The sequence below is a fragment of the Lampetra planeri genome, chromosome 76, assembly GCF_965212315.1.
Source record: "Lampetra planeri chromosome 76, kcLamPlan1.2.h2, whole genome shotgun sequence".
Lineage (NCBI taxonomy): Eukaryota > Metazoa > Chordata > Hyperoartia > Petromyzontiformes > Petromyzontidae > Lampetra > Lampetra planeri.
In genome coordinates this window covers 1,229,416-1,517,773 of record NC_136181.1, presented here as the reverse complement: position 1 = coordinate 1,517,773, position 288,358 = coordinate 1,229,416, and the positions used below count along the sequence as shown (strand labels likewise).

General features: G+C 46.1%; 3 protein-coding genes across 5 annotated transcripts in view; 2 read left to right on the top strand and 1 right to left on the bottom strand.

Annotated features, from left to right (window-relative positions):
- Positions 1-90,869, top strand: part of LOC144737967 (deoxynucleoside triphosphate triphosphohydrolase SAMHD1-like) — a 94,098-nt gene extending 3,229 nt beyond the window's left edge. The window contains exons 2-14 of the mRNA XM_078620882.1: positions 16,571-16,748; positions 29,209-29,324; positions 37,075-37,136; positions 40,069-40,263; positions 48,617-48,711; positions 58,436-58,544; positions 62,594-62,685; positions 65,783-65,865; positions 66,981-67,120; positions 67,366-67,398; positions 80,691-80,792; positions 84,465-84,569; positions 87,053-90,869. Of these exons, the coding sequence (XP_078477008.1) occupies positions 16,571-16,748; positions 29,209-29,324; positions 37,075-37,136; positions 40,069-40,263; positions 48,617-48,711; positions 58,436-58,544; positions 62,594-62,685; positions 65,783-65,865; positions 66,981-67,120; positions 67,366-67,398; positions 80,691-80,792; positions 84,465-84,569; positions 87,053-87,097 (1,355 nt within the window). The 3' untranslated portion in view covers positions 87,098-90,869. The remainder of the gene's footprint in view (positions 1-16,570; positions 16,749-29,208; positions 29,325-37,074; positions 37,137-40,068; positions 40,264-48,616; positions 48,712-58,435; positions 58,545-62,593; positions 62,686-65,782; positions 65,866-66,980; positions 67,121-67,365; positions 67,399-80,690; positions 80,793-84,464; positions 84,570-87,052) is intronic.
- Positions 90,870-104,748: 13,879 nt separating this feature from the next.
- LOC144737965 (P2X purinoceptor 4-like) lies at positions 104,749-240,263 on the top strand. Of its 3 annotated transcripts, none has more exons than XM_078620880.1 (14): positions 104,749-104,943; positions 131,767-131,878; positions 142,180-142,295; positions 157,763-157,910; positions 166,993-167,064; positions 198,371-198,440; positions 200,947-201,043; positions 206,348-206,428; positions 216,636-216,777; positions 218,330-218,451; positions 220,732-220,822; positions 222,847-222,912; positions 225,071-225,142; positions 238,584-240,263. In XM_078620880.1, the coding sequence occupies exons 2-14, from the start codon at positions 131,849-131,851 to the stop codon at positions 238,644-238,646; spliced, it is 1,170 nt and encodes a 389-aa protein (XP_078477006.1). In that variant the 5' UTR covers positions 104,749-104,943; positions 131,767-131,848; the 3' UTR covers positions 238,647-240,263. The 3 variants fall into 3 exon arrangements, with proteins under 3 accessions (XP_078477006.1, XP_078477007.1, XP_078477005.1); XM_078620879.1 differs by lacking the exon at positions 104,749-104,943 and adding an exon at positions 114,221-123,608; XM_078620881.1 differs by lacking the exons at positions 104,749-104,943; positions 166,993-167,064 and adding an exon at positions 114,220-123,608.
- A 5,774-nt stretch (positions 240,264-246,037) lies between these two features.
- On the bottom strand, positions 246,038-265,137 carry LOC144737953 (uncharacterized). Its single transcript, XM_078620863.1, has 3 exons — positions 265,093-265,137; positions 253,672-254,005; positions 246,038-252,602 (listed from the first exon to the last, which is right to left on the bottom strand). The coding sequence occupies exons 2-3, from the start codon at positions 253,978-253,980 to the stop codon at positions 251,253-251,255; spliced, it is 1,659 nt and encodes a 552-aa protein (XP_078476989.1). The 5' UTR covers positions 253,981-254,005; positions 265,093-265,137; the 3' UTR covers positions 246,038-251,252.
- Between the last annotated feature and the right edge of the window lie 23,221 nt (positions 265,138-288,358).

Sequence of the window (288,358 nt, the reverse complement as noted above, 5' to 3'; positions counted from 1 at the left end):
ATGCTATATTTAACCTGCCAACATTCTATAATCTGTATTCCTCTCTCTGTCCCTCAGTGTAATATAAAACATGCATTTCTGCACGCTTCTTTGTGTATTCCCCATTGGTTTGTCCCCACACCTCCGATTAGCATGGTTGGCTACGCACGGTGCGACATAAGTTAAACATACGAACATAGTGTCCACAACATAGTGTCCACCAAAAGGGTCTTTGGACCTTCCACTGCAACCAGGACCATCTCCAGTCGTCTTGACTATGTCTTGCCACTGAATACAGATGGGGCTGGTCGAGAGAGTGAGGCTGACGCTGCGCAAATCACCCTCACTTAAATCCAAGTTCTCTGCGCAAGTCATGGCACTTTTTTTACCATCGTCATTATCCAAGTCCTGTGGTGATGGGTGAGCGACAAAGCAGCAGGCACGGATATGCTGGAAGCTGTAGCCGCAAACATACATGCAGGCGGCTCAGGATATTGGTCGTTCCCTCACTGGACCGAAGCAGCAGTGAAGTCCGGCAGCACCCTGAGTGGCTGAGCAGCCCTATTCAGGATCACACTGCTCACCTCCATAGTGAGGAAAGAGTTAGAAAAAGTACCCTAAACATTGCCTGCTTCCAAATATCCTGGCCAGCCTACCACAGCAGGCAGGATCCCATACTTGCGGTCGAAATAAAAAATAAAATAAAAAAGACCAAAGTGATACCAGTCACTGTTGGCGCCTGGAATGTGCGCACTTTGATGGATACATCTGGATCAAAAAGACCTGAGAGACGCACCGCCCTCGTGGGCAGAGAGCTAGCCAGATTTAATGTGGATGTTGCTGCCCATAGTGATACCCAACTGGCCAATACTGGACAGGTGACTGAAGTGGGTGCAGGTTACACATTCTTCTGGAGCGGATGGAGCCAGGAGGAGAGACGTAATGCTGGTGTTGGGTTTGCAGTAAAAAAAAACACCTGGTCAACCAACTTGCAAGCCAACCCAAGGGTATAAACGACTGTTTACTGACCTTAAAGCTCCACCTATTGGGTAAAAAGGAGGGCACCATCATCAGTGCCTATGCCCCTACCATGACCAACTCTGACGAGATCAAAACCAAATTTTATAATGACCTGGAAGTCATTATTGCTGCCAGAGTTGGAAGTGACCATCAATCATGGCATGGAGTCATAGGTGCACATGGCATTGGAAAATGTAACAGCAACGGCCTTCTGCTGATGAAAACATGCTCTGAATTTGACCTGCTCATCACCAATACGATATTCCAACTACCAAAGCGCAAAAACAAATCAATGGATGCATGCTCGTTCACACCACTGGCACTTGATTGACTATGTCATCATGAGGTGGAGTGACCGGCACGATGTCAGGGTGACCAAGGCAATATGTGGTGCTGAATGTTGGACTGACCATCGTCTCATCATCTCCAAACTTAACATCCGGATTAAGCCTCCCAGACGCCCACAAGGAAAAAGACGTGTCAAGCGTCTTAACATCACTCGCCTACAACAGAAACACACCAGACTTGCCTTTGTTGAGGCTCATACAAACGCTGAGGCAGACTGGACTGCGCTCAAGACCGTGTTGCATTCTATATCCCTTGAATCACTTGGTATCCCCATACGTACACATCAAGATTGGTTTAATGAGAACGATGTGGAAATCCAAGCACTCCTTGACGAAAAACATCGCTTGCATTAAGCATATCTGAATGAAAGCAGCTCAAGCATAAAGAAAACTGCCTTACTCAACATTCGCAGGGTTGTCCAGCGTAGACTCAGAGTCATGCAAGACACCTGGCTGTGCACAAAAGCTAAGGAGATTCAGTCCTACGCTGACAGTAACAACACCAAGTGCCTCTATGATGCACTCAAGCAGGTCTATGGTCCGCAACACTCAGGAACTTAACCTCTCCTGAATGCAGATGGAACAACACTCCTCACAGAGAAGGACAAAATATTTGCAAAGTGGGATGAACACTTCAGCGCAGTCCTCAACCAGCCATCATGCATAAATGAGGACGCAATTGCGAGACTGCCTCAAGATGAACTAAACCAGTCCCCTGCTGTTCTACCATCCATTGAGGAAACCAGCCAAGCCATAAGCCTCCTCTCATCAGGCAAAGCTCCAGGGTCCAATGTCATTCCAGCGGAAATCTACAAGGCTGGAGGGCCTTGCTTAGTCGAGAAACTGATCGACCTCCTCCAGTCGCTGTGGAAATTAGAAGCCGTTCCCCAGGAGTTCAAGGATGCCTCTATAATCCATCTCTATAAGAGGAAAGGCAATCGGCAGGCCTGCGACAACCACAGAGGCATCTCTATACTATCAATCTCTGGCAAAATCTTGGCAAGAATCCTTCTGAAACGCCTAATTGTCCACCTAGACCAGGGTCTGCTACCTGAGAGTTCGTGTGGTTTAACTAACATGTTATTTACTGCCCAGCAGTTACATGAGAAATGCCAAGAACAAAATGCTGATCTATAAATGGCTTTCGTTGATCTAACAAAAGCATTCGACACAGTCAGCCGGGAGGGCCTATGGAAGATCATGGCCAAGTATGGGTGTCAGGGCAAGTTCATTGGCATTGTGCACAAACTACATGATGGCATGATGGCGGCGTCGGAGACCAGCAAAAACTCTCTGATCCTTTCCCAATGACAAACGGGGTGAAGCAAGGCTGCGTTTTAGCGGCAATGCTCTTCAACATGGTGTTTTCTGCCATGCTGCAAGACTCCTTCCAGAACCACAACACTGTGATTAGTTTCATTTACCTTTTTGACGGTGGGCTATTCAATCTGTGGAGGATGCAAGCCAAAACTAGAGTGGAGGAAGTCACTGTTCGTGAACTTTTGTTTGCTGATGACTGTGCTCTGGCGGCTGGCTCAAATAAAGATCTACAGGACAGTATGGACCACTTCTCCTCAGCTTGTAACGTCGGCCTAACAATCAGCACAAAGAAGACTGAAGTCATATACCAACCTGCTCCTGGGCAACCCTACATTGTGCCCACCATCTTTGTGAATGGGCAAACGCTTTCAGCCGTTGACAAGTTTACTTACCTTAGTAGTATTCTGTCTCGTGCTGTGCACATAGATGATGAAGTTAACATCAGGATTGTCAAGGCCAATGCAGCCTTTGGACTTCTACGTGACTCGGTATGGGAAAGGACTGGCATCAAGCAGGAGACAAAACTGAAGGTCTACCAGGCTGTTGTCTTACCAAACTCTTCTATATGGGTACGAAGTCTGGACAGTCTACCAGCGCGATGCAAAGAAATTGAACCATCTCCACTGAGCTGTCTGAGGAAACTGCTGAGGATCAAGTGGCAAGACAGAATCCCTGACACGGAAGTCCTCAGCAAGGCCAATATCCCCAGCGTCCACACCTTGCTTGCGAAGAAACAGCTTAGATGGACTGGCCACGTGACTAGAATGCCCTGCGCGAGACTGCCAAAACAAGTCTTCTTTGGCGAGCTGAAGAATGGCAAGTGAGCGCAAGGTGGCCCCAAAAGGCGCTACAAGGACACCCTTAAAGCTTCCTTGAAGAGCTTTGAAATCGACCTGAAAAGCTGGGAACCCCTAGCTCAGGACCGACCTGCCTGGAGAAGAAAAGTACAGGACGGCACAGTCCTCTGTGCGAGCAGAAGCTCCTGTGCTATATTGAAGAGGCAGCAGCGCAAATCTGCCAAGGAAGGACTTTTGGCTGCACCTCAGATATTTACATCCTTCCTGACCTGTCCAGTGTGCCACAGAGAATTCCAGGCTCGGATTGGCCTGTTCAGCCATCTGCACACTCATAAAAATCCAACAAAATGACAAACGTGCCATGTTTCGATTTAAAGCTTTCGTGACTGCAGGGATTCATCTTCTTGGTTCTTTCGGTAAAGTCACGTAGGAGGGAAATAATAAAATAATGAAAAGAAAACATAATAAAATTTAATTCTCACGACGTTTCGGCCACAACACAAGCAAGCGTCCTCAGGTGAAGACAGAGCTGTCTGAAAGACAGCACTCCAATGAACACTGCTAAGCTTGGCAGCATATGTTAAGCTGGGTGGGAGGAGAAGAGCGCCTTGGCAAAGGAGTTTACATATCAAAGAAGAATTTAGCATTGAATAAGCTGTGTTAATGTGAGAGAATTAGCAGGATGTTAAAGTCAGAAATTAGCATGTAACTGGGAGATTAGCATGATGTTAATGTGAGGAATTAGCATGTAACTGGTCACGGAAATGGCTATGTTAAAGTCAGAGTTTACATATCAACAGAGGCATTTAGTATATTGACATGTTTGGAATCGACAGGAGTAAAGTTGGACTTCCAAACAAATAGATTTACGAACAGACCTCTGGAACCCAACTCGTTCTTAGTAGAGGAGTCCCTGTAAACATATTTTAATTCACCATCATTGGTTCACTAACGTCCGACTGCCAATGAGACACACGGGAAGGCTAGCGGGGAGGTCGCCTTCATAAACAAGGCTTTACATTATCAACCTAAAAAAATAATATCACTTGAAAAAAAGGGTGAGATAAGTCGATGGGGTTTGGAGAGGTCTCTTCGAATGCTGCTCACTCTGGAGTTTTTGTGGCAAGTGTTTAATGTTTAATTCTATGAAGGAGCTTTTACTCATTGGATGGTTTGCTTCGATGTATAACTCATGTTTGATTAGCACGTCTGTGAACTCACTGTACCCACACTCCATTGAGGAAGGGGACGACTTCATCACTTTACCATTGAAGTCTAGCTTTCCATTGGAGTTCAGTTCACAATGGAAGTCCAGTTTACTAGGGGAGTCTGGTTTAACATGGGCAGGGGTCGGCAACATATTGTCGTGTTTTTGTATTGTTTGTTGTTGTAACGTTGTATCCCCATGCGTGGACTGGACATCTGTGAAAAAAAGTTTTATAGCTCATCGGATTCCTCCTGCAATATAAATTCCAAGGAATGTGTTCCATCTGCCAAGCCAGGTAATTATCCCCTTGCCCAGGGCTATATTGTCACCAGGCTGGGATAAGGGAGTCTGCACCACCTTCAATACCCCCCGATGGGTGAAGTTGAAATGACTCAGCACCACCTCCTTGAGTGGGCTGAAGACGACGAACTTGGTGAGCACGTCAGCCTCAGTCTCCATGTTGGATCGCTGGGCAACAGATCCTCCGTGACCTCCATTGGAGCTCACTGCTGCTACTGCTGTGGCGAGATGCTGAGTCCTAGCCTCTCCAGCAGATTTGTCCGAACAGCAGGAGGCCCCAATTCCGCTCCCCCGGTGGTATGGAGGCGACGATTTGGGGGATTGCAAGCACGCCCTGACGGGTGGTCGCACTAACCAGCGAAGGCACGGTGCACGTGTCGAGTAGCACCTTAGTGGGACATCCCTCCAGCCAGGCACTCTCTCTCACTACCTTCTGCTCTTCTCTTAAAACCCACTCATTCTCTCTTTGCCACCCTTTCTTCTCCCCTTGTTGTCCTCCCGACTCGCACTATCGCTGCCTTCCCTGTCCCCCACTCCCCATGGTCACCCACCATAAATCCACAAGCCTCATTTCCATCATTGTTTATTCCATTTCACACATATATCCCATCCACTCATCTCGTTTCAACTCGTCAACCATCTTGTACCATAGCTATTTTACTGTACAGCGCCTTGGTTAAGGCGCTCTATAAATGTGTAATGCGGGCGTAAAGGGCTTGGCGGATGTGACGTCATGTGTCAGGGTCACGTGAGAGGGAGATGGTATAGCGGTGAGACAGGAAGAGATCGGGGCAGTCGGGCGAGGGAAGAGTGGAGACCGCGTTGGGTGGTCGCTGTGCCCTCAGCCTGGTGGCTGAGGGGCTCGGTGACAGCGCCAGCCAGCGGGATGGAAGAGAGTTGGTTGGAGACTGGACGAGGGTGAGGCCACGGAGGGCGAAAGCTGGGAGCAGCGACAGCAGCCGGAGAGGCTGCGTGTGGGAGACAGCAGCGAGGCTGCTAGGGGCTACAGCAGCCGGGGGCTGCAGAGCAAGAGGGCTACGGGAGCGACAGCAGCCGGAGGGGCTGCGTGTGGGGGAACAGCAGCAAGGCTGCTAAGGAGCTACGGGAGCGACGGAGACCAACAGCGGGGCTGTTGGCGGTGACGGGAGCGACAGCGAGGTCGGCACCGTGTGGAAGAAGCCAAATAAAGGACAGCCGTGTGGGAAACAGAAACGAACCCGAATAAAGGACACCAGACCAGATACTGTGGTCGAGTCCATTTATTACATTGGTGTCAGAAGTGCAACGGCATGGCTAAACAACTGAGAAGAAAAAGAATATTCCGTCTCCGGCATCGGCTTCATCTTCCTCCGACGATGGATGCAGCTGGAGTCGTGGAAAAGAGCCCTGCTGAAGTGAGCACGGGAACTGGAGTTGAAGATGTCGCCGGGGTGGCGGGCCCGTCAGCATCAACGGACGGGGATTCCCCATGTCAACAGATGGCGGACCAACTTGGAACTCGTAAGAACATGCTTGCACAGTGGTGTGAGCTTGGCACGCCAAGGGTGGCGTCGGAAGGAGAGGGTGGTGGTCCGCAGGAGTCCGTGTTGTCTTCGCTGTCGCCGCCATCGGCCACGTGGCACGAAGACGCCATCTTGGGCACGGCTGGCGAAGAAAGGCGGGAAGCCGCCATCTTGTCTTCACCGCGGCGGGGAGACGCCGCCATTTTTCAACATCGCGGCGGTGATGCAGCTTTGCGCTGCCATCGGGAGGTGCCTCGGGGAGAGCAGCCTGCTGTGAGCTGCTGCGCGAGGACGAGCTGCGAGGAGAGGACGACGATGCTGCAGCTGCTGGGGCGGGAGCTTCCCGTCCTGGCTCGGGTGCGTGACAACGGAGCAGTCAAGTCGCCGAACGAGTTCTGCGAGACGACTCAAGTTGCAGCCCTGCCGTCCTCTTCTTGCTGCAGCCCCGGGCGAGTCGTAACGATACGCACCCGGCCTTTACACACACCTCACCCATCTTTCGAGGGCCGGGGGGGGGCGATTTTGTTTTTTTTCTCTCATGACTTGATTGTGCGGAGCGCGGTTCGGACTGTGTGTATGTGTGTGTAATAACGATGAACGCGCTATCTGCTTGTTGCTCGGTGTCAATTAAAGTGTGTGCGTGTGTTGAGAATGGACGGAGAGTCTGCTGTACTTGCTGAGTGTCAAATTGTGTGTGTGCGCTGCGGCGTGGAGTTGTTATCTTGATGGTGAAGTTAATTATTAACTCGGGAGCGTCGGGTATCTTGCGCTGTATTATCTCGTGGGTTACCTTGTGCGATGGCCTTAATTGAAAAATATTTTTTGTTTTGGTGTATTGTGCTGCGAGGTGCTATGTGCGATGTGGTTGTTGCAAGAGAGAGAATATTTGTGTTGTTGCTGCAATGTTACGACTGCATTAATGGTGTGTTGGTTGCCTGCAGATCGGCTTGCTATTGTGCTTAAATGTGCGCGTGTGATCGCGATGTGCTGACTGCATGTGCTGTTACACCGTTCTGTACGGTTATGGGGTGCGATGCATTGGTTGACTATTGGGGTTGGGATGTTATTAATTGTGCGTACCTGTTGGGAATTGGTAACAAATTCGAGGGGGACCCTATTATTTGGTCGTATGGATGTTATGTATACGCGATTTTGTGTATATTATGGGTAATTGCGCTTTGTGGGAGAGAGATCGCGCTTTGAGGGTGCGTGATGACGCCGTTGTGGGTGTCTCAAAGGTTAATGCTAATGGGACCGTAAATTGGCGCCAAGTGGCGTCGCGTATTCGGTTGATCGCATGCAGCCACGAGTTGCTTTGCGAGTTGGGTTGTGTAACCAATGTGGTTGGTAAAATATTGGTTAAAAATTCCCCGATATGACTGCTGCGCGCAGCGAGCTGGGGCTGTGCGTCTATCGTTGTTGGGATTGTTACAATAAGACGGGGGATGCATTTTGTGACCCCCAGCAAAGGGAAGCTGGGGTGCACGAATGGAGAAAACTGGCCACGTGTTCGCACGTGGGGCCGCCATTTTGCGCGCACGCGGGGTATGGCGACGATGCGCTTTGCGGAAAGGGCCGCCATTTTGAGTGCGCGCGAGATATTGCGCGAACGCGCTGGGCGAAGGGGGCCGCCATTTTGAACGCGCGGGAAAAACCTCGGTGGGCCAAATATTCCATCCGTTATGCCTGCCATTGTTGATTGGGTGATGCACGTGTTGTGGTCACATCAGCCTATAGCTAATGGCTGACCTAACAGCCCGGAGGCGAAACCTCCGTGGTATGTTTTAAAACTAATGGGCCATGTGCTCATATGGCTCGGGGAGTCATGGTTCAGTTGTGCGGTGGCAGACTGAACCTGGTGTGCCGGGGGCTCACGGGATTTGGGTTAGGGCGTTATTGTCTCTATAAGAGAACATTACCCCATGGGGGGGGGTCGTTGATATCTGGCCTTGCCGAGGGATTGATCTTCCCTTGGCTATAAAGCGTCAGACTATAAGAGGCTGGTGTGTGTCCATCGCTGATGGGATAGTAAGGGAGGAGCATGGCCGAGTGCTGCTCATCCCCGAAATGGCACTAGCCGAGAGTATGGTAAATGGATGTTGCTGTGGGTTGACGACCACGGTGAGGGTTACGGCGAGTTAAACGTTACCGCTGGGGAGCGTGGCTCTCTCCACGCGAGGGTGTGCGATTAGGGGTTTTGTTGGGTTGTTGAGAGTGACTGTGGGTACATGCTGTGTACGTCTGAGGTCTGTGCTGGTCCTCAAGGGAGGACTGCTGGTGGGTAAGAGCAGAATTTTTTTTTTGTTGTTGTTGTCACGTGTAAATAATATTGTTGTTAAAATGTAAATACTGGGGCATCGATCGCGGTTAATTTGGGTAATTATTGGGGTTTTTTTTTAAGCGGGCCGGATTTACATCATCTCCACTACCCTGAGGCCGGGTGGCTGTCGTGTACGACATGCGGATGTGCGTTGTTGTGCTGTGCCTCAGGGGATTGGATTCTCCTTCTCGTCACAGATTCTTCAGCTCCCGTCGCACTGGGTGTTACCTGGTGTGCTAGCTGGATGAGGACTTGAAGGAGCAATTGAGCGCCGTTCGTCATTCTGCTCTACCACTTGCTCTTTGATGTTGGACTTGAGCCGAGCGGATGGAACAACAACATGGACACGCTTTGGGACACCACATTTCTGGGTTGTGCGCGTGTGCCATTTTTGCGTGTTGGTGGCCATTGTGTTGTGCTTTGTGCTATTATTATTCTTGTTGTTCTATTCCGGTTCCTGATCCTTCCCCTTTTGTTACTTGTTGTTGTTGTTATAAGGTCTATTGTGTCTGGGGGACTCCTGGTTGTGATGCCTTCGCCCGCATTATTTGGTTCTGTTTCAGCCGAGGACGGCTGGAATTTTCTCTACGGGGGAGGGTGGTGTAATGCGGGCGTAAAGGGCTTGGCGGATGTGACGTCATGTGGGGGAGGAGTCAGGGTCACGTGAGAGGGAGATGGTATAGCGGTGAGACAGGAAGAGATCGGGGCAGTCGGGCGTGGGAAGAGTGGAGACCGCGTTGGGTGGTCGCTGTGCCCTCAGCCTGGTGGCTGAGGGGCTCGGTGACAGCGCCAGCCAGCGGGATGGAAGAGAGTTGGTTGGAGACTGGACGAGGGTGAGGCCACGGAGGGCGAAAGCTGGGAGCAGCGACAGCAGCCGGAGAGGCTGCATGTGGGAGACAGCAGCGAGGCTGCTAGGGGCTACAGCAGCCGGGGGCTGCAGAGCAAGAGGGCTACGGGAGCGACAGCAGCAGGAGGGGCTGCGTGTGGGGGAACAGCAGCAAGGCTGCTAAGGAGCTACGGGAGCGACGGAGACCAACAGCGGGGCTGTTGGCGGTGACGGGAGCGACAGCGAGGTCGGCACCGTGTGGAAGGAGCCAGATAAAGGACAGCCGTGTGGGAAACAGAAACGAACCCGAATAAAGGACACCAGACCAGATACTGTGGTCGAGTCCATTTATTACAAATGTATAAGATGATAGATAGAACCCCGTGACCCCTACTACCAGTCCGAGGTGGATGCCCCGTCGAGACGCGGTGCCACCACCACCACCTTCACCTGGGGATACACTCGCACACCCCTTGTCCTTGTAAAGTCCGCGCAGGAAGCTTGTTCACTGTACCCTAGGATGGCTCCTGCAACTCTTACGTTGGCTTTTAAGGCTGGCTGTTGCATTTGCGTGGCCGAGGGACAATCCGGCATAACGTGGTCCATCTGCTAGTACTCCCATAGGCCTGTTCAGTGGGCGGTGCTAGAGGCTTCGGTTTCCCCAGTGCCACACACTCCAATCACGCACAGACAATGGCTTACACCACCCGGATTTCCCCCAGGCCATCTTGTACCTTAGCCAAGTCCATCCTTGATCTCGGTTCCCAGGCCCCCCACTAAGGACGTCAAAGTCATTATGAGGATGACCACTTGGGCCTTCGCAGTCGCCCCATGCCCGTACCCCACACTCTCTGATTGGACGCTGGGCCTGCACGTGCTCATTAACAATATAAACGCTGATCTCATCTTTCCGTCTTTGCAGCGGAGTTTTGATGCAGTTTCACCACCAATATGTGGTGCTCAGCGACCGGCCATCATTCGAACAATGTTTTCTGCACTCTGCACAAGTCGATTGATTTTTTTAATGATCAAGTTAAAAACAAATCCCTTGTGTGCGTTCTTCATGTTTAATATGCCTGTGTACATAACGTATTATTGGTATGTCGGTGTCAGTGTATTTATATGTGGGGAGCGGTGGCATACTGGTTAGCGCCACTGCGATGCGAACCCATAAACCCAAGTTTGATTCCCACTCACGGCCAACACCAGTGCTAGCAATTATCTGAACCGGTCCTGGGCCTCCCCTTGGTCGACTCTGCCTCAAATGAGTAGCTTGTGCGGTCTGTGAACACCGCCACTGGAGAGATAAAGGCGGCCGGGCATGGTGCTGGCCAACCACCCCCTCATGTTGCTGTGCTGGCCTTCATAGGTGCTGCTTGCTAACAGCATTTGCCCCAACAGTCTGTTGAGGCTATACGGGAGATATTTGTATTTGTACAGCACATTTAAAACCTCGGCAAACCACACTAAAAGGTGCACTTTTCCAGCCAACCGAAGCATCCGACTTGTCGCTACAACTATCACGGCTTGTACTTACAGTGCCTTTGCACACCCGGTGATAGTATTGGCAATCACCGGGGCTGTGTGCAATGATGCTAGGGCTCCGACTTTGTCCACTGACAGCTGTATTTTGTGTAGAGGTTGTGTCTCAGTGACGGTTTCGCTCCTGGTTTTGTTAAGCGAAAGCCAACTTACAAATTCGGAAAACTCACTCACTCTCGTCACATTTGCACCCTGCGGCTTATACGCGCCTCTGACTTTGAAGATACCGAAACGAACACGAGAGAAAGGAAATAAAAGGACCCCAAGAAGATGATGCAGAATCCAAAAAATGGAGAGAAAAATTTAAGCCAGAAGAGAAACCCAGGAATCTGAGACTGCGTAATGGGGCCCACCAAGTGGCGCTAATACTCTGCGCAATGAAGCCTACAAAACGATTAAACGCTTTGAATTTTTTTTTAGCTAGTTCGTGTAAATATAAACGTGTCTAACACTGGTAGTGATACAAGGCCATGAAGAAGGCTGTCTCTGGTTTAGGCCAATCAAGTTTCAAGGAAAATCCGTATATTATCAGAGCATGTTTATTTGCATGTTTTGCCACAAGTACGTGTGGTAAATTCAGACTTGATTCTTTGCAAAAGGTATCTAGTTGGTGTTTGAACATTTAACACAAGTCCTGCTTTATTGCCAGAAAGGGTAAAACCTAATATTATTTTTCATAATTTTGATACTGGCAAAAAGGTCCCACAGATATAAATGTGTCGTCAAACCCACCACCATCCGACACAGACAATTTGTAAGGTTAGTCAATTGTCATGTAAACAAAATGCGCCAATTCTTTACTATTACAGCACACCAGTGTGTTGGAGAATAAACCCACAACAACATTTATAATTCGAGTACCATGAAGTTTCGCTGGTGATTAAATCAACAACGACAAGCAGCCTCATTAGGCGAACGCCAGAGAGATGGGCATAACCTTTTATTGGTCGGGTTATTCATAGTTAATCAACCCACGTTATAAGCTGGCGCTAATGCTTCACTATGTGGAATATCCACAAACCAAGTCCAAAACAGGCCGGATTGAACAAGATGGCGCTGCAGTACCACATTGTAAGATCACACTCATTACGCACAAGGTTGCTTGCCACAAATGAACCACAGTTATCTCGCTGCTGATCTCGTCGATGAGTATATACAACCATCACGCGAACTCCGCTCATCCTCGCAGCAGCAGCGGCTTTTGGCTCAGCTATTAAGATCATTGCATTTACCTGTCAACCCATACGGTTTACCCATATTCTTCTACAATAAAATTTAGTTTTCAGGTCGATACAGCGGACAGCCATTTCAATACGGGCAACAATGTTTTTGTCTATTTGTGTTTCTTCCTTATGATGCGACGTTCAAGCATGAACGTTGAGATTTATGGGGGCACTCGGTTACCAATAAGGTCTGAATTGGTCTGTATTAAGATAGGCACTGATAAAGGGTTGACAAGTATGTAGTTGGCACCCTTGTCCATTGATTGTTATGCTACAACGTCTGGACTCCCGACTCCCCATTGGCATCGCTTGTCCGACGTTGTCTCTCTCTCTACTGCATTACAACCCCTCACACGTAGAGGACACTGTCTCTCTACTGCATTACAACCCCTCGCAAATAGAGGACGCTGTCACTCCACTGCATTTTAACCGCTCACGCGTAAGAGGCTCGGTTACTATACCCAGCAGACTCTGCCTCCAGGCGACATTTCCGATTATCCCCTCTTTAGGGAAACCATGGGCCCGATTTTCACTCTCTTGGCCAGTGGCTTTCAGCCGGGCGTGGTACACGGACCTCTGAGGGTACACGTGGCAATGTCCCAGGGGTACGTGATGTGATTTATAATTGTGTGAAATCATATCATACGTGAGAGTAATTACACACATACTCCACTGATATACACTATACCGCTATATACTACTGTAGGGGTGTCAGGGGAAGGATTCCCACCAATAGGAGGGTTAGTGGGAGGGGTAATCGAGGAGATATAAGGGGAGAACGAGGCGGGAAGAAGGGGCCTTTGGCGGGAACGAGATTGGGACGGCTGGGGACAGGTGTGGATGGGAGAAAAGGATTAAAAGACAAACCCCCTGCAATCTTGTGTCGGCTCTCCTTTACACTACCATACACTACACTACTAAGCACTACACCAGTGGTTCTCAACCGGGGGTACGCAGACCCCTGAGGGTACACGTGGCAATGTCCCAGGGGGTACGTGAGGTGATTTATCATTATTTGAAATTATGTCATACGTGAGAGTCATTGGTGAAAAATCATGTATGAATCTGCCAAAAAAATAACTACGATAACATTTAAATCCATATGGTAACCTAGAACGATGTAAAATATATTTATAAACTCATTGATAGTAAACAATGTGGGTTTCCAAGAGTAACCAGCGAACGTGAACAGATCACGTCACGCATGTAGAGTGTCCGTTGAATTGATTTTTTAGTCACTTGCAGTTACGAGCTAGTTAGAATACCTCACAAAATGGACCATTAGTTACGAATATAGATGTTCATTATTCATACATTTGTTGTGAGGTAAGAAGGACGCTGAAGCCAGTCGTGTAGGGGCTGACGCCAACTCTTTATTTAAGGGCTTGCGCCTAACTCGGGGGCAGGAGTTAACACAGAGTTATTAACTAATCTCCCCAGGGGAAGGGTACTGGGAGTTCCCTACACCCTACCAGGCTATAAGGCTCTTCCCACAGCACTGACCGAGGGTTCATCCAACTCGGCCAGCCGGGTAAAGCAGCCCTATAGCCTGGCTCTCAACCCTCTATCCCGGAGCCCCCTACTCCCCTAACACTCACTCTTCTGGCTCACCGCGACGATCCCGTCTACATCACGGGTCTCCCCTCAAATACTCCGGGTGGCATGACGTCACTTTTCCCTGACGGCATTCCCCCTGAGGCGAGTGTGACCTGACGTCAGCACTCCACTCCTCACATTTATTTATCAGAACCATGCTTGGTCAGGCAAGGGGGGTTCCTCGGTTGAAACAAATTTCAAGGGGGGTAGTACAGTAGTAGCCAAACATGGTTGAAAATAACCACTGCTCTCGGCTGCCTATAGAGAACACCCGCACCCCCGAGTGATGTGATGGCATACAGTGAGGGAAAAAAGTATTTGATCCCCTGCTGATTTTGTACGTTTGCCCACTGACAAAGAAATGATCAGTCTATAATTTTAATGGTAGCTTTATTTGAACAGTGAGAGACAGAATAACAACAAAATCCAAAAAAACGCATGTCAAAAATGTTATAAATTGATTTGCATTTTAATGAGGGAAATAAGTGTTTGACCCCTCTGCTAAATATGACTTAGTACTTGGTGGCAAAACCCTTGTTGGTAATCACAGAGGTCAGACGTTTCTTGTAGTTGGCCACCAGGTTTTCACACATCTCAGGAGGGATTTTGTCCCACTCCTCTTTGCAGATCTTCTCCAAGTAATTAAGGTTTCGATGCTGATGTTTGGCAACTCGAACCTTCAGCTCCCTCCACAGATTTTCACTGGGATTAAGGTCTGGAGACTGGCTAGGCCACTCCAGGATTTTAATGTGCTTCTTCTTGAGCCACTCCTTTGTTGCCTTGACCGTGTGTTTTGGGTCATTGTCATGCTGGAATACCCATCCACGACCCATTTTCAATGCCCTGGCTGAGGGAAGGAGGTTCTCACCCAAGATTTGACGGTACATGGCCCCGTCCATCATCCCTTTGATGCGGTGAAGTTGTCCTGTTCCATTAGCAGAAAAACACCCCCAAAGCATAATGTTTCTACCTCCATGTTTGACGGTGGGGATGGTGTTCTTGGGGTAATAGGCAGCATTCATCCTCCTCCAAACACGGCGAGTTGAGTTGATGCCAAAAAGCTCCATTTTGGTCTAATCTGACCACAACACTTTAACCCAGTTGTCCTCTGAATCATTCAGATGTTCATTGCCAAACTTCAGACGGGCATGTATATGTGCTTTCTTGAGCAGGGGGACCTTGCGGGCGCCGCAGTATTTCAGTCCTTCACGGCATAGTGTGTTACCAACTGTTTTCTTGGTGACTATGGTCCCAGCTGCCTTGAGATAATTGACAAGATCCTCCCGTGTAGTTCTGGGCTGATTCCTCACCGTTCTCATGATCATTGCAACTCCACGAGATGAGATCTTGCATGGAGCCCAAGGCCGAGGGAGATTCACAATTCTTTTGTGTTTCTTCCATTTGCGAATAATCGCACCAATTGTTGTCACCTTCTCACCAAGCTACATGGCGATGGTTTTGTAGCCCATTCCAGCCTTGTGTAGGTCTACAATCTTGTCCCTGACATCCTTGGAAAGCTCTTTGGTCTTGGCCATGGTGGAGAGTTTGGAATCTGATTTATTGATTTCTTCTGTGAACAGGTGTCTTTTATACAGGTAATAAGCTGAGATTAGGAGCACTCCCTTTAAGAGTGTGCTCCTAATCTCAGCTCGTTACCTGTATAAAAGACACCTGGGAGCCAGATATCTTTATGATTGAGAGAGGGTCAAATACCTCTTTCCCTCATTAAAATGCAAATCAATTTATAACATTTTTGACATGCGTTTTTCTGGATTTTGTTGTTGTTATTCTGTCTCTCACTGTTCAAATAAACCTACCATTAAAATTATAGACTGATCATTTCTTTGTCAGTGGGCAAACGTACAAAATCAGCAGGGGATCAAATATTTTTTTCCCTCACTGTAGCTACTTTGTAAAATTCCTCCTGATGCATGGTTGTTGCATCAATACAACAATGAAAACCTGTCATTTCTAACATATCAATAATAACAATACCTAATATGTATTAAAGATGTTACACAATACTCCTCTACTTACAAACATTTGACTTCAGAGATACGAACAAACCCGTCCAGTTCCCTGTTTGGACCGAGAGTACTGTAGTTAAATAGCCGCGCAATAGATGGCGGTTGTGGCATTTACATCTGCAGACCACGAAAAACCAATGGCATCTACATCAACAGGAGATTATATCACTTATACAGGAATTCCCCGTGTTAAGTGTACATGCCCGTACAACATCTTTGGAATCGCTAGGAGTAAAGACTTACGAACATACCTCTGGAACCTAACTCGTTCGTAAGTAGAGGAGTCATTGTATATATATATATGTTTCTTCTACTGTAAAAACTGTAATGTGTAGTAACATGAAGGTCACACAAATTATACTTCTACATGTATAGTGTTGTGTGTACGCTCCGGGCTTGCTTTTTAGACTACAGCAGTTTTTGAAAAGTAAATGTGATCATCCAAGTCACGGCTATGGAAAAACAATGCCAGGCGATGCCGTATAACTTTTTAGAATGCGTAATGGTAATTTCATTGAATTTATTGCCATTGAAACGTTGTATCTTGTCTTTGTGTCCGTTTAGAAGGTCCACAGGGGAAGATGATCAACGACCCAATACACGGGCTCATCGAACTGAAAAAGCCGTTGCTGCTTATTGTGGACACACCGGAGTTTCAAAGACTCCGATTCATCAAGCAGTTGGGTCTTTGCCACAAGGTCTATCCCAGTGCCGTGCACACACGCTTCGAGCATTCCATTGGGTAAGCTGCGCACTTCACCTCTTCACTCCCTGTCACCCCCATTTAATGTTTTTGTTATATATCAGCCATGTAACAGGCACATTTTGTCAGTAAATTTCTGAAAAAAAGACCTCCGTGGCAGTGAGTAATGGGGTTATTGGTGAAGGCAGAGTACAAATACATGGGAGTGTATAAGCAGAGTAAAACTATGCGCGTTTCAATTTCTTGCACTGTCCACCAGGTATCTCCACATCTGTTTGTATCTCTAGTGCCACGTCCTTTCTCAACGTCCTTCTCCATTTAAGTCTGTCCATGATATTGACTCAAGGACTTCCCACGATATACTCCCAGTTGCAACCAATTGTTTACATTTCTTACGCAACTTAATTTCCTCTGGCTTCTTTGTACCTATAATTGTACCAATCAATACATACTCAGTTTCTTGTTTTCACTCATTGCATATCCAAGACACGTCACTTTCCTTTTTTTTTCATTGTTATTACATTTCTTCTCCTGCTATCCGTAATAGATTAATGTTACTCATCTTATCTCTGCATGGGAAAAAATGCCTTCATCTTGCTTCTAATTTGCTTCAAAATCTTCTTAGGTTCTTTCGGTAAAGTCACGTAGAAAGTAAAATAAAATAAAAACAAAAATCACGACGTTTCGGAGGCAACACAAGTCTCCGTCATCAGGTGGGACCGTCACAGCCAGATTAGCTGTATCAAGTGAGGCAATGATTCAAGATGTAATCCCTTAAAAGCGAGTTGAGGGGGGAGGGAGAGGGAGGGGGGGAGCTCATCAGACTATGGTAGCCAATGAAAGGAACGTATCGGGAGGGAGGGGGGGGCGAGGCCAAAAGGGTGGGCGATGGACGTGGAAGCGCTTGTGCGCAAGCGGCCAATTACTGCACACGCCAACACAATGGAGCGATTGTGCGCAAGCGGCCAGCCACTGCACCCGCCAACACAATGGGCAGAGAGGAGGAGGGGAGGTCTAATACACATGATAGACAAAAGAACGAAAATGATGATGGGTACAAACTTAGGGGGAGCTCATCAGACTATGGTAGCCAATGAATGGAACGTATCGGGAGGGAGGGGGGGGCGGGGGGGGGGCGAGGCCAAAAGGGTGGGCGACGGACGTGGAAGCGCTTGTGCGCAAGAGGCCAATTACTGCACACGCCAACACAATGGAGAGAGAGGGGGAGGGGGGGTCTGATACACATGATAGACAAAAGAACGAAAATGCCCATGTTTATACCAATGCTGGCTGAACAATGAAGAGAGTACTGTTAAAATAACTGAGGATGTTAACACTCGGTAAAGTACAGTAAAATAGTGCCTGTCAGATAAGATGGTCCAAAAAAAAAATTTGTGATTAAGTCTTTTTTGCGTGGTTGATAACATCTTTCCAATGATTACTAAGTTTGTACCCATCATCACGGTTGAAATTATGTCTGTGTTTGTATATTTGTATGGCTTCGTGTACAAACCTTTGATGGTAGCCGGGAGGTTTGCAGAGAACCTTGGTCTCGGAAAAGACAATTTCATGAGAGCCCACCGAGTTGTAGCAATGATCGGCCACGGCAGAAGAATCAGTTCTGCCGTGTTTCAGATCTGACTTGTGCTCGCGGACACGATCAGAAACATGACGTTTCGTTTCTCCAATGTAGCAATCACCACAAATGCAACTCAATTTGTAGACTCCAGGATACTGTAAGTCAGGAACGACATCCTTCACAGATGGAATCAGATCACGGATTTTATGCACTGTACTGAATCGGACTTGGATCTTATGTTTGTTTAGAATTTTGGAGATCTTTTTGGTCACGCCAGCTATGTATGGTAACGTGATGGTTTTGGTCGGAGTTTCATGTGGCTGTTTCTGTGTGGTGGGAGAGACAGCTTGGCGGATAGTACGGTCAGAGTATCCGTTCATCCTGAGGGCCCGATGTACATGTCTTAATTCACCGGTCAGGTGGTGTTTGTCAGAAATGCCATGTGCTCTGTGGTATAGCGTTTTGATGAGAGAGTTCTTTTGAGATGGGTGGTGGTGGGAATCCGGTTTCAAGTAGGAGTCTGTGTGGGTGGCTTTTCTGTAGACAGAATGTCCCTAGGAACCGTCAGGACTCCTCTCAAACAGAATATCCAAGAATGGTAGTTTACCGTCTTTCTCCACTTCCATGGTGAATCTGATGGATGGGTGTCTAGAATTGATGTGGTCCAAGAAGTGGTTCAATGCTGGGAGGCCATGTGGCCAAATGACGAAAGTGTCATCCACATATCTCTTCCACAGGGAAGGACGCAGGGTGGATGTCTGGATGGCGTCTGATTCAAACTTTTCCATGAATATGTTGGCTATAACTGGTGACAAAGGGGAGCCCATAGGGGTACCCTCATTCTGTTTGTAGAAGGTGCCATTCCAGGTAAAATAGGTGTTGGTGAGGCAATGCCTAACCAGCGCAGGTGCATCAGAATTCAATCCATGTTGGACTAAGTCCTCAATTATTGTTAGGGTGTCCGGTACTGGGACTTTGGTAAACAAAAATACTACATCAAAGCTGACGAGGATGTCATCAGGAGATAGTACCATGTCCTTAACCATAGAGACTAATTGGGTTGAGTTGAGTACTGCTGAAGAGGTCTTGCCTGTGAAAGGGAGCAGAGTATCTGATAGAAAACGGGCTAGTTTGTACGTAGGAGAGTTTATCGTCGACACAATGGGTCGTAACGGGGTGCCTTCCTTATGGATTTTGGGAAGACCATAGAGTCTGGGAGGTCTTGCCGCCGATGGTTTTAGAGAGGGACGTTTGCTTGGTTCGATTAGGGAAGTCGAACTCGTGATGATACTGTTGGTTTTCCTCGTTAGGCTTTTAGTGGGATCGTTTTTAATTTTAGAGTAACTCCCATCATTAAGAAGGTCCAGGATTTTGTTGTTGTATGAATCTTTATCCATGATGACCGTGGCATTGCCCTTGTCTGCCGAGAGGATGACTATATCATCTCTCTTTTTTAGGTCCGCGAGTTCAGAGCGTTCGTTTTTGCTGATGTTACTAGTGGGTTTCTTAGCATTCTTAAGAATAGTAGCTATTTCAGCTCTTGCTACATCCGCATGGATGTGTCCTATGCCTCTGAGGGCTACATCAATCTGGGAAATCATATCCTCTACTGGTATATATTTAGGGGTGACGGCGAAATTTAGTCCTTTGGCCAGTACCGTTTTTAGAGTGTCAGAAATTGGGATGTTACTCTGATTAATCACGGTCTTGTTAACATCCAGCTTTGCGATGTGTGGCTCTGGTTTCTTCTTAGATAGGAGGTTGAATTTAGAAATCAGGTTAGCTTTGCATTTGGCTGACAGTGAGTCAGCAGAAGCAGAAGTCATGTTATCAACGTGGTTCCAATCAGAAGGTGACATTTTTTGTGTTAACATTAAATGTGTTTGTAAGAGAGTTTTGTCTAAATTATCGAGTTCAGATCGGAGTAACCTTATTCTCTCCGAGATTAGTGATAGGCTGGCTTTAAATAAGATCTGTTTGGAGTTCGGTGAGGACACAGCAGCGGATGTGAGTGTGAAAGCGATGGGTATTACCTTGTTATCTCGGCATCTCTTGAGGAAGGCCAGCGTCTCGAGAAGCTGTGACTTCTTGTCTCTTTGTCTGTTAAAAACTCTAACAGATAGGTGGAATTCCTCCCCGTAGAGGGCATTAATTCTAGATTTGAAGCTTTCGTGACTGCAAGGAATCATCTTCTTAGGTTCTTTCGGTAAAGTCACGTAGAAAGTAAAATAAAATAAAAACAAAAATTACGACGTTTCGGAGGCAACACAAGTCTCCGTCATCAGGTGGGACCGTCACAGCCAGATTAGCTGTATCAAGTGAGGCAATGATTCAAGATGTAATCCCTTAAAAGCGAGTTGAGGGGGGAGGGAGAGGGAGGGGGGGAGCTCATCAGACTATGGTAGCCAATGAAAGGAACGTATCGGGAGGGAGGGGGGGGCGAGGCCAAAAGGGTGGACGATGGACGTGGAAGCGCTTGTGCTCAAGCGGCCAATTACTGCACACGCCAACACAATGGAGCGATTGTGCGCAAGCGGCCAGCCACTGCACCCGCCAACACAATGGGCAGAGAGGAGGAGGGGAGGTCTAATACACATGATAGACAAAAGAACGAAAATGATGATGGGTACAAACTTAGGGGGAGCTCATCAGACTATGGTAGCCAATGAATGGAACGTATCGGGAGGGAGGGGGGGGCGGGGGGGGGGGCGAGGCCAAAAGGGTGGGCGACGGACGTGGAAGCGCTTGTGCGCAAGAGGCCAATTACTGCACACGCCAACACAATGGAGAGAGAGGGGGAGGGGGGGTCTGATACACATGATAGACAAAAGAACGAAAATGCCCATGTTTATACCAATGCTGGCTGAACAATGAAGAGAGTACTGTTAAAATAACTGAGGATGTTAACACTCGGTAAAGTATAGTAAAATAGTGCCTGTCAGATAAGATGGTCCAAAAAAAATTTGTGATTAAGTCTTTTTTGCGTGGTTGATAACATCTTTCCAATGATTACTAAGTTTGTACCCATCATCACGGTTGAAATTATGTCTGTGTTTGTATATTTGTATGGCTTCGTGTACAAACCTTTGATGGTAGCCGGGAGGTTTGCAGAGAACCTTGGTCTCGGAAAAGACAATTTCATGAGAGCCCACCGAGTTGTAGCAATGATCGGCCACGGCAGAAGAATCAGTTCTGCCGTGTTTCAGATCTGACTTGTGCTCGCGGACACGATCAGAAACATGACGTTTCGTTTTTCCAATGTAGCAATCACCACAAATGCAACTCAATTTGTAGACTCCAGGATACTGTAAGTCAGGAACGACATCCTTCACAGATGGAATCAGATCACGGATTTTATGCACTGTACTGAATCGGACTTGGATCTTATGTTTGTTTAGAATTTTGGAGATCTTTTTGGTCACGCCAGCTATGTATGGTAACGTGATGGTTTTGGTCGGAGTTTCATGTGGCTGTTTCTGTGTGGTGGGAGAGACAGCTTGGCGGATAGTACGGTCAGAGTATCCGTTCATCCTGAGTGCCCGATGTACATGTCTTAATTCACCGGTCAGGTGGTGTTTGTCAGAAATGCCATGTGCTCTGTGGTATAGCGTTTTGATGAGAGAGTTCTTTTGAGATGGGTGGTGGTGGGAATCCGGTTTCAAGTAGGAGTCTGTGTGGGTGGCTTTTCTGTAGACAGAATGTCCCAAGGAACCGTCAGGACTCCTCTCAAACAGAATATCCAAGAATGGTAGTTTACCGTCTTTCTCCACTTCCATGGTGAATCTGATGGATGGGTGTCTAGAATTGATGTGGTCCAAGAAGTGGTTCAATGCTGGGAGGCCATGTGGCCAAATGACGAAAGTGTCATCCACATATCTCTTCCACAGGGAAGGACGCAGGGTGGATGTCTGGATGGCGTCTGATTCAAACTTTTCCATGAATATGTTGGCTATAACTGGTGACAAAGGGGAGCCCATAGGGGTACCCTCATTCTGTTTGTAGAAGGTGCCATTCCAGGTAAAATAGGTGTTGGTGAGGCAATGCCTAACCAGCGCAGGTGCATCAGAATTCAATCCATGTTGGACTAAGTCCTCAATTATTGTTAGGGTGTCCGGTACTGGGACTTTGGTAAACAAAGATACTACATCAAAGCTGACGAGGATGTCATCAGGAGATAGTACCATGTCCTTAACCATAGAGACTAATTGGGTTGAGTTGAGTACTGCTGAAGAGGTCTTGCCTGTGAAAGGGAGCAGAGTATCTGATAGAAAACGGGCTAGTTTGTACGTAGGAGAGTTTATCGTCGACACAATGGGTCGTAGCGGGGTGCCTTCCTTATGGATTTTGGGAAGACCATAGAGTCTGGGAGGTCTTGCCGCCGATGGTTTTAGAGAGGGACGTTTGCTTGGTTCGATTAGGGAAGTCGAACTCGTGATGATACTGTTGGTTTTCCTCGTTAGGCTTTTAGTGGGATCGTTTTTAATTTTAGAGTAACTCCCATCATTAAGAAGGTCCAGGATTTTGTTGTTGTATGAATCTTTATCCATGATGACCGTGGCATTGCCCTTGTCTGCCGAGAGGATGACTATATCATCTCTCTTTTTTAGGTCCGCGAGTTCAGAGCGTTCGTTTTTGCTGATGTTACTAGTGGGTTTCTTAGCATTCTTAAGAATAGTAGCTATTTCAGCTCTTGCTACATCCGCATGGATGTGTCCTATGCCTCTGAGGGCTGCATCAATCTGGGAAATCATATCCTCTACTGGTATATATTTAGGGGTGACGGCGAAATTTAGTCCTTTGGCCAGTACCGTTTTTAGAGTGTCAGAAATTGGGATGTTACTCTGATTAATCACGGTCTTGTTAACATCCAGCTTTGCGATGTGTGGCTCTGGTTTCTTCTTAGATAGGAGGTTGAATTTAGAAATCAGGTTAGCTTTGCATTTGGCTGACAGTGAGTCAGCAGAAGCAGAAGTCATGTTATCAACGTGGTTCCAATCAGAAGGTGACATTTTTGTGTTAACATTAAATGTGTTTGTAAGAGAGTCTTGTCTAAATTATCGAGTTCAGATCGGAGTAACCTTATTCTCTCCGAGATTAGTGATAGGCTGGCTTTAAATAAGATCTGTTTGGAGTTCGGTGAGGACACAGCAGCGGATGTGAGTGTGAAAGCGATGGGTATTACCTTGTTATCTCGGCATCTCTTGAGGAAGGCCAGCATCTCGAGAAGCTGTGACTTCTTGTCTCTTTGTCTGTTAAAAACTCTAACAGATAGGTGGAATTCCTCCCCGTAGAGGGCATTAATTCTAGATTTGAAGCTTTCGTGACTGCAAGGAATCATCTTCTTAGGTTCTTTCGGTAAAGTCACGTAGAAAGTAAAATAAAATAAAAACAAAAATCACGACGTTTCGGAGGAAACACAAGTCTCCGTCATCAGGTGGGACCGTCACAGCCAGATTAGCTGTATCAAGTGAGGCAATGATTCAAGATGTAATCGCTTAAAAGCGAGTTGAGGGGGGAGGGAGAGGGAGGGGGGGAGCTCATCAGACTATGGTAGCCAATGAAAGGAACGTATCGGGAGGGAGGGGGGGGCGAGGCCAAAAGGGTGGGCGATGGACGTGGAAGCGCTTGTGCGCAAGCGGCCAATTACTGCACACGCCAACACAATGGAGCGATTGTGCGCAAGCGGCCAGCCACTGCACCCGCCAACACAATGGGCAGAGAGGAGGAGGGGAGGTCTAATACACATGATAGACAAAAGAACGAAAATGATGATGGGTACAAACTTAGGGGGAGCTCATCAGACTATGGTAGCCAATGAATGGAACGTATCGGGAGGGAGGGGGGGCGGGGGGGGGGGCGAGGCCAAAAGGGTGGGCGACGGACGTGGAAGCGCTTGTGCGCAAGAGGCCAATTACTGCACACGCCAACACAATGGAGAGAGAGGGGGAGGGGGGGTCTGATACACATGATAGACAAAAGAACGAAAATGCCCATGTTTATACCAATGCTGGCTGAACAATGAAGAGAGTACTGTTAAAATAACTGAGGATGTTAACACTCGGTAAAGTACAGTAAAATAGTGCCTGTCAGATAAGATGGTCCAAAAAAAAATTTGTGATTATTTTACTTTACTTTCTACGTGACTTTACCGAAAGAACCTAAGAAGATGATTCCTTGCAGTCACGAAAGCTTCAAATCTAGAATTAATGCCCTCTACGGGGAGGAATTCCACCTATCTGTTAGAGTTTTTAACAGACAAAGAGACAAGAAGTCACAGCTTCTCGAGACGCTGGCCTTCCTCAAGAGATGCCGAGATAACAAGGTAATACCCATCGCTTTCACACTCACATCCGCTGCTGTGTCCTCACCGAACTCCAAACAGATCTTATTTAAAGCCAGCCTATCACTAATCTCGGAGAGAATAAGGTTACTCCGATCTGAACTCGATAATTTAGACAAGACTCTCTTACAAACACATTTAATGTTAACACAAAAAATGTCACCTTCTGATTGGAACCACGTTGATAACATGACTTCTGCTTCTGCTGACTCACTGTCAGCCAAATGCAAAGCTAACCTGATTTCTAAATTCAACCTCCTATCTAAGAAGAAACCAGAGCCACACATCGCAAAGCTGGATGTTAACAAGACCGTGATTAATCAGAGTAACATCCCAATTTCTGACACTCTAAAAACGGTACTGGCCAAAGGACTAAATTTCGCCGTCACCCCTAAATATATACCAGTAGAGGATATGATTTCCCAGATTGATGTAGCCCTCAGAGGCATAGGACACATCCATGCGGATGTAGCAAGAGCTGAAATAGCTACTATTCTTAAGAATGCTAAGAAACCCACTAGTAACATCAGCAAAAACGAACGCTCTGAACTCGCGGACCTAAAAAAGAGAGATGATATAGTCATCCTCTCGGCAGACAAGGGCAATGCCACGGTCATCATGGATAAAGATTCATACAACAACAAAATCCTGGACCTTCTTAATGATGGGAGTTACTCTAAAATTAAAAACGATCCCACTAAAAGCCTAACGAGGAAAACCAACAGTATCATCACGAGTTCGACTTCCCTAATCGAACCAAGCAAACGTCCCTCTCTAAAACCATCGGCGGCAAGACCTCCCAGACTCTATGGTCTTCCCAAAATCCATAAGGAAGGCACCCCGCTACGACCCATTGTGTCGACGATAAACTCTCCTACGTACAAACTAGCCCGTTTTCTATCAGATACTCTGCTCCCTTTCACAGGCAAGACCTCTTCAGCAGTACTCAACTCAACCCAATTAGTCTCTATGGTTAAGGACATGGTACTATCTCCTGATGACATCCTCGTCAGCTTTGATGTAGTATCTTTGTTTACCAAAGTCCCAGTACCGGACACCCTAACAATAATTGAGGACTTAGTCCAACATGGATTGAATTCTGATGCACCTGCGCTGGTTAGGCATTGCCTCACCAACACCTATTTTACCTGGAATGGCACCTTCTACAAACAGAATGAGGGTACCCCTATGGGCTCCCCTTTGTCACCAGTTATAGCCAACATATTCATGGAAAAGTTTGAATCAGACGCCGTCCAGACATCCACCCTGCGTCCTTCCCTGTGGAAGAGATATGTGGATGACACTTTCGTCATTTGGCCACATGGCCTCCCAGCATTGAACCACTTCTTGGACCACATCAATTCTAGACACCCATCCATCAGATTCACCATGGAAGTGGAGAAAGACGGTAAACTACCATTCTTGGATATTCTGTTTGAGAGGAGTCCTGACGGTTCCTTGGGACATTCTGTCTACAGAAAAGCCACCCACACAGACTCCTACTTGAAACCGGATTCCCACCACCACCCATCTCAAAAGAACTCTCTCATCAAAACGCTATACCACAGAGCACATGGCATTTCTGACAAACACCACCTGACCGGTGAATTAAGACATGTACATCGGGCCCTCAGGATGAACGGATACTCTGACCGTACTATCCGCCAAGCTGTCTCTCCCACCACACAGAAACAGCCACATGAAACTCCGACCAAAACCATCACGTTACCATACATAGCTGGCGTGACCAAAAAGATCTCCAAAATTCTAAACAAACATAAGATCCAAGTCCGATTCAGTACAGTGCATAAAATCCGTGATCTGATTCCATCTGTGAAGGATGTCGTTCCTGACTTACAGTATCCTGGAGTCTACAAATTGAGTTGCATTTGTGGTGATTGCTACATTGGAGAAACGAAACGTCATGTTTCTGATCGTGTCCGCGAGCACAAGTCAGATCTGAAACACGGCAGAACTGATTCTTCTGCCGTGGCCGATCATTGCTACAACTCGGTGGGCTCTCATGAAATTGTCTTTTCCGAGACCAAGGTTCTCTGCAAACCTCCCGGTTACCGTCAAAGGTTTGTACACGAAGCCATACAAATATACAAACACAGACATAATTTCAACCGTGATGATGGGTACAAACTTAGTAATCATTGGAAAGATGTTATCAACCACGCAAAAAAGACTTAATCACAAATTTGTTTTGGACCATCTTATCTAACAGGCACTATTTTACTGTACGTTACCGAGTGTTAACATCCTCAGTTATTTTAACAGTACTCTCTTCATTGTTCAGCCAGCATTGGTATAAACATGGGCATTTTTGTTCTTTTGTCTATCATGTGTATCAGACCCCCCCTCCCCCTCTCTCTCCATTGTGTTGGCGTGTGCAGTAATTGGCCTCTTGCGCACAAGCGCTTCCACGTCCGTCGCCCACCCTTTTGGCCTCGCCCCCCCCCCCCCGCCCCCCCCTCCCTCCCGATACGTTCCATTCATTGGCTACCATAGTCTGATGAGCTCCCCCTAAGTTTGTACCCATCATCATTTTCGTTCTTTTGTCTATCATGTGTATTAGACCTCCCCTCCTCCTCTCTGCCCATTGTGTTGGCGGGTGCAGTGGCTGGCCGCTTGCGCACAATCGCTCCATTGTGTTGGCGTGTGCAGTAATTGGCCGCTTGCGCACAAGCGCTTCCACGTCCATCGCCCACCCTTTTGGCCTCGCCCCCCCCTCCCACCCGATACGTTCCTTTCATTGGCTACCATAGTCTGATGAGCTCCCCCCCTCCCTCTCCCTCCCCCTCAACTCGCTTTTAAGGGATTACATCTTGAATCATTGCCTCACTTGATACAGCTAATCTGGCTGTGACGGTCCCACCTGATGACGGAGACTTGTGTTGCCTCCGAAACGTCGTGATTTTTGTTTTTATTTTATTTTACTTTCTACGTGACTTTACCGAAAGAACCTAAGAAGATGATTCCTTGCAGTCACGAAAGCTTCAAATCTAGAATTGCTTCAAAATGTCTTCTCAATTGCCCGGCTTTCACTTCCATTTAAGATTACAGACCAGATGTAACAATGCAGTGGTGTAATTGTTGTCAAATATATATTATATTTCAATGTCATCCTATTGTCTGAAATACGGTATGTATTTTTTCAGTGAGATCCGTCTTTTTATCTCTGTCATGCACCTTCCACCTACTGTTATGCTGCTTAAATATTTAAAATGCTCCGCCTGCTTAATTTTAGTCGCAATTATTTGTACTTGACATTCAGGTGTGATGTTCTTCTTTGATATTACCACATATAAAATTTATATTTTTTACAGCTGATTGCGAATCGTTAATTTTGACTTTCCAACATTTTTATCCCGCATGTTTTGCTAATCGTTCTCAGATTGTTCTATCGATACAATATCACCAATAAAATGTCTGGAATTGTTCATATGTTGGCCACCAACCACTATTCCACGCAACTCTATCTCTCTTTCAATTATTTCATGAACAGGTGATAGCACTCTAACTCCTCATATGTATGAGCACTCGCTCGCCTGTGTGGGTGGATATCTTGTCCACGTTTGGTCCTTCCCTCTTTTTGTAATCTCAGACTTTATGTGCATAATTTTTTCTACGTAAATGACCATGTTTATATACATGTTGAACTTCTTTCTCATCGTACGTAGCCAACCGTACTAATCGGAGAGCACCTGAGGCTCAATGTCGCTGGAAAGCCAAGCGAAAGAGGTGGGGCCTTTAATTTTTGCTGCTGGATATTGAACGCTGCTGCGAATGTGCCACAGGATGGCGTTACAGACAGACGGTATGTGCCTGTCATGGAGAAACGACGCTTTGCAGTGATGATCCTAACTAGACTGTGATACTTCATTGAGACATCGTCGATGTTTGTGCAGAAAAAATATATCGTTAGACTGCACATCTATGCTCCCACAACTATGTTCCTCACATTCACCATACCACTTTAACCGGTGTGATTCAATTATGGTGTGGGAAGGTCATTTTCCACCATTGTAATGATAAAGGCTGTACATGGAAATGCACATTTTATGGAATATTTTTTTCTAGAATTAAGTGTATGAAGTCATTGATGCTCAATGGCAATGGCACTTTAGATTACAATTTATAACTTTTTTCAGATGTACATGTCACATTCACCATACCACCTTAACCGGTGTGATTCAATTATGGTGTGGGAAGGCCATTATCCACCATTGCAATGATAAAAGGCTGTACATGGAAATGCACATTTTATGGAATATTTTTTTCTAGAATTAAGTGTATGAATTCATTGATGCTCAATGGCAATGGCACTTTAGATTACAATTCATAACTTTTTTCAGATGTACATGTCAGGGAGATAAACATACAATTGAAACCAATACGGTAATGCAACACATTTTCACATCACCATTCTCGGTCATGCAGCCCTTAACTTTATCATATATCGCATAGGACATAATATCAATCGGTACATCTCGATAATCTGATATTGTTTTATTATGACTTTTTATTTCACTTCCATTACAGTATCTCACACTTTTGCTCTTCCTCCTGTGCAGGACAGCGCATTTGGCTGGACAGCTCGTAAGACATTTGAAAGAATACAGCAAAGAACGCAACATTACAGACATGGATGTTCTTTGCATGGAGATTGCTGGCCTCTGTCATGACCTCGGTATGCCAGATTCACAAACATGGCGCTGGCGGTAATTTTGGTGATGGTCACATCATCATCAACATCATCACGATCCATGAGCAGATAGCCATAATAGGTGCCCACTGCACATTTTGTCATTTGTTTTAACTTTCCTCTCTGTCTTGTAGCACCAATATGCTCAAGTTGTGCCACATCTTTCTGGCACTGATGTCTCATGATGTCATCGCCAAGCCATTCTATGTTAGAGACTTCCTCTCTTTCCGTTTCCTTCCATTTTTCCAAACAACACACTTTTAATTTTCCTGTTGTTGGTCATCCCAAATGTGTCCAAATGGTGCCAGTTTTCGTCCCATCACTGCCTGTATCATCATCAGGTTGTCTTATTCTATATGCATTATTTTCTTACTTCTATGTTGGTCACTTTTTTAGTCCAGCTTAGATACATCACTATACCTCTGTAGCAATACATTCCGAGTGCCAATATATTATCTCTGTCAGTTGTTTTAATGTTCAGGTCTCGCAGGCATACTAAGCTGTACTCAACACGAATGTTCTGAATATGTTCAGGTTGATCTTGCTACTGATTTGTTTGCTTCTCCGGATGTTAATGAAATCCTGCCATTGTGGGGGCTGACGCCCACCTTCCCCCTCCCCGCGGGAGCTTCTCACTGGCCCACCGCCGATCGGGTGACCGGCCTCCCCGCGCCAGCACCCTCTTGGAGAGAGATGTCTCACGGCTGGTTCACCACCGCCCTGGGATTATTACTACACGTGCGCCCCTATGGGCACTCTTCACTCCACAACACGCACGTCCGCATTCGCGGCGTTCCACCTGCCCGCGCTGATTGCGCAATATACGTGTGTCCGAGCTCTCCTTGTGGGCTGGAGGCTAAGCCGTTGTGTCAACACGGCGAACGGTCACCGTTGGTTACTGATTAACACGCTGGCAGCCACAGAGGCTCCGCAGCTGTTCGGATATTAGTTAATTAATATGCGCTCGCGCGATATCCACCCACTGATTTGTCTGCGCCATACACGCGCGTGTCTAGCCGTTAATACGGCGGTTCTCGCACGTACACGCGCTGGCAACGTTTATATTTTAATACTAGCGGTAAGTACCCGGCGTTGCCCGGGCGAAGAAGGCAGACACACATGTAGTGATACACACAAATTGACTCACACACACACATAAAGTCACACACACACACAAATGCACTCACACATACATGCATTGACGAAACAACAACAACCACTTGTGCCAGGCTATGTGCACCTTGAGGCCACGTGAAGTGTCGAACGCCCACTGGCAGGTCACGGGGCAGACCCAGATGGCACAGGTCGACTGACTGAGACGACTGGCTGATGCACCACCTGTGCCCCCTACTGTGGAAACTTGCTGTGCTTTAGGCACCCGGCGCTCCGCTCGTTGTTGTGAGCGTCGCTTCTCCGCCCTCCGTTGTTGTTGGAGGGCGACTGCCTTCAACTGCCCTGTAGCGTCCTTCAGAAGCCTCCTCCACAGAGGCCGATCTTGACACGGCTGGTACCAGTCATCGGCAAGTCGACTCAGCTCCACGTCCTCCTGTACCACATCACTCATTCTCTAGCCCGTGCCGCGCCCGTTTAGCCCCCTCGATCCGGCAGAACAAAAGCTGTTTCGGCATACGGTGGCTGGCCATGCGGGCTACACGACTCAGGCAATGCAGCCTTGCCGCCGGAGGAGCTCACCGATGGGACTTTGTCCACATCTTTCAAGAATTTGTGAGCTCCTCACACAATGCAGCCTGATTAAACCCAGGATGGAATGTAGGCAGGCCATCCTAAATGTTTCTAACCGGCAAAGATGTTCCATTAGGGGCGTCCAAGTTTCGCAAGCGTAGAGAAAGGAGGGAATCACTGTGGCCGAGAAGACCTGAAGCTTTGTGCGGAGTGATAGACCAGGTAGCTTCCACACAGCGTAACGCAGCCTATGAAAAAATAATGGCGCTCGACTGATTCGGAGTGAGACCTCTGCTGTTAAACCGGAGCCGGTCATGAGCACACTGGCCAGGTATGGGAATCTCGGCAATCTCTCCACAACTGCCACATCACCAATTGTGAGTTGTGGGGGTAGATTGTTCGACGGTACAAAATACCCAGGCAGGTGCTTAGTTTTGGTGGGGCTGATGGTAAGGCCCCACCTCTGAATGGCAAGCTCCAGGTTCAGCAGCAGTGAGCAGCAATGACCAGAGCATCGGCATACATAACATGGTTGAGCAATAGGGAGGCATCCCTTGACCACATCCGGGCATCGATCAGCCTCCCATTGTATCTGTACCATATGATAATTCCTTTGGTACAGCAAATTTAAGGCTTCACGAATTACGTGGTCAAAAGATATGTTAAATATTGTGGAGCCAGAGGACATCCCTGTCACACCCCAAGGTGTAGAGGGAATGGCTCTGACTGACGGCCACATAGTTTGACACGGGGCCGCTCACCATCATGAAGGTCCTTAAGGATCGTGAGCAAAGTTTGAGGGACTCTGAAAGCATGAAGAACAAGCCAGAGGCTAGGCCTTCTGATAGTATCATAGGCCTTGCGCAGGTCAATATAGCACATACATTCACACAAATGCACACATGGACCTACAGACACGCAAAGAAATGGACTTACACTGACGGACATGGAGCCATGCACACAAAGCCACTAACACAGACGCGCATAGACTGACACATACAGACATATCGGCTCACACACACAAACACATGGACTTACACACACACACATATGGACTCACACACGCATAGACATGCAGTTTAGATACACACACATGGAGTTACACACACATATATCTATGTACACACATACAGCGACTCACACACACATCGACTCACACGCAGACATACGTGGACTCACACACACATTGACGTAAACACACATGTACTTACACACGCACATATCGACAAAGACACACACACATGGACTTACACACACATACATAGACTGACACACACATTGCCCTACACACACATAGACATATGGACTGTGACACACAGATATCTACTTTAGATACACACACATGGATTAACACACACATCGACTGACACACATAGACACAAACGCACATTGACTTACACACTCAGATGGAGCCATGCACACACATCGACTCACACACAGGCATTCACTGAGACACACACACAGAGTGAAACACACACGTATGGACTTACACACACATGTGGACTAACACACACAGCGACTGCTACGCGCACAAATGGACTGACACACACACACAAACACTTGTACGTACACACACACACACATGGGGCGTTATCCGTTTGAAAAAGACAGACACACACATGGACTTACACACAGACATCGACCCACACATAGAAACCCATCGAATTACACGCACACAAACACATATGGACTCACACACACAGATATCGAATTTAGGGACAAACATGTAGTTTCTGCACACCAACATTATAATAGTAATACAGTATTAGGCAACTTTTTAGTTTCATAATAGTAAACAATGAAGCAGAGTTGTTATGTGCACACAAACATTGTCATTGTAATATTTGTAGACTTATTTGTTTAATAATAGTAAACAATAAACCTCAGTTCTTAGCGAAAGATGCAATAAAATCGTACTTTACATTGGCGTGGTGATGCCTCGTTCCGTGCAGAGCCCGCGGCCTCGGCTATATTGGCAAGGCGGAGGAGGTGAGACATTGCCAGGCTGCGGACAGGGCCGCTACCCCCCCCCCCACCCACCATCCTCCCGCACCAGACAGAATAATAATATGTAAGCGCTTTAATAATATCTAAGGACTTTTATAGCAGTAACTGCACGCATTGGGGTGAGGGGGGAAGAAGACATTACACTGTGAAGAGAAATTGGCAGCGTGATGTGTATATTTATTCCATGTTAAAGGCGTAAAATAAAATGTCCCCCGTGAGCCGGAGCGAACGCGGATCACTTGGCAGGGTCCGCCACCCCCCCCCCCACGCAATTGGCGTCAGTTGGTACAGTTGAGCTCGCGCATTAAGTAAATAATTAAAATAAGAATGGCACTAAATCGCTAATTAAAGTAATTTAAAGTTGACGGACGGGAAAACGGAATAGCCTATTCCCACCGCGGGGCTTGGGGCGTGGCACCCGGCAATTTTTTTCGTACGAAAACCCGACCATCTGAGAGCCAAATCCCCCGCAAGCGCGCGGAGACTTTTATATATAAAGAAAGAAGAAAGATACACACATGTGGACTAACACAAACACATATGGACTGACACACACATACACATGGACGTACACACACACACTGACTGACACACATAGACACACAAATGCACATTGACTTACACACTGACGTGGAGCCATGCACACACATCGACTAACACGCACACACATATGGACTGAAACACACACATCGACTCACACACACACATCGACGTGCACAGCAATCCCCGATGATGGCACAGCTATCAGCATCGCAGTACTACGTATCAGTAAATTGCGGGATGTGAGCAATCGAAACAATAGAAATGCATAGTAGAAATAATTTGAAATAAGTGTACATTAAATAGCAGCAGTACGCACAGGTAAGTTGAGAAGCAGGCTATAGTATAAATTATAGACTGGCAGTACGCCGACTCAATGGCATAAGCATTGCTGCAGTGGCGATTAAAAGCTGGCAATACAGGCAGCAGCTGAAAAAGCAGGATACAGTCGACATGAAAGGCTGGCAGTACGCTTAGTGAGGTAAAGAAGCAGGCAACAGATTATAGACTAGCATTCACTCATAATGGGTAAAAGCAAAATTAACAGTGTAGATAATAGAGTGGCAGTGCACTGACGTTAATGAATCAGCAGGCAGCAGTCGACAGCACAGAATGGCAGTACACCGTCGCAGCGTCATAAAAAGGCACAAAAAAAGGAAATATTTAGCAACCTAAGAATGAAAATGTAGTTTTCTGCTCACAAACATTATGATTGTAATATGAGGCAACGTATTAGTTTGATTATAGTAAACAATGAAGCAGAATTGTCCTCTGCACACAAACATTATGTTTGTAATAGTTGTAAACTTATTTGTTTAATAATAGTAAACAATAAACCTGAGTTATTAGCGAAAGATTCAATAAAATTGTACCTTACATTGGCGTGGTGACGCCTCGTCCAGTGCAGAGCTCGCGGCCTCGCCTAGATTGGCAAGACGGAGGAGGTGAGACATTGCCAGGCTGCGGGCTGGGCCGCTACCCCCCCCCCACCATCCCCCTGCCCGAGCCATAATAATACTATGTAAGCGCTTTAATAATATTAATATCTAAGGACTTTATAGCAGCAACTGCACGCATCGTGTTGGGGGGGGGGGGGGGGCGAAGAGGACATGACACTGTGAAGAAAAATCCGCAGCGTGATGTGTATATTTATTTCATGTTAAACGCGTAAAATAAAATGTCTGCCGTAAGCTCGACTGAACGCGCATCACTTGGCAGGGTCCGCCCCCCCCAGGCAATTGTCATGAGTTGGTACGGTCGATGTTGCGCAATAAGTAAATCATTAAAATAAGAATGCCACAAAATCGTTAATTAAACGACTTTAAAGTTTACGGGCGTGAAAACGGAATAGCCTATTTCCACCGCAGGGCTTAGGGCATGCCGGCTGGAAATTTTTTTGGGATTTAAAACCCACCGTCCGAGAGCCAAATCCCCCGCAAGCCCGAGCGCGTGGAGACTTTTATATATATGAGAGAAAGAAAGAAAAGATTTATATCACCCACACAACGAAGTGCGCCAAACGCTGTTCCACCACTCTTCACACACACACACACACGCACAAGGCGTTAACCATCAATCTGTACTAAAGTTGTTTTCCCGGCGCGAATAGTCAACCCCTGTTTATGGCCCCCAGCGAACACCCTACAGGTAGCGCCTAGCCTCTTATTTTCCACCCTTCGCGATGTGCGACAATCTCAGGCTAGGTCTAACGGGCAAACTGGGCTGAATTGACCAACTGAACGATCACTCACCTCGCAGACACACTCACGGCATCACACGGACACGGTGAGAGTTTGGGAGGACACTGGGCAGTGAAGACTCTGCCTGGCCGACGGTTCGCAGCTACACCCGACAGGCGTCACGCGGACACTGAGGGCGTTTGGGATTCTCAACGGTCGCAGGAGAACTTTGCTTCAAATTCGCTCTCTCTCTTCCATTTTTTCCTCTCAGATCCCGTTATTCCCCGAGTGACATGATGTCATCCTGAGCGGCCAATCAAGCGCTTTACCTGCCGAGTTTTTAACGCTCTGGCCGTTACGGGGGGAGGGGGCATCACATCATCCCCCCCTCTTTCCCCCCTTTCCATTGTCCCCGTATCTGCGTTCCTCATCTCTGATTTACCGGTAATTTCCTGTGTCTCTCTCTTAAATCGCTCCTCTTAGGGCGCCCAGGGATTTTCCCCCCACCCCACTGTTTGCACTGCCTGTAGAGTGTTTGCCTTCGTGGCCCTATCTCCCATGTTGTGTATGCTTTATCACGGCCAGCCTGTAAAGCTGTATGCGCCCCTACGACTTTTTAAGTTAATCTTAGGGAGGCCACCATGTAATCCGGCTTGGGGGGGTGGGTCGGACAATCTCCTGGCAACGGGAAACCAGAAGACATCCCTGCTAGAGGCCCTTCAGATGAAAACCCGTAGTGCCAGGCACCCCCCGCCCCCATCGAGACCCTACGTGGGTGCGCGTGTGTGTTTAGTGGGGGTGTGCGTGCGTTCGTGTAGAGGAGTGCGAGGGGATGGCGGCGCCAAGGGAGTTGCTCCGTTGCTGTGGCACCACACCGTCACTCCTTTTGCTTTTGCTATCCTCGCTCCTCTTCATGTCTTTTGCACAGTCATTGTCCCATATCAGTAGACTTCCCCAAATACAGTAAGTCCCCGGGTTGCAGAAGACCTGTCTTACGGAAATTATACTTTACGGAAATGCTCCCATAAATAAGATAAACATTCAATATGCTTAGATGTTTGCATGAGTTACGTAAGCACAAATAGTGCAGCACGGTAAGGTTGTGGATAAATACCACCAAAACGCCGCCTTCACTGAGCCTGAGTTTCACCAGGATTAAGTTAAATGGAATTTTTGTAGCGTTATGTAATTATTTTCCTTTTGTAGCATTACGTTATTGTTTGTTTTCTATGCTTAGAACTATCTTTTATCGCCTATGTATTTATTGCTAGTTTTCTTCATATTAAGTTTATTTCATGAGTCATTTACTCTATCGATTGCTTATGGTCTCAGTCAACAATGATCAGAGAAGCCTAGGCCTAGTCTAATGCATGGTAAATGAACATTCGGAAGCAACTGCTTTCTGTCAACAATTAATATAAACAAAGTCGTGGTATTAATAAACAATTGAATACAGTATTTGTTCCATTAGTTTTATTATGGGCAGTGTTAAGTATATATTCGATTAAATGAAAGAATCATAGGAAGTGCAGCACATATGTACAGTGATTCAATACAGGTAGCAATATAAAACTGACGACAGCGCTATACGGTACTGAGAGAAAATGAACCATGTAATCGGGTAGGGGAGGCACAACTATTTCTGCCTATGGAATTGTATCTTGATTTTTGGTGAAAATTGTTCAGTTTACGACGTATGGAAATTTCGGGCTACAGATCGTTCTCCAGAACCTAACCATTCCACAATCTTGGTGCTTTCTATTATTACTTATTTTGGTGATAGCACCTGTACTGATTAGCACCTTGTTTTATGGTTCACATTAAAGGTCATGGGCCCTTCTCACATGCATTCGAAGCTGTCATGAAAAAAAAAGGAATAGAATGGAAGGTAAGTGATTAAGCATGCAATGCTATTGTTAATGTTGATAAGCAGTGCTTTTATATATGGTTTGGAACAAATTAACGTTCACGAAATGGAAAACTAAATTTAGAAGTGCCCAAAGATGCGTGAATTATTATATGCCATACATAAATAGAATTACATAATGATAGAACAAAAGCAGGTTAAGACAATATTCATACTCTATGGTTATTTTGGTAAAGTGGCGTAGAAAAAGAAAATAATAAAAATAAAGTGAATACAAATATCACGACGTTTCGATCGCAACACAAGCGGCCTTCATCAGTCAAAGGAGTCAGCCTCTAAAGGCATGCTTTTCATAAAGGTTTAGGGATGGACGTAGCCCAAGTGTATCAACAGCACCGGAAGTATGGGCAGTGCACTAGTGTGCTGCAACAATGCCAATGCAGCAAAATGCCAATGCAGCAGCGAAAATCCCTGCACCCCGCTCTACGCACCACACTGCTGACGGTGGAGGTTGCTTGACAAGAAAACACAAGTCAAGTCATGATCCAAAATGGTTGATTACATTTTTCCAATGATTTTTGAGTCTATAACCTGCTTCGCGGTTTAAATTGTCTGTGTCTGTATATATGGATTGCTTCATGAACGAATCTTTGTTGACAGCCAGTAGGCTTGACAAAGTACCATCATCTTAGGGAAATACATTTCGTGTGAGCCAGCCACATTAAAATAATGATCAGCCACGCCAGAAATATTGGACCTACCGTGTTTCAAATCAGCCTTATGGTCACGGACACGGTCCGAGACATGTCGTTTCGTTTCCCCAAGGTAACTGCTGCCGCAGATACAGCTTAGTTTGTAGACGCCGGGATATTGCATGTCAGGAATCTTGTCCTTTACAGATGGGATTAGATCACGAACTTCATGCACTGTGTTAAATCGTTTGTTCATGATTTTGGAAATCTGTTTGTTTACCCCTGCTATGTATAGCTTGGCTGATTTTTTTTTCGGCTGGCTCACACGAAGTTGATGTATCTAAGACGAAGGTACTTTTGCAAGCCTACTGGCTATCAACAAAGATTCGTTCATGAAGCCATCCATATAGACACACAGAGACAATTTCAACCGAGAGGAAGGTTAGACTCAGCAATCATTGGAAAGATGTCATCAACCACTTTGGGTCATGACTTAACTCGTGTTTTCTTGTCAATCAACCTCCACCATCAGCAGTGTGGTGTGCAGAGCGGGGTGCAGGGATTTTCGCTGCTGCATTGGTATTCTGCTGCATTTGGCATTGTTGCTGCATTGGTACTCGTGGACCGTCCATGCTCCTGGTTCTGTTGAAAGCTGCAATGGCATTGTTGCGGCGCACTAGTGCACCGCCCATACTTCCGGTGCTGTTGATACACTTGGGCTATGCCCATCCCAAAACCTTTATAAACAGCATACCTTTAGAGGCTGACTCCTTTGCCTGATGACGACTGCTTGTGTTGCGATCGAAACGTCGTGATATTTTTATTCACTTTATTTTTATTATTTTATTTTTATTTTTTCTATCTACCTGACTTTACTGAAAGAATCATAGAATATGAATTCCTGCAGTCACCAAAGTTAAGTAAAAATGTAAAATTCATACTGTTAATAAAAGTAAGTGGTATTTGGGATGACATTTCCATGAATGGAATTATGTCAGTGTGTAGAATAATGACAGCCAAGGCAGAGAAAACACCTGGCGGAGAAGTCCGCCTATAACATGGAGTGGTAAAATTAGCTCTTGTACAGGCGCTCCAGTAGTTGGACCTTTGCAATGCAGCACAGTTTAGAGATGCCAGTTATTGGGGAGCTTGAATCCAGCAGCAGTGTGACAGATCATCGCTGATGATAATGAGCGGGATTAAGACCAAAAAACGTTTCTGAAAATGTGAGGTAACACGAATACTCCGGAACCCACAAAACCCCTCTCTACCCACAATTAGGAGTCAGTCCTCACCTGTAGACTTGTTTTTATTACCCACACCATACACACACACCACCACCACCGCACTCCATATTTCTCCACAGCAAGATAGATGACCAGGGACAATAATAGGGCTTCACTTTCCACTTATCGTCCATGGACCAAAAGGATCTGTCAGTACGAGCTGGAATGCCAAATGGTGTTCGCATGTGCCATGGTCAGTATCCTACAAACCAAATTTTCGCCAAAAATGGAAGGAAACACTTTTGGTAAAACATGCACTATGTTGGCCGACACCAATCAGTTTCAAAGAAAATGCATAATTATCAGAGCATATTTGTTTGCATGTTCATTACAAGCACTGTGTGTGATTCATGCAGAATTGATTATGCCTTTCAAAAGGCATGTATTTGGTGTTTGAGGATCTGAACACACCTCCTGTTTTTTTTCATTGCCAGAAAGGGTAACGCCCATTTATATTTTTCATTATTTTTGATACTGGCTAAAAAGTCTCCATAACATATGATTAATACTGCAGGGGCATTAGCCATATGATACGCACCTTCTGTATCACAGTGGAAAGAAATATCCCCTTTGCCTTATTCGAAAAGCGTCAGGTCACGTATGCTGGCATTATGGTCCATAGTTGGAAAAGTGACTTATGCATAACTTAAATGGAAATGGAACAGCCAAAGAGCAAAATCACCCTCTACTGGCATACGAATACCCACTTTCAGGCCGGTGCTGCATATACTTATGCCACACAGGGACTGGTTGTGTGGCATAACAAAAAAATTGCTGTGAAATGTTTTGATAAAAACGGCCAAAATTGTCACTAAAGTATTATTGTTATCATCAATGACATCCCGTAACAATATAATTGTAGACGAATGAGTGATGATTCCGCCGCGTGTAAAAGCATGTCGTTTCATGGCTTGTGCAAATTCCACTGTCGAATAACCAAAAATTTTCACTCATTGCTTTTCATTGTCAACGCAGCACGAATTAAAATCGGTGGAGATGCTGTGTCACTTGATTGAGAAAAACAATCTGCAAAAAGATCTCGAAAATTGTGGTCTCCAATTCCCTAAACACTTAATCTTGATTGCAAGTTTGATTGTTGGTAAATTTCGTGAAGACTTGACAGAGATTATTGAAAAAAAGTACGAAGATGCAAAAGAGTCTTCTATGGAGGTATGCATGTATGGTGAATCTTTCATTTCATTATTCTGCTGAATGAGGAACCTCCCATGCAGTGCTTTGTTGTATTTATGCCCCGTTTTCCAAAAAATAATATTAAGAATAATTAGGCCAACATTTTTTTATATATATATTTTTAAATTAAATAATGAAAACAACCCACTACTCGCCACATTCCACGACAGGCATCTGGGAAACGTGGAATGCCATCAAATAGAGAGGGGTCTGGCCTCGGGACGACCCACTCAGGGGGAGAAGGGGTCAAAGGGTTGCGAGGGGGGGTCTGTGCCTTGGATAGCTGGGACGTCTGTTTTTCAGTTGTTGTTTCTCTCGCAAGAGATGCGCAGAGGGGAGGGGTTCACGTTTTTGGGTTTTTAAACAAGCGCACATCAAGCAGTGCAGTCTGGTTCGAGTCGCGCTCAGTCTTGCAACTCGGCTTGCAACGCGGCGTTGCGACGGTGCTCGCAAGGGAGCTGGGGCGCATCATGCCTCGAGGAGAGATGGGACGACGAGGGGTCGTTAGGGCAGAAGTCTGAGTTCAGCCTAGGTCGAGGCTGGGTTTCAGCCGTGCTCCGGCTGGCGGAGCGTCGTGAGGGAGCAAACACCGATACCGATGGCCGGTGTCGTTTCTCGCAGAACGAAGTGGCGAGGTGTGGTTAATTGCGAGTGAAGCTTGCGAAATTCCAGCTATCATTCTCGTGAGAGAACCTGAACCAACGAAACCCCTGAAGTGAGGGCGGGAGAGGCATCAGCGAGTACCCGCGTGAAGCTGGTAGCTGCACGCCAAGGGAGAAAGAATGTCAGCTCTGACGACCTGCGAATGAGCTGCGAGCGCTATTGGGCACCGCCGAAGGCGAGCATCGTGCCGACTCAACAATCATCCAGCAGTGGAGAAGCCTGGAGCTGCCACCAAGAGAGAGAGCGCCATCGAATGCGCCGTGAGTTTGATACACATGTAGGGGTGTTAGAGAGAGAGCCCGTTATGCATGGCAGCCTATGGTAAACAAACACAGTAGGCGGGGCTACATGTGTGCACAAGCAGGTGCCCTCTGCGACGTCCGCGCCAGACACCCTGGGGGGTCGATTCGGTCATTATGATCCCCCGGGGCCCCACCCCTCAGGGAGGGGTTGGGTATAAAAGGGGAATGTATTGAAGGGCTCGGGAGTGTTGTGTTAGCTAAGAAGAGAAGAGGAAGACGTCCTAGATAGAGCCCTGGTCTCCCCCTGGCACGCCGTCCTTATCAGGACCGCGCAGGCTCGAGCCAGTGGCGTGGTACCAGAGCCAGAGCCAGTGCTGGTCTGGACTCTGGGTACCGGGCCCGACTGACCAGTGTCGGGCCAAGATAGCCTCCCCTAGCCCATTAGAGGAGGACTCAGAGGCAGGCTAGGGTTAGCCTAGAGGTGTGTCCTCAGATAGACGGGTGAGGGGGCCGATACCCCCTCAGTGTGTATGTCACAACGTATGGTGTTAAATAAACAAGTGTGCCTCCAACTCCGGTGTGAACGAGTCATAAGCGTTACTACACACACACACCGACTAGCACCCGCTGAGGACAGACAAGACGTCCAGCAGTGGACGACGGAATCATCGCACCACGACGGCGAACATCGTGCCAACGCCGCTCAATCTAGCAGGGGAGAGAGAGTGCACGAGCAGCACCAAGCCCGGGCGCCATCAAGCGCCAAGCAACCAAGTTTCCTCAAGGGGCGTCGTGCCGACGCCACTCATCTAGCAGTAGAGAAAGAGAGCGCACGAGCAGCACACCCGGGCGTCACCGAGCGTCGTGCCAACTCGTCATCCAGCGGTGGAGGAGCTGCGCACTATCCGACAATGGAATCATCGCGCACCACGATGGCGAACATCGTGCCAACGTTAATAAAAGGTATCCAAGCAAAAAGTTCTCCACGCATTATCCTGCAGTTAATGAGAAAAGTGTAATTTATTGGCGCACTTTATTGACTGCGTATTGAGACATAAAAAACTGTTGAGCTAGATTTTCAACTAATCAGCATCGAAAATGTAAGTAGGTCAGAGCCAAAATCAAGCCAATATCACTACGCACATGTAAACATGGAGGAGGACTTAAGCAGCGCAGCTTCATCTAATAGCGGCGATCAAGCTCGATTAACACAGGTATGTTTACTCACTTGAATTGAATGTTATGCAAGTTAATATATTGCCAACTGGGTTTATAATTTATTCTTCATATCTTTAATATAGGACTTCTTCGTGAGGCAGCTCAAATAAAATCAGATGAGAGCATTCTGACACACATTCGTGGGAAAGACTGCATTGCAATCAAGGTCCGATACCACAAATCCTGCTATCGAGATTACACAAGATTTCTCAGAAAAACTGAAAAACATATAGGTAGGTACAAAAAAATGTTTGTTCACAAATCTGTGGGGTCACTCCAATTACATTTACATATTGCGTGTGAATGCAATGTAATTCCATAATCAAATTATTTCTCTATAGATGGTAGGGCTTCAAATATACATGTCCTATCTAATGATCTGACTGGAGCCTTCACTTAGCAACAGTGAGACGTATGCTGGCATGGTATTTTGCATATGACCGCCAAAATTATGCAAGGTACCTATCAGCATATTGGGTCGAGATGATCAATCTTCCAAAGACTCATCCACACTGCTATGAAGAAGTTACTGCAAAAGGAAACTGGACAGTACAGCGTAAGGATGCTAACAGGTTCTCATCCATAGCTTGTGACCAAGCAATAGAACAAACCTGCAACCGTGATTCAAAGACCAAAGGTGGCATAACTGGGATAACATTGAACAGAGGTGCCGTCCAGCAATGGATACTGTCTCATCCTGAACGTTCTGCAATCACAAGGCAGTGTGAAATGATGGCTGGAATGCAACATGAAGAGAGGGGTCATAAAGAGTTGGATGCAACAAGAATTGCAAAAGACAATGCTGCTGTTATATCTTTGGTTTCAACGGTTGAGTCTATGATCAATCCCTTGCTGCCTCGTGAAGATCTTCTATGTATTAGCTCTGGTGTTGTTGCTACAAAGACTGTCAGAGATGACATACAAAGTGCTTGTGATAAAGGTGAAACAGCTCTGAAAATTTTCATCCAAGATCGAGTCCAGTCATCAAAAACACACTTCTTCTCTATGGGAACCTCATTTGCCAGTAAAAATATGATAATTGTTTTTTTACCCTTCTATCTGGCAACAAAACTGACACCTTTTTACAAGGAGTCATGTTTGCATAGACCGCAATACCTGCAGTCATAATACAAACAAAAGAACATAACTCTGATGATGTGCACTGTCCTTGAAGTTGATTGGTCCACACCCGAGACAGCTTTCCTTAGAGCCTAGTCTCACATGGGTTGGATCTGGTCCAACCCATGTGAGACCAATCAACTTCAAGGACAGTGCACATTATCAGAGTTATGTTCTTTTGTTTGTATTATGACTGCAGGTATTGCGGTCTATACAAACATGACTCCTTGTAAAAAGGTGTCAGTTTTGTTGCCAGATAGAAGGGTAAAAAAACAATTATCAGACTTCTTCTCTCCAATAAAGTCCTTGAAGCTCACTACGTTTGGGGATCAAATGAAGAAATCATCCAAGACAAAAGATGGAAATCAAGTCATTCTAAAAAATGACAGGAGACTCTTTGCACGACTGTTAGTGATAAGTCAATCCCTGTCTGTAAACTTGAAAGAGATTCTGACATATTCACTTGGCAATATCTCATCCCTGCTAGCAAGCACTGATGGTTCATTAGCCAAAACAAATAAGGCTGCTTTTCTAGCTTGTTTAGAATCAAAGAACAAGGACTGTCATGTGAACAAGACTGTTGGTGATAATGGTGCCCTACTGATAGATGGCATGGCATTGTTCAGGAGTCTCAACACATTCGGTGAGCTTGCTGATGATCTTCTTCAACTTATGATTAAGATGGGTAGAAAGTTCAGTTGTCCAAGGGTCGATTTTGTCATTGATCGCTACCTGGCAGTGAGCATCAAAAATGCTGAACGATCAAGACGTGCTGTTGCTGGACAACAATTACTGCAAATATACAGCATCAAGCAGAAGACTCCAAGTCAGTGGACCAAGTTTCTAGCCAGTGGTGAAAATAAAAAAGCATTGACAGACTTTCTCTTTGAGACATGGAGAACTGTGCCTTTACAAGCAGCTGGAAAAGACATAGCTATCTTTGTGGCACACAGAAATGTATGTCATCAACTCACTCTTAAAGATGGCATTATGTCTGTCAAAGAGGTAGAATCTTTGACTTGTGACCATGAAGAAGCTAACACGAGGCTCCTACTTCATGCAAAACATGCCTGGAGTGAACTTTATAATAAGATAATCATCCAGAATCCTGACACTAATGTTGCTATCATTTCACTTTCAATAATGGCTAAGCTTCCCTCAGCAAAGATGTACTTTATGACAGGAACAAAAGACAGGCAAAGAATGTTAGATCTCCAGGCTATTGGTTCTGCTTTGGGTCCTTCACTAACAGAGGAACTGATAGGACTACACACATTCACTGGCTGTGACTCAACTAGTTCCTTTTATGGGAAAGGAAAAGAGAAACCACTAAATATAGTGTCTGGAAATGCAGAGTACATCCGTGCATTTGTTGCTCTTGGGAGGCAATTTGAAATGGACAGCACCACATGTGTGACCATAGAACGTTTTGTGTGTGAGCTGTATGGAGAAAAGGTATCAGATGTTAATTTGGCCAGATACAATAGGTTCTGTGTCCAGGCCTCTTCCGAACAGGCATTACCTCCAACAAAAGATGCACTTACAGAGCACTTCAAGCATGCTAATTACCTAGCTGCAATCCACAGGAGAGCATTGGATCCTTTTATAAATGCTCCCAGTCCAGACGGCTTTGGATGGATTGTCAAGGATGGTGATCTCATCATATCATGAATGACTAAAGATCCAGCTTCTCAACAGATTTTGGGGTCACTCCACTGTGGGTGTAAGTCTCGTACTTGTACAGGTGGAAGGTGCTCATGCCACAAGGCTGACCTGGCCTGCACTGACCTATGTAAATGTGTTCATTGTGACAATGTGAGATTAACTGAGGATATTGTTTCATGTGAATCTGATAGTGAGGACAGTGATCTTGATATTGAGTGATGTGTATATGATAATAAAATTAATATAGGACATATATATTAATATAAATCAATCAAAATTCAATCTTGTTTACAATAATCATTGCTGTGAATATGTACATGTAGTGCAGTTGCTGCTCATGTATGCGAATTGACAATTCACCATTAAACGTGTTATTTTGAAAAGTGATATTATATTTTGGCTTAATTCTATTTGTTATTCAGATTTTACCTCAAATATTACCTTTCAATTGAACAACATAATGAGAAGTAATTGGGATGTTAATGCTTCAGCAGAATATTTCTTGATAATCTTATCATGTTTACTGTGCATAGATAGCAACTTCAGGTATATCACACATTTCAAACTGGTTTATTTTGCACTTCAAGTGGTAATTCTGCATTTTTGGGTTTATATGATAAACAGGTTTAAAAGTGCAAAATTCCCTATGGTTTCCCTTTTTTCAAAATGGGCACCTTTAGCATCATTTTTCTCTAAAACTGCAAGGTTGTGTGCGGATAACTTTTTCCTAAGGAATCTCTATATATTTCTGATGTTAAATATTAAAAAAGTAGGTAGTGCCCCACTTGGTGGAACGAAACCCTATTTCTAGGCCTCTTTTAGGCTACCGACAGCGGCCCTATATTGCCATCTGAAAAACTGCTGGGATGGACAATGTTCTCATTATACCTCCAGTACATATGTGTCAGACAGCATGCAGTATTGCAAATACACATGTAAGTATACTCTTAAAATATGAAGAACCTTGACTAACTAGACATTTTCTAAGTAATATAAAGACAAAGATCCCCCGTATAGCCTTAACAGACTTGAATAAAGTGCTGTTAGCAAGCACCTATGGAGGCCGGCATGGTACATGAGGGGGTGGGTGGCCAGCACCACTCCCGGCCGCCTTTGTCTCCCGAGTAGCGATGTTTTTACGCACCACACCAGGTACGCATTTGAGGCTGAGTCGATCTAGGGGAGGCCCAGGACTGGTTCAGTTAATCGTCAACTTGGTGTTGGCCATGAGCGGGAATCGAAATCCGGTCACCAGGTTCATAGCACAGCACGCTAACCACTAAATAATACCTTGACATACGCGACAATAGATGCATTCCTGTAGAAGGTTCGCGTATCTCAAAATCGCGTTATGTCAAAAGCAATTTTCCCATGAGAAAAAAATGGTAAAGGTTTGGGGATTTCACTCACACTCGCAGACATAAACGCCGATATTTTCCTAGCATATATGAGTAGGCCTATTGCCAGCGACGCTCCCCTTTTATATCTCCCTCTCGGTCCTTACATATTAACCACCTGTGTTCTATTGCTACAGTAACCTCTCATTAATTTTCCCATCATCACCCACCTGTGCCCCTTCCTCTTCAGTTGTTAGGCATCCGGCCACCTTTGTTCTTAATTATCCCTTCACAACCTGTTCTCTTTCTAATCTCTCTCAGCACCTAATTTATAAATGTTCCGTAGCTCCATGTAACGTTTTTTCTCGATTTAGTCCCCTACACTTAGTAACTACGCTGGAGTTGTGTTGTGGAGACAAAGGCAAGAGGGCCGGTGTACGCGCGGCGAGATGCCGTATGGTGTAGCACACTACTTATCGTACCGCACTAGCTGCTGGCAATGTCGTTAGGTGGTGGTGCCAGGCTATGGTTTGCATTCGTCGCATTGCGGATGACGTTATGCCGAGAATTACCTCGCGTATGTCAACAAATGGTCTAGATACAAAGCACGCGTGATTAAAAAATGGCGTAACACAAAAGTGCGTAAAACCGAAGATTGCCTGTACAGATGATTATTTTTTTGGTTAACACGTAGGCTTTCGCGACCAAAATCATCCATAATACAGGGATTTTTATTTATTAGATCGCGTTAATATAAATGTGTCGTTAAACCCGCCCCCATCAGACACAAATGTGGTATCCGCCTGATGAAGATAGTTGTAAATACAGGCTAAACATCGTACTCAGATTTAAATGTTGTAAATTTGCTCTCCAACACACCAGTGTGCTGTACTAGTAACAAATTGGCATGTTCTTTTTACGTGGCAAACCTTACTAATTGGCTGTGTCGGGTGGTGGCGGGTTTAACGACACATTTATAATAACGTGATTTAACCCCCAAAAAACTGCATTATGATTTATTTTATCTCGCTGTTCATCAAAATTTCCTTGGCTTTATATTAGCAATCGCTTGCCAGCTCAGGCTGAGCTGGCATTGCTGAAATGCTGAGTTTGAATCCAAGCATCCATCTGTGATGTGACCAGATTTTCAGGTGGAGTAATTTGATTTCCATGCAAGTGTAATACGGGCGTAAATGGGTGGGTCGGATGTGACGATCCGAGAGGGAGGAGTCAGGGTCACGTGGGGGGAGATGTTATAGCGGGGAGACAGGAAGACATCTGGGTCAGTTGGGGGAGTGAAGAGTGGAGACCACGTTGGGTGGTCGCCGTGCCTCAGCCTGGTGGCTGAGGGGCTCATGACGGCGCCAGCCAGCGGGGTGGAAGAGAGAGTTGGGGATAGAGAGACAGAGAGTGGCGAGATCGCCACAGAGGCCACGCAGAGCTGAGGTTGGAGAGTGGCGAGATCGCCACAGAGGCCACGCAGGGCGGACGTTGGAGAGTGGCGAGATCGCCACAGAGGCCACGCAGGGCTGAGGTTGGAGAGTGGCGAGATAGCCACACACAGTAAGACTTGGCACCGTCGGCCAGCGGTGACCGAGCGCGGAGGAACGACGGGCAGCGGTGGAGCTGCAGTGAGGGCAGCCGGAGGACTGCACAGGGGATCTGCAGCGGAGCTGCAGAGGTGTGGAGGCTACGGGAGTGAGGGCAGCTACGGAGCTGCCAAGCGGAGAGCTCTGAGCGAGGGCCGTGTGGGACAAGTGTAAGAACCCGAATAAAGGACAACGGAGACAGACCCAGGATCGAGGCCTTTATTACACAAGGGTTAATTTCTCTCGAGTGTGAAAGTGCGTGACAAAGTTCTGGCCTAAACTGTGTAGGTCAGAGGTCACTTGAAGGAATCCTGGAGGTGGCTCTGTGATATCTGCTTCCATGGTCCGTTTTCTTCGCACGAAAGGGGTTGCACTTATTTGCTACATTCCTGAACTAATTAATTGTCCTGTTAAAATTATACCAGGAGACATTATTAAGGCCTCATGTTTTGTTAACTTTTCATGTTTGTGTTTTGTGTTTGTGCAAATTCTATATCAGATTGAAAAGGAATATAAATGCAAAATGTTTCTCTTTGAGATTGTGGCAAACGACTTGAATGGCATTGACGTAGACAAGTTTGACTACTTTGCCAGGTAAGTTGTCCCCAATGGATGCATCGATATTGCTTGCTATTAAAATCGTAATACGACATTCCACATGCATACCTTTCAACCCCCTATCAGTGCTTACCTTATTACAGACCAATTCAGACCTTATTGGTCACCCCGTGCTCTAATAAATCTCAACGTTCCCCCCACAAAGTCGCATCAAAGGGAGAAACACAAATAAAGAGAAAAACAATTGTTACTAAATTTACCTGTACAAGAATATGGGTAAACCATATTGGATGGCAGGTATGTATATTTGTCATACTGTTTTCAAATCTGGCAAATTTGGGCAGTTTTTATATTGGTGAAAGAAGGTTTTATCAAAACCAACTCGCTAATCCCTGTCGGTTTACACATATTAATAAAGTTATCTTTCCCATTGGAAGTGGTAAAGGCAAAATTGAAGGGCCAACTGGTAGTAAGCCTTGAGTCTCTTTTCATAGCTAAATGTTAGAAATTCTAATATATCCGAAAAAAAAGAAACATGGTTAAGCCCACCAAGCCTGCAGCAGTGTGTCCAATGGAATAGCCATAAGGGCAGCGATATTGAATATTTACAAAATAGCTACCTAATATGCTACATTTCTATTGTGAGGCAGACATTGCTAATACACGTGTAGTGGTGATACGCGCTGGGTGTATACGTCGTGTGCCAGCGCGTATGTACGGGTGTGTGTGTGGTGACGCGCGCTGACGGGGAGGAGCAGGCGTCAGTGCGCGGGTGGGGGTAGTGCGGCTGATTGGCTGTGTGCCGGTGACGCGCTGAGAGGGAGTGATCGGGTGGCAGCGCGGTGTGATTGGTCGGGGAGTGGAAACACGCGCTGGGCGGAAACGGATCGTAGAGATAGCGCGTGGTGATTGGGTAACTGAGGAGCGGTGCCGACGTTGAGGTCCGCATCCGCTCCGTCTCCTGGGAAGAAGAGATATATAAGGTGATGCACAGAGGAGTAGGGGGGCAGAAGTGGAACCATCTAAGAATGAAGACGAAGGTGCAGAGATAGAGCCCGGAGAGGAGAGTAATGGAGAGGAGAGGAGAGTAATGGAGAGTAGAGGAGAGTAAGGTATAAGTGTGTAGCCAGAGAGAGAGAACGGTCTACACGAGCTGAGTAATGTATAGTGTGTAGCCAGAGAGAGAGAACGGTCTACACGAGCTGAGTAATGTATAGTGTGTAGCCAGAGAGAGAGAATGGTCTACACGAGCTGAGTAATGTATAGTGTGTAGCCAGAGAGAGAGAACGGTCTACACGAGCTGAGTAATGTATAGTGTGTAGCCAGAGAGAGAGAACGGTCTACACGAGCTGAGTAATGTATAGTGTGTAGCCAGAGAGAGAGAAAGGTCTACACGAGCCGAGTATGCATACGGTGTAGCCAGAGAGAGAGAAAGATCTACTCCGACCCTCGTCACGTGCTATAACTGCGGCCTCCGGGGCCACGTGGCGTCCGGGTGCCGCGCTCCGCGGCAGCGCGCCATGGGAGCTCGGCTGGATGACGACCGAGAGCCCAAGTCATCTCTACAATCCCCGGCAAGTCGCGGCACCTCACACACTCGGCCTGTTTATTCGGCACACATGGGACGCCGCGTTGCGGCGGAGGAGGGCCGGTTAAGGTTCGGGGATTCGGTTCGGCGAGGGGGGTTCGGCCGGGACCAGGGAGACATTGAATGGGCGGAATTGGGGCATAGAATTGTGGCTGCTTCGGCGGGTTCGTCCGTTGTTACGGGATCTATTGATGGGGTTGAGATTAGGGTGTTAGTGGACACGGGGGCATCGGCAACTATTATATCGGACCTCATTCATAATATTCTTCCAGTCCAATGTCGTCCGCTGCTTCCAGTGGATGTGCCATTTTACGCCGCTAATGGGGGATCGTTGGGCATTATCGGTCAGGTTAGGGCGTCCATTTGCATTGGAGATATCAAATTGTCGGGACCCGTTTTCGTTTCGTCTTCTTTGGCAGTTCCGTGTCTTTTGGGCACTGATTTTTTGGCTAAAATGCCTATTAAAATTCTTATCGATCAACGATGCATTGAACTGCCATCGGGTCGCCGGATTTCATTTTTGACGGGCCCTACTGACATTCGGACGGCGTGCGCTACGATACAAGCGGTGGCGACGCAGACCGTGCAAGTGCCCCCGGGTTCACAGATGTTGATTCCCCTCCGGTTGCGGAAACCATGGGTGAGGGAGGCTTCGGGACAAAGTATGCTTTTGGGTCCTTCTAACAAGGCTGTCGGGGGTCTTGATTTATCGGTGGCTCACACTTTGGTGCGGGCTGACAGGGATCCGTTTGTGATGGTTTTGAACGCGGGGTCGCGACCAGCTGTCATTCCGCAGGGCACCGTGCTGGCTCACGCGGCGCGGGTCCCTGTGGATGATGGGTTGGTTGCGCAGGTGGCCTCGAGCCCCGCGCGGAACGTTGAGCCAAGGGAAGACCTTGAGTGGGTCCATTCGCTATGCGCCGCCTCGGACGATTTGTCGGCGGCGCAGTTGGGTGCACTGCGCGAGTTGCTCATTGAATTCTCTGATGTATTCAGTAAACATAAGTATGACATTGGGTGCACGGATTTGTTGCACCATCACATTGAAACGGGCGATGCGGCGCCGGTCAGGCTAAATCCCTTCCGACTGAGTCCCGTGGAGAAGGAACATGTTCAGTCGGCTGTTAACGAAATGCTAGAAGCCGATATTATTTCGCCCTCCTCTAGCCCGTGGGGAGCGCCTATTGTGCTGGTTAAGAAGCAGGACGGGTCCCTGCGATTCTGTGTTGATTTCCGTCGCCTGAATAAGATCTCTGTGGCTGACGCGTATCCGCTCCCCAGGATGGATGAGTCCCTCGATGCATTGTCTGGTGCGCGATATTTTTCGACTCTTGATTTGTTATCGGGGTTTTGGCAGTTGCCGCTCGACGAAGAGTCGAAACCTAAGACAGCATTTCGGACTCCAGGGGGGCTGTTCCAGTTTAACCGGTTACCCATGGGACTTCACTCCTCTCCAGCGACGTTTCAGCGACTTATGGAGCTGGTTTTGTCGGGCTTGCAGTGGGATACATGCTTGATTTATATGGACGATGTCATTGTTTTCAGTAAAACGTTTGAAGAACACCTCCAGCGATTGAGAGGGGTGTTCTTGCGAATGCGATCGGCTAAGTTGAAATTTAAACCGGCCAAATGTCACCTCCTTCGTAGGTCGGTTAGATACTTGGGTCACATTGTCGATTCTTCGGGGATCTCCACCGATCCCGCGAAGACGGATTGTGTCGGTTCATGGCCGACACCTACGTCCGTTTCCGACGTGCGTAGTTTCATCGGGTTTGCTTCTTATTATCGGCGGTTCGTTGAGCACTTCGCCACTATTGCAAAACCCTTGCACGCTCTAACGGCGAAGGGAGTGAAGTTCAAATGGGGACCGGAGGAGGAGGCCGCGTTTCGCTCCCTCCGGGACGCCTTGGTGGGTGCCCCACCCTTGTGTTATCCCGATTTTGCCAGTCCCTTTTTGCTGGACACGGATGCTAGCAACACGGGCATTGGGGGGGTGCTATCCCAAGTCGTTGGGGGTGTCGAAAGAGTTGTCGCCTACGGTAGTAGGGTGTTGTCTCCGGCGGAGCAGCGCTACTGCGTCACCCGTCGCGAGCTGCTTGCCATTGTCTTTTTTGTGCAGCAGTTTAGGCCATATCTCTATGGTCGTCACTTTACGGTCCGAACGGACCACGCGGCGCTACAGTATTCATTGAGGGTCGCCCAGCCCTCGGGCCAGTTGTCGCGTTGGTTGGAAGTCCTCCAGGACTATCAGTTTACGACTACGTACCGTAAGGGGTTGCGACACACAAATGCCGATTGCTTGTCGCGGTTGTTGCCTTGTGATGAATGCGCGTGTTTGTCGGGATCGGCGCGCTGTAAACCGACGCTTGCGGGGGAGATGGGGGCACTGGCTGCGACAGCGGGCGCACCGATCGTGGATGATTCCACTGCCTCTCAGGGTCGGGACTCGCTGCTCTCGCTGTCGCTCAGCGAATGGGGCCGCCTCCAGATGGCGGACAGCTCGCTGCTAGCATTGCGCCGCAAGGTTGGGGGTCCCGAGGGGGACCAGGAGCGTACCGGCTCCTATGTACTTGAGCAGGGCATGTTATTGAGATGGGACAGTTTGTCCCGGCGGAACGCACTCGTGGTGCCTTCCGCTGTGAGGGGGAGGGTTGTCTTGGCGGCACACGAACGCCTCTTGCACTTGGGAGTTAACAAGACGCTTGCCCTGCTTCAGCGTGACTATTACTGGCCGGGAATGGGAAGTGATGTGGTAAATATTCTGAAGGGGTGCGTTGAGTGCGCCAGGCGTAAATCACCGCCCGTGGCAGCTAATCCACCGCTGCAATCTATTCAGGTCTCGCGTACCAACGAGCTCGTTGCACTCGATATTTTGGGGCCCTTCCCAGTCACGCCGAGAGGGAATAAATATTTGTTAGTGGGGGTCGAATACTTTACCCGATGGCCTATGGCGTGGCCTCTCGCTAACCAGTCGGCAGCGGCTGTGACGGATGCCTTCGTCCAGGGCTATGTCCTGGACAAGGGGGCTCCCGAACGCCTGCTGACCGACCAAGGTAAAAAATTTTCGAGTAAATTGTTGCAAGAGGTGTGCGATCTGTTGGGTACCAAGAAAGTGCGTACCTCCCCGTACCACCCGCAGACAGACGGGATGGTGGAGAGACTCCACAAAACTTTGACTTCCATGCTGTGCCAGCAGGTGTGCGAGGCACATGTAGATTGGGACCTGCAGGTCCCGGGAGTCCTTGCCGCGTATAGAATGGCCCCCCATGCAGCTACGGGGTTTTCCCCATTCTATTTGATGTACGGTCGGGAAGCTGACCCGCCAATGGAAACGCAACTTGGCCTGTCCGCTCCACGAACTAATTCTAATTTGGCAGAACATATTAAGTTTAATATTCACAAGCTGACAGAGGCGAGGGAGGCCGCACGGCTTAATTCACGGGCTCGCCAAATTGCTAATGAACGGTTGCGGGCACGGAAGGTGTCCATGCACGAATGGAAACCAGGTGACAGGGCCTGGCTGCATTGCCCTCAGGCACCCTTGGCTACGTCGCCTAAATTGTTGAGACCGTGGAGGGGACCCGTGGAGGTCGTGCGCGTTGCACGGCCCCAGTGCGTTCAGATAAAGTGGGGAAAGCGCCGCTGGTACGTTCACCCCTCCCGACTGAAACCGTTCTCGCCTCCATATGGCCTCCCCTTGTGTCGTGATGGCCGGGCGTGTGACGTGACCGGCGACCCAGAGGGGGAAATGTCTCTGCCTGATCCACACGTATTTTCGCCTGATCTGCTCCCAGGTGTCTCGGAACTGACAGCTGCCGATCACCGGCGGCCGGATCTCCGCGGCGGGGCCGGCCCTTTCAGGCCCGTTCCGCGCCGTCTGGAGCAGCCGGAACCGCCGGACGGTCGTCAGTGTCCCGCCCCATACGACGGACCAGCCAGACGGACTCGCGCCAGGTCGTGCTACTTTGCATGACCTGCCTCGTGAGGAGTCGGGGCAGTTGGAGCACCTCGTCACTGCGTGTAGTCGCAGGGACGTGGGGCGCGTTCGTTTTTTGGAATTTGCTTGTATCGTGTTATTGTTGACTTTTCGTGTTCATTGTCAATCTGTACATAGTTATTCTTGTTGTTGTTGTTATGTTACGGGCACACTGGGGGGGTTACGGGTTTTTTTTGTTGGTTGTCGTCTTATCGTTGCGGTTGGTTGTTGTTAGCAGCCGGGCCGGCTGCGAGCTATGTGGGAGGGGGTGATGTAGTGGTGATACGCGCTGGGTGTATACGTCGTGTGCCAGCGCGTATGTACGGGTGTGTGTGTGGTGACGCGCGCTGACGGGGAGGAGCAGGCGTCAGTGCGCGGGTGGGGGTAGTGCGGCTGATTGGCTGTGTGCCGGTGACGCGCTGAGAGGGAGTGATCGGGTGGCAGCGCGGTGTGATTGGTCGGGGAGTGGAAACACGCGCTGGGCGGAAACGGATCGTAGAGATAGCGCGTGGTGATTGGGTAACTGAGGAGCGGTGCCGACGTTGAGGTCCGCATCCGCTCCGTCTCCTGGGAAGAAGAGATATATAAGGTGATGCACAGAGGAGTAGGGGGGCAGAAGTGGAACCATCTAAGAATGAAGACGAAGGTGCAGAGATAGAGCCCGGAGAGGAGAGTAATGGAGAGGAGAGGAGAGTAATGGAGAGTAGAGGAGAGTAAGGTATAAGTGTGTAGCCAGAGAGAGAGAACGGTCTACACGAGCTGAGTAATGTATAGTGTGTAGCCAGAGAGAGAGAACGGTCTACACGAGCTGAGTAATGTATAGTGTGTAGCCAGAGAGAGAGAACGGTCTACATGAGCTGAGTAATGTATAGTGTGTAGCCAGAGAGAGAGAACGGTCTACACGAGCTGAGTAATGTATAGTGTGTAGCCAGAGAGAGAGAACGGTCTACACGAGCTGAGTAATGTATAGTATGTAGCCAGAGAGAGAGAAAGGTCTACACGAGCCGAGTATGCATACGGTGTAGCCAGAGAGAGAGAAAGGTCTACACGAGCCGAGTATGCATACGGTGTAGCCAGAGAGAGATGCAAAGTCTACACGAGGCGAGTGGAGAGTGTAGCAGAGGCGCAGAGTCTACACGAGACGAGAGAAGAGTGTAGCCGAGGCGCGGAGCCTACACGAGGCACAGAGAGCCAGCAGCACAGAATCTAAGAGAGTCAAGAGAAGCGTAGGGCGGAGAGAAGAGGTCACGAGTTGTACCGTTGTATGGTGACCGCATTGTGAAGAAGAGAGGCCACGCGTTGTATCGTTACAAGTCAAGATTTAATAAAAGAAGTGTGTTCCCGTCAAGGAGTTTCTTGCCGTCATTTTCCAATACTTCACACGTATATCCAGTGTGTCATGAAATTACTCAGTTATAACAATTAAGGAGCAACACAAAAACTTACATTTGTAATGCATCCATAATGTAGCTACAGTCTCAGGGCATAAAAGGATACAAAATAAGTAACCTGGCCACGCTATTCAGGATATATTATGCAAGCTCCGACTCAGTGGGGGCTGCTGTGATGGGGAATGGAACTGGTCGTAATCGTCTGGCAGCATGCTGGCTGTTCCGACCCGGTATGGAGTTATCCCTGCAGGCCGTGAAGGCCGGAAATAAAGAGAGAAAGGGAAAGAGAACTTCCAACTTGTGTCTCGAGTTTAGAACAGTACACAAAGAAGAAGACTACTGGAAAATAACAATGAATATCAAAAAAGCATTAAAGTTACCCAGAGGAGGTTAAATCTTGACTTAAAGCTTTCGTGACTGCAGGAATTCATATTATTTGGGTCTTTCGGTAAAGTCACGTAGATAGGTTCAAATAAAATAACAAACCTTACTACGTGACTTTACCGAAAGACCCAAAGAATATCAATTACCCAGATTAATTAAGTATACATCATTTTTATTCTCTCTAGTTCTCTGCCTTTGAACATGTATTTGGCTTAAATTTCCTCAGTCCTGACCGAGGTTGAGACGTTTTCTTCATTGAAATATTATGAAGTCATCAATCAGCGTTATCTTTTTCTTCCAGAACTTCCTCCATCAAGCTGTAAACTCGATCTGCACATTATATTTTGTTTACTGTTGCAATTGAATTTCTCTTTTTTTATTGTTATATCAAATTTCTTCCCTTTTCAACGTTGCTCGAGAACTGTCATTCACTCTCTTTGCATCAAAATAATGATTTTACCACAAACCACATTTCAAGGCTGTCCATCATTTTTCTTTCTTTCTCGGATAACAAATTGCTGCAGCATGCAACATTGTTCTCCACGTTACGGATCGCCTTAAGCTTACTTTACAATGTCTGCTCATTAGTTTTGATTCTAGTCACCTTTGAGTATCTGCCAAAATACTTCTCGGTGGCAAGATGTTATCTACCTCGCCTGGTATACAGGAGATCGTGGGTTCGACTCCGACCCTGACGCTTGCTGTATTTTTGCAATTTGGGTGACTCTCTCCCCGTGGTTGCGTGGATTTTTCTCCGGCTTCGGGTTTTCCCTCCACTTTAAGAATCAACATCCCGCGTTTAGATATTTGGCTGCTAGCTATAAATGTCCATATAATTAGCCAATTCGTTCAGCTATCATTTGTGATTGCCTGGTCACTTCTGAAAAATAAGCTAATAGCTCAGTGGAGCCTTACCTGGTATAGATAAATAAATAGTGTATCGTTAGTTTTAGTTTCAGAGATACGAACAAACACGTCCGTATGTCCAGTTTCAGCTATTCGGACTGAGAGTTGTAATATCTACCACCGCGCAATAAATGGTGGTGGTTGTTTGGTTTCAAGCACTGGCTTGTTTTGAGTCTCAGGACCACCCAAACACTGAAAGGTTTACTCAGGTGTCGGCAGCTATTTACGATGCTATCGCCTGTTACAAGTTAATTTATGAAGATAAATAGAAGAGAGCAAATGTGCAGAAATTTGTATACGTTTGTAATGTGAGGTTACACCTGGATGATGATGATGATTGGTTCTGCTGGCTTCAGCCCACAACCAATGGGGAGTCGAGCTAGGGGCGTGGCCTTGGAGCTGTACAGTAGCTTCGGGAAAGTTCCAGGGGTGTGGCTGAGGATTGGCTGCGGGGCATCACGTGGGCCAGGGATTAAAAGGGCAGAGGAGGACAGCACGTGGTCAGTGTGTGGAGGAACGAAGGGGGATCCACGCTGGTGCCGTGGTCCAGAGCCTGCCACGTGGCGGGCCGCGGCAGTCTCTCTCACGCTGTCAGCCAACAGCGTGAGGGAGCAAAGGAACTGGAGGAACAGATGTGGTGGAAGCTGTGAAAGAAACTAAATAAAGAATTCTCAATTCACGACGTCGTCTGAACGGGGTTTATTACACGTTTTTCAAGAGGGTAGAGAGAAAACATGAGCGCCAAAGGAAATTGGCATCTACATCTGCAGAACAAGAAGAAGCAGTGGTATATACATCTGCAGAACATGAACAAACAGTGGCATTTGCAGAACATGAAGAACCAATGGCATCTACATCTGCAGAACATGAAGGACCAGTGGCATCTACATCTACAAAAGATGATACAACTTTTAATGCCATTCCCCGTGTTTAGTGTACATGCTGTACAACATGTTTGGAATCGACAGGAGTAAAGTTGGACTTACGAACAAATAGATTTACGATCAAAACTCTGGAACCTAACTCGTTCATAAGTAAAGGAGTCCCTGTACATCTCATGTATAACTTGTACAAGGATATCCCTTTTGCCATACCACTGCTGGCCCAATTACTTTCCCATTCCACGCTTGCAGTAGAGGCTTAAATGAAGTTAACGACCGAATCAGTTATTCACACTTGCGTTAGACACTGAATGGGAGTTGAACCCAGCTTGTCAGGTTGATAGTGCAGAGTGTGAACCCATACCACACCACTCCATGGGAGCGATGGTCTTTAATGGTTAGCACCATGGACTAGTAATGCAGAGTTTCTTAAATGCCTCTCTCGATCAGCAGGTAGTGTGTGGTTGGGTAAGGTGTGAAATACGCCAATCTCTTCCAAGATGTTTGGCCAGTGTGAAAGCTAGAGGGGTCACATATTACATTGTTCCTTAATTGCTTTATTTATTTGTTATGCGTGTGGAAAAAATGTAATTGACTAAATTTGTTTCATCGTAATTGCCATCTTTGTGCGCAGGGATGCCTACTACCTGGGTTTTAACACTGGATTTGACCATCAACGTTACATTCAAAATGCACGGGTCTGTGAATTCCATGGGGATTTTCACATCTGCCAGCCAAAAAAGGTAAGTGAAATGTGTCTGGAATTGTTTTTCATTGGAGTAATTATATATGATAATATAATGCCTATATTATTTAAATAAAAATCACGGTTTTTGAGCACAGCAAAGTTATAATAGCTTGAGCAAATAGACAATGGAAGATACATTTTAATTCGAGCAGTAAGAGTGATGCAGTCTTGTGACCTGCAGTTTGGTGGTTGAACACAGTACACATGAGGCAAGACTCAGTCTGGTAGATATAGTCCTCACCACACATTGGTACTGTAATTCATACTCTTCGGGTTTTTCGTTCAAGTCACGTAGATAAAAAATAATAGATCACGATGTTTCGATCGCAACACAAGCAATTGTCTTCAGATGAGAGAGAGTTTCGTCTTTAGTACTCTCTCTCACCTGAAGACGATTGCTTGTGTTGCTATCGAAACGTCGTGATCTATTATTTTCTATGTACGTGACTTGACCGAAAGACCCATAGAGTATGAATTATTGCAGTCACAAAGCTTTAAATCAAGATTTACACATTGGTAAATCAATTAATGACGTTCACGGGAACAGTAAATGTAGTAGTAGCGATAGAAGTGTAACCAGGGGGAGGTAAGTAATAGGAGTGAATCAATGAGTGCTTGACTATGATTTTACGTATCTACATTAATAATATAGGACCGATAGCATCTAAAGTTACAATTTTTTCCCCCAAACGTACTTCATAATATTTAAACAATGGCTATTCATACATAAAGATAAGAACACTATTATCATATTAAAAGAAACATGGTTCATCAATGTACTATACCTGCAACAACCCATCGTTAAAAGGGGAATGGTCGGTGAGCGAATACGTTGGGCTCTATGAAGGCACTACACTAATACACACTACACAATACACTACAATACAGTACACTACTATACACCCCCTTAGAGTTCTATGGAGGCCCGTCGTGAAGCGATTAGTCATAAACAGGGGTGGTTGTTTAGAGGGGTTCTACTCTACACTACTAAACACTACACTGCTACCATTGGAACCTCATTTGCCAGTAAAAAATATGATAATAGTTTTTTTACCCTTTTATCTGACAACAAAACTGACACCTTTTTTTACAAGGAGTCATGTTTGCATAGACCACAATACCTGCAGTCATAATGCAAACAAAAAACATAACTCTGATAATGTATGCACTGTCCTTGAAGTTGATTGGTCCACACCCGAGACAGCTTTCCTTAGAGCCTAGTCTCACATGGTGTTGGACCAGATGACGCCTTTTCAACTTCAAGGACAGTGCATACATTATCAGAGTTATGTTTTTTGTTTGCATTATGACTGCAGGTATTGTGGTTTATGCAAACATGACTCCTTGTAAAAAAAGGTGTCAGTTTTGTTGTCAGATAAAAGGGTAAAAAAAAAATTATCACTACACTGCTATTCACGTGATCTAACCCAAAAAACTCTATTATGGACTACACTGCTATACACTAATACTATATACTATCTTCTTGGTTCTTTCGGTAAAGTCACGTAGAATGGAAATAATAAAATAATAAAAATAAAACATAATAAAATAATTCTCACGACGTTTCGGCCACAACGCAAGTATCCGTCCTCAGGTGGAGAAGGACGGCTACTTGCGTTGTGGCCGAAACGTCGGCCTGCCACATGGCCGCTGGCGTGCCGTAGGCGCAGACGTGGTCTCTCCTCGAACCTCTCCACACTGACCACGAGCTGTCTCTCTCCACCCATTATATCACCTGGCTCACGTGATGCCACGCAGCAAAACTTAAGCCTCACCCCTGGAACCTTCTAGATGTTGCTATACAGCCCCAGGGCTACGCCCCTGGCTCGACGTACCATTGGCTGCGGGCTGAGGCCGGCAGAGCCTATCACCATTGCCCAGTTACCCCCGGGTGCATCCTAATATTACACTACTATACACTACACATTGCAGTCTATGGGAGGCCCAATGTTAAGCGATTAGTCGTTAACAGGGGTCCTTGATGAAAGGAATTATACTGTATCACCTATGAGCAAATTACCCAGTGACATCGCAGGATGTCAGTGTGCAGTGCCAGCCCTAGAGAGGCACGGCGTGCAGTGTAACGACATCGCGGACACCACAATGGTGTGGGTGTAGTACCGGCCCTAGAGGGGCCCAGTGAGCACTGATGGATAGCGCTAGATGGCACCACGCTTGGCGTGCAGTGCCAGCCCTACAAGACAGGGTGTGGGAGTGCCGGCCGTAGGAATGAGGTTACTAGAGGCCATGGCACTCTGGTTGGGGCTAGAGGTGGTCACGTGGTTGGTATCCAGATCTTTCCCGAGGATTCTGGAAGTTGGTCATGGCCAAGGGCGGAGCCAGCCACGCCGCAGAGAATATAAGCCGGGTCCCACAGAGGGACCGGCGTTGTTGTTCATCTTGAAAAAGCCTTCGTCTACGTTCTACATTCAACGAGTCTCCAACAAATGGACCTGGACCGGAGCTGAGGTCCCAGTCCGTAGTAGCAGTTACGTTGTAATTAATGGAGTTAGCCTGGTGGTCACCACCATAGGTTGTTATTCTGTTAAGGGGAAGTTACCCCGTGTGTTGGAGTTAAATAAATGTGTTTGCCTCCAAGTCTACGTGTGCGACTCAGAACTCACTACACATTTATAAACTCTCAATTGTGTAATAAAGGACTCTTTCACTGTATCTGTCTCCGTTGTCCTTTATTCGGGTTCTTACAACTTGTCCCACACGGCCCTCGCTCAGAGCCTCCCCGCTTGGCAGCTCGACAGCTGCCGTCGCTCCCGTAGTCTTTATCCACTCCGATGCAGCTCCGCTGCTGGTTCCCTTGTGCAGTCCCCCGGCTGCTCTCACTGCAGCTCCACCGCTGCTCCCCGTTCCTCCCGTGCCCGGTCACCGCTGGCCGACGGTGCCGAGTCTCACCGCGTGGCGATCTCGCCACTCTCCACTCTCCGCCCTGCGTGGCCTCACCCTGTCTCTATTCCCATACTCTCCTCCCGTCTCTTCCGGTTCTCTCCCTTAAGACCTTACCCCTCTCTCACGTGACCTAACCCCTCCCCCCGTGACGTCATATCCGCGAGGCCGTTTACGCCCGCATTACAATTGGAAGAAATTGGTCTTCACCAATGACATAAAAATTTCGAGAAAGCATTGCTCCTTCAAGGATTCAAAGAATGTGGAGTTATCACCGTTTTCCAATCGGTAATGAAATCTGGGATGGGATGCAGAAAAACCTACAGTTGATGGAGAGAAGTAGGTTGCTGGGTGTTGCACAAGATGGTTTCAGTAGATTTGCCTTGCCTCAAACCGTACGGGTGATGAAACCATGAAGGAAGGTTTGAAGAGTTGGAAAAAGCGACAATTTGATGGTGACATGGCCAAACAGTAGAATGGTTTAAACTTTTACAGAAATTCATGGTGCAAACCTCTGGCCACCCACTATTGAAAATTGTGGGTGTATTAACCATTAAATACGTATAACATGTAGGAGGCTTTCACGACCAATATTATACATAATGGAGGTTTTTGGGTTAGATCGCGTAAATAAAAATGTGGCATTAAACCGATATGTTGTGGTTTTACTCTCCAACACACAATATGTGTGTTGAACTAGTAACAAATTAGCATGTTTTGTTTACGTGACAAACCTTACTCATTGGCCTTGTTGGGTCGTGGGGTGATTAAGGGCACATCTAACAAATACACCACAATACCTTGCTGATTTCGTCAAGGAGCATAAACCATCATCATGCAAACTCCGGTCATCCTCACAGTGGCTTCTGGCTGGCCATTGAAATAAGATGGTGGTCACCGCATTGCACGGCGCTTTCAGATGCGTTTCTGTGGCCGTCTGGAATGCTCTTCTAATATTAGGAAGCCACTGGAGCTGTACACCTATAAATCATCTAGATTGAAAACTTCTTTACAACTGCTTTTAGTGTTTATTTTGTTTTCCTTACCCCGCACCTCTGATTATCGTGGTTGGCTACGTACAGTGCGAAAGAAGTTCAACCATACATACAAATATTTGAAGACTTGTAATTCCTTGCCTTTCAGCAATGGAGCAACCTCCTGGAGCTGTTCCACGTTCGAGAGAGGCTGCATAGAAATGCTTATCAACACAGGGTAACCAAGTTGATCGAGCATAAGTAAGATACTCTTCGTTCTGTCTGTCCACAAATAATTACATTCCCAGTTAGAGTCATGCACTTAGCCTTCCTTAAAAGCAAGTACAAAGATTGCAAACAATTCCGTTTTCAAAGAGAAGACGAGTTCATTATCTGTCTCCCCATTTAGTTATTTGGCCAATATGTCAAATGTAAATTTAATGTATTTATTAAATTAATCTCGTATTTAAATTGATGGGTTATGTTTACACTAAGGTATTGTAGTGGTAATTAACGAACAGATATTGCCATTCTTTAACGTCGTTTGTCGACTGCAACACAGATTTTTTACACTCAAAATACATTCAATTACAAACAATACAGATTGCGTTACTGCACGATGTGTGACCCTTATTTTTACGTAATTTTCTTAAGCATGGATTGGGTACACTCTTGTTCATATGAGACTCATTTTACGAATATGGTCCTGAACTTTGAAGAATAGTTTTTTTTATATTGTTCAACGTTAGTGCCCTCATTAATCTCAATGTTCATCCTGCAAAGTCTCATCACAAGGGATAAACACAAACAAATATAAAAAAAAAATGCCCATATTAAAACGGCTCTATGCCGTATGGACCTGAAAACTAACTTTCCTGTACAAGAATACCGGTCAAACTTTTTGGTTGACAGGTATGGATTTGTCCACATTATTTTCAATACAAACCAATCAAACGTGGAACCTAGTCACTTTTACAAAGATTAACACTGATTAATTCTGTCTGCCACTGTAGAACAGGGGGCCGGATGGCATTACTTACAAAAGCCACAATTAGGTAACATTATGGGTCTAAAGTAGCATAGCTTTAAGCATACAACAAATAATGACAAATCCATGTTAAGAGAATGATTTAGGTTTGAAACGCAGACTCAAAAGTTAGTAAATTCATGGACCAATATCTTAATCCCCCATGCAATGTAATTTATCAAGACATATTACATCACCATTGGTTTCCAATGACATCCACCATTGGTAAAGTTAGAATCCTTAAATATAGACATGCATTTCTCCTTCAGGTTATGAAGGATGCAAATCGTATAGCTACACGTGCCATGTCAGAATAATATATCTAATGCTGTGCTAGCTCAAATCGCATAAAACTGTACTTGAGCACGTATATAATGCAAGCTAAATGTGACTGCAAGCACAGAAGTTTCAGATGGATATACCTAATCACAAAGCTTCTTCAATGACGTTCCCGACTACACGTTAATTGTAAAGTTGAATTAAATAACTCTTTAAAAAAAATTGGGAAATTAAATCGGGGAAATGAAAGAAGTAGCGATATAAGGAATCAATCGGGATAACTGAAGTTGATAATGAATGTGATATTGAAAAGCAGCATATCATTGTGCCTCAATTATTTTCAATCATCAACTGTTAAAATGTTGCAATACGTACACCAATATATTCAATGCAGGCAAACAAGAGGATCAAAAGCTATGAAAGTGTGCAAAACAAAGCATGAATAGGCTGGTGGTGGAGGGGAATGACAGGTGTCATCCAACAGCAGAGATAGCATGGCAGAGATGGGGTCATCCAACAGCAGAGAGAGCATGGCAGAGATGGGGTCATCCAACAGCAGAGAGAGCCTGGCAGAGAGGGGGTCAGCCAACAGCAGAGAGAGCATGGCAGAGAGGTCATCCAACAGCAGAGAGAGCATGGCAGAGAGGTCATCCAATAGCAGAGAGGGCATGGCAGAGAGGGGGTCAGCCAACAGCAGAGAGAGCATGGCAGAGAGGTCATCCAACAGCAGAGAGCATGGCAGAGAGGGGGTCAGCCAACAGCAGAGAGAGCATGGCAGAGAGGTCAGACAACAGCAGAGAGAGAATGGCAGAGAGGACGTCGCCAACAGCAAAGAGAGAATGGCAGATAGATCAGGCAACAGAAGAGAGAGCATGGTAGAGAGGTCAAGCAACAGCAGAGCGAGCATGGCAGAGAGGTCAACCAACAGCACAGAAAGCATGGCAGACAGGGGTCAGCCAACAGCAGATATAGCATGGCAGACAGGGGTCATCCAATAGCAGAAAGGGCATGGCAGAGAGGGGTCAGCCAACAGCAGAGAGAGCGTGGCAGAGAGGGGGTCGGCCAACAGCAGAGAGAGCATAGAGAGGTCATCCAAAGGCAGAGAAAGCATGGAAGAGAGGAAGTCAACTAACAGCAGAGAGAGCATGGCAGACAGGGGTCATCCAATAGCAGAGAGAGCATGGCAGAGAGGTCAGCCAACAGCAGAGCATGGCAGAGTGGAGCTCAGCCAACAACAGAGAGAGCATGGCAGAAAGGTCAGCCAAGAGCAGAGAGAGCATGGCAGAGGGGTTCAGCCAACAGCAGAGAGAGCATGGCAGAGAGGTCAGGCAACAGCAGAGAGAGCGTGGCAGAGATGAGATCAGCCAACATCAGCCAACAGCAGAGAGAGCATGGCAGAGATGAGCTCAGCCAACAGCAGAGAGAGCATGGAAGAGAGGGGGTCTACCTGCTTATCTTCCAAGATGTGACGGGAAAGAGTGATGTGATCTAAATTGAAAACTCATTTCTTTAGAACAGTTTTTTGTAGGTTAGTTTGTTGTCCTTCCCCCGCACCTCCGATTAGCCACAGTTCGCTACGCGATATGCTACACTACTATACACTACGCTACTATACACGCTATACACTACACTTCTATACATGCGATACACTACGATACAATACACTACTATACATCACACTACAATGCACGTTATTCACTACACCACTATACTAAATTGAAAACTAATTTCTTTCGAATAGTTTTTTGCGTTCAGTTTGTCGTACTCCCGCACCTCTGATGAGCGTGGTCAGCTACGCATGGTGCCAAAGAAGTTCAATATACACGTGGCAACAGTCCACCGCAATGTGACAAGTTACAAAGTCTTACATATCTGTATTCTCATTGCTATTATTACACATACTCCTGATACGTACTGAGACAATCCATCATGGAAATGTGTATTGTTATTTGATGATGTGATACATTTTGTAAAACTGCATTCAATAAAAAAACTGTGATTGCATGAAACCTGGAAAATTTATTAAAAGCGTGAAATTCAAATTCCTAACAGGGTGGCAGAAGCCATAAAAGAGGGCTATTCCAAATTAATCGGTGATAAAGTGAACTCGATGGAGTCGTACAGCACACTGACTGGTAAGTAAGTTTCTTCTGTCCACTTATTTTTCTTGATAGCAGATTACACCGCCGTTTCCGCATTCCTTCTGTTATGCTTTCTGTCTCTCAAGCTGCCATTCAAAAAAAAATATTCAGATATTTTGAGGTTCATGATAACGTTTGGGTTTTCAAACTCACTCCCATCTGCTCTCGTTTGCCTCTCTATTCCATCGTTATGATCCCAATCAGTCTCCGGGACGTTCCTCTGTCTGCATTCCACCTCCAGATCCCCGATGCATTGCCCCAAACATGATTCTTCTGAGCGCTGCAATGCCACAGTTGTCTCATCGTGTTGAACGATCTCGCGCCTCTGAAGAGGTCTGCCCCTCTTTGATATTCTCCTTCATCCCCTGACACATAATAACTGCAATCGGTGAACAAAATCCAGTTTTACAATCTACTACCAGATCTTGAAGACTCTTATCAAAGAGCATCAGTCAACTCAGCACACGGTGTGTTGGAGAGTAAACTCAACTCTGGCTGTCGTCTGATGATGCTGGTTGTTGTAATTACTGGCAAAACATCACCGTACTCGAATAGTAAATATTGCAGTGGGTTTACTCTCCAACACACAAGGAATCATACAGACATGATTCCTTGTAAACCGTTTTCAGTTATGTTGCCAGAAAAAAGGGGAAAAACCTATTCTTATATTTTGGTACTGGCAAAGGAGGTCTCATTATTTTTTGTTGTATTCGTTCTAGGTTAGCATATGGATTGCAATGTTACCGTAGTTATTTTATATTGGCAAATTCATACGTGATAATTCCACAATGACTTAAATGTATAATATAATTTCACACATGTTTACATAACCTCGCGCATGTTATCGCCTGGGGATAATGGCACGTACCCCGAGTTGAGATCCACTGCTCTACCATGCTGGTCCATTCAGCTTAGTGAAGGGAGCAGATTACCTTCGCCCCTCGTTGATTATACGACTGGTGCGTGTGGCCACATTCAGTGTATGACTAAGGATCCGAAGTCTTTCATTCATGTTTCATTATGCCATTGAAACGTTGAGTTGCTTACTGAAATCTTTAATGTGATGTACTTTAAGTGCCGTTATTTTTGCTCTTTGTCTGTGTATTCAGACAGCATTTACGAGACCATTTTGCATTCGGATGATGAAGAGTTATACAAAGCCAAGGACATAATGATGGACATCGAAAGAAGAAATTTACCCAAATTCGTTGGAGAAATCCCAATTTCACAAGTGGACACATTTAAAAAGGTATGGTAAATACATTGTTTATACTTTTCTTAACTTATAAAATACAACTCTCTATGAAAATATTTCGATCATTGACCACTCACGTTACAATACTTTACAGCAAAAAATATTTTTCGCATTGATGTTCATTGATACTTCCGTACAAGAAAATATCTAAAAACGGCTTCCAGTCATGATAAAAAAAAAGACTGCCGTCTCTGAAACTATTCCATTTAAGGTGCTCATGAGCAATGTTTTTTTTGCAGTGCTTAAAGGAGGGTCCTGACTTTGTCTACCTGGTAAGAGCACACATCTTGTGTTAGTCACCACTAGGTGACAATTGTCAACATAACCATGAAATATGTTTGAGACCAAATTTAAATGTTACGCTCTATATCCTGTCCATTCTACAGAATGTATCCGTTTTTTCTTCAGACGACCGTGTGCATGCAATTATTTTGTTTTACCAATACATCTGCGTTATGTAGTGTTGGACAGCAGCTGCAACTGCAGGTGGGCACCTAGCGCACACGCCGCTGAGCGTATACGTGGGTGTGCCGGCAGGGCGGAGGAACTGGGGTAAGGGTCACAATAGACCTCGTGTGGAAGCCCCTGGAACCCTCTGGAGGGTTCGAGAAGAGAGGCGTGGCTAGGGTGAAGCCAAGCTGTGCCGAGGGGAATATAAACAGCAGAGAGCGAGAGCTCCGGGCTGCCGGTTCTGGGATTGAACTCGTCTCGTCGTGTGTGAGAGAGAAAGGGGTCCCGGAGTGGTGGCGTGAACTCAACAACAATAAAAGAGGAGGACAGTGCCTCCTGCGACCACCTCGTCTCCGACTGTGTGTGCGACGCATGCAACCCACTTGCACAGATGACACTATATTTGGTGTCAGAAGTGGGGTATAAAAAAAACACCGGTGGTGTTGTCAGGACGAGGACGGCGAGACGGTCGACCCTCCAACAGCTCCGGAATCTGAGAACCCATTTAAGAAATCTGTAGTTGCTGGGCAGTGGAGGAGCTGCCGCGGATTGGCGGGACAGCGGCTGCGCAAAATTGCGGGGTAAGCAGCTATGCATCCACCGAGGAGAGAGCAAATGGGCGTTGATGGCGGGAGTGGCTATGCCAGGAGGCGGGAGCGGCTGCATATCAACCGAGAGAGAGCTGCTGGGTGTCAACGGAGAGAGAAGCAGCATTTCGACAATGAGAGAGCGGCCAAGTGTTGATGGCTAGAGTGGCTATGTCAGGTAACGGGGGCGGGTGAGCATCGACGGAGAGAGAGCGACTGCATGTCGACGGGGAGAGCGGCTGAGATTTTCTCGTGGTCAAGCGTGGACCAAGAAGCATGGCGGAAGACCGCCATGTGGAGAGGGGCGCAGGCCGGAATGAGGCACGGATCCCAGGGAACGGCGCAGAGGAGAGCGGGGAAAATGGAGAGGGAGCTGCCGTCAGAGCGGGAGCAGATGGTTCCGGACGGGGGACCACGCACATAGTAGGCACCATTTTGTCATTGGAGGACCTCCCCTGACCGAGGGGCGCCATTTTGAGGTGAGAATGCACGGAGGAGGCGTGGTGAGGGAGTGGCAAGAGGCCGCTCCAGATCTGGCGTGGGAGGCTCGCACAAGAGTCCTCCAGAGGGAGCGGATGGAGGACGAGACGCCCTACACATTCCGGGCAGCGCTGCCAATGCTGGGACGCGAGGCATACCAACTCGTGGGTGAGGGGTGCTTGACCTTTGTGTGGCGGAGAGGCTGCGGGGGCTGGCAAGGAGATTGAGGGTTGCCCTGCCCTCCACCATCGGAACAGAGATTTTGTCTTCGACGGTGGCCAGAACCATCCAGGTCTATGAGGAGCGACAGCTTCAAGCAAGGTGGAAGGCCGCAGTGTAGAATCTACAAGATATGGTGGCGGTGGTGGAAAGCAGGGGGGCTCGAGAGTCAACACACCCGCGGGAGGACCCGCGGCGGGAACAACTCCCACTGCCGTGGAGACCCGCGCCAAAATGCTTTATGTGTGGTCAGTCGGGCCACACTGCTGCAGACTGCCAGGGTGACGAGTGACATTGGGGGAGTCACCCGTGCTCGTTGGGCCGCCGGAACAGTCAACTCAAGCCCCGTCGGACCGGGTCTCTTGGGCCGACCGAGACCGCCAAGTGCGTGTCCTTAGGGACCGGACCCGGGCAGGCAATGCTGAGTGGCAAGAAGCCGAGAATCCGTCTCAATCGCCTCTTGGCTCTCCGGGTTCCGTAGGTGCAGGACCTCGCTGGGAAGGGGGTGACCGGTGCCATGGACCGGATCACGTGAGCTAGGTCCCCGATTGGGGGGACTCTCCTTCACACTGAGAGGGAATCCGGGGGTGAAAGGGTGTTGGGGCTAAGAGCCTGAGTTAAAAGGAAATGAATGTGATATGCCGATTCGCGAGGTCGAGGTACCACATGTGTGTGTGTGTGTGGAGGGGGGGGGGGGGTTCACCTGCGTGGATGGGGGCTGTGAGGGAGTTGCCAATTCGCAATTTTGGGGATGCCTGCATGTGTGTGTGGGGGGGGGGGGGTCGCCAATTCCCAGATGGGGGGCTGTGAGGGAGCTGCCGATTCGCGATTTCGGGGGCACTGTGTAAGGAAGTGTTGGTTGTTATCAGAGGAGCACTGGGGAGCAGTGGAACACGTTGTTGATTGCGGGGGATGTCGTGGTTGTAGAGGGAGCTTTTTGTCATTGAGGTTAAGGGTGTTGCCATTGCCTGCCACTGATTGGTGCTGCTGTGTTAACAGCCGGGACAGCTGTTTTATTTTTTACGGAGGGGGGGGGGGGTGATGTAGTGACATAGTGCTGTTGGACAGCAGCTGCAACTGCAGGTGGGCACTTAGCACACACGCACGTTGAGCATTTACGGGGGTGTGCGGACAGGGCAGAGGAACTGGGGCAAGGGTCATGGTAGACCTCGTATGGAAGTCCCTGGAACCCTCTGGAAGGTTCGAGAAGGGAGGCATGGCTAGGGCGGAGCTAAACCCTGCTAAGGGGAATATGAACAGCGGAGAGCGAAAGCTCCGGGCTGCCGGTTCTGGATTGGACTCGTCTCATCGTCGCTGTCGTCGTCGCCGCCCTCATCGCTGCCGCCTTTGCCCGATCATTGCGTGGCTGGACAGTAGTTGGCTGGGCCGGTCGACTCCGTCGGTGCAACGCTGACAGGGCCGTGTCTGTGACGAGCCGTGCGGCACACACTGTGCCTATGTGTGTCTCTCTCTCTGCTTGTGTGTCTGTCTATGTGTCTCCGTGTCTGTGTTTTGTCTCTCTCTCAAATTTAGCAATCTTTGGAAGAACGTAATCAACAAGGCAGGGGGTTGACTGTTATGTTAGCCGATTCTGTGTTGTATTGCATTATGTTTCTAAGTTTACTAGGTTTGTTTTCTCATTCATCCGTACCTGATGACAATTGATTGTGTTGCAATTTAAACTTTGTATTCTATTATTATTTTATTTTATTTATTTCTACGTGACTTTACCAAAAGAACCAAAGAGTATAACCTTGATTTGAAGCTTTCGTGACTGCAGGAATCCATACTCTTTGGTTCTTTCAGTAAAGTCACGTAGATAGAAAAATTATAATAAAAATAATAGATCATGACGTTTCGATCGCCGCATAAGCAATCGTCCTCAGGTGAGAGAAAGAAACAGGCTGCTGCAGTGTAAAGACTCGAGAGGGAGAGGAGGGTTGCTAAATCGAGCAAAGGCGTGGGGGCTAGAGATTGTTATGGGACTAAGCGAGTGAGAAATCGATCGTAACACAAGCAATCATCTTCAGGTGGGAGAGAGAAAAAAAGGCTGAAACATCAGACTTAGCAATGCAACTCAGAGAGTTGGCTGCTATCGGCAGGTTGGAAGGAAACAGCACAGCAGTTAAAACTTTACCTGGTTGATCACGTCCTTCCAATGATTACTTAATTTGTATCCATCTTCTCGGTTGAAGTTATGCCTGTGTTTATATACCTGGATGGCTTCATGAACAAATCTTTGATGGTAGCCCGAAGGTTTAAGAGTACCTTGGTCTTGGAAAAACAATTTCGTATGAGCCCACTGCATTAAAACAATGATCAGCCATGGCAGAGGTATTGGTTCTGCCGTGTTTCAGATCTGCCTTGTGTTAGCAAACACGGTCTGAGACATGGCGTTTCATTTCCACAATATAACTGCTGCCGCAGATACATTTAGTTTGGAGACACCAGGGTATTGCATGTCAGGAATCACATCCTTCACAAATGGGATCAAATCACGGATTTTGTGTACTGTGTTGAATCGAACCTGGATCTTGTGTTTGTTCAAGATTTTGGAAATATTTTTGGTAAAACATACCATGTGTAATAAAGGACTCGATCACTGGGTCTGTCTCCGTTGTCCTTTATTTGGGTTCTTTACACTTGTCCCACACGGCCCTCGCTCAGAGCCTCCCCCGCTTGGCAGCTCGACCGCTGCCTTCGCTCCCGTAGCCTTTCTCGCTCCGGTGCAGCTCCGCTGCAGGTTCCCCTTGTGCAGTCCTCCGGCTGCTCTCACAGCAGCTCCACCGCTGCTCCCCGTTCCTCCGTGCTCGGTCACCGCTGGCCGACGGTGCCGAGTCTTACTGTGTGTGGCGATCTCGCCACTCTCCAACCTCCGCCCTGCGTGGCCTCTGTGGCGATCTCGCCACTCTCCAACCTCCGCCCTGCATGGCCTCTGTGGCGATCTCGCCACTCTCCAACTTCCGCCCTGCGTGGCCTCTGTGGCGATCTCGCCACTCTCCAACCTCCGCCCTGCATGGTCTCTCCCTGTCTCTATCCCCAACTCTCTCTTCCACCCCGCTGGCTGGCGCCGTCATGAGCCCCTCAGCCACCAGGCTAAGGCACGGCGACCACCCAACGTGGTCTCCCCTCTTCACCCCCCGACTGCCCCAGATGTCTTCCTGTCTCCCCACTATAACTTCTCCCCCACGTGACCCTGACTCCTCCCTCTCGGATCGTCACATCCGACCTGCCCATTTACGCCCGCATTACACATGTATGGCAAGGTGATGGTTTTGATCGGGTACTCAGATGGTTCTCTCCCAATAGTTGGGGATACAACTGTGTGCATTGTTTGGTCTGAATATCCATTCATCTTGAGGGGTTGGTGTACGTGCTCAAGCTCACTGACTAGGTGGTGCTGGTCAGAGATGCAACGGGCCCTATGGTGTAATGTTTTGATGAGGGAATTCTTATGGCCTGGGTGGTGGTGGGAATCAGGCTTTAGATAGGAATCTGTGTGGGTGGCTTTTCTGGAGATAGCGTGTCCCAGCGAGCCATCAGGTATCTTCTTGATCAAAACATCCAGGAATGGTAGCTTGCCATCATTTTCCACTTCCATGGTGAAATTGATGGACGGGTGTATGGAATTGATGTGGTTGAAAAATTGGTTCAGTGCTGGCTGGCCATGTGGCCAGATGACGAACATATAATATACGTATCTCTTCCAAAAGGAAGGACGTAGGGTGGATGTCTGGATGGCATCTGTTTCAAATTTGTCCATGAAAACATTCGCTACCACTGGCGATAAGGGAAAACCCATAGGAGTACCTTCATTTTCTTTGTAGAATGTACCATTCCAGGTGAAGTGTTGGTGAGACAGTGCCTCACCAAAGTTGGTACATCAGGATTCAGTCCCTGTTGGACCAAGTCTTCCATTATTGCAATGGTGTCAGGTACATATACCTTGGTGAACAGAGAGACTACATCGAAACTGACAAGCAAATAATCTGGAGACAGTGAGATGTCCTTGATTAGAGAAACCAATTGAGCCGAGTTAAGTACAGCTAAGGTGGTTTTGTCTGTGAATGGAAGCAGGGTCTCAGACAGAACTCGGGCCAGTTTGTAAGTGGGTGAGTTAATGGTGGAGATGATAGGCTAGAGCAGAGTACCTTCCTTATGGATTTTTGGAAGGCCATAAAATCTGGGTGGTCTAGCAGCCGAAGGTTTTAGAGAGAGCTGCTTGGTTGGTTCGATTAGAGAAGTCGAATTAGTGATGATATTGTTGGTTTTCGTGGCCAGGCGGTTGGTATGATCTCTATTGATTTTGGTTTCACTGCCATCATTAAGAAGGTCCTGAATTTTGTTGTTGTATGTGGTTTTATCCATGATGACAGTGACATTGCCCTTGTCGGCTGAGAGGATGACAATATAATCTCTCTTTTTCAATTGAGCGAGTTTAAAACGCTCATCCTTGCTGATGTTGCTAATGGGTTTATTAGCGTTTTTGAGGATTGCAGCGATTTCAGATCTTGCCACGTCTGCCAGGATGTGTCCCAAAACTTTTAGGGCTACGTCGACCTGGGCAATGATATCATCCACTGGGATGTGTTAGGGGTGACTGCGAAATTCAACCCTTTAGCTAGTACCGATTTTAGGCTGTCGGAAATTGGGCTGTTACTCTGATTGATAATAATCTTGTTAACATCTAACTTTTTAATGTGTGGATCTGGCTTTTTTTAATGTGTGGATCTGGCTTTTTTGACAGGAGGTTGAATTTAGCAATCAGGTTAACTTTACATTTGGTTGACATTGTAGCGGCTAAAGAAACTGTAATGTTACTTACATGATCCCAATCAGATGTGGACATTTTATCTGTTAATGCTAAGTATGATTGTAAGAGAGTCTTATCTAAATTACTAGCGGTAAGTACCCGGCGTTGCCCGGGCGAAGAAGGCAGACACACATGTAGTGACACACACAAATGGACTCACACACACACACAAAGTTACACACACAAATGCACTCACACATACATACATACATTGACGAAACAACAACAACCACTTGTGCCAGGCTATGTGCACCTTGAGGCCACGTGAAGAGTCGAACGCTCACTGGCAGGTCACGGGGCAGACCCAGATGGCACAGGTCGACTGACTGAGATGACTGGATGATGCACTACATGTGCCCCCTACTGTGGCAACTTGCTGTGCTTTAGGCACCCGGCGCTCCGCTCATTGTTGTTAGCGTCGCTCCTCCACCCTCCGTTATTATTGGAGGGCGACTGCCTCCAACTGCCCTGTAGCGTCCTTCAGGAGCCTCCTCCACAGAGGCCGATCTTGACACGGCTGGTACTAGTCATCGGCAAGTCGACTCAGCTCCACATCCTCCTGTACCACATCACTCCATGTCTTCTCTAGCCCGTGCCGCGCCCATTTAGCCCCCTCGATCCGGCCAGCATTGGTATAAACATGGGCATTTTCGTTCTTTTGTCTATCATGTGTATCAGACCTCCCCTCCCCCTCTCTGTCCATTGTGTTGGCGTGTGCAGCAGCAACCGCGTCCAAGCCGTCGTTCAATTTTTTGGCCCCGCCCCCCCCTCCCCCTCCCGATGAGTTGTACTAACATTCTGATGAGCTCCCCCCCCCTCTCCTCCCCCCTTCAACTTGCTTATAAGGGATTACATCTTGAATCATTGCCTCACTTGATGCAGCTAATTCGGCTGTGACGGTCCCACCTGATGACGGAGACTTGTGTTGCCTCCGAAACGTCGTGATTTTTTGTTTTTTTTTTATTTTATTTTCATTAATTTTGATGTTTTACCTACGTGACTTTACCGAAAAAACCTAAGAATATGATTCCTTGCAGTCACGAAAGCTTCAAATCTAGAACGAACAAAAGCTGTTTAGGCATACGGTGGCTGGCCATGCGGGCTACACGACTCAGGCAACGCAGCCTTGCCTGCCGGAGGAGCTCACCGATGGGACTTTGTCCACATCTTTCAAGGATTTGTGAGCTCCTCACACAATGCCGCCTGGTTAAACCCAGGATGGATCGTAGGCAGGCCATCCTAAATGTTTCTAACTGGCGAAAATATTCCATTAGGGGGGTCCAAGTTTAGCAAGCGTAAAGAAAGGAGGGAATGACTGTGGCCGAGAAGACCTGAAGCTTCGTGCGGAGTGATAGACCAGGTAGCTTTCACACAGTGGTACGCAACCAATGAAAAGATAATGTGGCTGGACTGATTTGGAGTGAGACCTCTGCTGTTAAACTGGAGCCGGTCATAAGCACACTGCCCAGGTATGGGAAACTCTCCACTCTCTCCACAACTGCCCCATCACCAATTGGGAGTTGTGGGGGTGGAGTGTCCGATGGTACAAAATACCCAGGCAGGTGCTTAGTTTTGGAGAGGCTGATGGTAAGGCCCCACCTCTTGGTGACAAGCTCCAGGTTCAGCAGCAGCACCTTGAACTCCTCCTCCGAGTGAGCAGCAGTTAGCAGATCATTGGCATACATAACGTGGTTGAGCAATAGGGAGCCATCCCTTGACTGCACCCGGGCATCGATCAGCCTCTCATTGTATCTGTAGCAGATGGTAATTCCTCCGAAGTACGTGGTAAAAATATACGTAAAATAATGTGGGAGCCAGACATCCCTGTTGCACCCGACGGTGTAAAGGGAATGTCTCTGACTCACGGCCACGTAGTTTGACACGGGGCCGCTCACCATCATGAAGGTCCTTAAGGATCGTGAGCAGAGGGTCAGGGACTCCGAAAGCACGAAGAACAACCCAGAGGCCAGGCCTACTGATGGTATCATAGGCCTTGACCAGGTCAATAAAGCACACACATGGACTAAGACGCACACAAGGACCAACATACACGCAAAGAAATGGACTTACACTAACTAACATGGAGCCACGCACACACAGCGACTAACACACATGCACATGGACTGACACACGCATACACTTGAGATATAGACACACATGGTGTCACACACACATATCGACGAACACACATACAGCAACTCTCTCACACACACATAGACTCACAAACACATACATAGACTGACACACATTGGCGTACACACACATACACATATGGACTCTCATACACAGACATATACTTTAGATAAAGACGCATGGAGTAACACACACATATGAAGTCACACACATGCATTGACTTACATACACATCGAATGACACACACACACATGTATGGACTTATACACACATGTAGACTAACACACACACATATGGACTGACACATACATACACATGGACGTACACACACACTGACTGACACACATAGACACACAAACGCACATTGACTTACACACTGACATGGAGCCATGCACACACATCGACTAACACGCACACACATATGGACTGAAACACACACATCGACGTGCACAGCAATCCCCGATGATGGCACAGCTATCAGCATCGCAGGACTACGTATCAGTAAATTGCAGGACGTGAGCAATCGAAACAATAGAAATGCATAGTAGAAATAATCTGAAATAAGTATATTAAATAGCAGCAGTACGCACAGGTACGTTGAGAAGCAGGCTATAGTATAGATTATAGACTGGCAGTACGCCGACTCAATGACATAAGCATGGCTACAGTGGCGATAAAAAGCTGACAATACTGGCAGCAGCTGAAAAAGCAGGATACAGTCGACATGAAAGGCTGGCAGTACGCTTAGTGAGGTAAAGAAGCAGGCAACAGATTATAGACTAGCATTCGCTCATAATGGGTAAAAGCAAAATTAACAGTGTAAATAATAGAGTGGCAGTGCACTGACGTTAATGAATCAGCAGTCGTCAGCACAGAATGGCAGTACACCGTCGCAGCGTCGTAAAAAGGCACACAAAAAGGGAAATATTTAGCAACCTAAGAATGAAGATGTAGTTTTATGCACACAAACATTATGATTGTAATATTAGGCAACGTATTAGTTTGATTATAGTAAACAATGAAGCAGAGTTGTTCTCGCACACAAACATAATGTTTGTAATATTTGTAAACTTATTTGTTTAATAATAGTAAACAATAAACCTGAGTTATTAGCGAAAGATTCAATAAAATTGTACTTTATATTGGCGTGGTGACACCTCGTCCCGTGCAGAGCCCGCGGCCTCGCCTAGATTGGCAAGCCGGAGAAGGTGAGACATTGCCAGGCTGCGGGCTGGGCCGCTACCCCGCCCCCCACCATCCCCCTGCCCGAGCTATAATAATACTATGTAAGCGCTTTAATAATATTAATATCTAAGGACTTAATAGCAGTAACTGCACACATCGTGTTGGGTATGGGGCGGGCGAAGAGGACATGAGACTGTGAAGAAAAATCCGCAGCGTGATGTGTATATTTATTTCATGTTAAACGCGTAAAATAAAATGTCTCCCGTGAGCGCGACCGAACGCGCATCACTTGGCAGGGTCCGCCCCCCCAGGCAATTGTCGTGATTTGGTACGGTCGATGTTGCGCAATAAGTAAATAATTAAAATAGAATGCCACAAAATCGTTAATTAAACGACTTTAAAGTTTACGGACGTGAAAACGGAATAGCCTATTCCCACCGCGGGGCTTAGGGCGTGCCGGCTGGCGCCTTTTTTTAGATTTAAAACCCACCGTCTGAGAGCCAAATCCCCCGCAAGTGCGCGTGCGCGGAGACTTTATATATAAGAAGAAGAAGAGAAAGATAAGATGGAACTGTTTTCTAACATGTTACAGCATGAACAATCGTTAACAATCGCTTTATATCTCTAATCAATTCCCATGGTTCTAGCCTTTTTTGTAAGAATTCGGTTTCTAGTGTTCAGTAACGTAGCCCCCACTTGTAACGTTGCGTCTACGGCAACATTGGGTCCGAAAAATGACGATCTCATTCATGATGGGGTTTACAATTGCACGTTGTGTCGTACACGTGGGGACCACCTGTAGGACTCTTCTCGGTTTGATGAATGTACAATTAGCGAAAAACTTTAAACGTTAACGACAATCTCGGGACTTTTCTGGTAATCTTGGAATTTTACAGAGATTTCAGAGTTTTGCGGTAATCTTCGAATATATACTTCCTCAAATTTGAGACAGTATGTGCTTGGACAAATAACAACGGGAAGCTTCTACACTTCAAAACCAGTGGCATTTACCTACTTCCTAAATTCGTTCACAGTTTTTATTTTACCATGTAAGGCACACTGAGCTATTTAGCTCTTTTTAAGAAGCAACCTGGCCACAAATGATAACTCAACGAAGTGGCTTATCACGTGGAAATTTATAGCAGCCAAATACTTTAAACACACGTTTCTAAATGTGCAGGAAACAACCGTAGGACTCAGAGAAAAATCCACGCACCCAGAGAAAACTGCAAATATACAGCAGAAGTCAGATTCGGGATCGAACCCAGGACCTCCTGTATACCAGGCGAGGTAGTTAACATCTCACTACCGTGACATCTGAGAACCTCAGCGATTTCTGTGATTTCGTCTTTCATGGATAACTTCCAACGATGCTACATGCCTGGAAAACCATGCCATCGTTGCTCCTACAAACAGTGCTGTTGATTTCATCAATTCAACGATGATCAACTATTTTCCTGGTCTACAAAAGCTCAGATCCAGTGGATGGTGAATTCATCAACCAGTACAACCCTTCTAGATTTCCACCTCACTTGCTCAAACTGAAGATTGGCCCTCCTGCATTTTGCTTCTTCGGAAATTCGATTCAAGCAATGGACACTGCATTGCTTGCCACGCCATCTAGACAAGGAACAATCACATCATCAAAGCCGCAAACATATTTTCACTCTCGATGACACTAAAACTATTTCTAATTCGTCCCTCTTTTGGAGTGACTGCCGACAAGAGCCAATGACAAACGCTTCAGAACATTGGAATATTTCTCCCTTCTGGCATGTTTAGTCACATCCAATATTCGGTGGTAAACTCGCGCGTTGGATCCAGCAATGCCATGATCCAGCAAAGTGCCGCACATCCGATGAGCACGGTTGGCTACGTACGGTGCAAAAGAAGTTCAACTTAGTACATACACCTCCCCTACGATTAGCACAATTGTCTACGTATGGTGCGAGAAGAAGTTCAACATAGAGTGAGGATAAAAAAGTATTTGATCCCCTGCTGATTTTGTACGTTTGCCCACTGACAAAGAAATGATCAGTCTATAATTTTAATGGTAGGTTTATTTGAACAGTGACAGACAGAATAACAACAACAAAATCCAGAGAACGCATGTCAAAAATGTTATAAATTGATTGCAATTTTAATGAGGAAAATAAGTATTTGACCCCCCCCTCAATCAGAAAGATTTCTGGCAACGAGCCGAGATTAGGAGCACACTCTTATAGAAAGTGCTCCAAATGTCAGCTTGTTACCTGTATAAAAGACACGTGTTCACAGAAGCCAAAAATCAATCAGATTCCAAACTCTCCACCATGGCCAAGACCAAAGAGCTCTCCAAGGATGTCAGGGACAATATTGTAGACATACACAAGGCTGGAATGGGCTACAAGACCATCGCCAAGCAGCTTGGTGAGAAGGTGACAACAGTTGGTGTGATTATTCGCAAATGGAAGAAACACAAAATAACTGTCAATCTCCCTCGGTCTGGGGTTCTACGCAAGATCTCACCTCGTGGAGTTGCAATGATCATGAGAACGGTGAGGAATCAGCCCAGAACTACACGGGAGGATCTTGTCAATGATCTAAAGGCAGCTGGGACCATAGTCACCAAGAAAACAGTCGGTAACACACTACGCCGTGAAGGAATGAAAACCTGCAGCACCCGCAAGGTCCCCCTGCTCAATAAAGCACATATACATGCCCGTCTGAAGTTTGCAATGAATATCTGAATGAGTCAGAGGACAACTGGGTGAACGTGTTGTGGTCAGATGAGACCAAAATGGAGCTCTTTGGCATCAACTCAACTCGCCGTGTTTGGAGGAGGAGGAATGCTGCCTATGACCCCAAGAACACCATCCCCACCGTCAAACATGGAGGTGGAAACATTAAGCTTTTGGGGTGTTTTTCTGCTAAAGGGACAGGACAACTTCACCGCATCAAAGGGACGATGGACGGGGCCATGTACCGTCAAATCTTGGGTGAGAACCTCCTTCCCTCAGCCAGGGCATTGAAAATAGGTCGTGGATTGTTATTCCAGCATGACAATGACCCAAAACACACGGCCAAGGCAACAAAGGAGTGGCTCAATAAGAAGCACATTAAAGTCCTGGAGTTGCCTAGCCAGTCTCCATACCTTAATCCCATAGAAAATCTGTGGAGGGAGCTGAAGGTTCGAGTTGCCAAACGTCAGCCTCGAAACCTTAATGACTTGGAGAAGATCTGCAAAGAGGAGTGGTACAAAATCCCTCCTGAGATGTGTGCAAACCTGGTGGCCAACTACAAGAAACGTCTGACCTCTGTGATTGCCAACAAGGGTTTTGCCACCAAGTACTAAGTCATGTTTTGCAGAGGGGTCAAATACTTATTTCCCTCAATAAAATGCAAATCAATTTATAACATTTTTGACATGCGTTTTTCTGGATTTGTTTGTTGTTATTCTGTCTCTCACTGTTCAAATAAACCTACCATTAAAATTATAGACTGATAATTTCTTTGTCAGTGGGCAAACGTACAAAATAAGCAGGGGATCAAATACTTTTTTCCCTCACTGTACATGTACCCGATGTATGTATTTGTGTCAACTGTAATATTAAGTGTGGAATTAACCTTTATTCAACAATATACACACACAGTGATTAGTTCAAAACTGGAAACCATGGCGTTGAAAGGTACAATTATGAGTTCCCCTCCCCCACAGGAAGCATCATGGAACTACGGCAAAAAGGATAAGAATCCTCTGGACTCTTTTGGTTTCTACACCAAGCATGCTACCAATGTCGCCGAAAAGTTCATCAAAATGGTATGAATGCCTACACTCCGTAATACAATTCTCAAATCATTGCACTTGCCTTAACTCTCTGCTTATTTGAACGCACAGTCTATGCGGAAATAGGAAGTGCAAAGAACATTCATGTTTGAAGAGGATTTATTTTAAGATGTTTGTGTTTGGGGCAAAAAATTAATAATTTTCCTGCATCAGACATTTCAATCTTTCTGAATGTCAACTCCCATAATAGACGAGTAATTTGTTGGTTAAATCACGTAAATATAAATATGTCGTTAAACCTGCCACCACCTAACACAGCCAACCAGTAAGGTTTGTCACGTAAACAAAACGTGCCAATTCGTTACTGGTAAAGCATACCAGTCAGTGTGTTGGATAGTAAACCCACAACCTTTACAATTTGAGTACCGTGAAGTTTCGCCAGTAATAATAACCAGCATCATTAGGCGACAGCCAGAGTTGCGGAGAAATCCTCCTCCTGTTTCGGTCTTAAAAAGAGCAAAAATATTTATAGCGAAAGCCTAGGTATCAAAATGTCAACTCCCCTTAACAAAATGGGCATTTGCCTGTGCACGCCGACAACCCCAAACCAATCGGGGGAAGCTGGCTTCATCAGCATTTGCAATAACTGAAAAGTGCAGCACAGTGGGAGACCAGATGTTTGTCTCACCCATCAGCTGTCAGTCTCACCCATCAGCTGTCGGTCTCACCCATCAGCTGTCGGTCTCACCCATCAGCTGCTGGTCTCACCAATCAACACGTGTTGTCTTGAATGGTGTATCACTACTTCGCAACTGACATAGCTGCGACTTTTAATCGGAGAGTTAAACCAATTGGTTTTCGGCACGTTTCGGGTGCACCAAAAAGAGTTTTAACTGATAATGGTTCGATTGAGCTCTGCTGTACCGTTCGCGCAAAAACCGGTTCCAACCGGTTCAAGTTTGCACGTTTGCTCTAAATTATCAAGGTAAAACCTTCATTTAACTTATATTGCAGGCTACAAGTGGGGATGAGGAGGGGAAATTATAGAACTTGGCCGTGATCTCCTTGCAGATTTCGCATCTAAGGAGCGTATGGGTGGAGAAATGGTGATGCTGTCGTGCCACCACAGGGGACACACTTTATCTTTTATTACAACACACTCACACGCTCCCCAGCACACTCACATGCTTACATTCCATTGACTCAGGTCAGAGGCTACAGACAAGATGTCCCACTATCAAAGTCCCTTTGAGGTCCATGCACACACACTTATTGTTAGATACCACACGCCAGTCATTCCGTGCCCACGAGGGGCGTGAATAGTTAACAGACCTCGCCCAGAAGCCAAACGAGAAGGCGATTAGTTGAACAGAGAGTCCCTGGCTGTTTGGGGTGGAAGAATATGTGCACCTCTCCGGCTGATATCCAGTTCAAAAGAACTCGCATCCAGATAAGATAACTTCATCTGACTTTTCAATGTTCAATGTAGCCCCAGTTGGTGTTGTGGTGGTTGGTGGGAATCCTGGGAAGGGCCAGGCAATGTTCGATTACTTAGTATACATTGATCATCATGACTTATTTGAGATGACAGATATGCCTTTTTGGTGGTCTCTCTAAGGACTTTTGAAGTCCGTTGATGAGGTGGCAAGGACATATTTAGCATTATTTATGGCTGCGATGAGATTTTATCCAAATATCTTGTACTTTTGAGATCTGCTTGCCGTGTTCAGCATGGGTCTCCCTAGCAGCAACAATGTTGATGTTCTTGGTTCTTTCGGTAAAGTCACGTAGAAGGGAAGTAATACAATAATAAAAATAAAAGATGATAAAATAATTCTCACGACGTTTCGGCCACAACGCAAGCAGCCGTCCTCAGGTGAAAACGAGGTCTGTCGAGGCGACAGCGTCTGAATGAAACAGCACACGTGCTTGGAGCATATATATATATAAGCTGGGTTAAAAGGGGGGGAAAGGGCGCCTTGACAAAATAATTTGCATATCAATAGGAATTTAGCATATTTATTGGAAATGCAGGTATGTGATTAGTACTACTTATGCCCGTGTATTATGCAGGATTAGCAGCATCAAAGGGAGGGGATATGGAAAATGCAGGTATGTGATTAGTACTACTTATGTCCGTGCATTATGCAGGATTAGCAGCATCAAAGGGAGGGGATATCGGAAATGCAGGTATGTGATTAGTACTACTTATGCCCATGCATTATGCAGGATTAGCAGCATCAAAGGGAGCGGATAGGGGTAGCATTAATAAAGGGAAGGAGTGTTAATAGTATGTAGCTGCAGTAACTAAAACCACCACGTAAACAACTAAAGTATAAACTACATAGTATCATCAGTATACTAAATATACTCTACAATACGCTTACTAACAGTAAGTAATACATTACAATTTTACGTCGTAAAGTTATAGGGTGGTTTATAGTAATACAGTATATATAATTTAATGTTGGGTTTGTCTACGGCAGTATATAGTACGGTGTAGACTCGTGTGATGTAAGAGAATAAAGTTTAGATGGAAGCATATTATATTTTTTAGGACGTAGAATTGTAATGTATTACTTACTGTTAGTAACTCAGCTTATTGTAGAGTATATTTAGTATACTGATGATACTATGTAGTTTATACGTAAAGTTATAGGGTGGTTTATAGTAATACAGTATATATAATTTAATGTTGGGTTTGTCTACGGCAATATATAGTACGGTGTAGACTCGTGTGATGTAAGAGAATAAAGTTTAGATGAAAGCATATTATATTTTTTAGGACGTAGAATTGTAATGTATTACTTACTGTTAGTAACTCAGCTTATTGTAGAGTATATTTAGTATACTGATGATACTATGTAGTTTATACTTTAGTTGTTTACGTGGTGGTTTTAGTTACTGCAGCTACATACTATTAACACTCCTTCCCTTTATTAGTGCTACCCCTATCCCCTCCCTTTGATGCTGCTAATCCTGCATAATGCATGGGCATAAGTAGTACTAATCACATACCTGCATTTCCCATATCCCCTCCCTTTGATGCTGCTAATCCTGCATAATGCACGGGCATAAGTAGTACTAATCACATACCTGCATTTCCCATATCCCCTCCCTTTGATGCTGCTAATCCTGCATAATGCTCGGGCATAAGTAGTACTAATCACATACCTGCATTTCCCATAAATATGCTAAATTCCTCTTGATATGCAAATTATTTTGTCAAGGCACCCTTTTCCCCCCTTCCAACCCAGCTTATATATATATGCTCCAAGCACGTGTGCTGTTTCATTCAGACGCTGTCGCCTCGACAGACCTAGTTTTCACCTGAGGACGGCTGCTTGCGTTGTGGCCGAAACGTCGTGAGAATGATTTTATTATGTTTTATTTTTATTATTTTATTACTTCCCTTCTACGTGACTTTACCGAAAGAACCAAGAAGATGAATCCTGCAGTCATGAATGCTTTAAATCGAAAAATGTTGATGTTGGTTATTCGGGTCTCGCTGATGATGTCACATTTCCCAGGTGCCATAGGTATCATGACCACCCCCATCAGAGGCAGACAGACTGAAAAACAAATGAACAGAGCTACTGCGTGAACTCTTTCAATCCTAGTGGAAAAGTGTTCAGATGAAGTTCTATTTTTGCTCCAATGACTTACGTGACAGACAATCTAATAACATCGCACTTCTCCCATCAGAATTCAACGTCCTTACCACAGACGTTTGAAGAGCATGTTGTGTACATTTATTCCACGGGTGACATGGAAGAAGCAAAACGCATTTTCGATGCTGTTGCTCAAGAGGTAAGGTCATGTAATGTGCTACTGTTTTTTGACATCTGATACATAAATTTTAGAAACATCACAGAGTTAAGTTCAAGTCACACCCAATAGGGGTTGGTGCTTTCCCACCTGCCATAGTAAAGTCATTTTCTTAACATGACAATCCAAATTAAGTAAATTAACTAGAATTTAGCCAAATGTGTAGCGTCGGAAATACGAATGCACACACCGCCCTATGCTTACTTGCCTGCAGTTGCGGCCAAGGGTCTGTAGGAGGTGCCGACCTTTACAAGGGGATAGAGAGAGAGCCAGACCATAGAGAGGCCGAGTTCCCCTTCCCGACCACCGGTGCAGGGTTGGGGGGGGGGCTTTCCAGGGGCCCCTGGAAGGTCAACAATAAGGGGGCGGTACCGGGGGGCGGAGAGACCCCGGGATGTGTATAAAAGGCGGCTCTCAGGTCGGCTCGAGGCAGTGCTACAAAGACTGAAGACCAGATAAGACCCTGGGACCCCGGGACCCGATGTCCTTGTAAGGGCCGGGACCGAGCACGGACCGATGGTCAGGACCCGCACCTTGGCTGGGTCGGGTCAGCCTAGCCTCCCTAGCTAGAACCCTGGGACTTTGGAACCCGATGTCCTTGTAGGGGCCGGGGCCGATTACGGACCAGTGGTTGGAACCCATACCCTGGCTGGGTCGGGTCAGTTAGCCTCCCCTAGGTCACCCTTAGCCGGAGGGCTCTGAGAAATCCCAAGTAATAGGGCACGTTAGCCCGGAGGCTGTACCTCCCTAGAGAGCGGGTAAGGGTTGTTGGATTACCCTATTATAAATAAAAGTGTTGCCTCCAAGTTACATCTCAAGTCTCCTGGAACTCACTACAAATGTAACGTGGTGGTTTTAATGCAGTCATTGGGAGACCGGACAGACACCAACAACTCACCAACTACACTTCAGAATCTGGGTTTTTTTAAGCACAGGTAGCCGACTCTAACCCAGATCTCTCAGCAGTGCCAACTCGTCACTCTGACCTCCCAGCCACGTGATCATGTCAAAGAATGGACTTTGCATCGCTTGACGAACCCTTCCAATGCGAGTGGGATTCAGGCACAGTCTGACTCGGCCTACAAACGTAAATGGCATAATTAATTTCCCAATGTGTGAGGTGGCATTTGCACTTAAGCAATTACTGCATTGCACAATTGGAATCGCGGTGTGCATGGAGAACATCTGGGCGTGTGTGATGCACATCAACGCGCCCGAAAATTAATGTGGACTTTACCCAGCCAGACCCCGATCATTAACATCACCATCATTACCAGACTCACAGAAGCATCTGTAGCAGTTGAAAAGTCCTCGGTTATTTGCAGACGAGACTCGACAATGTCTAAGAGCTGTACTTTCCTGACTAAATTAGGATTTTCAGAATTATTCTGTAACTTTCAGAAAGATAAAAACACCCATCATAGCCTACATGGACTGAATTCACACACATATACTCATCATTATACATGTTTATGTCAGATAACTCCACGTTTGGCTAGATATTTCGCTCTACATCATATTACGACTTTTATTCATTTTGTCATACATTCTATATGAAAAACGCTTACTGAATTTTAACTAAATGTGTTTTTACTCTCAAAACGCTGCTGCCGATGTCATTTAAACATTTCACGTTCCTCACTGTTCATAAATCACCCCTGGTCTGTCCTCACATGGAAGGAAACATGATTTCGTTGGAACTGGATTGAACAACATTGTTTGTTGGGAAAAGTGGTAATGTGATGATAATTTGTTATAGTTTGTTGTTCTTCCCCCGCACGTCCGACTAGCACGGTTGGCTACATATTCTGCCAAAAAATTCTACATATAATGTATATAATCAAAGATTAAGAATTCCAAACTCGTAAGTTAAACTCTAATTCAGGGTTAACTATAATTCCTTTGAGGACATTAACTTGAATTCAACTTTGTGGAAATTTCACAAGAGTTGTCCTAAAGTGGTCAGATGGATTAGAGGTCAGAGCACTGAGCTTGCGCCGCTGAAATCCTGGGTTCGAATACAGACAGCCGTCTGTCATTAAACTCTGCTCCCAAGTCGGTGTGTTGATGTCCACAATTGCCTGCATAAAACAAATAACGTACAGGCTTCTGCACTTGATTTTTCTAAATAATGGCTCTGAGACTTAACAAAAATTGCATAGTAATTTTACAAACATCATTCTCGGTGGGAATGTGCTTCCCATTACTCTGCGGAACAAAGGTCACATGAAGGAATATCAGAGGGATCTGTGTGATATCCACTTCTGTGTGGCCGTTCTCTAACATGAGGGCTTGCACTGCTCTGCAATATCTACGGATGCTCTTCATCACATGCTATGACGTAAATAGCACAAATATTGTCCTATACTGTTTAAAGGCTGGCCCCTCCATCGATAGATAATGTGTGTGAAACTTCCTCCACTATCTCGCATGCTAATATACATTTCCTCACTTTGACTTTTCAGCGGATAAAAATCGGTCTTCTGAACTCCCAGAAGACACAGCAGTGAATGGACTCCGCAGTGAATGAAGTCCCTATTTCTTTTCGTCCTTTCCTCTTCCAATTGCTACATTCCTGCTTCACCTACATATCTATGTTATGCTTTAAGAACACATTCAGAACATTCACCCAAGCGCAGGTATCCACAACGAACCACTGCCGCGACAAACAAAAACTTATTCAACGTATTAGGTCTTAAAGATGTAGAGAATGTGATATACAAGGACTCCTCTATATACGAATAAGTTAGGTTCCAGGTCTGTTCGTAAGTCCTTTTTATTGTTAGTCCAACTTTACTCGTGTCGATTCCAAACATGTTGTACGGCATGCACACTAAACACGGGGAATGGCTTTACATTAACTACTATAATGAGCCAAGAATGTTTGTATGTAACGCGCGTGACGTCACTCCACGTCGACCAGTCCCCCTCATTAATAATTATGAACAGGTCACGTCCTCCACTTGGACCCCCCCCCCTCCATTAATAATCATATACGGGGACGTCACTCAGCATGTAGCACCCCCCCTCATTAATAATCATGAAGAGGTGACGTATTCCAAACGGACACCCCACCCCCCCATTAATAATAATTAGCGGGGCACGACACTCCACATTTGGGGGCGAGGTGCCTCCTCCCCCCTCCTCAGCATCAATTTAAAACCCTCACTCAAAGGCAGAACCCTCACGTCACGCGATCTCCGTAACGCTATTGAGACATAGAAGTAAAAAGGACGTCATGATGAACAAGGGATTATAACCTTTAAATGAAATAAGTCTGTGTCACCACGGCATTACAAATAGCACACGAATGGATGCAATGAATATCACGTCGTAGTCTGCTTTTCGCTTGCAAGTTTCAGATTTACTGCAATACACCTGTCCTTTGACGGGCAAAAGGCTAGTTTTGTATAATCTCCTGTAAATGCCAGTGGTTATTCATGCTCTGCATATGTAAATGCCACTGGTTTTTTTATGTACTGCAGATGAAGATGCCACTGGTTCTTCATGTTTTGCAGATGTAGATTCCGCACTTCTGAGACATCATGGGGGGTTGATAATGTTCGTGAAAGGCACAGAGAACGTCCCAGTGAACCGCACAGCGACAACACAACAGCATCCAATGGTGCGGCCCAGGCAGAAATGCCGGGAATGCTGGGTAATGACACTGAACAACCACCGCCATCTATTGCACGATAGTTGAGCTTACGACTCTCGGTCCGAACAGGCAACTGGACATACGGGACAAGTTTGTTCGTATCTCTGAAAGTTCTTAAGTCAAATGTTCGTAAGTAGAGGAGTCTCTGTACAAGTCTTCATCAAATACATTTGATGACTGGCAATGTAGAAATAGTGCATGCTGGCAGAGCCGCTTGATGTCACACATGATGTCATGACATCTCTCTACGTGACCACCAATGTGTAACCTGCGTTTCCACGTCGCTCATATATCTTGCGTCTATCTACGTTATCTAACTTGTTTTTCATATCTTGTATACAACTGTCATCTTTATCGCTCAAGTGTTGCTGTCTCATCTCCCTCGTTTGTATCACTCCTTCTCTGTGGGCCACAGTTCAGATGCTCGCTCCCAACTGAGGCTCTTGTCCCACCAGTTGAAAAACCCTGCTGTTTACATTCAGCAGCCGCTGCACACTCCACTTCTGCAACGCGAATTCTGAAGGCAACTTGTATCGCATGCAAACCTTTACATTCTGCATTAAATCAATACAATATTTCGGAACCTTAAATCACGTAACATTTAGTTGTATCTACAGTAAACGGGTAATGGTCTCCCAGTATATCCTCTTAGGAGGTTACCCAACAGTAAAATAAGGCAGTCTCTACAATGAACTTTCCAGCTCTTCACACAGAATGTTATTTTTTTATGAATTGATCGCACTTCTATCTGCTTATCCGAGTCAGCAAAGCAACATCTGGTGAACACCTTACATGTTTAATCACCGCTCGAGATGTACCACTGAAAATTATGCTCATTACATTATGCCCAGTGCTTTTTCAAGTATTTCCCATATTATGAGATGCTCCAGAAAGGAAGATACACCTGTGAAATGAAAGTGTGTTTTTTTTTTAGAAAAATAAGATGGGTTTTCCAGAAGAGTATTATGAATGTACTGACATATTACATGAAAGATGATTCTGACCAATTTTATTCAGAGATTTTGTTTGGAAGATGATACATTAACTATGAATGGCTGTCTTCTGGAAGATGATTAAGAACAGCTAGATTTAACATATCTATGGGACCATGTTTTTTGGCCAGTTTCAAAATGATGAAGAAAAGAATCGGTTTAACACTTTCTGACAATGATACAGTAGGTGCTCAGATGTTCAAACACCAAATAGACACCTATTTGGTGAAGCAGATGAGCTATTAAGCTCTTTTTCACAGATGTCCAGTCGGTGCACAGGATAAAAATGTTACAACAAACAATACAAAAACACAATAGTGCAAGAAAGGTAAACAAATCACCCAAACACATACAAATGAAACTAAACCATCCCCATCCTACCACAGAGCCCAGTGAGATATTAGCTTATTTTCAGAAGTGACCTGGCCACCAATGATAGTTCAACAAAGTGGCTTATAATTTGGACATTGCAGCAAAATAATCTCAATAGTCTAAACACGTGTTTATAAATATGGAGGGAAAAACTGCTAAACCCGAGCTATTCATGCTTTGATATTTGCATCGCCTTTTGGCTTTCTCTGGTCTAACACTGGTAGTGAGACAAGGCCATAAAGAAGGGCGTCTATGGTGTAGGCCAATCAGTTTCCAAGATAATGCAGACATTATCAAAGCATGTTTTACCACGAGCACGTGTGGTTAATGCAGACTTGATGCTTAGCAAGAGGTGTGTCTATTTGGTGTTTGGATATACATCTTAACACCTCCTGTGTTATTTCCAGGGAAAGGGTAAAGCCGATTATTTTTTCGTTAGATTAAGCATGTCTTTCAGAAAACACACATTTGTTCTAAGACCGCACTGCCCCACCTCCACGTTTATTTTAATAGTCAGGGAAAAAAGTGCTTCTTATAATATAACATTTAAAAAAAACTGGAGTAACATCACATTGTTGCAGCTAACTGCTGTTGCCTTAACACTCATTTACTACTGTTTTAACATATTTTAAAATATATTTCTCCATCTTTTTTTCCCGTTTGTGTATTCATTATATGTGAAAATGTTTATATATACATACGTAAGATTTAAATCAATGTCAGATAGAATCGTGGATCACCAATACATATTCTCCAGTCCTGTTTGCTTCAGCAAGACGAACCGCTGGCCGGTTATGACCACAATGTGTCTTATCAGCGTGGTGTGGGCTGTTTAACACACACGACTGGTGAACAGGAATATGCATTTCTGATCCTCGAGAATGGCTTGTTAATTTCAACGTGAGGATGAGGGATTATGTTTAATCAGTTGACATGTGGTAATTCATATATTGTCGTTAGATGTAGATTTGTTTCATGATTTTGTTCTATATCTTTTAGAGGTGTATTATAATATGCGAGGTTAAATCAATGGGTACGGTACAATGGGACAGCTGAACACATAATAGCCACATATGAGAATTCAGACTCTCAAAATAATTCCTAGATCATGCAAATAATGCACAGTCAAGACTTTTAACTCTTTGTTAACCCGCTGCTGAATAACAGGCTCCCATACCATGTCGGTCATGGGTGTTGTTTGACCATACCACACCAGTGTCAATGCTGAAAGCTCACAATTAATGTCAGCTGCGGCTGAAACGCAACCCTGAAGGATGAGTAGAGCAGTGAGTGAAAAGCTCTGCACCGGTGGGGCGATTGTATTTCCTTTTGAGTCTGATAATAATTCTACTCGTAGTCTCCATTTTGTCTAAAGAGACAGTCAGATTATAATGCACATTGGCCAATCAAGATACAGTAGAACCCCTCTTAACGACGGTTATTGAATCTAGATTTGAAGTTTTCGTGACTGCAGGGATCCATACTCTTTGGGTCTTTCGGTAAAGTCACGTAGGTATAAAATAAAATAAATTAAATCACGACGTTTCGATTGCAACACAAGCAATCATCATCAGGTGGGAAAACCACAGCAAGAAAATGTTTGCCGAAGTGGGAGAGAGAGTTGCCGTGGTTAGAGGTTATATAGACAAGAAAGGGGGAGGAGCAAGGGGAGAGAGGGAGGAGTGGGGGTGTGGGGTAGGGGGTGGGCGAGCGCTGCGTGGTGGAGTAGTACCCGGCAGATATGATAGACGACAACTAATACAAAGCAGTTAGGGTTTTATCTGGTTAATAACATCCTTCCAATGATTGCTCAAATTGTATCGGTAATTGGTTCCACGAAACCGCTCTTTAAGTTATTTGGGCGTTAAGCGAGTATAAATGCTTAATACGTTCTGATAGCATCAAAAGTGACAAATTTTCAACAAAAAAACTTATTTTATAATGTTTAGATGGATATTAATACATAAAGATACAACATTATAAACGCATAATAATTAAAGAAACATGGTTAATCATTGGAAAAATTAATATGTACTGTACCTAAAACAGCCGGTCGTTAACAGGGGAATGGTCGATAAGCATACACATTGGGCTCTATGGAGGTCCATCGTTAAGTGATTAGTTGTTAACACGGGTGCTCGTGAAGATGGGTTCTACTCTACACTAATATACACGACACTACTATATACTACACTACTATACACTAATCACTACTATCACTTCTATACACTACTATACACTACACGACTATACACTAAACTATACACTACACATTGGGCTGGTATGATCACATGTGCTAGACGCATTATTGCCTCGTGTGTGACTTTTCTCTAGCCACTAGTTTTCGCTTGCTTGAAAAACAATTTCATCATCTGGAATTGGATGAACATTCCAAATGGCGGGACAATCTTGGAAAGAAAAAAAACCCCTCTCTTCGGACTCATTGAGACTTTTTCGTGGATAAATAAAGCATATTGTAATTAATTTAGGAACCGATTCATAAATGTGAGGATGTTATTGCAATACCACACCCCAGATGCAACTATCAGTATAGATTGCACTGCCTAATGACATGTTGCAAATGTATACAAATACACATACTTTGGTTTAGCTCTGCATATGGTCTGTATTCAATATCCATCAGTATCGGCACTATTCTCATTAATTAGGCTAAACTTTGGAAGAACCTATTCAAAACTCGCTTCCGATAATTCAGACATATGTGGATATTTGTGTTTGGTAACACTGGCTGGGGAGACTATATATATAATTCGTGTGGATTTAAATAAAGATCATTACTGCAGATTAAACTCTTGTTTCTGTGTCCACACTGCTGCAAACGCTACAATACATGAGCACGGTACTGGTGGTATCTCATTGTTTTAATATCAATAATAAACTCTGACAACCACGCTGAATAAAAACTCGGATTTAATCTTAAATATGGTACCTGCAAGTGTCAAGATCAAGTTTAGTTGTTTTCACCAGGCGAGAACTGAAGAGACCGGGGTTAGTCTCCTTTGCAAGAGACCTGGGTCCTCCAAACACGACAGTGGCAAGCCAATGAAAACAAAGCAAAGCAGACATTCGGGGGACTTCCGGTAACGTTATGCTGGCTGGGGCGAGCTCCTCTTCTCTCCATGCTCCAGACGGCAAATTGGTCAACGTGCCATCGAAAAAAGACGATGGGCACCGCATCGCACGCGCTTTCAGATGTGCTTCTGCACATATAAAAGCACTTGGCTCTAGAGACTGCAGGGCGAAAAGCGCCTATGAAGGCGAGCACAGCACACGTGGGGGTGGCCATCACTACGCCCAGCCGCCTTTGTCTCCTTGGCGCTATTTACACACCGCACCAGGTAATTATTTGAGACTGAGTCGACCTAGAGGAGGGGGAATTGAACTTTGGCCGCTTGTTTGGTAGCGCAGCGCGCTAACCGCTGCACTACCACCCTAGAACGGGGTGGGCGAGCGCTGTTGCGCCTGAGTAAGCAGAGGTGTCTGAGGTTACATGAGGTACGGGGGGAGGGGAGTGGTGAGGAATTCCCTCCCACCGTCTGGTAGCAACGGCTCCACTCAGTCTGGTCTTAATTCGTGGCAGAACACAAATTGGCCGGTCAGGAAAGGCCACCTGGCGTGGGGTTTGGGCGCTGCTGCAGCCATGTGGGCTGGCTGGTGCATGGGGCTGCTGGTGAACGGAATCGCAGTGCTGCGTGGTGGGCGAGTCTGTGCCGGGGATGGCTGTTGCACTGAGTCGCTGTGAGCGCTGTGGTGAGTACAAGCTGGTACCCGGGACTGCCACTGCGTTTAGTCGCTGAGAACGCCGTTGGAAGCGCCAACCAAGTCCTGAGAAGGCCGTGGTGTAATCTGGACTTCTGCTGCGTTGTCTCGTCACCCAAGAGTGGAGCGTGTCTGGAGGTTGCTACGAACTTTCGTCACGATATTTTGTATCTGTTTTATCACCGCGGTGCTCTGTTATTGTCAATGCACGGGGGCGCTGTGTAGCCGTGTGTTCGAGTTTCAAGGAGTCGGTAGTGCTCGGCGTTCCGCGATTTGTCGATGCGTGGGGGCGCTATGCGAAAAGTCGGTTATAACCCGGTGATCTGTAATTATTGACACGAGGGGGCGCTGTGCTGATGTGCGCTGTTAATGTTGCTGAGAGTTTGTTTGCACTCGGTGTTTCGTCTTTATTGACGCGCGGCGGGGGGGGCTGCGTAGATGCGTGAACTTATTATCCGCCACTGTTTGGTTCGCGTCCTTGGACAAAGTGTCTCAAGGTATAGTTAATCGATTCTAAATCTCGTTAAGACTCGCCATAGGGGCCGTCCATAAATGACGTCATGCACCTGGGGGGGGGGGAGGTCAGACATTTTTGACGTGTGACGAGGGTGGGTAGGGGGATAAAAAATTGGCCAAAATCGCGTGACGTCATTTATGGATGGCCCCATATTCCGGATAGAGTTATTTGTCCATCTTGTTGTCGCCGTTGAAGCATATTTTAGATAATCATATTGGTGCCCTATAATGTTGAGGGAAGTCCATGGGAGAGGTAATAGAGCCGAACTCCTCTCCCTTATTCATAAAAAAGAGCAACCTTTACACGCCCCTCCCCCACACACACACGCGCACACACAAAGACCCCCGAATAGCCTTAACAGACTGTAGGGGAAACTACTGTTAGCAAGCACCTATGAATGCAGTAACAGCACACGAGGGGATGGGTGGCCAACACCACGCCCGGCCGCATTTGACTCCCCGGTGGTAATGCTTACACACCACACCAGGTACACATTGGAGGCTGAGTTTACCTAGGGGAGGCCCAGGACCGGTTCAGATAATCGTCGCTGGTGTTGGCCGTGAGCGGGAATCGAACCTGGGTGACTGGGTCCGTAGCCCAACGTGCTAACTGCGACACTACTGCTCCACACAACAACAACCGCCATTTGCCACGAAGTGGCGGTGACGTCACCACGACGCATGTGCCAGGCTATGTGCACGTTGAGGCCACGTTGAGGCCACGTGAAGTGTCGAACACCCGCTGGCAGAAGGTCACGGGGCAGACCCAGGTGCCACAGGTCGATTGACTGAGATGACTGGCTGATGCACCACCTGTGCCCCCTACTGTGCCAACTTGCTGTGCTTTAGCCACCCGGCACTCCGCTCATTGTTGTGAACATCGCTCCTCCGCCCTCTATTGTTGTTGGAGAGCGACTGCCTCCAACTCCCCAGTAGCATCCTTCACGAGCCTCCTCCACAGAGGCCGATTTTGACACCGCTGCTACCAGCCATCAGCAAGTCCACTCAGTTCCACATCCTCCTGTACGACATCAATCCATCTCTTCTCTAGCCCATGCCGCGCCCGTTTACTCCCCTCGATCTGGCCGAACAAAAGCCATGATTTGATCTTATCTGTGAAGGATGTCATTCCTGACATGCAATACCCTGGTGTCTACAAACTAAGTTGTGTCTGCGGCAGCAGTTACATTGGGGAAATGAAAGGACATGTCTCTGATGGTGTTCGCGAACATAAGGCAGATTTTAAACACGGCAGAACCAATACCTCTGCTGTGGCGGATCATTGTTATAACGCAGTGGGCTCGCACGATATTGTTTTTTCCGACACCAAGGTACTCTGCAAACCTCCGGGCTACCATCAGAGTTGTGTCCATGAAGCCATCCAGATATATAAACACAGACACTTTCAACCAAGAAGATGGGTATAAGCTGAGCAATCATTGGAAGGACGTTATTAACCAAGCAAAGTTGTAACTTGCTGTGGTGCTTCCATCCTTCCTGCCGTTTGGCTGCTATCTCCGACTCTCTGAGTTACATTGCCCTGTTGGGAGCCTCTGCATTAATGGGCTGGGGTCTCACTAACATGGTCACCTCTGCTCCCTTAGCCTCGATGTAGCGATGGTTCTGGCTGTGTGATGGTCTGTGTGTCTCACTGGCGCGACCACCGTTGCGGTGGTTCTCTTGCATTGACGTGCTTGCCTCTCACATCGCAGTTGCCAGCGCCGCAGCTTGTGTTACACATAGACATGACATTAACTTGCTAATCTTCCTCATCTCTCTGCCTAACTTCTTCCATCAACATAGTGCTAATCTCCCATTAACACTGCTGTTGTGTGCATATGCGGGGACAATACTCTTGTGCAGCAACTGAAGCTCATTATAATGCTAATCTCTCTCCCTAATCTCCCCCATTAACACAACTGATGAGCTTGCGTGCGGGGATGGAATTCCTTTACAGCTCAGACCCGGGCTGCATTCCCTTCGCCAACATATATAACCCACTTGTCGTAACAGCTCTCTCGCTGCGTTCTTCCAGGTTCAGCAGTTACACTGCTGGATAATTTTTTCTGCCTGAGGACGACCGCTTGTGTTGCGATCGAAACGTCGTGATATATTATTTTTTATTTAATTTTTCTACATACGTGACTTTACCGAAAGAACCAAAGAGTATAAAGAAAAGCTGTTTAGGCATGCCGTAGGAGCTCACCGATGGGACTTTGTCTAGATCTTTCAACGATTTGTTAGCTCCTCACACAATCCAGCCTGGTTAAACCCAGGATGGATCTGTAATAAAAGACTTGACCACGATCTCTGGCTCAGTGTCCTTTATTCGGTCCGTACTGCGTTCCCACACGGCTGTCTCTCTTATTCTCTCTGTGCTGGTTCCGATGTCACTCCAGTCCACATCAGCAGCCCCGCTGCTGTTCTTGTCGCTCTTGCAGCCCCACAGCAGCTCCGCTGCTGTACTCTCACACAGCTCCCTTGGCTGTTCCTGCTGCAGCTCTGACAGCCTCGTGCTGTCTCGCCTTCTCGTCGCTCCTGCGACTCTTGGCAGCCACCCCGCTGCTCCTCACACACAGCCTTACTGCCTATCTCTATCTGCAGCTTTACACCTCCCAGTAGCTCCCTACTGTTCCCAGGGTTGGCTCCCGCTTCTCACGGTGCCCCCTCGGCTCGTACGCCCGCGTGGCCCCACACCTTTCCATTCACACCCCGACTGACTTCCCTTTCCGGTTTACCCGCTTAAGGACCCCAACCTTTCACCCACGTCACCTGGCTCTTCCTCCTCGTGACGTCACATCCGGAAGGTCGCTTTCGCCCGCATTACAGATCGTAGGCAGGCCAGCCTAAATGTTTCTAACCGGCGAAGATGTTCCATTAGGGGGGTCCACGTTTTGCAAGCGTAGAGAAGGGAGGGAATGACTGTGGCCAAGAAGACCTGAAGCTTCGTGCAGAGCGGGAGACCAGGTAGCTTCCACAAAGCATTACGCAACCTATGAAAAGATAATGCTGCTCGACTGATTCGAATCAGTCGAGCCGCTCCCCACACACACTTTCACACACACACTTTCACACACACAACCGCATCCGCTCTCACACACTCGCAAACACTCCCAGCACGAGGTCGACTCATTATATCTCGCGGAGGATCGCTCCTCTGCACAAATACTTCCGTGGTTCTATTTGCAATTTTTATTTAATATTTCGTTAAAGTTGGTTCGTAATTATGGGTGTTAGTAAGTTGAGGACTGCCTGTATGATTTTTACATACCATCAAAATGACATGGTTTGTTAGGGAACAATGTTGTCAAAGTTGGTGGAGATAAACCTGCAATCTGAGCCACTTGAGTTAGATATCCAGTCATGTCTAACTTTAATGACAAGGGAGTGATATCACAATCAGTCCTAAGTCAACTTAGCCTAAATTGAGGATATATAAAGATAATGAAGTCCTTAAGTTGCACTGGGGAACGTTTTATTCCCGTTGTTGACTGCTCAACCTTTTTTCAACACGCTAGCATGCCTCCAAATCGACTTCTAACATTAAGTGTCAATATCTCACACAGTAAGAGTCAAATCACTGTGCCCAATGTGACAGCTGCTTTCGGCAGCACCCGTTCAGGTCAACTGGTATGTGTATGCATGGTTGACTGAAAGAATTTCTTATGCCAGAAGATAAATGAGCATAAAGACAATGTGGGCTATGGGTTTAAAGTAAATACAGGGCATTCCATTATGCAACCCATTGATGTAACAACAGAAAGTACACATTCAAAGTTAAACCTAAAGTAAAACTCTTGAAATGTGTTTTCCAATACAATATACATATAAATAGAACATTTTCGAAGATAAACTGACGAATGCGAGCCATTTGTACTTTCACGTGATGTGACTTCTATGTTATGCAATCGTGGGAAACAGACTGTTATCTTAGGCATTCGGGTTGCTCGATTCATATTGTTGTAACCAGTTTTTAAAAAAAATATCTATCACTTGTTTGATTTCCCTTAAATAACGTAATATACTGTGACGTGTCTGATCTCCCCAGATCTCTGAAGCTTAGCGGTATTGAACCTAGAAGGTACTTGGATAGGTGACCACCATGCACACCAGATTTTGTTGGCTATATCATGGGCATCAGAGAGCCGTGGAACACAATCCGTTCTTGCACTGGACAGTTATCTACAATCGAATGCCTTTCTGCCCCCACTTCAACTCGCATGGACGAAACGTGGTTAAGTTTATTATGGGACAATTTTGCCAGTATCAAAGTATGAAAAAAGAATAGCCATTACCCTTTTTGACACTAAAACAGGAATTGTGTTAAGATGTTCAAACACCAAATAGATAGCTTTTGCAAGGAATCAAGTCTGCATTAACCACGCACAGTACATGTCGTGAATATACACCAATACATATATTATCAGAGCATGTGTTTGCATGTTCACTCCAAGTACTGTGTGTGGTTAATGTAGTACTTGTTTCCATGCAAAAGGTTTCTATTTGGTGTTTAAACATCTTAACACAATTCATGTTTTACTGCCAGAAAGAGTAAAGCCTATTCTTAGTTTTCAGACTTGGTTAAGTCCAACAAAGCCTCACAACGAGCATGGTGTGTGAACGGCATCATCTAGCAGTGGATTTACAAAGAACCGTACATGTACATTTTGCTCTGTAAAAAAATTGCAACGATTTTTACATAAAATCTGCATGATATGGGTTGATTGGGAATAATGTTATCAACATTGGTGGAGGCAAACCTGCAATCCGAGCAACCTGAGTTAGATATCCAGTCATGTCTAACTGTAACGGTTGACTGAAGTGGCCTCTTAACCCAGAGGACAAAAGAGCATACAGAAAAATGCGGGCTCCGAGTTGAAAGTAAATACAGGGGCATTCCGTATTGTCATAAACCATCGCTGTAGAAACAGGAAGAACACATTCAAAATGAAACCTAAAGGGGAAGAAAACCCGCTATCTTAAAACGTCTTTAGTACTGTTATACACTGTGTATGTATAAATGCAGACGGGAGTCCACAAGAGGCGATCTTCTGGTAGGGATGTTACTGCATTCCTCACACGACAACACACATGTACTCTCTGGAAACCTTCATCTCCAGGAGCCACGGGCACACGTTACACCCTCTCGGTGTACCATAAAATTCCCCTTAGCTCTTCATTGTCCATCGTTTCTTTATCTTTCCCTCCTCCATCCCCTGCCTCATTCTTTTCAATTTGCTTTCCCACCACCTTTATTTATTAATTTGTGGTGTGACCCCGCGTCCTCAGCTAACATCAACGTGTCCCGACACGAGCCATACCTATGTATAAAGACACATAAATGTACCAAATATACATTTCTCAGCTTAATTAATGCAAGAAAATTGTTCCTTTCATGAAATGTGGCTTATATTTTATGAGATCGTGGGAAGCAAGACCCTGTTATCTCAGGGATTTGGGTCGCTCGATTCAGATTATTGGAACCTATTTTAGTCATTTGTAAGAAACATCTCGGCAGCATTGTGCATACAGAGTGCTTGGATAGGTGACCAGCATACACACCAGGCTTTTATAGGCTATGGGGCTATATATGGTGGGCAGCAGAGGGTCGTGGAACGTTGTCCATTATTGCACAGTAGAGTTCTCTACGATCCCAGAGCGCGTTGCTCAATCCCTCCTCCCACTTCACCAAATTGCACAGACTAGCGTGGTAAAGTGTGGTCAAATCAGTCTTACAACTGGCATGGCGTGGGGAGGCCATCATCAAGCAATGGAATTACAGAGGACAGCACACACACATTGTGCTTCCCAAGATTGAAATGTAATTTTACCTATATTATTGTTTATATACCATCAATATGACAGGCTATGACACTTTTGCATGGATGCTATTGAGTCCATTAATACTGTACTCCATTCAGTTGAAATACAAATTTACTTCCATTATTCGAGTACATTCGGAAAGTATTTTAACGCATCATGGGACCTCCTTTGCCAGTGCCAAAATATGAAAATAGGTTTTCCCATTTTTACTGGCAAGAAAGGGGAAACCCTATTTTCATATTTTGGTACTGGCAAAGGAGGTCCCATGATGTAGCTGCTGACCCCAAGCTCTCATTCCTCTGATAGTGATTGTCTTTGTGCTGTACGCCTTTTGGCGTCCTCTGGTCTAACGCCGTTTTGAGACTAGGCTCAAAAGAAAGCGGTCTCTCGTGTGGACCAATCAGTATGTTTTTTATTTGCATTCTGACCACAAGTATTGTGGTTAATGCAGACATTAATCCTTGTGAAAGGTTTCAGTTTGGTGTTTTAACATCTTAACACCTGTTTTGTTGCCGGAAAAAATGGAAAATCTATTTTCAGTATTTTAACGCGTATAAATTAAGAGTCCTCCAAAGCTCTCAAAAAACAAGGGGGAATGAAAATACATATTCAGAATAATAAGTTTACAAGAACATAAAACCCCAAAGAGTTTATATGAAAAAAGTACCAAAATATGTACATGAAATGTAATCAAACAAGGTGACATACTGGCACAAATACAGCAGTGTTTGTGTGTAACGATTCAATCACAACCGAAAATGCTCACACGACGTTATGGACACGGCGTGCATGACACGAAGTCAGGAAGTACAACCAAGCCCTCTGATTGGTTACTTAATGCGCCTGAAAGGGGATTCGTTAGAGGCAGGTAATTGAAGGGATTGGAGGAGAAATACAAATAAAAGATGATTGACAGGGAGGTCGGTTGGGAATCTGTTAGGAAAAGTGGGAAGGTCATTGGTTGGATGGAAAGTGGAAGGTCACGGAACCCACGGGAAAGGGGTTTGAGGGATAGAAAGAGGGGGAAAGCGAGAGAGTTTCATGCTGGAAGAAATAAAGACCCCTACTGTTGAAGACTGCTGTGTCGGATGTCACTGTAGGTGTACCTATAGCAACTATTGATGGGCGGACTGGTATAAAATTATTCGGTGATGGAACCGACAAGAGTAGTGACCGGTGCTTTCAAAATATGAATTTGAGAATATTTTTTAAAGAATATCTTCATCAATGTGTGCTTCCAGCCAATGTCATGTAGTTTAGACACACGGATATTAACCAGAAAAATATGCAAGGAAACATGGATACAATGGAAACCCTCTTAACGACCACCACTGTTAATGACGAATCGCTTAACGACGAGCCTCCATAGAGCCCAATGTGTTTGCTTACTGACCATTCCCCTGTTAACGACGGGCTGTTGGAGGTACAGTAAATATTAATGAATGCATTAAGTAACCATGTTTATTTTAATATTAGGTGTAATATTAGGTGTTTATTGTGTTATTAGTATATTTTTTTATTCATATTCATTGTTTAAATATTATAAAGTACTTTCTTAGATGAAACAGTAAATTTCAATGTTATCAGAACGAATTCAGCCTTTAACGTGTATTTCCTATACTCGCTTAACAACCAAATCACTTAGCGACCGGTTTAGTGGAACTAATTACCGTCATTGAGAGGGGTTCTGCTGCATATGGTTAGTTATGTTTACATTGAGATGCAAAAAAAGTAACATGTGAATTAACGAATATATGCAGGTTCATGAAATGTTTAAGTTGTTCAAAACGTAATTTGTCTTTGGCATGATATGTTGCGGTCTTGCATGATAAAGCATCGTGGCAATCCAAGAGGTGGTCTTCATGGGAGATAGAGTGATGAAATCAAATCACGTGAAATGAGGATTTGTGGCAGTGCAGGATCATGAGGGATTGTGGCAGTTTGAGATGATTTCTTACAGGAGTGGACTGACCATGAATGGTGATAATTTCAGAAAAAATATGTTTTCGACTGACAGGATTAATTCCCAATGGTTGTATAATCAGTTTAACACGTAGGCTTTCGCGAGCAATATCATCCATAATACAGGTTTTTTGGGTTAGATCGCGAAAATATATAAATGTGTCGTTAAAACCCGCCACCACCCGACAGCCAACTAGGCAGGGTTGTCACGTAAACAGAACATTCAATTCGTCACTAGTACAGCACACCGGTGTGTTGGAAATCCAAGCCACAACATTTACAAACTGAGTACGACGTTTCGCCAGCAATTACAACTAGCTTCATCAGGCGACAGCCAGATTTGTGGAGAAGTCTTCCTGTTTCATTCCTTATATAGAGGCGTAGATGTGGTGACCACGCTTCTGCGCTCTTGCACAATGTGGAGGGTGGGTGGGAATTACTGAGGCAACGTACATTATGCATGTGCATTATGCGAGCCCTTTGAACTTGTCTTTCCTGTCTATTGTGTTTAGTAAAATAGCCCTACCAACGGTAATCCGTATTGAAGTGCGCTGCCCTTTGTAGGCATACTTTTAAATAATGTATTATTTGATTATTCGCTTCCACGCAGCACTAATACAGTAGCTATCCGAAGGGTTAAAATGATTTTGATTTCTTTCAATTTTGATAGATTCGCTAATTAGTCTTGGCCAGCAGTAGCTTGTTTTGCACACAACTTCAAGATTATCCAAATCAATTGAGTGTCCTGTTGGCACGCGTGTTCTGCTACTGCTGACAGTTGCATTTCGGAGAATTTAATATTTCTCTGATGTTCTTTTAGTCTCGTGCTGATCATTCGTCCTGTTTGCCCAACATAACATTTACCACACGTACAGTTAATCCTGTACCCACCTTCTGTTGATAGCTTCGGTAATATATATTTTGTACCAGATATTAAATTCTATATTTTATGTACCGTGCCAAATCTGACTCGGATGTTTTGTTTTTCCAAACATCTGGCTAGTTAATCAGTTACTCCCGCCATGTACGGTATTTTGATTGTTTTAATTACTTGGACAGTTTAAATGCTCTTGTTATTTGATTTGGTTTTGGTATTCAATGCCCTGTTGATTTGTGCATCATTGTAACCGTTCATTTGCAGCGCTTCTTTAACGTGTTGAATTTCACTTCTCAGACTGTCACCATCTGACACTTTCTTAGCTCGATGAATGAGCGTCTTGATAAGAGCAGATTTCTGTGCGGGTGATGGTGTGACTCTGCATTCAGATAGGCGTCAGTATGCGTTTTATTTCGGTAAACACTGTTAGTTTACCATTTCTACCCCGTCTGAGCAGAATATCCAGAAATGGTAGAGTTCTGTCAGCTTCCACTTCCATGGTGAACTGGATGGATGGGTTTTGTGAGTTGAGATGATTTAGAAATGCGTTCAGTGTATCTTTGCCGTGTGGCCAGACCACCAATTTGTCATCCACATATCTAAACCAAGCAGATGGTTTTAGTGTGCTTGAAGCTCTTGCTTTTGTTTCAAAATCTTCCATGTACAAATTCGCTATCACAGAAGACAAAGGAGAGCCCATTGCTGCTCCTTCCTTTGGTTTATAGAAGTCACCTTGCCACAATAAGTAGGTGTTATTTAGACAGTATTCAGCTACCTTTGGAACATCATATTCTGATGGTGCATTGTCTTTGAGTTGTGCGCCTTTTGGCGTCATCTGGTCCAACACCATGTGAGACTAGGCTCAAAGGAAAGCTGTCCCGGGTGTGGACCAATCATTTTCAAGGACAGTGCATACATTATCAAAGTTGTGTTTTTTGTTTGCATTCTGACCGCAGGTATTGTGGTCAGAAAGGTGTCAGTTTTGTTGCCAGTTAAAAGGGTAAAAAAACAATTATCAGTGTTCAGCTAGTTTTGGCATATCTTTGGCTAAACCGTTGTTCGTTACCAGAGTGTCGGGTAATATATTTGACTCGTTGACCGGAACTCTCGGGAACAGAAAGGTCACATCAAAACTTACGAGAATATCATTAGGATTAAGCTTAATATTTTTAATTATATTTACGAGATGTTCAGAGATTTGATTAACAAAGAGGTCCTACCGACGTAGGGCTGTATTTGTTTCGTTACGTATTGTGCTAATTTGTACGCGGCAGAGCCTATTGTACTATGGGGCTTAATGGGACATCAGGTTTGTGAATTTTTGGTAGCCCATAAAGTCTTGGTGGTTTTGATGCCTTTGGTTTGATCAGGTATTTCTCTTCCTTGGGAATTGATGACTTGGCAATGATTGCCGTTGTTTTACGTTCCAAAGTGCTGGTTGGGTCTCGTTTCATATTTATTGAGTAAATCTTTGATTTATTATAATAGTCCTCACGGGGCATCACAACAGTCGATCGGCCCTTATCAGCAGCAAAAATATTACCTTAAGTGAAGCAAAAGCCTTAAGAGACTTGAGAGCAAATAAAGATATCCAAATTCTTACTGCTAATAAGGTTGAACCAGAGGGGTGAGCTGTTACTTCTCAGGGTTCTCTGCACCTCAGGAACCAAGAAAAGCAGTGGATATCACCATCCACCCACAAGTGCAATCCAAATCGTAGGAAAAATCCCACTGGTCAAATGCACACTTTAACGTGATATGCACATCAGTTAATACTGTTGTACAACCCTGTTCTCAGACGCACACCCAGCAATCATGTTTCGGGTATATGGCTGTCTACACTCACAGTGTTGCATTGCTGGCATGCAACATGGCCTCATCACAGAATCAACTCAAGCTGCATTATGGCAATTGTGGCTAAATTCCACACGATATGGCTAAATTGTGAACTACGTTATTGGCAGCAGAGGACAGGGACAGACAAATCTATTGCACTGTTTTATGATTCCACGTCTCAGTCCCTCACTTTCACCAGCCCACACTGACCCGTGGATTCATCCATAATCAAATTACCCTCATAACCCGCAAGCCAACAGCAGTAGATTGACAAAGGGCTGTACACATATAAATAATGTGACAATTGATGCCAAGATGTAGAACACCTATGGCAAGCCAACAGGTGTGTGTGATGTAGGGTCATGAGCAACTTATTCTATATTTAAATTATATTTACTTTGGCCGAATTGTTTGTAAAATTACTTCCTTTTAACGTTTCACTTCCCCTTGCGCTCACTTTTAAGAAGCCGCCCCTCTGTGTTGGGCTTTCTCAGACGAGCATTGTCGTGGCGGAGAGACGGACTCCTCTACACTAAACAGGTAGAGTCGACAGCTGCTATAATGTCCACTTACACGACACACGTCCCCTCTTTTTCTGCATCTCGCTCTATTTCTCTCACACACATGCACACATGCACCTGATTAACTTTGCTTTTAAATGGATGTGCCAAGTCAGGAAGAACGAGATCATGGACGGAAATATTTCTCCTGCCAAAAATGCTGGCCAGCCACAGCCAAGCGAATATCTCTAAACTAGCTTAAATGTGTTGTGAAAAGATCTGACGAATCTAGTTTGCAAAAAAGAGACATGGTAAATCCAACATGAGTTATCATCCCGTTCAAATATAAAATGTCATGTGTTTTACTTATATTTATATATTGAGCTAAACAGGGACAGAACACAGTTTTACTTTTTAATCTCGCTTTTTGTTACCTCTTTTCATTCAAGCAACTCCTCGTTTTTCGAAGTGATGTATTCATGGCCTATTCATGAGTTTCTTTCGGCATAAATGTACATGAGCAACATTGCTAAATATTTCCAAAAGTTATGTTTTGTAGCCTTCTTGCTACAACCTGAAGTGGGGCATTGCACTGTTATTAAAATAAAAATAACTAGTTCATGAAGCCTGTCTTCATCAGGCAAAAGTTTTCATTAAATATAATAATTACCTCATGTGTTTTTTTTCTACTATTTTATCTACGATCAGATACTTACAAACTAGGTTAAAAAAATACCTGATGACGGAGACTTGTGTTGCCTCCGAAACGTCGTGATTTATTATTGTATTTTTATTATTACTTTTATTATTATTTTTTACCTACGTGACTTTACCGAAAAAACCTAAGAGTATAAATCCTTGTAGTCACGAAAGCTTCAAATCTATAACTTACAAACTACTAAAAAATATTGGCATTTTCCCGCGAAAAAACACAAATTGTTAACGGCTTAATTTAACTTCTTATCTTTAAAGATGTACCTATCGGAACTGCTCCATTTAAAGATTGCGTTCTTTTTTAATAGAAAGGACAAAAAAAATGTCACTTAATACTCTATGAGGTGAAGCTGCTATCTTTTACCGTTTTCATTATTCAGATTTAAGCATCATAAAATGCGGATATTTTTTCATTCATAACCGCTTAAATCCGAAATGTAAAAAAATAAAGATGAACAATGGTTCTCGCTTTAATTGTATTTAACGCTCGAACAAACGAAAAAAACGCAAACTTATATTTTTACGATTTGTGAATGATACACAAAAACATGTTTTTTGAGGCATTTAAAATTTAGATTTGGGGGCTCTAAAATAGAAAAAATCGCGGATATTTTTACTTTTCCTGTTGTGTGTGTCATAACATAATGTTCAAAATATGAGCTTTCTACCTTGTCGAGAAGTACCGTAGATGTTTTTGAGACATACATACAGATTACGGCGTTATTTATATATTTGGTTAGACTGTGTAAATGTGTTGTACACCCCACCTCCACCTGACACAGCCAATTATTACGATTGTCACGTGAACAAAGCTTTATAATTTATCACGACTCACGCGTTATACATTTCCACATGATGATAATATGATGATAAATTATTTTAAAATTTACAGGTAAGCCTCACTGAGCTGTGTAGCTCTTTTTCAGAAGTGACCTGGCCACAAATGATAGCTCAACGAAGTGGCTTATCGCATGGAAATTTATAGCAGCCAAATGCTCTAAACGCATGTTTCTAAACGTGGAGGGTAAAAGCAGAAAACGCAGAGAAAAATCCAACCGACCATGGTGAGAGAGACACGCAAGCTCCAAATATGCAGCAGGCGTTAGGGTTGGGATCGAACCCACGACCTCCTTGTATACCAGTCGAGGTAGTTAACATCTCCTAGCCACCACGGCATCCCAGATGAAGAGCGGGGCTCGGGAGTGTGCGTATCTGGGGTCCTTAAGACATCACCAAGTGCCTAAGAAAGAGCCACACACTGAGTAGATGCTATTCACGAGAGAGAGAGAGCACATGAAACAGATGGGCGAGCTCTGCATAACGGAAACGCAGCAAAATATAGAGCGAAAGACTGAAAGGCTTTATGCAAGGAAGCTTGAGAAGCTATGGATAACCTACTCTGAGCTGGAGTAACTAACCTTAAGGAATGGTAAGGTCGATTACTCATTGGGCTCTTGTCAAAATGTAGGGGCAAACGAAAACCGAACAACCTACTCGGAGCTAATTTAACCAATCCTCTTAAATGACACTTAATTAAATACATACCATGAAATAACACGAGCCATTAATTTTAAATAAATTAATGATGTATAATAATAATAAAAAAAATCTAACACAACAATCTATTCAATCAACTTATATCACTAATTTATCATTGCGAGTACCCCCATTGAATTAAACGTTAACCAAATAACGCTTTATTCGAATTACAAAAGCTTTAACACTCCAATTTGTAATGAACAGCGATACTCCCTAAGATAATTAATAAAAGTCTATTGTCATCGATTAGAAATAATAAAATTTGCCTCAATACGCTGATCGAATCCGTCAATCACGGCCAATAAACTATTGTATTGAACTGATTGACCTGCACTGCTGTTCTCATGACGGCAAGGCACCTACTAATTGTCAGCTCGGTTGATATTATTGTTTATGCCTCTCAATGTAAATGGATTCTCTAGTTAGTCTTGGCCAATGATAATAATAATCTTTGCAAAATACATAGACATTATCAAAATCAACTGAACATCCTTGTTGGAAAATATGATCCGCAACTGCATATTATTTTGATTAGTTTCAATGTCATCGTGTAATTGTTAATATCACTAGACATTGACTTACCGAGTGCATATATTCATGATTGTTTTAAACACTCTTGACTGCACATCCTGCAGTGGTCACCACATACATGAACAAATTCGCACAGGTCCAATGTTTCGATTGCATAAGGCACCAGACTCTATTTTGTAGGGAACTACCCATGGGTATTTTGATTACAGTTTCAATGTCAACGCTCGAAATTACCAGATTTAATTTTACACTCAACGCTGTTCATTCGTGAATTATTGCATCAATTTCTTTAGTTGGCTTTGAAACGTTTAAACTACACCCAGCTACCTGGAAAGTTAAAGGCCTGGTGTCTGCAGTTTGGTCTCCTACCCCGGGTGTTGTGGCCCCTAGCAGTGTATGAGGTTCCAATCTCAACAGTGGAGAAGATGGAAAGAGGAGCCACGAGCTACTTAAAGAAGTGGCTCGGAGTTCCACGATGCCTTACCACCATAGGCCTCTATGGAAATGGTGTCCTCAAGCTGCCCCTCACCAGTCTAACCGAGGAATTCAAGTGTGCAAAAACCAGGCTCCAGATGACACTGAATGAATCTCGAGACCCAGTGGTGAGCAACAACGCGCCGACCTTGGCAACTGGGCGCAAATGGAGGCCAGGAAAAGCAGTCCAGGAGGCAACAGCAGCCCTCAGACATGCTGACATTGTGGGTCATGTTCAGCAAGGGAGAGGAGGCCTTGGGCTAACTAGCCGTGCTACTTGTGTAGTGGTGATACGCGCTGGGTGTATATGTCGTGTGCCAGCGCGTATGTACGGGTGTGTGTGTGGTGACGCGCGCTGACGGGGAGGAGCAGGCGTCAGTGCGCGGGTGGGGGTAGTGCTGCTGATTGGCTGTGTGCCGGTGACGCGCCCAGAGGGAGTGATCGGGTAGCAGCGCGGTGTGATTGGTCGGGGAGTGGAGACACGCGCTGAGCGGAACCGGATCGTAGGGATAGCGCGTGGGGATTGGGTAACTGAGGAGCGGTGCCGACGTTGAGGTCCGCATCCGCTCCGTCTCCCGGGAAGAAGGGGTATATAAGGTGATGCACAGAGGAGCAGGGGCAGAAGTGGAACCATCTAAGAATGAAGACGAAGGTGCAGAGATAGAGCCCGGAGAGGAGAGTAATGGAGAGTAGAGGAGAGTAAGGTATAAGTGTGTAGCCAGCGAGAGAGAACGGTCTACACGAGCTGAGTAATGTATAAGTGTGTAGCCAGCGAGAGAGAACGGTCTACACGAGCTGAGTAATGTATAAGTGTGTAGCCAGCGAGAGAGAACGGTCTACACGAGCTGAGTAATGTATAGTGTGTAGCCAGCGAGAGAGAACGGTCTACACGAGCTGAGTAATGTATAGTGTGTAGCCAGCGAGAGAGAACGGTCTACACGAGCTGAGTAATGTATAGTGTGTAGCCAGCGAGAGAGAACGGTCTACACGAGCCGAGTATGCATACGGTGTAGCCAGCGAGAGAGGAAGGTCTACACGAGCCGAGTATGCATACGGTGTAGCCAGAGAGAGAGATGCAAAGTCTACACGAGGCGAGTGGAGAGTGTAGCAGAGGCGCAGAGTCTACACGAGGCGAGAGAGGAGTGTAGCCGAGGCGCGGAGTCTACACGAGGCACAGAGAGCCGGCAGCACAGAATCCAGAGTCAAGAGAAGCGCATTGTGAAGAAGAGAGGCCACGCGTTGTATTGTTACAAGTCAAGATTTAATAAAAGAAGTGTGTTCCCGTCAAGGAGTTTCCTGCCGTCATTTTCCAATACTTCATCTGGTGTCAGAAGTGAAACGGGCTTCCAAGTATGGAGACGAGGAAGACCCGTAGGACCCACGGGATTGACCGCGAGGAAGACCTGGACGACTCGGGGCCGCTGGTGGCGGGGGGTGAGGAAGAGGACTTGCCCACGCTGCAGGGTCCGTCGACGGCGCCGGCCGAGCGACCGGGGACAGACGCCGGGCTTCGTGAGGCGCACTCCCGACTGGCGGAGCTGCTGCTCGCCGCCGCGTCCATCTTGGCGGAGATCAGCTCGTCGGGAGGAGCGGGGACGGTGGGGGACATTTTACAAGGTCGCCCCGCAGATTCCCGCCAAAACAAATGGGGGATTCCCGCCATTGCGCCTGGGCCTACTTTTGGCGGGAACGGCGAGCGCCACGTGGTGGTGGGTTCCCAAGCGCGCGCATCGACGTCATCAGCGCGCGAGGGGGTCCGCCATCTTACGTCTGCTGCTGGAGCCGCCATCTTAGACACCGACGGACAGGCGGAGAGGAACCACGAGGCGGATGACTTCATTTTTCAGCAGCGCCTGCCCACGTTGTCAGCCTTCAAGGCGGAAGGCGGAGACTGGGGCCAATTTCAGCGAAGGTTTTTGGCGCATCAAGAGATGTCAGCGTGGTCCGATGCTACGGCGCTGCGGGCATTGCCCGCCATGCTGGACGACGATGCGCTCGCGGCCTTCAGGGCTGCACGGAAGTCGGACCGCTCCACGCTGAAGGATGCGCTGGGTTTGTTGGCCAGGGTCTACGGGCCTCCCTCTACGTGCCGCCATCAGTTCTACGCAAGACGGAAAGCGGCCACGGAGACCGCGCTGGCCTATCGCACGGCGTTGCTGGCTCTTGCTGATGCTGCGTTCCCTCGGATGGACGAGGAGGGCCAAGACGCGATGGTTTTGGAGCAGCTGCTCAAGTTGGCGCAGGACCTGGGGGTCCCTATCAACACAGCTGACGAGATTGATATTTCTTCTTTGAGAGTCGCCACGAGTATTCAAGCGCACGAGGCCCTGCAACGGAAGCAAGGCGTTGGTTGCAACGCTGCTGTCGTCGCAGCCCCGGGTTTGGTGGTCGCCGAACCCCAAGTCGTCAGCCCACGAGAGGAGGCGTTCGCCACGGGACGACCAGGGGACTGGAGGCCGGGGGCCCGGTCGCCTCTGCGATCGGGCCGAAAGTCGGAGCAACCAAGATCTACTCCGACCCTCGTCACGTGCTATAACTGCGGCCTCCGGGGCCACGTGGCGTCCGGGTGCCGCGCTCCGCGGCAGCGCGCCATGGGAGCTCGGCTGGATGACGACCGAGAGCCCAAGTCATCTCTACAATCCCCGGCAAGTCGCGGCACCTCACACGCTCGGCCTGTTTATTCGGCACACATGGGACGCCGCGTTGCGGCGGAGGAGGGCCGGTTAAGGTTCGGGGATTCGGTTCGGCGAGGGGGGTTCGGCCGGGACCAGGGAGACATTGAATGGGCGGAATTGGGGCATAGAATTGTGGCTGCTTCGGCGGGTTCGTCCGTTGTTACGGGATCTATTGATGGGGTTGAGATTAGGGTGTTAGTGGACACGGGGGCATCGGCAACTATTATATCGGACCTCATTTATAATATTCTTCCGGTCCAATGTCGTCCGCTGCTTCCAGTGGATGTGCCATTTTACGCCGCTAATGGGGGATCGTTGGGCATTATCGGTCAGGTTAGGGCGTCCATTTGCATTGGAGATATCAAATTGTCGGGACCCGTTTTCGTTTCGTCTTCTTTGGCAGTTCCGTGTCTTTTGGGCACTGACTTTTTGGCTAAAATGCCCATTAAAATTCTTATCGATCAACGATGCATTGAACTGCCATCGGGTCGCCGGATTTCATTTTTGACGGGCCCTACTGACATTCGGACAGCGTGCGCTACGATACAAGCGGTGGCGACGCAGACAGTGCAAGTGCCCCCGGGTTCACAGATGTTGATTCCCCTCCGGTTGCGGAAACCATGGGTGAGGGAGGCTTCGGGACAGAGTATGCTTTTGGGTCCTTCTAACAAGGCTGTCGGGGGTCTTGATTTATCGGTGGCTCACACTTTGGTGCGGGCTGACAGGGATCCGTTTGTGATGGTTTTGAACGCGGAGTCGCGACCAGCTGTCATTCCGCAGGGCACCGTGCTGGCTCACGCGGCGCAGGTCCCTGGGGATGATGGGTTGGTTGCGCAGGTGGGCTCGAGCCCCGCGCGGAACGTTGAGCCAAGGGAAGACCTTGAGTGGGTCCATTCGTTATGTGCCGCCTCGGACGATTTGTCGGCGGCGCAGTTGGGTGCGCTGCGCGAGTTGCTCATTGAATTCTCTGATGTATTCAGTAAACATAAGTATGACATGGGGTGCACGGATTTGTTGCACCATCACATTGAAACGGGCGATGCGGCGCCGGTCAGGCTAAATCCCTTCCGACTGAGTCCCGTGGAGAAGGAACATGTTCAGTCGGCTGTTAACGATATGCTAGAAGCCGATATTATTTCGCCCTCCTCTAGCCCGTGGGGAGCGCCTATTGTGCTGGTTAAGAAGCAGGACGGGTCCCTGCGATTCTGCGTTGATTTCCGTCGCCTGAATAACATCTCTGTGGCTGACGCGTATCCGCTCCCCAGGATGGATGAGTCCCTCGATGCATTGTCTGGTGCGCGATATTTTTCGACTCTTGATTTGTTATCGGGGTTTTGGCAGTTGCCGCTCGACGAAGAGTCGAAACCTAAGACAGCATTTCGGACTCCAGGGGGGCTGTTCCAGTTTAACCGGTTACCCATGGGACTTCACTCCTCTCCAGCGACGTTTCAGCGACTTATGGAGCTGGTTTTGTCGGGCTTGCAGTGGGATACATGCTTGATTTATATGGACGATGTCATTGTTTTCAGTAAAACGTTTGAGGAACACCTCCGGCGATTGAGAGGGGTGTTCTTGCGAATGCGATCGGCTAAGTTGAAATTTAAACCGGCCAAATGTCACCTCCTTCGTAGGTCCGTTAGATACTTGGGTCACATTGTCGATTCTTCGGGGATCTCCACCGATCCCGCGAAGACGGATTGTGTCGGTTCGTGGCCGACACCTACGTCCGTTTCCGACGTGCGTAGTTTCATCGGGTTTGCTTCTTATTATCGGCGGTTCGTTGAGCACTTCGCCACTATTGCAAAACCCTTGCACGCTCTAACGGCGAAGGGAGTGAAGTTCAAATGGGGACCGGAGGAGGAGGCCGCGTTTCGCTCCCTCCGGGACGCCTTGGTGGGTGCCCCACCCTTGTGTTATCCCGATTTTGCCAGTCCCTTTTTGCTGGACACGGATGCTAGCAACACGGGCATTGGGGGGGTGCTATCCCAAGTCGTTGGGGGTGTCGAAAGAGTTGTCGCCTACGGTAGTAGGGTGTTGTCTCCGGCGGAGCCGCGCTACTGTGTCACCCGTCGCGAGCTGCTTGCCATTGTTTTTTTTGTGCAGCAGTTTAGGCCATATCTTTATGGTCGTCACTTTACAGTCAGAACGGACCACGCGGCGCTACAGTATTCATTGAGGGTCGCCCAGCCCTCGGGCCAGTTGTCGCGTTGGTTGGAAGTCCTCCAGGACTATCAGTTTACGACTACGTACCGTAAGGGGTTGCGACACACGAATGCCGATTGCTTGTCGCGGTTGTTGCCTTGTGATGAATGCGCGTGTTTGTCGGGATCGGCGCGCTGTAAACCGACGCTTGCGGGGGAGATGGGGGCACTGGCTGCGACAGCGGGCGCACCGATCGGGGATGATTCCACTGCCTCTCAGGGTCGGGACTCGCTGCTCTCGCTGTCGCTCAGCGAATGGGGCCGCCTCCAGATGGCGGACAGCTCGCTGCTAGCATTGCGCCGCAAGGTTGGGGGTCCCGAGGGGGACCAGGAGCGTACCGGCTCCTATGTACTTGAGCGGGGCGTGTTATTGAAATGGGACAGTTTGTCCCGGCGGAACGCACTCGTGGTGCCTTCCGCTGTGAGGGGGAGGGTTGTCTTGGCGGCACACGAACGCCTCTTGCACTTGGGAGTTAACAAGACGCTTGCCCTGCTTCAGCGTGACTATTACTGGCCGGGAATGGGAAGTGATGTGGTGCATATTCTGAAGGGGTGCGTTGAGTGCGCCAGGCGTAAACCACCGGCCGTGGCAGCTAATCCACCGCTGCAATCTATTCAAGTCTCGCGTACCAACGAGCTCGTTGCACTCGATATTTTGGGGCCCTTCCCAGTCACGCCGAGAGGGAATAAATATTTGTTAGTGGGGGTCGAATACTTTACCCGATGGCCTATGGCGTGGCCTCTCGCTAACCAGTCGGCAGCGGCTGTGACGGATGCCTTCGTCCAGGGCTATGTCCTGGACAAGGGGGCTCCCGAACGCCTGCTGACCGACCAAGGTAAAAATTTTTCGAGTAAATTGTTGCAAGAGGTGTGCGATCTGTTGGGTACCAAGAAGGTGCGTACCTCCCCGTACCACCCGCAGACTGACGGGATGGTGGAGAGACTCCACAAAACCTTGACTTCCATGCTGTGCCAGCAGGTGTGCGAGGCACATGTAGATTGGGACCTGCAGGTCCCGGGAGTCCTTGCCGCGTATAGAATGGCCCCCCATGCAGCTACGGGGTTTTCCCCATTCTATTTGATGTACGGTCGGGAAGCTGACCCGCCAATAGAAACGCAACTTGGCCTGTCCGCTCCACGAACTAATTCTAATTTGGCGGAACATATTAAGTTTAATATTCACAAGCTGACAGTGGCGAGGGAGGCCGCGCGGCTTAATTCGCGGGCTCGCCAAATTGCTAATGAACGGTTGCGGGCACGGAAGGTGTCCATGCACGAATGGAAACCAGGTGACAGGGCCTGGCTGCATTGCCCTCAGGCACCCTTGGCTACGTCGCCTAAATTGTTGAGACCGTGGAGGGGACCCGTGGAGGTCGTGCGCGTTGCACGGCCCCAGTGCGTTCAGATAAAGTGGGGAAAGCGCCGGTGGTACGTTCACCCCTCCCGACTGAAACCGTTCTCGCCTCCATATGGCCTCCCCTTGTGTCGTGATGGCCGGGCGTGTGACGTGACCGGCGACCCAGAGGGGGAAATGTCTCTGCCTGATCCACACGTATTTTCGCCTGATCTGCTCCCAGGTGTCTCGGAACTGACAGCTGCCGATCACCGGCGGCCGGATCTCCGCGGCGGGGCCGGCCCTTTCAGGCCCGTTCCGCGCCGTCTGGAGCAGCCGGAACCGCCGGACGGTCGTCAGTGTCCCGCCCCATACGATGGACCAGCCAGACGGACTCGCGCCAGGTCGTGCTACTTTGCATGACCTGCCTCGTGAGGAGTCGGGGCAGTTGGAGCGCCTCGTCACTGCGTGTAGTCGCAGGGACGTGGGGCGCGTTCGTTTCGAATTTGCTCGTATCGTGTTATTGTTGACTTTTCGGGTTCATTGTCAATCTGTACATAGTTGTTCTTGTTGTTGTTGTTGTGGTGTTATGTTACGGGGCACACTCGGGGGGTTACGGGGTTTTTTTTTGTTGGTTGTCGTTTTATCGTCGCGGTTGGTTGTTGTTAGCAGCCGGGCCGGCTGCGAGCTATGTGGGAGGGGGTGATGTAGTGGTGATACGCGCTGGGTGTATATGTCGTGTGCCAGCGCGTATGTACGGGTGTGTGTGTGGTGACGCGCGCTGACGGGGAGGAGCAGGCGTCAGTGCGCGGGTGGGGGTAGTGCTGCTGATTGGCTGTGTGCCGGTGACGCGCCCAGAGGGAGTGATCGGGTAGCAGCGCGGTGTGATTGGTCGGGGAGTGGAGACACGCGCTGAGCGGAACCGGATCGTAGGGATAGCGCGTGGGGATTGGGTAACTGAGGAGCGGTGCTGACGTTGAGGTCCGCATCCGCTCCGTCTCCCGGGAAGAAGGGGTATATAAGGTGATGCACAGAGGAGCAGGGGCAGAAGTGGAACCATCTAAGAATGAAGACGAAGGTGCAGAGATAGAGCCCGGAGAGGAGAGTAATGGAGAGTAGAGGAGAGTAAGGTATAAGTGTGTAGCCAGCGAGAGAGAACGGTCTACACGAGCTGAGTAATGTATAAGTGTGTAGCCAGCGAGAGAGAACGGTCTACACGAGCTGAGTAATGTATAAGTGTGTAGCCAGCGAGAGAGAACGGTCTACACGAGCTGAGTAATGTATAGTGTGTAGCCAGCGAGAGAGAACGGTCTACACGAGCTGAGTAATGTATAGTGTGTAGCCAGCGAGAGAGAACGGTCTACACGAGCTGAGTAATGTATAGTGTGTAGCCAGCGAGAGAGAACGGTCTACACGAGCCGAGTATGCATACGGTGTAGCCAGCGAGAGAGGAAGGTCTACACGAGCCGAGTATGCATACGGTGTAGCCAGAGAGAGAGAGGCAAAGTCTACACGAGGCGAGTGGAGAGTGTAGCAGAGGCGCAGAGTCTACACGAGGCGAGAGAGGAGTGTAGCCGAGGCGCGGAGTCTACACGAGGCACAGAGAGCCGGCAGCACAGAATCCAGAGTCAAGAGAAGCGCATTGTGAAGAAGAGAGGCCACGCGTTGTATTGTTACAAGTCAAGATTTAATAAAAGAAGTGTGTTCCCGTCAAGGAGTTTCCTGCCGTCATTTTCCAATACTTCACTTGGAGTAAGGCCACTGCACCAGAGCGGCGGAAGATGGTAGTGCAGGAAGTACGCCATCAAGAGGAGGCTGCAAGGTGGGCCAAGGCAGTCTCTCTTGCCAAACAAGGACAGTGGACTCGATGGGACAGTGTGGAGAAGAGGAAGATCAGCTGGAAGGATCTGTGGGCCATGGAAGCGAGGCGGTTGAGCTTTTCCATCAGAGCAACATATGACATCCTTCCAACACCAGTTAATCTTCACCAATGGTATGGTGAAGATCCGGACTGTGCCCTCTGTTCCATGCCAGCCAACCTCAGGCACATTCTCACAGGGTGTAAAACAAGCCTCACCCAAGGACGCTACACTTGGCGTCACAACCAAGTCCTTAAAAACCTTGCGTCCGCCCTGGAGGACAAGCGAGCTGCCACCAACTCCCTACCACCCCCAACAGCATCACACCCCTTACGGACGACCTTTGTCCGCGAAGGGACTAAACCACCGAAGAGCGGCTCTACACCAATAGAGCGAGACCAGCTGCGCTTGGCCCGCGACTGGAAAATGCTAGCTGACATTGGCCGGCAACTTGTGTTTCCTCCGGAGATCGCAACCACCACCCTAAGACCTGACATGGTGCTCTGGTCCCGTTCGCTCAAGAAGGTCTTCATCATTGAGCTCACAGTACCCTGGGAGGACTCAGTAGATGAGGCGTATGAGCGAAAACATCTGCGCTATGCCGATCTAGCTGCCGAAGCACGGCATCATGGCTGGAACACAGAAGTCCGACCAGTGGAGGTGGGCTGCAGAGGTTTTGTGGCAATATCTACAACCAGACTGCTTAGAGACCTGGGAATTAAGGGCCAGAGCCAGCGTTCGGCAATCAGAGCTGTATCGGAGGCGGCAGAAGGCAGCAGTCAGTGGCTCTGGATGAAGAGGAAAGACCCCAGCTGGGCCCCAAAGTGAGAGGGCCAGGAGGTATGCAGTCAACAATGCTTGACTCAGGGAGGAGGACGCCCCTGCCATGCATAGTCCCATGGGATGTTGGCTATCAACAACAAGGCAACTCCTATGACTAATTGTGAATGGGACGCAAGCGTAGGATTGATCACCCTGTCGCTGGCCGCCTTTGGGGAGGGTGTATAGTATGAAAGGCCGAAACACCCTAGGAACCAAAGGGTCACTACTGACGATGCGCTCCCCAAATTTCACCAGGCTCACTGTTCATGAACTCTTGGAAGTGCTTGCACAAAGGATAGTAACATCTCATCCTGTGTTCTTTGGAATCAAAATACGTGCATTATCTGATACAGTTGTTTGTGGCCTGATGTATGGGCGTCTCAATGACAGAGTATTTATTGTTGAGTATGATGGTGCGAGTGTGCATTCAGATCGGCATGAACATACCTGTCAATCCATACGGTTTACAGGGAAATTGAGGTTTCAGGTCCATACAGCGTACAACCGTTTCAATACGGGCACATTTTTTTTCTATTTGTATGTCTCCCTTGTGATGGGACTTTGTGGGATGAACGTTGAGAGTTATAAGGGCACGGAGTGACCAATAAGGTCTGAATTGGTCTGTAATGAGGCAGGCACTGATACGGGGTTCGACAGGTATACATGAGTGCGTGCTTTCTTTCGAAAAACACTGCGTGTTAGTTTTACATTTAATTGAACACTAACCTTAAATGTTTTCATGTTTTGCAGAAAATTGTAATTTTAATTGAGCTAAGTTACCTACACAGCCTACATCATGATCAAAGTCGGGATTAGAGTACATATTATAAAAGCTATGCAAAGTTGAATGTGTTACGCCTTGTTTATTGCCTATCACGTCTGCATAATTGTATCTGTTGTAATTTAACAATGATGTTCTTAGGTTTTTTCGGTAAAGTCACATCAGGCCACAAACAACTGTATCAGATAATGCACGTATTTTGGAGTTAGTTTAAACGTTTCAAAGCCAACTAAAGAAATTGATGCAATAATTCACGAATGAACAGCGTTGAGTGTAAAATTAAATCTGGTAATTTCGAGCGTTGACATTGAAACTGTAATCAAAAGACCCATGGGTAGTTCCCTACAAAATAGAGTCTGGTGCCTTATGCAATCGAAACATTGGACCTGTGCGAATTTGTTCATGTATGTGGTGACCACTGCAGGATGTGCAGTCAAGAGTGTTTAAAACAATCATGAATATATGCACTCGGTAAGTCAATGTCTAGTGATATTAACAATTACACGATGACATTGAAACTAATCAAAATAATATGCAGTTGCGGATCATATTTTCCAACAAGGATGTTCAGTTGATTTTGATAATGTCTATGTATTTTGCAAAGATTATTATTATCATTGGCCAAGACTAACTAGAGAATCCATTTACATTGAGAGGCATAAACAATAATATCAACCGAGCTGACAATTAGTAGGTGCCTTGCCGTCATGAGAACAGCAGTGCAGGTCAATCAGTTCAATACAATAGTTTATTGGCCGTGATTGACGGATTCGATCAGCGTATTGAGGCAAATTTTATTATTTCTAATCGATGACAATAGACTTTTATTAATTATCTTAGGGAGTATCGCTGTTCATTACAAATTGGAGTGTTAAAGCTTTTATTTTACTTTCTACGTGACTTTACCGAAAACACCTAAGAAGATGATTCCTTGCAGTCACGAAAGCTTCAAATCTAGAATTAACAATGATGCTTAGTTGATAAGCAATACAAAATCAATCAGCATGAAATTTGCAAAGGTTGATACATTTTATTTTCTGGTAAAATTTGAGCCGATTGGATCAATTCAACATGTCCTCCACATGTCACAGTGCAATTTGGTTTCAGATTGTTAGCTGCACGTATCCCTCGATTTCCGAAAGTGATGCGTTCGTTAAAAAAGTGTAAAAAATTTCGTTAATCAAAATGACTTTTTCCATTAACACATTAATATTAAAACGATTGAATAATAATTAATTGAAAATAAAAATAATTAACCTTTTCAGGAAACGCACCAAAAGACCTGCATGTTAGAATGACTGTAAAGGTGATGTGGAGGCCGTTACTTGTTCAATAGGATTGGAGTTGAAGTTTTTGGAGGCCTTGAGAGGGATGATTGTTGGGCTGAATCTTGGTGGGTGGCTCTTCCTCAGTGGCTGGGGTGCCTGATGTACGAGGTTTAAGAAAAGCATCTAGAGATGTAACAGCGCAAGGCAGTCTCCATTATGCGCGAGCAATTATTGTCTGCGTTTTTGAGGATGTCCATAGCTTGTTCGACTAAGCTGAACACCTCTGACAGCTGTAGATGATTTCATTTTCGAATTCATTATGGGCGTAGACAGGCAAAAGTAGTTTAAATAACTGGCACTTTTGTTGAAAATTTATGATTGCATGTCACTCTACCGCCACCACCATCACCACACTGTGGGGATGAAGTGACGCTGTCGGGGATGGATGCCGCAGTCTCCTAGCGGCTTGTCGTTTGATATCATGGTGTGTGCCAGTGACATTTCGTTAATATAAAAGCGTCCACAAGTTGTAAATTGCTTAAACGCAAAAAATATTAAATCTAACGTTCATAAATAGAGGGATACCTGCATAGTGTATCCGAGAACATAAATATAAAAGGGATTACAGTAATATATTTGATAAATCCTGTGAAATGCTAATGTAAGCTTTTATTGCTCATTGTGCATGCTTTATTATACGAAGTATATTATAGTGCTTGCAACGCAATCAATCAAGGCTTCATTCATTTGTATTTTTTATTCTTATCTATACCTTTGTTTCTTTGCATATCCATCTGTCTTTACATATCAATTTGCCTCTTTTGTATACAGTCTTGCCATGTAGCATACATACACATGGCACATAGCTCCCACACCTTGTGCCATGCACACAAATGTAGTGACACAGCGCTGACTGTTGTACAGCAGCTGCAACTGCAGGTGGACACTTAGTGCACACGCTGTTGAGCATATACACGGGTGTGCCAGCAGGGTGGAGGAACTAGGGTAAAGGTCATGGTAGACCTCGTGGGGATGCCCCTGGAACCCTCTGGTGGGTTCGAGAAGGGAGGGGAATATAAGAAGTGAAGAGTGAGAGCTCTGGGCTACCGGTTCTGGGATTTGACTCGTCTCGTCATCGTTGTCGTCGCCGCCTTCATCGCTGCCAACTTCGCCCGATCATTGCGCGGCCAGACAGTAGTTGGCTGTATCGGTCGACGCCGTCAGTGCAACACGGATGGGATCATGTCTGGGCTGGGACAAATGGCAGTGTGGTCGCGAGAGAGGGGGCCGTAGTTGGTGGTGTGAACATAATTAAGGAAAGACGGTGCCTCTTGCGACTACCTCGTCTCCGACTTAGTGTGTGTGCGATGCATGCCACCCGCACAAACACACAAGCCTCGAGGAGATGGAAGACACTATATTTGGTGTCAGACGTGGGGTATTGAAAATCAATCTGTAGTGTCATCGGGATGAGGACGGATAGAAGGTCATCCCTCCGACAGTCCCAGGACCCGGGGTCCTGGTTATTAAGCCTGTGAGCTGCTGGGCAGCAGAGTCGCCGCCATGGATTGGCGGGACAGCTGCTATGCACATTTGTGGGGAGAGCAGCTACGCATCCACGGGGCGAGAGCACCTGAGCGTAGATGGCGAGAGCGGCTGGGCGTCGACGGAGAGAGTGGCAAAGCAAGACAGCAGGAGCGGCTGCGCGTCAACAGCGTGGACAGCTGCACGTCGACGGAGAGAGAGCTATATGTCGACAGAGAGAGAGCGGCTGAGCATCGACGGCGACAGTGGCTATGCCAGGTGGCAGGAAGGGCTGCGAGTCGACGGCAAGAGGGGCTGCACGTCGATGGAGAGATAGCGGTTGCACGTCGACGGAGAGAGAACGACTGAACATCAATGGAGAGACAGCAGGAGCTGCACGTCGACGGGGAGAGTGGCTGAGACTTTCTTGTGGTCACGCGCCGACCAAACAGCATGCCGAAGGACCGCCATGGAGAGAGGGGCATGGGTCGGCACGAGGCGCGTACCCCAAGGGATGGCGTAGAGGAGAGTGGGGAAAACCATGCGGGAGCTTCCGTCGGAGTGGGAGAAAGGGGCTCCGGATGGGGGACCGCGCACATGGTGAGCACCATTTTGTCTCCGGAGGACGTCCCATGACCAGCAGGCGCCATTTTGAGTCAAGCGCGGGAGCACACAGAGGACGTGCGAAGAGCGATGAAACTGCAAGAAGCTGCTCCTGATCTGGCGCAGGAGGCTTGCACAAAATTCCTGCCGAGGGAGCGGATGGAGGACGAGACTCTGTACGCCTTCAGAGCAGGGCTGCTGGCACTGGGACAGGAGGCACTCACTTTTGGGTGAGGGGGCGCTCGACCGTCGAGTGGCGGAAAGGCTACGGGAGCTGGCAATAAAGCTGAGGGTTGCCCTGCCCGTCCGCCGTCGGCACAGAAATTTAATCCTCAACGGCGGCCCGGAAGATACAGGTCTTCGAGGAGAAGCAGCAGCGGGCAAGGTGGGAGGCTGCAACATGGAGCATGGAAGATATTATGGCGGTAGTGGGGGGCCGGGGGATGCAAGCAAGATCTTCCCCTGCCCTGTGGACCCATTCCCAAGTGCTTTATGTGTGGTCGATCTGGCCACATCGCTGCGGAGTGTCGGTGACGAGTGACCACCAGCGGAGTCACCCGCGCCCTCCAGTTCACTGACAAAGTCAACTCAAGCCCCACCGAACCCGGGTCCCTGAGGCCTACCGAGACCGCCAAGTGCGAGGTCTCGGGTACTGGATCCAAGCGGGTGCTGCCGAGTGGTGAGGCGCCATGCCCTTTGAGCCGAGGACTCCGTCTCCATCATCTCTTGGCCCTCTGGGTTCCAGAGGTGAAAGACCCCGCTGAGAAGGGGGTGACCGGCACCATGGACTGGATCACGTGAGCTATGTCTCGGTATGGGGGGACTCTCCCTTGCACTGGGAAGCGCTTTAAGTACATGTAGGGGTTTCGCGATGGCCACAAAATCCTGTACGAATCTGAGGTAATATGAAACAAAACCTATACATGTTCTAACATCTGTCACGGATACGGGGGCGGGCCATTCCCTAACACACCGCATTTGTTTTTATAAATCCATAGCTACCCCCGTTGCGCTGATCATGTACCCTAAATATTTGATGAAGTGCCATGCGAGATGGCATTTAGAAGGCTTGAGTTTAAAATGTGCTTCCCTGATTCGTGAGAAAACCAGCCTCAACCGGTGTAAGTGTTCTTGGAAGGATCATCCGAACACAATTACGTCATCCAAATATATCAGGCAAATGTCCCATTGGAAACCAATCATATATCAGCTCCATGAGCCGTTCGAATGTGGCTGGGGCCATTTGTAATCCCAAGGGAAGATAGTTAAAATTAAATAGCCTCTGTGGTGTCCTAAAGGCGGTTTTGTATTTTTAATCCTCATCCAATGGTAGCTGCCAAAATTCTGATGATAGGTTCAATGTAGAAAATTATTTGGCTCCTGCTAAGGCGTCCAAAGAATCGTCAATCCATGGTAGTGGATAAGCATCCTCCATTGTGATCTTATTTAATCAATGGAAGTCGACGCAAATCGCAATGAACCATCTGGCTTTTTCACCTGGATGACAGGGCCCCCTCCCATGGGCTCATGGATGGCGAGATAATATCGGCTCTTAACATCTCATCGATGGCGTTTTGTGTCTGAGCTTTCTTGACTGGCTCCATGCAATATTAATTTTGGCGGATAGGCGGCGCATTTCCCATCTCTATGTGATGTGACATGAAATCAATATGACCGAAATCATACGGTCCCTTACTAAAATGTCCTCAAACTCTTCTGACAACGCTGAAGGGCCTGATGCTGTGGCTCGGACAAGTTAGGATCCTGCGATATGATGGCTTCCAGCAAGGGCATAGCCTCCTTATTTGCAGGATCAGTTGCATCCATCATTATTCTTGCCTGCACTTCTCCACCCCCTGCTGGCATGGACCACACATGTGCCAACACTGTTGCCCCATGTATTGTGACAGGTGTGTTTGCTATGTTTAAAACTTGAATGAACAATTTTGGGTGGTGACATAGTATGGTGTCCGCTCCTGCTAAGGCGATCCATGATCGCCATTGCTGGTGATACCAATATGGGTGTGTCTGGTCGAGCCGTCACTATAGGTGTGCGATATCAAAGGGAATTAAGATGTGTGCTGCTGGAGGTACTATGAGCATCTCTTTTGCGACTGCCTGCACCTGAGCTGACGTCCAGGTACTGTTGTCTGGACGTAAGAAATATACACGTTCCCCGAATGGCATTTCGATGTACCCTTGGTCTGTCACAATTTTTTCAGGAGCTGGTTCAAATAGTCTGTCCCCAGCAAACAGGGAACTGTCAACGTGCTAGAGACAAGTACAGGGCCACATCGGTGGCAGGTCACCGGGTCCCGGGTCTGGCTGGATGCTCCGAGACCAAAAAGATCTCCAAAATCATGATCAAACACAAGATCCAGGTTCGATTTAACACAGTACATAAAATGTATGATCTGATCCCATCTGTGAAGGAAGTGATCCCTGACATGCAATACCCAGTCGTCTAAAAATTAAGCTGTGGCTGCGGCAGTAGTTACATTGGTGAAACCAAGCGATATGTCTTTGACCATGTTCGTGAACATAAGGCAGATCTGAAATATAGTAGGACCAATACCTCGGCCGTGGCTGATCATTGTTTTAATGCGGTGGGCTCACACGAAATTGATTTCTCCAAGACGAAGGTACTTTGCAAACCCACTGGCTATCAACAAAGATTAGTTCATGAAGCCATCAATATTTATAGACAGAGACACACTTTCCACCGAGAAGATGGGTACAAACTAAGCAATCATTGCAAGGACATTATTAAACCAGTATAAATCATAACTGGCTGTGATGTTTCCGCGCCGAGGTCTTGGACGCCGCTCTCCTATCTTACATTAATATGCTAATCTCTCACATTACCATAGCTACTTCCGCGCCCTCGTCTTGGACGCCACTCTCCGATCTTACATTAACATGCTAATCTCTCACATTAATATAGCCACTTCTGCACCCTCGTCGTGGAGGTCGCCCTCCGATCTTACAATAACATGGTAATTTCTCACATTAACATCAATAGCCCCGCCCACTTCGTTTATGACCCTTGGGCTACACCCATTTCAAACCTTTAAAAGAGTCTGCCTCAGCAGCTTTCCTCACTTTTTTTTTGCTCCTGATGACGTCCGCTTGCATTGCAATCAAAACGCCGTTCTTTGTAATTTTCTTTCAACCTATCTACGTGACTTTACCGAAAGACCCAATGAATATAACTATTTAATATTACCATATTTGCACACTATCATTCTTATATATTTGTAGTGAGTTCACGGAGAGCGGAGACGACTCGTAGAGGCAACGCGTTTATTCCAATAAACGCTAACAGCAACAGTCAAAGCCTTCACTAGGGCAACGGCCCTTTTCACCTACTGCCTGGGGAGGTACGGCCTCCGGACTACCGTGCTCTAACACGGGGCTACAGCTCTATGTCCTCTGGCTACGGTTGACCTAGGGGAGGCTACGCTGACCCAACCCAGCCAAGGTACAGGTCCCGACCACTGGCCCACTCGGACCGGGCCCTTACAAGGACGTCGGGCCGGGGGTTCCCAGGGTCTCACCACTGGCCCACAGAGTCCCGGCCCTTACAAGGACAGCGACGCTAGGGGTCCCAGAGTCCTAGGCTAGCTGGTCTTCTGGCTTCAGTCTTGGACTGGCCCCGGACCCGTCCAGAGGTCTGGCTTTTATACACCTCCCAGGTGTGTCAGCCTCTGGCCACACCTCCCTTCCAGAGAGTTCCAGGGGGGGTCCCGGGGGATCCTAGGACACCCTGCAGCCCCCTCCTATTGGTAGGGGTCTCGGGGGATCCCAGAGCACCCCGTAGCCCCCTCCTGCTTTGGGGCTGGGGAATGTAGCGACCCCCATGTTGGTGCAAGGTACTGCCCCTGATGGGCCCTGTCTGCTACTGCAGGTAAGTGCACGCAGTCCATTTACAGCGCTACATATATATATAACGTGTAAAATAAACGTGCTGGCGTCATGATTGGTCCTCAATATGGGCCTCCGTCTCCTAAAGATACCTAAGTAATATATCTCACCATGAATTTTACACATTTTAATAAAAAAATGTATAAAATAACAAATAAGTAACTACTGATTCAAGTTCACCAATATCTAATCTTGTGTGTGGGTTTGTGTGTGGTCACTCGCTTGGCTCTCCAACGGTGGGGTTTACATGATAAAAAAATAGCCAGTTACCAGCAAGCGCTATTCCTTTTTCATATCCGTCAACTTTAAATTAGTTTAATTAGCGATTTAGTGCGATTTTTGTGCGCTTCACTATATATTTTTTTAATTTATGACGCGTACACGACCATACCAACTCACGCACCTTTGTTGGGGGAGACGGCCCATGCCAAGTCGCACGCCTTTGGTGGGAGTGAGGGGGACATTTTCTTTCGCGTTAAAAATGCTATAAAAATACACTAAACGCTGACGTAAATTCTTCAGTGTCATGTCCCCCCCACATCGATGCATGCAGTTACTAATATATACAGTCGCTAGATGCTAGCACTATAGGCAGTAGACCTTTTGTTTGTTTATTCATCACGCGCACACGACCATACCAACTCACGCGCCTTTGGTGGGGGGGGGGGGGGGGAAACATTTTATTTCGCGTTAAAAATGCTATAAAAATATTCAGTGTGATGTCTCCCCCACCCCGATGCGTGCAGTTATTACTACTATACGGTCGCTAGATGTAGCAGGTACCACCACAGTCGGTATGCACTTCTGTAATCATAGCAGTTACCACTACAGTCGGTATTCACTGCTGGAATCATAGCAGGTACCACCACAGTCGGTATTCACTGCTGTAATCATAGCAAGTACCACCACAGTATGCACTGCTGCAGTAAAAGTAGGTACCACCACAGTCGCTATGCACTGCTGTAATAATATCAGGTACCACCATAGTCAGTACGCACTGCTGTTACATTTTTAAGAGTAGTTTTGAAATATTTTTAAGACCCGGGCAATGCCAGGTACTTCCTGCTAGTGTATTATAATACATAAATGCGTGTCGATGGTTATTTCATTAAGGAGAGCTAGGTATCAAATGTTAATAGTTGAGCTACATTTTTATGCCAACTTACCTTGTCCAGAGGTCACGTGACTCTGGTAATTGAGTCACGTGCCTGCCTAACGTGCGCTTGACAAAGGGCGTGGCCTAACGTACAGACCATCTCGTCTAAGCCAATCGTGACCCAGCAACATTCATAAGATTTAATATCCAATTACACCCTTCTCTAACACTTTAGTGTGAATATATGCACAATTTATTCGTAACATAGCCACACAGGTTACACTTTTCAATCCATCCCCAATCCCCACATCCATGATTTAAAATTACCACTACATATGCTAGCTATTACATCATTTAATGTAGTGACATATTTCTGATAATTTTGATTCCTCGAAGCATATTAATAAGTGATGTTTTAATGTTTACTTGAATTTTACACTTGTGGGCTATGTTTAAGTGAAATTTGCTTTGCACCAGATTGTGATTGATACTAAAATACCTTTATTAAATCTGGTTTACACACTAATTTGGCTCGCCCAGAAATATTACATCATTATGTTCCCAATGATCTTCGTGAGCAATATAGATACACGTTTTAGGAAAATGATGGGTTCGGAATTATTCAAGTCAGATTCAGACTACCTTTGAATATTAATATATGAAGAATTGTTCAATGACTCAGTTATTTTCATGTACAAATCTCACCACTTGTTTCTTCAGCTGATCCCGCATATTGTATGATGTCCACAGTTATCCCATTTATTTAAAAAATCTGCTTTTCCATGGTATAAATGGAAAAGGCTACGCATTAATTTCATACAGTAAGCTTACTTCTGCTTAAATGTACTTGTTCCTATTGTTTTCAAATACAAGGAAGTTGAGTGGACAAGCTTAAATATTTCTGCAGGTCAGCTTTGAACTTGCAACACATTTTATAAGCTTAGCTGCGAGCGTTCAAATTTTTCATTACGTTTTAGTTTGGCATCGATAGTAAGTGGTGCAATGCAGTTTTTTTTTTACAAAACCAAATATAGGTCGCCATCGTGTAATTGTTATTATCACTCGGCATTTACTTACCGAGCGCAGATATTCATGATTGCTTTAAACACTGCTGACTGCACAACCTACAGGAGTCAACACACACATGAACACGTTTACACAGGTTCAATGTTTCAATTTAATAAGGCATCAACCCAGTGGCGGCTCCTGCAAAATCTCTCAGGGGGGGCAAATGTCTGGATGATTGATAAGGATAAGGTCCACCTATGCAATGGATAAATTAACAGCTTAAGCATGTAAAGGCAACTTCACTTTTTTAATATTAATGAAAAATAAAGTGACTTACAATACATCTTGTTTGTTTCTATACTCACTATTAATATACAATCCACTCAAGTTTATTTTATTAAAGATTCCACTAGGTGGCGACAAATTATATTGTTGGATGAAACGTGCTTACGTATGATGACGTAAGCACGTTAGGGCGAGCCCTCCCGGAAGCCATAGAGAATGCATTGGAGCGCCCGCCGTTCGAAAAAAAACATCTTTGAATGTAAGTCTATGGGGCCACTCGGGGCGATTCTCAGCCGGAGTGAAATCGCCCAAAAAGAGGCGGGACTCCACAGAACGTGACATGACGCTGATTGGACTATATCCAGAGGCACAGTGACGGCTAGCGTGACTCTGTGGTTGAATGACATTGGTGGTGCGTCGCCCAATCGCCCTAATGAAGAAACCGCCCCTGCATCAACCTCTATTTCGGTTTAACACGTAGGCTTTCGAGACCATTATCATCCATAATACAGGTTTTTTGGGTTAGATCGCGTAAATAGAAATGTGTCACCATTGGAACCACATTTGCCAGTAAAAAATATGATATTTGTTTTTTTACCCTTCTATCTGGTAACAAAACTGACACTTTTTTTTTACAAGGAGTCATGTTTGCATAGACCACAATACTTGTAGCCATAATGCAAACAAAAACATAACTCTGATGATAGGACAGTGCATATATCATCAGAGTTATGTTTTTTGTTGGCATTATGGCTACAGGTATTGTGGTCTATGCAAACATGACTCCTTGTAAAAAAGGTGTCAGTTTTGTTGCCAGATAGAAGGGTAAAAACCCAATTATTAGAAATGTGTCGTTCAACACGCCACCACCCGACAAAGCCAATTAGTAAGGTTTGTTACGTAAACGAATTGGCATGTTCTGATTACGTCACAAACCTTACTGATTGGCTGTGCGGGGAAGTTCAAAGACACATTCATATTTACGTGATCTAATCCAAAAAACCTGTACTATGGAAGACTTTATTTTGTCTAGAAATACCCATGGGTGCTGTTTGTTATAGACTCAACGATAGTGCCCCAGTAGCATCAATGTTATCAGGAGGGGGCCATGGTTTGACAACGCGAGGGCGGGGCTTGGTGCGGGTAAGAGTTGTGTGTCTGTGTGTATATATACATATTTTGTATACAATACATATTTTGTTAGTTTTTGTTGGTTAACTTAGTCATTTTTGTACAGCTATATATTTTTTTCATCATAGTTTCAAATAAATATTAAATTCTCTGCCTGTACATTAAAAATACGTTGCTCTCTGGGCTGAAGAAACCTGGAAAAATCAAGCTAAAATACTCACCAGAGAGGAAGGTGCCTGAAGAAAGCTGTAAAAATAGTGAGGGGTGTTTGACCGAACCTCCCAGGAAGATCGTCAAATGTGCTGTGGTCTGTTCACCACGTGGCCAGCCTGCCCTTGCCTGGAAACCTTGCATTGGATATGTCTCATCGGGTTCTTCACAACAACCAGGAGCCACTCCCTCTTGAGCTGCTATCTCGACGCCATAGCTGCTTGGCGCAGTCTCCTTGGAGACCAATTGGGAGATTTCACTGTGGGACTGCTCCCACGAGAGACGCAGTGGTGATTGGCAGGGCAATGGCAGCTTACACCGACCTCCCAGAGGTGGTGCCAGACCCCGGGATGTGAAGCCATGCGAAACAGAGGCTGAGACCTGGATAATCCCCCAACCTCCACACTGCCAAAACCCCCCTTCTCCCAACCCATCGCCCCCATCTCCCCACGCCCTGTCTCCAAACCACCACACACGTCCATCTCACACCGCACACCCTCACCCTTACCTCACAAGCCCACCCCACGAAAAACGAGGGACTCTCCCGGGTAAAGTGCGAGTTTATCGTGAAAATAATTAACACACTTAACACATTGATGTTTTGCCACTCTAAAACCATACCGGGAGGTGATGGTCATTGCCGTTCCCAAACAGGGTAAGCCAACCGACGACCTGGGAAGCTATAGGCCGATGTCACACCTGTGCACAACCTATCAACTCCTGGAATGCATCATCCTCAGGAGAATTGGCCCCATCGTTGAGTCAGTGATCCCTGAAGAACAAGTGGTGATTCCGGCCTGAATGCAGCTGCTGTTAACAAGTTTGGGCCCTTGAAACACATATTGAGGCCGGATTCCAGAAGAAATCCCAGAACGACGCGGCCTTTGTAATCTTGTCATTGGCCTATGAAACAGTCTGGATTAAGGACTTGATGTTGAAGCTCGCAAGGACCATTCCTTGCCTCAATACACTTTACCTGATATTGACGATTCTGTGCCATAGGCGACTGTATGTCTATATGGTCAACATATCCAACTCACCCCGGTGCCTCAACAATGGATTGCCACAGCTTCGGCACTTTCGCAACATGCTCTTCAATGTCTATACAAGTGATATATCACCAAACGGTTCATGAACATTTTTTTATATGTGGCTGACGTTGCTCTGGCAGTCACTTTCAACAACATCGAATCCACTCTGAACCAAAAAAAACGATTATTAATTTACCAGATAAGGCCCATTGAACTATATATCCCTTTTTCAGAAGTGACCTGGCAACAAATAATAGCTCAACAAAGTGACTTTTGTGAAAATATATAGCAGCAGCATACTCTAAGTGCATGTTTATAAATGCGGAGGGAAAAACTGGAGGACCCAGAGAAAAATCCATGCGACCACGGGGAGAACATGGAATTTCCAAATATACAGGTGTCAGGGTCCTGATAGAACCCATGACCTCATGAATATCAGGCGAGGCAGATAACATCTCGCCACTGCGGCATTGGCGGCTCAAGCCCAATCCTCACAAAACAAGTCACTGCATTTCTTTACAATAGAAACGCCAAGCACACCCTGAAAGTGACCGTCTGTGGCAACACTATGCAACACGACCCCACTCCATCCTATCTTTAAGTGAAGCTGGACCGTATGCTAACCTTCCACGATCACCTAAAAAAAGTAGCTGTCGAGATCAAAACAAGAGTCAACTTGGTCCAGAAACTGGCAAGCACAAGCTGGGGAGCATCAGCACCAGTGCTATGGACATCATCGATGGCCCTTGTGTGCTGTGGAGCCAAATACGGTGCATCAGTATGGACCAGAAGTAGTCTCACTCGACTTGTTTATGTCCAACCGAACACTGCAATGTGGTGTATCACTGGAACCCTCAGGTCGACCCCAACACCCTGGTTGCTCATGCTATCACAAATATCTCCCCCACCCATCCACCACAACGCTGCAACCCTCTGGAAAGTCCTTAAAATGGAGGAATACAGTCGCCTTCCCATTCATCAGGACCTCAATACCGTTCCTCGTCATTGCTAAAAGTCACGTAAGCCCTTTTGGACCCATGAACTTCACCTTAAACAATGCAAATTCAACCCCAATTAAGCTTTGAGAGCTGAATGGAGTTCAAAAGAACTCACAAACAAACACCTCATGAAAGACCCAGTGTAGAAGATTCCTTGGTTTGATCTTCCACGAAGCTCATGGTCCTCCCTAAACCACATCCGCACAAACCATGGCAGTAGATGCGGATACCTGATGCCAAAATGTAAAATTCAAAACATTACCTCAGTGTGTGACTGTGGTTATCCAGAACAGACTGTACAACATATTACGACGCAATGCCCAATCCACAAATATGGAGATATCACAGCGATTCACTTTGCTGCTCCTGATGTGGTTATCTGGCTTGACCACCTGAATGTGAAATTGTAGTTGTTGCTCTGTATCTCCATCAGCAGCCATATGATAGAAAAAGTTCTGGACACAACCACATTTGCGAATGGGATTTGTAACTTTGATCCTGTGCATCGATAGTTACATTTTAATGTGCGATTTTATTGAGGGGTTGTGTATTGTCATGGTGTGATCTGGGACCGTTTTGTCGTTGTTTGCTGCCTTGCCAAAGCTTGCATTTAGTGTTGAAAAATCTAACTTTATACATATTTGTATTGATTTCGTGACTTGCTTACCTTGCTCTCTATTTTGCACTCCTATCGTTTTTTTGTATTGTTTGTTATTGTAACTTGCTGACCCGCCTATACTGAACATCCGTGAAAAGAGCTTCATCGCTCATTGGATTCTTCCAGTCTAAATAGAGATTCTTATTCAATGGAATTGTGAGTGAGTCTTTTATATGCAATGTTTATTTTCACCCCTAGATTGCAGAGAAGCTGGGCGTGCGATCATTTTGCAGCAAAAATAATCTCACAAAACACTTAAGGACATCAACAGCCAGTGAAAATGGAGTGGATGCGCAATGCAAGACCAAAGGTATTATTGGATGAGGTAAAGGGTGCTTTTGTGTATGTTCTATCCAGTGGTAGTGTTAGAAAATGGATTTGGAAGCATCGTGGAGTGCTGAGGAGGGCTTGGCATATTCAGAAAGTCATACACAGGACGAAATGAAAAAAAACAGTGAGACAGAGAATGCACCATAAAAACAGACAAATAGAGTGGATAAAGATACACGAGAAGACATAGACAGATTGACATGGATACATGTAGATCACTACTAATTAAGCATGTTGATTCATTAGCATATCACTGCAGTGTGTGTGCATATTAATGTATGCCGAGGAAATCACGTGATGCTGAAACATGACCGCTTGGATTTGGCCATAAAAAGGCACAGAGTTTCACAAATGTATGGCACTACTATATACAATTGAAATAAACCACTGCGACGACGATCTGGGCTTGTGTCTTCGTCTTTATCATTTCTTTCCACAGCTGGACAGCGCTGCTCTCTCTCTCTCTCTGGCATGGCTGCACTCCGTTCCGCATGGCTGGTGGTTACTCGCGTCTCTCAACCTCTCCCGCACGCCGTTGACAGGCGGTGCGCTGGGAGGAAGCCTCCGGCTCGCCACATGGCCGCTGGCGTCCCGGAGGCAAGCAACGTGGTCCCGCTCTCTGACTCCACACACTGACCTCGAGCTCTCTTCCACTTCTCCTTATATCCCCTGGCCTACGTCACCAATCCCCGCCTACAGCCACGCCCCCTCACGAACCTTCGAGATGGTTACTTCCCCCAAGCCTTTTGAGCTCCGCCCCTAACCTCCGCCCATCCCTCTGATTGGGTGATGGCCCAAGCAGCGGAGCCTATCCACTGATCGGCGCTCATCGGTGAACTCTCGTATTACACAATTACTGGAACAGGGACGTGCACTTTTCTTTCACGGGAAAAATGGTAACAAAAGATGTACTGCCTATAAAAAAGGCGCCGCAAGTCATGGTCATGCAAATCGCCTCTCGATTTCTTGCCTGTACAAAAGTCACAATAAGCAAGCGGCACAAACAATATGTGCACAAAGATCTCCCTGAAATCGTGAGGAGCCTACCAACAAACTCCACATTCTCCCATCTGTACTCAAGCGAAGAGATCATTCACGCACTATGGGCCACCAACGCCATAAAAGTCGCAGGCAAGGACAATATCTATCATGAATTTCACAAGAATTTGAGACTTGTTGGCCAAGACTGGCTAGCGGCCTTGTTTACACTTTCCATTTAAGTGGCACAATCCCCAGGGCCTGGAAGAGAGCAAACGTCATAACCTTGCTGATACCTGGAAAACCAAAACATAATTCTTCAGGTTATAGGCCCATCTAACTGCTATCGACGTTATACACATTGATGGAGTGCACACGGCTGCTCACACACATCACGCTACGCCTGCCTGTCGCACTCGTCTACTCCAGCACTGAGTACTGTCCGCCAGTCTGGGCATCAAGCGCCCACACACAGAAATTGGACTCCAGATCAACGGCATCCTTTGCACAATAACAGGCACAACTGAAACGTGCTCCCACTGAGTGGCTATTGGTTCTGTCCAACATTATGGCAGCAAACCTCTGCCAGGATGCCATGACATCAAACCAACTGGGAAAAATCCGAGGAAGTGTCACATCTACCGTTACACCAAGACCTGATCGAACCTCCTTGAATTCGTCTGAGATCCCAGAAACAAATCTGGAATCACACAGGATAATTGTATGATGCGGGGTTCAACTGAAGACCACTCGCGAACAGGATGTAGTTCTGGTGGAGGTTCCAAATTAAAGCCTCATCGACGACCTAACCACTGCTCCGCACGACTTTGATCTGCTAAGAAAACTACGGTGCTCTATCAACCACTTGAGAACAGCAACCGGTTGCTGTGCCACACCTCTACAAGTAGAGAATGAAAGGCAACCCACAGTGTGACTGCAGCATCCCGAACCAGAATGGAACCATATCGCAAACAAATGCATCCTACTCCCGCTCTCTGGCGAACTGAGCAGTATTAGTCTCGCTACTCCTGAAGCTATTGCATGGCTCACATACTTAAACTTGGACGTCAAATTTAGACAGACTTGCCATACACTAGAACAAGAACAATAAGAAGAACAAGAATGAGGAGGAGGAGAAGCAGAAGAAGAAGCATTACCTCTTTCTCCATGTCTGCTGTCATCTATGGACTCTGCAAAGAAAGTTCCTTCTAACACGTAAGCTTTCACAACCAATATCCATAATACAGGTTTTTTTTAGGTTAGAGTGCGTAAATATATAAATGTGTCCTTAAATCCACGACCACCCTTCACAGACAATTAATAAGGTTTGTCACGTAAACAGAACATGCCAATTCGCCACTAGTGCAGCACACCGGTGTGTGAGAGCCAAGCCACAACATGCCAGTAATTACAGCTAGCTTCATCAAGCGACAGCCAGATTTGTGGAGAAGTCATCTTTGTCGTTCCTTAAATAGAGGGGTAGATGTGATGACAACACTTGTGCGCTCTTCTTTTGCGAAGTGGGGAGGGGGAAGGGGGATTAATGAGTCCATATAAATGACTATGGGTATCCGCTGCCGTTTTGGTTATTTATATGGTAATCGACGTACATTATGGATGTGCAATTACCGAAAGAAAACTCACACTAACGCCTTTTTGAATGCAGTCACACCATCACCCTGCACAGCAATCTGCTCTCATCAAGATGCTCATACATCGGGCTAAGAAAGTGTCAGATGGTGATAGTCTGAGAAGTGAAATTAAACATGTTAACGAAGCGCTGCAATTGAATGATTACAATGATGCACAAATCAACAAAGCATTGAATGCCAAAATCAGATCAAATAACACGAGCATTGAAACAGACCAAGTAATTTAAACTATTAAATACCTTACAATGCGGGAGTAACTGATAAACTAGCCAGATGTTTGGAAAAACAAAACCTCCGAGTCATATTTGGCACGGTACATAAAATACAAAAAAATATTTCTGGTACAAACGATGTATTGCCGAAACTATCAATAGAAGGTGTGTACTGGATTAAATGCATCTGTGGCAAGTGCTATGTTGGGCAAACAGGACGAATGATCAGCACGAGACTAAAAGAACAGAGAAATATTAGATACTCCAGAATACAACTGTCAGCAGTAGCAGAACACGCGTGCAAACAAGGCTACTCAATTGATTTTGATAATGTTGAAGTTCTCTGCAAAACTAGCTACTACTGGCCAAGACTAATTAGAGAATCTATCGAAATTGAGAGAAATAAAAAATAATTGTATCCGTTCGGATAGCTACAGACTTAGTGCTGCTTGGAAATGAATCATCAAATAATACATCGTTTAAATGCATGCCTAGACAGGTCATTATACTTCAATAGGGATTACCGTTGGTCAGGCTATTTTAGTACACACAATTGACAGGATGTACAAGACCAATGCGCTCACATAATTCGCATGTCAAATGTATGTTTTTATTATAAAAATAACCCAAATTGCAATGGGGACCCATAGTCATTTATATGCATTCATTAATTCCCCCCCCCCCCCACTTCGCGCAAGAAGAGCACACAAGTGTTGTCATCACATTGACCCCTCTATTTAAGGGACTTCTCCACAAATCTGGCTGTCGCCTGATGAAGCTAGTTGTAATTACTGGAATGTTATAGTTTGCCTCTCCAACACACTGGTGTGCTATACTAGTGTAATAAATGGACTCGACCACAGTATCTGGTCTGGTGTCCTTTATTCGGGTTCGTTTCTGTTTCCCACACGGCTGTCCTTTATCTGGCTCCTTCCACACGGTGCCGACTTCGCTGTCGCTCCCGTCACCCTCTTGCTCTGCAGCCCCCGGCTGCTGTAGCCCCTAGCAGCCTCGCTGCTGTCTCCCACACGCAGCCTCTCCGGCTGCTGTCGCTGCTCCCAGCTTTCGCCCTCCGTGGCCTCCCCCTCGTCCAGTCTCCAACCAACTCTCTTCCATCCCGCTGGCTGGCGCTGTCACCGAGCCCCTCAGCCACCAGGCTGAGGGCACGGCGACCACCCAACGCGGTCTCCACTCTTCCCTCGCCCGACTGCCCCGATCTCTTCCTGTCTCACCGCTATACCATCTCCCTCTCACGTGACCCTGACTCCTCCCCCACATGACGTCACATCCGCCAAGCCCTTTACGCCCGCATTACACCACCCTCCCCCGTAGAGAAAATTCCAGCCGTCCTCGGCTGAAACAGAACCAAATAATGCGGGCGAAGGCATCACAAGCAGGAGTCCCCCAGACACAATAGACCTTATAACAACAACAACAAGTAACAAAAGGGGAAGGATCAGGAACCGGAACAGAACAACAAGAATAATAATAGCACAAAGCACAACACAACGGCCACCAACACGCAAAAATGGCACACGCGCACAACCCAGAAATGTGGTGTCTCAAAGCGTGTCCATGTTGTTGTTCCATCCGCTCGGCTCAAGTCCAACATCAAAGAGCAAGTGGTAGAGCAGAATGACGAACGGCGCTCAATTGCTCCTTCAAGTCCTCATCCAGCTAGCACACCAGGTAACACCCAGTGCGACGGGAGCTGAAGAATCTGTGACGAGAAGGAGAATCCAATCCCCTGAGGCACAGCACAACAACACACATCCGCATGTCGTACACGACAGCCACCCGGCCTCAGGGTAGTGGAGATGATGTAAATCCGGCCCGCTTAAAAAAAAAAAACCCCCAATAATTACCCAAATTAACCGCGATCGATGCCCCAGTATTTACATTTTAACAACAATATTATTTACACGTGACAACAACAACAAAAAAATTCTGCTCTTACCCACCAGCAGTCCTCCCTTGAGGACCAGCACAGACCTCAGACGTACACAGCATGTACCCACAGTCACTCTCAACAAACCAACAAAACCCCTAATCGCACACCCTCGCGTGGAGAGAGCCACGCTCCCCAGCGGTAACGTTTAACTCGCCGTAACCCTCACCGTGGTCGTCAACCCACAGCAACATCCATTTACCATACTCTCGGCTAGTGCCATTTCGGGGATGAGCAGCACTCGGCCATGCTCCTCCCTTACTATCCCATCAGCGATGGACACACACCAGCCTCTTATAGTCTGACGCTTTATAGCCAAGGGAAGATCAATCCCTTGGCAAGGCCAGATATCAACGACCCCCCCCACGGGGTAATGCTCTCTTATAGAGACAATAACGCCCTAACCCAAATCCCGTGAGCCCCCGGCACACCAGGTTCAGACTGCCACCGCACAACTGAACCATGACTCCCCGAGCCATATGAGCACACGGCCCATTAGTTTAAGACATACCATGGAGGTTTCGCCTCCGGGCTGTTAGGTCAGCCATTAGCTATAGGCTGATGTGACCACAACACGTGCATCACCCAATCAACAATGGCAGGCATAACGGATGGAATATTTGGCCCACTGAGGTTTTTCCCGCGCGTTCAAAATGGCGGCCCCCTTTGCCCAGCGCGTTCGCGCAATATCCCGCGCGCACTCAAAATGGCGGCCCTTTCCGCAAAGTGCATCGTCGCCATACCCCGCGTGCGCGCAAAATGGCGGCCCAACGTGCGAACACGTGGCCAGTTTTCTCCATTCGTGCACCCCAGGTTCCCTTTGCTGGGGGTCACAAAATGCATCCCCCGTCTTATTGTAACAAACCCCAACAACGATAGACGCACAGCCCCAGCTTGCTGCGCGCAGCAGTCATATCGGGGAATTTTTCACCAATATTTTACCAACCACATTGGTTACACAACCCAACTCGCAAAACTCGTGGCTGCATGCGATCAACCGAATACGCGACGCCACTTGGCGCCAATTTACGGTCCCATTAGCATAAACCTTAGAGACACCCACAACGGCGTCATCACGCACCCTCAAAGCGCGTTCTTTCTCCCACAAAGCGCAATTACCCATAATATACACAAAATCGCGTATACATAACATCCATACGACCAAATAATAGGGTCCCCCTCGAATTTGTTACCAATTCCCAAACAGGTACGCACAATTAATAACATCCCAACCCCAATAGTCAACCAATGCATCGCACCCCATAACCGTACAGAACGGTGTAACAGCACATGCAGTCAGCACATCGCGATCACACGCGCACATTTAAGCACAATAGCAAGCCGATCTGCAGGCAACCAACACACCATTAATGCAGTCGTAACATTGCAGCAACAACACAAATATTCTCTCTCTTGCAACAACCACATCGCACATAGCACCTCGCAGCACAATACACCAAAAAAAAATAGATATTTTTCAATTAAGGCCATCGCACAAGGTAACCCACGAGATAATACAGCGCAAGATACCCGACGCTCCCGAGTTAATAATTAACTTCACCATCAAGATAACAACTCCACGCCGCAGCGCACACACACAATTTGACACTCAGCAAGTACAGCAGACTCTCCGTCCATTCTCAACACACGCACACACTTTAATTGACACCAAGCAACAAGCAGATAGCGCGTTCATCGTTATTACACACACATACACACAGTCCGAACCGCGCTCCGCACAATCAAGTCATGAGAGAAAAAAAACAAAATCGCCCCCCCCCGGCCCTCGAAAGATGGATGAGGTGTGTGTAAAGGCCGGGTGCGTATCGTTACGACTCGCCCGGGGCTGCAGCAAGAAGAGGACGGCAGGGCGGCAACTTGAGTCGTCTCGCAGAACTCGTTCGGCGACTTGACTGCTCCGTTGTCACGCACCCGAGCCAGGACGGGAAGCTCCCGCCCCAGCAGCTGCAGCATCGTCGTCCTCTCCTCGCAGCTCGTCCTCGCGCAGCAGCTCACAGCAGGCTGCTCTCCCCGAGGCACCTCCCGATGGCAGCGCGAAGCTGCATCACCGCCGCGATGTTAAAAATGGCGGTGTCTCCCTGCCGCGGTGAAGACAAGATGGCGGCTTCCCGCCTTTCTTCGCCAGCCGCGCCCAAGATGGCGTCTTCGTGCCACGTGGCCGATGGCGGCGACAGCGAAGACAACACGGACTCCTGCGGACCACCACCCTCTCCCTCCGACGCCACCCTTGGCGTGCCGAGCTCACACCACTGTGCAAGCATGTTCTTAAGAGTTCCAAGTTGGTCCGCCATCTGTTGACATGGGGAATCCCCGTCCGTTGATGCTGACGGGCCCGCCAGCCCGGCGACATCTTCAACTCCAGTTCCCGTGCTCACTTCAGCAGGGCTCTTTTCCACGACTCCAGCTGCATCCATCGTCGGAGGAAGATGAAGCCGATGCCGGAGACGGAATATTCTTTTTCTTCTCAGTTGTTTAGCCATGCCGTTGCACTTCTGACTCCAATGTAATAAATGACTGGACCACGATGTCTGGCTCAGTGTCCTTTATTCGGGTTCGTTTCTGTTTCCCACACGGCTGTCCTTTATCTGGCTCCTTCCACACGGTGCCGACTTCGCTGTCGCTCCCGTCACCCTCTTGCTCTGCAGCCCCCGGCTGCTGTAGCCCCTAGCAGCCTCGCTGCTGTCTCCCACACGCAGCCTCTCCGGCTGCTGTCGCTGCTCCCAGCTTTCGCCCTCCGTGGCCTCCCCCTCGTCCAGTCTCCAACCAACTCTCTTCCATCCCGCTGGCTGGCGCTGTCACCGAGCCCCTCAGCCACCAGGCTGAGGGCACGGCGACCACCCAACGCGGTCTCCACTCTTCCCTCGCCCGACTGCCCCGATCTCTTCCTGTCTCACCACTATACCATCTCCCTCTCACGTGACCCTGACTCCTCCCCCACATGACGTCACATCCGCCAAGCCCTTTACGCCCGCATTACACTAGTAACGAATTGGCATGTTATGTTTACGTGCAAACCTTACTAATTAGCTGTGTCGGGTGGTGGCGGGTTTAACGACACATTTATATATTTATGCGACTTAACCCAAAAAAAGCTGTATTATGAAAGTTCCTTCTGCTACCTGATGTTCTTTTAGGATACTGCCAACGCTATAGGCGCCTCCTCATTCAAAACGTTCGTACATCATGTCTATCAATCATAGTACATCCAGAGGGTGTTGCTGCTCTTGCCTTATATTCCTCAACCCAATTTTTACCACATCATTGATTGACAATGGAGAATAACGTTTGCTATTCCTCCTACAACAAGTATATTCCATATTATCTGATGCTTTTGCCAAAAATTAGAACCAAACTGCTTAAGATTTTCTATGATGTATTCCTGTTCCTTCAAAGCAACTTCTGCTGCTTCCCTGCCCTATTAATGGCTTCCTTGGTTTGAACAATTATCCACGATTCTACTTACTTACTTTATATGTACTCAACTACAACTCCCTCAAAGCCTTCCCAGTATGTCTCAGCTACTGGCTCTGACTCCCATTCTTTTGTAGCATCGGAAATACATAGCACACGCCGCCCTATGTACACTTACCTGTAGTTGCGGGCACGGGTCTGTAGGGGGTGCAACCCTGAGATAGGGAGAGAGAGCTGGACCATTGAGATGCCGAGTTCCCCCTACCCGAGGTGAGGGGTTGGGGGGTTATTCCAGAGCCCCCTGGAAGGTTCCAGAAATGGGGCGGTACCAGGGGCGGAGAGACCCCGAGGTGGATATAAAAGACGGACCTCAGAACGGCTCGGGACAGTGCTCTGAAGACGAAGACTGAAGACCAGCTAGGCTAGGAACCTGGGGACCCCCGGGACCCGACGTCCTTTAAGGGTTGGGGCCGAACGCGGGCCAGTGGTCGAGACCCGTAACCTGGCTAGATCGGGTCAGCTTTACTTCCCCTAGGACCCTGGGGACCCCCGGGACCCGACGTACTTTTAAGGGCCGGGGCCGAGTGCGGGCCAGTGGTCGAGACCCATACCCTGGCTAGGTCGGGTCAGCGTAGCCTTCCCTAGGTCACCCTTAGCCGGAGGGCTGAGAGCCCGTGGTCCCAGTGATAGGGCACGTAAGCTCGGAGGCCATACCTCCCCAGGTAGCGGGTAAAGGGGCTGTCACCCCTTGTGTTAGGGACCGATAGTATTATTGTAACGGTTATTGAAATACACGTGTTGCCTCTAAAAGCTACGTCTCCGGTCTCCGTGGGAACCCACTACACTTTCATCAAGTACGCAAGAACAGCAAGCATGCCTAAGGTGCTTAGTAATATGTCACATAGGTCACTTACTCCCGTGCTTCAGTCTTAATCCTGCAACCACTAGTTTGTGTTCTGTATTCATATCTGCAGCACTTTTAGCTCTGGTCCTAAGGCAAGATGGCCCATGCTGTTCCTTGGTTTCAATATAATAATTAGTCTCCATATTGCCATCATTATTTTTTTATGTAAGGTTGCATGACTTCTGTTAAAGAAGTGTTCTAAATACTTCACGTAATTATGCTGCAAAACGTAACAAACCTGATTACAATAGTATTCGCCCCCACTGATATAATGCCACCCGTGTATACGTCTTTCCCTACTCATTATACTTGCCTATCACCTGGGCATGGATGTCCCCTAAGCGTAGAAGGATATTCTACTTGGGCATCATGCCTAAACGCGAGTGTTGCATTTGATAATAATTGCCCTTTGATATCATCTTCTGTTGTATCAGTAACTGCATAATGTTCCACTACTGTTACTACAAAAAAGTTGTAATCTCTCAAATGGATGTAGGTTGACGTAAATATCTGCTCATTCACTCATACAAACTTGGTCATGGAACGTTGCTTTCCTGTTGCTAATGACAATCTTTCTGTCCTCTCTACGAGAGAATATAATTCTCAAACTGGACCCGACCTTTTCCAAATCCATCTATTTGAACTTAAATCTAAATATGTGTTAATGTTTCATTTAGCTCAATTATAAGTTGCCGTTTTTGGAATTGTATACTGCTCTTCCAATGTCATATCCTGGTGCTTCTCTTGGTGTTGATCTCTACTCTTTTTCTTGGAATATGATTTCCTTCTTATATTATCTGTCTGTTTTTGGTAGCTGTTCTGTCATCAAACCCTGATTCTTGATCTCAGGAGGCAACTTTCACAGCCTTCACAGTACCGGAGGAGTCTGTGCAAATCTTGTTATTTTAATGTATCTAATTTGGGGGATTCTGTTGTCATTGTGTGGTGATTGGTGTTTGTAATAAACAACACTCGAGGTGTAGTCACTCCTTCCCAGTACTTGTGGGTGCCATTGGCTTCCGAGAGGCTCATCTGCATTTTTTAAGTAAACAGATATCCCAGGGTATCAAGCTACCATGTTGGACACTTCTACATTCAGCCTCAGTGAGAAATAACGATTGTGAACGTTGAATTGTGCTGTCATTTTTGTTCCAGGTCAAGAATGTCTTCATTCGTTACGATTTAGCTCAAACTGTAGAGTATGAGTGCTCCTGGTTGAAGCCTGCTAAGTATGTAGCATTGGCTGTCATCATCATCGCATACTATTTCATGTAAGTTTCCAACATACATTTTGCATTACCGTCTACCCCAGATACGAGAATGGTGCGAGGCGAGCTAAGCTGTTTTTATTTCATTCTAGACGCAGTGGTTCTTCACCTTTACTGCAGTCTTGCACCCTTTTGATTCTCAAACGTTAAAATTCAGTTCAGTTTATGTTGAAGTACCCTGTGAGCCAAATAAGTTCTTAAAACAGGGTTTCATCAACAAAAACAACACCGCCGCTTCTCCAACGTACGCAACAAGTCACAGTAAAATAAATCAATAATAAACAACAGATAAGAGACAAAAATTGCGAGCAAATCATAATCGCAACGTAAAAATTATCCTTTTAAAAACAAAAAACTTGTTAATTATAGATAATCATCAAATATCACGTTGTATCTATAACAAAAAACTAATTTACATCTGCCATAGTAATACAACTGTATAATGTTAACAAATCCATAGGTAATGAAACCAAGTAGTTTTACTCACGTGCACGTGCTTAATTTGTGTTTTCGATTATTTACCTTTCAAAGAAATCTGCCCATGTCTCGCACACCTCCAGAAAAGGCATTTCACACCCCCAGGGGGTGCGGCGTGCACCCCAGGTTAAGAAGAACCACTGGTCTAGACGATTTGAAAGTAGTGATTGAAAGAAATGTACCCTGTGTTCAAGAATACCTCTTACTTCCTGATAAACATACTGTTTATAATTTGTGCTATAAATGCCCTTTACAAGAACCAGAACATTTTTTCGGAAGATGTATACAGCCATTATCGGATATCTACTTCACATACTAATATGTTTCAATGACTCCAAAATAAAATGTGTTGAACCATTCACATTCTTGTATGAGAAACATGTATCACCAAAACTGCACAGCTAGCCACCTATAAAATGCAGCTACTTTACATTTTATTTTATCAGAAACATTATTGTACAATTCTGTTTGAACACATAGTTGACGTCACCTTTGGCATCCTATTTTTACACAAGACTGCTTTACAGAGATGTGATATTACTTCACACAGAAATTGGCGGATGCTACTACCAGCACACCACAGATATTAGGCAATTTATAATACAGGGTTTTTGGGGATAGATCACGTAAATATATAAATGTGTCGTTAAACCCGCCACTACCTGACACAGCTAATTAGTAAGGTTTGTCATGCAAACAGAACATGCGAATTCGTTACGGGTACAGCACACCAGTGTGTTGTAGAGCAAAGCTGCAACATTTACAATCTGACTACGACGTTTCAGCCAGATTGGTGGATAAATTCTCCTGTTTCCTTCCTTAAATAGAGGGGTAGATGTGATGACATCAATTGTGAGCACTTCTTGAGCAATGTGGTGGGGGGGGGATATTAATTAATGCATATAAATGACAATGGGTATCCATTGCCGTTTGGGTTATTTATATGGTAATCGATGCACATTATGCATGCTCATTATGAAAGCCCAATGTTCCTGTTCTTCCTGACAAATGTGTGCACTAAAAAAGCCAGACCAACGGTAATCCCTATTGAAGTATAATGACTCGTATAGGCATGCATGTAAACAATGCATTATTTGATGATTCGCTTCCAAGCATCACTAAGTCTGTAGCTATCCGAACGGTTACGATTATTTTTATTTCTCTCAATTTCGATAGATGATCTAATTAGTCTTGGCCAGTAGTAACTAGTTTTTCAGAGAACTTCAACATTATCAAAATCAATTGTCACGTGTGTTCTGCCACTGCCGATAGCTGTATTGGGGATAATTTAATATTAATTTGGTGTTCTTTTAGGCTCGTGCTGATCATTAGTCCTGTTTGCGCAATATAGCATTTGCCACAGGTGCAATTAATCTGGTACACACCTTCTATTGATAGCTTCAGTAATACATCTTTTGTACGAGATATGAATTTCTGTATTTTATGTACCGTGCCAAATCTGACTCGGATCTGTTGTTTTTCCAAACATCTAGCTAGTTTATCAGTTACTCCCACAATGTACAGTATTTTAATAATTGTAATTACTAGGTCAGTTTCAACACTCGTGTTATTTGATTTGGTTTTGGCATTCAATGACCTGTTGATTTGTGAATTAATTGTAACCGTTCAATTGCAGCGCTTCTATAACATGTTTAATTTCACTTCTCAGACTCTCACCATCTGAGACTTTCTAAGCCCGATGTATGAGCGTCTTGATGAGAGATGATTTATGTGCGGGGTGATGGTGTGACTGCATTCAGATAGGCGTCTGTGTGAATTTTCTTTCGGTAAACGCTGTGTGTTATTTTGCTATTTCGACCGCGCCCGAGCAGAATATCCAGAAATGGTAGAGTTCTGTCAGCTTCCACTTCCATGGTGAACTGAATGGATTGGTTTTCCTAGTTGAGATTATTTTAAAATTCGTTAAGTGTATCTTTGCCATCTGGCCAGACCATTGATGTGTCATATTTTTATATTTACGCAATCTAACCTAAAAAAAATCTGTATTATGGATGATATTGGTCACGAAAGCCTACGTGATAAATTAAGCAATTTATTTTTTGTTATTTTTACATTATTACAAACAAAACGTCAGGTGAGATAACCTCATGAATACATAAGTGCTTAGATGAATAGCAAACTACTTGAACAGGTCCAAATTTTAGAGAGAGTTACAAGGAAGAAAAATGAACTGGCAGGAAGCATCGGCTACATTCTATGGTAGTGCTCCCACCTCATCTATTGCCCTGTTCTATGTCAATCCCGCTTAGGAAGATATCTTGTAAGTCCCCAAAAGTCCTCACTTTTATCATCGTCCTACCTGCAAAAAAGAACTGCGTTCTTTGTTGGCATCATTCGGGATCCATTAAAAAGGGAATAAGAGGGTAGTATAAACAGCCTAAACATTGCATTGGTTACGTGCAATACGTATTGTGTCACATGTGTAGTAACGCTCACGACTCGTTCACACCGGATAGTTGGAGGCACACTGGTTTATTTAACACCATACGTTGTGACATACACACTTGAGGGGGTATCGGCCCCCTCACCCATCTATCTGAGGACACACCTCCTAGCTAACCCTAGCCTGCCTCAGAGTCCTCCACTCGTGGACTAGGGGAGGCTATCTTGGCCCGACACTGGTCAGTCGGGCCCGGTACCCAGAGTCCAGACCAGCACTGGCTCTGGCTCTGGTACCACGCCACTGGCTCGAGCCTGCGCGGTCCTGATAAGGACGGCGTACCAGGGGGAGACCAGGGCTATATCTAGGACGTCTTCCGTCTTCTCTTCTTAGCTAACACATCACTCCCGAGCCCCCCGATACATTCCCCTTTTATACCCTCCCCTCCCTGAGGGGTGGGGCCCCGGGGGATCGTAACGTCCGAAGCGCGGACGTCGTAGAGGGCACCTGCCCGTGCACTCACGTAGCCCCGCCCACTGTGCTTGTTTACCATAGGCTGCCATGCATAACGGGCTCTCTCTAACACCCCTACATCACTCCCCCCCGCATAGCATGCAGCCGTCCCGGCTGCCAACATACAAAAATTTGACAATAAAGGTGCCTTCACCCCCTGACCGCGCGTGTGCCTCACTATTTTTGAACAATAACAGGAACCAGAACAAGAACGCAACAACAAGATGAGAAACAACCCGTCGCACCCCCCCCGAATAAATACGAATTCCGTAAAAAAAACAGCCTATATACAATCAGCAGGGAACCCACCACGCACACACAACACACGGTGAACCCAACATATGTACATCCGAGGAGCGGGGAACACACCACCCACACAACACCCAATAAACACAACAGCTATGTACACATTTTCCGGCCTCACAACAGTTTGCGCATTTTAGCGCGCGTCCTTGCAGCGGGCCCCTCACACGGGGTAACCGCGCATGGTGGACCATCAGGTGGCGACTGTCCGTCCTTGGGGTGAGCATTCATCCGACTCCGCGTGACCCTCGGTATCCGCAGGAGGGGTGATCGGGCCTGAGCCCGTCACTCCTGATGCTCCTGAAGGTGGCACAGCCGGCAAGGCATTAGGTGAGAGCGACGGAGACGGACCCAGCAAGTCGGCCGACTCCCCACATGTTTGGCCACGTGCGTGTGAAGTGGGGTTGTGTACCGCAGCGAAGGGTTTTAATCTGGAGGGGTGCACGAACCATCGCCGCTTCCCCCACTTGATGCGCACGCACTGCGGACGTAACACCTCCACCACTTCCACAGGGCCCCGCCACGGCCGCACCAGTTTAGAGGAGGTTGCCAGTGGCACCTGGAGGCAGTGCAACCATGCCTTGTCCCCCGGCTTCCACTGCAGCATGTGCGCTCGACTCAATCTGAGGCGCTCATTCGCCTTCTGACGGAGGTCAGAGTTTTGCATTGCAGCATCCCGTGCCTCGGTCAATTTGTCCAAATTAAATTTAACGTGGTCAGCCAGATTATTTTTCCCTGCGGCACGGGGATCCGCAACTGGGCACGAACAGGCGGGTCTGGTTCTCGGCCGTACATGAGGTAAAAGGGAGAAAACCCCGTAGCCGCATGGGGTGCCATCCGGTACGCCGCCAAGACCCCCTGAATTTGTAGGTCCCAATCCGTTTGCGAGTCCGAAACTTGTTGTGATAACATGGACGAGATGGTGCGATGCAAACGTTCGACCATCCCGTCAGTTTGTGGGTGATATGGGGAGGTCCGAATTTTCTTTGTGCCCAGGAGATCGCAGACTTGTCTGAGTAGTTTACCGGAAAAATTTCTGCCCTGGTCGGTCAGCAGCCTCTCCGGAGCACCTTTGTCCAGGACATAACCCTGAACAAAGGCCTCCACGATGGCTGCTGCCGACTGGTTGGCCAGAGGCCAGGCCATAGGCCAGCGTGTAAAATACTCGACACCAGTCAACAAATATCTATTCCCCCTGGGGGTGGCGGGGAATGGTCCCAAAATGTCCAGAGCGACCAGCTCGTTTATCCTGGACACTTTGATCGATTGCAAGGGCGGGTTAGACTCCCGTGCCGGCGGTTTGCGTTGTGCACATTGAGAGCATGATCCCAACAAATCCCCAACATCCCTCGTCATGCCAGGCCAATAAAAATCAAGTTGCAGCAAGGCGAGAGTCTTTTGGGTCCCCAGGTGTAGGAGGCGCTCATGAGCGGCCCATACCACTCTACCCCGCAACCCAGTAGGGACCACCAGCCGATGTCGACGTGACTTCCCGTCCCAATGCATCAGCAGACCTTGGCACATTTCCCATGCGTCGGAACCACCTCTTTTTCCCCCCGCCGCACCGCCAACGCGACGTCGCCACCCGAGGAGGGAGACATCCTCCATCTGGAGGCGCCCCCATTCAATGACGGGCAACCCCAACAGGGAATCTTTGCCATGTTGTTCGATCGAATTAGGAACCACTGTATCGTCGTCGTTGGCGGCCGCCAAAACAGGTACCGATGTGTCCCCTGGAGGCCTGCAACGTCCAGACCCCAGGAGGCATGCACACTCGGAGGTGGTTGGCAAGCGTGACAGAGCGTCCGCGTTGGTGTGGCGAACGCCCTTACAGTATGTGGTTTGGAAATCGTAATCCTGGAGGACCTCCAACCATCGGGACAATTGTCCCGATGGCTGTTGAACCCTCAGGGCGTACTGCAGTGCCGCATGATCTGTGCGGACGGTGAAATGCCGACCGTACAGATATGGGCGATACTGTTGGATGAAATGGACAATTGCCAACAGTTCCCTACGGGTGACACAATATCGTTGCTCCGCTGGAGACAACACCCGACTGCCGTACGCAACCACACGTTCCACGCCATCAACCACCTGGGAGAGCACGCCCCCAATACCCGTGTTGCTCGCATCGGTGTCGAGCAAGAACGGTTTTGAAAAATCAGGGTAAATCAGGGGAGGAGCGTTTACCAAAGCGTCCCGAAGGGAGCAAAAAGCAGCTTCCTCCTCCTGACCCCAGCAGAACCGAACCCCTTTAGATGTTAAAGCATGTAGGGGTTTGGCGATAGTCGCAAAATTAGCGACGAAGCGTCTATAATACGACGCAAACCCAATAAAACTCCTAACCTCTCCCACTGAGGTGGGAGTCGGCCAGGAGCTTACACACTGCGTTTTGGCGGGATCGGTAGAAATACCTGAGCGCCCCACGATGTGCCCCAAATAACGCACCGACTCGCGTAACAAATGGCATTTTTGGGGCTTAAATTTCAAATTAGCAGCCCGCATCTTTAGGAAAACCGCCCGCAACCTCTGGAGATGTTCATCAAAAGTTTTGCCAAAGACAATGACGTCATCCAAATAAATAAGGCACGACTCCCATTGCAATCCAGCCAAAACCAATTCCATCAACCGCTGGAAAGTTGCCGGCGCTGAGTGTAAGCCCATCGGCAACTGGTTGAATTGAAACAGGCCGTGCGGAGTACGGAAAGCAGTTTTAGGCTTTGAATCATCGTCCAGAGGAAGCTGCCAGAATCCCGAAAGTAAGTCTAATGTGGAGAAGAATCGCGCTCCCGCCAAGGCGTCAAGCGATTCGTCCATCCGTGGGAGCGGGTATGCGTCGGCAACCGTAATTTTATTAAGGCGCCGAAAGTCAACGCAAAACCGCAACGAACCGTCCTGCTTCTTAACCAGGACGATCGGCGCTCCCCAAGGGCTGTTGGAGGGAGAAATGATGTCGGCGGCTAGCATGTCATCAACAGCCGATTTGACATGGTCCTTTTCGGCGGGACTCAACCAAAAAGGATTCTGGCGTATTGGCGCGCTGTCACCCGTATCAATATGGTGACGCAGCAGATGAGTGCAGCCCAAATCGTATTTATCCCGACTGAAAACGTCGGAAAATTCCCTCAGTAGTGTCTTAAGAAGTTGGCGCTCTAAATTTGACAGGTCCGTCGATCCCGCGCAAAGCGCCTCGAGCCACCCTTCATCGCTGTCCGAATGTGGTCGCGGTGCAGGGACAGCGCCGACATGACTCGCGACGGGTTCCTCACAGGGCACCGGCGTTGCGTGAGCAAGCACGGTCCCCTGTGGGACCACCACCGTCTGCGAGCCCACATTGAGGACCGCGATGAAGGGTTCTCCTTCCCCTCTCACTATGGTCTGGGCCGGGAGTAAATTAGGTCCACTGACCCCGGCCCTAGACGGTCCCAGCAGAACCCCTTGAGCCCCAATGCCCTTAGCGAAGGGCCGCCGAAGTTTCAAGGGAATCAACATTTGCGCCCCCGGAGGAACGCGCACCGTTCTATCTACGAACGCCGGCACCGTCGCGAACGCCGTCCGGCTCGTAGCGGGGGATGGCAGAAACGCCATGCGTCGGCCCGATGGGAGCTCAATGCATCCCTGGTCGATTAATATCCTAATCGGCATTTTGGCCAGGAAGTCCGTCCCCAGCAGGCACGGAACCACCAGCGAGGAGGAAACAAAAATTGGCCCAGATAATTTAATATCCCCGACACAAATCTAGGCTCGAATTTGTCCGATGATGCCAAGTGAACCCCCGTTAGCAGCAAAGAATGGTACATTAACAGGCATCAAAGGACGGCTCTGGGCAGGGAGAATGTTATAAATCAACTCCGAAATAATGGTCGCCGATGCCCCTGTATCGACCAGGATGCGCACCTCGACCCCATCGATGTGACCCACAACGGCCGACGACCCCGACGACGCGGCTACAACCCAATGGGCCAACACGGACCACTGGCTGGGTTCAATGTGAGTACCCAGAGCGGTGCGTGTTGGTGCCATGGTACGCGATATTGGCCCCCCCTTCGCTGCGGTGTTTGAGTGTGTGACGGGCGTGTGCGTGGGCCAAACATGAGGGGTGCCGCGACTCGCCAGATTATGATGGTAGAGCTTGTGACGAGGGCCGGCGTCCCGTTGAGGTGTCGTCCCGCGCTGCCGAGGAGAGCGGCACCCCGAGGCGACGTGGCCCCGGATGCCGCAGTTGTAACAGTGTGGAAGCGCTGGTGGCGACGATGGATGTTGTAGACAACTTGAACCGGCCCGGTCCTCCCGCACTCCCGCTCCGTGCTGCCGTCGATGGTCGATGGCGCAAACCGCTTCCACCGGGAGGGTGGCCGCAGCGACGGCACGCCCGCTCGCTGCCTTGCTGGCCTTCCATCGTTGAGAGGACAGGTTTGCGTGGAGAAGACGGGCCGCTTGGAGGGAGCACATCTCTGCGTCGTCCTGTGCGACAATGACGATGTCTAAGTCGTCCGCCAGCAAAAGTATCTTCTCTGTCACCATGGCGTCGACACCCTCGTCGTCCATTCGTGGAAAGGCCTCCTTCGCCAGTGCCAGGAGGCTTGTGCGGTACGCCAGGGGCGACTCCTTCGTCCCCCGCTGGCGATCGTAAAAGAGTTGGCGACAGTCCGATGGTGGACCATATACTGCAGATAGCACCTGCATCGCCTTCCGCAGCGTCGAGCGCCTCTCCTTCGGAGCCGACGTTAGAGTGGCGAGGACGTCGCTGTCGAGGAGTGCTGGCAGCGCGCGGAGAGCCTCAGCGTCTGTCCACTGTGCCATCTCCTGGTGAGCGAGGAAGCGCCGCTGGAAGCCGCCCCAGTCGCCATCCTCGCCCACAAATTCCTTGAGCGGGGGCAGTCGCTGATGTAAGGCAGCGGCTGCAGAGGACGATCGCGCTCCCTCGTCACCCTCACTTGACTCAGCGTCGGCCCGAAGCAGCGATGGCATCGCCGGTCGCACCCGTGGTGACGTTCCGCCCGTAGGTGGTGACGCGGCAGGTACTGTACTCCCGCCGTTGGACGCGATTCTTAGAGCGGCCACGCCCTCAACAGCAGCTGCGGCGATGGCGGGAGTTTCAAAATGTTGCCCCGTTGAAATGGCGGGAAGGCGCTGTGGTCGTTGGCTGCTGTCGCCCCGTGGCGGTCCCGCAGCCCCCAGCCGCGTGATGTTGTCGAGCATGGCGGCTGCGGCATACAGCAGCTCGGCCAGCTTCGCGTGCGCCTGCCTCAGCCCCTCCGTCGACGGCTCCCCTTCCTCCAGCTGCTGTGGCGTGGATGCGCCCAGCCCCGGCTGGTCGATGGCATCTTCAGCCGTGTCGGGCCCTCCGACTGCAGAGGTGTCTTCTGCCTCTGGTACCCCGACTCGAGTCGTCCGGCGTGTATCCATGTTCGTACTTTGTTTCACTTCTGACGCCAGATGTAGTAACGCTCACGACTCGTTCACACCGGATAGTTGGAGGCACACTGGTTTATTTAACACCATACGTTGTGACATACACACTTGAGGGGGTATCGGCCCCCTCACCCGTCTATCTGAGGACACACCTCCTAGCTAACCCTAGCCTGCCTCAGAGTCCTCCACTCGTGGACTAGGGGAGGCTATCTTGGCCCGACACTGGTCAGTCGGGCCCGGTACCCAGAGTCCAGACCAGCACTGGCTCTGGCTCTGGTACCACGCCACTGGCTCGAGCCTGCGCGGTCCTGATAAGGACGGCGTACCAGGGGGAGACCAGGGCTCTATCTAGGACGTCTTCCGTCTTCTCTTCTTAGCTAACACATCACTCCCGAGCCCCCCGATACATTCCCCTTTTATACCCCCCCCCTCCCTGAGGGGTGGGGCCCCGGGGGATCGTAACGTCCGAAGCGCGGACGTCGTAGAGGGCACCTGCCCGTGCACTCACGTAGCCCCGCCCACTGTGCTTGTTTACCATAGGCTGCCATGCATAACGGGCTCTCTCTAACACCCCTACACATGTATAGAGATGTGCAGGGGTTTAGAAAACCGCTGAAGATTTTAAGCAGCAATTGCCCCTTAACTATACCAATATTTTTACTAAATACACCAAACATTTTCAGCGATGCAAAATTTTGTGATATGTTGGGCCTGCCATGGGAAACAACGGAGGAAAATAATGTTGCGTAGGTTTTTCTAAGTGGGTTGACACCATTCGGGACCCATTAAAAAGGGGATAAGAGGATAGTATAAACAGCCTAAACATTGCATTGGTTACGTGCAATACGTATTGTGTCACACATGTATAGAGATGTAGAGGGGTTTAAAAAACCGCTGAAGATTTTCAGCAGCAATTGCCCCCTAACTATACCAATATTTTTACTAAATACACCAAACATTTTCAGCGATGCAAAATAATGTGATATGTTGGGCCTGCCATGGGAAACAACGGAGGAGAATAATGTTGTGTAGGTTTTTCTAAGTGGGTTGAAGTGTAATAAAGGACTCTGCAGGCAATGTAGGTCTCCGTTCGTCCTTTATTCGGGTTGTTCACCTCCGCACCCCGCTGGCCTTCTCCTCGGACCAGCGTCGTCTCCTCTCGCGCCCCGCGCACCCTCTTCCTCCTCAGCTCTTCCACTCGTCCCTTCACCCCGCTGGTCCCGGCAAGGGACAGCCACCCGGCCCCAGGGTAGTGGAGATGATGTAAATCCGCCCCGCATAAGGAAAACCCCAATAAATACCCAAAAATAGACGCGATGAAAATTTTTCCTGCTCTTGACCACCAGCAGTCCTCCCTTGAAGACCAGCACAGACATCTCACGTACACAGCATGTACCCACTGTCACTCTCAACAAAGCCCCCAGCCGCACACCCTCGCGTGGAGAGAGCCACGCTCCCCAGCGGTAACATTTAACTCACCCTAACCCTCACTGTGGTCGTCCAACCACAGCAACGTCCACTGACCATACACTCGGCCAGTGCAATTCCGGGGACGAGACAATGGCACATCGCAACAACTCAGCCACGCTCCATCCCGTACTATCCCACCACCAATGGACACACCCCAGCGTCTTATAGTCTGACACTTTACAGACAAGGGAAGGTTCATCCCTTGTCAAGGCCAGACCCCATCGATCTCCCCACGGGGCAATGTTACCTTATACACTCAATAACGTCCTAACCCAGAGCGGAACAAGTCCGCGGCCCTTCCCGCTGGAGGACCCGCAAGGGGAATCCCCGCCCCATGCTAGCCAGGTCACCCCGTTCGCTGCCACGTAACGGAACCTCTACACCTGAATCCCGTGAGCCCCCGGCACACCAGGTTCAGTCTGCCACGGCACAACTGAACCACGACTCCCCGAGCCATATGAGCACACGGCCCATTAGTTTGAGACAACCCACGGTGTGTCTCGCCTCCGGGCTGTCAGGTCAGTCATCGGCCATAGGTCGGTGTGACCACAACTCGAGCATCACCCACCCAACAATGGCAGGCATATACTGATTAATTATTTGCCGCAGAATAGAACCCAGCCAGCATCTCTGTCCCAAATGCTGGTGCAATGACACGCCCCTCTTTAGTCAGCCACGTGCCACGACGCTCCTGTTACCCCGATGGGCGCCAACACGCCAGCAATTGCGCACAACACGCAATGCACGCACACAAGTTAGAGCGCAGCACGAGAGTCAAGGGATGATATCCATAACCACATCCCCGCGGCTCGACGTGTATACTCAAAATGGTGGAGGCCCGCGCGAAGCGCCCCACCGAGGTTTTTTCCCGCGCGCTCAAAATGGCGGCTCCCTGCGCCAAGCGCATCCCCGCGATTTCCCGCGTGCACACAAAATGGCGGCCCCCTTGCGCCGAGCGCATCCCCGCAATGTCCCGCACGCGCTGAAAATGGCGGGCCAACGTCCGAACACGTCGCCAGTTTTCCCCGTGCGTGCACCCCAGCTGCCCTTTGCTGGGGGTCACAACACACATCCCCCATCACGTTTTAACAACCCCCAACAATAGGACACACAGCCGCAGCTCGCTGCGCACAGCAGTCGTATCAGGGGAATTTTTACCCATAGTTGAACAAGACACGTTGCTCACACACACAAACTCACAATGCAACCCCTGGCCGCATGCAATCAACAGAAAGAGCGACGCCTTAGGTGGCAATTTACGGCCCCATCTCGCAACACTTGCAATTTGCTTTGACACACACGCAATCTCGTGTGCATGAACACCCATACGACCAACATTTTTGGGTCCTCCCCGAATTTTTACCAATTTCCGAACAGGTACGCACAATTAATAACAATCCCGAACCCAATGGTCAACCAATGCACCGCACTCCGTATCCGTACAGAAAACAGTCAATACAGTACATGCAGTCAGCATATCGCGATCACAAGCGTACATTTATGCACAATAGCAAGCAGAGCTGCAGGCAGACACACCATTAACTCAGTCGTACCATGCAACAAAAAAAAATTCTATTTTTTTCCCAATTAACCATGTCACACATGACACCTTGCAGCAACAACAACAAAAAATTATCAATTAACCACGTCGCACACGGCAACCCACGGGATGATAACAGAGCGGGATACACGACGCAACCGAGTTAATAATTAACTTCGCCATCAAGATAACATCTCCACGCCGCAACGCACACACACTATTTGACACTGAGCAAACAAGCAGATAGCTCGTCCATCCTCAACACACACTAATTGACACCGAGCAAACAAGCAGATAGCACGTCCATCCTGAACACACACACACACAGCCCGAACCGCGCTCCGCACGCTCGAGACATGACAACAATTGCCCCCCGGCACACGCTAGATGGGTGAGGTGTGTGTTAAGGCCGGGTGCATATCATAACGACTCGCCCGGGGCTGCAGCGGGCAGAGGACGGCAGGGTGGTGACTTGAGACGCCTCGCAGGACTCGGACGGTGAGCGCGGCGTCCTCCCGCACCTGCTCCGGTGTCTCGCACACGAGCCAGGACAGGAGTTCTCCCGCCCCAGCAGCAGCAGCGTCAGTGTCCTCTCCTTGCGGCTCCTCCCCGCAAAACAGCAGCTCAGCAGCAGGATCTACACCACGCGGCGCCTCCGAGATGGCAGCGCACGGCCGCCTCTCCGCCGTGATGTTCAAGATGGCGGCAGCTTCCCGCCGCGGCGACGACAAGATGGCGGCTTCCTGCCGTTCCTCCCCGACCACACCCAAGATGGCGGCGCCCTGCCGCGTGTCGGAGAGGGCGGGAAACGTGGCCCAGGCCCCAATGGCGGACGGCTCAGCCCCTCTCGAAGGCTCACCGCTTGCAGGCTCGCCGCCTGGCCAATCCGGCATCGTTGCCGGCGCCACCAGGGTGACAAATCCAGCAGAACGGCCCGCAGCGATTCAAGGTGGACTGCCACGTGTCGCCCATGCCTTCCATGGTCGGGACTCTCACTGCTGGAGGAAGGTCCTCTTCATCTTGTGAAGACGGTGCAGGTATCTTCTTTTTCTTGAGATGTTTTGACATCTCGTTCCACTTCTGACTCCAGTGTAATAAAGGACTCTGCAGGCAATGTAGGTCTCCGTGCGTCCTTTATTCGGGTTCTTCACCTCCGCACCCCGCTGGCCTTCTCCTCGGACCAGCGTCGTCTCCTCTCGCGCCCCGCGCACCCTCTTCCTCCTCAGCTCTTCCACTCGTCCCTTCACCCTGCTGGTCCCGGCAAGGGACCAGCGTCTCCTCTCGCGTGCCACGCACGCTCTGCTTGCCACTCCGCCAGCCCTATGTGCCCCGCACACCCTGCTAGCCACTCCGCTAGCACCCTCTGCAGCCACACCACTGCTCCGTGTGCCCCGCACACTCTGCTAGCCACCCTGCTAGCCCCGTGTGCCCCGCACACTCTGCTGGCCACCCCGCTGGCCCCGTGTGCCCCGCACACTCTGCTAGCTACCCCGCTAGCCCCATCAGCCACGCGGCTGATGGCGCGGCGGCCACCCAACGTGGTCCCGCCTCTTCACTCCATCGAATCCCCAGATCTCTTTTGGGCTCCCTCCTATAACCCCTCTCTCACGTGATCCTGACTCCTCCCTTCCGGATCGTCAGATCCGCTCATCTCTTACTGCCCCGCTGGCTCCACCTCCAATACCCGGGTCGTGTGATTGGGCTAGAGTCCAGCAGCAACCTCATTCACGCTCGCGTTACAGAAGTATAGCCATTCACAGACATGATGCCAGAAACGGCAGCCTTCTCCTTTTTAGATAACTACATTGGTCAATGTGTTTGTCCACTCAATTAAATTGGTCCTAGTTTAAAAACCGTTACACTAATTTTGTTTCAAGAATATTACAAAACATAACTGAGGATAACACAATTAAATAAACTATCATATTGAGCTGTGTCAAACAAAACGACAGGGATTTGCCATGCCATATTTTTTTTTACGCAAGGGAATTGGTAATTGAATTAATACAGGTGGAAATGTGTCAAGAATATCTACATGTCCACTGAGGACCTAAACGACACCATCAAATCACAATAAGAATATTGATTAAGCCTGCAGGAGGAATCTGATCTGATGAGCTATAAAGCTCAGTAGGGGCAACGGGTAAGCACATTACAACAACAATAAATACACAAACCAGACAGTAGTGCACAGTACAAGAAAGGTAAATAAATGACCCAAACATACAAATAAAACTAAACCATTCCATCCTTCCAGACAAGTCCATTGAGGTATGGATGAACTTATTGTTCAAAAGCAACCTGGCCACAATTGACAGCTTTTACAACGTGGCCCATTATTTGGACATTCCTAGTAGCAAAACAAATTAAATAGTCTAAATGCACGTTTCTAAATGTGAAGGGGAAAACCGGAGGACCCAGAGAAAAAATCCACGCGACCATGGGGAGGAAGAGAGACATGCAAACTCCAAATATACAACAGGCGTCGGGGTTGGGATAGAGCAGGTACTTCAAACCGTATGGAATGTGAGGGATATGGAGATTGGAGGCAGATATGTTATGATTGTGTGAACGATAATCATAATGGGGTACTGGGCAGAGATGAGTCAAACTTGGTAACATGATCATCATTAATCGTGTTTGCCTGTGTGACAAAACTATTACGATTTAAACTTTATTTTTTTTATTTGTCCAGGTAAGGTCCACTGAGCTATTTAGCTTTTTGAGTAACAACCTTGCCACAAATAATAGCTCAACAAAGTGTTTTAACATGTGGAAATGTATAGCGGCCAAATACTCGAAACGCATGTTTCTAAATGTGGAGTGAAAAACCAGTGGACAGGAGAAAATTCCACGTGACCACGGGGAGAGAGAGACACATTCAAACTCCAAATATACAGCAGGCGTCTGGATCGGGATTGAATACATGGCCTCCTGTATATCTGGCAAGGGAGATAACATCTCCTAGCTACCGCGGCACCAATAATTTGGGGGTATAATTTACTTCGGTACTCGCAAAATTAAATCAGAATGAGGTCAGAGAAGATAATGTAGGAGGGAAAGTCAGGTAATAATAACGTGATGTGTTATTCAGGGCATGGTGCCAGGGAAGATTATTAAATTAAAACGAACAAGTAATTGTTTTTTTTGTATGGAGGAGAGGAACAAACAGATGCAGGCATGTGCTGTTGGTGAGTTGGTAATCACTGTTTTGATGTCGTAATTTGGTAATACACTACCATCAAACATCCCAATGCAGGACACTTGTGGAAAATGGTTTGAGAGTTTACCGGATATTAATCATACTTAATTATTATAGTAATACGTGTGGTGTTTATTTTGTGCTTGCAGATATGTAGTGGGTTTTGAACATGCTTATCGAGAGTATGAGGATGTGACCAGCGCTGTCCGTGTGAAAGTGAAAGGCACAGCTAAAGTCGACATCCCCAATGAGGGAGTGAGAACGTTCGACTCGGCCGACTACGTCGTGCCTGACCAGGTATGTATAATTTTATATTTAGCTTTTTCCTTATTCAGTCTATGATTTTCTATATTGTCATGTTATGAAACCCCAACACCTTGATCATTGTCACAGAAAGCAGTGTGACATCATTCCATGTTTGAGAATGGCCTATGGAAGGGGGCATTGCACAAGTACATCTATGCCCGTAATCGACACTGGTGCATCTATTTATAGCTTCTGCAAAGAGTTCTTCACATAGCAAAACAACTGAATTTGTCATTCTCAGAACTGAATTTGTCGAAAATATATCAACCGAATACAATTATGGCTTTTGCGCAGTTATTAGTGACTGAACTCATAGCAATCTGATGGCTTAAGCACAAGGATTTGAACCACAGGTCTCAGTGGTTCCAACAGAGATTGCATACACGCCAGATTAACATTTTGTAAGTGACAAAAACATTTTTTTACGTAAAATGCGGTATTTTTCCGCATATAACCCGCGGGGTATACCACTTTTTACAAACAAAACAAGACCCTGCAGGGTATATGGAGGTGCGGGCTATCCCAAAACTATTTTACACGTGTGACATGTCATAACTCGTTTAATTTTTTCATGGTAGGACTATCCATTATGCAACACTTACCTTTGACTAAAGCACTGCTAAATAAGCCACTCACACTAAAATTGCACATGTTATCACGTTTTAAACGATTCGAATTGTTTGTACAATGAAACGACAATGTTTGAAGTGGGCACACTTTGTTTACCGTAATACTTTCAGTAGTTGTAGGGGGGTGCGAAAGTTTCAGCTGAGGCTATGGATTGCACAATGGGAAGGGCCTTAACAAGCGTCTACCAGACCCGGAATTATAATTGCTGAGTCCCTTCGGCCGCTGCTATTGGTTGAGCACTATACAGTCGCGACCATGAGCTTTGTTTCAAACTTACAATGGCTTGGTTGCCAGGACGCAATGGCGTTACCGTAGTGCCGCAATTGTCTGCGCAGTGTGCAATCTACCAGTGCTAAAACTGTACAGGGGTAACTACCGGTCATATGATGAAGTCGAATGCTGGTAAGCCTAACAGTACGCTTACTTACTTATCTACCAGTTATGTGTTACTTATTTATTTGATATTTACTTTTGTTACTTATTTACTGTTTTAAGTTCACTCGTTTCCGGTTAGTTTGTTTTCTTTGTGAACGTTATGAGTTTGATTTGAACAATTGATAGTGGAATGTAGTTGAATTAAGCTGCGGTGACGACATTAAAGATATGAATGCATGTGGGATATATGGAGGTGCGGGCTATCTGAAATTTGTTTAACACAAAATGCAATTTTTGCAGGGTATATGCGTCTGCGGGTTATATGCGTATGCGGGCTATATGCGGGAAAATACGGTAGTAATATATAATTTCAAGTAATGGCACGAATTAATAACATAAGTAATGTTTTAATGATGATTGCTAAGTGCAGTCCCATAGCCTCAAAGTACCAAGGCGCCAGCAGCAAGCAATATTATTGGAGGTATCGTAGATATGAGTTCAGTCGCTAATTCAAGTGAGCAAGGCTATAAGAACTTGTGGAAAATAGATGATGGGAGTAAGTTTTAAAGTTCAGATGTGCGAGGGAAGAAGAAGAAAAATAAATCTGTGGTTTGGTGGTCCACAATATTTATATGTGAAGCAGGAAACTTGATAGACTGAGCCATCAACTTAGGTCCAGGAATAAAGGAGTGAAGTTTTTGGAAAACAGAGGCAACAGACCACCGATGAGTAGTGACTGGAAATAATTGAGTGTTGAATCATCATTCTAAATTACTCTTTTAAGTCTTCTTGGTTCTTTCGGTAAAGTCACGTAGAAGGGAAGTAATAAAATAATAAAAATAAAACATAATAAAATAATTCTCACGACGTTTCGGCCACAACACAAGCAGCCGTCCTCAGGTGAAGACCAGGTCTGTCGAGGCGACAGCGTCTAAATGAAACACCACCACGCTTGGAGCGTCTATTTAAGCTGGGTTGGAAGGGGGGGGGGGAAATGCGCCTTGACAAAAAAATCTGCATATCAAGAGGAATTTAGCATATTTATGGGAAATGCAGGAATGCGAATAGTGCTAATTAATGAAATGCGTAGGAGGTGAGCGGGGGGTTTTCAAAGTCATATTATGCCTATGCATTATGCAGGATTAGCAGCATCAAAGGGAGGGGGTAGGGGTAGCATTAATAAAGGGAAGGAATGTTAATAGTATGTAGCTGCAGTAACTAAACAACCACGTAAAAAGCTAAAGTATAAACTACATAGTATCATCAGTATGCTAAATTTACTCTCAATAAGCTGAGCTACCAACCGTAAGCAATACATTTCAATTCTAGGTCGCAAAAAATATAATGTGCTTCCAGCTAAACTTTTAAAAACGTTTTCCTTACATCACACAGGTTTATCCCGTACTATATGCTGCCATAGACAACCCAACATTTGGCAAGAGATAATAGAGAACAAGTGATACCGTCACTTATCATCTCTCTGTAGAAGAGACAAATGCTTGGCAATTATAGTTAAACCACCCTAGATAGTTAATTTTCCATACTTCAAAATCATAATCAGAATACTTATTTAGATTGGAGGAACCCGATGAGCTATGAAGCTCTTTTTCACGTAATTTGATCAAACTCGGACATATATATCTTGACTAGAAAGTAATTACCTTTTAACATTGGATAATTTACCAGCAAACCTGTCTCTGCGAATGAGATACGGTTCAGAGTTTGCTTGTATGTATACTGAACTTCTTTCTCACAGTACATAGCCAACCCTACTAATTGTCCTGAATCAAAGCTGCCGAATTGTTTTACTCCCAGAACGTCCTGGGGCTATGCGTTGGGTAAAGATATAACTTTTTTGTTCTGCTAATAGGCAGTTAAACTAAGTATACATATCGTCTGCTTATCGATTTCCTCACTGTGACATGTCTGCAATATCGATCATTAAAACACGTGACAATGGCCATTGTACACTACCCTGCCTTTTTGTTTATTCACTGGGTGATGTGTTAAATGTGTGGCAGTCACACTACAAAGATGATTACAAAGAGTGCTATGGTAGCGGGTAGTTTGTGACAACTACCTCAGGGCGTGACGATCCTGCCCCATGCAAGTCCCAGGAACAGCTGGCCTGGCTGTAAGTACCTGGTAAGGGCCCCTCCCAGGGTCACGCAGTCCTATCACTGCCTTGTGAGTGTCTCTGGAGAGTCAAAGGCTAAGGGAGTAACCCCCTACAGAAAATCAGGAGTGGGGGGCCCCTTAGGCGGTTTAGTGACACAGCAGCACATCCCGGAAACCCAAGATTTCCATAGAAACCTACCTGGGCTTTGCGCCAACAAGAGGTGCAAGAATGGAAAGAGGACACTCTAGGCCACCTTACCGTGGTCAAAAACCACGGATGGTAGCAGTCACGGGTTATAAGCTCATTTTAGATTGGCGTAGAAAATGGGTGCTATGGCTTGCCCATCATCGGTGGGAGGGGTCATTGTACCCCAATGGATATGAACCGCCTGCCTCAAGGTGGGCAGCTCCCGGCCAATAAGGTGCTTTCCCACTTTGGCTCACCTGCTCCAATGGGTGCTTGGAGCTTATGGTTCATCACCAGACAAGTGGGTTGCAACACCTGCACCAGACAAAAGCAAAGGAAAGAAGATACCAGCCCTTCACGTTGAAAACTGGAATGCACGTACAATGTGTCCTGGCCTCTCCGAAAATCTATTGCAGATTGAGGACATCCGCAAGGCCGCAATTATGGACAGGGAGCTGGTTGGACTCCATGTGGATATTGCAGCACTGCAGGATGCCCGGCTTGCTGACAGTGGCTCACTATGAGAGAGTGACTACACTTTCTACTGGCAAACAAAACAGCAGAACGAACCAAGGCGACATTGTATTGGGTTCGCCGTCAAAAACACTCCTTGGCATGACAAAACCATCAACCGCAGGCTCCGAGCAGATTCTACTGATGAGACTGCTCACTGCTTCTGGCCATGTAAACTTCCTGAACGTCTATGGCCCAACACTCGACTCACCTCTGGAGACTCATGACCAGTTCAATGAGGAGATTCACAATATCATTAGCAAAATCCCTAGCTTTGAGCACGTGCTTCTGTTGGGAAACTTCAACGCAATGGTTGGGGCTGACCATGATGCGTGGCCCATTTGCCTTGGCCATCACGGCATGGGAAAAATGAACGCTAGTGGCCAATGACTACTTGAGCTCTGATCATACACAATATCTGTATCACCAACTCATTTTTTCTCACAAAATCCTGCCATAAAGTGCCATGGAGACATCCAAGGTCTCTCCATTGGTACCAACTGAATATTGTCATCACCAGACGAGCCCTCCTCAATTCAGTACTCATCACATGCAGCCAGCACAGTGCAGTCTGTGACACTGATCACTCACTTTTATCCAGCAATGTCAGACTGCACCACAAAAAGATACACCACCTCAAATAAAATCGCTACCCACGCATCAATTCTGTCAAGACCGCCCTCCCAGAGCTCATTCAGGCATTCCAACATAGCCTTGAGCAGCTCCTACACAAAACACCAGATGGAAGCATGGAGACAATGTGGGAATTCATCAGAGACACCATCTTCAATGCAGCCATCAACACCTTCGGAAAAGCAGACAAAGACAGAACACAGACTGGTTTGAGGAACACCTGACTGTATTGTAATCCATCCTCCAAGCCAAATGCACGGCACTCCTGAAGTACAAGCAAACCCCAGTGCAGGATAATGAAGCACTCTGAAAGCTGCCCGCAGTGCAGCTCAAACGACCGCCAGACGCTTTGCCAACTACTGGATGAACCTCAGCAGTAGGATCCAACTGGCCTCTATCCGTGCCATGTATGAAGGCATCAAGACAGCATTTGGTCCAAACATCAGGAGGACTGCCTCCCTGAAATCCAGCACAGGGGCCACCATTACTGATAAACACGAGCAAATGGCTAGATAGGTCGAACACTACTCAGAGCTCTACTCACGAGGCAACAGTGTGCAGAGGCTGCCATTGCTGCTGTAAAGCCCCTACCAAACCATGCACGAACTGGACAATGTCCCAACCTTGAAGGAAATTGATAACTCCATCAACTCACAAGCCAGCAGCAAGTCCACGGGACAGGACACCATCACAAATGATGTACTGAAACATACGAAATCTGCCATCCTCACAAAACTCCACAAACGTCCCTGCCAGTGCTGGAAAGAAGGTGCAGTGCCTCAAGGCTTGAGATACTCCAACATCTTCACCCGATATAAAAAAACAGGGTGAACATGGGGACTGGAATAACTACCACGGCATCTCCCTGTTGAGCATCGGGAGGCAAACCTTTGCCCATGTGGTCCTCAGCAGGTTGCACATACTAGCTGAGAAGACGTATCCTGAGGCACAGTGTGGCTTCAGAGCAGGAAGGTCCACCATCGTCATGCTCTTCTCCTTGCGTCAGCAACAGGAGAAATGTCGTGAACAGAGGATGCCCCTGCATTTATTGATCTAACAAAGGCATTGACCTAATCAGCAAGGGAGGCCTCTTCAAGCTACTGAAAGTGATCAGCTGCCCACGCAAGCTGCTGGCAGTCATCTCCTCTTTCCATGACCACATGAAAGGTACAATACAGCACAGCGGCACCACCTCGGAGGCATTTTGTATGCTCAGCAGTGTAAAGCAGGGGTTCGTGCTTGCCCCTACACTGTTTGGCATATTTTCCTCACTTCTGCTCACACATGCCTTTGGGACAGCAAAAGAGGGAGTCTTTCTCCATACAAGATCTGATAGCAAACTCTTCAACCTTTTCCGCATCAGATCCAAAACCGAAGTCCGAAAAGTCCTCATTAGAGAACTCATATTCGCTGATGATGCCGTTCTGACAGCTCACACAGAACAAGGTCTGCAGACACTCATCGACCAGCTTGCCAATGCCTGCAACAACTGTGTCCTGACAATCAGCCTGAAAAAGACCAATGTTATGGACCAGGATTTCAGAGACACCCCATCCATAAACAGTGGCAGCTATACCCTGGAAGCTAAATTTTGACTTAAAGCTTTTGTAACTGCAGAAATTAATTCTTTGGGTCTTTAGGTAAATTCACGTAGATAGGTTCAAAGAAAAAAAAAACTACGACGTTTCGATCGCAACACAAGCAGTCGCTTGTTTCGATCGCAACACAAGTAGTCACTTGTGTTGCAATCGAAACGTTGTACTTTTTATTTATTTTATTTTAACCTATCTACATGACTTTACCAAAAGACCACAAAAATATGAACCTTGGAAGCCGTTCAGGACTTCACCGACCTAGTCCTTGGGCCAGACCAGATATTGGTACCACCCAAGGTGGCACAACTTCAATGGTGCCATTTTTTTTGTTACACCAACAGAAGTAAAATAATACATGATAGCCTTTCCAAATGAGCAGCTGTTTAATTTTTCTCAAAGGAAACCTGTTTTTGCACCTATCGCAATCACGCCTATTTGCCGGGACGTTACAAATAAAACATTCCAACACCTCTGCTGTTAATTAAGACAATAAATAATTTACAAAATGGATGTTTGTCCCCAAGGCATGTATTTCATACAAATTCTTGCATTTATTCACGCTTGTTCTTCAACTTACGTGACTTAGTTAAGTTTGGAATAGATTGGCGCTATCTGTTTTCCTTTTGTTTCTAGCAGCTTGTTTGCTCATGATCATTTACTGGCAGGTTAGGGAAGTACTGGTGGTTCTGTATTATTTCGGTTCAGTAAAGATCTAAAGTGATAACTTTACCCTCAATGTATTGTTAATGTACCTGATAAGATTATTAGTTAAGCTCAGGTACTATAGGCAAAATTGTAATTTTTGTTCAGTTTGTCAATTTTGAATATTTTTTTATATTTTGCTTCCATAAATTGTAAACTTTCATAACATGCACACAATTATTACCAATAACTTTGTTATTAGTAATGCACACAATAACTTTGTTATTGGTAATAACTTGGGTTCCACCATCACCTGCAACTTGTACCGTGTTACAGAGATTGACAAGCAGATTGGGAAGGCGTCTACAGCTATGTTCAGATTGGCAAAAAGAGCATGGGAGAACAAATCCCTAACTCTCAACACCAAAGTACAGGTGAACCGGGCCTGTGTCCTCAGCATCCTCCTTTATGGGTCTCAGTCCTGGACAACATACAGTGAGGGAAAAAAGTATTTGATCCCCTGCTGATTTTGTACGTTTGCCCACTGACAAAGAAATGATCAGTTTATAATTTAATGGTAGGTTTATTTGAACAGTGAGAGACAGAATAACAACAATAAAATCCAGAAAAGCACACTACGCCGTGAAGGACTGAAATCCTGCAGCGCCCGCAAGGTCCCCCTGCTCAAGAAAGCACATATACATGCCCGTCTGAAGTTTGCCAATGAACATCTGAATGATTCAGAGGACAACTGGATGAAAGTGTTGTGGTCAGATGAGACCAAAATGGAGCTCTTTGGCATCAACTCAACTCGCCGTGTTTGGAGGAGTATTGCTGCCTATGACCCCAAGAACACCATCCCCACCGTCAAACATGGAAGTGGAAACATTATGTTTTGGGGGTGTTTTTCTGCTAAGGGGACAGGACAACTTCACCGCATCAAAGGGACGATGGATGGGGCCATGTACCGTCAAATCTTGGGTGAGAACCTCCTTCCCTCAGCCAGGGCATAGAAAATGGGTCGTGGATGGGTATTCCAGCATGACAATGACCCAAAACACACGGCCAAGGCAACAAAGGAGTGGCTCAAGAAGAAGCACATTAAGGTCCTGGAGTGGCCTAGCCAGTCTCCAGACCTTAATCCCATAGAAAATCTGTAGAGGGAGCTGAAGGTTCGAGTTGTCAAACGTCAGCCTCGAAACCTTAATGACTTGGAGAAGATCAGCAAAGAGGAGTGGGACAAAATCCCTTCTGAGATGTGTGCAAACCTGGTGGCCAACCACAAGAAACGTCTGACCTCTGTGATTGCCAACAAGGGTTTTGCCATCTAGTACTAAGTCATGTTTTGCAGAGGGGTCAAATACTTATTTCTCTCATTAAAATGCAAATTAATTTATAACATTTTTGACATGAGTTGTTCTGGATTTTGTTGTTGTTATTCTGTCCCTCACTGTTCAAATAAGCCTACCATTAAAATTATAGACTGATCATTTATTTGTAAGTGAGCAAACATACACAATCATCAGGGGATAAAATACTTTTTTCCCTCACTTTATGCCTGTCAAGAACATCGACTAAAAACATTCCACCACCGCTGTCTCAGGCGCATCCTCGGTGTCAGATGGCAAGACCGCATTCCCAACACCTCAGTTTTCAACATGGTCAACATTCCCTGCATGTACTCTCTACTCAATCAAAGGAGACTGAGATGGCATGGACACGTGCACTGCATGCAAGATGGCAGAATACACAAGGATGTCTTGTACGGCGAGCTGGCATCAGGCACACGACCCACTGATCTCCCAGTCCTGCGCTTCAAAGATGTCTGCAAAAGACACACTGCATGGCAGACCAACAGGGAGTTACATAAAGAAAAATCAACAAACATTTGTAGAGCTGCCACCGCATTCACTTGCAATGGTTGTGGTAAGGATTGCCACTCAAGAATTGGCCTACTAAGTATTTTTAGGCACTACAAACTCCACAGCTGACCTCGTAAGGCACGAAATAATTGTCTCTCGAGACACACAGGCATCATCGACAGGCAGAAGCCTAAATGTCACTGGTGTAATTTGTCCACATTGATGGAGAAGTGATGTCATTGTATTGTGACTGCCGTACTATTTAAAGCATCACTAAGTGTCGTGTCTGACGCTCAGAACTATATTTTTTAACCTGTGTTTTTTCTCATTAATCAAGCTTAACTCGTATAAAACATCATGGAATGCACAATCTCAGTACATAGTTACAAAAATAAGAGCTACTGTTTGGATAGGTGTCTTCAAGTGTAAGAGTGCACTTCAATTAATACGTTTTGTGGTCACTGAACTAAGGATGAAGCCATCTCTATGAATGTTTTGCCTCGTCACATGTCCTGCAGGAGCCCAATACGTTTTTTGTGATGACAAACTTCATTGTCACCAAGAACCAGGCACAAGGGAAGTGTGCAGAGGTAAGCGATCACTCAAACTGTGTCCCTATGTGCTGTACTCTTTCTGTGAACCCCCGCTGCTTCCAAATCAGTATTGCCCAAGACATATTGGGATAATTATCAACAGTGTGAGGAGAAATTAAGTGGAAATTAAGCAATAATTGAATGCAGTTTTGCGTGTGACAAGATGAATGGGGTGTGTTGTTTATGCCGGATTATGAAATTTTGATAAAAATTAATAAAAATTAATAATTTTCCGAAGAATGCGTAAATCGCATAAATGATGTTAATGTGTACAATTATATGCATAAATTATGATTATCAACGAGATAATCGTAGTAATTTATGCGGATGCTTGCGATTATGTTAATGTGTGCTGCTATGATAATTAGGCTTAGCTTCGTTATCCAGAGTTGTATCAATCGAGATAAAACGATTATCTTTGATTAAACATTTACTGATTGTCTTAGTGTGTTTATGTTATGTTAGGTCTCCAAATTCATATCTCATCGCAGGTAACAGTTCTTATGAATAAGACAGTTTTGCATGGACTGGGAAAGAAGCACTCGAACACTTGGTGTTAAGCAATTTTAATTCTAAACAAACATTTGACACTCTAATATGCAAAGGCAAAAGTATACGTCAATAGATTCATCGGCATGATTATGCAATTAACGAAAATAAATGACTCAAACATTTCTTATCCATGTAACTCGACGGCAGCAACTGCTTTGCACAATCAGTTGATATTGAACGCACCACCTTGAAATGGCAACCCTTTTTGAAACACAAAGATAACTTTTTGAAAGTCTTATTCGTGTGCGTGTTGTGTGTGCGTTGTCCCCTTGTAAAATTAATAAAAAAATTTCTTAGAGCCGGGAGTTGTGTCGTTAGCTTGTGGGGTGTGGGAGGGAATATACAAACAGCGGCCAGGTTCTCTCTGGCTTGGGCGTGGCCGCAGCGAGCCCGTGCTGCTCCCTCGCTCGGGCGTGTCTCTGCTCGTGCGCTCTCACTCTCCACTGCTGGACGACGAGTTGGCACGACGCTCGCCGACGTGGTGCGCGATGATTCCGTCGTCGCTGCTGAACGTCTTGTCTGTTCTCACTAGGTGTTGGTCGGTGTGTGTGTGTATCAAACACACGGCGCATTCGATGGCGCTCTCTCTCTCTTGGTGGCAGCTCCAGGCTTCTCCACTGCTGGATGATTGTTGAGTCGGCACGATGTTCGCCTTCGGCGGTGCGCGATGATATCGTCGTCGCTCTCTCCTTGATCGCTGCCACTTCACACGGACACTCGCCCTTACTTCAGGCTGTGTTGGCTCAGGCTCTGGACGACGCGGCTGTGCGTGCTCACCGGCTTGGAGCGCTCTGGCGATGAACGATGGCTCTTGTTGCTCATCCGCTGCTGCTCGTCCTTTTCGATGCTCGCTTGGTCGACGCTTGGCGATTTCCGCCCTTCTACAGGTTGATTGCTTGTTGTCACTTGTCACTCTCTCTTCTCCGTGCTTTCCTTTGTTCGTGCAGCTGCCAGCTTCACTCGCATTTAACCACACCTCGACACTTCGTTCTGCGAGAAGCGACACCTGCCATCGGTATCGGTGTTTGCTCCCTCAAGACGCTCCACCAGCTGGAGCACGGCTGAACCCAGCCTCGACCCAGGTTGAACTCAGTTTTCTGTCACTCGAACGACCCCTCCTCGTTCCATCTCTCATCGAGGCACGACTCGCCCCAGCTCCCTTGCGATGCTCTGTCGCAACGCTGCGTCGCAAGCCGAGTTGCGAGACTGAGCACGACTCGAACCAGACTGCACTCAGACTGTCACTGTAACGACCCCTCGTCGTCCCATCTCTCCTCGAGGCACGATCCGCCCCAGCTCCCTTGCGAGCCCCCTCGCAAGCCGAGTTGCAAGACTGAGCGCGACTTGAACCAGACTGCTCATTCGTGATGTGCGCTTGTGCTTAAAACTCAAAACGTGAACACCCTCTCCTCTCTGCGCATCTCTTGCGAGAGGAACAACAAACCAAAAAAACCAGACATCCCAGCTATACCAGCACAGACCCTTCCCCCTCGCGACCCTTTGACCCCTCCTCCCTCTGAGTGGGTCAGTCCGAGGCCAGACCCCCAATACGTATTCAGGCTGGTATGTGTTTGTGCCAAATCGTTGGAAGACAAAGGTGGCTGAGGAGATTTATGCAATACATTTATATGGTCCTGTGTGTTACATTTATTCTTGATATTTCTTATGAGTTCCCTCGTTCTTAGTATCTCGTGGTTATTATTCGGTCTATGTTTAATGAATATTCGTAATGATCCTCGTTACATCATTATTTTGAGGGCTTTGCCAAGTTTGGTTATGCGTTTGTTTCCAGGGATTGGTGTTTATTCTGAGTTATATTTTAATGTCCTGAGGTTAAGTGTAACTAAGTTTCCACTTAAGCTTTCTGGAATTCGTATTCTTTAGTTTTGGTAAGGTCATGTAGATAGAAACATACAATTCAAAATAATATATATGCGGTGAATACGAGTAATATAAGGGAATATCTAATAACAAGCCCCTATCTTCTTGGTTCTTTCGGTAAAGTCACGTAGAAGGGAAGTAATAAAATAATAAAAAAAAACATAATAAAACAATTCTCACGACGTTTCGGCCACAACGCAAGCAGCCGTCCTCAGGCGAAGAATGAGAACATTATCAAGCTAGGAGCTTATGTAGGTGTAGCGAGGAGGAGCGCCTTAACAAAAGAATGTGCATATGAAGAGGAATTTAGCATACCAATGGGCAATGAGTAGGAGGTGGGCGGAGGGGTTTCAAAGTCCCATTATGCCCATGCATTATGCAGGATAAACAGCACCACGGGGGGCGCAAGGAACAACGTTAATAAAGGAAAGGAATGTTAATGATATGTAGCTGCATTTACCCAACAACCACGTAGAAAACCAAAGTAAAAACTACATAAAAAACTAAAATATAAACTGATACTTACTATACTCTACAATAAGCTGAGTTGCTAACAACAAATAATAACTTACAATTCTACGTCGTAAGAAGTATATAATATACTTCCATCTAAACTTTATTCTCTTAGCATATACAGTACTATATACTGCCATAGATAAACCCAACATTAAATTATATACTGTATTGCTGTAAACCACCCTATACTTTATACATTTTAATATAACACTATGTATTATTCAACTCACCCTAATGTGTATCGAAATGGTTTATTACGTCCTTCCAATGATTGCTAAGCCTGAATCCATCTTCTCGGTTAAAATTGTCTCTGTGTTTGTATATGTGGATCGCCTCATGAACGAATCTCTCATGATAGCCAGATGGCTTGCAGAGAACCTCCGTCTTGGAGAAGTCAATGTCATGTGAGCCCACTGAGTTGTAACAGTGGTCTGCCACGGCTGAGGTGTTTGTCCTACCGTGTTTTAGATCAGCTTTATGTTCACGAATGCGGTCTGAGACGTGTCGTTTGGTTTCCCCAATGTAACTGCTACCACAGAGGCAACTTAGTTTGTAGACGCCAGGGTACTGTATGTCTGGAATCACATCTTTTACAGACGGTACCAGATCACGGATTTTATGTACTGTGTTGAATCGGACCTGGATCTTGTGTTTAATCAGGATTTTGGAGATCTTTTTTGTGACCCCAGCAATGTAGGGTAAGGTGATGGTCTTGAAAGGCTCCTCAACAGGATCTTTCTTGATGGTTGGAGTGATGGCTTTGCGGATTGTGTAGTCGGAGTAACCATTAGCCTTAAGAGCTTGGCGTACGTGTTTGAGTTCACTGGAAATGTGTTCATGGTCGGAGATGCATTGGGCTCTATGATATAGAGTCTTGATGAGGGAATTCTTCTGGGATGGATGGTGGTGGGAATCCGGTTTTAGATAAGCATCCGTGTGGGTGGCTTTCCTGTAGACAGAGTGGCTCATTGAACCATCAGGTCTCCTTTTGATTAGGACATCCAAAAAGGGTAGCTTGCCATCATTTTCGACTTCCATGGTGAATCTGATGGCTGGGTGTATGGAATTGATGTGGTCGAGAAATTGGTCTAGAGCAGGCCGGCCATGTGGCCAGATGACAAAAGTGTCGTCTACGTACCTCTTCCATAAGGTCGGGCGTAGAGTGGCAGTCTGGATGGCGTCCGTCTCAAATTTCTCCATGAAGATGTTGGCTACAACCGGAGATAGGGGGGAGCCCATTGGGGTGCCCTCAATTTGCTTGTAGAAGGTTCCATTCCAGGTGAAGTATGTATTGGTTAAGCAGTGTCTCACCAGGGGGGGTACCCCAGCATTTAGTCCTTGATGAACCAAGTCTTCAATGATTGCGATGGTGTCAGGCACAGGCACCTTGGTGAACAAGGAAACCACATCAAAACTGACAAGCAGGTCGTCTGGGGACAGGGCAATCCCCTTGATTGTCGATACCAGGTCAGTAGAGTTTAGTACTGCAGAGGTGGTTTTTCCAGTGAAAGGCCGTAGGATTTCGGACAAAAAACGAGCCAGTTTGTAAGTGGGGGAGTTGATAGTAGAGACAATGGGACGAAGAGGTGTATCTTCTTTATGTATCTTTGGCAAGCCGTACAATCTTGGTGGCCTAGCTGCAGAAGGTTTCAACGAGAACTGTTTGGTCTGATCAATTAATGCGGTTGAAGCAGAAATGATGTTGTTGGTTTTGGAGACGAGGCTGTTGGTGGGGTCTCTTTTTATTTTTGTATAGCTGCCATCGTTGAGTAGTTCTTGAATTTTGTTGTTGTATTCTATTTTGTCCATGATGACAGTGGCATTGCCTTTGTCGGCTGAGAGGATGACAATGTCATCCCTCTTTTTTAATTGAGCTAATTCAAAACGCTCATCTTTGCTGATGTTGCTAGCTGGCATCTTAGCGTTTTTGAGGGTTACAGAGATTTCAGATCTTGCTACGTCTGCAGCGATGTGACTCAATCCCTTGAGAGCTACATCTACTCGAGCAATTATATCATTAACTTGTATGTGTCTAGGTGTGACTGCAAAGTTTAGTCCTTTAGCTAAAACGGATTTCAAACCTTCAGAAATAGGACTGTTACTGCGATTAATTACGACTTTGTTAACATCTAGCTTTTCAATGTGTGGGTCCGGTTTCTTGTTTGAGAGGCGGTTGAATTTGGAAATCAAGTTGTCCTTACATTTAGTCGACATAGCGGCAGCTGAAGAGGCAGTCATTTTTTCCACGTGTTCCCAATCCGATGCGGACATTGTTGCACTCAAAGATAAGTGTGATTTGTAGAGTGTCTTGTCTAACTGATCTAGTTCGGTGCGCGTAAGTCTGATTTTCTCTGAGATAAGAGCTAAGCTAGTTCTAGACAGAATTCGTTTCGCATTGGAAGAAGTTACAGCAGCAGATGTTAGTGTAAATGCGTTTGGTATTACCTTAGAGTCGCGGCATCTCTTCAGAAAGGTGAGAGACTCGATTAGCTGAGCCTTCTTATCCCGAGCTTGTTGAAGGATCTCAAAGTTATGTGGAAACCCTCCCCGTAGAGGCGGTTAAATTTCGATTTAAAGCTTTCGTGACTGCAGGGATTCATCTTCTTGGTTCTTTCGGTAAAGTCACGTAGAAGGGAAGTAATAAAATAATAAAAAAAAACATAATAAAACAATTCTCACGACGTTTCGGCCACAACGCAAGCAGCCGTCCTCAGGCGAAGAATGAGAACATTATCAAGCTAGGAGCTTATGTAGGTGTAGCGAGGAGGAGCGCCTTAACAAAAGAATGTGCATATGAAGAGGAATTTAGCATACCAATGGGCAATGAGTAGGAGGTGGGCGGAGGGGTTTCAAAGTCCCATTATGCCCATGCATTATGCAGGATAAACAGCACCACGGGGGGCGCAAGGAACAACGTTAATAAAGGAAAGGAATGTTAATGATATGTAGCTGCATTTACCCAACAACCACGTAGAAAACCAAAGTATGAGGCGATCCACATATACAAACACAGAGACAATTTTAACCGAGAAGATGGATTCAGGCTTAGCAATCATTGGAAGGACGTAATAAACCATTTCGATACACATTAGGGTGAGTTGAATAATACATAGTGTTATATTAAAATGTATAAAGTATAGGGTGGTTTACAGCAATACAGTATATAATTTAATGTTGGGTTTATCTATGGCAGTATATAGTACTGTATATGCTAAGAGAATAAAGTTTAGATGGAAGTATATTATGTACTTCTTACGACGTAGAATTGTAAGTTATTATTTGTTGTTAGCAACTCAGCTTATTGTAGAGTATAGTAAGTATCAGTTTATATTTTAGTTTTTTATGTAGTTTTTACTTTGGTTTTCTACGTGGTTGTTGGGTAAATGCAGCTACATATCATTAACATTCCTTTCCTTTATTAACGTTGTTCCTTGCGCCCCCCGTGGTGCTGTTTATCCTGCATAATGCATGGGCATAATGGGACTTTGAAACCCCTCCGCCCACCTCCTACTCATTGCCCATTGGTATGCTAAATTCCTCTTCATATGCACATTCTTTTGTTAAGGCGCTCCTCCTCGCTACACCTACATAAGCTCCTAGCTTGATAATGTTCTCATTCTTCGCCTGAGGACGGCTGCTTGCGTTGTGGCCGAAACGTCGTGAGAATTGTTTTATTATGTTTTTTTTATTTTATTACTTCCCTTCTACGTGACTTTACCGAAAGAACCAAGAAGATGAATCCCTGCAGTCACGAAAGCTTTAAATCGAAACAAGCCCCTATTGTAGGCTGCAGTCTTACACCTTATCCGTGCATCTCCAGACGTCTTGGGAAGGTTAGGTCATCGACGTTTTGTCCATCTGGATGTCTCTGACCTCTCTGTGCTCTGAAATCTTGACGTTTAATGGCCCTCCCCGTTTCACAAATTCCTCGTGTGCTTCTGAGGAGTAGAGGCTTTTTCATTATTTAATTAAAAATCTATATATATATGTATAATAAAAAATGTTGGCCTAGTTATTCTTAATATAAATTTTTGAAAAACAGGGCATAGATACAACAGGTGGGTCTGAATGAAATTCAGCAATCCCTCGCCAGCTGCGGGGGTTAGATTCCTGGAAAAGGCCGTGGTAGGCAAATCCATGGTTGGTACAGGGGGCTTAGAGCAAATAGGGGGTTAGGGGAACCACGGCCATGGTAAGACTCAGCATAGCTTAACTAAGTTGCCTGTTTATTAACTAAACACCGAAAAAGGCAGTACTTACACAGTGACAAAAATAAAACAACTAAAAATTACATTAGCTTTACATACTGGTAACATTAACGATGATGATGATTACATTGAGTTGGAGGGGCTCAGTCCACCCCACCCTTTTATTCTGGGTCACCAATGACAGATGAATGGGGAGGCGAGGAGGTGAGCATGGAGGCAGGCACAGACAAGGAGGTAGTTACAGTGGTGCTGTAAAATACACCCGATGAAATCGCCCATCAGATATTTGCCCATATATGTGTTGTGTGATGCACGACGACTCGAAGGCAGATTTCCAGGTAAGTGCATGCGCCGGTTTATTAACAAGGAAATAGTAACTAAACCACCAGAGGTAGGTGTCCTCCACTCGGTCCTTCATGTGGACCCTCGGCTCTATCTGTTCCTAGCCTTGGTTATCTCTTCGGGCCCTCTCACTCGAGTCGGGATGGGGGTTCAGCCAACACCGCCTGACCGAGGAGAGCAGTGCCTCCTGTAACTCAGCCGGCTTCTACAGACTTCTCGAGCTCTACCCCTGGCTATCTTTTCGGCTCTCCTGCTCGCAGCAGGAGAAACCTTCTTTCACACGCTCACCATCCCGGGTTCCCCCAACGACCCTGCTTTCGTCACCGGCTCTCCCTTAAGTCCCTGAGGTGACATGACATCATCGCACCTCACCGCGTGCATGAGGTCACGTTGCCATACTACTGTAGAGGTGTTACGGAGGGGGTGTTGTAGAGTTGTTACGGATGGGAAACAAACACACTGGGCGTGGCTATGTCTGTACGCGAGGAGGTGCTTACAGCGACGTCCGCACCGTTCAGCCTGGGGGGCTGACACGGAGCTGGGATCCCCCGCGGCCCCACCCCTCAGTGGGGGAGTTGATATATAAGGCGGTGAGCCGGAGGGCTCGGGGCAGTGTGTGTTCAGCTTTAACCAGTGAAAAAAGAAGATCTGCTAGATAGGCCCTGGGACTCCCCTGGATCGCTGTCCTTCTCAGGGCCGACCAGGGCGAGCCAGTGGCGTGGCCCCGAGAGCCCAGAGCCGATGCTCTTGTCAGAGCCGGTCTGGGGACTCAGGGTGCCGTAATCCCAGCTTAACCAGGGCTGGGTTAGCTAGCCTCCCCTAGCCCGGTAGTGGAGGACCTAGGAGTAGGCTAGCTGTGACCTAGAGAGGTGACCTCCCAGTTAGACAGGTGAAGGGGCCGATACCCCTTCCAGTGTTGTACATCCCGGCCTGTTCTGTACTTGGTACTTAATAAATAAGTGTACCTCCAACTACATCGTCCAAGTCTCCTTGAACCACACTACACTACTATACATATGGAAAAAATTAACCCGTAAAAACAAAGTTTTTCACTATAAATCCTTTATATGCGTGGCATCGGTTTTATTGTATTATTCATTTCTGTTTTTCTTGAGTAAGAGTTTCATTTTTATCACATTGGTATTTTAAATTAAATATGAAAATATTTTTTTCCTAAAGAGTGGAAAAATTTTGGAAAAAATTTTCACGAAAATAAATTGTCACGCACAACGAGTCTGTGTGCAAAATGTCAACTCGGTTGGATCACGGGAAGTGGGTTAAAAAACGACCGAAAGATTTGCATGGTCGTAATCGCGCAAGCAAGCAAGTGAACTTAATATAAAGGATTTAAAAAGTAGGCATGGCGTTGGCCGAATGAGCATATTTTTGGCCATATATTGTCCTGTGGATCGTGAATCGGGACTAATTGTATTGATTCTGCTCAGTCGATCAGGCACCATGCTCAAAGTCGATTTGGCAGCCATCTTGAAAATATACGATTTTATCACAAATTAAAATTTTCGGTTCACAGATCATACAAAACAATGATGTACGATTTTTACGTAAAATCTTACATTCATTTGTTCACATAGTCGATAAGACTTGTGTTAAATCGCTCTGGAAAAAAAATGTCCTTTATACTTATATATCAATATTATGCTAACATCTATTTTTTTCATAGCCGCGATTCAGTGTATTCCGATGTCCTACTTCATCTTAAACTTGATTCTGTGTCAAAGTTTGTATTATACTTCAGTGAGTGCAAACAATAACAAACACAACAATGGAAATGTAGCAGCACCTCAAATGATGCCACACACCCCAGAGAAATATAAAGCCACATACATGAGGTGTAAGTCAGAACTTCACTCATGCCTATGGCCCTGCGTAATCCTGTTACACATCGTCCACCGATTTCATGTGTGCACAGCACATCCGCTCCAATGAACTTCAGCTGGGAGGCCAGCACTTATGCTTCAGCTGGCAGTCTTGTATGTATGTGTCTAGAACTTCTTTGCACACTACGTAGCCAACCGTGCTGATCGGAGGTGTGGAGGAAGGATAGCAAAACACAAAAGGCAGTTCTAAAGGAATGAGTTTTCAATATAGATTTAAAAGTGCATAGCCCCAGTAGCTTACTAATATCGGAAGGAAGAGTGTTTAAGATGGCCGCAGAAGCGCATCTGAAAGCGTGCGATGCAGTGACTGTATTTGTTCGATGGCCAATCAAAAGTCGCTGCTGCGGGTATGACCGGAGGTCGTGTGATGGTTTATGCTCCTTGACGAGATCATCAAGGTAAAGTGTGAATTTATAACAAGCACGGTGTGTGTAATGAGTGCTATCTTATAATGTATTCGTTCGGCAACTGGAAGCCAATGGAAATCAGCGAATATTGGACAGACATGGTCGGATCTTGCAGTACCCTTCATGACATGTGCCAAATAATTGTGTACACCCCAAATAAAGTTTTTTAGAGGGTAGGATGGTGTAAATATAAGTGTGTCGTTAAACCCGCCACGGCCTGGCACAGCCAATTAGTAATGGTTGTCAGGTAAACTAAACGTCGTAATTATTTACTAGATCAGCACACAGGTGTGCTGGATAGTAAACCCACAACCATCTACAATTCAAGTATAACGTTTCGCTGGTGATTACAATCAGCTTCATCAAGCGATAGCCAGAATTGTGAGAAATTCCTCCTTTTTTGGTCTGAAATAGAGTGAAGGTGACGTCATCACTGTGGGCCTTTCGGGTGCAAAAATCTGACGAGGGGTAAATGTCGTCATTCTCGTTACAAGGGATCATGATAATCTGAGAATATGCAATGCCTATTATTGGTTGGGTTATTCATAGTTATATCCGTATAACCGTATTTATTTTAAATGTAATATGACCTCCACTGAATGGGTATCTAAACATCGTACACTAAAGTAAAATGCAAAGACAATGAAATCATATTTAAGTAACAGCCATGAGAAAATGTTAACTCTTGTACTCCCTCCTAAACACACTGAGGCTCTTAGCCTTCCAGATAACCACCGGCAAGGCATTCCAGATTCTTGGGGCAACACTTGAGAATGCTCGACCCTCCAGCGTTGAGCACAAGAACCAAGGTTGGGAGAGTAGGTCATGCTCTCAAGAGCATAGTGTATCAACCCCAGTCCTATGACTGATCAGTCGGGCCCGCAGGTACATTAGTCCAAGACCATGCAGAGCTTTATAGACCAGCATAGCTAACTTATTCTGGATGCAAAACCTTACTGGAAGCTAATGTAGATCATGGAGAATGGGAGTAATGTGCTCGAAACAGACTACATGCCTCAGAATATAGGCTGCCACATTTCGCACTAACTAAAGCCGCCTCAACAAGACACGTGGAAGCCCTGTGTAAAAGACGAGTCTATACAAATGCACGAGATAATGACTTACGGACACAAGCTGAAATTAAAGGGCACAAACCACGGATTTGGCGGAGATTAAATAAACCAGACTTGACCACAGTCACCACCTGTGCATACATGTTTAGGCTGTGATCAAATAGAACCCCTAGGCTGCGTACTTTTGGCAAGGGGTGACACTGATCCCAGTTAATAAGTGGAGTTCGATCTTGCACTGGCCCACCCTGAATCGAGCATCAGAGGGCACGATCATTACCTTGGTCTTGTCTGGATTTAGCCAATTTTGTTCTAGCCACGTTTCTACCTCGGACAGACATTCTGACAATGCAGAGACATGCAACCCAGGTTTATACATAAGCAAGACATATCTGCATGTCATCGGCATACTGGTGGCAACATAGGTCATGCCTCTAGATAATATCTACCAGGGGCTGAACATACACGTTGAAAAGCAGTGGTGAGAGAACAGACCACTCTGGGACCTCAAACAGGACAGGCCCTTCAGGTAACACATGGGCACCCATGGACAGTTTTTGGGATATACCTGACAAGAAAGAGGCAATCGAATTCAAAGTGGTTCCACCAATTCCTGCCATATTTCTCAGGCACTGTAGCAGAACTGCATGGTCAACTTGTGTCGAAAACCACTGAGAGATCAAGCAAGACAAGGGCAGATATCTGTCACCTATCCATGGACTGAAGAAGGTCATCAGCCACACAAATTAGGGTCGTCTTTGTGCTGTGACTAGCTCGAAAGCCAGACTGGGTAACATCATAAAAATGACCAGACTCGACAATGTTCCAACTGGGTTGAGACCACCTTCTCCAACAACTTCCCAAGAAATGGGATGTTAGATATTGGGCCAAAGTTTGCTAATACATCAACATGTTGTATATGTTGGGTATGAAAATTTTGATGTGTTGTATGCGTGCGTGGGTGAAATTATTATGTTGTATGTGTGGGTTATGAATATTCAGTGAAAATAATAATAATCAATTGAAATTTGGCCAAATGTGTAATTATCCGGAAATATGTTAATTGAGGTAATTATGCACATTTAATTATGCCAATTCGAGAGGTAATCGTAGTAATTATGCGAGTGGGTGGAATTATGATAATGCAAGTCGTTATGATAACCAGACCCCGCCTCGGTGACGAGGGTGGGTTATCGATCGAAATAAGGCAATTAATCGTATGCAGTTATGCAGGTGTGGTGTAAGTATGCAAGATTAACTTAGATTAACTCGGCATCGTTGTCTAGGTTCGTCTCATTCTCGCTTATATTTTTAGGTCCCCGGTTCACCCCGTTATCGCTTTAACATTTATTGAGTATGTGTTAGTGTGTTTATTAAGGTCACCAAGTTCAGATCTCAACGCAGAAGCAGATCTTATGCATAGACTTCAGGAAAAAATCACACAACCACTTCTGTATTAATCAATTTATTACTAATTCAACCTCAACTATGATATAGTATGCGAACTCTCAATCCCGGAACGTCAACACGGCATCAATACAGTATCATCAATGATTGTCTGATTTCACTTTGACAACGGCACATGGATCCCGCATAACGCGATGGTTGTTAGTGAGAGAGAGAGTCGTTAAAACATGCAAATACTATGCTAAGAAAACCTTAACGTTAATGAATGATTATACTTGAAAGATTATACGGCGATAAAAAAACACAATCAATACAGTTATTATTCTTAAAGGCACCAATCTCAACAGATACATCGGCAGGTTATCTGACAACAGAATGGCTCGGAGTAAGGGCCTGCGACGGTGCTCCTTTTCCGAAGATCGTTATCTTATATCAAATTTACTAATTGGGGACCAGATCACCTGATAAGGATCTGGTGGGCCACCACTCCCCACGTGAGCGTTGCTCGGCGGAAGGAGGTGCCAAGAATCAATTCGTATTGATGGATCTGTTGGGAATTTATGCGATTAAGAGTACAGCCCACTAAATATTAAAGATAAAATTACGAATACTCTTATAAACGACGGATGGCCATCACTCGGTCTCGAGTGTTTTTTCACAGCCACGGATGGCTTATGGGTTCGAGTGTGTTTGAGTGGTAAGAGTGGTCTTGAATAGTCAATGTTCGGAGTCGGTTCTTTATGTCAAACAGACGCCTGGCGGTCGTGTGGTGAGGGGCGGTGCGCGTCATACGTATTAGTCGCTCCTCTGTCACCGTGGTGAATTGGTTCGGATGTCCGTTGATACGCTGTCGTAATTCGGAACCCGGTCGGTAGGTGGCGCCCACAGCTCGCTCGCAGCGCGCAGTGCTGGGTCGTCGCCTCGTCGCCAAACCGCGACCTTCAGCTGCAGAGAGACCTTCGACTCGGCAGAGGTTGACCCACGCAGGCCGAGTTGAGCTGTCAAGCGGGTCTTGCCCGCCTGCAGAGGAGATGGGGAGCCGCTTGAGTCGAGCCCCGAGAGCCGGCTGAACTCGGCTGAGTCCCAGACACTGAAGAGTCGAGCCGACCCGTTGGTCGCAGCTCGCTCCTGGGTCGACCCGCTCGGTCGAGCTGAAGATGAGTCGAGCCGACCCGATGGTCGCAGCTCGCTCCTGAGTCGACCCGCTGGTCGAACTCCTGAGCCGACCCACTGGTCGAACTCGGCTGATGAGTTGACACTCCTGGTCGAACTGATTTCCAATGCTCAGGGTCCTTTCTTTTATGCCGAAAAATCCCTTTAGACCCTGCCCACAAGGCGGGGTTTCCTTTTGATTTACTGTGTCAGGATCTGTCCGTGTGTAGGTGTGTTCATGTGTGTGTCCGTACGTCCGTGTGTCCTTGTGTGCATCACCCACGGTATATTCCGTGGTCATATTCCCTCCATAAAATCCACGAGCAAACAGTCAGGTGTTACAAATTGCCTCGAGGTCGTCTCTCTGTCTGGGTGCGATTTATCTCTTGTTTGGCCTTCTTCATGAACCAAAACACAGACGTTACAAATCGTCTCATAGGCGTCTTTTGTCCGTGTTGCACCACCTGGAGGGAGGGGCACACTCCCTCCGACCCTCGCTGACGCACGAAGAAATGATTAAAAGTTTTAACATTTGTCCCTTACCATTTCACAGTTATGATTCTGTATGTAACCTAAGGTCTGTCATTTCCCATCGTGGTGCTTGACTCAAGTGGAGGTGTTTCCCCGAGCGTATACACTCCTATCCCGCGCTGCGGGGATACAAAGACGGCCGGGATCTCCCTTTCTCTCCGACCCTGGATTTAACATCGCTCTTTTATTATGTATTTTATTTCCGACCTGGTGGTGATTCATCCCGTTATGCTTCGGGTCGAGTTGTATCAATAACTTTAGCCTACCCTGTTGTGAAATTCCGACTTTAACGTGACTTTAATAGCAATACAGAATAATTGAGCTTTTTGACTTAACTAGGCGAACACGAACTTCTGGTGGCCCCCGCAGCCTCGCTGTTCAGCTGAGCCAGCAGCCTTGAGAGTAACAACACCCTTATTCTCGTCTCACTGTGGTCATCCAACCTTCTTCTCTGGGAGGGTGATTAATTCCAGGACAAGGCCCCCTCACGTTCAGACGTGCAGTGGTTGTTAATCAGCCCCCTCTCCTGTGTACACAACCTTGAGCTGAGTTTATCTTGGCTCTTTCAGCTGCAGAGAACAAGGCGTATTTCTCCTCCCTGTGTGCACGTGTTCCAATTAGCTCGAAATTCCTAACACACAATCAGTGATGACCCCCCCGGCCTTCTGTGGCCGTGATCCAGACAAAGGCGCCTCTGCTTCGAGTCGACACTGCCCTTATCTCTCCTCGAAGCAAGGCTGCAATTCTGCCATCCTAGCCCTCCTCCCGTTCATTACTACAACACCTGGTGTTTTGCAGTTTGCTGCGCTTTGGTGTGTTTTCATTCATTATATATCAAGTAAAAAGATAATATATAAAAATATCAAGTTTGGAAGAAGGCTTAGGATACAACATTCCGCCCTTTTAAAAATGGCCAGTGGTCAAATGGCCACGGGTTATTTTTAAAAAAATGTATACCCTTCTTCCATCATGAACCATCGATTGTCCTCAAGTTTTGCTGCTATTTCCTTACAACGCGCGCGTACGTGTCACAACTTAACATGGTTATATGTGACAAAAAAAAAATATTCTAAAGGAAGGTAAAACGATAAGGGAGGGAGAAATTATTCTATTGACTACTTGTTATAGGAGATATCGTTAAAAAGATAGTTTCTACGGTTATTCTTGGGTGGCATCATCAGGCATTGGCTCCCTTCTAGCTTGGCAAGGTACGTTAGCAGGAGCGTGAGCAGGAGGGCTGCCATTTCCTGGAAAACATGTTACATTTATCGTAGTGTGATATGCCCATTAGTTTAGTTCCCCAGAGATTGGTGTTTATTCTGAGTTAATTTTTATGTCCTAAGGTTACGCGTTATTATGTTTCCACTTAAGCTTTCTGGATTTCGTACTCTTTAGTTTTTTTTTTTGGAAGGTCGTGTAGGTAGGAAACATATAATAATACAAATTATTGTTTGTTGGTTAATTATCTTTGTTAAGTTTCTACTTTTCGGTAAGGAAAACGTTAAGAAAACGCGAAGTTTCAACCGTTATTTATTCTGCCCTTATCTGTATATCTCCAGATGTCTTGGGAGGCTAGTCCATACATCTTTTGTCCATTTGGATGTCCATGACCTCTTTGTGACCGAACTCTCAACATTTTAACCGCCCTCCATGTTTCATGGATTCCTGGTGTTCTTGTGAGGAGAAGTGAGTTTTCATTAATTAATTAAAAAAAAGGTATATATATAAATTAAAAAATATTATTATATTTTTTTTAATTGTTCTTAATTAAAAAAAATAGACACAACAATCCGTCCGTTTGAAAATTATCAGGGGTGTCAGTTTTGTACCAGTTAAAAGGGTAAAAACCTACCATTATATTTTGCCACTGGTAAAAGAGATCTCATAGTGTAAATGTTTACCCCGAACTCTCAATACTCTGATATTGCACTGTTTTTGAGTTGTACGCCTTCTGGTGTCATCTGGCCCTACACCAATGGGGACTAGGCTCTAAAGAAAGCCGTCTCGGGTGTGGGCCAATCAACTTCAAGGACAGTGCATATTATTATCCTTATCAGAGTTGCTTCTTTTTGTTTGCTTTATTGACTACTTGTGTTGTGGTCATTGCAAACATGATGCCTTGAATAAAGGTGTCAGTTTTGTACCAGTTAAAAGGGTAAAAACCTACCATTATATTTTGCCACTGGTAAAAGAGATCTCATAGTGTAAATGTTTACCCCGAACTCTCAATACTCTGATATTGCACTGTTTTTGAGTTGTACGCCTTCTGGTGTCATCTGGCCCTACACCAATGGGGACTAGGCTCTAAAGAAAGCCGTCTCGGGTGTGGGCCAATCAACTTCAAGGACAGTGCATATTATTATCCTTATCAGAGTTGCTTCTTTTTGTTTGCTTTATTGACTACTTGTGTTGTGGTCATTGCAAACATGATGCCTTGAATAAAGGTGTCAGTTTTGTACCAGTTAAAAGGGTAAAAACCTACCATTATATTTTGCCACTGGTAAAAGAGATCTCATAGTGTAAATGTTTACCCCGAACTCTCAATACTCTGATATTGCACTGTTTTTGAGTTGTACGCCTTCTGGTGTCATCTGGCCCTACACCAATGGGGACTAGGCTCTAAAGAAAGCCGTCTCGGGTGTGGGCCAATCAACTTCAAGGACAGTGCATATTATTATCCTTATCAGAGTTGCTTCTTTTTGTTTGCTTTATTGACTACTTGTGTTGTGGTCATTGCAAACATGATGCCTTGAATAAAGGTGTCAGTTTTGTACCAGTTAAAAGGGTAAAAACCTACCATTATATTTTGCCACTGGTAAAAGAGATCTCATAGTGTAAATGTTTACCCCGAACTCTCAATACTCTGATATTGCACTGTTTTTGAGTTGTACGCCTTCTGGTGTCATCTGGCCCTACACCAATGGGGACTAGGCTCTAAAGAAAGCCGTCTCGGGTGTGGGCCAATCAACTTCAAGGACAGTGCATATTATTATCCTTATCAGAGTTGCTTCTTTTTGTTTGCTTTATTGACTACTTGTGTTGTGGTCATTGCAAACATGATGCCTTGAATAAAGGTGTCAGTTTTGTACCAGTTAAAAGGGTAAAAACCTACCATTATATTTTGCCACTGGTAAAAGAGATCTCATAGGGTCGATTTGGCCACTGGCGAATTTCCAAACCAAGTAAATGCCCCTTTTTTGTGTTATGAATCTATAAGCCGCCCTCACTCTCGGCGGTTATTTCTTACGACGTGCGCATATGTATCACAATCGTAACATGGTTACATTTGAAATAAGCAAAAGAAATAAAACACAACGTTAAACATCAGTACTAATCCATAACGCATTCCTTCCAAAGCGCGCGCATGTATCAATCTTAACAAGGTTACATTTGAAATAAGCAAAAGAAATAAACTTTAACATCGATATCCCCAGTTACATGGTTCTCATCCCTCATAACTCCGACGGATATTAATTTTTTTTGTTTTTGCTAAATCCTGGGAAACGCTAGGTAGCGGTTTCGAACGCATTTTTGCGTTAATTTCCTCCTGGTATATCCTTGCAATCTTTTTACCAAGTTCCGAGTGTCTGGTTTACCACTTATCACTTTGATCATTCGATCACGGTTTTCCGGTTCGTTTTTGTAATTTCCCCTCTCACTCTCTCGCGTCGTGGGAGTGTGTGGTGTAAAATTGTGCTGCACATAATCAGAATTCGCGCACACAACCAACTTTTGTACTCCGTCATCACTGGCATTCGCTCTCTCTGCGATTACATGCACATTTGCCGAGTTAGTGTGTCGATTTAATTCTGTCCCTCGTAATGTTGCCCTCTTTGTTTTTACGAGTGTGTTGGATTCCAACACCATTCCCGATACGTCATGGACATTCGTCTCCATTTTAGCACTCCGATCCACATAAATTTTGGTTTCCCTTGGATATTTTCCATTCAAAGGCTCATGCCTGCGCTCCTCAGGGCGTGTCCCTGCTGTCGGTTTTTGTACTGTCCGATCACGCTTCAATGCAACCCTGTCCTTGTATTCGATCCGCGCGTCATTTACGGGAGTACTGTCCACGTCTTTGCCCGCCCTGTCACTTGTAGCCTGCCTGTATTCCTCATTGAGTTTCGGGTTTAATACCTCGGCGGGTGGGGCGCGTGTTGGCCGCTCGCTCGCGCTCACTGTGGGTTGTTTATCATGTCTTTGGACCGCATTCTGTGTTATTCCTCTATTCCCTCCTGGTATAGCCGGTGGAGGAATTGGTCGGAATTGGATCGATTGTGTTTGACCTCCCATCCTGCGATTCCTCTGAATGTTCGCATCCATACCTCCGCGGTCGGTGTAACACCTTCCCGCTAGGTGGTTATCTTGCCATCTCTGTGCGTAATTTGAACCTTGCGTGTGTCGTGGGATGGGGTGTTGATATGGTTCTGCTCTGAACCTCTCCCTCCTACGATTCTCCTGCATGTTCGGCTTTATGCCGCTCTCATTCTCGTGCCAACCTCTCTCTGGGTTATTTTGCCATGTGTGCGTGTTTGTTTGCTCCGTCCAGCATTGTGGGACTGCTCGGTGATTTTTATTCCTCTCTGAGAGGCTGGGTTCTTTATCCCTCTCCCTGTGTTCTGGATCCGAATTATGATTCTTAGCTCTGTATAACCATGCCATGTACGCCTTGCTCTCTATGCGGCGTAAGGATGCGGTTTCTGGATTCACAACCATTCTCACCCTTTCTGTAATCTCTGGGCTCAAGGATTAAAAAAACATAAATTTGAACATTTTATCTCCTTCGTGGTATTGATTCACATCGCCTGCGTAATACGCTCTTTTAAATTGCACGAGGTAGTCCCGTGGATCTTGGTCCATGCCCTGGGTCATCGATTTTACAGCATAAAACCCCTCAGTGAGTGTCGAATATTCTCCAAACTTCCGAATCACTGCCAGGCTCAGTTGTTTAAAATCATTTCTAACCTTGTGTGGTAGTGACTTTACCCATGGGATAGAATCTTTATTTAAGCTTCGTTTCAACAAACTCGCTTTTTCATCCCGTCTCCTCAGCCCTCTAATCATTGCCTCCTCTTCCACTGTCACGATATGTGTGTGGATATCCATAGTCTTATTGTGGGGGTCAAAATCGGGAATTCTGACTAGAGCCTTGTCCATCAATTTAAGGGTTTTACTGTTGAATAAGTATTCCGCAAGTTGATCGCCGTCAGCGTCATCATCAAACAAGTTATCATCAGGCAATCTGTCACTTTTATCTGTTCTGTGTGGGGCGTGATTAAGCGGTGTGCATTTTCTGTGTGCGCGCCCAGTGCCGTGTCGCTCGTGTTGCCATTTCCCTTCAGTTTTTGCCTCTGCCCTTAGCGGAGCACGTCCTGTCGACTTTACTTTAACATTTTGCTTCCCTCTATCTGTGAAGTTGTCAATCTCACATGTTTTTGTTTGCATATGTATCTCTCCATCCCTTCTCTCGAATGAGTGTGATTTAATGTTACTTCCATATTTATTCTGTGGATACACGTCTGTGAGTTTCGCTGGTGTCGCGAGCCCTGATTTCTCCTCCCTTACGATGGTGTGAGGACATTTTTCCTCGTTTATTAGAGACGATTTCTCTCCTGTTTCCTTTCCAAATTTTCCTTTATTCCACCATCCCTGTCTGTATGCCTGTGTGAGGAGGAATGAGTCCTGTCCTGCCTTCTCTGCAGCTTTTGCATCGTGTTCGCCTTTGTTACATTTTATCCAGTCAATTAGTTTCCCCCGAGGTGTGTTCGTGTTATCGATACAGCTCCCTTCCCATATGTCTCTCTGACTGTACTGCCTTGTAACAGATTGGTCGGTACGTTTTAATACGAGTTCCCCGTACCCCGTAACCCATTCAAAAATTATTCTTAATCCTATCATCTCAGGTATGGCGGAAGTTACTTTGACCTTTCCTTTCAGAGTGCATATAAAACAATTATCTCACAGAGTGTAGTCAGTTTGACTCGAGCTATTCTGTAATTTTCCGATTCAGAGTGTGTACCTCTAACACCATTTATCACAGGATGCAATCGGTTTGATACGATATTATCTTAATTCCACTGTCTCTGTTTCAACCTGCTATTCTGGGTTTTAACCTTAGAGGGCGTTTTTTTTTGTTTTACGCCCGTTTACAATCACAATGCAATGTTTGATCCCGATATTCTGGTTAACACGTAGTGGTTCATTCCATCATCCATGCAAAACACTGTCTGTGAGAGATCCCGGACGAGCCCCCATTATGTTGTATATGTTGGGTATGAAAATTTTGATGTGTTGTATGCGTGCGTGGGTGAAATTATTATGTTGTATGTGTGGGTTATGAATATTCAGTGAAAATAATAATAATCAATTGAAATTTGGCCAAATGTGTAATTATCCGGAAATATGTTAATTGAGGTAATTATGCACATTTAATTATGCCAATTCGAGAGGTAATCGTAGTAATTATGCGAGTGGGTGGAATTATGATAATGCAAGTCGTTATGATAACCAGACCCCGCCTCGGTGACGAGGGTGGGTTATCGATCGAAATAAGGCAATTAATCGTATGCAGTTATGCAGGTGTGGTGTAAGTATGCAAGATTAACTTAGATTAACTTGGCATCGTTGTCTAGGTTCGTCTCATTCTCGCTTATATTTTTAGGTCCCCGGTTCACCCCGTTATCGCTTTAACATTTATTGAGTATGTGTTAGTGTGTTTATTAAGGTCACCAAGTTCAGATCTCAACGCAGAAGCAGATCTTATGCATAGACTTCAGGAAAGAATCACACAACCACTTCTGTATTAATCAATTTATTACTAATTCAACCTCAAATATGATATAGTATGCGAACTCTCAATCCCGGAACGTCAACACGGCATCAATACAGTATCATCAATGATTGTCTGATTTCACTTTGACAACGGCACATGGATCCCGCATAACGCGATGGTTGTTAGTGAGAGAGAGAGTCGTTAAAACATGCAAATACTATGCTAAGAAAACCTTAACGTTAATGAATGATTATACTTGAAAGATTATACGGCGATAAAAAAACACAATCAAAACAGTTATTATTCTTAAAGGCACCAATCTCAACAGATACATCGGCAGGTTATCTGACAACAGAATGGCTCGGAGGAAGGGCCTGCGACGGTGCTCCTTTTCCGAAGATCGTTATCTTATATCAAATTTACTAATTGGGGACCAGATCACCTGATAAGGATCTGGTGGGCCACCACTCCCCACGTGAGCGTTGCTCGGCGGAAGGAGGTGCCAATAATCAATTCGTATTGATGGATCTGTTGGGAATTTATGCGATTAAGAGTACAGCCCACTAAATATTAAAGATAAAATTACGAATACTCTTATAAACGACGGATGGCCATCACTCGGTCTCGAGTGTTTCTTCACAGCCACGGATGGCTTATGGGTTCGAGTGTGTTTGAGTGGTAAGAGTGGTCTTGAATAGTCAATGTTCGGAGTCGGTTCTTTATGTCAAACAGACGCCTGGCGGTCGTGTGGTGAGGGGCGGTGCGCGTCATACGTATTAGTCGCTCCTCTGTCACCGTGGTGAATTGGTTCGGATGTCCGTTGATACGCTGTCGTAATTCGGAACCCGGTCGGTAGGTGGCGCCCACAGCTCGCTCGCAGCGCGCAGTGCTGGGTCGTCGCCTCGTCGCCAAACCGCGACCTTCAGCTGCAGAGAGACCTTCGACTCGGCAGAGGTTGACCCACGCAGGCCGAGTTGAGCTGTCAAGCGGGTCTTGCCCGCCTGCAGAGGAGATGGGGAGCCGCTTGAGTCGAGCCCCGAGAGCCGGCTGAACTCGGCTGAGTCCCAGACGCTGAAGAGTCGAGCCGACCCGTTGGTCGCAGCTCGCTCCTGAGTCGACCCGCTCGGTCGAGCTGAAGATGAGTCGAGCCGACCCGATGGTCGCAGCTCGCTCCTGAGTCGACCCGCTGGTCGAACTCCTGAGCCGACCCACTGGTCAAACTCGGCTGATGAGTTGACACTCCTGGTCGAACTCGTGATGAGTTGACTCTCCTGGTCGAACTGATTTCCAATGCTCAGGGTCCTTTCTTTTATGCCGAAAAATCCCTTTAGACCCTGCCCACAAGGCGGGGTTTCCTTTTGATTTACTGTGTCAGGATCTGTCCGTGTGTAGGTGTGTTCATGTGTGTGTCCGTACGTCCGTGTGTCCTTGTGTGCATCACCCACGGTATATTCCGTGGTCATATTCCCTCCATAAAATCCACGAGCAAACAGTCAGGTGTTACAAATTGCCTCGAGGTCGTCTCTCTGTCTGGGTGCGATTTATCTCTTGTTTGGCCTTCTTCATGAACCAAAACACAGACGTTACAAATCGTCTCATAGGCGTCTTTTGTCCGTGTTGCACCACCTGGAGGGAGGGGCACACTCCCTCCGACCCTCGCTGACGCACGAAGAAATGATTAAAAGTTTTAACATTTGTCCCTTACCATTTCACAGTTATGATTCTGTATGTAACCTAAGGTCTGTCATTTCCCATCGTGGTGCTTGACTCAAGTGGAGGTGTTTCCCCGAGCGTATACACTCCTATCCCGCGCTGCGGGGATACAAAGACGGCCGGGATCTCCCTTTCTCTCCGACCCTGGATTTAACATCGCTCTTTTATTATGTATTTTATTTCCGACCTGGTGGTGATTCATCCCGTTATGCTTCGGGTCGAGTTGTATCAATAACTTTAGCCTACCCTGTTGTGAAATTCCGACTTTAACGTGACTTTAATAGCAATACAGAATAATTGAGCTTTTTGACTTAACTAGGCGAACACGAACTTCTGGTGGCCCCCGCAGCCTCGCTGTTCAGCTGAGCCAGCAGCCTTGAGAGTAACAACACGCTTATTCTCGTCTCACTGTGGTCATCCAACCTTCTTCTCTGGGAGGGTGATTAATTCCAGGACAAGGCCCCCTCACGTTCAGACGTGCAGTGGTTGTTAATCAGCCCCCTCTCCTGTGTACACAACCTTGAGCTGAGTTTATCTTGGCTCTTTCAGCTGCAGAGAACAAGGCGTATTTCTCCTCCCTGTGTGCACGTGTTCCAATTAGCTCGAAATTCCTAACACACAATCAGTGATGACCCCCCCGGCCTTCTGTGGCCGTGATCCAGACAAAGGCGCCTCTGCTTCGAGTCGACACTGCCCTTATCTCTCCTCGAAGCAAGGCTGCAATTCTGCCATCCTAGCCCTCCTCCCGTTCATTACTACAACACCTGGTGTTTTGCAGTTTGCTGCGCTTTGGTGTGTTTTCATTCATTATATATCAAGTAAAAAGATAATATATAAAAATATCAAGTTTGGAAGAAGGCTTAGGATACAACAAACATCCAGTCCTGGCTTCCTCAGAAGTGGTCACATCAGGTCCTTTTTAAGGGACACAGGGACCTCGTCGTTCGAAAGGGAGGAATTGATGATTGATGTAAGCATTGAGACTGCTGTCTCCAATGACCCGTTTAGGAGCCACGAAGCGCAGGGATCCAAATCGCAGGCGGTCAAATTCAACCTGGAAGCAAGTTCCAAGAGGGCTAAGGAAGAAATTGGGGCAAAACTATCCAGAACTAAACGAGTCTTTGCCGTGAGGCTGACCATGGGACAATTTCATATTTTTGGCGTCATAATGTCTGCACCTGTCACCTGTATCATGAAGATAACTCTTAGACATGTCTTTCTACTTGTCAGCAAAAACGGCGCTTGGGAAGCACTCTTAGAAAAAAAATACTTTGTAAAACTATTATTATTGCCGCTCCTGCCCCATTATCGTTTTATCTTTGTCTTTTAGCTTCACATATTTCAATTACTTAATTAAAACATCCGTTATCGTTTGAAAGTCGCCGTCTGGTTTTCGAATGATACATTATATTATACTGTAGTTATTTTTAGATTAATCACAGAACAGCTGAGGGATCTTCACTGAATGCGACCACAGCCTGCGCGGCTTACAATGCAGTCTGCCTGAAGCTGCTGCTCCCTGGGCTTGTCAGATATGGACAGCTGCTTGATCAGTGGCAGCTTGTATTACGGATGAGATCAATCTTAGCGGGAAAAAAACTGATGGAAATCTCTACATCGCTCAATAGGAATAGTCCTGATGGTCGTAATAATCCTGATGGTTTTCTGTACCTGGGGACCGGTCTACGAAAGGAAACGTACTGAATCATCTGAATGGTGCCCACTCAATAGAACCACGACCAGAGCCCCTATGAATATACTTGAGTCTGCGTAAGAGACCAAGTTTGCTAATAGCATTGGTAGTTTGAAAGGGGATGCTGCTGACAAAAGTACTAAATTGCAAACTTAATCAAAGCAGAGATAAGTATGTTAAAACTATGACAATAACAAATAAAGTACAAGAATGGCAGACTATGAGCATGTGTCTCTTGGTGCAGGACAACAATGAACAGCAGGCCCCTCTTACCAGGACAGGTGTGCTGAACAGCAGGCCCCCTTTCACCAGGACAGGCGTGCTGAACAGCAGGCCCCTCTTACTAACACAGGTGTGCTGAACAGCAGGCCTCTCTCAGCAGCACAGGTGCGCTGAACAGCAGGCCCCTCTCACCAGCACAGGTGCGCTGAACAGTAGGCCCCTCTCACCAGCACAGGTGCGCTGAACAGCAGGCCCCTCTCACCAGTACAGGTGCGCTGAACAGCAGGCCCCTCTCACCAGCACAGGTGCACCAAACAGCAGGCCCCTCTCACCAGCACAGGTGCGCTGAACAGCAGGCCCCTCTCACCAGCACAGGTGCGCTGAACAGCAGGTCCCTCTAATCAGCACAGGTGCGTTGAACAGCAGCCCCCCCTTTACCAGCACAGGTGCGATAAGCCCCCTCTCACCAGCACAGCTGCGCTGAACAGCAGGCCTCTCAGCAGCACAGATGTGCTGAACAGCAGGCCTCTCTCAGCAGAACAGGTGTGCTCAACAGCAGGTTCCTCTCACCAGCACAGGTTCGCTGAACAGCAGGCCTCTCTCAACAGCACAGGTGTGTTGAACAGCAGGCCTAAGGTAGCGGTGGGAGGTAGGCTGCTCCTGTGTGCTCTGTCCGAGGTGTACAGCGTGGAGACCGCTGATCATGCAGCTGTCCATATCTGACAAGCCCAGGGAGCAGCAGCTCCAGGCAGGCTGTGCTGTGAGCCGCGCAGGCTGTGGTCGCACTCAGTGAAGATTCCTCAGCTGCTCTGTGATTAATATAAAAATAACGACAGAACTCTATATAATGTACAACTTGAGAACTAGACGGCGAATTTCAAACGATAGCGGATGTTTTAATTAAGTAATTGAAATATGTGAAGCTAAAAGACTAAGATAAAACGAAAATATCGCAGGAGCGGCAATCATAATAGTTTTACAAAGTTTTTTTTTTATAATAGAGTGCTGTCCCAAACGCCGTTTTTGCTGACATGTAGAGATACATGTCTAATAGTTATCTTTATGCTACAGGTGACAGGTGCAAACCTTATGACGCAAACAATATGACATTTTTGAATATTATAAACTAGAGGAAAATAATGAACACTTTTGGAGGTGCCATTGACAAAGTATAGGATGTGTCGTGTGTGATGAATGAGGTGACAGTGTCATTTTTTCATGGTTTGGGGAGTGAGGCATTCGTCCAGCAGTGGAGAGACCCTGGCTGATGATGCCGATGGTGAATTAGAGGGGGGAGAAGGCTTCATCCAGCAGTAGATGCATTTCAAGAACTATGCTTATAAGTTCTGGAGAGTGAAGGAGTAGACCCCTTACCCCGCCAATTGTGCATAAGAATATAATAAACATCAAACATCATCGTAATTTACGGGTTAATCGCTGTGTCGATTAATTGGCAATCAATTCTGGTATTTTTTTAATCTTAATCTTATGCCCGTCTTTAGTTGTGCCGGTCGCTGGATCGGTGGTGCCTGATTTTCTTTTCTTAAAATAAGTAATATTGATAAAAAAAACTCTTTTTTTAAACACGCTTTTATGAAATGTACTAGTAATGGAAGACTCCACGACTCCAGGAAGTGGCCCCAAAGCGTTCCATAACGTAAGGGACGTCATGGCCAATTACAGCTAACGTCAGTTTACCGTGGACAAATAGACCCAAGCCGAAACATAACATATAAACAAGATTGTTAAAAATAGATATATTTTTAATTTTCAATGATAGAATATAGTATTATCATCAGTATGACATAAGTATACCAAGTTTGTAGTCGTGGGTTAAAATTGAGTTACAAGATTTGAGAATACAACAACAGTGAGTTAAATGAAAGCATGTAATGTAAAAAGCGGTAACATCACTGTAACTTAACCAACAAACAAGCAAACGATGCGGTTGCGATTCGGTATACACCACTACGTGGAATTGCAGCAACAGACCCGTGCTTACCCGTGGATACTCACATTTCCAGGCCTTTGGATGGTAAATTGGTATACAAATGAAAAAAACGTGTATACATGAATTCCGCGGTTGGCGAGGCATTGCTGTATATTAATGTATTGATGATGATAATTTAATGATGATAATATAACTGATGATGCAAATGGCGTTCAGGAAAAAGGGGTGTAAACGAGTGCATAGGTAATACGCGAATTATGATAACGATTGTGATTATACTGAGGTGGGGCAAGTACGAGTGAGGAGAATGCAAAACGTGTGCAGAGTATTAAGTGCCATCATCAAACCCGGGTGTACCTTCACAATATCCACGATGTTGTGCTTTATTTGGAACGCATTATGGACGTTACATTCTTTACTTTTGATTGCCATTAAAGGCATAAATATGTTGCTACTAAATTTAGGAATTATACAGATTGTATGAGAGACAATCTGGTAAATGACCGATTCACCACCCATCACTGCCGTGGACACCTGACCGCGACGCTCCTCTGTTTATATCTGTGCAGCTGCGCATCAGGCATCTCCACCAGCTCTTCCCCCGCTTCTTTCACCCCCCCCCCTCTTTCCTACTAGAGCCCTTCCCACCATGTCAGGTGCCCCCCTCTTGCCCTCATCCGCTGAGGCCCCCCTAAAATGCTACGTGGCGACTAGGCCTTGTTCGGTCCCATTCTCAGTTTTTCTCGCTCTCCTCACTTACTCTGCTTATTTCATTTCTCTTGTCTCGCTCCTCATCATAACTCGACCCCACCCATCTCTCTGCTCCTTGTCCTCCCACCATGGTTCTATATATTTCTGGTCTGCGTGCTCACCCCCCTCCCTCCTCCACATTAATATCTCCCCAACCCTCTGCCACTTATATCTCCTTCCCTCTCCTCCCTCATCAATTCCTTCCTCCAATTCACCTCTCCTCCTTTGCCTTTTTCTCACGATCCTGTTCATTGTCTCCCTGCCTATTCCCTCTGCCCAACATCCCACTCTTCCCCACGCACCTCCCTTTCCTTTTTCGGAAAACATCCTTTCCTTCCACACCTCTATCTCGTTTGTTCATTCATTTCTCAATCCGCTTGTCCTGGTGATGGTCGCGGAGGCAGCATGTTGAGTAGGGTGGTCTAGACCTCCCTTTCACTGGCGACAGACTCTAGCTCTTCTTGGGGAATTCCCTCTATCTCATGATTCTAAATGTTAATTCCCCAACATGTCTGCGCTCCTAACTTGTCCTCCCTCTTCTACTAAACCCCTGCGATGTAGGCCCACATTATGTAATCGAAAAAAACATTAGTAAGCTGTGAGTCTTGCTCTTCCTGTTCATAGGTGGGATATAATGCAAGTTTGGGCCTACACCATTTCTTCCTCCATCTTCTTAATTTAGTGCTGCCGACTTTGCTCATTGTTCTGGCTTGGGTATCCTACATATGACCACACATGGTATCCTCTAACATGCTGGACAATCTTCACCGGCTATTGTATGCATCATCGAAACTTGCCTCTCGTCTGGGAAGAACACAATGTGACTTTGTATTTATAACTCCAACTATTTTAGACTCGAAAAACTCTCGAATAAAGGTGGTGGTATTCCAATCTGCGTATGCAGCGACATCACATGTTCTTCCATCTATGCGACCATGGTCCAAGATCAATTCGAAGCCCTCCCACAGAAGATAAACTCTCCCCAGAATCCTATATATAACATCCTTTTGTGCTGCTACTGGCCACCAAAAAGCCATGCTTCCATGTCGTTGTTACTTCTGCGGAATGCCATCTCTACTGTTACCTAAAGAGGAAGTGATTATCACTGGTGTCTTGAACTGGAACTGAGTCAATCCTCCGACTGAGGCTGTTGCCTTAAAATATGAATGTAAACGAACCCCGCAGCTCATCTCTACGCTGATTTGTCCTAATATCACCCTTGATGTCCCCATTATCAAATTATCCAGACATGTTTGTAAAAGTGGGTGTCCTTGGACATCATTTTAGTGACAGCTCAACTATATTTGGCATTCTACAAATGAAACTGTTTAACGTTTCAAATGCAGTATATTTAAGCGCTCTTTTAAGTAATTTTGACCGTCGAGCCTTCATCTGCAACATTGCCAATTCTGACTGACCTCCATCTGTAAAATTTCCATTTTGGACACTGCTTGGTCTTTCTTCCAAAATACCTCATCTTCTATAGTTGACAAACATGCCCTTTAAAAAAAAGTTAGGAGTCAGGGGAAATCAAGCCGATTGGTTTAACTCAGAAATGTCCCAGCTCATCTGCTCTAAAAACGCAGCTTGTTAACTCGCTAAGCAAATGGGTTTGGACTCAAATTGGACCAATTATTCTTGTTTTGAGGAACCGCTGTATCAAATTAGTTCAGCAAAGCAAATACCATCACTTTCAGGATCCCTTTTGGATTCAAAATATGATCCCAAACTCTTCCGGTGGGCCATTAAAGAGCATTGAGGGTAACATATCACCAAGGCTTTTGATCGATAGCCGTTGCCTTTACAATCAAACTACAATTATGCATCTGTTTAACCCACACTTTGCATCTGCAGGCCACATCTGCAACCGTGACATCCAGATCCATCACACTGCCATGCATCTGCCTCTTGTCCCACTCCTTCACCATAAATCAGAAATTAGATTTCCTCCTAATTTCCGAATTTGAACTCCTCACCTTGCATTTGTCATTCCAAGCAGTATGTCGATTATTTGCATTGTCTAGGTTCGTATGCATGTATGTTGAACTTTTTCACACCATACGTAGCCAACCGTGCTAATTGGAGGTCGAGTGTTGAGTCGACAGTGCAGTGTTGAGTCTATGGGCAGTATTATTTGGTTCTTTCGGTTAAGTCACGTCTAAAGATAAAATAATAAATTAAATTAAATAATAGAATACGACGTTTCGATTGCAACACAAGCAATCATCATCAGGTATAATGAAATAGCGACATAAAATCTAACCAGAAAACTATAAACAGACATATTAGCAGACAGATATCACCAAGATACATAGAGAGAGCAACACAGGTAACAGAGAGAGGTGATCGTCTCTGTGGGGTGGCCTTAAATAGACAGAGGAGGGCGGACGCAGAGAGAGGGAGGGGGGTTAGAGAAAAAATTAGCATATCAATGAGTGGACAACAAAATGTGGTGCTGCAAGTGCGATGACACGGCACTTGCAGCACCACGTTTTGTTGTCCACTCATTGATATGCTAATTTTTTCTCTAACCCCCCTCCCTCTCTCTGCGTCCGCCCTCCTCTGTCTATTTAAGGCCACCCCACAGAGACGATCACCTCTCTCTGTTACCTGTGTTGCTCTCTCTATGTATCTTGGTGATATCTGTCTGCTAATATGTCTGTTTATAGTTTTCTGGTTAGATTTTATGTCGCTATTTCATTATACCTGATGATGATTGCTTGTGTTGCAATCGAAACGTCGTATTCTATTATTTAATTTAATTTATTATTTTATCTTTAGACGTGACTTAACCGAAAGAACCAAATAATAATTCCTGCAGTCACGAAAGTTCTAAAATTAAGATCTATGGGCAGTGTTGAGTCTATGGGCAGTGTTGAGTCTATGGGCAGTGTTGTGTCTCTGGTGCAGTGTTAAGTGTATGGTCAGTGTTGAGTCTATGGGGAGTATGTATGTATGTTGAACTTCTTTCACACCATACGTAGCCAACCGTGCTAGTTGGAGGTACAGTGTTGAGTCTACAGTGCAGTGTTGAGTCTATGAGCAGTATTGAGTCTATGGACAGTATTGAGTCTATGGGCAGTGTTGAGTCTTTTGGCAGTGTTACGTCTACGGGCAGTGCTGAGTCTATGGGCAGTGTTGTGTCTATGGTGCAGTGTTGAGTGCATGGTCAGTGTTGAGTCTATGGGGAGTATGTATGTATGTTGAACTTCTTTCGCACCGTACATAGCCAACCGTGCTAGTTGTAGGTGCTGCTGCTATTGATCCTGTATGTATGTGTAATTTCGAAATATTACTCCAAGCCAATGTACAGACTAACAGTTATTCAAAATAAACCAAAGACTCCAATTGGCCGAAATAGGCCTCCACAGGGATTTATATAGGCCCAGACTTGGTCGGGTGGCAGGCTTTTCAAGTGATTGGGGGAAAGGGTTTGAATGAGAATAGGCAGGAGACAAAGTGGAACCCAGAGGCGATGGTTGGAAACCATTAGAGGGGACGGACAGGGATTGGCTGAGGAAAATACAGTGGGGGAAGTTTCCAGAAAGGGAACTGGAATTATTATAAAGGGCAGAGCACAAGGGGAGGGGACGTTTGAGGATAAGTACAGCTGCTTCAACTCCAAGCACGAAGCCCGGACCTAGATTATTCTGTGTTAAATAAAGTGGCTCCTAGTATTCGTCGTTCGAGTTGTTACATATGTGTGTATATTGAACTTCTTTCGCACTACCGTACATAACCCACCGCGCTAATCGGAGATGCGTGGGAAGCACAACAAACGAAACACTAAAAGCAACCTTTCTGAGTGTGAGGACCTCATATTTTGCGCATGCTACCAGTTATTCGAAATTGTATGTTTCCTTGATGAGGATGCTATAATTTTTATTATTTTCCCTCGACCCCACTTAAGTAGCCTTGTAGACCACCAGGACCACCAGCTCTATGTGTGAGTGTTTAGCAATGCGATAGACTGCTAAATCTCATCCATTAAATTCATTTGCTGCAATGCTTATCTCCTGGCCAACACTAAAAGCATTAGGCTCAAATAATGTTACAAGTGTGTGTGTGATCGACCAGTATTCTCCTCCAAAGTGCTATAATTCTCCTCCAAAGTGCAGGCATGCGCCCTCTGCAAGCAATAGCAATGAACAATGACCACAAATCAACAACGTGAACGCAAGCGTTAGTTTATCGTGAATTTTCATGGATGATTTCTGTCTTTTTATTTTCCCCTGTAGAAAGTCAGCGTGAGCCCGTGTCAGAATGACGGTGACTGCACTCGAGACGTCTCAAAGCATCTGGGAAGCGGTAATTCTGGGAACTGCATGGTTATTGCATTACTATGGCTAACATTTATGAACGTGACGTGGTTTTAGTATCTAGTGCAAATATTTCAGATAGCCAGTCATTGCATAAAACTTGATCTACATGGAACCAGGGATTAGACCTAATAATTAAACCTGATGATACTCAAGTGAATTTAAAACTGGTCCCAGGGTATCATAATTCAAATACCAGCATTATACCTTATTGGCATATACATAATATTTTCATGCTCTTGGCTTCACGTGAGAAAATAAATAAGTGCGTTTCAAAACTAGTCGGTTACTTTGCATTTGAAAACAAACCCTGCGAGATAATAAAACTGAACGACTAATTTTCATTAGGTTGCATCATATGCAACGAATTCTCACAGGGCTCGACAATGTCTCAAACATGGCAATCATGTTGCTTTAAATATTTTAGCTGGAATACACTGAAGGAAATGACACACCAAATGAAATGGATAATCACCTTATAGCAGTGGCGGCTCCTGCAAAATCTCTCAGGGGGGGCAAATGTTTGGATGATTGATAAGGATAAGGTCCACCCATGCAATGGATAAATTAACAGCTTAAGCATGTAAAGGCAACTTCACTACTTTAATATTAATGAAAAATAAAGTGACTCTTACAATACATCTCCTTGTTTGTTTCTATACTCACTATTATTACACTGCTTACATCACATTACTCGCTTAATACACTGCTTACTTATACTGAAATTTTGCTCTTCTCTCTTTTCAAAGTAGCAAAGTGATCAATTACTCTCTCATTGAAAGCAGGCATGTTCCTGACAAGTTCCCTCTCCATGGAAAGCATAGCCATTGCATTCAGACGTTCCTGTCCCATTACATTTCTCAGGATAGTCTTGATTCTCTTTAAGGTTGAGAAATACCTCTCAGCTTCAGCAGTTGTCATGGGAGTGGTTATGAGGATGTTCAACAGAGCAACAGTCTCTGAAAAAGTATCCTGGAGGTTGTACTTCAGCAAAACCTGGTACAGCGCTCATGCACCACAGCAGCCCTTGAATTCTGGACTCTCATAAATGACAGACAGTTCAGTCTTCAGTTTCGCCTTATTTAACATAGGGTATGCCCTGACAGTGATGTTCAGAGCCTCAACAGGGAATGTATGGCCATGCTGTTGAAACATTTTTCCTTGTAGCAGCGTGGCACTTACAAGGTGGTCGGTAAAGGAGAACCTTTCTTTGGTGTGGACCAAGATTGTGTCGCAGACCTGACAAAATAAATACATTTATTTTAGTTATAAAATCAATTATTTATTATAATATAAATATTGAGATACAAGGTTTCCATCGTGAGAGCAACAATGTATCAGGCAGAATCCATATTTTATATCTCCATATTTTTTCAAAAATTAATGCTATTGGTCACCCTTTACATCTGTCAATGTGTTTTACAAAAATTTTACCAATAAAAGCATTAAAAGAGCTTGGAAATATTTTGGGGATAAAACAGGTTTTCTTTCGTTTCCTGAAAAGTAACAGTTTTGGACATACAAGACTTCCGTCCGACAGCGATGATTTGTGTGTGTGTTATTACGTTAATTAACATTTTACCAAAATTCAAGCTCAAATGGAGTTTGACAAGGGTTTTTAACCAGTAAATTAAAGATTCTACTAGGTGGCGACAAATAATATTGTTGACTGAAACGTGCTTACGTATGATGACGTAAGCACGTTAGTGCGAGCCCTCCCGGAAGCCATAGAGAATGCATTGCAGCGCCTGCCGTTCGAAAAAAAACATCTTTGAATGTAAGTCTATGGGAACACTCTGGGCGATTCTCAGCCAGAGTGAAATCGCCCAAAAAGAGGCGGTACTCCACAGAACGTGACATGACGCTGATTGGACTATATCCAGAGGCACAGTAATGGCGAGCGTAACTCTGTGGTTGAATGAGATTGTTAATGTGATTGAAAAAGTCCCTTTCACACTTTGGTGGTGCGTCGCCCAATCGCCCTAATGAAGAAACCGCCCCTGCCTTATAGTATGATTTTTTTTCCATTACGACCACACTCCAAATCTCAGTATTATCTCGGCACTATGGACTAAAGACTTCCACTGAAAAATTGTGATTTCGCAATATATATTTCTGAGGAAGTTACTCGGTGGTGAGACTCAGTGAAGTTGACACCAGTCCAGAATTTCATAGTTAAATAATAATAAATAAAACCTACAGGGGAACAATGCTATTCATGTATTTTCTGTCAAAGATTATGCACTATAATTTGCATTGCATAACATCTAAATGCAATGCATTTTCAAGATGCTGTACAAATACAGTTCAGACATTTATTGCGTCATGCAGAGGAAAATGGGAGGTCTTGAGCCTGGCATTGAACAAGTTGAGGAGAGTGAAAAATAGTTACAGATGAATTGTTAAGTAAACCCCCATTTTCGTTTAACAACTTGGAAGGTTTCTCTGATGGTTGTGGTGTATGGGTCGATCTCTGTTGTGCGTGACGCTTATAGGAATTCAGACAGGCCGGTGTGTACACTACGACGCCACGTGGAAATCGTGCGAGGTTATGGGCTGGTGCCCCGTGGAACGCCGCACCAGCCCGCCCCAGTGAGCACAATCTCATGCCGTCTTTCTTAGCTGAGGGGGGAGGCCAGTCTGCCATTTATGCTGTTCAAATATCCGATTTGAAAGTGGTTTGGCAGTCCCTTATCCAAATACAGTAGAACCCATCCACTTTATAATGGTAACTGGTTCCACGAAACCGATCATAAGTGATTTTGGTCATTAAGCCACTATCGGAAATATACGTTAAAGGCTTAATTCGTTCGTATATCATCGAAAGTTACCCCTTTTCAACCAAAAAAACTTACTTCATAATATTTAAACAATGGATATCAATTCATAAAGATATTAACAACATAAAGACATACATTTTAAAGAAACATGGTTAATCAATGCATTAACTCATATTTGCTGTACCTATTCTTAGGTTTTTTTTCGGTAAAGTCACGTAGGTAAAACATTAAAATTAATAAAAGTTAAATAAAATAAAAATCACGACGTTTCGGAGGCAACACAAGCTTCTGTCTTCAGGTGGAACCGTCACAGCCACGACAGCTGTATCAAGTAAATGAGAGATTGCAGGAGCTACCACTCCGTTTATATAATGGTTGGAGAGGGGGGGGGGGGAAGCGGAAAGTACAGCACACTTTTTATTCATATGGTAAGGTGAGGCTTAAGAGGGTGAGCCTTTGTTATGGAGAGGTACGGTTTGTGACTCAACCTGTGACAAGGAGAAAACAACTGAACATGGTAAACCTGTAATAGTTGTCTGTCAAATAAGATTGGCCAAATAAGTGTAGTTAAATCTTTTTTGCATGGTTAATCACATCTTTCCAATGATTACTCAGTTTGTAACCATCATCACGGTTGAAATTATGTCTGTGTTTGTATATTTGTATGGCTTCGTGTACAAACCTTTGATGGTAGCCAGTAGGTTTGCAGAGAACCTTGGTCTCGGAAAAGACAATTTCATGAGAGCCCACCGAGTTGTAGCAATGATCGGCAACGGCCGAAGAATCAGTTCTGCCGTGTTTCAGATCTGACTTGTGCTCGCGGACACGATCAGAAACATGACGTTTCGTTTCTCCAATGTAGCAATCACCACAAATGCAACTCAATTTGTAGACTCCAGGATACTGTAAGTCAGGAACGACATCCTTTACAGATGGATTCAGATCACGGATTTTATGCACTGTACTGAATCGGACTTGGATCTTATGTTTGTTTAGAATTTTGGAGATCTTTTTGGTCACGCCTGCTATGTATGGTAACGTGATAGTTTTGGTCGGAGTTTCATGTGGCTGTTTCTGTGTGGTGGGAGAAACAGCTTGGCGGATAGTGCGGTCAGAGTATCCGTTCATCCTGAGGGCCCGATGTACATGTCTTAATTCACCGGCCAGGTGGTGTTGGTCAGAAATGCCATGGGCTCTGTGGTATAGCGTTTTGATGAGAGAATTCTTTTGAGATGGGTGGTGGTGGGAATCCGGTTTCAAGTAGGAATCTGTGTGGGTGGCTTTCCTGTAGACAGAATGTCCCAAGGATCCGTCAGGCATCCTCTCAAACAGAATATCCAAGAATGGTAGTTTACCATCTTTCTCCACTTCCATGGTGAATCTGATGGATGGATGTCTAGAATTGATGTGGTCCAAGAAGTGGTTCAATGCTGGGAGGCCATGTGGCCAGATGACGAAAGTATCATCCACATACCTCTTCCACAGGGAAGGACGCAGGGTGGATGTCTCGATGGCGTCTGATTCAAACTTTTCCATGAACATGTTGGCTATAACTGGTGACAAGGGGGAGCCCATAGGGGTACCCTCATTCTGTTTGTAGAAGGTGCTATTCCAGGTAAAATAGGTGTTGGTGAGGCAATGCCTAACCAGCGCAGGTACATCAGAATTCAATCCATGTTGGACTAAGTCCTCAATTATTGTTAGGGTGTCCGGTACTGGGACTTTGGTAAACAAAAATACTACATCAAAGCTGACGAGGATGTCATCAGGAGATAGTACCATGTCCTTAACCATAGAGACCAATTGGGTTGAGTTGAGTACTGCTGAAGAGGTCTTGCCTGTGAAGGGGAGCAGAGTATCTGATAGAAAACGGGCTAGTTTGTAAGTAGGAGAGTTTATCGTCGACACGATTGGTCGTAGCGGGGTGCCTTTTTTATGGATTTTGGGAAGACCATAGAGTCTGGGAGGTCTAGCCACCGATGGTTTTAGAGAGGGACGTTTGCTTGGTTCGATTAGGGAAGTCGAACTCGTGATGATACTGTTGGTTTTTGTCGTTAGGCTTTTAGTGGGATCGTTTTTAATTTTGGAGTAACTCCCATCATTAAGAAGGTCCAGGATTTTGTTGTTGTATGAATCTTTATCCATGATGACCGTAGCATTGCCCTTGTCTGCCGAGAGGATGACTATATCATCTCTCTTTTTTAGGTCCGCGAGTTCAGAGCGTTCGTTTTTGCTGATGTTACTGGTGGGTTTCTTAGCATTCTTAAGAATAGTAGCTATTTCAGCTCTTGCTACATCTGCATGGATGTGTCCTATGCCTCTGAGGGCTACATCAATCTGAGAAATCATATCCTCTACTGGTATATATTTAGGGGTGACGGCGAAATTTAGTCCTTTGGCCAGTACCGTTTTTAGATTGTCAGAAATTGGGTTCTAAAAAAAAGAGAGATGATATAGTCATCTTCTCGGCAGACAAGGGCAATGCCACGGTCATCATGGATGAAGATTCATACAACAACAAAATCCTGGACCTTCTTAATGATGGGAGTTACTCCAAAATTAAAAAACGATCCCACTAAAAGCCTAACGACAAAAACCAACAGTATCATCACGAGTTCGACTTCCCTAATCGAACCAAGCAAACGTCCCTCTCTAAAACCATCGGCGGCTAGACCTCCCAGACTCTATGGTCTTCCCAAAAATCTATAAAGAAGGCACCCCGCTACGACCAATCGTGTCGACGATAAACTCTCCTACTTACAAACTAGCCCGTTTTCTATCAGATACTCTGCTCCCCTTCACAGGCAAGACCTCTTCGGCAGTACTCAACTCAACCCAATTAGTCTCTATGGTTAAGGACATGGTACTATCTCCTGATGACATCCTCGTCAGCTTTGATGTAGTATCTTTGTTTACCAAAGTCCCAGTACTGGACACCCTAACAATAATTGAGGACTTAGTCCAACATGGATTGAATTCTGATGTACCTGCGCTGGTTAGGCATTGCCTCACCAACACCTATTTTGCATGGAATAGCACCTTCTACAAACAGAATGAGGGTACCCCTATGGGCTCCCCCTTGTCACCAGTTATAGCCAACATGTTCATGGAAAAGTTTGAATCAGACGCCATCCAGACATCCACCCTGCGTCCTTCCCTGTGGAAGAGGTATGTGGATGACACTTTCGTCATCTGGCCACATGGCCTCCCAGCATTGAACCACTTCTTGGACCACATCAATTCTAGACATCCATCCATCAGATTCACCATGGAAGTGGAGAAAGACGGGAAACTACCATTCTTGGATATTCTGTTTGAGAGGAGGCCTGACGGATCCTTGGGACATTCTGTCTACAGGAAAGCCACCCACACAGATTCCTACTTGAAACCGGATTCCCACCACCACCCATCTCAAAAGAATGATCTCATCAAAACGCTATACCACAGAGCCCATGGCATTTCTGACCAACACCACCTGGCCGGTGAATTAAGACATGTACATCGGGCCCTCAGGATGAACGGATACTCTGACCGCACTATCCGCCAAGCTGTTTCTCCCACCACACAGAAACAGCCACATGAAACTCCGACCAAAACTATCACGGTACCATACATAGCAGGCGTGACCAAAAAGATCTCCAAAATTCTAAACAAACATAAGATCCAAGTCCGATTCAGTACAGTGCATAAAATCCGTGATCTGATTCCATCTGTGAAGGATGTCGTTCCTGACTTACAGTATCCTGGAGTCTACAAATTGAGTTGCATTTGTGGTGATTGCTACATTGGAGAAACGAAACGTCATGTTTCTGATCGTGTCCGCGAGCACAAGTCAGATCTGAAACACGGCAGAACTGATTCTTCGGCCGTTGCCGATCATTGCTACAACTCGGTGGGCTCTCATGAAATTGTCTTTTCCGAGACCAAGGTTCTCTGCAAACCTCCTGGCTACCATCAAAGGTTTGTACACTAAGCCATACAAATATACAAACACAGACATAATTTCAACCGTGATGATGGTTACAAACTGAGTAATCATTGGAAAGATGTGATTAACCATGCAAAAAAGATTTAACTACACTTATTTGGCCAATCTTATTTGACAGACAACTATTACAGGTTTACCATGTTCAGTTGTTTTCTCCTTGTCACAGGTTGAGTCACAAACCGTACCTCTCCATAACAAAGGCTCACCCTCTTAAGCCTCACCTTACCATATGAATAAAAAGTGTGCTGTACTTGCCACTTCCCCCCCCTCTCCAACCATTATATAAACGGAGTGGTAGCTCCTGCAATCTCTCATTTACTTGATACAGCTGTCGTGGCTGTGACGGTTCCACCTGAAGACGAAAGCTTGTGTTGCCTCCGAAATGTCGTGATTTTTATTTTATTTTACTTTTATTAATTTTAATGTTTTACCTACGTGACTTTACCGAAAAAACCTAAGAATATGAATCCTTTGCTGTACCTACTACAGCCAGTCTTTAACAGGGGAACGTTGGGTAAGCGAACACATTGGGCTCTATAGAGGCCCATCGTTAAGAGATTAGTCATTCACAGGGGTGGTCATTCAGAAGGGTTCTACTGTACTGAACTGAAAGTCAAATGTCTTCATCACAATTATTCCCAGTGATGAAAGATTATTTATTAGAATCGAATTGGATAAACATATGCATACATACGCACGGTTCAAACAAACAGGAAATGTTCGAGTACATAATCACAGAATGCTTAAATGTTGGATTCCAGGTAAACGAGCAAAGCAAAAGTCATGTACGAGTTCGAACATAAATGTGGGCACAAATGGAGCAAAATCTAACGAATGAACAAATAAGCATTAATAAGTGCATGCTCGGAAGTCATGGAGGCTGTTAGAATGGAAGTCAAGGGAAGGAAAGGGCTTGGAAGGATGTCCATCAGGGTGAAGAAGCGATATAATCAGCTCGTGCAGTTGTAAGATATAATTTGAAATAGCAAGAATGTGAGAGATGGCAACTGATGATCATGACACTACCGTATCATGTTCCGCATTTGTCTTATCAGATGGTGACTGATAATTTTTCCACAGCAGTGTCTACCCTTGTCTGAAAGGGCCGTTGTGTGTTCTTGTATGTAGGCCACCATTGCTGCCGGCCACAGAGAACGCCACAGTCTACATTCAGAACCACGTGTATTTCATTAAAAACAACAAGGAACGGTGAGGTTTAATCACATGCGCACATTTCAAGACAATAACATTTTCAAGACAATACAATTTTCACAATACGATGCGTCATGTAAACTAGTTCGCCCGACCCTGATGGCTGATGATTTGGAGTTTGCATCTTCTCGCCGTGGCCGTGTGGATGCTATACATTTCAACATACGATAAGCCACGTCGTCGACTTATCATATGTGGCGATGTTGCTTCTGAAAAAGAGCTACATAGCCTGGTGGGCCTTTCCTGGTTAAATTAAAACTTGCTTTAGTTCCCCTAATGTTGTAATTGTATTAAAAAAAAATTGTATTGTTTTATTGGAGAGTAAACCCACTACAACATTTACAATTCGAGTAGCATTACGTTTCATGGGTAATTACAACCAGCATTGAGCAACAGCCATAGTTATGGAGAAATCCTCCTCCTGTTTTGGTCTTAAATAGAGGGGTAAATGTGATGTCATAATTTATGAGCCAAGGGGTGGGCTAATGTATTCATATAAATTACAATGGATATCTAGCATTGTTTGGGTTATTCACAGTTAATAAATATACGTAATGTATGTATATCACGCATTCACATTATGCATCCACATTAGTTTTTATGTATATTATCTATGTACATTCTGATATTTTTGTTTGCAAAAATTGCATTGCTTCTCACAGGTAATCACCATCGACGTATGGTGATCTGAATAGGCATGCAATACAGTGTAATACTTGATAATACACTTCCAAGCAGCACTAAGCCTGTAGCTATCAGAACAGTTAATATTCTTTTTGTTTCTCTCAATTTCAATACATGCCTTAATTAATCTCGACCAGTAGTAACTCGTTTTGCACAAAGCCTCAAAATAAATTGAGTGTCCTTGTTGGCACGCGTGTTCTCCCACTGCCAACAGTTGTGTTTGAGAGTATTTAATATTTATTTTGTGTTCTTTTAATCTCATGCTGATCATTTGTCAAATCTGACCAACATAGTATTTGCCACATGAGCAATTACTCCGGTACACACCTTCTGTTGATAGCTTCGGTAATACATCTTTGTACCAGATGTTCTTTTTTTGTATTTTATCTATCGTGCAAAATCTCACTCGGATTTTTTCTTTCTCCAAAAATATTTCTAGTTTATCAATTACTCCCGCAATGTAGGCTATTTTAATAGTTTAAATTGCTTGATCAATTTCAATATTTGTGCCATTTTGGCATTCAATGCCCTCTTGATTTGTGCAAAATTATAATCTTTCAATTGCAGCACTTCTTTAACATATTTAATTTCACTCCTTAGACTTTCACCATCTGACACTTTCCTAGACTGATGTATGAGCGTCTTGATGAGATATAATTTCTGTGCGGGGTGATGGGGTGACTGAATTCAGATAGGCGTCGGTGTGTATTTTCTTTCAGTAAACGTTGTGTGTTATTTTAGCGTTTCAGCCAATTGAGCAGCATTTTCAGAAATGGAAGAGTTTTTTTTATCAACCTCCACTTCCATGGTGAACTGGATGAACGGGTTTTGAGAGTTTAAATTATTTATAAATTAATTTAGTGCATCTTTCTCGTGTGGCCAGACAACATATCTAAACCAACTAAAAGGTTTTAGTGTACTTGAGCTATTGCTTTTGCTTCAAAGTCTTCCATGTGTAATGGGTTCAACTGAGTCGCAGACGTAGACTTGAAGGCAACACATTTATTCAGTTCCAACACACGGGATAACTTTCCCCTTAACAGAATACCAACCTATGGTGGTAACCACCAGGCTAACTACACTAGTTACAACGTAACTGCTATTACGGATCGGGACCAACAGCTTCGGCCCGGGTCCACGTGTTGGAGACTCGTTGAATGGAGAACGTAGACAAACGGTTTCTTCCAGGATGAACAACAACCCTGGTCCCTCTCGGGACCCGGCTTATATACTCTGTAGCGTGGCCAGCTCCGCCCTTGGCCACGTCTACCTTCCAGAATCCTCGGGAAAGATCTGGGTCCCAATCACATGACCACCCCCAGCCCCCTCTTGGGGCCCCTTTGTCAACTTAACCTGTCACGTGTCCATGGCCTCACGTAACCTCATCCTTTGGCCGGCACCCACACACTCTGTCCTGTAGGGTCGGCACTGCACGCAAAGTGTGGTGCCATCTCGCGCTATTATTCAGCGCTCACCAGGCCCCTCTCGGGACGGTACTACATCCACATCATTGTGGTATCCACGATGTCGCTACACCGCACGCACCGTTCAGGTTCTTAATCGCAAGAGACAAAGGAGAGCCCATTGCTGCTTCTTCATTTTGTTGATAGAAATAACCTTTCCACAAAAAACAGGTGTTCTTTAGACAGTGCTCAGCTAGTCGTGGGATATCTTTGGGTAAACATGTGTTAATTACCAGTGTCGAGTAACTTAATTCACTCTTTCACTGGAATCCTCGTGAACAGAGAAGTCACATCAAAACTTACCAGAATATCGTTAGGCTTAAGCTTAATACAGGGTGTTTGAAAAAGATGGACCCAATTTCAAAGCAGTATATTTTACGATGGCAACATGTTACAATTACACAATAAGATCCAAATGGTTTAATGAGTTATCAAGTTTACAAACCATTTTATAAATTCCATGTGCCCTCCACCTGCTGTACGGACAACATCGAGACGATAGTTGAATTCGTCCCAAACGCCTCTCTTGTCACGTTTTCCTCTGAGGTGCATGGTCGCCATGTGCTCTTCCCCTTACATGAACAGTCTGTTTCCTCAAATTGTCAGTACCAACGACGAATGCTCTTTGACATTGGCGGATTAATGCCAAAACGCCATTGAAATGCACGCTGCACCGCAATTACGGATTCAGTCTTGCTGAACTGCAGAACGCAAAATGCCTTGTGTTTAGGGGTCACCATCTTGCGAATGACTGAGGCTAGGGACTGTTTGTGCGTTGGGAGAGGCATCTAGCGGCAATCATTTGAAACTCTATGCCCCGCCTTTTCAAGTGGTAAGACATTCATGGGCGGTTCGTGGTTGCAGAGAATTAGCGATTTCAAATCGGATCCATCTCTTTAAAACACCTTGTACATATATTTAATTACTAGCGGTTAGTACCCGGCGTTGCCCGGGCAAAAAAGGCAGACACATGTAGTTACACACGCAAATCCATTGATACACACACATAGAGTTACACACACAAATGGACTCACACATACATAAATAGACTGAGCAACAACAACCGCCATTCACCACTAAGTGGCGGTGACGTCACAGCAACGCTTGTGCCAGGCTATGTGCACCTTGAGGCCACGTGAAGTGTTGAACGCCCGCTGGAAAGAGGTCACGGGGCAAACCCAGATGGCACAGGTCGACTGACTGAGACGACTGGCTGATGCACCACCTGTGGCCCCTACTGTGGCAACTTTCTGTGCTTTAGCCACCCGGCGCTCCGCTCGTTGTTGTGAGCGTTGTTCCTCCGCCCTCCGTTGTTGTTGGAGGGTGACTGCCTCCAACTGACCAGTAGCATCTTTCAGGAGCGTCCTCCACAGTGGCCGATCTTGACACGGCTGGTACCAGTCATCCGCAAGTGGACTCAGCTCCAAGTCCTCCTGTAGCACATAACTCCATGTCTTCTCCAGCCCGTGCCGCACCTGTTTAGCCCCCTCGATCCGGCGGAACAAAAGCTGTTTAGGCATGCGGTGGCTGGCCATGCAGGCTACATGACTCAGACAACGCAGCCTTGCCTGCCAGAGGTCACCGATGGGACTTTGTCCACATCTTTCAAGGATTTGTGAGCTCCTCACACAAGGCAGCCTGGTTAAACCCAGGATGGATCGTAGGCAGGCCAGCCTAAATGTTTTTAACCGGCGGAGATGTTCCATTAGGGGGGTCCAAGTTTTGTAAGCATAGAGAAGGGAGGGAATGACCGTGGCCGAGAAGACCTGAAGCTTCGTACGGAGTGATAGACCAGGTAGCTTCCACACAGCGTTACGCAGCCAATGAAAAGATACTGCAGCTCTACTGATTCGAAGTGAGACCTCTGCTGTTAAACCGGAGCCGGTCATTAGCACACTGCCCAGGGAAACTCTCCACTGTCTCCACAACTGCCCCATCACCAATTGGGAGTTGTGGGAGTGGAGTGTCCGTTGGTACAAAATAGCCAGGCAGGTGCTTAGCTTTGGTTGGGCTGATGGTAAGGCCCCACCTGTTGGTGGCAAGCTCCAGGTTCAGCAGTAGCACCTTGAACTCCTCCTCCGAGTGCGCAGCCATTAGCAGATCATCGGCATACATAACGTGGTTGAGCAATAGGGAGCCATCCCTTGACTGCACCCGGGCATCGATCAGCCTCCCATTGTATCTGTAGCAGATGGGAATTCTTCCGGTACAGGCATTGAAGGCTCGACGAACTACGTGGTCCAATGTGGGAGCCAGAGGACATCCCTGTTGCACCCCAAGGTGTAAAGGGAATGGCTCTGACTCACGGCCACGTAGTTAAGATGCAGGGCCGCTCACCATCATGAAGGTCCTTAAGGATGGTGATGAGTGGGTTCGGGACTCGGAAAGCACGAAGAGCAACCCAGAGGCCAGGCCTACTGATGGTATCATAGGCCTTGTGTAGGTCAATATAGCACACGCATGGACTAAGATGCACACATGGACCTACAGACACGCAAAGAAATTGAGTTACACTGACTAACATGGAGACATGCACACACAGCGACCAACACACACGCACATGGACTGAGACACACACACATATGGACTCACACACACATAGACATGCACTTGAGATACGCACACATGGAGTTACACACACATATCGACGTACACACATACAGCGACCAACACACATACATAGAGTGACACACATTTTGCCGTACACACACATACACATGTGGACTGTCACACAGACATCCACTTGAGATATACACACATGGAGTTGCACGCACATATATGGACGTACATACATTCAGCGACTCACACACACACACCGACTCACACACAGCAATACGTGGACTAAAACACACATTGACGTAAACACACATGTACTTACACGCACACATATGGACTTAGACACACACACATGAACTTACACAGACATAGACTGACACACACATAGCCCTACACACACATACACATATGGACTGTGACACACAGATATCTACTTAAGATACACAGACATGGATGAACACACATATGGACTCACACACAGACGCATTGACTTACACACACACATCGAGTGACACACACATGTATAGGCTTACACACACGTGGACTAACACACACACATATGGACTGACATACACATCGACGTACATGCACACAGATCGACTGACACACACACATGGACTAACACACACACATAAACACTTTGACGTTGTCCGTTCGAAAAAGACACCCACATGAAGTTAAAGACACGCATGGCTCTACACACACACACATATGGACTCAAAGACACACACATGGACTCACACACACACATCGACGGGCACAGCAATCCCCGGTGATGGCACAGCTATCAGTATCGCAGTACTACGTATGAGTAAATAGCGTGACGTGAGCGATGTAAACAATAGAAATGCATATAAGAAATAAGCAGAAATCACAGACTGGCAGTAGACCGTGGCAGCGTTATAAAAACGCAGCAAAAAAAGGGTAAATTGAGCAACTGAAATATCCAAAAAGAGTTTTGTGTACACAAACATAATTATTGTAACATGTCAACTTGTTTCATAATGGTAAACAATGAAACTGAGTTGTTATCTTCACAAAAACATAATTGTTGTAACATCTGTGAACTTGTTTCATAATGTTGAACAATGAAGCTGAGTTTTTATCTGCACACAAACATTATTATTGTAATGTTTGTCAACTAATGTGTTTAACAATAGTAAACAATGGACTTGAGTTGTTAGCGTAAGAAGCAAGGAACTTTGTACTTACCATAGGCGTGTTGAGGCCTTGTGCCATGTGTAGCCCCCGTCCTGGCCTACATTGGCGAGGCGGCGGAGTTGGCAGGTTGCCAGGCTAGGGGCTGGGCCGCTATCCCCCCCTCCCCAGCATCCCCTGCCCGTGCAAGAAAAATGCTATGTAAGCAGTAAAATATTATTATCTACGGAGTCTGTAGAATAAACTGGATGCATCGTGTTGGGGGGGGGGGGGGGGTGCGAAGACGACATGGCACTGTGAATAAATATCCGCAGCGTGATGTGTGTATGTGTTGGATGTAAAACGCGTAAAAGAAAATGTCCCCCGTGAGCTGGAGCGAACGTGCATGACTTGGCAGGGTCTGCCCCCCCCCCCCCCACGCAATTGGCGTCACTTGGTATGGTCGATGTCGTGCAATAAGTAAATAATGAATAATAGAAACGGCACAAATGTGTTAATTAAACTACTTTAAAGTTTACGGATGGGAAAACGGAATAGCCTATTCCCACCACGGGGCTTAGGGCGTGCCGGCTGGCAAATAATTTCGGTCTTCAACCCCACCGTCCGAGAGCCAAATCCCACGCAAGCGCGAGCGCACGGAGACTTTTATATATAAGAAAGATATTTACAAGAAGTTTTGAGTTTTTAATGAATGAATAGGAAACTGCCGATGAATGGATGTATTTGTTTTGTTAAGTATTGTGCTAATTTGCATGTGGCAGAGCCTATTGTACTAACTCTGGGTCTTAATGGGACATCAGGTTTGTGAACATTTGCAGCCCATAAAGTATTGGTGGCTCTTACGCCCTTGGTTTGATCAGGTATTGCTCTTCCTTGGGAATTTATAACTTGGGAATTATTGCAATAGTCTTACATTCCAAGGCATTGGTTGGGTCTCGTTTGATTTCAAGGTAGGTACCTTCATCCAGTAAATATCTCATTTTATTATCATAATCCTCACAAGGCATCACGGCAGTTGATTAGCAATTATCAGCAGGAGGAATTTTGATATATTTATTTGCTCTCAACTCCCTTAAGGCTTTTGATTCACTGAGACTAATATATATATATATTTGGCAATTTACCAATCTCAATTATTCATTGGGTTTCCTGCCTGCTGAGTGAGAAGGCCCTCTCCTTCTATTGGTAGATCCAATGTCACAAAAAAATCACACTCAATCCAAGCAACGATGTTTCCGATAACTCTTGGTCCATTCACGGTGGAAGCTGCTGGTTGCAGATGGTGACTCTTCTAATTGGGGCAAACTGTTCTGCCTGACACTGTAGAACATGATAATACATGTCAAAATTTCCATTGGCAAAATCTGACCAGTGGTAAATGCTGCATAACTCAGCATTGAAAAAAGAAGTCCGAAACTTGTCCCAATCCAGAATCAAATTCAGACTCTTAATTTTTACTGAAGGAATCCAGCTTGCTCTAGCCTTTCACTTCACTGTTCAGTGCAATTGGAGGCTATTGGTGTAGAGGTTTAGGGCCAGCTGACCACACCATGGTCAGAGATGACATCTGGTGGCTCGACTCTTACTAAATCAAGGGTCTGATCTGATGTTGTGATAACGAGGTGAAGTGTCTCACCATCGTTATGTGTTCAGATCAGTAGCACATGTTGAATGGAGTCAAAAGCTGATGAGAATGCCTTGTAGACCTGTTGCATCACTGTCATACAATCTTTTCGAATGGATATTGAAGTCAACACTGATGACAATGTGGTAATTGTAAAGTGACAGAACTTCCAGGTACACGGTCAATTCTGAACCGAAAGCATCAGTGACGACCACTGAAGCCAGCTGGTACAGTACTAGTACCTGTATGGTGGTGGAAAAACAGATGGATTTTAATTTAGTCGGCCTTGTAGGTAGGGGGACGAACTTGTTTGTGAGTGGGTCTTTGATAATTCGCTATGTAAAAAAATAATGTTCCTGGGTAGTAAGTGTTATTTCCTCATTGCTTATTCCTCAACAGTACAGAACATGGATATTATTCCCCACAAACTTTGCTTTTGTGACCAGGAGAATGATATTTTGAAATTTACCTATTTTCAATGAGAAAACGTATGCATTTGTATCTTTCGTTCACATAAAGTCCTGGTCACAAAAGCAAAGTTTGTGGGGAATAATAGCCATTTTCTATACTTTTTAGGCATAAGCAATTAAAAATAGCGCTTAGTGCCCAGGAACAAAAATTATGTTACATAGTGATATATATAATGGCTGCAACTCCGCCATGGCTGATTGAGGGGAGGTGAGCCCACGACAGCCCTGAACTCACAGCCTCTAATATCTCCAAATGTCTACCCCTCATGAGAACAGGATCTGGGAGATATTTACCAAGGGGCTGAGTACCAAACTCCAAAAACTATTCAACAAATTGCGTAAGCTGACATAAATTCCGTGAGACCGTATGGGTGGTCGAGATCACGCCTTTCGTCGGATATTACTCACGTCCACACAACATATCCTATGGGCTTCCACTCCACATTTATAAATATGCATTTGGGCTATTTAGATAATTTTGCTGCTATAAATGTCCAAATGATCATATATATAATGGCTGAAACTCCGCCATGGCTGTTGGTCCTCCTTGTGGCGTTGGTCGGACACGGCGTGTTGAGCAAGACAGACATAGCTTGGTGGAACCCAATGACGATGGAGAGCCACATTTATGTGAGAAGTTTCAGTTTCATTTTAATTCATTTATTTGGTATAGCCCTGTGAGTCATTCGGCTCTTGAATCGGGTGCAACCGCAACAAACAAAAAACAAAAAACATGAACAATAAAACATCTTAAACATCAAACAGAAAAATCCAGGAAAAAACTGAAAAATCTTCCAGAAAAAACACCATACACCAAGGCTGTGTGCAAAAATCCCAGTGGGATGCAAGTCAAACAACAACAACCACAAGACAACTAAGATTAAAGCCATCAGTTTAACTCCGTACTACAATAAACAAACATAGCCAAACCAATAAACTTTTGAAATCACCAAAATAAAGCCATAAAAGCAATGTAACAGTGATCATAGAAACTGTGACCGAAATTTCACAATAAACGACATAAACAACATGTACAGTACTACGAAACCCTGTAGCCATAGCTGGCTGCATGAGTCACTCCACAACAGCAGGAGCATCAGTAGGAGTATAAAAAAGTCAATGCACCTTTAAAGATCAGCACACTAAATCAAAACACAAGATCATACTTTGCAGCAGTCATCCAGAGCGAAACATTTGATTTTAGGCCACTGAATAGCAGTGGCAGCTAGAGGTGTACAACTCCTCTAGAGCAGTTTTGAGTGAAAATCTCATAGGTAGTGATTCAAGTTGCAGTTTATTGGCAATAGAATTCCAGACCCCTGGGGGCATCAATAGCAAGGCCCTTCCTCCAGTATTTGTACGGCAATAAAGAATGTGAAGCTGGTAAATGAGCGAACACCTTAGGTCACATTTGTTCTTCGAAACAGAGAGGAGATCCAGCAGGTAGTCTGCGGATTTTTTTGTAAGTACATCGTGAATAAATAAGATCTGATGCACAAGCCGTCGAAATTAAGAGATGTTAAGTTTAACCCAATGTAGAGATCCAAGTGGTGGGTCCTATGTGGGCAGTTCAATGCAAATCTTAAGGCCGAGTGATAAATTGAGTCAAGCTTCTTCAGTACAGTATACGATGTCACAGTAATATAAACATGTCATCGTGTCGATCACACATAATACGTTTGTTGACTTATTGCCGACGGGATCTCACGTTCAACAGTCTCAACTTCACTGAGTGGAGTGTAGCTCGACATTTGGCAGCAGCAGGAGAGGGCTTAAATACCGGAGACTCCATTCATTGGTTGTGGTCTCTTCAATTGTACTTCTTAAATGGTGGGATTTCAGAATGTATTGTACACTAGTGTAAGGTGCAATATTAAGATAATGCATTATAAGGATAATCTAACAAAATCAAGAACATCCTAGGTTACTTTGAAATAGGTTTTATGCACAATACGATCCAAATAAATTATGTGAAGTTTATTTCAGCAATGCCCCCAACTCCCCAAGGTCACCCACCATCAATCCACTCGTCTCATTTTCAACTTCATTTATTCCACGCATTGTCACCACCACCTCGTTTGACACATATAGTCCATCTACTCATCTTGTTTCATCTCGCCAACCATCTTGTACCATGGTTAGTTCAATGTACAGTGCCTTGTTTAAGGTGCTTTATAAATGGATGATAAGATAGTAGGTAAATTGAGGTTCTGCGCGTCAATTCATGCCTCCTCGTGTTTACTCCTCAGCGAAAACTTCCCTCTCAACTTGGAGGACAAAGACTTATCCTCGTGCCGTTACCACCCTCGTGACGACCCCTCATGCCCCATCTTCCGCCTCGGTGACATCACTGCCATGGCAGGGCACAGCTTCTCGAGCATGTCTGTCCAGGTGAACGATGATAATTCATCAACACTTGTTTATGTAAAAAGAGAAATGTATTGAATGCCGATGACAAATTAATTTAGAATGTCCCCAATCTCATCGGATCCCCAAAGCTCCAACCAACATACAAAACATAATATAACACCGCTGTTGGGCTACATAGTGAGCAACACGCGGCAGTGCAGGCACATTCATTGCTACATTGCCTCTGTATTTTTTGTCATGACAATTACTATGCATAATGCCTCTAACCAAATCAGCCAGAATGTGCATAATATCGTCAAAACTAAACTGAATATTGAAGCAAACAATTAGTCTATATTTTGTCATGATATACGGATCAGAAACAAATGGACATTGATGAAGAAGATATGACAACAAACTGAAGAGTAGACAAAAAATAATGGAAAGATGCATGCTTGCAATTACACTGCGAGAGAGAAAGAGCAATGTATGAATAAAATAAATTAAAGCATTCTATGGTTCTTTCGGTAAAGTCACGTATAAAGATAAAATAATGAATTAAATAATAGCATACGACGTTTCGATTGCAACACAAGCAATCATCATCAGGTATAATGAAATAGCGACATAAAATCTAACCAGAAAACTATAGACAGACATATAAGCAGACAGATATCACCAAGATACATAGAGAGAGCAACACAGGTACAGAGAGGGGGTGATCGTCTCTGTGGGGTGGCCTTAAATAGACAGAGGGGGGCGGAGGCAGAGTTTTACTTAACATTTCGATACTTTGCTAGGTTATTTAATTTAGTGTGTTCTTTCTCCCTCTCTTCTAATGTTCAAGCCTGCGTACTTTACTACGCGTCTCTTCGTACTCATTGACATGTAAATTTTTTCTCTAACCCCTCCCTCTCTCTGCCTCCGCCCCCCTCTGTCTATTTAAGGCCACCCCACAGAGACGATCACCCCCTCTCTGTACCTGTGTTGCTCTCTCTATGTATCTTGGTGATATCTGTCTGCTTATATGTCTGTCTATAGTTTTCTGGTTAGATTTTATGTCGCTATTTCAATATACCTGATGATGATTGCTTGTGTTGCAATCGAAACGTCGTATGCTATTATTTAATTTATTATTTTATCTTTATACGTGACTTTACCGAAAGAACCAAAGAATAATTCCTGCAGTCACGAAAGCTCCAAAATTAAGATTAAATTAAAGCAGTTTCATAATATGATTTTGGCTTTCAAGGAAGGTAATTGGGTTTGGAAAGGATACGTTAGTTAAAGAGACAATTGTCAGTGTGTGAGAATAACTGGAGTGGCAGCCAAGAAGGGAATGCACTAAAGACGATGTCCACAAATGGAGTTGGAGCCATGTGATAAGATCAAGTACTGGGTGAATAGTTACATTGCTGGACAAGAGAGTTGACTCATAATGCTCGATGATGATGACTTTTCACTCATATGTAAGAATGGAGTTTTTACAGATAGATATACTAAGTCATAAGAAATAACGTTCACCCACGCTTCCTCACAGGAATCTAAAGCGCGGTATAAATTAATAGTGCATTGTTTTTAACCTCACCTGCAGGGTGGGATCATTGCCATTGTCATCTCCTGGGACTGCAAGCTATCCGAAGCAGAGTGTTTCCCTGCATATTCCTTCCATCGCCTCGATAGAAACTACACCACCAAGCGTGGATACAACTTCCGGTGCGTTCACTCTTACACTCCCACAGAATCAGACTCAGAATACTTATTGATACGGGGGGAATCCAATGAGCTATAAACTATTACTGTTATCTTCACCTTTATGACCATAAATATTACCACACAATCTACTGTTATCCTGTAAATCCCAGGTACTTGATGATGATAGTCAATATCATCAGTATCATCATCAGACAAGGGTTGGTGGTTCACATAGAGAGCGTACATAATGCACAGTGGAGAGGTCGTGTGAGGACAAAGGGGATGAAGAGTGAGTGGATGTGAGGGGGATCAGTGGCTGCACTCGGGGTATTCCACGGATGTCAAGTCGGAGAAACAATCAGCAGCGGCATCTACGTGGGGTGGATGAACTTCGCAAAGGTAATACGACACAGGGAAGGCTGAGTTTATCGGACGAACTATATTCTGTTCTTGCGTATGGAAATATGTTCGCGAGCTAAATGCCAAGGTCTGCTCGCTATGGAAGGGCTTCAGTGGAGAGTTTGTGTGTATTTTTGCTATTCCTCCATTGAAGGAGCACATCCTACAGTGGTTTGTTTACTCTATGGTCCATAGTTTGGGTTGCGTGGCCACAATCGCTCTGTGGCTTGTATTTCATTTTCCATTCATGAAGAAGATGTGCACAGAGGTGTGATGATGTTTTAACGTGATCGATGGTAAACTCGTGTATTCGAGAAATGTCAAAGCCAGGAGGTGTGATGTTTGGGCCTTGACTGAGGTGGTGTTGATTCTGGACGTCCACGTTTTTCCACTCCGATTGCCAGCATTTTACTGGATTCTGGTGAGATTCTAGGATGATGACAGCACGATGACAGAAGGAGAATCGGGACTTGAGTCGGTGGCGAGCGATACTGTTAAAGGCTTGGTGGATGAATAGTCGTTAGCTTGACACTGAGAAGAAATGTGTAAATTCCTTTGCAGTTTGCGTGTCTCTTCGGATATTTTGTAATATTCGCCAGAACAGGAAGCCAAGCGATTGCTGTTGCTTTCAGTGTTATGGTTATGATGCACATTGCGTTATTAAATTGTTCATCTAGAGCAGTGGTTTTTAACCTTTACTGTAGCCTTGCACCCCTTTGGTTCTCAATCGTAAACACAACTATCATGTTAATAAACGCATAGGTTTGATTAAACAAAGTCGGTGTACTTACGTGCCCATGCTGAATATGTGTTTCGATTATTGACCTTAAAAAATATCTGGCCATGTCTCGCACCCCCAGGAGGTGCGGCGTGCACCTCAGGTCAAGAAGAACCACTGCCTCTAGAAGTTTAGTGTACAAGCTCCCGAGCCAGGCTGGAGCAGGATATGGTGCCGCTGTGTAGATCAGTGCTCGGGCAGCCGTTCGCAGCACATCAGCGGAGGTGGTCCAGGTCGGCCCTGCATATGCCTGTCGCAGGGCGATTCTTTGCTTGACCTTTGTAAAGATGTGGATTATGTGAGGTTTGAGGCCAGTAATTCTGTCAGTGATAACCCCTAGATGTTTTGGAGTGAGGTCATAGCACATGGGGATGTGTGATTGCACGATTGTTCACATAGAAGGAAAGGGATAGCTAGGGAGGGTGGTGATAGAGAAAGGGAGGAGCGAGGTTATGAAGGGGAAGGGGGGGGTGATTAAGGTTTTTAGGATGAGGACAGAAAGAAGTAGAGGGATATGCTATTGAAAAAATATTAGTCTTAAGGGAGGAACGAAAACTGTTGAGTGAAGTTGCCTGTTTAATGTGGGAATGGGAGTTTATTTCAGTGGGAGGGGGAAGCCAAGAGGGAAAAGGAGCAGATACGTGACTGAGAAAAGGGGGGGGGGGGGTAATAGAGATTGTGAACGCAGTGGCCTAGATGGGATAGAGTAAGAAATAAGAGAAGTGAGACAGGGTGGGGCAGAACCATGAAGCGATTTGTAAACAAAGGTTGAAGAATATGAATAAACAGCAGTAGTATTCTGGAAACCAGTTTGTATGAAGTTGGAATGAAGGCAACGCTCCGTACTCAGCAGCTATGATCGATTCTACAACCTGTTTGTTCGGGAGGCAAGTTGGGTTGGTCTGAGCGTGGCAAGTTCCATCGGCGTTGAAGTGGACGACAAGAAGGATATTGGTCTGTAGCTGAAGGGCAAGTCCCGCGTCTTCCTTTAAAAAAACTCAACACAAGATAGCGACCACTCGGCAAACATTTCATCACGGCCCTCTGTTTCTCCCACAACGACTGGCTCGCCCTCCTCACCCGTTCACAATTTGCGTGATCTCTTCACAATCTTCTACCGGCAGATATTCTGTGAAGTCAATGGAGACAAATGTTCAAACGCGCACGCTGGTCAAGGCCTTTGGAATCCGTTTCAACATTTTGGTGACTGGCCAAGTGAGTATACAAATCCACAATTTTTTACCCGCTCCCACTCGCTCCCATTCCTGCCATTCCTGAAATGTAATTTTTTTGAATTAATTTGCCTATCTAGGAAGTAATGAAATGCCACTTTTTGGAAGGTCAGTATTTGCATTGTCAGTCTTTGTTTTAAAATTTGTGGTTGGTGTAGAATACTAATCGGTTGGAGGGTTGTCATAAATCAACCGCACAATCATATGCAACACATTGTATGTGAATCACAAATGATACATTGCGCATTAGGATCCGAGGATGGAATGCGCATTACACATTTTTATTATTATTAATACGTGAGTTGATGCTTGAAACCTGAGATGAAGAAAATATATTAAATTGACGTGTCATTGCAATCAAAATTTGCAAGAGACATTGCTTAAGTCCCTAAGTCCTGCTTTGGGATACTTGTAATGTTATTACCCATTATAGAGGTTTTTTTTGGTTAGATCACGTAAATATGAATTCATCGTTGAACCTGCCACCACCTGACACAATCATTTAGCAACGTTTGTCACGTAAACAGAACATGCCAATTCGTTACTAGTATAGCACACCGGTGTGTTGGAGAGTAAATCCACGACATTTAGTTCGTGCTGAACTAGTAACGAATTGGCACGTTTTTGACAAACCTTACTCATTGGCTGTGTTGGGTGGTGGCAGGTTTAACGACACATTTATATTTAAGCGCGTTAACCCACAAAAAGCTCTATTATGGACAAAGTGAGATCAGCTGTTAGAGTATTGGCAATATCCCCGAGGTTTGTGCCCTATGGAACAACGGCTACACGATCTGCATCTATATATGCGCGAGATGATGTCACATGTAAATTCTGTTAAATACTGACCATGCTAGTATTGAGCCTTGAGGGAGGCCATGTTACACTTCGCTCCGTGGTATTCATCTGCAAACTCACCGCACTGCACTATTTGCACTTACGTAACTAAAGCAAACATTTCTGATTTATGGGATCATTTCTGTAAAGTCGGATTTCCGTAATTCGGGTCCTCCATAACCCGGGGACTGCCTGTAATGTGGTTCTTCGATTCGGCAACACTTTTGCAGAACGCAGAACTGCACCATTATACCTAGAAATGCGCACATTATAATACGGAACGGGCGCCGTTATGATGTGGAACGCTCACCGTTATAACGTGAAACGTCCCCATTATAACACGGAACGCGTTTCATTATAACGCAGAACGCGCATCATTATAACACGAAACGCGCACCATTATAACGCGCCCTGTTATAATGCGGAACGCGCCCCCTTATAACACGGCTTCTGAGCAGTCAGTGTGACAAAATACTTTATTGAGCAGTGTGACTGAGCGCTACAGCGATACAGTACGCAGAGTGATACAGTGGCGTACCCTCGGTTAATTGTCCTGCCATCTTACTGCGTGGTATGCGGAGTAGTACATTGTATGTCGCCAAACTTTACCATCACATCATTTATGGGGAAATTGTTGTTCGCTTATCGTGGCACTTTTCAGGAACTAATCTATTACCGCGTTAAATGAGAACCGTACACAAACCCACGCAAAAACACTTTCACGCACGCGCATAAAGACCTTCCCGTGCAAAGTTGCTTGCTCGAACATTGACAAAAATGGACTCTCACACACTAAAAAAAGGAATGCAAACAAAATCACACTGACTTGACGTTAAAATGTAAAAACACATAAATATACTTCGTATGAAAAATAAGAATAGGTTTTACCCTTTCAGGCAATAAAACGGATTTTAATATGTTGAAACACCAACTATATATACTCACCCCAGCCATTGACCAGCAAAATGAATGGAGTGAATGGCATGTTTCGAGGTCATTTAAGAGACAATTCTGTTTCGTTTCATCCATGCCACCTCATGTGCTGCTTTAGCTTCAATGTAACATCAGCATACAACTAACGCATGAGCTGCATCTGTGGAACTTTTACCATCCGTCCTGCCAAGTCACCTATCTCAAACTCTGTCTACACATTGGTATCCTCTTCCGTAGGGTTGGAAGGTCAGCCCTTTACCGACGTTGCTCTACTTAAGCTCGGCGTTCACCTTTTGCTCCATGGTGAGTGGCTTTCCGCAACACGCATACTGTAAATTCGCAAGGGGTGTGAAGATTCGCTGATCGAACTGAACTATAGGTCAGGGAAAATAAAATAAGCTATTTAGAACTGTTTTATCTTACCAGGTAAGGCCCAACTGAGCTATATAACTTTTTTTAGAAGCCACCTAGCCACAAATGATAGCTCAACGAAGTGGCTTATTATCACGTGAAAATGTATACCAGCTAAATGCGTTAAACGTGACGTTGATTCTCAATGTGGAGGGAAAAATCGGAGGACCTGGAGAAAAATCCACGGGGAGAGCGAACATGCAAACTCCAAATATACCAGACGTCAGTGGTCGGGATCGAACACACAACCCTCCTGCACACCAGACAGGGATAGTTACTATCTACTAGCCACCGTGGTGCCCTGGTGTCGTCGGCGAAGAAGTGATGGGGAAAGGTAAACGAATAAATGACAGCTCCCAGAGGTGACATACAGAGGGAGACTCGCGAGGGTCCACAGACAGACCTCTGGGGGAGTGGTTGGAAGCAACAGAAGGAAATGCATGCAGAGAGAGAGAGAGAGACTGGAGCCAGGAGAGGAGTGTGCTGGAGATACCGAGACTGGACAGGGTGGAACGGAGTGTGGGGTGATCATCCGTGTCTACAGCTGCAGAAAACAAAGTCACCATCCAACAACAATGGAGGGCAAAGCGGCGATCATTTATACTGGACATCTGTGAAAAAGAGCTTTATAGCTCACCGGATTCCTCCACTATGAATACATATTCTAATTCTGATTTACATCAGTGAGCAGAGCACCTTGCGGCTAAAACGCAGCAGGTTGGCATAACGGGGATCACATGTAGCATCTCTATAAGTCATCTCAATCAGTTAGCCCATACATCGCCTGGGTCTGTCGAGTTACATCCAGCCAGTGAGCCTTCCACAAATTACGTGGCCTCAAAGTAAATTGGCCTGGTACAGGCATCGTCGAGACGTCACCGTCACTGAAACATCAACGAGATCACCGCCACTGTGTGTGTAGGTATGTGCATGTATGCACGCAGTTTAGGCACATCCGAACAGTTATTTTCATAGTCAAGTTCAGCTTCACAAAACCACGACAGCCTCCTCTTGTCTGCCTCTTTGTTTTATCGTTTTGATGTCTGTATAATTTGTTCATTGTTTTCGGTATACATATATATGTATTTCAATGTTTCCACGTTCTGTCCCTTCGACAAATATCTCCAATGGTTTGGCAAACTTCTCGCATAAGACCTTTGATTTTGCTCATATGTATCTTGATATCTTGAACTTTGCACCCCGCGTGATTAAGCACTTCTAAAATATCCTGCAGTTGATTGCCATTTGACCTCCATTAGTATTTAGGCCTTCATTGACCCGATCAAGTTTTCGGAAAATATATTCTTACACCTCCGAATAACTTTGCAAATAGTAGGTCACCTTGACTGACCTCCATTTTTAAATGTGGGTACATTTCTTCATATCAGTCACTTTGCCATTCTCTATTAGCATGCTACAATATCGGAATGATATTGTGACTTACATATTTCCATGTTGTTACGGCTGTTGCCATATCAATTTCACTTAACATTTTACATGTTTTATTTAGCATTTCAGTTGTGCTCGGCTGTAGTTCCAGGACGTGTGAAGATTTCTTAAACGTTCTTCAACTTCAGTTCACTCGTCATGAACCTGCCATAAGTCGTATGCTCATTATCATATATATATTCTCTATACAGTATTATTTTGCTGTGTACCCTGTAGTCAATATACTGCTGCCACACACACATATACAGTGAGTGGGGAGCCGTAGCGCTCTGCACTACGAACCTACTGACCCGAGTTCGTTTCCCGCTCACGGCCAACATCAGTGACAATTATCTGAACCGGCCCTGGGCCTTTACTAGGTTGACTCAGCCTCAAATGAGTACCTGGTGCGGTACGTAAAAACATCGCCACTAGGAAGACAAACGCGGCTGGGCGTGGTGCTGGCCACCCACCCTCTCGTGTGCCGTTCTGGCCTTCATTTGTGCTCGCTAACAGCACTTGCCCCAACAGTCTGTTAAGGCTATACGGGGGGTCTTTGTCTTCCCACTCACTGTGAATCTTGAGAAAAGTACTGTTTATAATTCCATTCATTTATTTCCAGTTTGCCATTTTTTTCAACTTATTTGCCATCTGGTACTTGAAGAAAAACAACTGCAAAGTCGTGGATAAATCGGTAAGTTTGTATGTTTGCGTGCATGTGGATAATATTTGGTAAAGTGGATAGCAGCACTGTATTACAACATTACTGCCCCAAGTTCAATTCCCAGCCATGGATAACATCAGTGGTGAACATCTGAACAGGTCTTGAGCCCTCCAAATATTTAAAGCCGACTCAGCTTCAAATAAGTACCTGGTGTGGTGTGTAAACCTATTTATTAGCTTCTGCTTATTACATTTTTAGTTGATCTAGTAAATGATTCTTAAAATATATTTGTATTATTTTTATGCCGAGTGCTGCTGTTGTGTCCTGTACACTGTAAAAAATGTGACCCATTGTTACTTAAAAAAATTATGGCAACAAAGTGACACGTAATATAATTGAATAGATTTTAAGCACTACAACTTTGAATAAAAAGTATTGAATAAATTTACAAAAAAATAATAATAAATAAGTACATGGTAATAAAAGCAACAGTTAAAATGTGTTAGATTTAGTAATAGGATGCCAAATGATGAGTTATATAGACAAAAAAAATAGTGTAAATCCAAATAGATTTTACAAGAAAAAGTGATGTATATTGACTAAATATCTGAGCAATGGTAATTTAGATTTACTAAATATCTGGTGGAATGTGATTAATATGTATTAATGATCTGGGTGAAATTGATATAAGCTTACTAAATATCTGTATCAAAATGATTTGGATTTACTAAATAAAATACTTATATTGAATGCATGTTGCCATAACTTTTCTATTTCTAATCCACCCAATATCATGCCTTCGTGGTGCCATAATTCACTTACGTTAAGTCAACCGATCACCATGAAAAAGATAAGAATCATGAAAAGGAACAGCAGGTTAACATTTATTGGTGCAATTTTATCTCAACATGTTTATCCAACATATTACAAGTACAAAACAAAGACAGAAACCATGTATGTGTACAATAGGGATACAATACTGGAAGTATTTATAATTTGTGGGCATTACAGGCACAGATTCCTTTTTTGGATATGATTCAAGGTTTAGTCTTGTTAGCACATTTAAATTACGACAATGTTTTAAAAAAAAATCTGTAAAAATACTTTCATATTATTTCTTTTTTATATGCACAAATTGAAATCCTAAGGGCCAATATGTTTTTCAAACAGCTAAAAGAGATTAAAACATCACATCACACCTAAAAGTTGTCAACGTAAAGGATTATAGACAGTCTTGTTTCTTCCCCAGCATAAAATACATTTTGCTTGAAGGATTTTCCATCAAAAATTTATTTAATATATCCAGTACTATTTGATTTTGTGGATAAAATTATTTCTGCAATGTCTTTATTCTTCAAGACTTCCTGCAAAGTCTGGAGAATAGGCACATATTGAAAGGTCTTGTTCTTTTCAGTATCAATAATATATTCAATGTTATCAACACACTGGAAATGCACCTTAAAATACTTTCTTCTCTTAAAAGCCGAACCAAGTGGACCACCTGCTCCAAGTTCTGTATTAATGGGATGGAAGTTGCACAACTGCTCTGACAATTCAGTTACGATGGCCTGGTCAACAATGCATTTATTCGCCTTCAATGTTGAATCTAGTATGTTTCTAACAACTGCAACTAATACTGAAGATGAAATGAACTGAATGTCTTCAACCAAGGCATCAATGCACTTCACTGAGGCATTATAGATGGTTTCTAGCTTCAGCAGAAGTATGCCAATTCTTTGAAGAACTAAGTATGATGCACTTTCCTGATCACAATCTAAACTAGTGCCCTCAACATCACTGGCCTCTGGTAAATCAGAATGGTCAACAGTCTGATTATGGCGACTCTCATACACGTCTTTCTTAAAATCACTCAAAGAATAGGATTTGTGTCTTCTGCTTTTGTGTTTTAGAAATGTATTGTATATATTTGTCTGAAAGCTGCATCCTTCAAATACACAAAAGACAGTTTCGTGGCTCTTCAGATGATTTCCAATATGCTGAAAGTAGTCCTTCTCTATAGAACAACAAGCATTGCAAACTAAACACTTAAAAGCAGAGATGTTTCCTGACCGTAGACTTTCTTCATCTGAATGGTATCTGGACAAATGTGTGCGAAGGGCACTCACTCTGCGTTTTAAATGTGCAAGGGCAACTGTTATATAGGCATGGCTGGGATTGCCCACGACTAAATGTTGCGTGCTGTAGTCTGTAATGCTTTAGTAGATTTCCTTTTGTGGCAGACAAAGACTTGCAGATCTTACACTTCCATTCCATAAGGAAAAACCTGAGGCAGAAAAAGGTCCATGTATCAGATGCAAGGCCACCAGGTCTCTAATCACATGAGGACAATAGGAGCACATTTACAAGATAATTCCTTATTATTTTTAATATTCAAATTTTCATGCTCAAATTTAGCACATCAACTTCTTGTCACTCACATCATCTAGCTTGCTAGCAACTACACAACAAGCTAGCCACAACGTAAAGGTGACGCTAACTGACTGGTGACAAGCTAGCTAACGTTAGCATACTGTACGTACATCAACACCAAGATATAATATACTGGATGTGTAACGGCAGGTACAGGACTTTTGGTTCGGTACACGCTGTGATCCGAATGAATATAGTCTAGTTTTAATCACGCACGTTACTTTTTCGTGTGCGGAACAAAAATTATAGTCTCATGCTTTTAGTCGAATCAGACTGACTTCCAAATGACTAACGTTGTGCTAGTTAATTCTGATATACGTTACAGCCAGTTAAATTGGCATGCTGTTAACTTGCAGTAACGTAAAACAATGTTCAACTGCTACCACACCTTTGTTAAAAAATTGTTCGCTAAAATAATTAAACATGTCTTACCTTTGGGAGAACGGCGGTCCCTGAAACGTGTCTGTGGAAGAAGATGGTTGACATGCACGTGGCGCGAAAAAATGCCTCGAGTTTGGGCGGAAGTGTAACGTTATTAAATTCAAAAACCTCCCGGTTAGTAAAATTAATCCATTTTTAGCATTTTTGACTTTCCTGATAAAATACAATTAAATTCTACTTAGTTATTGATGGCTGATTTTATTCTAACAAAACTGAGTAAAATACAATTAATAACTAATAGAAATGTGTTGAATTTAGCTCAATGTGATTCCAAACTACACATAGTCTTTATTTTTATGTATAGGCTACTCTTATATATTTACTAAACATTAATTAACCCCAGTCTCGGTTTTTACAGTGTACAGCGCTTCGAGATCCTTGATGAAAACCCGCTCTTTATCAATTTAATTATTATAATTATTTAACATCAGCGCTGGAGATGCAACGATGGTAGGATATAGTTCTGGCCAGGAGGACCGAACCATCGTGAGCTGTTAAGGTTTCGCATCATTGTTGAACTTGTACCGCTTGCCTCAACAATCTTCAAGGGCAAATGTGGAGAATCATTGTCTTTGTTTGAGCGCCTGAGTAAAAAGAACACGTGCAACATCTGCATACCTGTCAACCCATACGGTTTACTCCGTATTCTTGTACAGGAAAATTTAGTTTTCAGGTCCATACGACGTACAGTCATTTCAATACGGGCAATTTTTTTGTGTTTCTCCATTGTGATACGACTTTGTAGGATGAGCATTGAGATTTATAAGGGAAAGGGGTGACCAATAAGGTCTGAATTGGCCTGTAATAAGGTAGGCACTGATGAGGAATTGAAAGGTATGCATCTGCCAGGTAGAAATTGCAGCTCCCACCTAGATCGTAAATATGGACGCGGATCAAGTCGTTTGTAGGATTCATACTCTTAGGTTTTTTTGGTCAAATCACGTAGGTAAAAAATAATAATACTAATAATAAATGAAAATAACTCAATTAAATCACGACGTTTCGGTGGCAACACAAGTCTTCGTCTTCAGGTGGGACTGTCACAGCCAAATTTACTGTATCAAGTGAAGGGAAATCCAAGATACAAGATCTTATATACTGGTTATGGGGAGGGGAGTGGAGAGGAGCTTATCTAAATGTGGCAATCAGGGACTGGGAGGGTGGGGGGGGGAGGTGGCAAAGTGACTGATATCAAGAAATGTACCCACATAAATATAAAAATGGAGGTCAGTCAAGGTGACCTACTATTTGCACCTCCGCAAGAATTACGGCCGGTGTTGGCTTCCAAAACCAAAAATTTGCAGCACTGTTAAACGCTGCGGATGTCAACAACTCGGTAAAATAGATTAGTACATATCAAATAAGATGGTACAAATATGTGTAGTTAAAAATAGATGAAATAGCCACCATTCTCAAGAATGCTAAGAAACCCACTAGCAACATTAGCAAAAACGAACGCTCTGAACTTGCGAATTTAAAAAAGAGAGATGATATAGTCATCCTCTCGGCCGACAAGGGCAATGCTACGGTTATCATGGATAAAGACTCATACAACAACAAAATCTAGGACCTACTCAATGATGGTAGTTACTCCCAAATTAAAAGTGATCCCACTAACAGCCTAACGACAAAAACCAACAAGATCATCACCAGTTCGACTTCCCTAATCGAACCAACCAAACGTTCCTCCCTAAAACCCTCGGCTGCAAGACTTCCCAGATTCTATGGTCTTCCCAAGATCCATAAAGAAAGCACCCCACTACGGCCCAGTGTCCACGATCAACTCTCCTACCTACAAGCTAGCCCGTTTTCTATCAGATACTCTGCTTCCCTTCACTGGCAAGACCACTTCAGCAGTACTTAACTCAACCCAATTGGTTTCTATGATCAAGAACATGGTACTGTCTCCTGGCGATATCCTCGTCAGTTTTGATGTGGTCTCTCTGTTTACCAAAGTCCCAGTGCCTGACACCTTAACAATAATTGAAGACTTGGTCCATCATGGACTGAACTCGGATGTACCTGCGTTGGCTAGGCATTGCCTCACCAACACTTACTTTACCTGGAATGGCACCTTCTACAAACAGAATGAGGGTACCTCTATGGGCTCCCCCTTGTCACCAGTGATAGCTAATGTTTTCATGGAGAAGTTTGAATCAGACGCCATCCAGACGTCTACCCTGCATCCTTCCCCTGTGGAAGAGATATGTGGATGACACTTTCGTCATTTGGCCACATGGACCCCCAGCCTTGAACCATTTCCTGGACCACATCAATTCCAGACACCCATCCATCAGATTCACCATGGAAGTGGAGAAAGATGGCAAACTACCATTCTTGGATGTTCTGTTTGAGAGGAGACCTGATGGCTCCTTGGGACATTCTGTTTACAGGAAGGCCACCCATACAGATTCCTACTTGAAACCTGATTCCCACCACCACCCGGCTCAAAATAATTATCTCATCAAAACACTATACCACAGAGTTCATGTCATCTCTGACCAACACCACCTGACCAGTGAATTGAAACATGCACATCTGGCCCTCAAGATGAACGGATACTCTGACCGTACTATCCGCCAAGCTGTTTCTCCCACAATACAGAAACAACCACCTGAAACTCCGATCAAAACCATCACGTTGCCATACATAGCAGGCGTGACCAAAAAGATCTCCAAAATTCTAAGCAAACGTAAGATCCAGGTCCGATTCAGTACAGTACATAAAATCCGTGATCTAATCCCATCTGTGAAAGATGTCATTCCTGACTTGCAATACCCTGGAGTCTATAAACTGAGTTGCATGTGTGGTTATTGTTACATTGGGGAAACGAAACGTCATGGCGCTGGTCGGGTCTGCGAGCACAAGTCAGATCTGAAACACGGCAAAACTGATTATTCCGCCGTTGCTGATCATTGTTACAACGCTGTGGGCTCTCATGATATTATCTTTTCCGAGACCAAGGTGCTCTGCAAACCTTCTGGCTACCATCAAATGTTTGTGCATGAAGCCATCCAGATTATACACACATAGACGTAACTTCAACCGTGATGATGGGTACAAATTGAGCAATCATTGGAAAGATGTTATTAACCATGTAAAAAATATTTAACTACGCATATTTGTGCCATCTTATTTGACAGGTACTAGTCTATTTTACCGAGTTGTTGACATCCCCAGCGTTTAACAGTGCTGCTATTTTTGGTTTTGGAAGCCAGCACCGGCCGTAATTCTTGCGGAGGTGCTTAACAGGTACCTTCCCCTTCTAGCCCCTCCCCCCCCACCCTCCCAGTCCCTGACTGCCACATTTAGATAAGCTCCTCCCCCCTCCCCTTAACCAGTATATAAGATCTTGTATCTTAGATTTCCCTTCACTTGATACAGTAAATTTTGGCTGTGACGGTCTCACCTGAAGACGGAGACTTGTGTTGCCTCCGAAACGTCGTGATTTAATTTAGTTATTTTCATTTATTATTATTATTTTATTATTATTTTTTACCTACGTGACTTTACCGAAAAAAACCCAAGAGTATGAATCCTTGCAGTCACGAAAGCTTCAAATCTAGTTTGTAGGATTGCAGCATCACTAAAAATCATACCAGCCTATCGCCGCAACGTGACCGCATTGAAATCCCTGGCCCAACCTGGCCGCTGTGACATCGCTCGATCCGTTCGGCTGGTCTATGACCGAGGCAAGTTGTATATTTATGTTGTATTGTTTATTTAAAATAGCAATGTGAGTGGATGTGTGTGCAAATTCCCATATGTGGATGCGTGAGAGTGCACAGGTGTAATTGTTCGAGTGTGTTGCTTTGAATGGGAATATCTTTTATGTGCGTGTGTTAGAGAGATACTTTTTTAATGTATCTATTTATCGGGTGCCATGCTAGCTTGCTAACAGTGTGTTAAAACGCGATATGGGGGAAGATAAGTTGTTTTGTATGTTTTCATGACATTGCATCTTTGTGCAAAAAGAGCATTTGTACGTGATTATGCGTACATATCTATGTGGATTTTAGTGTGTGTGTGTTTGTGAGTGTTTGGATCTGTGCGAGTGTGTGAGGGGAGCGGTAGTGTAGCGGTTAGCGCGCTGTGCTATGAACTCGGGGATCCGAGTTCGATTCCTGCTCATGGCCAACACCAGTGCCGATTCTCTGAATCGGTCTTGGGCCTCTCCTAGGTCGACTCAGCCTCAGACGAGTATCTGGTGTGGTGTGTAAACATCGTCACTGGGGAGACAAAGCCGACCAGGCGTGGTGTTGGCCACCCACCCCCTCGTGTGCCATTCCGGCCGTCATAGGTGCTCGCTAACAGCACTTGCCCCAACAGTCTGTTAAGGCCTTAAGAGGGATCTTTGTATTTGTGTGCCTGTCTTCATATGTGCTCGCAAGCAGCACTTGCGATGATATGCTGTTAAGGGCTATAAGGGGGATTGTTGTCTTTGTTTGTGATAGTGGGGAGTGGTTAGTGCACTGCACTATGAACCTGGCGACCCAAGTTTGATTCCCGCTCACGTCCAACACCAGTGAAGTATATCTGAACCAGTCCTGGTACGGTGTGTCAACATCGTCACGAAGGTGCTTGTTAACAGCACTTGCCCCAACAACCTGTTTAGGTTATACGGGGAATCTTTGTCTGTGTCAGTGTGTTTATTCTCAGAATATTTTAACAGCAGAGGTCTCACTCCGAATAAAGTCGAGCGGCAATATCTTTTAATATGTTGCGTAACGCTGTGTGCAAGCTACCTGGTCTGTCGCTCCGCACGAAGCTTCAGGTCTCCTCGGCCACGGTCATTCCTTCCTGTCTCTACGCTTGCAAAACGTGGACCCCTCTGATGGAACATCTTTGCCAGTTATAAACATTTATGCTGGCCTGCCGTCGATCCATCCTTGGTTTAACCAGGCTGGATTGTGTGAGGAGCTCACAAATCATCTAAATATCTGGGCAAAGTCCCATCGGTGGGCTCCTCTGGCAGGCAAGGCTGCGTTGGCTGGGTCATGTAGCCCCTATGCCCAGCCACCGCATGCCTAAACAACTACGCCCTCCAACAACAACGGAGGGCAGAGGAGCGACGCGCACAACAACGAGTGGAGTGCCAGGTGGCTAAAGCACAGCAAGTTGGCACAATAGGGGGCACAGTTGGTGCATCAGCCAGTCGTCTCGGTCATCTCAGTCAGTCGACCCGTAGCACCTGAGTCTGCCCCATGACCTGCCAGCGTGCGTTCGACACTTCACGTGGCCTCAAGGTGCACATGGCCTGGCACAAGCGTCGTGGTGACGTCACCGCCACTTAGTGGTGAATGGCTGGTTGTTGTTATCTCAGAATCAGAATATTTATTTATACTGCAGGAAGAATCCGATAAGCTATAAAACACTTTTCACAGATGTTCACTAGGGAGACTATAACGTTACAACAAAAACAATACACACACGATAGGAGTACAAAGTACAAGGAAGGTAAACAAATCACCCAAACACATACAGAAACAACTAAACCATCCCCATCCTACCAGACAAAACCCACTGAGGTATTAACTTATTTTTCAAAAGCGACGTGGCCACAAATGGTAGCTCAACAAAGTGGCTCATCATTTGGACATTTATAGCAGCAAAATAATCTAAATAGCCCAAACGCATATTTATAAATATGGAGTGGAAGCCCAGAGAATCTGTTGTGTGGACGTGAGTAATATCAGACCTAAGGGGTGATCTCGACCACCCATACGGTCTCACGGAATTTATGTCAGCTTACGCAATTTGTTTAATAGTTTTAGGATTTTGGTACTCAGCCCCTTGGTGAATATCTCCCAGATCCTGTTCTCATGTGGGGTAGACATTTGGAGATATTGGTGGCTGTTAGTCCCGGGTTGTGGTGGGCTCACCTCCTCTCAATCATGTTTTCTGAATGGTGATGGTGGTTGCTTATGTCCCTATCGAAGTAGCAAATCTATGGAGGATTGTGGCAAAGATGATCCGTCTAATGCCTTCAATTACTTCTTTCAAATGTCACAAAAACAGTTGAATGCCATCAACAAGTTAGTCTCAGCACTACCATTATGGTGAGTAATGTAGATGTAATGTATTTACCCCTTGTGATCTGATCAGCTTACTTTCTGAGCCTTTAGGTGATGTTTTCGCCGAGTAAAAACCCCTTAACTCAATCAACATCATGCCACGTATTGAGGAAGTCCAGAGAGTGACATGGCCTCTGAGATCAGATCTAGTGAAGTGCAGGAATGACCTTCCAAGGGAACTGCTGAGTGAGGATTGTGATTCTGGACTAACATACCCAACATCATCGCTCCGGCTTGAAACCAAAAACACGTTCTGCAGGATTGGAAATATGACTCATGTCCTCCACAAATTGGCATAACATTTGTCCTGTTGAGCCAAAAGTTTTGCGGGACTGGCATACGGCCTACATGACCCAGCCAACGCAGCCTTGCCTGCTTGACGCATCTACGAGTAGCACAGTATAGGGTGGTTTTCCATTTGCTTCCTCATTTCTGTTTTCACAACAGCAACCGCCATTTGCCACTAAGTGGCGGTGATGTCACCACAGCGCTTGTGCCAGGCTATGTGCACGTTGAGGCCAGGTGAAGTGTCGAATGCCCGCTGACAGTAGGTCAAGGGGCAGACTTAGGTGCCACGGGTCGACTGACTGAGATGACTGACCGATCCACCACCTATGCCCCCTATTGTGCCAACTTGCTGTGCTTTAGTCACCTGGCACTCCGCTCGTTGTTTTAAGCATCACTCCTTCGCTCCCCGTTGTTGTTAGAGGGCGTCTACCTCCAACTGCCCAGTAGCATCCTTCACGAGCTCCTCCGCAGAGGCCGATCTTGACACTGCTGATACCAGTCATCGGCAAGTCCGCTCAGCTCCACATCGTCCCGTACCACATCACTCCATCTCTTCTATAGCCCATGCCGCGCCTGTTTAGCCCCCTAAATCCGGCTGAACAAAAGCTGTTTAGGCATGTGGTGGCTGGGCATGCGGGCTACATGACCCAGCCAACAAAGCCTTGCCTGCTAGAGGAGCTCACCAATGGGACTTTGTCCAGATCTTTCAAGGATTTGTGAGCTCCTCACACAATCTAGCCTGGTTAAACCCAGGATGGATCTTAAGCAGGCCAGCCTAAATGTTTCTAATCATCAAAGATGTCCCATTAGGGGGGTCCACGTTTCGGAAGCGTAAAGAACGGAGGGCATGACTGTGGCAGAGATGACCTGAAGCTTCGTGTGGAGCGACAGACCAGTGAGCTTCCACATAGCGCTACACAACCGATGAAAAGATAATGCCGCTCAACTGATTCGGAGTGAAACCTCTGCTGTCAAACCGGAGCCACTCATTAGCACACTGCCCAGGTATCGGAAGCTCTCCACTCTCCACAACTGCCCCATCACCAATTGGGAGTTGTGGGGGTCGAGTGTCCCAAGGTACAAAATACCCAGGCAGGTGCTTAGTTTTGGTGGAGCTGATGGTAAGGCCCCACCTCTTAGTGGCAAGCTCCAGGTTCAGCAACAGCACCTCCAATTCCTCTTCTGAGTGAGCAGCAATTACCAGATCATCAGCATACATAACATGGTTGACCAATAGGGAGCCATCCCTTGACCACACCCGGGCATTGATCAGCCTCCCATTGCATCTGTACCAGGTGGAAATTCCTTCGGTGCAGCAATTGAAGGCTTCACAAACTACATGGTCGAAATGGATGTTAAATAATGTGGGAGCCTGAGGACATCCCTGTCACACCCCAAAGTGAACAGGGAATGGCTCCGACTCCCGGCTACGTAGTTTTACTAGGGCCCGCTCACCATCATGAAGGTCCTTAGTGATCGTGAGAAGAGAGACAGGGACTCCAAGAGCACGAAGAACAACCCAGAGCCCAGGCCTACTGATGGTATCATAGGCCTTGACCAGGTTAATAAAGCAGAGATGTAAGTCTTGTTGGAATTCCCTACACCTCTGCTGTCGCAGATGGACAGAAAAATGAAATCTGTGCAGGACCGCCCTTTCCTTAAACCACATTGGAGTTCCACAAGCCTCTCCTCAGCGTGCCTGGCAAGGCAATGTTGAATAATCCTTGCCAGGGCCTTTCCCGGCACACTGAGGAGTCTGTGCGGTCCCCCTTCTTAAAGAGGGTGACCACCAGGGCATCCTTCCAATCCTGCGGAACCCGTCCAGTGGTTCAGACTTGTTATAATGTCATGTAGGGCAGTCTGTGCACAAACGCCACCCTCCATCAGCATTTCGCTTGGGAGATCATCTCTGCCCGGTGTCTTTCCTGGTCTCAGACTCTGGATCGCCTTCAGTACTTCCTTAACAGATGGCACCTCAGCCATCCACTCATAGGGTTTGAATTCTTCCTACAATATTTGAGGCACCACAGCCTCGGCAGGGTCATACCCACTTTGCCGCATGATGTTTTCCATGCTGAGGGATTTCCCCTCCCAAAAGACCTCACAGAAATTCTCAGAAAATCTGCAAACCACGACCACCACCCATGCTTGCAGCGCATCATGGCTCTCTGAACCTCCGAGCGAAGGCTGCAGTAAGCCTCCTCATTATCTGAAGTGGGATGCTGTCGACGATGAGAGTGGGCCTATCGCTTTTATTCAGCCAGCCTGAACACCTCTGTCAGCCAGGTTCTCCGGGGACGTCTGGACCATGTACCCAACGCAGCCATTGCAGCTGAATGAGCCACAGTCCTAAACCTTTCCCATTTCCCCTCGTCATCAGGAGGAGTGGGGGGCGAGGCCAACCCCAGCCGCAAGCAATGATGAAATTCTCGCTTGCAACTTTCATCAGCTAGCTGAGAGCAGGCCAAGATGGGTTTGAATTGGGTCCTGGGTGTACACCCACCACCGGAGTAGAAGAATGGCAGGCGTATCTTACAGATGACAAGTCGATGGTCAGTGGGCAGATCAGCTCCATGGTAGGTCCTGGTGTCAAGGACATGGGCTCGCATACGTTGTTCCGTCACTATGTAGTCCAGCAGATGTTCTTGCTTGGACCCAGCATGCATCCATGACGTTGTGTGGATGCGCCAATGCCAGAACAGCATGTTGCTATTTAAAAGCCCATGGGCTGCACAAAAATCTAGCAGCCTCCCGTTGTTTTTGAGCTGATCTAGCCCATGCATTTCAATCACTCTAGACCAGATGCCAGCATCATGACCAACTCGGGAATTAAAGTCACCCAACAGGATGACTCTATCCCGAGGAGCCACTTCAGCTAGCAAAATGCTGGCCATGCCTCGCACCCCAGAAAGGGCATAACACACGCCCAGGAGGTGGGGGGCGTCACAAGACATCTGGACCACCCTGTCCATTAACAATTTGCCCAATTATTATTCAGCAATTCTATCAACATTTTTTTCATACTTTGTAATACCAAGGTACCCTTCAAAAGTTAATCAATAGCAGTGGTCTAATTAGATGCATATTAATAAATCCTACTCATAGTAGCATGTTGCAGACCGATGGCACAGTAGATGATGCATTGTGCTATGAACCCAGTGACCTGAGTTTGGCTTCTCGTGACAGAAAATGCAGTGGCGAGTGATAATTGATCTGTTCTTGTCCCCGCACCGCCAACCCCTTCTCCTTCAACAAAGGTCCCCCGTGTAGCCTCAACAGCCTGTTGGGGCAAGTGCTGTTAGCGAGCAGCACCTATGAAGGCCGGCACTGTGGCACACGAGGGGGTTGGTGGCCAGCACCGCGACCGGCCGCCTTTGTCTCCCAAGTGACAATGTTATCTATACACCGCACTAAATACTCGTTTGAAGCAGAGTCAACCTAGGGGAGGAGGCCCAGGACCGGTTCAGATCATCGTTATCACTGGTGTTGTGAGCGGAAATCGAACTTGGGTCACTGGGTTCATAATGTAGCGCGCTAACCACTACACCACCCCAACTTGCTTCACGAACCCACATTAACCAGAATGGTGAAGTATGATCATATAATCCCCACGACTCGCACGGTGTTGATGTACTTCTGGAATTTGAACTTATGTACTTTATTTATCTAAGGGTCGCCACGATGGCTAGGATATGTTATCTTCCTCGCCTGGTATGCAGGATGTTGGGGGTTGTATCCTAACTTTGACACCTGGTATATATTTTGGAGTCCGAGTGTCTCTCTCCCCGTGGTCGCATGGATGTTTTTTCTCCTTGTCCTCCGGTTTTTCCCTGTAAATTTATAAACACGCAATAAGATTAATGAGATTATTTGGCTGCTATACATTTCCACGGGATAAGCCACTTCACTGAGCTATAATTTGTGGCCAGGTCACTTCTGAAAAAGAAGCTAATAGCTCAGTGAGCCTTTCCTGGTAAGATAACATAGTTTAGTTTCTATTTGTATGTTTAAAGTGATGCGCTTACTTTTCCTATACTTTTCTCTCCTATCGTGTATTTGTGTTTGTTGTTGTAACGTTCTGACCCTGTGCTCGTACTGGACATCTGTGAAAAAGAGCATGATAGCTCATCGGATTCATCCTTCACTATAAATACAGATTATAATTCTGAAATTATAATTTTCATGTTGTTATCATATTCACATTCGTTTCAACGTAGATTTGTTCTGTTGCTTTGCAGGTTGACCCCAAAACAAGCAATGGCAACGGTCCAGAGATTGAACGCCTGCAAAATGCCGTTTAGAAATCCTCAGTCAAACGTCTAACTTCTCAAATGCCGAGACGGTCTTATCCGTTTATATAGTCGACTCTAGCAACGTCTTGCAGCACTAGCCTAAAACATATACCGTACTCTATATATTGCATGTTTATTTTTGCTATGCACCGAGATTAATCCATTGCTGGATCAAAGAATGCCCATGTCCATCATCCCTCACCACGATGGTCAGTGCAGTTTGAAGGTGAGGAGCATTTCTCTTGGGGTCCGTACAGTACAACAATGGATTTCCACTGAATTGTACTCTGCTGCCCACCGCTTATGCCAGCAGCAAACTATGTCACCTGCTGTTTGCGTGTGTTGCCTATCTCAGCACTTATCCAGGCTAATTATTGCTTATATTTAGATATATGAGAAGAGCTGACACATTCGGAGTTGTTTTGTAATCTAAAGCTTGTATATACTGCCCTGTACTTTTATATCAGTTACAGTTGCATATGTACGTCAGTTATATACTCCTTAACTACATAACAGACACAAGCAAGTATTCCATTTAACATAATTAGAAATGCTGTATATTAGTGCAGACTGCTCCTAACCACCAAAGGAAACAATAAACAAACATACACCATACACTCTAAAAATGTCCAGGCACCTTGAAGAAAATGCATGGACTCCTCTACTTACGAACGAATTAGGTTCCAGAGATCTGTTCGTAAGTCGATGTGTTCGTAAGTTTAACTTTACTCCTTTCGATTCGAAACATCTTGTACGGCATGTACACTAAACACGGGGAATGACTTTTAAAGTTGTATACTCTCCTGAAAACGTAGATGCCACTGGTGTTTCATGTTCTGCAGATAAAGATACCACCACCACCATCTATTGCACGGCAGTTGAACTTACTTTTCTCGGTCCGAACAGGAAACTAGGACGGGTTTGTTCATATATCTGAAAGTTCGTAAGTCGAATGTTTGTAAGTAGAGGAGTCCCTGTAAATGTATTTTTTATGAGAATTAAAGCATTACGTTGCTCATTTTTCACAGCAGCAAAGCATTTTGAAAAGGTGGCCGTCCTTCTTTGAGCAACTCTCCCAGTGCTTGGAAAAGCATTGCCATAAGATATTTGTTTCTTTCTCCTGAAAAACTTTCATGGTCTTAGTTTTGTGAGATAATCTATTGATTATAAAGTTTGAAGAGTCTTACACAATTTCACACATGCTCTACAGCAGTGGTTGTTAACCTTTACTGCAGCCTGCACCCCTTTGGTTCTCAATCGTACAAAAATGTACAATCTTAATACATACATAGGGTTCGATTAAACAAAGAAGTTGTAACTTACGTGCCCGTGCTTAATTTGTGTTTTCGATTATTTACCTTTAAAAAATCTAGCCATGTATTGTACCCTCAGAAAGGGCATCTCGCACTCCCAGTGGGTGCGTGATGCATCCTACCTAAAGAAAAACCACTGCTCTACTGTAACATGTGAAATTTCTTACAATCTCTACAGCCGTGCCGTCAAACCTATAAAAACAAAGTGTCAAAGCCCTTCCTCAACAGAGCATGAGGGGTACCCATCTCTGTTAACAGGAGTGAGTTGTAATGCTGTATTTAAATGCTCAATAAACACGCATCCTAAAATATCTTCCAAAACTGTTTCAACCATGGGTTTTTAAACAATGTGTGTGACTTTGGCTTTTCGCCACAGGATTTTATTTCTTCTCTCTTGATATTTTTTCAGTGATATAGAACGTAAGGACTTTCCTTCATACATATGTGTAGTAGGTTCCAGGAGACTTGGACGACGTAGTTGGAGGCACACTTATTTATTAAGCACAAAGTACATAACAGGCCGAGATGTAAAACACTTGAAGGGGTATCGGCCCCTTCACCCGTCTAACTGGGAGATCAACTCTCTATGTCCCAGCTAGCCTACTCCTAGGTCCTCCACTACCGGGCTAGGGGAGGCTAGCTAATCCAGCCCTGGTTAAGCTGGGATTACGGCACCCTGAGTCCCCAGACCGGCTCTTACAAGAGCATCGGCTCTGGGCTCTCGGGGCCACGCCACTGGCTTGCCCTGGTCGGTCCTGAGAAGGACAGCGATCCAGGGGAGTCCCAGGGCCTATCTAGCAGGTATTCTTGCTTCACTGGTTAAGGCTGAACACTGAACCCCGAGCCTTCCGGCTCACCGCCTTATATAGCAACTCCCCCACTGATGGGTGGGGCCGTGGGAGATCCCAGCTCCATGTGAGCCCCCCAGGCTGAACGGTGCGGACGTCGATGTAAGCACCTCTCGGCGTACGGGCATAACCACGCCCAGTGTGTTTGTTAAGCCCTCCGTAACCCCTCTACATATGTAATGACTGATGCAACAGACCACTTACCTAAAACAAGCGTACGTGCAAATGGACAATCACGAAGTCAACCAAGGCCTCCAATTGGTGCAGAGAGGCCTCCGGAGTGATTGGTTGGGAGGCGAGGTTCAAAGAGATTGGAGGATAGATTTGAACATAAAAGGCAGGAAGCGAGGGTGGACAGTAGAGGAGTGAGGGAGAGGATTGGATGAAGGAAGTGGAGTGAACGGAGCTTCCAGAAATAGGGCTCAGGGAGTAGAAAGGGGACAGCACAGGGGGGGGGGGGGGACGTTCGGGGATAGTACGAGTCTCAAGCATCAAGAACGAAGCCCGGGCCGAGTGTTATTGCTGTGGTCCAAATAAAAAGGCTCAGAGTAGCAACGTTTGTCAGCGTCTTTACGCATATGTAGGGTACTGTACATGGCAAGGGTTAAAGTGGGGTCAGTGGAGACAGGTGCAGGGTACTGTATGAGGGAAGGTTCGAGAAGGGAAGTAGAAGTGGTTGTGTCTGCTCGAAGAATCTACCGGGGGAAAGCGCTATAAGTTACCAGGGCGTGGCCAAGCGGGTATATAAGGGGGGACGAGGCCCGCTATTGGGGCGCTGGCTTGGGGACTGAACGACGATGGAGGTGGACAACATTGGGGCTGAATGTTGCAGATTGACATCGTAGAAACATCGAGCAGAACTGTTCGAGACCTACATGGTGGAAAATATCAAGAAAGACTGTCCAAGTTAAACTAGTGGAAACCACCAGGGCTGCAGATAGACATAGCCTTGGGAAACGTGTTAGTTTCCTCTCACATTGTAAATACGTTACTGTAAAACAAATTGTCCAGAAAATGGAACCTGTGAAGGAGCTTCTATACACTGGTGGCAATGGTGGGATTTCGTCAACAAGTCTAAGGAAAAATAATCGCCAAGGAGCTCCTAATTAAGACGAGTTATCAACCCCAAGTGCCCCAGGTTTTCGAGACCCAGAAAATAGAGCGAGAGCCGGACCCCATTGGCAGCCAAGTTCCCAACGGAGGTAGAGGCCCTGCCAAAGGCCCAAGAACCAGCATCGCCAGAAAAGGAGATGTCAGGGAGATTAGACCACCTTACCTCAGTGGTGGATCGACTGGTGACGACAATGAAGAGAAGAGAGGAGGAGGGAGCAGGTGCTGCGTGGCTTGAGCCAGAGCCACCACCACCATTGACCACGCGGCGAGGAGCAAGCACCAAAGTGCAGCAGCCGCTACTTCCCCTCATCGAGCAGCAGGTGAGAACCGATCAATTGGTTCAACCGCAACTGGAAGCTGTGCTGCAGACCTCGACTACCGTGAAGGAGAATACGAAAAGGCTGGGACCCTTAAAATTATTTATGGCAATGGGAAACGATTGGATGGCATTCATCAAAAGATTTGAAGCAGCCATCAAGAGTCAGCCAATGGAGTGACGAAAAAGCGCTACAAGCGCTGCCTATGGTGTTAGATGACAGAACGCTAACAGCCTTCATTACGATCCCGGAAAATCAACGCGCCACACTCCAACAAGCTTGTGAAGGGATGACCAAGATTTTTTGTCCTCCGTCCAGTGCAAGGCAGCGATTTTCGGCCTGGAGAAGGGGAGAGAGCGAGCCGCCGATGGTTTATAGAAGCACCTTGCTAGTGCTAGCAGGTGTGGCATTCCCGAGGATGGACGAGGCGACCCGGGATGTGCTGGTGGCGGAGCAGCTGCAAACTCTCCTCGATCAAAGCGGCATTACATTGCTGATTATGCCAGAGAGCAACCAAACTTCAATGTGATTTGCTAATTTCTCTGGGCACATGAAGAACCCAGGGCACCATGTGAAGTAGCGATGCAGGTGACAAGGGCGATGGAGAATGGAGGAGCAGGAGGACCAGCGGAGCCGACGGGGACAGCGACAACAGGGACCGCCGCAAAGCCCAGCACGGTGGGTGATCTACAGGCTTAAACAATCCAAGGCGCCAACTACAGCAGCAGCGACTATGGCAAAACTGCGGAGGAATCCGAGACCAAGTGGTGATCTACTGCTACCACTGTGGGTGGCCGGGCCACATCGCGAGAGAATGCCAAGGGGAAGTTGACCCGAGACAACCAAGCAAGCCAGCTCCGGACAACATCGCGGGGCTTCCCAAGAGCCAGGCAAGTCACGACTCCACGTACACCCGGCCAGACACACATGCACCTCATTTCCATAACCCTCATCCCCATCATCACCAGCATACCACTCGATCACGGCGATCTGGAGTGACATAACAGGGCAAATAAAGCCAACATCTCGGGTGAAGTGGAAAAAGTTAGCGAGACGGGTCATAGCAGCAACCTACGGGAACATCAGTTTTGGCGGGAGCGATACAGGGAAATCCCGTGAGGGTGTTGGTGGACAAGGGAGCATCAGTAATCATAATTTCTCCACTCGTGTTTGATAATTTACCAGCATAAAAACATTGGCTTGAACCAGATGACAACACATTTGTGGAGGCTAATGGCTGTAGTCTATGAATTGTGGGAAAAGTTAACACAGACATCCGTATCGGAGAATGTGTTTTACGGACCCTGTTTTGGTCTCCTCTTCCCTAGCAGTACCATATCTACTAGGTACTGATTATTTAAGTCGGCTACCCATTAAGATAACCATGAACCCGGGCTATTTCGAGATGCCGTCAGGTAAAATAATATATTTTTTGCAGCCTGATGCGGAGACAGGAAAGGCCGCCAGAGTGCATACCCTGGTGCGAGAGTCGATGATGATTCCGCCGCTAGCACATGTGTTAATTCCCTTGTGATATCGATCACCATTAATCACTTCAAGCGCGGACACAACAATTATAATTGCACCATTGGGGCCAAGAATCAGTCGATATTTGCTCGCGGTGGTGGACAACATTTTAAGATGGAAGCAGCAGCTATGTATGCAATTTTTAAATACGTCAAGGGACGGTAATTGCGCAGATTTCCCCAGCCATTGAGATTCATGAGATGCAGTAGTAGCGGGGATACAGGAAGAGAAGGATGGGATAGGGTCTCCCTGGGCAGAGGAAATCGTACAACGGAACCCTGAATTGACTCAAGGTGAAATAAGCTGTCTTAAAAGTCTCCTTCTAGAATTTGAATACGTTTTCAGCAAGGGCCCGCATGGTCTGGGTTGCACGGACTTGTATAGCTGAGGAAGGTGGGGGGGAAACGAGGGCAGGGTGAGTGTGGGGGCGGGGCGTGGGCTGGAGAGGCTAATCCTAAGGGTGGACGCAACATACTGCTCCTGTACATCGGATGGGGGGGGAGTGGGATGGGGGGAAAATTGTGCACGATTGAAACACTGCACGTCAAATTTCTTAGTGATAGTAGTGTGCAAGGCTGGGAATAAAAGACTGGAGATGTGGATATGAATATAAACTATAAAGTAGCTAAAGTTTGTATAGCTGAGGAGGTAGCTAAAGTTAATATAGTGAACCAACTGGCCGAGCATTAAGTTTGAGATTGTGTGTGTGTGTTAGGTAGTGGGAGCGGTAGTGTAGTGGTTAGCGCGCTGCGCTATGAACCCAGCGACCTGAATTCGATTCCCGCTCACGGCCAATACCAGTGACGAATATCTGAACCGATCTTGGTCCTCCCCTAGGTCGACTCAGCATCAAATGATTAACTGGTGTGGTGTGTAAACATCTTCACTGGGGAGACAAACGCGGTCGGGCGTGGTGCTGGCCACCCATCCCCTCGTGTATTGTTCCGGCCTTCATAGGTGCTCGCTCACAGCACTTGCCCCAACAGTCTGTTAAGGCTACACGGGGGGGTTCTTTGTCTGTGTGTTAGGTATAGCAGAGTGTTTTGGTTGTGCCAGCACTCTGCCATTCGATCTCTGGGGGGAGGGGTGAGCTCTGCTATTAAAAGTGAACTCGGATCATCTAACCCCACGCATGGTACATGCCCAAAGACTTGCCTGGGTTTTTTTTTCTAAAGTGATCCCATCAACAGAGGGCAAGGGTCTGGTGAAGGTACCCTGGCATGGACCCTGAGTTTCCTCACATGCGAGTGTGCAGCCCGTGTGAGCTCACCTGTGATTCATGATCGCACGTATAATTGTGCACTCTGCTCATTGCTACGGAGAGTCATGTGCGGTTTTTAATTATAATTATTATTATATGAGCAGGCAATGATGATCGGAGATGGGACGGCAAACATTACGTGCACAGCAGAGTACGGGGTATGACCTCCATTTAGGGGCCGTCCATAAATTACGTCACGCACCTATGGGGGAGGGAGTCAGACATTTGTGACGATGTGTGACGATGGGGGGGGGGGGGTTTGAGAAACGTGACGTCACTTCAAAATGCGCAACTTTAAATAAATAGACAACACGTTCTACTTAATTAAATAGACCTTTTTAATAAATGTTTTCTCCTATATCAGAGTGCAGCGCCACATTAAATACGCACTACAATGACAATAGTTTAAAGCGATTTGAAGCATGTTTAGTTTCTTTTGGGGGGGGGGGGGCAGAGCTTTGTGACGTCATATTTGAGGGGGGGTCTGACTTTTCGTGACGCCGTGCGACGAGGGGAGGGGGGGTCAAAATTCGTCCAAAACCGCGTGACGTCATTTATGGACGGCCCCTTAGGTTTGGGCAGACTCCGTGCTGAGGAACTGAGCTGTGTTTTCGCCGTTCCACAAACCTCCCGGCGCTCGGCTGTTCTTGAGTCGCCCACTTCTCCCGGAGGACCAAACACAGCGCGGAGTGTGTCTGCTCATCATCGTCTCCGAACTTTGTTCTTTGTATTGTCCATTGAGCTGACCTGTCCCCGTCGTTAGGATTCGCGGGAGGAGAGGGATCGGGCGGTACCGGCTATCCGAAGCTTCCCGTGACAATCGTCGGGGCTGAGAGCAGAACCGTTTCGATGATTTGAGAATCTCGGCGAGGATCTCTGAGGAGCCAACTGGGTGGGCTCTGACGTGTGGCCCTCATCCCCTAACGCGACCTTAAATACAGTGAACAAATTTTGTGCAAATGTTGGTCAAAATTTTATTAAGACAAACACGCAATAATTCGGCTGACATCGTTACATCATCAAATGTTAGTTTTTTTTACAAGAAAATTGAATACAAAACACAGACTTTCAAACTTAACAAGCATGAACAAAAGCGTAATAATGAATCTATTTATCTATGCCGTCGCTGGGAAAGTGTCCTTTGACGTGTGCAAACTTGTCACTGCAGGGCTAGTTTCATTTACAAGGCTATTATCCATAGATCTGCTCATTATTTGTCTGACCCGTTGTTGTTATTATCATTGGACAATCCTAAAAATCTGCGACGCGTGTCCGTTAACAGTTCCCAGATTCCACGCGCAATTTGCAGCGGAAGCATTGAATGTACACACCCAAAAGTGTCTGGAACCACCTCGGTCTCCTCGCATCTCCATTCTGCCATCTCTGTCCTCACTTAAACCGACTGGTATTAAAATCACTTAAAGTTTCAGTGTGAATGTAATTTTACAACATAATATCTCTTCCGTGTTTTTATTCAGCCAAAACTATTAACTATTTATTTTACCAGATAAGGCCCACTGAGCTATGAATCTCTTTTATTTCAGATGCGACCTGGCTATCACAAATGATAGCTCGACGAAGTGGCTTATCGCATGAAAATGTATAGCGGCCAAATACTCCTAAAGGCATGTTTCTAAATGTGGAAGGGAAAACCCGGAGGACTCAGAAAAAAATCCACGCGACCTCGGGGAGAGACACGCTAACTCCAAATATACAGCAGGCGACAGGGTCTGGATCCAACCCACGACCTCCTGTATACCAAGCGAGGAAACAAACATCTCCTAGTCACTATGGCGAGATGTTGCGGAATGCTTTGTCTGCCAGCCGAGTCGCCTTTGGGGGAGAAAAAGAGCGTCTTCGCTCAAGAGGCTTTATTCTGGAAACTACTCCTGATTCTGATCTTCATCTACTGTCAGGAATTGATTGCCTAACCAAAGCCCCTGTCACCCCCCACGATCACGAAATGTAACAATACAGCCAACATTTGCACATTAATGGTTTTCATCTCTCCATCTCCTCGGTGTATGTAACCATGTTGAACAGAAAATGTATTTAAACTGGAGAAATGTTACACAAAATAAGCGCGAACCAAAAACACGATGGGAGTATAAAGTATAGGAAAGGTTAGAAAATTCCAAAAACATTATACAAATAAAACTGAACTCTTTATATTCCATGAGCCAAAGCCCAGTGAGTGATTTAATTTCGTGAGTTATTTTAACCTGCGGCGTAGTGATTGTATGCAGATTGCGTGCGATTAAAGTTAGTATGGTAGACCGATTAATCAACCTTGCTTGTATGTTGAACTTCTTTCGCACTGCACATCGCCAACGGTGCTAATCTGTGGGTCTCTATGAGTGTCTTTATGAGTGTCTGTGGGTATCTGTGAGTCTCTATGGGTGTGGGTATCTGTGGGCCTCTGTGTATGTATGTTGAACTTCTATCGAACCGTACACAGCCAACCGCGCTAAATGGAAGTGCGGGGGAACGACAACAAACTCGACACAAAAGCAGTTAAATTTCGATCTAAAGCTTTCGTGACTGCTGCAGGGATTCATCGTCATTCAGACGCTGTCTTCCGACAGACCTATTCTTTACCTGAGGACGGCTGCTTGCGTTGTGGCCGAAACGTCGTGAGAATTGTATTTTATTATGTTTTATTTGTATTATTTTATTATTTCCCTTCTACGTGACTTTACCGAAAGAAGCAAGAAGACAAAAGCAGTTATAAAGAAACGCATCCCCCTCGGGCGAGATCCATTCCTGTGGCAAGCATCCCATTAACAGTCTTCGCCTACTCGGTGCTCTGCCATGTGGCCAAACAAGCAAGGAATTATCTACCCAGCACACCCAAGAACAACAACCTTAAGTTCATTGTTTTTTTCGGTAAAGTCACGTATGTAGAAATAAAATAAAATTTAACTAAATAAATGTTAATTTTATTTTATTTAGTTACATTTTATTTTAATAAAATGTATTTAGTTACATTTTATTTCTACTTACGTGACTTTACCGAAAAAACCAATGAGTACAGTAATTTCTGCAGTCACGAAAGCTTAAATCCTATGTTAACCTTAAGTTCAACCACTTAGACTCTTAGAGACCTTAACAGTCATTTGAATGAACACGACGTGACGAAACGGGCGATACGCACTCGAGATGCTAATTAGCATAATTGTTTGCGTTTCTTAAATGACTTTACACCGAAGCAGCCTTGGCTACAGAGCACAACGCTCGTGCACTTGCGGTGCAGATTGTTTTGCACATCGTGTAGGACTCGGTGAGATGGCGGCGGCAGCAGCAGCTATCTGCTCGATCCCTATTCTCTCTTTTCCATCCCTTACCTCCCCTACCCCACCCTCTCTTTCTTCTCTCTTCCCTTTCTTCCCATCCTCCACCACTGTTATTTGTGGTGTTAGAGGCGCTGCTCCCCGACCACGTATCTTGCCTTCCTCCTCGCCTGCCGGGCCGTGCCACGTTGCGCCAGCCGAGGCATCGGCAAGCCTCAAGATATTGGGGCTTTGCCCAGTCCGCCAGGATGTGAGGTCGAGCTCCTCTGCCCGCGGGGGGAGTCTTCAACCATGTCGGTGTAGCCGCGCATAGAGGGAAGCTTTGCATTCGTGGCAAGGCTGCGCGTCCTGTCTCGTTACGGGCCCAGCCGGGACTCCGCTGCTGCACCGCGCGGACGTTGCGGGAACGTCGTCGGCAGAGCGCAGGACTCGACCACGGTAGCCCTCTTCTCCCTCCTGGCCCCAACCCCCTCGCCACCCCTCCTTTTGTGTTCCCAATGCAATGTGGCCTCATTACTTTTCAGCACGCCAGCTTCGACTAGGCCTATCCCAACCCCCTCCTTATCAATCCCTCTTTGTTTTACTAACACCAAAAGTACACCACCACTTACAATAACCCAATGCTTAATTAAAAGTATCACGCAATGCACAATGTAACAATTAATATTCTAGGTTATTTCGGTAAAGTCACGTAGAAAGAAAATAATAAAAATTAAACAATAAAATTCACACGACGTTTCGATTGCAACACAAGCAATCATCATCATGTGCGAAAACGACAGCAAGAAAATTTGGTTTTCACACCTGATGATGATTGCTTGTGTTGCAATAGAAACGTCGAGAGATGTTTATTGTTTGATTGTTATTATTTTATTATTTCCCTTCTACGTGACTTTACCTCAAGAAAAAAGAACATGAATCCCTGCAGTCATGAAAGCTTAAATCGAAAAATGTTACAATTTCTGTAAAGCGCCTTGGTAAAAGCACTATATAAATCTCATTAAGATAAGCTTGTTAAAAAATGCAATCCATTGTGTAAAAATAACTATCGAATCGTACTATTTTTTTTTAACACGTAAAAATGTATTTGTAACTTAACAAGCATAAACATAAGCCAGTACATAGTGTGTGAATTTGCGTTTATGAATAAGCTACTATGATCTTTCAACTGCTGGCTGAGTGCCTCTCTCAACTATCACCATCCATGGCCTAGTGAAGCAATGAATCTCGAACCTGGACATGGGATAACGAATTTGTTACTCCATCTTCTTCGGCTACTTTCACTCCTTTTGTTTGTAATTCTTTCATTATTACCGACCAGGGCGTCATTTTAGGCAAGAAAATCTGAAAAATCGCACGGAAACCATATCCCCCCCCCCGTAAGCCTTGGGTAATCTTGTGTCATTTTCCATTAACAAACTAGACAAAAGTGCGACACAGCGAGAACTAACGCTTATCCGACTGACTCTGTGACTAAGCGATGTGGCGACTGCTGAAACTCGGTATTATGCCATTATCATTACATTGAGTAGGTTTACACCGAGCCCACGTTATAATAATACTATTATAATAATATAATTAGAATTACCGTTCTGGAGTATTTTTTTACATGTGGTTACTGAGCACAGACCCTGTGGTCCAAACCGATTGGAGGACTTTTTATTAAATAATGCAATCGATACAAAGTTAACCCACCACCACCCGACACGGCCAATTAGTCAAGTTTGTCAAGTGGACAATACGGGCCGATTAGCCACTACAGCACATGACCTGTGACGTCCTCTCAAATAGTGAATTCCGTGGGTTTACTCTCCTTCACACCCGCGTCATTTTACGGCTGTCACTGTCGACATTGTAACACTCGCTGATACTTTTTATTTTATTTTACCAGGTAAGGCCGCACTGAGCTATGTAGCTCCTTTTTCAGAAGCGACCTGCCTATCACAAATTATAGCTTGGCGAAGTGGCTTATCATGTGGAAATTCATAGCAGTAGCCAAATACCCTAAACACGTAATGTTGATTCTAAATGTGGAGAGGAAAAAAACGGAGGACTCGGAGGAAAAATCCACACGACCACGGGGAGAACATGCAAACTCCGAATATACAGCAGGTGTCAAGATCGGGATCGAACCCACTACCTCCTGCATATTAGGTGAGGTAGTTAACATCTCATCACCGTGGCACCCACGATCCGCCAGTACGGCCTGGATCTTGCTCCCTTCAGACTACCACTTTTCGGAACCCTAAAAGACTATCCGTGGGCAAGGATATTTTTGGCGATGGTGAACCAATTCACTTCAAGAGTCAGGACAGGACTTTTACTAACAAGACTGTCGCAACTCTCATTTTTCGATGGCGTATTCTCACTTACGATGCTGTTGTCGGTAGATCTGCTCATTGTTTGTCTGACCCGTTATAAAAAAAAAAATCTATGACGCACCTCTCATTTTTGTCTATGAATAGTTGGCACGCAATTTGAATCGAAAGTATTTAATAGAGCCGCCCCAACGTGACTGGGACCACCCTGAGTGTCGTCCCCTTGCATCCTGTCAACCCATACGGTTTACCCGTATACTTCTATGATATTTTTGGCACGTTCGTATACTTCTATAGGGAAATTGAGTCTTGAGGTCCGTTAGGGCATAACAACCATTTCAATACGGGCAAAAAAATGTTGTCTCTTTATTTGTGTTTCTGCCTTGTGATGGGATTTTGTAGGATAAACATTGAGACGTATAATGGCACAGGGTGACCAATAAGGTCTGAATTGGTCTGCAATAAGGTAGGCACTGATAAGGGATTGACAGGTATGGTCATGTCATAACGTAACTACGTCTTGTATTTAGATATGGGCCGCTGCTGTGTGGAGGAATGAGAATTGCTTTATGAATCTCGAGTAATATAAAAACGTTGTTGCGAGTAATTTGGCAGCTTGTGGAGGCCACTATTCCAGCCCATTACTCGGTGCCAGAGAGTTGCGGCACTCTAGATGTTTCTTCCCTATCACGTCGACGTAGCACCTGTCGAACGACGTACCATTCTTGTGGCAATACGTGTCTGGCGCACAGCAATATTCCCAGTTATTGTTTATGTCCGTGTAGCACCAGAAGTAGTTTTTTGAGTGTGAGCCACACGGGAAATCAAATCGGCACCGTCTCCCGCTCACGGTCATCATGGAGTATGCCGGCGAGCACGAGACCCACTTGATGTCCGACATGCACATGTACCCTTTATGTGACGCTTGATAGGTGCACTCCGAAGTGCAGCAGTGCTCCCAGTGCTTCGAGTAGCTGGTATAACACCACGAATACTTTTGATCATGGATGCCGCATGTGAAGTCGGGTCTGCACGGGATCCCATGGGCAGTGACTGCGTTCTGATTGTGCCTCTGCTCCTCCAGTATACAGGAAGTCGCTGCCGTCTGTGATGCTAGCTCACCAGACCCTGGCAATGAATCAGTGTGAACGCAGGCCAGACCACTCTCATTACGCAGCACCCGCACGTGGTCGAACCAGTCTTTGTTGCTGTCAAACTTCAACCTTATCCTGATGCTGTCCACGTTTGTCCTGGTGCTGCTTGTCCCGCCGGAGTAGATGTCGCCAAGGTTGTTGTTCAGGAGCTTCTGTTCAGATGGCGAAATCGACTGCGGAAACTCTGCAAAGGACGCCGTGTACGTCACGACGTTCGCCGTGATCAAAGCGGCGATGACTTTGGCCGCAATACTATTTCTTCCATTGCACGTGTCAGTGAAGAGACTCAGTCTGCTGTACGAGTATAACCTCGCCAACTCTCTTTCGAGATGCTCAATTGTTATTGGCCGGATTTCCACGCCAGGAATGTTTTTCCCAATGTAGCCAAAACTAAATCTTTCGTTCCTGTTTACGTGGTCACAGCACACTGCTGACCACACGTAATCCGGAATGGTGACTCTATCATACGCTCTGGTTTCATTTTCCAGCGCGTCATCGGGATCGATGGGAATTTTGAACTTAGAGGGAATGGCACCAGTGATGAAGTAAGCTACAGAAGGCGATGGGCATTTTTCCTTCACGATGTATTGGGAGTCGTTTTGGTATTTGCTCCATTTCATTCCGTTGAAGGACCGATCCAGCGGGACGGCATTCGTCAAGGTGAAAGTGGCCGTTCTTTCCTCGTCGCAGTGATAGGAACTGGGGTTGAGGTGGCCTCGGTCGTAGCTCGTCACCACATAATCTTCGTTCACTGCCTGCATGTAGGCCACACCCATGACGCTTATTTCGGGCGCCATGTTGTTGCTGAAATTGCGATTGGTGACCTGGAAAAATGAAGTGTTATTAAGACTTAAGAACGAACGATTTAGTTTTGTTTACATCGGGAAAATGTTCCCGGCGTGAATCTTCGTCATTTTAGTGGTGCTCGTTAAATTAAATCCAATAACATTGACGATAAAAAGATACCTGAAGCGTAAATCCGCATTTTATAAGAATGGGGAACAGGCTCGAGGGTGGTGGCGTGTTAATGATACATTTATATTTTGAGCAACCTAACACAAACAAACGTAGTGGATAATATTTGGTCGCGAAAGTCTACATGTTAAACTAATTAATATTTTACTTATGCTATTTAATAAAAAATAGAATTAGATAAACTACCCTTTAAAACTACCGTAACCCTAAGATCTAAACCATAGGGCGCCATGGTGGCGATGTTAACTACCTCGCTTGGAATGCAGGAGATCGTGGGTTCGATCCCGACCTAGACACTTGCTGTATATTGGAGTTTGTGCGTCTCTCTCCCCGTGGTCGTGTATGTTTTTTTTCTCCAGGTCCTCCGTTGTTTTTTTCCTCCACAGTTATAAACATCCACTTAGAGTATTTAGATAATTTTACTGCTGTAGATTTCCACATGACAAGCCACTTCGTTGAGCTATCGTTTGTAATAGCCAGGTTGCTTCTGAAAAATAGCTACATAGCTCAGTGGGGCCTTCACTGGTAAAATCGTAAATTGTTTAGTTTGAACAGTTGCAGTATCCATACCGGTGAACCCCTTGTCAGTGTCTACCTTGTTACAGACCAATTCAGACCTTATTGGTAATCTCGTGCCCTTATGAATCTCAACATTCATCCTACAAAGTCCCATCACAAGAGAGAAACACAAACAAAGAGACATTTTTGCCCGTATAGAAATGGCAGGATGCAGTATGGACCTGAAAACTAAATTTTCCTGTACAAGAATACGGGGTAAACCACATGGGTTGACAGGTATGTGTATCTGTGAACGCATTCTGATTTGATGCGCCATAGGCTCAATTGCAATGCATGGTACAGTGTGCAAAACACATTGATATGCAACAATGGTGTGGTCATTGGAATGCGAATCATTACCTGCGGTTCAACAAACCAAACCCTTCGTTTATTGGGCTCGCCTTCACACAACGACCTCGAGCTGTGCTCGTATTTGTACGCAGAATAGACAGGGATACGGCTGTTGGGGTTGTACAGGGTGGCGAAGCGACTCCTGTCATTGTATGTCTGGCAGATTTTGTTGCACCAACGGCAGTTGGTCACTCGCGGCTGAAGCTTCTTGTAGAAGAAGTCCTCGCATGCGCCGCGCTGAAAATCGTTCACCACTTTCGCTCGGGTGAGCAAAACGCTCAGGGCCAGAGACGTGATCAAGAAAAGCAGAGCCGCCATCTCCTTGTCCACCTCTGCGGTTTACCTGTGTCAAATGTGTTGGACACAAAACGACAGTCTCCGGTTATTAATTATATCAAGAAGTAAGTGTTTGTAAAACGTGCAATGTTCATGTCATCAGCTCCATTAAACAGTTCTGGCTTGAATTGTCTACTGAACCGGTTAAATGTCTGAAAATAAGTCTCGAACATCATGCAGCGGAAGTGATTTCCAGGCCAATGGATCACTGCCTGAGTGGGTGAGTGGGTGAGTAAATGGATGATTGGGTGGGTGAGTACCAAGCCTATGGACCGCTGCATTGGTGGGTGGGTGAATGGGTAGGTAGGTGGGTGTGTAAATGGATGAGTGGGTGGGTGAGTACCAAGCCGATGGACCCCTGAGTTGGTGGGTGAATGGGGGGGTTAGTGGTTGGGTGAGTGGGTGGGTAAATGGATGAGTGGGTGGATGAGTACCAAGCCGATGGACCCCTGAGTTGGTGGGTGGGTGGGTGGGTGAATGGGTGGGTAGGTGGGTGGGTGGGTCGGTGAATACCAAGCCTATGGACCACTGCATTGGTTGGTGAGTAGGTGGGTGAGTGGGTAGGTGGGTGAGTGGTTTGGGTGGGTGGGTTCGTAGGTGGGTGAGTGAATGGGTGGATGAATGGGTGGTTGGGTGAGTAGGTGAGTGGGTCAGTTGAGTACTTAGCCAATCGACCGCTGAGTGGGTGAATGGGTGGGTGGGTGAGTGGGTGGGTGGATGAGTGGGTGGGTGAGTCGGTGAGTCGGTGGGTGAATGGGTGGGTGGGTGGGTGAGTCGGTGGGTAGGTGAGTACCAAGCCGATCGACCGCTGAGTGGGTGAGTAGGTGGATGAGTAGGTGAGTGGGTGTGCGTGAGTATGTGAGTGGGTGGGTGAGTGGGTGAGTGAGTAGGTGAGTGGGTGAGTGAGTAGGTGAGTGGGTGGGTGGGTGGGTGGGTGAGTGGTTGGGTGAGCAGCTGGGTGAGTGAATGGGTGAGTAGGTGAGTTGATGGGTGCGTAGGTGAGTGAATGGGCGAGTAGGTGCCTGGTGAGTAGGTGCCTGGATGAGTAGGTGGGTAAAGACGGTAATTGGTTTAACGAAACCAGTTGTTAAGTGATTTGATCGTTAGGCGATTATAGGAGAGACACATTAAAGGGCTTAATTCGTTCCGACAGCATCGAAAGTTATATCCCATTTTAACCCCCCAAAAAATGTACTATATAATATTTACACGATGGATATTCATACACAGAGATACGACCAATATTTTAAACGCGTAATATTACAAGAAACACGATTAATAAATCCATTAATAAATATTTACTCTACCTATAAGAGCCCGTAGTTAACAGGGGAGCGGTTGGTAAGTGAACATATGTGCCTGTATGGAGGCACTACACTACTATACACTACATTATATACTACACTACTGTAGTGAATTCAACTGAGTCGCAGACGTATACTTGGAGGCAACACATTTATTTAACTCCAACACAAAGGGGTAACTTCCCTTAACAGAATAACAACCTATGGTGGTGACCACCAGGCTAACTATGCTAGTTACAACGTAACTGCTACTACGGACGAGGACCACAGCTCGGGTCCAGGTCCACGTGTTGAAGACTCGTTGATCGGAGAACGTAGAATGTAGACATAGACGAAGGTTTCTTCAGGATGAACAACAAAGCCGGTCCCTCTGGGGGACCCGGCTTATATTCTCTGCGGCGTGGCTGGCTCCGCCCTTGGCCACGACCACCTTCCAGAATCCTCTAGCAGGATCTGGACCCCGACCACGTGACCACCCCTAGCCCCCACTTGGGGCCCTATTGTAGAATTAACTGGTCACGTGTCCTCTTGAGTCAACTAAAGTGGCATGGCCTTTAGTAACCTTATTCCTATGGCCGGTACTCCCACACCCTATCCCATAGGGCTGGCACTGCACGCCAAGGATGGTGCCATCCAGCGCTGTCAATCAGCACTCACTGAGCCCCTCTAGGGCAGGTACTACACCCACACCATAGTGGTATCCGCGATGTTGTTACATCGCAAGCCGTGCCTCTCTCGGGCCGGCACTAATGTACACTACATTGTATAAAACTGCTAAAAACTACACTAATGTACACTACATTATATACTATACTACTGTACACTACACTGCTATACACCACTGATATACACTACACTACTACATACTATACTACTATATACTACACCACTGTACACAATACACTACTACACCCTATACACTTATATACACTATAAACTTCTATATGTAGTGGTGATACGCGCTGGCAGGAGGGATCGTGAGGCAGCGCGTGGTGATTGGTTACATCGAGTGGGTGCTCACATCGCGGTCCGCATAGGCTCCGCCCCCTCGGGAGCGGAGGGCTATGTAAGGCGATGCGCGATGGCACTCGGGGAGTTGGTAACCAGTGAAGACAGAAGACGGAGGAAGAGATAGGCCCTGGGACCCCTAGCCCCGCTGCCCTTGTTAGGGCCGGGGTTCTGAGAGGCTCAGAGGCGAGGCCTTGGGATTCACGGTTCGACGCCCTTGTAGGGGCTCGGGCTGTGTAGCCCAGTGGTCGAGACCCATAGTCTGACAAGAGGGGTCTGATAGCTCCCCGTTGGGAGAGCGTGGCCGGAGAGCCTGAGTCTAGGCAGAGGTAGGCATGCGTACCCTACGGGAGAGACTGAGTAGGACCCGAGCCGAGTGTGCGTTGGGGTCTGATAGCTTCCCGTGGGGAGAGCGTAGCCGGAGAGCCTGAGACCATCTTATTTGACAGACAACTATTACAGGTTATTGATAGACAGCCAGTTTTGTTTTACCAGGTTTAGTTTTTTCTTTTTTCACACTTTTGTTATGTAGGCTAGGCGTAGTCACAAACCGCACCTCTCCATAACAAAGGCTCAGTCTTTTGTTATGCAGTCTATTCTTAGTCTTAAGCCTCACCTTACCATATTAATAAAAAGTGTGCCGTACTTGGCCCTTCCCCTCTTCAACCATTATATATACGGAGTGGTAGCTCTTGTAATCTCTCATTTACTTGATACAGCTGTCGTGGCTGTGACGGTTCCACCTGAAGACGGAAGCTTGTGTTGCCTCCGAAACGTCGTGATTTTTTATTTATTTTACTTTTATTAATTTGAATTTAAAATTTTTACCTACGTGACTTTACCGAAAAAACCTAAGAATAGGAATCCATACTCTTTGGTTCTTTCGGTAAAGTCACGTAGATAGAAAACTGTTAATAGATCACGACGTTTCGACACAAGCGACCGTCTTCGGGTGAGAGAGAGAAAGCTACTGAAACAAGGTCTTATGTAGGCTTGAGATGGGTGCAGCCTCAAGGTAAGAAGGCAGGGCTAGAGATGGTCTGCCTGAGGCTGTGGAAGTGGCTATTGTATTGTGAGGGATTAGCATATCAATGCACGAGATTAGTATTCAGCAGCATCGTTGACTTGCCTAGTATGTCGCAGCTTCGGTGACTGAGCGAGAAGGACATCCAGCCCGTCAATACAAAGACATCCAACCTAATAATGCAACTCATAGAGTCAGCTAAAATCGCAGGAAGGATGGAAACATCACAGCAGGTTAAGACTTTACCTGGTTAATCACGTCCTTCCAATGATTGCTCAATTTGTACCCATCTTCTCAGTTGAAGTTGTGTCTGTGTTTATATATCTGGGTGGCTTCATGAACAAATGTCTGATAGACAGTAGGTTTGCAGAGTACCTTCGTCTTGGAAAAATCAATTTCGTGTGTGCCCACAGTGTTAAAACCATGATCCGCAACGGCAGAGGTATTGGTCCTACCTTCCTTCAGATCTGCCTTGTGTTCGCGAACACGGTCTGAGACATGTCATTTCGTTTCCCCAATGTAACTGCTGCCGTAGCCACGACTTAGTTTGTAGACACCAGGAAATTGCATGTCAGGAATCACATCCTTTACAGATGGGATCCAATCAAGGATTTGTGTACTGTACTTTGTTTCATCAAACCCAATGAAAATGTTTGTTACGTTATACTTTTGTTTTAACGATTGAGAAGCAAAGGTGGTGCAAGGCTGCAGTAAAGGGTAATAACCACTTGTCTAGACATGAGAGGGCTGACACTTAATGCTCCGAAGAGATGTGGTCAACAATCCATCGCTGGACTGCCATCAGCTGTCTCGCGGCCATCCCCAAGTCAACAACTACGTGTTATATCTGTGGAGTACCTTTTTGCCAATATCAAACTATGAAAACACATCTGAATAGGTGTTAGCCTTTCTGTCAATAAAACAGGAGGTGTGTTAAGATGTTCAAACACCAAAGTAGCTTTCTCTTGCAAGGCGTTTGAACACCTTAGCATCTGGTTGATGTTTGAACATCTTAACACCGGTTTATTACCAGAAAGGCAAAAGCTTATTTATTTTTGATACTGACAAAATAAGGTTCCATCGTTATAACTGCTCAATTGCCGAGCTAGTAATACCATGCCTTTCTACTCTTCGCCTTTTGGCGTTCTGAGGCAAGGCTGACCACAAATGATAGCTCAACGAAGTGGCTTATCACGTGGAAATGTATAGCAGCAGGCACATACTCTAAACGCGTGACGTTGATTCTAAATGTGGTGGGGGGACCGGAGGACCCAGAGAGAATTCCATGCAACCACGGGGAGAGAGACACGCAGACTATATATATATAGCAAGGGTCAGGGTCGGAATCGAGCCCACGACCTCCTGTACAAAAGGCGAGGGAGGCAACTTCCCCTACGAGATGTTATGAAGCGGGTTACATCAACAACCAATACAATAAGCTATTATAAGATCATGATAGAAAGAAGGTAAGCAAGTCGTTAAAGATATAATTAATAAATGTGTAGTGAGTCCAACTGAGTTGCAGACGTTATCTTGGGAGCAACACTATTTATTCACGTAACAATACGTAACATAACACAACCTACGCGCGGGTCTCGAATGCCCATCTAACCACGCTACGGCAGAACTAGACGCGGTTCACTATCCCGGTCCGGACCACGAGCTGGGTCCTGGACCACGTGGCTAGGGGCTTCTTCTCGCCGACGTGGATCTTCGAACACCAAAACTTGAAGAACTCCGAGTTCCTCACGGAGCTCTCATTATATGCCCCGAGGCTGGGGCTGGCTCCTCCCATAGCCTTGCCCACCTTCCAGGCTTCTCGAGCTCCCTCTCGAATGTTCCCGAGAGCTCTCTGGGACCACGTGACCGCCCCTCGGCCCCCGTCCACCGGTGGTCCCCCTCCAGTATCGCCCGGTCACGTGACAACAGGTCAGCCAGAGTATCATGCCCCAGGGTAACCCTGGCTGGCTGATGCTCGCTCTCGCTCCCTCACTGGGAGCCGGCAGCGCAGACTGCTCGCGGTGCCTCCGCGCTAACCAGCACTCACCCAACCACCGCTAGTGTGGTGTTGCAGCCCGCAACCCGGGTTACCCGCAATGACAACATTACCATGACTTCGTAAGTCCCGGCACCACACAGTGACAAGTACAGTCACTACAAATGCATCTAAATAAAGTATAGAAGTACAAACTTTACTGTCAATTTGTCAACACCAAATGCAAGCTTGTGACTGCAGGGATTCATATTCTTGGTTCTTTCGGTAAAGTCACGTAGAAGGGATACAACAACAGTCCCAGACAACACCAAGACAACAACATACCCAGACCACACCAAGACAACAACAGTCCCAGACTACACCAAGACAACAACAACAGACCCAGACAACACCAAGATAACAACAACAGACCCAGACCACACCAAGACAACAACAACAGTCCCAGACTACACCAAGACAACAAAAACAGTCCGAGACCACACCACGACAACAACAACAGTCCCAGACTACACCAAGACAATAACAAAAACAGTCCCAGACTACACCACGACAATAATAACAGTCCCAGACCAAACCAAGACAACAACAAGAACAGTCCCAGACCACACCAATAAAACAACAGTCCCAGACCACACAGACATAATAACAGTCAATGGATAATTGAGTCATCTTCTATATATATAAAAGGGAAATTTGTGAATGTGTGTCTGTTCAAAATGGTTAGCGTACTTCCCGACATGCAACAAGCTTGAAATTTGCCATGTGGGTACTTTCCAGACTGTACACCAAGCAAAAATTAAAAAAATAGACTTTTGTATATATTTTTTTAGGACGGGGGGGGGGGGGGGCACAATAATGATATATTTTGCACGGCAAGTGAGCTGTGATGCCACATCTGTCATGTCACCCGTATCGGAAGCGTAACGGAGTCTGCCTGCTGATGTCACCCCCCCACCAACCCTCCGCGGGTAAAGTGAAATACAAATGTGTTGCAGGTCTAAGGCGTTCTTCGCGCAGCATTGTTGCTTTATTTTTTGAGTCGTTTACTGCTGTACGCACCCTGAAAGTTGTGTGTGTCTGCAGCAAGCGCGTGTATGTGTATCAATGTGTAGGGGTGTCAGGGGAAGGATTCCCACCAATAGATGGGTTAGTGGGAGGGGTGATCGAGGAGATATAAGGAGAGAACGGGCGGGAAGAAGGGGCCTTTGGCAGGAACGAGATTGGGACGGCTGGGGACAGGTGTGAATGGCGGAGGGGGCCAGCCGGGGTGTACCCTACGTGCAGGCTCTGGTCAGTAAGTCTGTCTCCATTCCCCCGGCAGCCCAGATGCTGGTTCCGCTGCAATATCGGTCCCCCCTCGTGACAGCCCGACCAGACTCACCCATCCTGGTGTCTCCGGCGTCAGCTGCCATGGATCGCCATGCGCTGGTGGGAGCCGAAACTATTGTACAGAGGAACCAGCATCTGTTCATTCAGGTGCTGAACACCTCCGATAGAACAGCGGCGGTGCAGGAGGGAACAGTTCTGGCCCACGTTAGTCCCTTGTCACTAGGAGCCCCAGGGACAGAGCCCGAGCTTGTAGGCAGCATCAGCCAGTCCGAGGACAGAGGGGCCGAATCGTGGATGGACCAGCTGGCGGGGCCTGAGCCGGGATTGCCGCCCGACCAGAAACAGCAGCTGCACTCGTTATTGCAGGAGTTCTCGGACGTGTTCAGCCGGGGACCGTTCGACCTAGGGCGCACAAATCTGTCACAGCACCACATCAACACGGGAGATGCCGCACCCCTGCGCCAAAACACATATAGAATGAGGTCAATGGAAAAAGGGCACATTCAACAAGTGGTGGAGGAGATGCTGCGGGCCGACATAATTTCTCCATCCTCGAGTCCCTGGGGGGCACCGGTGGTCCTAGTCAAAAAGTCAGATGGGTCACTGAGATTCTGTGTGGACTTCCGACGCCTAAATGCCGTCACGCTGGCCGACGCATATCCCCTACCACGTATCGACGACTCATTGGATGCACTGGCGGGAGCAACATTTTTCAGTACGCTGGATTTATTGTCCGGGTTCTGGCAGGTCCCACTAGACGCGGACTCCCGGCCTAAAACAGCGTTCCGGACACCACAGGGCCTGTTCGAGTTCAACTGCCTGCCTATGGGTCTCCAGACTGCGCCGGCAACGTTCCAACGCATAATGGAGTTGGCCTTAGCAGGCCTCCAATGGGAAACGTGCCTCATCTACCTGGATGACGTCATTGTTTTCAGCCGATCATTCGAGGAACACATTGACCGATTACGTCAGGTATTCCTGCGGTTCCGGAACGCAAACTTGAAGCTCAAGCCGTCGAAGTGCCACCTTATGCAGTCGTCGGTACGCTACTTGGGCCACGTTGTCAGTGAGTCTGGAGTGGCTACAGACCCGGAAAAGACGGCCTGCGTGAGGGCCTGGGCTGTTCCCACAACGGTTCTGGAGGTACGCCGGTTTGTGGGTTTCGTTTCTTACTACCGCCGGTTTGTGCCCAACTTTGCAACCATTGCCAAGCCCTTGCACGTGTTGACGGCGAAGAACCAGAGGTTTTATTGGGGCCCTCTGGAGGAAGAGGCATTCCAGCAGCTGCGTTCACGTCTGACAGATGCACCACCATTGGCCTTTCCGGATTTTGGCCTCCCCTTTATCCTGGACACGGACGCCAGCGATGTGGGCATCGGCAGTGTTTTGTCGCAAGTCCAGCAGGGTCGGGAGGTGGTTATCGCCTATGGTAGTCGCGTGCTTTCATCAGCGGAGCAGTGCTACTGCGTCACACGTAGGGAACTCCTGGCAGTCGTTCACTTCGTGCAGCAATTCCGACCCTACCTGTATGGTCGCAAATTTATGGTCCGCACTGACCACGCGGCCTTGCAGTATTCGCTCCGCATCGACCAGCCATCGGGCCAACTGGCCAGATGGATAGAGCGCCTGCAGGAGTACAGGTACCAAGTAGTGCATCGCAAAGGGACCAGACATGCCAACGCAGACGCATTGTCCCGACTGGCGCCCCAGGGCCCTTGTGCATGCACCACAGGCGGGGCACGCTGCAAGGAGGCGAGGCCGGAGGGGACGGTCATCGCTCCCGTATGCACGGCGGAGGGCGCACAGGGTGAGGTCCAGCTGACCGACCACGACCTGGGGCTGACCTTGGACGATTGGAGACGGCTACAGCTGGAGGAAGCCCCACTGCGAACGCTACGCGCCTCAGCAGAGGCAGGGGGGGAGGAGTACATCGTATGGGAGGACCTCCTCATGCGATGGGACCCGACAGGGCGCCGGCGATGCCTGGTAGTTCCGGAGTCGCTGCGTCAACAATTGGTTATGGACGTACACGGCCGCCAGCTGCTGCACCTGGCAGGGCGGAAGACACTGTACACATTACAGGGTCGGTACTTTTGGCCAGGTATGACCGCTGACGTGCATCGATGGGTCGCTACCTGCGTCGAATGTGCGCGGCAAAAGCCGCCACCCCGGGTAAGCCGGGCGCCCCTACAGCCCATCACGGTGGCCAGGGTCAACGAATTGGTTGCGTTGGACATCCTGGGACCACTGCCGGTCACGCCACGGGGAAATAAATACCTGTTGGTCGGAGTCGAGTACTGCACGAGGTGGCCGATGGCGTGGGCCCTCCCGGACCAAACGGCACAGACCATCGCCGATGCCTTCGTGGGAGGCTATGTCCTTGATAAGGGGGCACCGGAGCGGTTGCTCACGGATCAGGGCAGGAATTTCTCCTCACAGCTATTGAAGGACGTCTGTTCTATCTTGGGCACTAAAAAGGTCCGAACATCTCCATATCATCCCCAGACCGATGGGATGGTAGAGCGGCTTAACCGCACCATAGCGGCCATGCTGTCCCAAGTGGTGGACGAAAACCATTCCGACTGGGACCTCCACATTCCATCGGTCTTAGCGGCGTACAGGGTGGCCCCACACGTGGCGACGGGGTTCTTGCCGTTTTTCCTGATGTACGGACGGGATCCCGTTCCGCCTATTGAGGTGCAGCTGACGGACATTCCCGCAAGAGCCGACGCATGGCCGAAGGCACTAAAGACCTCCCTCATTTATTTGAGAGAGGCCCGCCAAGCAGCCGAGGCCGCATCGGCCACGAGCTAAGAGAGTAATGTACGGATACGGGAGAGGACAGTGACAGCCAAGCCCTTTAAAGTCTGGGACCAGGCATGGCTACACTGTCCTCAGGTGCCGGTTGGCCTCTCACCAAAGCTGCACCGACCCTGGAAAGGGCCGGTCGAGGTCATTAAAGCACTCCGACCGCAGTGCGTCCAGGTCCAACTGGGTAAGCGATGATGGTTTGTACACCCCACCCGCCTTAAGCCATACATCTCTCCACCGTCATCTTCACCAACATCACCACCAACATCATCATCATCCCTACCCAGGCCAAGGTCGCCGACCACCACGCGCCGACCGGCAGGGGGTTCGGTGCCCTGTGTTCCCTTGTCACGTACAGCACCCCATGTGAGGCCTGACGGAGCGGCGGCACGAGCGGGGGCCGGAGAGACAGCGGCACCAGGCAAGGCGACACCGGCACCACCGAACCAGGGACCGCGACGTGAGGGCCTTCGAAGGAGGGGGCCGCCACGGTCATCTGCTGCCTGTGGATGTCCGGGCTGTTACGGGATGCTGGCTGGAGACCTGGGCAGGCCGCGCAATTGATTTTGTTGTGTTATATTGCATTGTATGGTTGTGGGGGGGGTAAGGGCTGTCGTCACTGTCAGTGGTGGGAGGCATGGGGAGACTTAAATGGTCCATGGGGGAGGCAGAACCGAGGACGGTTATTTTTTCTCCGGGGGGGGGGGGGGGGGGGGTGATGTAGGGGTGTCAGGGGAAGGATTCCCACCAATAGATGGGTTAGTGGGAGGGGTGATCGAGGAGATATAAGGAGAGAACGGGCGGGAAGAAGGGGCCTTTGGCGGGAACGAGATTGGGACGGCTGGGGACAGGTGTGAATGGAAGAAAAGGAATAAAGGACGAGACCCCTGCAATCTCGTGTCGGCTCCCCTTTACAAATGGACGTGCGCACGTGTGGGGGGGGGGGGGTGTAGTGGTTAGGCACTGCGCTGCGCTACGAACCCGGCGACCTTAGTTCGATTCCTGCGCACGGCCACCACCAGTGATGATTATTTGAACTGGTCCTTAGGCCTTCCCTAGGTCTACTCAGCCTCAAACGAGTAGCTGGTGTGGTGTGTGAACATCGCCACTGAGGAGACAAAGGCGGCCGGGCGTGGTGAATCCAAGTCCCGGGCGAAGCCGGGTAGTAAAGCTAGTATTATACATATGCTACTTGATGGTGTCTATAACATTATAACTAATGTTGGTGAAAAACAGCTTCAAATCTAGAATGAAAAACACTACTTTGCAGATTTCCAGGACGAAATGTTGAAGGGATCACTTTGACCTTTAAGTTAGACATCTGTTAATTCAACCTTGCAGATTATACAAAGATGCTTTTGTCATTAGTCTATGAACTATTAAACTTTTTATTTTTATTTAGCAGGTAAGCCCCACTGGATAGATATTTTTCAGAAGCAGCCTGGCTATCACAAATGATCACAAATGATAGCCCAACGAAGTGGGCTTATCACGTGGAAATACCCTAAACGCGTGGCGATGTTGATAATTAATACATGTGGAGGGAAAAAATCCGGAGGACTTGGAGAAAAATCCACGCGACCACGGGGAGAGAGACACGCAGACTCCATAGATACACTCACCACTCAATCGTATCGTCTCTTTCGCGTGAAGAAGCTCCTGCGAGATGCCCCAAAAGTCTCATGAATGCGACATATATATACACCGAATATTATATAAATATTATAAATATATAATTAATATGTCATGTGTGTAAATATATAACATTTTAATGGAAGGGGGCTCCACCTTTAAAACCACAGCCTGTGGTGATTGGCCAATTATTGGTTCGAGAAGTGGTTTTGGCAGCCCGCCACATTGCGCAGTCATCAAACGCGAGATTGCGGGCTCGTCGCCGTGCCAACGGAAGCGTGGTGTCATGTGCGTGTGGTGTGCGTGGTGTGCGTGTGGTGTGCGTGTGGCGTGAGTGTGGTATGCGTATGGTGTGCTTTGTGTGCGTGTGGTGTTGTGTGGTGTGCTTGTGGTGTTGTGTGGTATTGTGTGGTGTCGTGTGAATGCGGTGTGCATGGTGTGCGTGCGGTGTGAATGGTGTGCGTGTGGTGTTGTGTGGTGTTGTGTAGTGTGCATGTGGTGTGAGTGTGGTGTACATGTGGTTTGCGTGTGGTGTGCGTGTGGTGTGCATGTGGTGTGCGTGTAGTCTACGTGTGGTGTGCGTGTGGTGTGCCTGTGGGATGCATAGTGTGCGTGTGGGATGCATGGTGTGCGTGCGGTGTGCGTGTGGGATGCGTGGTGTGCGTGTGCTGTGCTTGGTGTGCGTGTGCTGTGCTTGGTGTGCGTGTGGTGTTGTGTGGTGTTGTGTGGTGTTGTGTGGTGTTGTGTGGTGTTGTGTGGTGTGCATGTGATGTGCGTGGTGTACGTAATGTGCGTGTGGTGTGTGTGGTGTGCATGGTTTGCGCGTGGTGTGCGTGTGGTGTGCGTGTGGTATGCGTGTGGTGTGCTTGTGGTGCGTGTGGTGTGCTTGTGGTCGTGTGGTGTGAATGTGGTGTGCGTGTGGTGTGAATTGTGTGCTTGTGGTGTTGTGTGGTGTTGTATGGTGTGCGTGCGGTGTGCGTGTGGTGTGCATGGTATGCGTGTGGTGTGGTGTCCGCGTGGTGTGCGCGTGGTGTGCATGTGTGTGCGTGTGGTGTGCGTGTGGTGTGCGTGTGGTGTGCATGGTGCGCGTGTGATGTTGTGTGGTGCGTGTGGTGTGCGTGTGGTGTGTATGGTGTGCGTGTGGTGTGCGTATGGTGTGCTTGGTTTGGTGTGCGTGTGGTGTACGTGTGGTGTGCATGGTGTGCGTGTGGTGTGTGTGGTGTGCGTGTGATGTGCGTGTGGAGTGCATGGTGTGTATGTGCTGTGCGTGTGGTGTGCATGTCGTGCGTGCGGTATGCGTGTGGTGTGCATGTTGTGCGTGCGCTGTGCGTGTGGTGTGCATGGTGTGCGTGTGGTGTTGTGTGGTGTGAATGTGGTGTGCGTGTGGTGTGCATAGTGTTCCTGTGGTGTGCGTGTGGTGTGCGTGTGGTGTGCATGTTGTGTGGTGTGTGTGTTGTCTGGGTATGGTGTGCTTTTTGTTGTTTTGTGTTGTGTGGTGTGCGTGTTGTTGTGGTGTGCTTGTTGTTGTGCGGTGTTGCGTGGTGTGTGTGAAAAAAACGGTGATTCAATTTCGACCCCCAGGAACAGGTTTGCAGATTTGCTGAGCATTTCTGTAAGGTCCTGGGGGAGGGGAAATCCCTCAGCCAGGAAAACATTGTGGCACAAAGTGGGGCTGCGGTGCCTCAAATATTGGAAGAAGACGTCACCCCCTGTGAGTGGCTGGCTGAGGTGCCATCTGTTGAGGAAGTACTGAAGGCGATCCAAAGTCTGAGACCAGGAAAGGCACCGGGCAGAGATGATCTCTCAAGCGAAATGCTGAGGGAGGGTGGCGTTTGTGCACAGACTGCCGTTCATGACCTAATAACAACAGTCTGGACCACTGGATGGATTACGCAGGATTGGAAGGATGCCCTGGTGGCCCCCTCTTTAAGAAGGGGGACCGCACAGACTGTAACAACTACAGGGGCATTTCACTCCTCAGTGTGCCGGGTTAGGTCCTGACAAGGATTATTCAACATCGCCTTGATAGGCACGCTGAGGAGAGGCTTGCGGATCCCCAATGCGATTTCAGGAAAGGGCGGTCTTGCACAGATGCCATATTTTTGTCCGTCTTCTACAGCAGAGGTGTAGGGAATTCCTACACCTGGTCAGGGCCGATGATGCCATCAGTAGGCCTGGGCTCTGGGTTGTTCTTCGTGCTTTCGGAGTCACTGACCCTCTGCTCACGATCATTAAGGACCTTCATGATGGTGAGCGGGCCCATGTAAAACTACGTAGCCGTGAGTCAGAGCCATTCCCTGTAAACCTTGGGGTGCGACAGGGATGTCCTCTGGCTCCCACATTATTTAACATCTATTTTGACCACGTAGTTTGTGAAGCCTTCAATATCTTTTAAATTTCGATTTAAAGCTTTCGTGACTGCAGGGATTCATCTTCTTGGTTCTTTCGGTAAAGTCACGTATAGCTGTACTGGGGAAATTTCAATTTGGTATAAATATAATGGGGGGATGATCGATGCCCGGGTGTGGTCAAGGGATGGCTCCCTATTGGTCAACCACGTTATGTATGCCGATGATTTGGTAATTGCTGCTCATTCAGAGGAGGAATTAGAGATGATTCTGCTGAAATTGGAGTGTGCCACTAAGAGGTGGGGCCTTACCATCAGCCCCACAAAAACTAAGCACGTGCCTGGGTATTTTGTACAATCAGACACTCCACCCCCACAACTCCCAATCGGTGATGGGGCAGTTGTGGAGAGAGTGGAGAGTTTCCCATACCTGGGTAGTGTGCTCATGACCGGCTCCGGTTTGGCAGCGGAGGTCTCACTCCGAATCAGTCAAGCGGCAATATCTTTTCATCGGTTGCGTAACACTGTGTGGAAGCTGCCTGGTCTGTCGCTCCGCCCGAAGCTTCAGGTCTTCTCGGCCACAGTCATTCCCTCCCTTTTCTATGCTTGCGAAACGTGGACCCCCCTAATGGAACATCTTCGCCGGTTAGAAATATTTAGGCTGGCCTGCCGACTATCCATCCTGGAATTAACCAGGCTGGATTGTGTGAGGAGCTCACAAATCTTAGAAAGATTTGGGCAATTTCCCATGAGTGAGCTCCTCCGGCAGGCAAGGCTGTGTTGGCTGGGTCATGTAGCCCGCATGCCCAGCCACCGCATGCATGAACAGCTTTTGTTTGGCCGGATCGAGCGCAGCACGGGCTAGAGATGAGATGGAGTGATGTGGTACAGAAGGACGTGGAGCTGAGTGGACTTGCCGATGACTGGTACCAGCGGTGTCAAGATCGGCCTCAGTGGAGGAGGCTCGTGAAGGACGCTACTGGGCAGTTGGAGGCAGTTGCCCTCCAACAACAACAGAGGACGGCGGAGCGACGCTCACAACAACTGAACGAGCGGAGCGCAGGGTGGCTAAAGCACAGAAAGTTGTCACAGTAGGGGGCAGTCGACCCGTGGCACCTGGGTCTGCCCCGTGGCACCTGGGTCTGCCCCGTGACCTCCTGCCAGCGGGCGTTCGACACTTCACGTGGCCTCAAGGTGCACATGGCCTGGCACAAGCGTTGTGGTGACGTCACCGCCACTTAGTGGCGAATGGCGGTTGTTGTGTTGTTTGGAGTGGTGTTGCGTTGCCTTGTGTGCGTGGTGGTGCGGGGTGTTTTGTGGTGTTGTGTTGTTTGGTGTGCATGGTGTGAGGTTGTGTGGTGGGCGTGGTGTTGTGGTGCTGTGTGGTGTGGTGTGCTTGTTGTTGTGTGGTGTTGTGTGGTGTGTGTTGTTGTTTTTTCTTCTGTGGTGTGCGTGTTGTTGTGTGGTGTGCGTGTTGTGATGTTGTGTTTTTTGGTGTTGCGTGGTGTGAGTGTTGTGTGGTGTGCATGTTGTTGTGGTGTGGTGTGCTTGTTGTTATTGTGTGGTGTGGTGTTATGTGGTGTGCATGTTGTTGTGTGGTGTGGTGTTGTGTGATATTGTGTGGTGTGATGTTGCGTGGAGTGCGTGTTGTAGTGTGGTGTTTCGTGGTGTGCGTGGTGTTGGGTTGTGTGATGTGGTGTAAGTGTGGTGTGGAGTTGTGTGGAGTCGTGTGGCATGGTGTTGTGTAGTCTAGTGTGGTGTGGTGTTTCGTGGCGTGCGTGTTATGGTGTTTTGTGGTGTGCGTGTGTTGTTGTCTGGTGTTGTGCGGTGTGCGTGTTTTTGTGGGGTGGTGTGCTTGTTGTGTGGTGTGGTGTTGCGTGGTGTGCGTGTTGTTGTGGTGTGCGTGTTATGTGGTGTTGTGTTATGTTATGTGGTGTTGTGTGGTGTGCGTGATTTGGTGTGTGGTGTGGTGTGCGTGGTGTGTGGTGTGGTGTGGGTGGTGTTGTGTGGTGTGCGTGGTACGGTGTTGTGTGGTGTGCGTGGTGTTGTGTGGGGTGGTGTTGAGTGGTGTTTTGTTGTGTGGTGTGCATCGTGTTGTGTGGTGGTATGGGTGGTGTGTGGTGTTGTGTTGTGTGCGTGTTGTTGTGTGCGTGTTGTTTAGTGTTGTTAGGTGCTGTGTGTTGTGCGTGTTGTGGTGTGGTGTGCTTGTTGTGTGGTCTGCGTGTTGTTGTGGTGTGGTGTTGTGTGATGTTGTTGTGTGGTGTCCTGTGGTGTTGCCTGTTGTGCGTGGTGCCTGTGTGTTGTTGTGTCGTGTTGTGTGGTGTGCGTGTTGTTGTGGTGTGGTGTGCTTGTTGTTGTTGTGTGGTGTGGTGTTGTGTGGTGTTGTGTGGGGAGTGTGTGGTGTGCGTGGGGTGTGTGGTGTGCGTGGTGTTGTGTGGGGTGGTATAGCGTGCATGTTGTTGTGTGTTGTGTGGTGTGCGTGTTGTGGTGTTCTGTGGTGTGCTTGTGGTTGTGTGGTGTTTCGTGGTGTGCGTGTGGTGTTTTGTGGTGTTGTGTGGTGTGTGTGGTTGTGTGGTGTTGTGTGGTGTGCGTGGAGTTCTATGGTGGTCATGTTGTTGTGTGCTATTGCGTGCTGTTGCGTGGTGTTGTGTGGTGTGCGTGTTGTTGTGTGGTGTGCGTGTTGTGGTGTTGTGTGGTGTGCATGTTGTTGTGGTGTGGTGTGCTTGTTGTTATTGTGTGGTGTGGTGTTATGTGGTGTGCATGTTGTTGTGTGGTGTGGTGTTGTGTGATATTGTGTGGTGTGATGTTGCGTGGAGTGCGTGTTGTAGTGTGGTGTTTCGTGGTGTGCGTGGTGTTGGGTTGTGTGATGTGGTGTAAGTGTGGTGTGGAGTTGTGTGGAGTCGTGTGGCATGGTGTTGTGTAGTCTAGTGTGGTGTGGTGTTTCGTGGCGTGCGTGTTATGGTGTTTTGTGGTGTGCGTGTGTTGTTGTCTGGTGTTGTGCGGTGTGCGTGTTTTTGTGGGGTGGTGTGCTTGTTGTGTGGTGTGGTGTTGCGTGGTGTGCGTGTTGTTGTGGTGTGCGTGTTATGTGGTGTTGTGTTATGTTATGTGGTGTTGTGTGGTGTGCGTGATTTGGTGTGTGGTGTGGTGTGCGTGGTGTGTGGTGTGGGTGGTGTTGTGTGGTGTGCGTGGTACGGTGTTGTGTGGTGTGCGTGGTGTTGTGTGGGGTGGTGTTGAGTGGTGTTTTGTTGCGTGGTGTGCATCGTGTTGTGTGGTGGTATGGGTGGTGTGTGGTGTTGTGTTGTGTGCGTGTTGTTGTGTGCGTGTTGTTTAGTGTTGTTAGGTGCTGTGTGTTGTGCGTGTTGTGTTGTGGTGTGCTTGTTGTGTGGTCTGCGTGTTGTTGTGGTGTGGTGTTGTGTGATGTTGTTGTGTGGTGTCCTGTGGTGTTGCCTGTTGTGCGTGGTGCCTGTGTGTTGTTGTGTCGTGTTGTGTGGTGTGCGTGTTGTTGTGGTGTGGTGTGCTTGTTGTTGTTGTGTGGTGTGGTGTTGTGTGGTGTTGTGTGGGGAGTGTGTGGTGTGCGTGGGGTGTGTGGTGTGCGTGGTGTTGTGTGGGGTGGTATAGCGTGCATGTTGTTGTGTGTTGTGTGGTGTGCGTGTTGTGGTGTTCTGTGGTGTGCTTGTGGTTGTGTGGTGTTTCGTGGTGTGCGTGTGTTTTGTGGTGTTGTGTGGTGTGTGTGGTTGTGGTGTTGTGTGGTGTGCGTGGAGTTCTATGGTGGTCATGTTGTTGTGTGCTATTGCGTGCTGTTGCGTGGTGTTGTGTGGTGTGCGTGTTGTTGTGGTGTTGTGTGGTGTGCGTGTTGTGGTGTTGTTTGGTGTGCGTGTTGTGTGTTCTTGTGTGGTGTTGTGTGGTGTGCGTGTTATTGTGGTGTGGTGTTGTGTGGTGTGCGTGTTGTGGTGTTGTTTGGTGTGCGTGTTGTTGTGCGTTCTTGTGTGGTGTTGTGTGGTGTGCGTGTTGTGTGGTGTTCTGTGGTGTTACGTGGTGTGCGTGCTGTTGTGTGCCATGCCCAGTGGCGTCTCGTGACACTTCCACGAGGTGGGGCTGTTGTGAGTGACCTCTGACAAGACGGTGTTCTCATTAAGATAAACATCGTCATGATATTGGCCTTCCCGTTAAAGTAATATCACGGTCTTATCCACCAACGGTGGGCATTTATAAACAATACGACACAAAACAAAAAAAAGTGCTCAAATGCTGTCCCCATGACCCTCAAGTCCACACTACACAACCCCATTGACACTGCCAAATGCTAAGAGCGTGTAGCAATGACGAATTCCTGGTAACCCCTTATCAGTGCCCTACCTTATTACAGACCAACTCAGACCTTAGTGGTCACCCCGTGCCCTTATACATCTCAACTTTCAATCTACAAAGTCCCATAACAAGGGAGAAACAGACGAATACACACAAAAAGTGTCTTGCCCCTAATGAAACGGCTGTACGCCGTATGGACATGATAACTCAATTTCCCTGTACGAAAATACGGGTAAACCGCATGGGTTGACAGGCACGCGTATCTTGTTGTGTGTTGTGCGTGTTGTTGTGTGCTATTGTTCGTGTTGTCTGTTGTGCGTGTTGTTGGTGTGTGTTGTGCGTGTTGTGTACATTGTTGTGTACATTGTTGTGCATGTTGTGTGTGCTGTTGATGTTGTGTGTTGCTATGTGTTGCTGCGTGTTGCTATGTGTGGCAGTGTGTGGTGGTCAAAGTCATCGTTGTGCCACATTGCCCCAAGCATGCATTTAGTGTTGACAAAATACTTCTGTATTTACAGTGAGGGATAAAAGTATTTGATCCCCTGCTGATTTTGTACGTTTGCCCACTGACAAAGAAATGATCAGTCTATAATTTTTATGGTAGGTTTATTTGAACAGCGAGAGACAGAATAACAACAACAAAATCCAGAAAAACGCATGTCAAAAATGTTATAAATTGATTTGCATTTTAATGAGGGAAATAGGTATTTGACCCCCTCTCAATCAGAAATATTTCTGGCTCCCAGGTGTCTTTTATACAGGTAACGAGCTGAGATTAGGAGCACACTCTTAAAGGGATTGCTCCTAAACTCAGATTGTTACCTGTATAAAAGACACCTGTTCACAGAAGAAATCAATTAATCAGATTCCAAACTCTCCACCATGGCCAAGACCAAAGAGCTCTCCAAGGATGTCAGGGACAAGATTGTAGACCTACACAAGGCTGGAATGGGCTACAAGACCATGGCCAAGCAGCTTGGTGAGAAGGTGACAAGAGTTGGTGCGATTATTCGCAAATGGAAGAAACACAAAAGAACTGTCAATCTCCCTCGGCCTGGGGCTCCATGCAAGATCTCACCTCGTGGAGTCGCAATGATCATGAGAACGGCGAGGAATCAGCCCAGAACTACACGGGAGGATCTTGTCAATGATCTCAAGGCAGCTGGGACCATAGTCACCAAGAAAACAGTTGGTAACACACTACACCGTGAAGGACTGAAATCCTGCAGCGCCCGCAAGGTCCCTCTGCTCAAGAAAGCACATATACATACCCGTCTGAAGTTTGCCAATGCACATCTGAATGATTCAGAGGACAACTGGGTGAAAGTGTTGTGGTCAGATGAGACAAAAATGGAGCTATTTGGCACCAACTCAACTCGCCGTGTTTGGAGGAGGAATGCTGCCTATGACCCCAAGAACACCATCCCCACCGTCAAACATGTAGGTGGAAACATTATGCTTTGGGGGTGTTTTTCTGCTAAGGGGACAGGACAACTTCACCGCATCAAAGGGACGATTGGACGGGGCCATGTACCGTCAAATCTTGGGTGAGAATCTCCTTCCCTCAGCCAGGGCATTGAAAATGGGTCGTGGATGGATATTCCAGCATGACAATGACCCAAAACACACGGCCAAGGCAACAAAGGAGTAGCTCAAGAAGAAGCACATTAAGGTCCTGGAGTGGCCTAGCCAGTCTCCAGACCTTAATCTCATAGAAAATCTGTGGAGGGAGTTGACGGTTCGAGTTGCCAAACGTCAGCCTCGAAACCTTAATGACTTGGAGAAGATCTGCAAAGAGGAGTGGGACAAAATCCCTCCTGAGATGTGTGCAAACCTGGTGGCCAACTACAAGAAACGTCTGACCTCTGTGATTGCCAACAAAGGTTTTGCCACCAAGTACTAAGTCATGTTTTGCAGAGGGGTCAAATACTTATTTCCCTCATTAAAATGCAAATCAATTTATAACATTTTGACATGCGTTTTTCTGGATTTTGTTGTTGTTATTCTGTCTCTCGCTGTTCAAATAAACCTACCGTTAAAATTATAGACTGATCATTTCTTTGTCAGTGGGCAAACGGACAAAATCAGCAGGGGATCAAATACTTTTTTCCCTCACTGTACATACAAATGTTAATATACGTAAGGCACGACAGTAGTTCTACATACATATACATTTGCAGCATGTTCAGAATGCGGCTGCTGGGGTGTTAACCAGAAAAACCTTCAACAGCGTATTACACCCGTGTTGGCCTCCATGTACTGGCTTCCAGTTTCACACAGAGCACGTTTTAAAATTATTTAGTTAACTTCACAAAGCAGTGACCCATCTTGCTTCAGCCTACATAATTGCCGTTCTGCACACCCCCATGTGTCCCCTCAAGGTCCCTAAGATCTGGGGGATGCAGATCTTTTCTCTGCATCCCTAGCTCGAGGTTTTGGTCTATGGGGTGATCGAGATTCGTCCCCGTATTGGCCCCCAGGCTATGGCACGCTCTTCCACACGAGATACCAAAGATATCAAGGAGTCTGTGGACATTTTTTTAAAATGTGTCATAAAAACTATTAATATGCGCTTCGGCCTATTTAAAATTTAGTTCATTTAGTAAAATGGATTATGATACATTTTTATGCTGCTGCTGCTGCTGTGTGTCCTGTACAGCGCTTTGAAATCATCGATGAAAAGCCACTCTATCAATGGTTTTATTATTATCATCATCATTAAGTAACAAATCTAATAAATATACAGCACAACTGTGAAAACACACAGGTAAGGAAGTCAGAATGACAACGCTGTTAGTGTGTGTACAGATACCAGTTTTGTCTGGACAGATTATTCAGCTTGCGAATTAACCCATGCTGCTTGAAATCAAATATGAATCATTAACAATTGCGTATTGAGACACCAGTGAGGCTTTCATGAAAAATAACAAGTTAAATATTTAATTAAACTGCTGAATAGCGGTGACTTACACGGAACATTTGGTTTTACCCACACCAACATTTTCAGTTTCTTCCTACCACTAACTTTGCAATCACAAATGAGACACGAGGCTTGCGTTGTGGTTTTACTGTGACTTGCCGATACATTTTAAAGGAACTGTGCACTGAGAATCTATCTCCTATAGAAATACTTTTGGAAGTTTTAATATCCTTGTGTCTGTGTATGTTAGCATCTCGCGGTTAGAGCGCTGCACTTCAAACCCGGCGACCCGAGTTCGATCCCCGCTCATGGCCAACACCCAGTGACAATTATCTGAATCGGTCATTGGCTTCATCCCCTAGGTCGACTCAGCCTCAAATGAGTACCTGGTGCGGTGTATAAAAACATCGCCACTGGGAAGACAAAGGTGGTCGGGCGTGGTGTTTCCCCCCCCCCTCGTGTGTCGTGTCGGCCTTCACAGGTGCTTACCTGCTAATTAAACTCTTTTGAACTCATAGACTTTACCCTGGCAATAACACGGGTTAAAGAAGGCTGTCTGTGGTGTGTAGGCACATCAGTTTCAAAGACAATGCATGTAACATCAGAGCTTGTGTTGTTTGCATGTTGACCACAAGTACTGTATGTGGTTAATGCAGTACTTGATGCCTTGCAAAATGTATCATCTATTTGGTGTGTGAACATGTTGACACAACTCCTGTTTTATTACCAGCAAGGGTACAATCCTTTTCTTATTTTTCCATACTTTGATACTGGGCAAAAAGGTGTTCCACGATGTATACATTGTGCTCTGGACTTTCAGCGGGTAACATTTCGTTTCCGGGCATACACGGCAAAGGGTAGAACGATGTGAATCGCCGGGTTGTTTATAACTTGGTGCGAGAGCAGTACCCTTTTTGGGTCACACAATGCGATAAAAAAATCGCTGCAATATACGAATGGGAGTCGAGTTTATACAACCAGTTGTCGAGGTAATGATTATAGTGGCCATATCCATCGGTGGTGGCCGCGTGGCTCAGAAGTTGGAGCAGTCGGAACTCGCAAACGAACACCGCCTCGTTGCGAAAGACGCAGCGCAAAAGGGTCCTGGGTTGAAAGTGTTGCGCAGGAGAAATATCCCAAGCCAGGCCGACAAAACTCCCTGGGATATCCCGTTAGAGGAGACATCTTCACTGTATGGCTATATTCATTATTTACAAGGTTGTTTTTGTCCGTAGAGCTGCTATTTATGTTCTGACCTGCTATTACCAGCGGACAATCCTAGACCGAATCTGCGACGCGTATCTGATTGTCCATTTATAGTTTCCAGATTTGCACACAAGGCAAAAGAGTCCTGGGGTTTGATCTTCAACAAAGCTGCTCATGTTCCACCCCAAACCACATCCACCCGCACACACCATGGCAGAAGTCGATGCGGATACCTGATGATGCACAAATGGAAAATGAAAAGACTCTCCAGTAGTATGCGACTGTGGTCATGCAGAACAGACCGTACCACGTATAACGACGCTGCGCCCCGATCCACAAAAAAATTAAGGGCACATCACAGTGATGCTGCTGACCCGGTTGTTACCTGGGCTTGACCACCTGAATGTGATATTGTGGATGGTGCCCTGCATCCACATCAGCAGTCGTACGACAAGAAGAAACCTATAGAGATACAGACCCATAAAGACGCACAGAGACTCACAGAGACTTGGAGACCCATAGAGACTCATACAGACACACAGAGACTCGGAGAACCATAGAGACGTACAGAAACTCGGAGACCCAGAGACTCGTAGGCTCCCACAGAGACTCGCAGAGATCCGTGGATACTGAAACCTCAAGACGCATGTAGACCCAGGCTCAGAGACCCATAGACTCTTAGAGACCAATGCAAACTCATAGAAACGCATAGACGAATAGAGGCATCACAGAGCTGATACACTCCGCTGCTCCTGAAGCGGCTGTCAGGGCTCAACAACTTGAATGTGACATTGTGGTTGTGGCTCTGCATCCACTTCAGCAGCCGCACAACACAAGGAAGAAGACCGCCGCCATCCTGCCTTCGAATCGAGCCAGCTGGATGTCGTTCAACCGGTTTCTTGAGTGTAGACAGTCTCGGTCCCAGTCACCAATGACGAAGCGAAATGAAACGTGGTTCTTTGCGTATACATGTCAGCTCGGTTCGTACGAAAGCGTGGGAAGACTAGAGCCAATCTAGATTTGAAGTTTTCGTGACTGCAGGGATCCATACTCTTTGGTTTTTTCGGTAAAGTCACGTAGGTATAAAATAAAATAAATTAAATCACGACCTTTCGATTACAACACAAGCAGTCATCATCAGGTGGGAAAACCACAGCAAGAACATTTTTTGCTGAGGTTTTCCCACCTGATGATGATTGCTTGTGTTGCAATCGAAACGTCGTGATTTAATTTATTTTATTTTATACCTACGTGACTTTACCGAAAGAACCAAAGAGTAAGACTAGAGCCGTCTCCTGTGTTCAACAGAGATTACTTAGAACGGATTGCGGAGGTCGTTTTGTGACATTATGCTGTCGTGTACTGACCTCTCTCGAAGGGTTGCACTGATCTGAATGTATAATTTGTCTTATGAAAATCATGACTTGGAACAGCACAATAGGAATGGATTCCTGGAGAGCAATATATGCGTATTAAACAAGTGGCCAGATTTGAGGGTGTGGATTCTCATAGTATCGTTGTTGACGATACACCAACCAAAGGAGGTTGTCAGATCTGTTTCAATAATATCAAATCTTAACCCCACCATTCTGTGGCCAGAGTAATAATAATCATACTCTATTATGGTTTGTATTATAATATATTAATAATATCATATTATAATATTATACTATTGATAGTATAATATTAGAGCATCGTCAATGCAAAAGCTGCATCTCACAACGCTGCACAACGCAACATCAGTAAAATAATATAAGCAAAATGTTGCGCCTCACAAAACGACAATTAAAGGCCGTTAGTAAACAACAACAACGTATTTTAAATGGCACATAAATAGTGGAACAGGCGCCGCGGTGGCTATGAGACGTTAACTACCTCGCCTGGTATACAGGAAGTCGTGGGTTCGATCCCGGCCCTGACGCCTGCTGTTGTATATTTGGAGTTTGCGTCTCTCTCTCTCCCCGTGGCTGCGTGGATTTGTCTCCGGGTCCTCCGCTTTTCCCCTCCACATTTTAGAACCAACACCAGACGTTTAGAGTATTTGGCTGCTGTGTATTTCCACCTGAGCTATGCAGCTCTCTTTTGGCCACAGATGACAGCTCAATGAAGTAGCTGATCACGTGGAAATGTAAACAACCTCCTCCATCCCCCTACTTAGGCTCAATAAATAACTTATCTCTCAGAAAAAAAATCTGTCGTACAATTGACCTCTTGTCTGCTTTAATACAACATCTATATCAATCGATTGACCGTGGTAACGAACGCCTCGATTGCTTTAATGGAAAGTGCCGATGGTGCACGTTGCTTTGTGAAAACGACGGAATGCTCTCAGCTTGGCGCAGGTGGTCGAGAAATTGCAGTTCGGCAAGTGGGGCCGGTGGACGAATTGACCTGTCCGTGTGGACATGTTCAGTGTTCTCCCCCTTGCAGTGTGTGGGCTTTCGGAATTCACTCCAGTGTCTACTTATGTTCGCGTGCAGATAACGAGCGATGTTTATCTCGAGGTCATAGTATTGCACACAGCTTGCTGAGCGCAGATCCAAAATGGTCCCAACGTGGTAAGCGAGCGAGTGAGCAGCAACATCGCAGACGCAGTCGGTAAGAAGAGTAAACATGTTATTCCATACCTGCCAACCCATACGGTTGACCCCATATTCTTATACAGGGAAGTTGAGTTTTCAGGTCCATACGGCTTACAGCCGTTTCAATACGGGCAAAACATTTTTTTGTCTATTTGTTTGCGTTTCTCCATTGTGATGGGAATTCGTATGATGAACGTTGAGATGTATAAGAGGCTCGGGGTGACCCATAAGGTTTGAATCGGTCTCGAATAAGGCAGGGCACTGATAAGGGGTGTGGAGAGTGTGTTGGAGAGTTGGAGAGTAAATTCACAAAATTTGCAATTTGAGTTGGAGAGTAAATCCAAAACATTTACAAACTTAATTTGGGAGCTTTCGTGACTGCAGGAATTATTCTTTGGTTCTTTTCGGTTAAGTCACGTCTAAAAATAAAATAATAAATCAAAATAAAACAACACATTACGACGTTTCGATTGCAACACAAGCAATCATCATCAGGCATAAAAGAAATAGCAACAAAAATCTAACTAGAAAACTATAGACCGACATACAAGCAGACAGACATCACAACGGCACACATAGAGAGGAGTATACAGGCACACGAAAATTAAATAACCTAGTGAAATTTTGAGATGTGATGTAATACAACACAGAGAGTCGGTTAACGACTCTCTGTGTTGTATTGTATTACATCACATTTCAATATTTTACTAGGTTATTTAATTTTCGTGTGCCTGTATACTCCTATGTGTGCCGTTGTGATGTCTGTCTGCTTGTATGTCGGTCTATAGTTTTCTAGTTAGATTTTTGTTGCTATTTCTTTTATGCCTGATGATGATTGCTTGTGTTGCAATCGAAACGTCGTAATGTGTTGTTTTATTTTGATTTATTATTTTATTTTTAGACGTGACTTAACCGAAAAGAACCAAAGAACATTTACAAAGTACGACGTTTCTGGCAAATCGCCCGATGATGCTGGATGTAATTCCCAGCAAAACGACGTACTCACATTGTAAATGTTGTGGGTTTACTCTCCAACACAACGGTGGGCTGAAGTAGCAACTAATTGGCGCGTTTTGTTTACATCACAAACCTGACTGGCCGTGTCGGGTGGTGGAGGGTATACGACACATTTATACTTATGCGATCTAACCGAAAAAAACATTGATCATGATAAATATGAATCTATTTACAATGGAGTTTTGAGACCCAGTGAGGCTTTCATGGAAAATAACAAGTTATATATTTAATTAAACTGCTGAATAGCGGTGACTTACACGGAACACATTTCGTTTTATCCACACCAACATCATTTTCAGTCTATTCCACTCACTTTGCAAGCACAAATGAGGCACGAGGCTTGCGTTGTGGTTTTACTGTGCCTTGCGGTTACATTTTAAAGGAACTGTGCACTGAGCGAAGTTATCTTCTACAGAAATAATTTGGGAAGTTTTAATATCCGTGTGTCTGTGTTTGTTAGTATTCGCGCGCTGCGTTTCGAATCCGGCGACCCGAGTTCAATTCTCGCTCACGGCCAACACCCAGTGACAATTATCTTAACCGGTTCTGGGCCTCCTCCCCTAGGTCGACTCAGCCTCAAATGAGCACCTGGTGTGGTGTGTAAAAACATCGCCGCAGGGGGGACAAAGGCGATTGGGCGCCACCGACCTACTCGTGTGCTGTGCCGGCCTTCATAGGTGCTGCTCGCTAACAGCACTTGCCCAAACAGTCTGTTAAGGTTATACGGGGGATATTTGTCTTTGTATCTATGGGACCCTTCTTGAAAAAAGGAGAATATCAGAATCAGAATATGTATGTACGAGTGTAATTGCCGTCATATGACGTGTTCATAAAAATTTGACTGAATGAAAAATACGAAAATGTAAATATTATATTGAATGTATTTACTCAAGAATGTATCTCTATATATATCACATTTGGTGTAAATGGACGATCATATCCCAAAAGTTGTCCTTGATATGCATTTTGTTCTCATTGGATTCTGTATTGATGTGAATAGAAACAAAATATAAACTGTATACAATCCGGAAGGGCGGGGGGTCAGTGTTCACTAATTTTCAGTCATTTTCACAAATTTTGGCAAAAAAATGTGAGCGGAAGGTCTCTCTTGCCACAATTAATATGGGCTGAGTTACAGTAACTTTCCGGATTCTGAATTGACGTGAATGTGGATAAAAGTTAAACTATTTGTTATCGATCGGAAGAGGAGAGGTCGGTGTTCACAAATGTTCAGAATAATGATCACTCTTAAGTGCGAGCACAAATCATCAATGTAAAACTGCACCGAGTTCAAATTAAAAGCCGACTCTGCTTGTTTATTTCAACATCCATTCTATGTCCAAAACATACAAAAAGAAACTATCGTCACGCATAAATTAACCGAAGAGGTGATTTATTGATTGCTATTCTGTAATGAGTGCAAAAAAAAGGATAAAATACTAAAAACAGCGGGGCGCACACGACTTTTATCGAAGGCGGCCGCTGCGTATATTTATGGAGAAAACTGATTGTTCCTCTAACAGCAAACTAATAATTAACTACCATTTTAATAATAAGCCTTTCATGGAAAACAACAACAATATTTAAATTGCATTAAAATCCAGGCAGCCTATTCCGGGGCCGGATTAAGGCACGGGGCTTTAGGGGCTGCAGCCAAGGGGCCTCCGCCAGCTGGAGGACCTCCAGAAATTAAGTGAAAAGTTTTTTCACTTGTCAATGCTGAATTTTATTTGTTGTTAGCCTTGTAAAAAACAGGGGGCCTCACAGTATCTGTAGCCCAGGGGCCTACAAATCTTAATTCGACCCTGAGCCTACCCAGCATTACAGCTTTACAGAGTGTCAGGCATTAGCCACAGATCACCAAAACCATATGTGCAATACTGCAGAAGGAATCCAGTAAGGGGCACGGGGTCAGAACGGTATAACAACAAACACAATACTCAGAAACACGATAGGAGTGAAAAGTAAATGTAAAGGTAAACAAATCACTTTAACAAAGATAAGGTATGGTAGTTGAACACAGCATGCGTGAGATGAAAGTCAGTCCGGTAGACAGTTATCAACCATGCATATATGTTCAACTTTTAAAACATAATTAAAATAATATACAGAATATATTTAAACAGACCCCACACTAAAATAGAAGAGCACAAAGAGTCAAATAAAAAACACATCAGCATAAACCATTGCAAGCAGAGCTATTAATGTTAATTCATATTTTCAATGCATGAGTCTCAAGAAGAACAAGGTTACGTTAAGAATAATTTCGTTATCAATGCCTACTATTTGTTTTCTTCCAAAGTTAAGGACATCACATAGACATTGAGGTTTTCCTATATTAATTCTCGACAATGCCTCGCCCAATGGCCAGTCTTTGGCCGAGCAAACTCCATATTTGTTTTTACAATCTTTGGTTGTATTCTTAATTTGGGTGCCGTGGTGGCTAGATGTTAACTACCCCGCCTGGTATACAGTAGGTCGTGGGTTGAATCCCGACAATGCCTGCTGTATATTTGGAGTTCACGTGTCTCTCTCCCCGTGGTCGCGTTAATTTTTCTCCCAGATCCTCCGGTTTTCCACCCCACATGTAGATTCACGCGTCTAGAGTATTTGGCTGCTATAAGTGTCCCCATGAAAAGCCACTTCGTTGGGCTATCATTGGTGATAGGCAGGTCGCTTCTGAAAAACAGCTGCGTAGCTCAGTGAGGCCTTACCTGGTAAAATAAAAAATATTCAGTTTTAATTTCACTGCTCAAACTTTCATGTCATAAACAACCATCATCATCTCTTGCTCATTCCTATTCTCATGTTTGCCAAACCTCCTACCTTTCATAACTTATTTCATGAAGCTGCCACCTTCTGAGTATGCGTAACGAAAACAATACGTCCGGAATAAACGACTACTTGTGAAAACGAAAAACAAGGTTGTAAATTGCACGTCAATACATAATAGACTGGAAACTCGTAAAACCCAGAGAATACCACTTGCAAAGGGTGCGTGCATAAAGAGGTTTTTGGCTGTGTCAGATGGTGGCGGGTTTTAACGACAGATTTTTATATTTACACGATTCAACCCAAAAACCTCTATTATGGATATTGATCGCGAAAGCCTACGTTTCAAAAGGTGCGTGCCAAACATCCTCATTCAAACCCCTTCTAAAAATAATATTGAGACTTAAGGGAGGCTTTCACGATTCAACTATTTACATTCACGTAATTACGTATTAATGTGTGTGAATGTTGAACATCTTTCGAACAGTACATAACCAACACGTGCTAAGTCGCGATGCGGAGGAAGGACAACAAACTACACACAACAACTGTTCTATAGAAATCACTTTTTATTCTAAAATATATGCCAATCTATGGGTGGTAAGTCTCTGGGCCTCTGTGTGGTGATGAGTATATGGGTCTCTGTGTAGTGAGTCTATGGGTCTCTGTGTGGTGATTCTATGATTCGCTGTGTCGTGAGTCTATGGGTTCTCTGTGGTGGTGAGTCTATGGGTCTCTGTGTAGTGATGCATCTATGGGGCTCTGTGTGGTGAGTCTATGGATCTGTGTGGTGGTGAATCTGTGGGTCTCTGTGTGGTGAGTCTATGGGTCTCTGTATGTATGTATGTTGATCTTATTTTGCACCGTATGTAGCCAACCTTGCTGATCCTATCGGTGTCTCTATGGGTTTCTGTGTATCTCTATGGGTCCGGGTGTCTGCGGGTCTCTGTATATTGAACTTCTTTTGCACCGTGAGTAGCCAGCCCTGGCTAATTGGAGGTGCGGGGGGAAGGACAACGAACTAAATACAACCAAAAATAGCTGCAGAACAGCAATTCCTTTATAAGTGACTTATCTGCTGATATATTGCTCATTTCGACTTCCGCTTTCTACTTGTGTGAAAGTGCAGATAATGAATGAGGTTTTATTGCGGTTAAATAGTTGTATTGTGGTACAAAAAGTGCAAACGAAAGGCAATGACAGCATTAAAACACTTTAAGTTGCAAACGCTCAAAGGTTGCTAAATGCGCGCTCCTCTTGAAAATCACACATCGCTGCGTTATGTTCTTCCGTATGTGAGGCCAGCACAATGTAGCAGTGCGAGGCGAGCAGTGCACCACTTTGTGTTGGAGAAAGGCCACGGAAGACGACGTTACGTGACACGTCACCGTTACTCATGGACCGTCGCTGTTCGCTGCACTCGGGGCACATGTTGTCGTGTCTTACAACATGTTTGTTTTTGTATTAATAATGAGCAAAATGACACGTTTACATTGTCACGGATTCAATAATGCGAAGGGTTAATGTGGTTGGGAGTGTAGATATACGGACATTGTTGATTGAGATGAAAACATAAACCCACTTGGAAATCGCCGTTTAATCACGGTAACGAGATTCAAAGCCATGGCAATAACGACATGAAAAATAATAATGGGTGTATTCTTTGGGTCTTTTGGTAAAGTTACGTAGATAGGTTCAAAGAAAATAACAAAAAACTACGACGTTTCGATCGCAACACAAGTGGTCATCATCAGGAAAAAGGGGGGTTAGCTTCTAAAGACAAACTGTTTATAAAGGTTTGAAATGGGCGTAGCCCCCAATGTCAGCAGCCAATGTTAATGTGAGTGGTGGGCAGCGACTGCGGCGGTGGTGGATTTCCACCAAAGGGCTGCATGTTAATGTAAGAGCATCCTCCACGGCGAGCGTGCCAAGGTGGCTATGTTAATATGAGAGATTAGCATGTTAATGGAAGGTCGCCGAGCATCCTCCACAGCGAGCGTGCAAAGATGGCTATGTTAATATGAGAGATTAGCATGTTAATCTTAATTTTGGAGCTTTCATGACTGCAGGAATTATTCTTTGGTTCTTTCGGTTAAGTCACGTCTAAAGATAAATAATAAATTAAATAATAGCATATTACGACGTTTCGATTGCAACACAAGCAATCATCATCAGGCATAAAAGAAATAGCAACAAAAATCTAACTAGAAAATTATAGACAGACATACAAGCAGACAGACATCACAAGGACACACAGAGAAAGAACACATATCGGCACAAAGAGAGAGGTCGTTTCTGTGACGGTGCCTTAAATATAGAGAGGGGGGCGGGGGCGGAGAGAGGGAGGGGGCAGAGAAAAAAATTAGCATATCAATGAGTGGACGGCAACGTGATGCTGCTGCAAGTAAGATGACGACGCGGCACGGCAACGCAAGCTTGAAAATCAGGAGAAAGACACACTAAAATTAAATAACCTCGTAAAATATCGAAATATAATGTAATGCAACACAGAGAGTCGGTCAACACACAATTAACGCATAGCCCGGTTGATTACGTATTTCAAAGATTGCTAAGTTAGAATTTAAGTGTGAAAATTCCAAACAGAGGACACAGGTAGAGAGAACAAATAGCCAGAGAGAGAGAAAAACAGATAAGCTTAAAACTTCCCCATAGAAGTGGTTCAATCTTAATTTTGGAGCTTTCGTGACTGCAGGAATTATTCTTTGGTTCCTTCGGTTAAGTCGCGTCTAACGATAAAATAATAAATTAAATAATAGCATATTACGACGTTTCGATTGCAACACAAGCAATCATCATCAGGCATAAAAGAAATAGCAACAAAAATCTAACTAGAAAACTATAGACAGACATACAAGCAGACAGACATCACAAGGACACACAGAGAGAGAACACATATCGGCACAAAGAGAGAGGTCGTTTATGTGACGGTGCCTTAAATATAGAGAGGGGGCGGAGAGGCGGAGAGAGGGAGGGGGCAGAGAAAAAATTAGCATATCAATGAGTGGACGGCAACGTGATGCTGCTGCAAGTAAGATGACGACGCGGCACGGCAACGCAAGCTTGAAAATCAGGAGAAAGACACACTAAAATTAAATAACCTAGTAAAATATCGAAATATAATGTAATGCAACACAGAGAGTCGGTCAACACACAATTAACACATAGCCCGGTTGATTACGTATTTCAAAGATTGCTAAGTTATAATTTAAGTGTGAAAATTCCAAAAAGAGGACACAGGTAGAGAGAACAAATAGCCAGAGAGAGAGAAAAAGATAAGCTTAAAACTTCCCCGTAGAAGTGGTTCAATCTTCATTTTGGAGCTTTCGTGACTGCAGGAAGATAAAATAATAAATACATTTATTTTAGACGTTACTTAACCGAAATAACCAAAGAATAATTCCTGCAGATGGCGTAAATATAAATTTAACAACGCACTTACATTTAGGGCCTGTCCATAAATGACGTCACGCGATTTTGGACGATTTATGACCCCCCCCCTCATCACACGGCGTCACAAAAAGTTTGACCCCCTCTCAAATATGACGTCACAAAGCTCTGCCCCCCCCCCCCCCAAAAAAAAAGAAACATGCTTCAAATCGCTTTTAACTATTGTCATTGTAGTGCGTATTTAATGTGGCGCTGCACTCTGATGTTGTAGGAGAAAACATTTATGAAAAAGTTTATTTAATTAAGTAGAACGTGTTGTCTATATTTAAAGCTGCACATTTTGATGTGACGTCACATTTCTCAAACCCCCCCCCCCCTCGTCACACATTGTCACAAATGTCTGCCCCCCCCCCCAGGTGCGTGACGTCATTTATGGACGCCCCATACGCGATATAACCGAAAACAACCCTCTATGGATATTGGTCGCGAAAGCCTACTACGTGTTAAACTTGGGGGAAAACCAGTCTCGCTGGCATTGGCAACAGAGGTTTTGTTCTAGTCTCACCTCGTAACATATGACCCATAGACAAGCTACGCTGGACGCAAAGACTCACAAAGTACCCATAGACTCACACAGAACCGACAGTCCCACAGATATTCACAGTACAACAAATGCATAGGACCCGTGGTGTTAAATAGGAACCAGAGACGTATAGATTCCGTTCACTTTCCCATCTTGCTCCCCTTCACAGGAACAAACTCCCACTGCTATTTCCTGCTCATGTCCGCCAGCTACCACCAGGCCTACCCCAAACTCTATTACTATACCTATCACTACTCCAACGCCTCCCACTACCCCTGTCACTACCCCTATCACTACCCCAACCACTACCCCTATCCCTTCCAATACCCCTACCACTACCCCGACCACTACTCCTACCAATACCCCTACCACCATCCCTATCACTACCCCCCATCACTACTCCTATCACTATTACTACCCCTATCACCACCCTAAGCCCTATCACTACCCTTACCACTACCTCTATCACTACCCCTATCACGATCCCTATCACCAAATACCATCACTACCCCTACCACGACCCCTATCACTACTTCAACCTCTCCTTCACCAGTGCCGCCTGTTCTCCTGTCACCATAACTACAGCAACTTTTCATAACCCCGTTCTTCATTTCAGCAACATCCAACGTACAATGTTATAATGATAGCACATTGGAATAAGGCGCCATATAATTCTATATAAGATAACAAACTCAATGCGCTGCAGGTTTTAACATTTTTTTAGCAGAGTTTAATCACCTAATCATTGTGGAAACAAGATAATAATACTTTGAAGCTTTCGTGACTGCAGGAATCCATACTCTTTGGTTCTTTCGGTAAAGTCACGTAGGTATAAAATAAAATAAGTCACGACGTTTCGATCGCAACACAAGCGGTCGTCCTCAGGCGTAAAAAATATAATCCAGTAGTGGAACTGCTGAACCAGCGAGAGAGCAGTTACAACAAGGTTATATATGTGGCGATGGACAAGGAAGTGGGGTCTGACCCCGCCTGAGGATGACCGCTTGTGTTGCAATCGAAACGTCGTTATTTATTTTATTCCTACGTGACTTTACCGAAAGAACCAGAGTAAAGATAATTAAAACACAACAAAACGAGTTGAACGTGTTAGTTTAAGCAAATATATCGCATCACCACGTTGCCATGCAAGGAGGAGTTACGTGTCACACGGGTTTTGCAAAAAAGATATGTTTGAAACGTAGGCTTCCACAACCAATATCATTATAGTTTGTGCGTTAGATCGCGTAAATATGAATGTGTCGTTAAACCCGCCACCACCCGGCACCGCCGATTAGTAAGGATTGTCACTCTACAGAATATGGCAATTCGTTACTCGTACAGCGCTAACCGGTGTGTTGGAGAGCAATTCCACAACATTTACAATCTGAGTACGACGTTTCGCCAGTAATTACAACTAGCCACAAATCTGGCTGTCGCCTGAAGTTAGTTGTAATTACTGGTGTGCTGTGCTCGAACGAATTGGCATGTCCTGTGTACGTGACAAACCTTACTAATTGGCTGTGTCAGGTGGTAGCGGATTTAACGACACATTCATATTTATGCGCTCTAACCCAAAAAATATATATTATGAAAAATATCCAACTTGCAAGAGTGGAGTGTTTTTGTTAAGCTTACCCCCTTTATCACCCTATCTTATACTTATAATGCGCTTTTATCCAAGGCTTTTTACAAGAGTTATGAGTGCTACAATGAGGGTAGCTAAAAGTGGAATGGTGAATAGGGATGAGGTATGGGAGAGGAATGTTTCGTGGGCACCGGAATTACGGTGGGTACCGAGGGATGGAGGGAAAGGATGGGGGCCAGGGAGAAGAGGTGGGGGTCTTGAGGAAGGAGCGGAAACGAGATAGGGAGAGGGTGCTTCTCGCTTCATGTGGAGGGGGAAATTTGTTTCATTGCAGAGGGGCGAGTAGGGAGGAGTGTAAACGGTGGATTGTGCACAAGGAAAGGGTGGGACGGTGAGGAGTAGGAGATGGAGAGCAGAGCGGGTGGCAGGGGACATAATACGAGAAGAGGGGAGCGAGGTACGGTGGGGCAAGGCCATAAAGAGTTTTGTATACCTGGCAGACAACAAAGCATTCCACAATTACAGATA

Coding starts and splice junctions, on each gene's coding strand:
- LOC144737953 (XM_078620863.1), bottom strand. CDS start 253,980: ATGGCGGCTCTGCTTTTCTTGATCACGTCTCTGGCCCTGAGCGTTTTG. Junction 252,603..253,671: donor TTTGGTTTGTTGAACCGCAG/GTAATGATTCGC, acceptor TCATTTTTCCAG/GTCACCAATCGCAATTTCAG.
- LOC144737965 (XM_078620880.1), top strand. CDS start 131,849: ATGGAGTGGATGCGCAATGCAAGACCAAAG. Junction 201,044..206,347: donor CGCCGCACCAGCCCGCCCCA/GTGAGCACAATC, acceptor TCTTGTATGTAG/GCCACCATTGCTGCCGGCCA. Junction 218,452..220,731: donor AAGCGTGGATACAACTTCCG/GTGCGTTCACTC, acceptor TTCTACCGGCAG/ATATTCTGTGAAGTCAATGG.